At 42.3% G+C, this 278524-nt stretch overlaps 1 protein-coding gene across 3 annotated transcripts; it reads right to left on the bottom strand.

Annotated features, from left to right (window-relative positions):
* Nucleotides 1–111141: 111141 nt before the first annotated feature.
* SUCLG2 (succinate-CoA ligase GDP-forming subunit beta) lies at nt 111142–275749 on the bottom strand. 3 transcript variants are annotated; one of them, XM_090022437.1, is made up of 11 exons: nt 275629–275749; nt 244013–244154; nt 200030–200129; nt 199835–199925; nt 194509–194661; nt 193867–193956; nt 190494–190590; nt 181032–181193; nt 179224–179366; nt 123612–123732; nt 111142–112614 (listed from the first exon to the last, which is right to left on the bottom strand). In XM_090022437.1, the coding sequence occupies exons 1-11, from the start codon at nt 275680–275682 to the stop codon at nt 112499–112501; spliced, it is 1269 nt and encodes a 422-aa protein (XP_089878563.1). In that variant the 5' UTR covers nt 275683–275749; the 3' UTR covers nt 111142–112498. The 3 variants fall into 3 exon arrangements, with proteins under 3 accessions (XP_089878563.1, XP_089878564.1, XP_089878565.1); XM_090022438.1 differs by having other exon boundaries at nt 275616–275698; XM_090022439.1 differs by lacking the exon at nt 275629–275749 and adding an exon at nt 275354–275519.
* Nucleotides 275750–278524: the final 2775 nt, after the last annotated feature.

Raw genomic sequence — 278524 nt, 5'->3', positions numbered from 1 at the left:
GAGCCATAAGACAAGATCCCTATGAGTTAGGCATGGAGGCTGAGAATCAGAGCCAGGACAAGAAAAAGAAATGTGAGAGGACAAGAAATCAGGCAAAGAGTTTCACTAGACTGATGGTTCAATTTGGATGTCATCTCCAGTACATGGACGCTCATTATCTTCGTGTAGGTCTTGAGCACAAATAACATGTGGGATAAGCCCATAGGCCCACCATTATAATAGCTGCTGCATTTGCACATATACAGATGCATAAAGCCACACTGCTTAAAGTCTAACTGAGAGCCTCATTGCTTGAAGAGACAAAATAACCAAAAAAATAATAGACTGGGCCCTGAAAGAGATGCTGTAGCTTTTAATTTGCATTTATGGGGAACCAAGAAGCACTGATTAGGTGCAGAATAAAGTATAACAACCTACTGAGATTATCTTAGTTTGCATTCTATCTGATTAGCCAGGAAGAATGAGTCTCACGTGCTATGGACCAGCAAAGAAAATGAACTAAGGTTAGAGGCTTTGGACCATGGAGATACATTTAATTTATTACATAAAACAAAGAGGGAGAACAAAAGGCTCAGTAATTCAGACACCAGGGCCCAGTTCTTCCATGTTCCCCTGACCAGGAGCTGTAACTACAGCACTACCTTGGCATGCCAGTGGAAACAGCGGCAGCAGCAGGTCTACCTGGCTCTGACGGGGTCACAAAGGTGTGCAGAATGGGTTTTGATCCAAAAGGCCATTGTTAAATGGCCAAAAGTCAGCATTGGAGGATTTAAGTCTGTTGACCAACTCTGGGGACACTCTACAAGTCTGAGGCCAACTTCAGACCTCTGTACAGGGAACTGGAAACTGTCTAGCCAGAACTGGTCATAGTGGAGTCTTACCTGAAAAAGAGCACGGCCTTTCCAGGAGCCTAAACCTGCCACTCTGTGGGGCCGGTGCATGTATTGTTTCATTCACACCATAACCCACCGGAAGCTGGAGCATGTCCAATGAGGATGGAGCAGCTAAAAATGAAGACGTTTCTACGGTGCATACACAAGCTTATAATGTGGATTTTCCCTGCGTGCATTGCTGACACCAAGGTCACCCCCTGACAGCCTTACCCGCTCCAAAGCATGGGAGAGGGAGGCTGCTCAAAGGAAAAGTCACCAGAAGGTTTTTATATGAGCACAACAGCACAGTCTTATTCACGGCAATGGAGGAACAGACACCCATCATGCAAAAGATTGCGATGTGGTAGAGCTTGAAGCAGTGGAAAACAGAGTTATTGCAGGAAAGGTAAGGAACATTAATATATGAATATAGGTGCCACTACTAGACCCACCTAAAAGAATAGAATAGACTTGACCTGAGAGTGAAAAACTCAAAGTAATTTCTCACTGAATTGGTGAAGAAAGAAAAACAATATCATTGCAACTTCACATAAAGCTACTCATGCATGGAAATAACCGGGGGAAAAAAACATTAGATTTTATTTTCTAAACTACATTTTGCTTTATCAGCATGAGACATAAGTAGAAACGATCCAGCAAGGTTCTTATTTCCTTACTCGCCCCTTTTTTTGGATATTTCTTAATAATGCTTTAGATGTGATCATGATGTGAGATTTCCCATAAAATACAGCCTGCTATAGTAGTAGTAGTACTTAATAAACATTTAAATAGATGCACAGAGAGAGACAGCAGCAGACTGCTCTTTATCTTGATTAGAGCCAATGGTATGATTCTCCACCTGAAAAAAAATCCTTTTAAGCACAAAGAAAGGTCATCGACATAATTCTCTGTTCTTCCTTAGAAAGAAAGGGGGAAAAAAGGAAGATCCATTAAAAGACAAATCCATGCTTTTTTAAAAACATATTCTGGCAAATTTCTAAATGAGGAATGGCAATAATTTTACAGAGAACTGCATGAAAAAGGTCAGTCCTAAAAATGATAGCCAATAACATAAAAAAAACCCCCAAAAGAATAAAAGCAGCAGTGACTTTATGCAATAAAGGGATATATCACAGAAGAAACGTTCTCCTGGGATCCTAGGAGCAATTTTGCTTTTGAATTTTAGTCTCTGAATTTGATGCATCTGAGAAAGTTTTGCCAAACAAAATCCAATGTTTCATTGTGCTGCTGATAATCAGTTTTGAGGCCAGAAGGCCCATGGGCATCTGGACTGAGATGTTGCCTCACCGCATCCGGTTGTCCTTGGGGGCTAGGCGCACAGGTGGAGACCTCTAAGAGAAAGGGCACGTCCCCTCTGTGGTCCATCTCATGGGATGGCCCAGGCGGGGAGAAGCTCCAGGTGCTCGGGGACCCTGGTGCAGATGGCACTGCCTGCTTTTGTGCTCCCCAACGAAGGCTGCAACTGGGGCTGCTGCCCTGGTTGCCCCCCTCAGTTCTGCTACGAGAAGAAGGAGCAAAGACCAGCACCTCTCTCTTTCTAAGTCACCCTTTCCAGGTGTGGAGGTCCCTTTCTGAGCTGCTTCACTCAGAGTCGATGGCTCTACCAGGTGTCAGGGCCTGGCGGAGTCAGGTATCGCAAGCCTGCAAGCCACCCAAGACACCATGGAGCCATCTTGGAGGTCCTGCTTCTCCGCCTTGATGAAAATCAGGTCCCGTCTGCCAAGAACACCTCCTGACAAGAGTTGTAAGGGTAAATGTAAGGTGCTGAGATACAGGGCTCTACTACTGTAGACAGACCGAAAAGCCTAAGAAATTCCAACCGCATACCAGCAAAGCCTCTATCTCCACTACAGCCATGGGCTGTATCATCAGGAGAGAAAGGAAATGTGACATGCTCCTGTAACATCATCACCTTGATGTGATTTCAACTCTTCCTGTTCTCTTAACTGGTCCCATGCCAGCCTTAAATAATGTCCATGCGTTCTTCAGGTACGTAGCAAGGTGTCTGCCGACTGAGAAGCAAAAGGCCATCTGGAAGCTATTAAGGCATCACAACCTTCCCATGCTCTGTAGGTCTGGGGACTGTTCTTTTCATGCATGGGAGAAGGCTGAGTGAATCAAGAAGCAGCATTTACAAGCCTGATATGAGAAAACGCCTGTTGATTGGGGCATTTATCATGTCATCTCTTCCCTTTTTCAGCTGGTCAGTGAGGTTTGACATTGGCCAAACAGTACAGACTTCTCTTCAATAAGCTTTTGCATCACAGTCCTGTACTCTCTTCCTGGATTACTTACTCTGCGTGAGGACTGATCTCTCTCCGCTCTGGACAGCAACCGCTCTGCCACATAAAAGTACCAAAAAGATCAGAATAGTCAGCTCACGTTAGAAATCAGCACCGCTTATCCATGCTGACAGTGCCAGATGCCAGTTCCAAAATGAACTGCATCTGTTCGGCAGTAGGAGAGGACAATTCATGCAGCGAACAAGACTAGACTTTTAAATGCATCCTAAGAGATTTAATATCATGGACTTGCATTGCAATCATGCTCTCCCTGCAAAGGGGGGGAGGGGGGGCTCAGGTCCCCCTGTTGCTTTATATTAGTGGAACCGAAAAACCGAGGGGCAGGGTTTAGGGCATGCAGTTGAAACAGCTGATCTAGCAGGTTGGCCGTGGAGCAGCCTGCTGAACATCTTTTGTGTCCTCACTATTCATCTGTCTAGCCACCCACCTCGTAGCCAGGCCTTCCTCTGGCTGAACTGGCATTTATTGTGGTCCTTAAATGACTTTTCATATCTACTTTGGAGGCCAGGAGGAACACCGCCACTAAGTTTTCTGTCCTTATGCTTTGGGTGCTCTTGGCCATATGGGTGGATATCCAGTGTGTCTGGGACTTCACATTCAGCTTAGTTCAGGTGTTTTGGGGAATCCCTGTACTCCCTTCTCGGCCAAACTGGGAGTCAGCCCTTGCCAATACTGGATGACTCAGGGCACCAGCTGGATCCACGTTCTGAGTGGAGGCATGCTGGAGACACGGGCTTTAAACCAACTTGCCAGTGATTGCATCAGAGGTACGGTCAGGATAGAGAGGTAACATGTCATAGCACATTTGGAGTAAATCCATGAAACAAACCCCTTTGTTGCCTTAGACCCCTGGACATTGATAACACCATGCCACTGGGTTGATTTTTACAGGGCAGGGAACTTGGTTTAAGTCCCATTTAATTGGTCATTCTGCAAGGATCTAGTCCTTCTGCTAAAGTCAATGGGAGAAAGATCAGGCTAATAATGCTGTAGTCACTCTGACCTCTGCAGTTCTCTCCCTTGGCAAACAGCTCCTGCCTCCAATTAAAAGTTTTACAGTAAACTTACAAGACAAATAATTAGCACCCTGGAGATAACTTTGGCTGTCTATATACTTTCAGCCATGGCATATACAGTAAACTGATCTAAAGCATGCAATCACCAGCCATTACTGGCATTTTAAATTACTTTTCGTAGAGTGCAACAAGAAAGAAGTACATTCGCTGCTTTAACATTGCATCTTAGCTTACATGAGGGCACTTGAATTTTTCTCCACTAGCAAGGACACTTGGGCAAAATGTTTACTGCCAAACTTCAAATGAGATGCTTGCCTTACCAAAGAAGGCTTTGATACGGTCACATGGGTGCAGGAGGTGGAAACACTGGAGCCCAAACCTGTCAGGCAGCATTTCATTTATAATGGGTTTATATTAGTCTACTCAAAAGGAATTGGCACTTATGCCATCTTGCTACGGCTCTAGTTTGACCCCTGTTCGGGGTTGCTGCTCTAATCACCCACTTGGTACCTGGTCATTTGGATTTAGGAGTCAGCAGTGCTTGCACATGATGGTTGACCATGCTGTTCCCTTGGGTGTTGTCGGCTACAGAAATTGGAGTGCCTTAATCACACTACCTTAACGAACCCCAAGCATGGGGAATACTTCTCCCTTTCCTTTCCTTTCCTTTCCTTTCCTTTCCTTGATATATGAGGAATTATAGCATAAATACACACAAGAATGGTCAATAAACCAAAAAGAAAAATATCAAAAGCAACCATAAAATCATCTCCCACTTCATGGCTAGCACGAGTGGAGTTCGGGGAGACAGTATCAGTTCTCCTGAACTGACCCCCAGCTATTTATTTGGACAAAATGGGTTCCTTGGAAATGCAAGCGCCCTTAGTTTTACATCAATCCAAAAAAAAATCACAACACCCAATTCTTTCCTGATGGTGGCTTGTTACAGGCTCCAAAGAGAAAACACCAAAACATGCAGATTTGGTAGGGAGGTTCCTACAAATGGCTTGAACTTCCTTTGACCACCGCCCAGCTTGTGAAGTCTGATGAAACGACCCTACATGAGGAGGCTACTTTAGTGCACTTGGATTTTTAATGCAGGGGCAAAGAAGAATTTTTCACACAAAGCCTGCACATTGCAACCAGGAGGATAATCTTAGGATTGTAACAAGAACCAGTTAACATGGGGCTACATTTCTTTCCTCATAATAATCTTTGTCATGAAAATGGATTGATTTTTATGCCACTTTCTGTTCTCTTTAAAATTTTATGGGTAGAATGGGGTAGCAAAATATTACATCTTATGAATTCTACAGAGATTCTGCTTTAGCCTATGCAACCTCCTACATTTATTTTGGCCAGCTATTTCACGGCTCCTCTGTTTACAGCCTGGGAAAGAGGCAAACTAGCCAATCAGTCAAAATGTGGAATACTGAAAAGGTCAGAGTAGTCCAGCATGCAATTACAATCCCCTTAAGAAATTTTCATTCTGTCACATTTCTTCCAGATGGGCCTAGATACGGATTCTCCTTTGTGTCCCCAGTCTTACGATGTCTAGGGAAAGAAAGCATCTCCCATAATGGAAACACTGATGAAAAGGGTCGGGATCCTAACTTTGCAAACAGCCCCTCCAGCCACCTTCACCATTCCCCGACTGGCACAATAGCAGACTATTGCAATGAGTCACAGATCTCCCCTAAAAAAAGTGCTAATGTTGACCATTGTTGCATGCTCTTTACACTATCTTTCTGTATTGTTCAGAAGAGTGAGATCACTACTCGGATCCAAATCATTCTCCTTCAACTGCCATGTGATTGCATCGATTACGCTCTGAACACCTTGGATGCTACTATTTATTACTCCTCTTTCCCGCGAATTCAACATCCTCTGGGATGAGCGTGAACCAAATTTTCTCCCGTGTACACATAAGGTAATGAAAAAGCCCAACTCTGGAGGCCTCCATGGTCAGTGCTCAACTAGGTGCATGGATAGTAATGAATTGTCCTATCCTGTTGCACACACGAATAACTACGCAGCAACACAAAAGACTCGTTCAGAGCTGAAGTGGTGTTAACTATGGAGACACTGGGGTAAAATGGACTCACGACAGTTCATGCTGGTTGAAGACAGGGCACCTGGATGTCAATTTTCTGTCGCTTGTACCCCAAACTGGATGGCGTATAATTCAAGGGTGAATTGAGTCTCAGAAAAATCTTAGTCCGCTGTCAACAAAGCAGCATATTTTTGTAATAAAAGCAAAAGCTGCTTCTTAATAGTCTTTCATATGAATACGTTTTCTAATGGGAAGTTGGTACATGAGAAAACCAGAGGGGGAGGAATTATAACTTGCCATTTTGTGCTATAAAAACAACGATCTGCTTGATGGGAACACACCGGGGCTATTGTACAAATTTCATTGCTGTAGCAAAACTCCCAGCAAATCTGCAGTTTTGCCCCCATTAAAGCTTAACATCTGGATATAAAGTTTGAAAGCCGATATTGCCGACACAAGGATGCAAAAATGCAACTTTGGTAATCGTCTTGGCTGCACGTTCATGCCTCACCAATTTTATACCCCTTGTTTCTCACTGAATTATTTATCCTGAGCATCTGTGTTACATTTTCCTTACATCACGTCACAACTGAAATGGAAGAAAGGATGCTGTCTGGAAAAACAACTCTCCCTGTAGTGTCCAGGTGTGGGGAATTTTAACGGCCTCTTTTCATCCAATCCGGCTATCGCCATCTGGCTTGCAGGCCATCTCCCTTGCCAACCAGAAGTGAACTGGCAGCCATCATACCAATACAGGGATTAAGTGGCCTCTGCTTTATATGCAGAACACAAGAAAATGAAACCAGCATGAATCACACTCATCACAGGAAATCAAACAAACTATTACTTTAGCTCCTCTCTACCTTGCGTTGCTCTTCAGACAAGAATTACATTCCACTTCAACAGAAAATAACATCCTACTTGAGCTAAGTAAGACATTCCTTCAATCGTATGTAAGGTACCCATTGACCTTTCCCATCTCAGATGAGAGGGGTTTGTTGCTCCTATCATTTGTACACCCACACATGCACGCACTTGGAGCGTGCAGTTAAGTACTCAGCTTGCCTACCGATACAGGACATGCTCCATGGCACCGACACGGCTTACCTAGCTGGGCTCTTACACAGCCCTCCTTACTGTAGCATCTGCACCTATAATGTACGGCTGAATTATCCCCATTTCACAGAGAACCGAAGCCCATGCGGGAAGTCTGCGGCAGGGGCCAGAACAGGAGCCCCCTGAGATATCCCAGGCCCTACGTGCCTTTCTCAACCATCGAATTTGGGCTGTCAAATGGGTAGGCAGTTCAGTTAGAAGAGGTGAGATGCTGCAAGAGTTATTATAATGTAAAGCAGTGATTTTCAACCTATGGTCCGCAGACCCCATGAGGGTCTGCAGACTATGTCTAAGGGGTCCGTGAAAGAAGACTATGATCAACCAAAAGGATGGCAATATTCACAATTACAATCCAAAGAGGTCCACACCTCCATTCAAAAATTTTTAGCGCTCCACAAATGAAAAAAGGTTGAAAAGCACTGAGCTAAAGCAAAGAAAATCTCACACCTGACATACTCTTGCTCTTCAAGGTCAAGAAGTCTTTCTCTGCCTCCCAAAGGGCACATGTCAGTAAGCTACTTGGCCACTGTTAACAAGGAACCTTTTTTCATCTTTCTTTTTTATAGTAAATAAAAGTATTGTTGTAGACAGGTATTATCCAGCCCGTTTATTTGCTGTGTCCTATCCTGCTAGCTACTGCCCATCCATTTGTCCATCGTTAGACCGTGAATACACAGAGGAAGCGTTATTCTTTTATCCTTCTGGAAAGCAGTACTGCCAATTCTCACAATTTTATCATCCATCTCAAGATACTTGATAGATGTCTTAAAGCTCCTCATTACTGGAGTCAAGTGATTTTGTGAGTGCTTCAGCTTTTGTTTAAAAAAAAAAAGAGGAACTTTCTGGTCCTTGAAGCCTATGAAAGATGCTTGGTGACATAACCTGGTTGCACCTGGAGGGCTCAAAACAGAGAGGGCAAAACCAAAATACATGAATATATATGTATTTTTTAAATCACTTAATCTGATAGCATGATTTTTTGGTGCCTGACTTGAAGTGAGAGCGTTCAGTATTGGTTGAAAAAAAATCAGAAAACATCTGGCAAAAATCAGCTTCAGGTCTGAATACATCTAATTAAAAATAAAAACAAAAGAGGGGGTTGTTTGTGAAATCATACCCAGCCCTTCCTTGAAAATGTATTGAGAAGGTCAACAGCTTCCCCTTGATACCGAATGACACAACTTCAGAATTTAAGGCCCTCCCGATTGCTGAATTTACCGGGGAAACCACCAGCACAAAGCAGAGTGGACAGTGTTGGCTTTTTTGCAGATCAGCAACTTCTGCTTCCACAAATGAGGGGAAAAAATGAGAGAGAAAAATGCAGCTAAAAGATTTGCATTTTAAAAACTCCACCTCATAATGTGATAATTTGTTTGCTTGTTTTGTATGGTGATGAGTACCTCAATCAGCTAATTGAACACTAATTGACTCATTAAGATTCTCTTGCCATGAGAGCTGGAGAAGAGAGGAGCTGCAGTGTTATTTTTCCTGGTATGCAAAAGTGTGACAAAAATCATATTTTCTTGGCGTCTAACAAGAGAATTGTCCACAGGACAGTTCAGCACGGAGCCACGGCTTACACAGAGGTCCTAAAGTGTGAGTGGAGCTGGGAAAGCTCAAAATGGTTTATGGACGTCTTGCATTTTATATCTCTACTACTGGGGGACAGGGACACTCACTGGTGTTTGCTCCATTGCTGCTGGTCCTATTAACAGATCCCGAACTCTCCAGACACAAGAAAAGTTTGCCCAGCAAAAACTTCTGTAAAAGACTGTCAGAGAGACCCATTATAGGCACGTAGGGGGACCTTCCCCCCCGCTCCCCTCCCCGTCTAATGCTTGCTACCCTTGGATCTCATTAAGCAGGTTATTGCCTCATGGAAAACAGCTCATGTCTTCCCTGAGATTAGGAGAAAATATTTTAAAACAGTCTATTACTGAATGTCACAAACTTTTCACTGCCTGAGACCAAATCCTAGATGGAGCATTGGCAAGTCCAGAGTACCATTTGGTCAAGCAGTTTCATAATGCATTTGAAGCAAGGATTGTGGCATATATGATCAGGCAGCGGGCTTGCTACCACTTGTACCTATTAAACTAACCTTTGTTTTTTTCATTGGTTATATTGTCTTTCCATTCACTACTTTCCTGTTGTGGTTTCATCTGTATAGACTATCAACTCTTGCAGATGGGGACCGTTTGTAGTATGTGTGCATACTGGGCTGATCCCAAGAAACAGCATATAAGAAAATATGCAGAGCAGAATATTATAGAATAATCCCTGTTTCCAGCTGGGGATACTATTAAGCTGCCATAAAAGAAATAAATACTAATATAAAGCATATCATTTTATATCTCCTTTTTTTGGAGTGGGACAAATTCCTCTTCACCTCGTGCCATCAGTGCAAAGTGTTCAGATTCAACTAAAAATGCTTAACACATTTCCCACAATATGGGAAACATGTATGTGTTTGCTAATTCTACAAATGCAATTAAACCATGGCTGTTGTATGTCAAGGGCTGAATACACCACATCTATTAATGTCACATTGTGTAATTTTATATAGAACAATTAGCCACTAATTGGTTTAGCAGAAGAAAAAGTACAGAAAGGCTTTCATGACACTACACTAAGGTTTCCTATGTAATAAATGGTTTAAATGGCAATGCATATGGTTAGCGACTTCATTCCACGTTTAGTCTGCTTCCCACCTAAATCAATAGAAATGGGTTTGATATGCCACGGGACCCGTGTCAAATTAAATGCATTATTTAATGGTAGTGTGTCCCTTTGGTTACATCTACAGAACACAGTGGTGTGCAATTATCTTGGGTGGAGTGCCGCCCAATACAGCGGTATTGCTTCTGGTACCCGAGTTAGTTTGTTCATTGGCAGCCCAGGTACCTGTACACCAGTGTTTCATGATGCTGCCCTTAGGGGCAGATCTTCAGTAAATTGATGCAGCTTTTTTATATCAGTGAAGTGAGGCTGATTTCCATTAGGATCTTGGTAGCATGCAGTTACCATATTGCCGTGTAACAAGATGTTGAAGGCTGCAAGGTTTGTTCATATTTTTTTCCCCCCCGGTTTTTAGACTGGCTTTCTTTTCCCGGAGTAGCAGAGGCAATACATTGCTGGAAACCCTCTGTACTTGAAAGCATTGGCTCACCATATCTTAACAACTGCTGTTCCACAGGATGCCCGTCTCGCATCCTGTGCCCTCAGTAAGGATCCCTTTTATTGGCCCATCCATCAGCATTACCCCTCCAATACTCACGAGGTATTGGGTCTTGTTTGGTGCTCTCCTGTGTGTCTCATCTTGTCCAAGCCCAGCCAGATTCTGTAATGTCGCTGGGTAAAACCTCAAGATGCTCATCCGGTTTTCACCCGGTGCGCCTGCAGACAGACCTCCCGTTATACTGGGCGTCACATCAGCTGTGGGAGATTGAGAAAAAGCTGAGTGTGGAGCACAGGATTTAATATTTTCAATGAAGCTCTTAAGAGGGCAGTGGGGTCTTGACACCTATTCTCTGATTTGGCTCTAGCTGTTATTATAGGACATCCGTAACCGTTTGGCTCTCAATGGTGCATGGTGTAGCAGACGCCGATAACAAGTCAGCTAGATATTTTTCATCTCCGAGCACAGTTTAGTCATGTTCTGTAGGTACGCACATTTAACTCTATCTTCTGGTTTTATTTCTTCAATTTCTGTTTAAAAATGCAGCCCCAGCTCCTTAGAGTCAATGGGATGCACTGATTTCCATCAGTCCTGGAGACGTATCCCCTTCTTCCTGGTCTACAGCACGGCTAGAATATTTCTGCATGCTCCATCCCAGTGTCACGGTGCCTTGACTTGATGGCATGCGTGGGCTGTGGTTTAATAATGAGGCCTGACTGGAGCCATCAGAAGGGTTATCATCAGGGTTATTAAAAAACAATTATTCCTTACTTCATTTTAACCATGAGTTGCAGCGCTGAGCATCGTCGAAGTCAGAACCGGGACATTCATCAAAAAGGCTTCCTCGGGTCTAGCTAGGTATCCCGAATCTGGATAATGATTGATCTACTCTTCACTTAGACTAGCTCACTATCAACTGGGGGAACCGAGCTTCTGACCAGCAGAGCTAATTCATAATGCTTGGCAACCATTTTGCAATTTTCGCACATCTGTTCTTTCTGGCTGAGCCACTCGCTTTCTTTTCAGACCCTCGGAAATGGCAGAGAAAGCAATGTTTGTGGTGTAGTATTTACTGCTATCAAATGATAACAAACCCAGTAAAGCAGCTTTAAATACAGCACTTTCCTCAGAGAGATAAGCTGTATATTTAGTAATGAGCCAGATGTCGAAGTGATGGGAACTGCTAGTGGTTACTTAGGAATCATTTGAGGGTTAGCGTAGGTAATGATCTCTCTATGCAAATCAGAGCGCACCAGGTAAGACAATAACAAGCCCTTCAAGCCCCATTTAAGTTGTGCCACCATATTAAGCATCAGTTGCAGGAAATATATTTAATTTCTCTTCCCCGTAATGCTTTGTGAAAGGACAGTTAAATAGTGCGAATTCTGAGGGGCAGTGCCACTTTTGGCTGTTACTATAATTTTTTTGATTATTGTAGCCTAACTACAGGCCTTTTCTGCCAGCTCTGCACTATCGCAAGACATTTTAGATTTGGCAAAACTTTTGCAAGGCTTTCTAGTTCACCATCTCTGCCAGCACCAATGAGTTTCTCATTTCCTCTTATCATTTTCACCAGGTAGGTGCACACCTCTAGCAGTCTCGATATTGCCTCTTGCGAGCGAAGAGCCCAAGTTAGCCAAGGCACAGACAACTCAATTCCAGCTCATTTCCAAGCAGCCTAGTGACAGGATAAATGGAAATAAAATGACCACCGAGGCAGATGGATTTCTCTCCTGCACACTGCCCAGCTGTATTTATCAAAGCCATTTGAATTTCCCTGGAAGGTATCAAAGGGGAGCTGGACAGGTTGGAAATGCATGGTTGGGTTTAATAAGGAGGATGCAGATAAAAAACTTGCCCACTCAGTCAATGGGCTCACACTAGTGTCAGTAGCCTTTGGATCAGGACTTGTATCCTTTATGCAGTAGGACTGACTTTATCCTCTGCTAAGTGCATCCAAGAGCTACTTAGTTAGATCTGAGCATTACATCACCAATCTTGTTCTTGGTAAAGATGGGATATAAAAATAAATGACCAATGGCCCTTAAACTTTAAGGGAGTTTAATTTCTGCTCCAAATGCTGTGGTGATGGCCCGTTCCCATCTCTACCATCTCTGGACCTGCTGGGTATCAAACATAGCAATGACAATACTAGATGAAACGGAGCCGTGATGCTTCCCAATATGCTCCCCTCAAAAAATAAAACTACATTTGAAAGAGAAGTTGTGCAGGAAACACACTGAAATTCTACCTGGTCCCTACCTTGGAAAAGCATAAAGGTAAAGGAAAAATTAAAGCAGTCCTAGGGATCATCGTAACTCATAACTCTTGATTATTTAGATTTATTATGATTTCCCAGTTAAAACATGGATCCCAAACCCTACCTAGCCTTTGGGTATCTATGCTAACTCAATGCACCCATGTCATCCTCCAGCTTCCAGAGATGTGCATGAAAAAAAGGCCTACCCTATGCTAAAATGTCAAACCTTGATGAGGACAGTAATTTAACCTCTTATTTATGATGAAGACTGAGTAAACATTTCCCTGCTCTCTCCATTCACGTGTGGATATATTTCTATTGACAAAGAGTATGAAAGAGGACAGTTTGAGCTTCTCATGGTAACGGCGGTGAAGGTGCCGATCAAGGAAGGAGTTCTGCATTGTGATAGCCCTGCCTTGAAATCACTGGGGCTTTACAGGGTGAAATGCTGCTGGGCACATGCAAAAGTGGAAAGGCAGGTACCTGGGGAATTTTACTGTCAAAATCTGAGGCACCCATAGAACAAGGGATTGAACCTAGGTCTTCCACATCCTCTGCCCAGCCCCGGGACGTTTTGGGGTGCACAACAGGGCAACCCCCGCTGCTGCACCTTGAGCCGGGTCCTATGCAGAGCCCGTGATGAGCTGAGACGGGCTATTGAATGGAGTCCCCCAAACTTGGCGTGTGGCTCCTGCCAGGATTCAGACATGAGATAGGCATTGAGCCTACCTCATGGACTCCCACGGATTTGGGGTGCCTCCAGGGTTCGGTGACAGTGGAGCAGCCCTGGTGAGACGGGACTTCAGCGCCAAAGTCCTTCTGTGGGTTTGGCCTTCAGGCATTACCACTGCCCATCCTGAACGGGTCAGGTGGGCCTGGGGACCCTGCCAGCACACCCCTACTTACGTCTCATTCCTGTAGCTTCATAAAATAAAACTCTTTGCTCCATTTCTTATTGACAGCCATTAATCAAACTTCTTACATTTTTAGCGCAATTTTGCAGCTCACTGATGTACCCGCTAATAATTATGATTTACATTAACTAGGATATGCTCTGCTTATATCCACTTGCCTTAGCTGAGATTGAGTTAGCCCCCTGCAAGTGTTTCATGAAATAATTCAAATGACATCGGGTAAAAATCCCCAGCTCCAGGCTGCTAAAACAAGAAAAACAATGGACATTAAAAGTAAAATGTATTCCTGCTTAAGTCCCTGTTTCCGTATGGAGGAGCATGCAGTCAGAAGTCTGGAGCCAAAGAGCGCTGCGGTAAATTGTGCTATAATTTAAATCATGACGCATTTAAAAGCTGACAGGAGTGACAACCACATTAGCGCAAATCGCTGTCGAATGAGATTGTGGTCACCTAGCACAAACTTTCTTTCTTTGTGACTATTTACCTTCCCTCATAATAAAATCACTCCCCAAAGGCAGAAACCGTCAAGACCATCTAATTAATTAACTTCCAGATGGCAGAAAGAGAACGGGGACACAGAAACGTGTGACTTAGCCCTTTGCTAATCTGGGTCCTGACAGTGCTGGAGAGAGTGAGAACCAAGGAGATGCTTTTCTGATGGGATTTGTTGCCAAAGTGTATTAAAGAAACAGACCTAAAGCAAAAATGGAAATGAGCAGGTGGGTCTTTGAAACAGAAAACTGCATTTGAAAAAGAAGTTGTGCAGGAAACGCACTGAAATGCTACACGGTCCCTACCTTGGAAAAGCATCAAGGTAAAGCAAAATTTAAAGCAGTCCTAACGATCATCTTAATAAATCTAAATAATCAAGAGTTATGACTTATGATTTCCCAGTTAAAATATGGATCCCAAACCTTCAGGCCTCAATCATGTGACGAGTGATACACCAGTTACTATACGATGCATAGGGAAGAGTTAAGCAAAACTCTACAACTCTTGGTTCAGAGATGATAACTTTTATTAGACCAGTGAAGAAATGAGGGGAAAAAAGATCTTTCTTTGCAAGCTTTCTGGCACACATGCCCTTCTTCAGGCTGAGGGAAAAGTAAAGATGCCAAAAGTCTTTATAGGTAACTTCATTTTGCACAGAGGAAGCTGAGGGTGGACCTCTGCTCCTCTGGGTCCATGAGAGCTCCTCTGTGTGACAGATAAAGCTGGATTTCTTCCCCGGTGGTGTCAGATGGCAGAAAGGCAGGGAGGTGTAGCAATCTGTCTTTCTTGTTTAGCAATTCCATTTATATAATTCCAAATTGGCTAAAATTCGGCATCTTCCTTGGTTCGGAGTTAAACCCTCGAGAAAGGGGTTGTCAGGAGCCCGCAGGCTGAGCACGAAGCAGCCTAAGCTGGTCAGCGTGAACACAGGGGCTGGCCCAGACGTTTCATGAACCGGTTTGACCTCAATCAGTTAAGGCTGATACATTCAATTAGGTTTATCACGAACCGGTTTCAGCCGTCTTGAAACTGGTTTAAGCGCACATAACTGGTTGAAGCCAGTTTCCGACCACGTGAACTGGTTGACGTGTAACTTCTGTCCCCAGCCCAGGAAGTGATGCGCACCTCTCGGGGACGTCAGTCCCTGCCTGCACTCAGGTTTCACAGCCGCCGGCCTTGGTCCAGAGTGAGCAACCAGCCCCCACCCACCCTAGCTCTTCTTTCAAAAATAAAAGTGCAATGGATCCTTTCGAAGGGGATGTTCATGCCATTCCCCCCTTTTTTTTTAGCCCACGACGGGTTGGAGCGCTCCTATGGGATATGGGGGCTCCAGGTTCGAATCCCACCTTGGGCCAAGGGGACTCAACCCTCCCGCTGGCATCTGATGAGAAGGTCCTTGCCCTCTCTATTGAGGCCTTGCCCTCCTCTGGGGTCTTGCTCTCTCTTGAAAGGGTTTTACTTTGTATAAAGTATTGAATATTCAAAGGACCCGGGTTTCCCTCCTTTCTCGCATGAGTGCTCCAAGCACTGGGCTGGACAATCATTCTCCATTTCTTTCACTTGTGAGATATTAAGGGAAACAGAGAGCTCCTTCTCCAGTCACATCCTGTGTGGGGCTAAATTTGCTCCGAGCTCCTGCGTATACTCACACCCACTTTGATGCCTAGGGGATTTAGGCACAAAAAGAGTTTAGGCACCTGTAAGGTAAAGCAGGGCGCCTCACCTAGATGCCTAAACATAAGCAGTATAAGAAGCCACTGAGGTGCCTATATCCCCCTTGAGCATCCAGCCCCCCAAATGCCCTTCTGCTTTTCTTTTATATCGCCACATGGTCACTAGCAGTTGAGACGGGCAATAGCTTGTTTTTGCTGCCATGACATGACTAAAGTTCAGCACTCTACCATTAATTAGGATGACTGGAGACTCTGGGATTTAAACTAGTGATTAATGAGCCTTTAAACCACTAGCTCCATGTGAGCAACTATCTAGTTCATGTTATATTTAATTTATATTAAAAAAAAACCTCACCTAGACAGTAAATCTTGCTGGGAAGAGTTAGTGGAGGAAGAAATAACAGTCTCACCACATTTATAATATTGATTGCAAATTCATATTCACACTTCCTCAGACTAATTCAGCAGCTTGAATTAGAAGAACAATATAATTCATGTTTTAGAGGAATAATCTCTGAAAATCCATTCACTACTGGAAATAGCTTTAAAAAATCATGCAGAGGCTAGGATAAATAATTCCAATATAGTACAATCTAAGCAAAAAGCACGGGGCTTGATGTCCTTCTTAACCTTGGCATAAATCTCCCGTTTTCTTTTGTGGTGTGTAAGGCAATCTATTCTGCCAAGTCAATCTCCCTAGTATTAATTACCTTGCAGAGTAAGTTTGAACTGTTCTATTCACATCTTTATTCAGGTGCTTAACTCTACCATGAGCCATCCTAAGGGTTTTTTTTAAAGCAAAGGTTACAGAGATAGGGTGCTTGGCATGTGCATTGGAAATACATTTTCAAATTCAGCTGTTCAGAGCATTAATCCACTCTTAAGCTCCCTTCGTTCCCATATGATACATAACAATCGAAAGCTGTGAGCGTGACTTGTTGAGCAATGCATTTCCTTACATCTGCATTCAGACATTATGAACTCAGCAAAGGCCACCAGTCTTAACTAATTCCTTTAACTATGCGCTCAATGATCTCCCTTCCAGAAGTCAGGTTGGGGTCTATCCAGATTTCCATATGTTTGAAGTTCCCCTCCTTTATCCGCTCAAAACTCTGTCTGAATGCCAGCAAAATCCAGCTCCAGGCTCACAGGGTAACTAGTAAGAGATTGAGGACATCCGCATCTTGTCACTCCATTTGCAGTAAACTGGAGCCACAATAAAGACATTTAATACATAAACTCACGCTCCTACAAGGAAAAGAGCAGCGGCTATATTACTGGCAAAACGTGAGTTAACTCGTGCATTGCTGGACAGTGAAAGAAAGGTATTCAAAGCCACAACAATGCCTCTGAAAGCAGCTTTTGCACCACTCCCCCTCTCAGCAGGGTGCTGGTTTGGTCTGTGCAGACATATCCTAATATTTTTTTCACAGCACCTAGGATAGGCCCTGGCATCCAGGAATAGTCATTCTGTCGGGTAGACACAGAGGAAGCGTCATGCTCGGGTTGTCTCTGCTCACTTTGGCTTGAAGCAAGTGCCAGGCATGATCAGCACAGGCCAGGCTTGCCTCTTTTGAATCATGATGTTAACTAACCAAAATCTGTCCCCCATGCTAGACACCCCACTACTCCATCGGCCTACAGGAAAGCTGAAAGTTGCACCATAGGGTATGCTTTTGCTGCAGTCGCAGCGTGGTATGGATATAACTGAACTAGTTTGCTTACCCGTCGCAGTCTAACAGCATGAAGCTCAGCCCTGGTTCTCCAATGCACCCAAGAAGGGAGGTGCGAGCTAGCACAAAGCTAACTTGGGCATACCTCCACTTGGCTACAGTGCGGGGACATGCACGGTTTGTAATGGAGATTGTAGGTTCACACGCCCTTTCAGGATTTCAACAATAATGTTCCTGAAAATGCTGCTTTCCAAACTTCAACCAGAAATAGTTAACCGCCCAAATTGCCTCCATTATCGTGCAAATGGAGACACATACCAGTGAGCTAATTATAAGGTTTCTGACTGTACTCTTGAATAATTAAATGTTTTATTGTGATGTTACAATTTGTATTTATTATCCTTTGCTCAGGAATGAAATGAAACATAATGAGGCCGGCTAGCGCCTCTCTTCAGAGATGATCCCACATTACAGAAACCTGTATCATTTGCACCAATGGTGATTAATGGGTTTAATTTACTTGAATTTCAGATGTTGGAATCTTTGAGGGGCAGAGAGGATGGGACTCGAGACTCTTGCAATCCTATTAATTAGGCTAATAATGCCACGTTTGCACGTGTTAACCAGGGTGCACTATTAATTAGGTTTAGTTGGCTGTTTTTGTGAAAAGTGGCAGGGCCGCGTTTAAATATTCCTTGTCAACTCAGGAGAGCCGTTCGGATGACGAACAGGACACGACATCGCACCGAACTGGAAACAAACAGCTTTAACAGACACGTCTTTGTGAACTGAAAATTTTGGGGGGTAACTGATGGACAAAATCCTTCCTGTGTCCTATGTCGTAGTTCCTTCTGCCTCCAGGGTTAGATAGGGCATAAAAGTATCAGGGACGTATGGGGCATGTCAGCAATGTCATTATAGCCCCTGAGTGTGTGTCTGTCTGTATAGGTGTGACAAAAACCACCTGCGTCTGTGCAAGATGGCTCCGACCTTCTGATGCAGACGTCCGTACGCCATCTCTTAGGAGGTCGAGGACTGGCGGAGAAGTGGGCGCCCGGCGCGCTAGGAACGACTGCTTGGAGATACGGGAGGAGGGCCTCAGGTGGCATCGGTTGTCATTGCTCGGCTGAAGCAAAAGGAACGAGGACAATTGACAGCAGCCAAAGAGCCGCTCTTTCATGCCTGTCAGTGACTTCGTGCCTTCTGCTCATCCGGGGCGAAGCGTGCTGCACAGCCCTGCTTGCTTCGCAGCGCTCCAGGTCATGACACAACCTGACACCGCTCCGTGGAGGCATTCATTGCTGCCTGCAGCCCTAGTTAGCCTGTTGCACTTGTATAACAAAGCTCGGAGGCCTAGCGCTGTTCTTAGGTGCACGGGAGGAAAGCAATCTGAAACACCCCCCCCACCACCTCAATGCTCAAAGGCTTAATTTAGCTTCTAATGGGGAAAGCATACAGTGAAGGTCATCCTCCCTGCAGGCACCCTGTGTTCACCACCACCTACTTGAAACTAAACACATTACTGTCTATCTGTGCTAACAAACACTCTGGTTAAACTAGCAGGCTTTGCAGAAGAGCCTAGGCCTGTCTCTATGCCCCTAACCAGCTGTGCAGGAGCCCGAGCTCTCCAGCGTGTTCAGAGCTGCCCCAGCCCCACTCTGCTATGACGGTTTTCTAGGACAAAATACACCAACCCACACACGCACACGCACAAAGAAATCCCCGCCTTGTCTGCTTTATGAAACATTACAGCTGTGGCAGCAGTGGTACATAATATACAGCTGTCAGCACAGTTTCACCTGTAGACACCTTAAAGCATTGAAGATGGAAATCCTCACTCAGAATTTGCTACCCCTATTAAGGGGTCATCTAGTGGGGGGAATTTGCAGCGACATCCACAGAGCCCTTCTGCGTGCAGAACAAGTGGAGAAGGCTCAATTCAAATCCATACCACAGACAAAGGAGTGCAAATGAGAGGGGAGACTTTTGCACAATGTGGCTAAGTACAGACAGTCAAAAAGCCTGAGGCTGAATCGATTCAATCTTTGCAGGTTAGCCTAAGCTGTGTAGACCGAACCGATAAGCAAGTGAACAGACATCCACTTCTGATTCCAAAAATGCAGCCACGTGCCTGCAATGGCCCAGGCCAGAAGCTGGGGGGCGCCAGAGCACAGCTCCCTGCTGGGCTGGAGTAGACGGCTTGGGCCAAAGCTAGCCCACCCACCCTGTGAGGGATGGTGGTTTGCAGGGGAGGTGCAAAGCATCCTGGGATGCTGGAGGACTTGTGAGTTAACTTGAATCTTGGGATCTAGGACAGAAATGCAATAAAGCAATTTAACCTATATCACTTCTGTCTGATACTACATCCATCCATAATTTATCTTAAACCAGTTTCAGTGTTTCAAAAGCAGTTTATGTGCACTGAATTTCTGTTGTGTTACAGACCTGAACTGGTTTCCGATCGCTTATATCGGTTTAGGTGCCATTTCTGACCCTACCCTATATGGTCTGGGTTTTTTCCATGGGCTGTGCTGTGCTTTCCTCCAGAAATGTGGGTGACTCAGAGGTTAATGCACCTTCAGATCATCTCCTCTGAGGGAGAAATCAGCCCCTCTTAAAAACACAGGAAAATGTTGCAAATCAGACGTTGTAAATCCATTGCCGCCTTTTCAGGGTTTAAGAGTTATCGTCCCTCAGCTTAGCATGAAATCAGCAGCAAGGTAACCAAACGGAAACTGCACTGGATGCAGGAATAAGAGTCACTGGATGGAGCAGAGACGGGGGAATAGTTTCAAACCCTGGGCGCTTCTGTTTGCTTGACAGGGTTACTGTGAAGTGTTACTGCAATAAAATGCACAACGTCTGTGCATTTTGTGTCTTCCTTTAAGTAGGAAAATCAAGCAGGGTGCTTCATTTAACGCATGCATGGCAGTGTTTCCTTCAGCTGCATTTTTCTCAGACAAAGCAAAGACACTTGGCTGAGCTTTGTTGTGCCCGAGTGTTGCTGGATGTGCTTCTGGCAGAGTTATTGCTGCATAAGTTTCTTGCTTTGCTGTTCATTTATGGGAACTACTTGTGAAATTGTCTTGAGCTGGTGCCAAGGGCAACCCATGTACTGGGGCCATTGACAAGCTCTGGTCTTCTGGGACCTTGGGTAATGCCAAGGCAATGAGTTTTGCAACCGCTGGTTCTGTCAAGTCTTGCTGTTTGGTTAAAGTGTTTTCTGAACACGTGTTAACGTATGTAAGGCAGGCATTTGCACCCAAAGGCAGGTAACTGAGCCCATCTTCCTCATAATTAACTGGGCAATTTGAAGAGATTCACGGATCTCTCTGGGCTTGGGCGTTTGCCTTCAGTTCAGGAAAGCATTCAAAAGTCTGGGGCGTGAATTGCTGGCTCCACAGGAATCAATGACAAAATACTCACTGACCTCACTGGAGCCAGGATCTCACTTTGGCAACATCTCGAAGCTGATCTAAACCTCTTTGCCCTCTTGACTCTGCCGACTGGGACTGAATGGCTTACAAGAATGAGCTGCTTCTTGGAGGCTTTTCACTACTATTTCTTTCGTTAGCGGGTGCCACCGCAGCAATGGTCTGGGATAGGAAAAAAAACTTGGAAGTTGCAGAACCCGAAGCCCGCTGTGGCCAGAGTCGGGGATATGAAGCGGATGGAGTTTTGCAGAACTGCCCCGGTTTGCAATCTCTAATTTACATGCACTGTCGTGGTCTGTTTATGAATCTTTATTATGGGTATTTTATTTGTGGGAAGGGGCAGAGCCTTGCGCCACAGTCCCTAGTTCCCTCCCCTTCCCTTGCTACCTACTGTATTGCACACGATCTCTTTGGAGGACTAGTGCTGCGTCACGTACCCTCATGAGATGGGCAGCTTGTACACGAAGATCCACAGCAGAGGGTACATGTAGCTTCACACACTGCTGCTCTTTAAATGAGCATTGCAACATGTATTAGGGCAGCCTGACAAGAGCTACTGTCTGATGGATTGGCTGAAGCTATTTAGTGTCATCACCCGCATGGACCTACTTCCAGCAGTGTAGAGCTGTGAGCTCGTGTTAGCCCTAGGCGTGTAGGTCATATGAGGATCCTTCTGCACTGATGATGTGTGTAATGCGAAGGGCATGGATTTTTGCTGGACTGGTGTTCCCTACCAGCAGGGAGTTGTAAGAGTCAGCGCACGCACCCATGCACACTCCACATATGGCACCACTGCCCTAGTCATAGCCAGCAAAATCGAGCAGATCCCATTCACATGGCTCACCAACCCAAATGTGGTATATGTAACTATACATTCCTGCTCATTTGCAATGGAAAAAAAGAAAGCTGCTTGCACTATATCAGACAAACAAAAGATACCAGTAGCATTCATAGGTAAAGCCACGAACACTGGGATTTTTACTGTGTTACCTATGAAAAGAATGTATTAGGGGAAAGAATCAAAGTAATGTGTGTTGCTTAAGATTTGGAAGAAATATATCTAAATCCTTGAGCATGGGGAGATCGTGGGAAATGAATAGAAGTCCTCGAATGGTTAGTGATGCTCAAAAGGGAGAGACATCAAAATAGTCCCTTTTGATTTATTACTGAGATGTATTGACAAACTCAGTAACATTAGTGTCTGAGTGATAGGAAGGCTTCTTATTTATTCATGCCTTTCTTTTTACTGGGTGGCAAGAAGATGCAAAAGACGCTGCATTTTTCTCTATGAAGGCCCCTGAAAGAGTCAAGTGTCCAGAGGATACTTTGCAAAAGGATGGATAGCAATGCGTTTGCTTTTCCATAGGGACAGGGACGACTCTGCCTCAGGCAGGGGTTGGACTAGGTGACCTCTGGAGGTCCCCGACTTCTCTGTTCTCCAAGTCAAGGCTCTCTACCAGGATGTGTCACCCCTGCAAAGTAGGAAACCATTGTATTTCCAGGTTCCAAGTACTTTTAAAATTCCAAATAATAAGAACAACAATATCATCATCAACAGCAACGATGTTTTCAGTCCATCAGTGTTAACATACCTTGCAGGGAAGGTCAGCATCAACCTCCCAGGTCAGCTACAGGTGAGGAAACTGAGGCAGAGAGGGGAATTTCATGGAAGTGCATTTGCATTCTGGGTTCTTACTGTCAGCAGCTACCAGACCTTGGAGATTTTGGACACAGTAAATGCACCAAACTAGGAAGGCAAAGTTATAATGCTGTAGCAAGTGTGATGGGCAGTGCAGTGCAGAAACCTGGACAGGAATTGGAAATAGTAAGGGAAAGACCCTCTGGTGCTGGACATAGCAGCAGAGATGGGGTGAGAGACTTGCCAGCACATCCTTGATTCTCTGCATCTGTTTGGGATACAACGGCTAGGTGACTGCTCTGCTGGTGCCAGCTGTTATGGACCTCCCAACAGCTGGCGTGCAGCATGCCACGGCTCCTGCCCTTCTGTCCTGTACCTCTGAGAAAGCTGCATGGCATGAAATGGGATTCTCCACCTGAGCAAGGACTACTCTGCAGGAGTAGGTTGCAGACAGGCCCTAGATGTGGCCGGATCAGTGGAGGATTGATTGCTGCTATATTAAACCATCACTAGGAGGGACAGCTTATTTATTCAGCTCCTGCTCTGAATCCACGTCTAGTGACTGCCACCGTATTCTCCCAGGGGGAGCTCCTCTAAGCAATGTATCTGTTGAGTGCTGGATTCCTCCTGAGCTGTGGCATGGATGAATTAGAGCCAGGGATACCCACCTGTTTACCATTTACCAATTGCCAGGTTATTAATTCTTCCATTCAACACTCATAGACCCGCAGTGTAAAACATTGCTTTTGGATGTAGTAATCTGGGCTTTGAGACGAAACAAGCTGCAGTTTCTTGCAAAGAGAGATGATAGGAACATTTCTTTCTGGAACAAGCCTATCTGTATAAGATGCACTCAGGGGCTTGCTCAGCTCCTCATTTTAAAATCCACTTAGTAAATGGAAATTAATTGCCATGTTTATCCCATGCAAAAGAAGCAAACTGTGCTGATTCCAATTTGCTTCTGTAAGTACAATGTAATTACCCACAAGAGTAAAGTGCTCATTTACGACATGTTGCAGACTCAGAGCTATTACAGTTCTAGAACCCATTATGAAATAAAGAAAGAATATGAACACATTCACCTGTTTCCTTGGGAGGTTTTGAGATGCCAAAAAATCTTGGGGTCCCAAATCAGGGTGAGAAATCAAAATGTCAGTGTTTTGTAACCTAAAAATATAGAAAAGAAAATCAGCCTGAGGCCAGTGGTAACAGATAATTGCAACAAATTCAATACATTTTGCTTCAATGTTGATGTTCTCAAGAACTTTTAATAAATAGCTTAAATTTCAAACTCAACAATTATTCCAAGTAAGAAAAACACTCTTTTAAAAAAAAATTGTTGACAGTGTTAAAATGAAGTACTGTATTTTCTCATATACAACACGCCTTTTTGGCCCCAAATATCAGCCCCCAAAATTGGAGTGCATGTTTTAACAGGGGAAGGTATTTTCTTTGCTGGAGAAGGGGTATTCCTGGAGATGCATTGCCTTCGCAAGAGTTTGGGGGCCTAACCTTGTATGACATAGAGTAAGTCCTCCTGGGAGTATCGAGTGTCCAGGAACTGTACAGACAGCCTGGGTGGGGCACCTGGCACCAGGAAGCTCCTACCCCAGACCGTCCACACTTCATGGACACTCTATACTCCCAGGAGGACTTACTTTATGTCACAGAATTGGGCACAACTTCAGAAAAATCTCTTTTTTTCTACATTCTGCCTTCCAAAACCAAGTTTTATTTGGGAGCATGCTGTGTGCAAGAAAAGCTGGTATTTTGACAAATATCCCCCCACCCCGGAAAGTCCCCGTTTCTTCAAATTGGCATTTTCCTTTGGAAAAATGGGCTTTGTTGAAAATTTCTTGGCCAATTCTAGTCAAAACCAGTTTTAAAAATCCCTCAGATTCAACATTTTAGAAGAGATTAACCCTCCCACTCCCCCCAAAAAGAAAACAAACTCGTTTCTCCCTGAAACGCACTAATCTTCCAGTATTTTGATCTTTTCTGAAGAGGTTAGTGAGGCTCACAAGAGGGTCATGCCTGGAGGCATCAAGCTTCACAAATGAGTCAATTTTCAGAGAATTTTATAGTTTGGGAATGGAATGGTAATAAATAATACATATTTGGAGTAAAATATTGAAATGCTGATAAAGTAGACACCTTCAACTCGTTGATATGTTATACATACTAACTGCCAGAGCTGATTAAAATACAGAGCCAGGTCTTAATATTTACAATAGCAAAGGAACTTCATGGGCCAGACCCATCTGGTTCACAGCTCACATAGTAGAAGTAGAAATTTTAGGTCCGGTCCGGCCCGTCCCTCGATACCAAAACCTCTGATTAGCTTCCATGAGAGAAGGCTCATGTCTTTTGCTTTGGAGTTGTTTTTCTGCATGGCATAAAGGGATACAGCTATTGTATTTTTAATTCCTTCAGGCAGATAGAAAATGCCTACAGGCCACAGCTGGAGACACAAAGCTGCCTAAAGGAAAACACCAAAAGCGGGTGTGATAATAAGCTTATTTTCATTAAAAATAAGCTCGTCTCTTTTTTTTTCAGCCTTTGATTTGAATTTCCAAATTTCATAAAGCGCTTCTTCAAGCTCAGACGGGAAAAAAAAACAGAAAAGAAAAATTCCAAGAGAAAGTAAAGCTTTGCTCCAGCAGACGAATCCCACTCCTTGTTGCACGAGGAAGATGTTTTATTCTAAAGTTATTGAATTACGTTCAGAAAGGCATGTTTAATTTTGATTGTGACTGGAATCACTCATGTCCTCATTTAGGAAGTCCTTCTAGAGTCTCTGTGTGTCCTAAGTGTAGGCTTTTTGAAGCATTGCTAAATGGGGTAATTTTATTGTACGCTGAGTTTTCTTGTAAAAATTATTGTCTTTCTGTATGTCTAATTAAAATAAAGATGTAATAAAGAATTTACAGTTTTAATTAGAGCATAGATCTTAAAGCAATTATAGTGTGATTAATAATTCCTTAACAGGCATTCTTACGCAAGATGAAGAAAAAAGATTTCAGCCGCATGAAAATTCAATATGCATTACTCAATTACATTAACAGAGTTACACAAAGCAATCTAGGGCCCAATTAAATTGCTTCTCTTGTTAAACTGGTGGTGGAGGCAGCAGTTATTAATGAGGTTTGGTTTGTTTGTTTGTTTTGTTAAGGAATAGATTATTTTTGTTCTGTTTATTGAAAAGACATTAGGAAAATCAACAGTGACTCAGGGCCAAATGCTGATTGCCATAGTTTTCCCACTGAGTAACAGGGAGGGACAGAATTTGGTTTTATTCGGGGTTATTTGTGTCTACTGAGTGAGCAGCCCCACAAAGTGAAGGGATTTTTTTCCCTTTGTTTTCAGCCAGGGTCCAATCCAAAGCTAGCTGGTGTAAGTGGAAGCATTCCCGTTGTATCAAAGGGTTTTGGATCAGGCCTCTGCTGCAGTCCTTCCCTCCTAAATACACCATGAACTTGGGTCCATCACATGCCTTCATTCTTTCTTCAGGAGCAAGCATGTAGATCTTGCTTCACACCCACGATTCACTGCATACCACATCGCTATAATGACAGAGAACACATACATGTCCTAGTGTGACTGATGGTAAACTCCAGATCCATCTTCATAATCATCAACAACTCCCCTTGGTGACCAAAGATCACATCAGACTGCATCATTCCCTGGCATGAATGAAGACAGAGAAATCTATTTGCAAAATGGATATGGATCAAAAAGGGATTTGTTTATAGTAGTTGTGCCACAAAATATGGCCCAAATTTAATGGAAAGCTAAATGGTCTAGGAGCCTGATGCAGGACAGCACTTGATCAAAGCATCAGTTGCAGTAACTCTCAGTGGCAGACTTCAAATGCTTGTCCCCAAACCTGTATATTCTGGGGCTTCCTTTTGGTCCCTGGACTGTAGATGTTTAATTAACTCATAAATAATTGCATGGGAATGTTTTCAAACTAATTAGTTATGGGGTTAAGCATTTCAAAAGTGTTGACCGTTGGCCTAGGCCTGCTCATGTGAAGGTGTTTTGCCATTGCCTTTAAACAGAGCAGAGTTAAGTCAACCAGAGCACTGACAGAAGTGCACCCTCTGGTCTAACTCACGGCACTTCACAGAAAGCACCATGAGTTAGACCAACCCTCCCAATCCAACAGACAATGAAACTGCCCTTGAGTGAGAGGGTGCATGCATTGGAGCCCCCAGCTGGGGGGCAGGGGCTCCAATCCATCCACCTCACCCTCTAGCACAGACTGGGCAAACCCCAAGATAGACCTCCCTCTCCTGCCTTCTGCCTCTTCCATCTTGAGACTGCTTCAGCCCAGCTCTACTCCCAGCATGCACTAACAGAAGTTAATGAAGGTGATCCACTTTGGAGCCCATTCATCTGAACCCTCATGTAATTTGTTGTGCAGTCAGGCATTTTGTAAAGTGCTCTGCAGCCATGCACTTCTGTCAGGGCACACAGGGCTTTCAGTGGCTGACCGTGCAACAAAACATCACTTCTGTCAGGGGCCACAGTGCTTAGACCTCGTATGTTGTCTGTTGCAGCTCACAGAAGTAGGTTTGTACAGCAGCTTCTAAAATTCAGTGCTACAAGCTACAGTGACTGGTCTTTTTCTATTAACAGTGCTTTTATTGCTATCACCAGATTTTATGACAAGCCATTCATCACATCTCTCATTAATAAGCCAGTTGCCTTAATATGAGTTACAAACTAGATTAATTAAAAATAAAGCATAAAAGGCCATTTGACGTGAAATAAAAAATAATTCCAATGCAATGATACATTCATTTGAGTGCAGACAGCCCCTCAGATCAAGCTGCCCAGCAAATGGAGCTACACTAATTTAAATGTACCAGAGGGGGGGAAAATGATCTCACAAGAAACTTCTCTAATTTGTCATTCTGTAATATGGATTGCAGCCTGGTCACTCACTAATTGATCATTAAGAGTATATTGGGGGAAAAAGTGAATTTCACAGAGTGAGAGGAAGGGAGGAAAATCCTGGAGATGAGGAAGGATTGAGATCAATAAATTGAAGGATGTTGATATTTTATTGTATTTAGTTCCAGCTCTAGTGGACCAAGATTTGAGCCATGGCACAATAGGTAGAGCGTTACTTACAGAATGGAGACTGCATTGATATCTGAGAACTATGTCCTAGTAACTAAAGCAATGCATAAGGTAAAATGCATATGGACTGTAGACCGACCTACAGCTACTGGTATCATGGACAGTCAAGAATCATTAAGTCGCCTCAATTTGAGGTGAACTGTTGCAAAACTATTTAATAAATGCAGGCTGATTTTGGTGACTATTATTGCGTTCAACCCCCCGCCCCCCCTAGTAAACCCTAAAATAATTCTGAAGAAGTGAACATGCTTTGTTTCAACTTAAAAAAAAAATTAAATATGTTGGGACAAGAAGTGACTGGGGGAGGGGTTCAGTTTGAAGCAACATTTTTTGAAAGACTGGAGACACTGAGAGTCTCTAAAATTTCCGTGCCCTAGCTATAGCTCTGTTCAGAGCTGTTCAGGGCTTTTAATGGAGGGGTTCGGAGATATTTCGAGCTGTAGTGTCACTAGCTCTACATCTCCTTTCTGTCAGCTCAAGATCTAGCAATCAATAGATATAGCCATTTATTCAGTTTACGAGAGGTTCAGAAGTACATTTCTGAAACAAAAATAAAGGCCGTCATGTCCGAAGGAACTTTTTTTTTTATCATTATCATCATTGTCATTATTAGGCAGAGTCTTTATTTTGCATTAGCTATGAGAATGTCTTAGCAAGAAGGGCAAGAGCAATTTGGATGTTAAGTGAATTTGCTTTTTCTTACATTGGCCACAAAAAATTGGCCGAAGGCTAAAATGTAGAAAAAAAGAATGACGCAGCTCACATGGAAGGAAAGCAGAATGCACTAGAGAAATGGCTCAAGAATTGCCCACCCATGTGAACACATAATCTTTGTAATACAGCCAAGGTCAGGGAGACCTATGGTGATCTCCTAACACAAAAGCCAGTTGTTCAACTCAAAGTAGCCTGAGGCTGGTTTAAAGTACCTAATTTTTCCAAAATGTCAAAAAGCTGGCATGGGGAATATGTGTAACCTTCTCATTTGAGCAACTTCATATACTACTTCCCATTTTTTTTTACATTCTCTTTCAGCTAGACCCTAGCCTTTCCCTGCATGCTAACCTGACTGATTTCCTGAGATGCACATCAAATTTCAGCAGGGAGAAAACTCTCATTTAATTTGAATGTACCATAATACCATTATTTGTTTCAGTATGTAAGATAATGTAAAATCTGCCAGGCAGCAGAGGCAAAAGAACTGCAAAAATAATGAATAGGTGATCAGATTTTGTTTTCCAGATAATATACAGAGTTGTTTCTAAATGGCACACCTGAGGCTTGGATTTCAAACTGGTCACAGGACCCAGGAGTTTCACCCATCCCATAGGACAGTTGTTAAAGTCAGATTAGGATCCAGATTCTGATTCTGATGCCTCAGATATTTGGCATGTTTGGATCTGTGATTAAAATCCAGAATTGCTCCATTACCAATAAGATTTTGCCACTGTATGATCTCTAAATGCAGGAGCATCTGAGTGGAAGGAAAACGAGATTAGCACTTGACTGTCTTGCTAGCTGGGGCCCACTGGCAGTAACTGTCATTATGAACTGTGAAGTATGTGCGTTTGCTGTAAATGATTGTCAGTCATGCCAACATCCCTAGATGGGACTTGTAGTGACCACTGGGCTCAATAAATACAGATGGAGAATGAATAAGAACTAGCAATAAACTTTACTGTTGAGCAGTAGGCAACCTCTGCAGACCCTTTGTCTCTCTAACTTGGCTCACAGCTACTGTCTGATTAAGGGACCAGCTACCAATTCCCAACCCTTCAAAATTAGGGAGTGTCTGTAAGTGAGAACTTTTAGCACTACAGGACTCAATACCATCAAAGGCAGTTACGTCAAAGAGGGCTGTCCAGGGAGAGGTGTAGTACTGGAGTGAAGCACAGTCCTTCACCGTTTCAGTGAGTGAGTGAATGACTGACTGAATGAATCTAGTGCCTGGTGTGGTTTGCTATTGTCACTGATCATTGCTTGTTAGAGCATGTTTTTGTGCACTCCCAGCAAAATGATCTTTCATTTTAACCCAGGGCTTAAATGAGAGCGGTTGACCTGCTGGCTGAGGGATCCCAAGGCAAACTGATGAAAGAAACTGGATGGCTAATCAGAGCAGGAAAAAATGATTTCCGTCAATGAGAACAAACAGGACCCTCACTGCCAGTTCATTAGTAGTGTTAAGGAAAGATGGGATGATCAGGCCAATGCAATTGCCTTCTGCAGAGGCAAGCCCCCAGGAGCTGGAAGCACACTGAATGCAAGCAGATGCTGCATTGCTACACGCACTGGAAGTGCAGCCACCACCACTTTGTACCTGGGGATTTGGATGTCTTCTCTGCTGCATAAATGCGGCTCTAGTTGCTATTCCAGCAGCTAAGCAAAGGCCTACTGTACGCTGCGGCAGCCCGTTCGTGCCTGGACAGCGACGCCGCACATAATTGCATGGCCACTCACTAGGGGAGATATAAATGCAAAAGCCAGCAGAGAAAGGAGACGAGGCCCTATAACTACAGAACCTGACCCTTAAAGACCCTGTCTGGCCCCCATTTGTGTAAAAGTAAGGAGGAGCTGTGGGTGCCAAGTACCTAGTCAGGATTGTGCCCTGTGCCAGGGCCAGATTCTGCTTTTGTGACACATTTGAAACCAGTGGGCCTTGCACTCCTGTTACCAAAAGCAGAATGTGGTCCCTTGTCCTTAAACATTGCCCCTGACCTATGCACATGCTGCTCCAGTTGGAAACCGAGAGGCGAAAGGAAATATCAGGAAACCATTTGTCTGGGCGTACTTTTCACCTCCTCATTTCCATGTCTCCTGCAAGACTGAAACACCAGCATTGATTTCACCACAAGATAATGTTAATAGGATCGATAAACCACAAGGAGTATAGCAAAGCGTCTGCTTTTCACCCTCCAGAACAGCACAAGGTGCTTCGCCATTAGGAACATGGGTCTAATCCGCCGTTTCTCACTCGTCTCTGGCTGCTTCTAGACACGGGTGGGGGACTGACTGTCTGCCAGGTACAAAATAAATGATTAGCTCATTGAAATCATTTAAATTTTAATATCACTTCAGAACATATAAAATATTACTGATGCAATTAAGAAGAGACAATCAGTTCAGGGCCTCAGAGAGTGGGCGCTCTAATATGAATGAAGAAAATTCTTCTTGGAAGACTATTAAAAAACCCCAAATTTCTCTCCAGCTAAAACCTACAAGGCTGTATCTGGAGCTGGTAAAATCTGGTGCCCTGAGGCAGGGTTCTGTCAATAGTTATCAGTATTATTTCAATGTGTGCTGAGGGAGGATTTTTAATATGGAAAAGACGGGATTAAAGCAATCTAGATGGTCAAACAATTCCATCAAAGTCAATGGCACTACACTGCTTCAGAGCAGAAGGGAAGCAAGCAAAGGGCATGAAACTGTCCTGATATATAAAATCTTAGGTGTGTTTTTTTTTTTTTTTATCTCAACAGTTTAAGTTTGCTTCCCTTCACTATAAAGTGAAATGCAGCATTTTAACAACCTGTTTGAGAGATTCTTATAGGGTAAAATGCCACTTAGCCTCCTCATAATTTCTTTTCTATATCTGCATTTTGATGATACTCTCTAGGAGCTTACCAAACAATATGATGGCATTTCTATTCAAATATATAAGGGCCGGTACTAAAAAAGTGAAAGAATTGAATTCAGGGAAAGCAATTTACCCAGTAAAGAGGGTAGATCCTATTTTGCTCTTAGTTAAACTAGAGTCAGTCCAGAGTAACTTCCATTATTTACTCCACCTTTATACAAGTGTAAACTGAGAACAGCTCTGAAGAAGGGCATTTTGTCCCTAAAAGCTTCTGTAATATCTCTCCCAACCATACAGCTGGGAGAACGCAACTATAACCGAATTTCAGACTTGCATGTACAGGAGCTGTCAGGAAAGTTCATGCAAACTGCCAAGGAAGTATATTGCACTAAACTGGATAAAGTGTTCAGATTTTAGACTACAATTTCATCGAAAAAAAAATCCTGATTTAAAATCTTGGGAAACACCAGAAGAAAGTAACTTGACTGAGGACTTTTGGAGGACACATCTGCAAAATCTTCTTCCACTGCACACTGTAATCCCATGAGTAGTTCCTGGGTTTAGGTGAATGGGAGTCACAGCAGGGTCATGCCCACTGATATTAGGAAGGGTTAGTCAGGTAAGTAAGGACTGCCTTTAAGGGTTGAGTCTTAATTTCCTGGTAATCATTCCAGAATGCTTACAGTAATTATCACAATAATAGTTTTGAATAGTTTTTACAGCCTGATGGGGAAAAAACAGAACAAAAACATAAAGACAACACTGTTGGCAGCTGAATTGCCAAACAGTGCACAGTTTTTTTTCATTTATATAAATTGACTTTGGTATAACTGCTTAGGGTGTAAACTCCTTTATCACTTCAAGTATACCAAACTATGAAACTATGACCCAATGGAGCCATGCAGAATAGACACTGATGAACATTTTGAATTCGATTTTGTCTGAGAACTTTTTTGCTGAAGCCTTTACTTGTTTACAATTTTAAGTCACCCTCAATATTAAGTTCTCCTAAAATGCCTTCAAGTGCCCTAAAACTATCACCTCTAATTTTCTTATGATATTCCAATTTCTGCAATACAATTAATTCTGGTAGTACCTGTAGCCTCCTACTGGTGGTTGTTTGACTTTCAGTATAGAGTCATTGACTCTTACGCCTGTTGTCAAGTTGCAGGAAGGGGCACAGGGATGTAGCTGGAGAAAATGATTTTATATAAAGCGAATATTCATTGTTTTGCAGACAAGGGTGACTTCCAGTACAACATATAATAGAAAGAAGGGCTGCATAGGGGAGCACAGCTCCACTGACACCCATTTATACATGAGGATCTTGACCCCAGGTAATGGATAGTGTAAATGGGTGTATCTAACACAATGGTTCAATCATGAGAGAAGATAAAGCCTTTCTCAACTTATTAGCACTTTCCATGAACTTGGAATAGATTTTTCCTCTTCAAATTCCTAATACTTCTATTTCCCCCCCAAGCTGCCCATGGAAATGTAGAGTTAGAGGAAATTTAGGTTAAAGCAGATTCAACGAGCAAATTTAAAAGAGAAAAAAAAAAAAAAGGAAAGGAAAAAGAAAACTCTAGTGTTTAATTACAGGCACTTTAAGTAAGTAGTTTTGTTTGGAAAAGATTGTATAGATTTAACGTCCTTATCTGAGGACAAGAAAGTGGAGAAAGTTATAGGACTGGAAAGGGCAATAAGAAGGGTCAGAGAAGGGCAGAGCTGGTGTAGTAATAATTTAAAAGAACACACTATACAGTGCTCGGTGTCTGACAGATCACTGTATTCAATTCCACGAGGAGACGGGTTGCGTGCCAAGGAAGATGTTTCGGCATGCCGATGGAGCTCCTTGGGGAAAATTTTGATCAAAGAAGTGATTAAGAGGGATCTCACAGGGTCAAACTGAACTTCTTTGTTCTTCTGATTTTTTTTTTTTTCCCCAAAACCATTTGCACTCAATAAAGCTGGCTCTGCTCTTGAGTACACATTGGCAATTAAATGCTTGCTTGGATAGCTGAACCCCCTCTGTCTCGTCTCTGAAATTTGTTTTAGGAATGAGGTAGAGGAATACAGCGCTTCTGGATTCCAGGAACCTCCATTCCCCGAACGGCATCCGCTTCTGCTCATGTCACAAGCCTGAGCCACTCATCACTCTTTCCAAAACTACGTTTGCAAGAAGGCTGCTCAATGCGGTGAACAAAATGACAGGATGTATTTCCTCCGTCATTTATCAGGCTCACCTTAAATGGTTTCTTCAAAATGCAATATGGCCTTCAGTCAAAACCTTTGATAAAGAAAGCTAATGGACATGATAAATATGGCAAATTGCAGTCAGTAGAGTCCTCCCAGCAGAGAATTTGGCCTCCACAAACCTTTATCTGCAACTTGTATTATAAAGACACAAGACCGTAAAGACCAGTGTGCTAACTTCTGTATATGAAATAAATGAGTGGTGCTTTCATTTTAAATGTATTTTAAAATTGAACGGTGCGTCGATAACTATGTCTGCATCAGGGTGGGAACAGGAACAGAAGCAAAGCAAACAAACAGACACCGCTGACACGGTGTGGCAGAAGGCAAGGTAGGGTTGGACCTTATAGAATAACTGGACCAGAGATGCATACACAAGCTTTCATGAGCAAGAAGATGTTGAATACCTTCACCTATGTCGGAAGCCAACGGGCCACGTGACACATTGCTGGATAAGACCCTAATTGTGCTGGACCTGAACATGAGGTCTAGCCATCTTTCCGAACGAAATACAGTTTGTGATCAAACCTGTAAGAACTGAATCTACCTGAAAAGGTCACTGGCAAACTACTTCCCTCCAGTTGCTACACCCGTGGCACATAAATGAGAGCCTTGCAACTATGAAAGGCAACCCAGTTACCCAGTCCCTGAAACGCAGGGAGGTTTTGTCAGGCAACCTGAATCAAACATCATCCGCCGGCTCAATAAAATGAACAAAAACTGTTTTATCCCCAAAGTCCCGTAAAAATCATGGATTATCAGAGGAGTCACAAAACATTACATTCTAGTGCTAGTATGCAAGTATTGCACTAGTGCAGGTTAATGTTTGAAGCATGCTAAATACAAGTCCAACTATAGTATCTTTGACTTCTTGGCATCAAGAGGTGGTATGAATCTCTTTTCCACATAAAATATTCACTTACTACTTCCTATGGCTTTTCCCTTTAAACTTGAGGTTTAAAATCCAAGGATGACATTCATTTAAATCATTTATATTCCTTTAAAGCCACACTGACACATCTAAGCGGGGGTTTTTTTCCTGCCTATTATGGCAGGCTTTTTCTTCCTATGCATCTGCGACACAGTGTGAAAAATGCTGAAAGGCTCTATTTCCCCAACCCCCAAAGAACCATTAGAGAAAATATGCTTTATTTGCCCTTATTTCATATGAAGCGTTACCTAGATGAAAAAAAATCTTTTCTTTTCTCTTTTGTTCATCATCATCTTTTCTTTTTGCTTGCTAAAATGTGTTTTCAAAATTCTCCATACAAATTCTATTTGCACAATCCTTTCCAAGCAGGTAGAAATTATACCTCTGAAAATGGCTGCTAAAAGTTTGATTTATTAACAGCAGCTTGTTAAATGTATCTAAGGAAGAGAGGAATTCTTTTTAATAATGAAAGTATCCCCATCCCCCCACACACACACATACGTACACAGCCCTATTTCCATTTTCTAGAGAGTCTACAATCTTTACTCAGTTGTCACCTTTAAGGAGTTGTGCAAATGAGGAAAGATGGCACAATCCAGGACTGCATAACTGCCCCCTCATTAAAAAAAGTAGGTAGGTTGCAAGCTAGGTACGTTTGCGAGTATGATGATGCACCAGACTCCTGACCACCTCCTTGCATATGCAGCACACTCGCGCACCCAAGACAAGGACCTGGCAAGTGTCAGCGATGAAGCGGTTGTGCGGCTCTGCCACATTAATGATGTGTAGAGGGGGGAAGTGAAGCATAGGAGAGAAGAATTAAAAAGCTGATTTAGGAACAGGCACAGAAGCTACCACAAGCACTACTACGGTTGACTGCAATCTCGGATGTGAAGCTCTGAGGCCTGCCCTTTGCTCCAGGTGTAAGGAAGGAGGGATGGTGCCGCTCATGGCTGAGGGCCAGGCTTGAGGATGGGTCTACTGCATTTCCCTTCCACTGTCTCGCCCCGAACAAGGAGGCAGGGCACGGTTGTAGCCTTGTTCTCAAAGGTTCGATGCAAGACTGGTGAGCAACTCCTACTTCTGGTTCAGAATGAGAAGGCCTTCCATTTAATTGGGGTTGGTTTACTGAACGTGAAGGCCAAGGGAAGGGCCATTTGGTCTTACGCTCCTTAAAGTCAATGGCAAAGCTCCCGCTGGTTAAGCAGGCGTTCTCATTCACTATACACAGTAACGAGGAAATGCGATGGAAAGGAGTGAGTGGCAGCTGCCAGATCGATAGCCAGGTTAAGCTATCTTCACCCCCGCGGTGTCTTGTTCCACAGTATGGGCCGCGCTATCAAATGCAAGTCTGACAATCTGGTCTGGTCTGAAATGGAAACAGGGTGTTCGGAGAAAGTGGCCTAATTGCATCCCAGAGCCACAGAGGGCTTGTCTACACGTGGCCCTTTTTAGCGGGATTAGCCTAAAATCACTATTTTTAAGGTGCATTAAGGGCACATGTCCACCCATGCACCTTAAAAAAAATGGCAGTTTTAGGCTGATCCCACCTAAATTTGATACCTGAGTAAAGGAAGTACCAAACTTAAGCTGGCATAGCTAAGTCACATTAACCCACACGGAGACACTTAATGAGAGTTAAAGCACTGTGCGTCAATGAACACACACCGTGTTAATATGCATTAGTGCAGCTACCCATTAGCTATGCTGGCCTAAATTTAATGCACCGTAACGTGTCTATGTGTAGACATGTATCTAAATCACCTTAATGTGCCTTAAAGGCGCATTAAGTTTAGGCATGCATAACTACACATGTAGACGCGCCCAGGGAGCATTAAATTCTTCTTGAAGAATCATCTGGGAGCGGCAGTGAGCAGAAGTGAGCTATTTAACCCTCTACGCAGCTGATTAACAAGTGCTGATGACCAGAAAAGAACTGAACCCAAACAGTTCAGTCTCAGATGGAGAAAAGCTCTTAATTAGTGCCCGGTAATACTGTTGTTAGGAACATGCTGGTTAAATGACACACAACAACTAAAGCGCTACTTCAGCCACCCCATAAAGATAAAGCACGGTTCCCTTCCCTTGATGGCACTTATTATTTTTCTTCACAAAAGGCTAAAAAGTGACCTTTGCAGGATCTCGCTCTCTCTTTTTCTTGAAAAAACCCACACAAAAAAAGCCGTATCAGAGCGCAAAGCTCACACTGAAAGGAGCATAGCCTTTTTAACCATGGTGGAAGCTGTGAGATGGGTCTCTCCTGGAGGGATTTCAAAAGCACCACTGCAGTTGCAATAAGCAAACGAAGCGAAGTATGGGCCACCGAGTCAAAGAGAGAATGAGAGCAGGCATACTACAGCGAGCTATTTTAAACCATCATTGGAGATCTGTAGCTGAGCTCTCCAGCGGCCTGCTTCTAGCTAAAAGGCTTCCACTTGAGTGCTTCAGATCATGTAAGTTTGTTTAAGATGCATAATTCATGAAGGGTACATAACACCATCCTTGAATAACTTTTCACTCACCACCTGCTTGATAGGGAGAGAGCTGACAGAAGAGCGCGACTCCAAAAATCTGACATTATCACGCTATGAGTCCTGGGAAAGGCCACTAGGCACCGACCGCTCCATTGTCATAACCCCTCGATTATTGTTATTGCCGGAGGAGGCTAATTGCATTGATTAATTCCCAGGCTATGGCAGTTTTCATCCATTACCATAGCCATTAAAATAAGAGCGAGAAAAATGGAGATGAAGACAAAGGCCTATTTACATTTCAGTCCTGGAGAAATGCAAGTAAAGAAAATACCTCTTTTTCAAGGCTGAAAAAAAGCCTATTGCACACCAAAGGCCAGATCCTACCATCCTGACTCATGCTGTGCAGGACCTTGCTACTGCAATAGTCCCACAGAAATCAACTTGGGGACTGCTTAGTGTGAATAAGGAAGGCATGATCCAGTCCTTACGTAGTGAATAACAAAAATGCAGATCTGTAGGGGAGAGATCCTAAGTGAATATGAAAAGGGGAGCACCATTGTGGCCAGTATAGCTAAGCCCCTTTACTCCCGCTTTGAATCTGTCCCATTACAGGAGGTCAGTCTAAGCACTTGAGTTTTAATTAGCATTGGTACACAGCACCGTTCAAAACTTGAGAGCGCTTATATAGTTGCCCTACTTAAAAGCCCAACTGTTGAGTGATTGGGGATGATTTATGGACTTTGTCTGGCAATAGCGATCGTGTGGAAGTTGCTGGGAGACAGCAAGAAAGGATTTTTTTAATATAAATTTTATTTTGGGAATATCCTTGCCGGAGCCAAACTGTCACACGTCTCCCTGGCTGATCAAAATGCGATTGCACTCGTTGTGCGGCGTTATTAAGAAAAACCCCAAAAACAGGGCAAGCAAAGGTACAAAGGGAACAGGGATGGGAACAATAGATGGAGTGAAGGATATCGCATGTGGGCTGAGAGAAGAGCACTTCCTTAATTATTTATATCCTGGGTAAGCCAGCCCAGCAGTCAGTCTTTTCCCTCACCTACCTGACACCCAGGCTATTCTCCCTGGCACTCCATTTATTTTGACTCCTTTAACGTTGCAATAAGCTTCCTGCTGACAAGCTTGAAGTGACATTTGGATTAACTACTGACACATTTTATTTCCCGTTAAAGGGACGCAGCCGCCACAAGGACACAAAGATACCCAGACCACAAAACAGGGCGACTTCATTTTCGAAAATGGACTACACAGGAGCCATTTTATAGTGAAGGCATTTTTCTCCCCTGCTCCAAAAACGACCGTTTCACAGCAGCCCAATGCACGGCGATCTGCATACAACCACCCTGGACATCCCCGTACGGCCCCGGCTTTGCTCCCTGCTGCATCACCGAGCTCGCTCTGAAGAGCCGCACTCAATAACCAGAAAATTTCCCACCAGCAGATCCAGAGCCATTTCATTACTGGGAGATGATAAAGTACTCGACAATATAGTCTTGCGATTTCAGTCCCTGTCATCTATTGCCATCTGGGAAGTGATTTCTAAGTGAGATAGAAAAAGACCACTTAGTTAAACGCGGAAACTCTGATGGAGTGCGAAATGCAACCTTACCACCTTTCTATTACCATGGAAATGAATATGATTTCTTTCTTTTCTGGGTGATGATTGGAGCCCAGTTCTCCTCCCACGTACCCCAGGCGTAAGCAGAGATCTGACACTGAACAATGGTATCTGAGAGGGAGGTGGGGAGAGACAGGGAGAGCAAGAGAGAGTCTCTAAGAAACGCTCGTCCTTTCCTGTGCTTGGAGCAATCAGAAGAATTTAAAGGGGGGAAAAATATTGTTTTTTTTCCAATCAGGGGCATGAGGTGGGTCTTATCAATACTCTGATTTTACCATTCATGGTAACATTTGGAGGAAAGTACATCACACACATTCATTCACGTTATTATGTAGTGTCTTTTTTAGTAGAAAGCACGACAGAAACGGTAAGTTTAGGAGGATCCTTCACTCTGACATTTCTGTTCTCTAGGTCATTTTATCTGGCACCCTGCACGGTGAGCTCATTGCCTTCTTTGTTTCCCCGGGGCTGGACAATAGCACGCAGCCTCTGCCTTGGGTCACGGCTGAGGCGCGGCTGCTGCACCCCGAGGGCAGCTCCCAGAGGAATGAGGGCTCCTCCTTGCCCATCTTGTGCTGGAGCTGGCCGGTCAATCATTTCTTGCACAAAGAGAGGTAAGTAATGGGTTTCCACCCACTGCACACGCCGACCAGGTTTGCTGAGCGTTAATGCACCGCCTCTTTTCATTCAATTTGCACAACTTTGCTCTCAGGAGGCTGACTGCCCCGTAGGATCAGCCCAGCCAATACCATTACGGTTTATGTTACTAATAGTTCCCAGTCTTCTCCTGTCTGGTGAGGGCAATATGCAGGGGATGGGGATTTTATTCCTTCTTTGTACCATGGTGGCAATGTAACCGGTTCTTCGCTTTGCCCTGGGGAGAGGAGAGAGAGCAGAGCATCAGCCTTGTGATGCTCCGTAACCTTTCCCAAATGCCCGACCAGAGCCCACAGAGGACCGCTACTGGCTTGCGCCAACATCATCTGCTCTTTTGTACCTCATTCTTGCTCTGCCCATAATTGAAATGCCGGCTAATGGCATCGAATTTGAATAGAAAGGCCATCTCTGTGCAGGGGCTGAAGCCGCATCTCCAGGGTGGTGGTTCAAATGTACGTTGGAGCCGTCTTTTAGAAGGCTGCAAGGTTGTGCGAGATCAAGATGGATTTGACCATTACTTATTCATCGTTCAGCTGAAGGAGTTTCTGGACTTCAGAAGTCAGGGTGGGGACCTGAGGGGATAATGACTCTGATGAAATCACAGGGCCTGCATACTGATAGCTGGCAATACAGCGCTAAGGTTGGGCGGCGGAGCATCGAGATCTCCTGGGATCCCCAACGTGACACTCAGCGAGCTAGCGTGCATCAGCTCCTGCACTCCCCAGGGCTGAATCAGAGCAACCCCGTGGAGCGGTCCCATGATGCTGAAAGCAGATCTGCCTAGACGGGTGGACTGCAGTGGTTGCGGGGCCCCCAACAGGCAGTTTTTGGGTCTGTGCTGGAGACTCCCAAGTTATAATGATATAACATTGTCATATAATGATATGATACAATAGATATAATGAGGCCTCAGTGTTGCTCCAGAGTCATACTGAAAACTGGGAGGCTGCAACAAGGCTTGGCCTTTCCAGGAACCAAAAAGCCCAGGAGCGTGCTTGTCATGAACCGCACCTGCGACTTGCTCCATCTCCCCCGAAGTGCAGCACACGCAGGGCAAATGAAAGCACCACCCATTAGTGCCTGACGACTGCACGCTCGGAGAGAGAGACTGCTGTCAGGGGAATGTGCATACAGTAGAAACTGGCTTCAGGCATCAAAGCCTGTTTCGGCATCGAGGAAAGGGGCATTTGGGAATCGGACGTGCAAAGAATCCTCCGTGTATTTGAATATCTAGCCAAGAAGCATGGCTGAGGCCTGGGGAAAAAAAGAGGTCAAGAGAGTTGTACCTGCTGACACCAGGGACGGCTCAGAAAAAGAGAGAGAAAAAGCCAACACTGCAAAACCCCATACAAAACCCCCCAGATTAGTCCTAGCTGGGTGAAGGGATGAGAGATCCCTGCAAGCGCTGCAGTGGGAGGAGGTGCATGACAACTGCTGGTTTAATGGAGAAGATGCTAAACTTGAACTCAGGAGGTTCATGTTCAGCTCCTCCTTCCTGGGAGAACTCAGGCGAGGCGGTGAGCTTGTCCCGTGCCTCAGCTCCCCATCTAGAAATGAGCCGTGCTGGGTGTCTTGTGAAGATAAAACCCATCAGGCGAAAGCCAGGCATGTGCACTGCGGCCTACGTCGTGTCCCTCGAGGTATTCACAGGGCAAGATTCGAAGCCAGCGGTGCAGTCCCGCTGAAGCAGACTGGCACACGAATCACCCCAGGGTTTGTACCGCCGAAGGCAAGTGCCAAGCAAACAGGCAGCAAAGTTTTTGCAGGCAGCACCTGAAGGATCGGTTTCTTCGGCTCTGCTCCTCGTCATCTCAGACAAGCTCACAGCCTGCAACCCTGCGAGAGGGATGGTAACGAATAGCTGCTCCGCTCCGCAGCTGGGGCAAGGAGCGCAGCCTCCTGTCCGGCCGGGCTCGGCAAAATGAGACTCGGCGTCCACAACGGCATTACTTTTCCAAAAAGGGGCCAACAAAGTGGTAGGGCTCGCGTTCAGCACCGAGTGCCAGAGGGGCAGTAAGCCTTGACATGCAGCATATATCTACATAGCAGTAAAGAGGTTAAGACTCTCTTGGTAGGAACCGGTAAGGCAAAGAGCCTCAGGAACGACAATTTTTCTTTGCTGACGGCCCCCTGAAGAGAACACCGGGAACAATTTCTTATGCCTCAGTAATGGTCTTTCACCCAAGAGCTCCAATACGTGAATGAGAGCAATACTGTTTGTACAGGGACACGTGTGCAGAGCAGAGAGCACACGTTTTTATGGCCCCGGCCGCTGTGATACTCTAAGTGACAATTCAAGGACTGTCTGAATCCAGACCCCGTGCAACTTTCCAGGCTGGTCGTCGTATGGGGTATATGGGGGCTTGCTGGGTTTTCCTCTTCAGACCTTACTGAAGGCATCTGATCCATAAACCATGAAGCCGCACCCTGTTTTCTCAGGCCTCGTTAAGAAAATTTGCTAACAAAAATGTGGCGTTGTGAACAAATGGCGTTTCCGCTCATACAATGTTTAGGCCAGAATCACACTGCGAAGCAGCAGGTGTTTTTCCTGCACCAGCCTGACCAGGGCAAACGATGCAGACAGCGGTACACCATTGCACAAGGAGCAGGTACAGTGCGTGGCTGGAGTTAGCAGGGCGTGAAACGCTGCTCTGCGAAAGAGGAGACGAGCGTGGCCTGACTGACCGGACCCCTCCTGGATTCAAAAAACCTAGGGTGTTTGCCCTGTTGCATGACAGTAGCTCCCTGCACCTTTCTTTCTCCTCGTGTCCCTTCCTACTTAATCTACTGAAACCTTAAAATTTGAGTTTAGGTGGAGCCTGGGCTACAGAAGCCCTGATCTCCGTTCTGGTCTCGTGGTACAGCTGTAAAACAAATAGCCATTAAAAAACAAGATGGTAGCAACATCACTGCATGAATAATGGGGCGTTGTTTAAAGTGGCAGTTCCTGCAACATCATATTTTCATTTACTGCTAATAAGCTCCGTTTGCTCAGCCAATAGTCAATAAATAATACAGAGAAATCAGGGCTATTTTCCCCAAGCAGACTGGGCAATCCAGACACATCCTCCATTTAAATGAATGGAAAGTGTGTGTCTAAATCCCTTAGCCTACTTGGAAAATCTGATCTTGAATATTTAAGTACGCGTGAGGTCTCAGGAAACTCAGCAAGAGCAGATAGCTCCCTGCATCCAGCCGCCTGTGACAGGAAGCCAGAGGGACGTCACGACGGCTCTTACTCACTTGAATGGACCTCCTGAAGTTCAGGGTCTGATTCTGCATAGTCATGAACCCTGTGCAAATTTTCATGCCAGTGGAAAGCATTAGTTGTCTTGCATTTTGCATTCCCCTTCCCCGGGGAAGCGATGCAAGGGGTACATGTTCTCAGCAGCACGTAAGCAAGCCACAAACCTGACTGCCATTTCCAAAAGGGATGTTGGCCATTAGAAGTCCACTTCTAATCACCTTCCTATGCCTGGAGGGCATTTGAAAGGGTCACTACCCCTGACCCCCAAAGTTATATCAGCAGTATCCTGGTGTAGATGATTCCCTTCTGGTTTAAACTAGACCGACAAAAAAACCTCTTGACCTTTCGAAGGGTTGTTTTGGCCTAAGGGTAGGTCTCCTCTGCAGACGGCAGTATAACGTGGAGATACCCAGGCTGGCTCTAAGACCGCTATTCTCAGCACGGAGCTCTGTACTGCCATTGCTATTTTGCAGGACCCCAGGCAGTTCATTTAAAGCTATCTCAGGTTTTCCAGCACTATGCTGCAGACCGCAGCATGGACATATTGCTTTCTAAGTGGGAAATAGGTCATTTAGGGGCTTTGCAAATTTTCCCCCAATTGCAAGCCAGCGGAGGACTGGGTTTAGTGGGGTGCAACTGAATGTGACTCGGCGTGGCAGGTCCGGGTGAATTTTACTTCGTCCACTATTTGAGGGTGGACAACTGGGGATAAAACGGAGATTAAGAGGGGGGATCACTCTAATCTACAGTTAGGCTAGGGGCGGACATTACATGCAAACCGGTTTACGTGATCAGAACCTGGCTTCAACCTGTAACAGAACATACATTTAGTGTATATATACACCAGTTTCAAAATGGGTAAAACTGGTATAAGATAAACCTGGTTGAATGTAGCATCAGACTTATCCGATTTGGGTCAAACCCATTAATGCAATGTCTGTCCCGGACCTTAAAAGCGTAACATGCCGCCCTTCCTCTTCCACTGGTGAGCTGGAAGGACATCCAGGCTACATAAAGCTTTGAGTCCTCATGGATCTGAATCCTCTCGTGCCCATGGCTGTTTCCTGCGTTGTTCCCAGAGCCAACCTGTACCCGTGCAAGGCTTCCAGTACAGCTTTGCTCATGTTACGGTATTGCTGGGTGATATACGCTCAGGAACACGAGGGGGGCAGAGGCTGTTTAAAGCTGCTCGATCCCACTTTCCCAGCTTAGACCCCTTCTGCACCTGCCTCAAGGGAACTGAGGAACAAACTCAGGCCTATGGGAATACCACATCTATTTATACAGGGCAGAGCCAGCTCTATTAGGCGGCCATGCGTCCGTGAGCTTTACAGATCGCAGCCCCCCAAGAACAGGGAGGGCTGCAAGCATATTAAGAAAATACCTGCAGCTCAGCCCGTACAGCCTCAGGATGGAGCAGTAAAGGAGGCCTTACCTCTGGGAAAGCCGGCCTTTTAATGTATAAACAGTTGTGTCTGCTGCAGATCTATTTTTCACTCTCGTTCCTTCCTGACAATTTCGCCACCCTTGATGAAAAATCGGGCTGGAGGAAAAAATGAAATGAGTTCTTTCTGACGAGTGCATAAATTTTTAAGCATTTCTGTCACTATATATTAGAGTTGCAAAGCACTTTAACGATGTTGCTAAGTTCTTTGCTCCTTCTACGGCATTGGATGGCAATATTAGTCTATGAGGTTTTGGGAGCTGAACAAATCTTCCCTTTCTCCCCGTTTCATATTAGCCATTAAATTTATATTACCATTGGAATCACAAGCAAACAGACCCGTTTCTATAATTCTGTGAGGAAATGAGGCTGACAGAGTCGTAGGTGGTGCGCAATATTATTAACAAAGCCCAGCTCTTGCTGCTTCCAGATGCATTGCCTTGTGAATATTCATACAGCAGCATTGGCGGTGCCCTCAGGACATAAGTGGCACTCTATTGCAAATCGGAGACCCACCTGGATGGCATGGGGCAGTGGTTCAAGGGCCTACTGAGATGAGCGCGCTTAGGAGACCAAGATGAACAACTGGTGTTAGCCTGGGCTTCTGCCTGCAAGGAAGGATAAGATCTCTTTGGATAGCAACTTGCATATGCTGCGAAAGATACCCGTTGCAATAGAAAGGAAAATAAAAAGACTAAAAAGCTTGTAGACTAGAATCTAAATGACTCGGTACCTTACTTCTTCAAGATGCGGATTGTGAAGATTAGGTTGTCGGATTCGTCTTTAGAGGGCAGAACAGATGGTGAAGGCGCAGCGTTTATTCTCTTCTGGACGCATGGGGATTTCCACAATTGCACGTTAACTGCATCGGCAGCTTCTATACACATGTAAAAACTTCCACGCTGAGATAAAAATAGCCTTTAACGTTAAGTGTTATGTCCATTAAAAATACCGTGCACTAACTGTTTAGACCACAAATTGCTAATTGCCGATACAATAATGCGGAAATCAATTTACGTTCTAAATGTCAATGGATAACACACAGAGTCCCATAAATAATTAGCCCATGTAAGCAGCCCCTTTAAGGCTAAAGGAACAAAGAAAAAAGGTCTTCGCCAACTTATATAACGTATAAATCTACTTACACATATATCAACTGAGTGCTCAGACGCGTGGCTTCCATCATCGATAGTGGTATGGCTTCACTCTTTCTGGCTAAACTGTGTTAGTAGCAGTGCTTACATCTACTGTCAACAACATGGAGATGTTTTTAACAATTAAGGCAGATCAGCAATATCTGGGAAAGGTTATTGTGCCCCCAGTTCAAGAAGGCATTCAAGCCCTTGCCTTCAAGGGGACCTACTCGCACGGTAAGGGTTATCCTAAGTAAGCAGGATGGTTGCTAAGGTTAAGGCTGGGATGGGATTCAGCAGAGCTCCTTCAGCAACTAGTGATGACCAAGGCGTCATGTCAGGCAATGCTTTTAATGTACTTTGGCACCTAAACTGAGTCTGGTGGGATTTCCAGAAGTGCCTCAATAGGCTCTAAGCTCTCAGCAGTATATAAGGGTTGTCCATCTGCATCTTTAGGTACCTACACATCTTTAATAATCTGGCCCACGGTCTCACTGGGCACAAGGATACAGCAGCACACCATGCCGTACATCCATTCATTGAGTAGTTTCTGATAGCGCTAGCTGCAGGCCAGATGCAGGATTGCCCTGCTACTCGGGAGAGCTACCCAGTAAATTCTCCTGGGGAGAAAGCTGCACCCATGTGGTCTTACTGATGCGATCCCAAAGCGGATAAGTGCAGAGCTAGCTCACATAGCCCTGATGGCATCGCACGCATCTTCCCTGCCTCATTTTACCATTCATAAAAAGGGGTGATACCTCCTAGAGTCACTGGGAGGATAAATCAACAGATGTCTATGACTTGTTCAGACACTATAGCGATGCTAGCTGTGGAGCAGGCAGGCTGGACTGCAGTGCCTGCATACAACACCGCTATTTAGTGCATGTGACCATTAGGTTTGTGAATGGACTAGGTAGCTGACTGTACTTCCCATTGCTATTATCTACGGCTATAAAAACATTAGCCTGCAAAGAGCCGTGTGATCTATGTTACAATCCCAAAGTTTGCTCTGCTGAGGATAGAAGCAAACTGATGCCTTGCAAGGATAAACACTTGGTTAAAATAGTGTTCCAGCCTGAGTGCTTCTTTAATGGTTCAGATGTATTTCCTCCTCTTAAACCTTTCTGTTGCAAATGGTATTTACTTGCAATCCACCGTGCTACAGAAACGTTATGACCACAGGCTGAACAAAACTCGCCTGTGGCACCTTCTTAAAAATATGCCCGGTGTGGGTTTCACACTACGCAACTAAGATATTACTTAGATTGGCTTTAGCTGTGACTACTCTTGTAAGCTGAACTGGAGAATGCATCAGAAGTCCACGCTGCCAGGTTCAGTGGTGCTCCCAGCTGCCTGGGCTCAGCCTCCTCCTAGCAGCCTCCCCGAAGCAAGCTGCCTTGACCAAATATATCAAGTCTGCTAAATGGCGCTAATGCTTTTATTTGAAACCTATACCCACTGACTGTGGCATTCTGCGAATGCAAAAAGAGGCGAAAAATCAATGACCGAGTGATTCATTATCCGTGGCTTGCCGAGTCCTTGCCCTGGAAGAGCACTCAGAAGCCCCCGGGAGTCCCACGCACCTCTCTACAGACAAACTTCGGCCTTGGTGTGATTTGAAGCAACAGAATTACACAAAAAGAAAGCGATGGAAACCGACACGTTGGAAGTTCTTTTAATACCATGGGCTTTTGTGATCACGTTCTTTGAAAAGGCAAAGAAAAAGTTAAAGTTTCTTGTTACCGATGGGACAAAGAATCTATCTTCCTTTAATGAAAAAAAATGCATAAAACACTCATCTGCACCCTGAGAAGCTCTTGTGCACATGCTGAACTCGAAGCATGCCTGTCGCCCTGAGGGTCTCAACAGGGCTATCGGACCCAGAAAGAGCCCCACTGATATCAGAGAACTACTACTTGTTTGCTCCTTTTTAAACTAATGCTGAAGTGTTTTGCTGGATCTTGGTGCTCTCTCTCTCCTGTCCCCTCCCTATCCCTCTCTCTGGAGGACACATGATGGACGGACTGATGGACGTGTCTCCGAGGAGGACAGAACCAATCTTTAAGTCATATACAATGACAAAAGACAACTTCAGTGCTTTTGTTACAGTAAGATTGAGCTCAGAGCTGGCTTTATTTTTCCCCCCCTTCCATCCACAAATATTTACCATCTATATTGCTTGCTGTCCCTTTGCAAGATGAACTACAAACCTCTGCATCAGTTCAAAACAGGGAAGGACTGCAAACAGCGCGCCATTATTAAGCAGAGCAGAATAGCACGAAGGCAGCCAGCCGGCCCTCCCTGCCATGGCACTCTTCCCAGCATTAAGGCCTTTTGTGGAAAATAAAATATTCTATTACATTATTTTCCAATTTCAGCCGTCTCCCTTGCCGGGCTCAGGGGTGGTATATTTTCCAAAAGTTGAGAAATATTTTCCTGCTCGCCATCTGCCTCAGTGGCTGGGCATATTGGACATCAACGCTACAACCAAACATCTGTGGCCCAAGGACACCAAGCTGCTGCCTAGGCCATGCTGCGGGGAACTCTGACTCACAAATCTTTGCTGCCCAGCTGAGCAGGATATTAAAAGCACATAGACATGAGTTCACCTCCTCTCCTGAACCCTTTCAACTTTTTTAATCGACACTAATTTTACCTGAGAAGGTGAAGGCACTCAGTTTATCTCACCCCTTTCCCCCCTCCCTGGCTCCCTGATGGTAGACTCTGTTGATTTTGGTTGTAAAGCTATTGTGCAGAGTTTCAAGCCATGGGCATGCTGCCTATATTTTGGATATTAAGTATCAGGTGATGGTCAAGCCGTCCGGTGACCAGGTACTGCGGTATCTGCACTGGGCTTCCCTTTCTCACTGCTGAGCATGCACAGAAGCAGCTTTGGTAATTAGAAAGATTTGGAACGATTAGAAAAATTTCCATCACTTTTTGTTTAATTTTTGTTGTTTAAAAGCACACCAAGGCCAAATTTGGGGACAGTGCTCTGCCAAAGCCATCCTATGTGACCCTGGCCAAGTCACTAGCCTCTCTGTGCTTTGGTTCTCTACAGACGTGGGGTAACAGCATCTCTCTAATTGACAGGAGTGCTGCGGGAAAAAATAAGTTAACAGCTGTGATGAAAGAAGCTCAAACTGAATGAAATCCTGTCCTGTCAGACCTAATGAGTAGAAAAGCAGAGTGGGTGGAAGTGGAAGTGCAAGTAAAGATAGCCACACAGGGCATTTGTACACGTCACATTTGTTGCCCTTCCTTGCACTGTTTGCATAAGAGGGTTTTCTGGAAGCTTTAAAAGCCTTTCTGGTGCATTAAAGTAAAACTCCTTGGATGAAGTTTAGTTTGGCTCACTGTGAATTAAAGCGTCGCGTCCATGGATTCGTTATGTGCAAACACACATAAACCTACTTCATTTAAGGTGGATTAAATCCCGTGATGTGTACAGGCGCCCCAGCTACCAGAAACCAAAAGATACAGCGACAACATACCCTGGCATGAGCCTGTCTCCTGTGGATGACACGAAGCATGGCTGTATCACCCTGGAGACTTGGAGAAACATAGAAACTTAGGACTGAAGAGACTTCGTCATTGCTCAGGTGCGGGATGGGCTTTTCCTAAACCATCCTAGACAGATGCCTATCCAGCCTTTTCTTCAAAATCTCCAAGGAGGGAATTTCCACAGCTCGCCTAGGCAGCCTGTTCAACTGCTTCACAGTTAGGAAACTTTTTCTATCATTTGCTCTGAAGTTCGTAGGGCTCATCCGTAATTCTTTTCCAAAACACAATGAGACCAAACCATTGCCCTGCCCATACAAGAATCCAAAGCGACTTTGGTTTCCTTATGGTTATATTGAGACCAGCTGGACTGGAGATTCAGACCGTGCAAATCAACATTTCCTTCAATGGAATAGCTTGAAGATTTGACTCAACAGGCCTGTTTGCATAGCACATCCAGTACAATAAAGAATAGCAGAATCAGGCCCACAGGGTGTAGATAAGTTTAAAACTGGTGTTAATTGCAGGTATTGCTACCAGATAAAAACATGAGATTTGAGTAGCTGATGGGAGCTAATTTTCATCAGGGTAACCTGAATCTATTGTGCTTGGAAAAGCGAGAGAGAGAAAAGTGCATGTTGCTTTTATGAAATGTGTAATCCTCCATCTCCTTCGCTATCCCTTCAGAGCTTAACTGGACACAGCTTATGTTGACCCAAGCTCAGCTTTCATCTCCAGCTTACACTTCCAAAGGTCACAGATTTCATGCTGATCCTCTGCATTATGCTACCCTTTCCATGAGAACCTGAGGAGGGTAACATTAATTGTCTCTGACTGCAGTTGGCTTTATGAGGCTCGTCAGGCCAGTGCCTGGGAAAACACACCCCAGAACAGCTGTCAAACATGTAACCTGGCAGAGAGTCATCAAGTGTCAGGAGTGTTACTTGAACAGAATTGACATTCGATAAGCCCGCACAGGCAGGGCAATCAAACGAGATCTCAAACGTAATCATTCTCCAAAGGGTCTAGTTTGAAACCATTTCAGCTGATGATGCAAAGCATACAACACTCGGCCGTCTGGAGGTGGAAAGGTCCGTTTTAAGTAGTGAGAGCAAAACACATCAGTTAATAGACAAGTTTTCGAAAATGTAGACGATGAGGCTGCAGTTGCCTCCTTTGCATAGCACTGACCCTCCTAATTGGAGATTTGTTTTCTGAAATACAGAACTGCCAAGAATAACCTAGAGCTTACAAACGGTGCACACATCATTCAATGAGAGTTAGCTTCAGACCTTGTCTCTGTAAGGGCCTAATGAAATCAATGGAAACATTCCCACTGATTTCAATGGGCTTTGCATCAGGCGAGTCTTCTGCATTGCTACGTCCATCACGCTAGGTCTTGCTTTTCCAACCCCAGACAATAAGATTAACTTGTTTTCCTAAAGAACTAGAGAAACAAGGAAAGAACAGGACTTTTATGTTTAAGCACTCCTTCCTGGATCAACTTAACAGGAAAGTCAGCTCCTCAGCATCCCATCACTCTCCTGGTACTCACCAGTAGAGCTCCACTATAGATCTCTTCCTCAGAATGACTAGCAAAGCCATTCATTATCAACATTATCATTATGGTAATGGCCCCAGGTAAAACCAGGACTCTCTTGGACTTAGGCATAGTAGAAACTCAGAATAAGAGAGTGCCTGTCCCCAGAGAGACTGCCATCTAAATAGAGCAGGTTCGTGGTGGGGATTGGGAATGGAGAAAGTTTCCCAAGGTCAAACAGAAAGTCTGTGGCAGAGCTGAAACATGAACCTGGATCTCCTGTTTTCCAGTTCAGTGCCTTATCCCACTAAATCCTTCTTCCACCTGTGACAGGCACCTTCATGGGTATTAAACGTGGTTCGTTGGTCCAGGGAAGGATACCAATACACAGTACATTTAATACCTATGAAGGTGCTTTTCCTTACCCCGTGCTTAACAGTTAAGCTGCAGCAGGTAATTCTGTGCTCATTATTTGGTGTGATCTGGTGGTAAGAAGCAATCAAAACTCATGCTGAATTAAAGCAAAAGCATATGGTACATTTTGGAAGCTGCTGCGTAATTTTTTAGCTACATTAATCCTATTCATTCCAGTGGGGGAGAGACTGATAAAGCCGCTCTGTTTTGCCTGGTTTTTTCAGCGAGAAAAAACCCACAGTTCAGGTCAGAGATGTTCCAACTTACCATTACGGGCTTTTTTCTGCTGGTCTCTGTCCCCTGGTTTAGCATATGATTTTTCTCTAGTTTTTAAATAGCCATTTATCACACTAATGAAGGAGCTGCAATTGAGAATGGAGTGGTCAATGAAAAGGTTATTTCTTGAAACCTAATATACAGGAAGCTATTTTTAAAAAAAATCTATTAACAAAATGACTGGGTATATTGACAAAAAGGGCCTTTGACATATCGCATGGTGGGAACGGATTTTTTTCAGCTGCTCACTGCCTATTTCCCTTGCAAAAATCAAAATATAAAACCAAGCAGGGCTGCCCTCCAACACACGACTACAGATCTCCACAACCAAAATCCGGCGGGTACATGGACGCACACGCACACCCTGAAACACTCAACAAATGCATGGCTACACACCTCCTCCTCTTATAGACAGCTATAATATGCACATATATAAACAGACACCCTCATATATATAGTTACACCATTTGTTAAATGAAACCCAACCAGTGGACCTCATTATAGAGCTCTGTAAATAAAACCTTGCATAAAAACAAACACACACGCGCATGCTGCACACCCCCACAACTTAAATCAATTAATGCAGGCAATTACAAATGACAGTAAATCCAGCAGACATCCACCTGTGTATGGGGCCCAAGTAATGCAATTGAATTGCCGTGCACTTTCTTTCGAGGTTTTATCATTTCTGCAATGTTAAAAAAACCAACCCCGTTAATGCAAATATTCCCCATCTGCTTATTGACAATGGCATGGGGATTCATTTATAAGTGTGCACGGCAGAACGTGGAGGATGTCATGCTACTCAGTGCCACATTAATTTAGAAAAGAAAGGTAAAGGATTTAACTTGGCTGCCACCTTTGCAAATTAATCTTAATTATAGCAACTAAGTCACATCATTAATGTCAAACATAGTGTATGAACAAATGCAAATGGAAAGTCCAAGTCAATTTATACCTTCAGCCGCTTCTCTGCATGCATAAGGATCACACACACACTCTCACAAAGTACCAATAGGATGCTTGGAAACTTTCCTTCTTGCCCCCAAATTGTAATAAGATGGGAATATGTGTCCACCCCAGTCCACAGGAAGCAGGTATGCTCTTGGCTTTTCGTCAGAGGCTGGGGAAGGCCTCGTCCTGCTTTCACTGCAATCAGTAGAAAACCTTTTCACGATTTCAGTGGGCCGTAAATCAGACCCCATCTGTACTGCAATTCCTGTGTCAAACTGCTGACAACCGCCTCACCGGCCCGTGGGAAAAGTGCTGCGACTGACTTGAAGCCATGCCTGCGTGCACACTGGAAAGCAAAGAAAAATGAATGGCCAAACAGTAGTGAACATGCTGACCTTTCTATGAACTGAGATAGCATATTGCTTTTTTTCCCCCCCCTCCTTCCTAAACTTGTATTTCTATGCTCAGCTGGATTTCTGCATACCAGCACCAGCTAGAATGAAATTAAATATTTATACTTTTGTGATTAGATCCTTTTTTATCTCATAAAACTCATACATATGGTGCTATATTCATTTATGCTAATTCCTTATTTCTCTTAAAAAAAAAAAAGCCTCTTTTTTCCATTAGCTTTTGATCACCGAACGCAAGTTTACAGCGCGCAGTAAATTCAGCCTCATAATCTTTTGTAATTGAAGCTTTCCATGCGTTCACTGTGATTTTTAAAACAAAGGATAACTCCTACCTTCCCACCGCATTGTCTGCTCAAGCAGGCCCAGGGCTCTCTGATGAGCGGATACTGGCAATGCGAGCGGTGGCAAATAAGGCCCTTCGAAGCTGCGAACATAGGGCCTGATCTTTCTCGTGTTGAAGTCAAGAGGCATTTTTTCGATCAGCTTCAGTGGGACAAGGACCGGGTCCTTTGCCCTGCTGGCTCCTTGCCATTTATCTGACATTCATTTTTCTGTCCGATTGCACCGAGGGGTCAGGGAAGGAGGGAGGGGGCGGTGATTTCTACTTGCCTCGCGGACCTACAGCAAAGAAAAATCCTAATGCAAAAGGCCAGCATTTTTTCCCTTCAAGAAGGATCCTTTCTTCCACCCGTTTCCTCCTGCTTCCCATTAGTGCTTGTGCCAATTATCCCTCTCTTGCCCCAATCCAGACCCTCTTTTCTTAGCATCCAAGCCGTGAGGGCTGCGATCACTAACCAAGCATAACCCCACTGGGATGAGCATGACTCCTATGCTAGAAAACTCCCAACTTCATCACTCACCTGGGCTTGCTCTCCCACTGCTGCTGCAGCCTCCATTGAGCTGTCCCGTCTCTGCCAAGCGTAAGCCGGGCACGAGGGATTGCCCCACCTCAACCCCCCTTCCCCTCCCTATTTTTCTTTTGCCTTGTAAGAAGTCACCTGGGGCAGTGGATGGCAGGGATGCCCAGTCTTTAAAATAAATCATGATTTTTTACTTATTTTTTACCCTGCATTTTCAGGGTAATGCATTTTCACCCTGCGTTTTCAGCTCCCTCACTAAGCCATGCTTCAACATCGGGTGACCTGTCCAGCCCTTCGAAAGCCACCCAAGCAGGGGATGCGGCAAAGAAACGGCCGCTTCTCCAGAAGGCCGAGGGAAGGAAAGATCCAGCTTCCTGCCCCCCGGTACAGAAAAGAAGAGGCTGCTGATCCCTCCACGAGGAAACGTGCTGGGATGGCAGCAAAAGAGTCAGCACTGTCATCGCAGTACATGGCGGAGGATGCAGGCACCCAAGTGGTGCATTTCCAGCACTGCCAACCCCAACAATGAAAAGACTGGGACCCCGGCTCTGAAAATCACAAGGTGAGACCGGTCACAAAAATCATGACTTATTTTAAAGACTGGGATTTCCCCCCAGGAATGCCCTCTGGCTGCTGCCGGGTGTCTCAGCAGCATCAATGGCACCGTCTGCCCACTGATACAGACCTCCCGCCTTCTCCCAAACCCCCGTGTCCATCTTTACTCCAGCCCTGCGCCTGCCCTCCTGCAGCTCTGCAACTGCGACAACAACACGGCTCCGAGCCACGTCCTTCAGCCAAGAGGAGCCCGATTTGTTCCCAAAAGGGAGAGGGGCCGCGAATTGCTGGGTTCAAACTGAACGGACAAATCCACGAGGCTAACTTTGTGGGAGGAATTAACCCGCGGGCTCCTTCTTCGTACAAGCTTCATCCCCACCGTCCTCGGCCCACCTCTTCCAAACTCGCTCCGGCAGACGAGGTGGCAGCTGCGGTGCCTTAGCAAATGAATCTCACCGGGCTTGCTTGGTGCATCAGGAAGAGTCAAAGCTAACAGCTACCACTTCATTATTTTTCCACCTTCGCAGACAGCAAAATAGTTTCCAAATCCACAATTCACAGGATCATAGGAAAGCAGGGCTGGAAGGGACCTCAGGAGGCCATCTAGACCCGGCCTCTGCTCAAAGCAGGATCATCCCCAGTCAAACCATCCCAGGTAAAGCATCTGTGCAACCTGCTCTTGAATTTTGCCAAGGATCTACAACTTCTTTACTGGCAACTTTAAATTTTAAAAAAAGGAAAATATAGATGGCACTTTAACTAAATGTTTTTCCTTTGGGGAACAGCTATAAATCTCGCTGGAGGTTTTTGGGGTTTTTTTAATATATTGAAAATTGAGAAGTAAATAAAAGTTTTGTCAGGGAAAAAATGTCCCCCTTTTCTTTCTTGTTTATCATCTCTATTAAATAATATCGTTCATACTAGCGGCTCTCAACCTTTTTAGGCTCAAGGTACCCTTCGTTAGACGTGAAGCACCCCTCTTGACTTGTGGCACCCCTTGGAAAATGCCGTCTCTTAAGTTTTCACTCCTTTTTGGACTACAGAAAACTAATAATGGCAGCTTTTCTGCTGCATAAAGGCCACAACAGGTCAGACTATTTATTACTTAATATTAATACTTAATATTATTCAACGTCTCTCAGGTTATTGCGTGAATCATGTTTGCACACCTAACGGTACTAACATGGCGGAGCACTGGAAGGCACCCTTGAAAGGATCTCAAGGCACCTTGGTTGACTACCACTCTTTTAGACAAACCTGTTTTATAGCCTTACCATGCTGCTGAAATTGCTTGGTAAAATACATGTCAAACTTACCTTTAGCAGCACATGGAAACCCCATAGCTTCTTTTGAAATGGTCTGTGGCGATGCTAATGACAGCTAGTAGCAATGGTCATTCTTATTTTATGCTTGAGAAGCTGCTGTAAACTGATCTCAGCAGTAGAACGGATACAGCTAGACCTTCTAGGTACATGTATTTTATATGGTTATTTGGGATGCAAGCATTTGGTTTCTAAATAACGCTTTTTGTTGGGCAGCGAGCCGAACATGCTACACATACGTAATTACCAGCAGAGAGCGATTTATAATGACAGACGATCTTAAGTTTAAATAGGGTGTCTAAGGCACAGCTCTTCAAAACACTTTTGCATGGGGGGCTTTTCCTATTGCCAGTAGTCCCATTAGGATTTAAAAGGTCAGGGCCTAAAGCAGGCCTGAGTCAAAAATATTTTTCTGTGTTAAAATAAAACTGGGACATAGAGTGTTGCTTTTTTGGTATCTGCTGTCTGGTTTTGTGCAATTCTGATATTTGCAGCAGAGAGGGTTTACTGGAAGGCACTCAGCCTCATAGCTAGCAGTGCCATGCGACAGTTCAAAGCTAGGGCATGGCTGAAAGAGCGGCAGAAACCATCCAGCTGTGGATGATTAATGTAAGTAATGTACAGTGCTGTCCCTCTACCTCCTTTGTCCATAAGGGCTCTCTCAGCTTCATTCTAGGCGTTGCAGAGAGGGATCTATTAGGACTGAACATTTTCATCTGTTCACAGGACATAAATAAGGATAGAAAAGACAAGAGGTATAAATACATGACATCACAATTCAAGAGAGCATCCTCAGTCTGGGAAGCATATAAGTACAGATTTAAGTCACATTAAGTTTAGTGGCTTTTCTGAAGTGAGGCCTAAAAGACAAACTCCTTAATGACTGGACTTGTGTGTCAGGCAACATCAAAGAGATTAGCTAATCACCAGGAATTGCAATCAAGTCAAGTGTCTTCCATCAACAATTTACAAACGTCTAAATAGACTCTCCCATTTTTAAAAGTCAGTTTAAAAAGTACTTTCTATTTAATGTCCTCTGCTCACATTGATGCTTATTTAAATTGCAGAGAAAAAAAAATCAATTAAATGTTTCTTCTCCCCCCTTTGCAATACATTGTACCAAATCAGTACAATTGACTTAGACGTGGCCCTGCCTCTGAATTCTGCAGACACGTGGACCAAAGTGGCAGATAAAAAACAAAGTCAAATGCTACCTTTGTTGGTGGCGCCTCCATAAGGGAATGTGGGTCATCTGGGTGATAGTTTATCCCCATTGTTTCTGCAAAGTCTGAGTAGGTGCCATCCTGATCCTGCTCTGAATCATAATCCTCATATTACACTACGTCCACCTTCAGCAGCTTCTGGGGGTTTGGTTCTATTAAAACAGAAACGAACAGTCCAACACAAAGCTCAGCTCAAATATTCTTCAGGCTGCCATTCCTCCTCCACTTTTTTGTTTAGGCAGAGTAAAGAACTACCTGCCTCAACGTATCAGTGAGACGCGCTTAGTATTAGGAGTCAAGATCAACACCTGCTCAGGAGCTGGAGCATTCAGGCCAGTCCTGCCAGCCTGTTGCAGTTTGACACTGGCCATAAAATTACATGGGAAGTGCCTCTTAGGCATAGTTAGCACATGACTCTTGCCATTTTCCACTCCAGTTTTCTTTTTGTCATCAGGGGTGTTAGGAAAAGAAAGATACAGGTAGAGACCACGCTGTTTCCTTGGTTCGAGCAGGCTGGATTTCTCAGTGCTAATTCATTTTGCATTAGCGAGAAACATCAGAAAATCTCAGCTCCCCACACCAAGAGGTAAATAATTCCTCAAGTACTGCACTTGGTTGCTTCGAGTTTAATTAACTTGTAATCTGCAGGTCATGTTATTACTTTGTGGTTACACGATTCCCCCCCTTTCCCTCCCCAGCTGTATCTATTTATAGCCCATAAAAGAAAGCAACCCTGATACGGATGTTTCTAAATTGGTCCCTTGCAAATGATTCCGAAGAAAATGAGTTTCTCAATGAACGTCTGCAGTGTAAATCCACGTTTCCCTAAGGATTAAGGGAAAGAATTAGCCGCATACAGGCTTACTGAAGCACGACAATTTTATGCAAAGCAGAAAGGGATATTCTAGCACATCCCATTGTATTGATAATCCACTCACACTCCTGCTTTTTAAGCAGAAATTTGCATTAATGTCAATGGAAATCTCCATTTTTTCAGTACGGCCCGAATTCACCATGACGGAATCTGTGCTTTGCGGAGTTCAGATTTGTTCGCTGCTGTGCTTCGTGGCTCTTCTAGATAATTGGATGACATCTTCAAACAAGGAGAGACAAAAAGCATGACGTGAGGACACTATTGGCGCTACAACTCAGCTGTTGCGTTGGGAGCCAGGTTCTACAGGCTGCTTCTGTGCTGCAAGGATGTCTTCGCTCATCAGCCCTTCTGTAGAAATAGACGGCACCACTTTGGCTCTGGGTCAGACAGAGTGAATTTGCAGAGGAAAAGACCATCTTCAGCTACTGTAAATTTGCCCATCTTGGAGTGACACCAATTTAACAGTAGCTGAGAAGCTGGCTTAGTGTGCTGATTGGCATGCGGTGTCTGAAGTACAAAGAAAACTTTTCCTGAAAATAGATATTGAGTCATACCGTTACTGTAACTGGCCATAGATAGAAACTAGACTGCATAAATATTTTACACATTTCTTTTCACTTACAATCTGTAAAGAGATTAGCCTTTGGAACAAGGAATGCATTCAACCCTTCTTAGCTGCAGGACGCTTTATTAATATTCAGTCATCTGACTGATAGTTAGTCCCTAAGGGGATGTCTACACATGCACTTTAATGCACATTAGCCTATTTTGATGCGCATTAAAGCATCACAAATAAACTATGCATGTTTGTTAATGTATTAAAATAGACTGATGTGCCTTTTCCTAGTAACTTAGAATGGAGGTACTAAATTTAATGTACATTAGCCAAAGCGCATTAATGAACACACAGATGTACCCTAAGGCCTCAATGGGCGCACACAGAAATGCAGCTCCCCACTGTAATGGACAATACTGTGCAGGAAACATTCTGAGTTACAACGCTCCCTCGGAGCAGACAGAAGTTCACTGTTGGTTCCAGAAGGGAGGGGAATCTAGTTGCTGGCTTTGAGCCTGCAGCTGGTTTCCTCTAGCAATGGCCCCTGCCAGTTTATCCCTGTTTTCAGAATGGGGGGGGGGGAGGAAAGGGAGCAGAGGGAATTCGTTCTAGGGGCTCTCCAGCCTGTGCTAGAAAGGGGGGAGGTTGAATCGGAGCCCCCCCACTCCGCTCCCTTTCCCCCCTCCCTTTCTCAAAAGAGCTCAAGGCTGGCAGGCAGCGCAGACACAAGTTACAGAAGATGCTCTATTTTGAAACCTCTTCATCTGACCTCTCAGGCAACAAGGGTTCAGATTTTCACTCGATCGGCCATTTTTGAAGCAGTCTGCAGCCATATTCTTGTGTTTGGTCATAGCTACAGACCACTTTCTGTGGGTTGATTGCGCAAAATTGTTACTTCGGTCTGCACCCAATGGATAGTTAAAAAGTCTGCACTACTTCACTGCACTTGAGGCATGAAGCAATTATTCACATTTTCATTGCAGGTAGCACTTCTCACCCATATTGGTTTAGAGATACTTTACTGAGGTTTTCAGGTAAACTTTAAAAGATCTGCACTTGTATTTTTTAACCATTTTTCTAGCAGTGAGGAGAGGTCTTTTTTTCCCCCCGATGAGAAAAGTCTGACAACACTATAACAGTGGACTTTTTAACTGAAGAAATCATTACCAGTAAATCAACCCCATTTCTTTCTCCTTGTCTCTCTTCCAGCAGTGAAGCAAATCCCCAAGTTGCACAGAGCTTGGTTCATCATTAAAAGACCCAGATGCTGAGCTGTGGGAAATATTATTAGAGGCATCTGGGTCCTTGACTGGGGAGCAGGCAGTAGCACTGGCAGCTGCCTCGATGCCTCTGCCTGCCAGAGATTACAGTGCTGACTGCCTTTTCCCTCCTAATTGCCAGTTCCTCTTTAATTACAAGACCTACTTAGTCTAGAACCAGTGCAATAATCATTCAAACAAAAAATAATTCATTAGATTTCTTTAAAATGAGAAGAGCAAACTGAGAGGTAAGAAGCTGGGTTAGTTTTTTGTCCCCCCTCAACTTCCCTTTTCTTACTCCAGCTTTTTTTGTTCTTTGAGAATCAAGAATAAACCCCCAAAGCTTTCCATAGTGTGAAAAAGAGCTCTGCTTCCATAAACAGAATTGCTGAGGGAAGCGAGCAACGGGATTTCACAAGGTAAATCCGATGCTTTTTGAATGTTTAGTTGTCATTTCACTGCAGATGAAATTAAGGGCAGCACCTTCCGATGCATTATTCAGTTACTGAAACTAAACACACGATTCTCTCTGAAAAGAAAAGAAACACCTGTGTTTTTTCCTCATAAGCTGTGACAAAGATATGTGCGTAGGGGTAATAATTTACACACTGCAGCAGGGCACCCGAACCCTGTTACTTGGGAGGAAGGGGAGGGGAGGGGAGGGAACTGTGCCCTTTTAAGAGGATGCAGCAGGCTCAGCTGGCTGTGTGGAGGACCAGGCTGGCCCTTGATTAACAGGGAAAACCTTGTGCGGAGCCAGGGAAGGCATGTGACCAAAAGGGGGCGTGGCGCCCCTGCATATAAACCCGGGACCGTGGGCGGAGCAGGCAGTCTGACCCTGTGTGCTAAGGGGTGAGGAGCTCCCGAGAGAGATGCCTGCAGCAGGTCGAGTAGCAGGCACCTGAGCTGTTCCCCACAGCCGCCCAGGGGCAACGAAGGGAAGATGATGGCCTGAGTAAGGCAACAACCCATGAGCTGGGGAGGCTTTTAATTGGGAAGAGTGCCTGGTATTTATGTTGTAATTTAAGCCAGAGGACTGGGTTGTGGATGCAGGGGAAGTCTGAAGATCATGGAGGATCTGGTAGGGCGCTCAGCATTAGGCAGGGTCAAGGACTAGAGGGCTAGTCTACAGCATCTGATGCTCAGCTACACTAGAGCAGCCCAGTCCTGGGTAAGGGCCAGAGGGAAAAGGGCTGTCCCAGAGACCCGACAGGGGCCGGGCCCAAATCAGTGGGCCAGGGCTAGAGGTCTGCAGGCGGGGGAAAGAGAGGCTGAAGCCAAGAGGGCTGAGGGGTCTACGAAGGACAGAACGGTGTATGGAGAAACATCTGCGAGGCATGGCTGTGACTATAGGGGTGGAGGGAAGTCATGAATTTTAGCCCTCAAGGCAAGTAGGACCTAAGACAATGAGGGCTGAGAGACCAAGAAAGAGCACTGCAGCCTCACTAGCCTCTGAGAGCAGTCTCCCCTCATCAAATCATACAACAAGACATGCAAGGAACCAGCGTGGGGACCCTGGGAGGCAAGGGCAAGAGCCAGACGGGATTGAGGCAGCCACTAGACGGCATCACGACAACCTCGGGCACCTCGCCTGTTACAAGCACCTTCATGTTCAGTATGTAGGACCTACCGGAAAATGGGTACAAGCCAGACCTGCCAACGCAACTCCTACAAAACAAGCAAGGGAGGCTGAACAGGGCTCCCCGTTTGGTAAAATATTTTTGTATAGATCTGCCAAAACATCTTTCAGAAGGTATGCAAGTTGGTCTTAGCTTCTCTCTCGTCCATTATAAAGGAACTCAACCATATTAGATGCATTTTAAAGAACAAGAACCCAGCTTCTTTCAGGTGGTTGCTAATTGCCAAAGTAAGCTTCAAGAGCCCTCTAGAGGTTGTTTGGCTACATTCATTTTTATTATTACAAGATTGTGGGTTGTGCACGGCTTGGAAGAAGAAGGGAAAAAAAATCCCCCAGCTATGGCAAGTTTCATTAGCAGCATAGCAAATCAGAAGTACCCCCAGTTAAGCGCAGGGACTTGCACTGGGAGGGGAAGGAATTCAGGCCCCAGACTACAACAATCGAGCCTTATGAAAAGTTATTTGTGTGCTATGTGAAAATATTACAGGAAATCTCCTGCTAGGCAGATTGCACATTAGGTATGAGGAGAGCATGCATGCTGCAGCTGATCGTAAAGATTCAGTAAGGGGATAAGGAGATTTATCCAAAGCTGACACACAGCTGGGATTTATTTAATTATGAAGCTATTAAGGCCCTGATTCTACCATCTGACCTGCAATGGCTTCCCCATAAGCCTGTGCAGAGCCTCACAGAAATCAAGAAAGCCTTCCACATATGTATGGCTCTGTCTGCAAGGCCCAGTCACAGGATTAGGACCTGTGTGGACCAAGTCATGGGAGCGAGGCCTGCAGAAGTTATAATCCCCATTTCTGATTTTTTTATATAGTACAAAATAAAAATGAAAGTTGTACACAATATACTCGGCACCTTTTCACCCCAAATATTCCTCCAATACCTCGTGATGGTCCATGTGCAATAGGGGGGATACAGTCTGAACGGAAGTTGGTTACCATCAGAAAAGGGGCTATGAGTACACTGCGTGCAACTTTCGTTTTCATTTTGTACTGTATAAAAACGGAGATGGCGATTATAACTTTTGCAGGCCTCCCTCTCACGAGTGCCATGCCTGGGATTATTGAATGTACCTGCTTTGGTTTGAAATAGCAACAGCTTCGGGCTGTTTCAGGCATAACAAAGAGCCGGTTTCTCTGGACGGGCGGTTGTGGAAGTCTGAGGCTTTGGCATGCCTGTGTAGGAACATGGGCGTTCATCGGGGGAAACGGGGTTGGCGGCACAGTGAAGGGAGGCGTTTTCGGTTTTGTGACCGCTGCTGCTTCTGTTTGATGTTGACATGGGTTTCATGTCTTCCCCCCACAAAAGGGGCTGGAAGGAATGAGAGGGAGAGAGGAAATAATACCCTTCCCTTTTCCCTTCGCCGTGCAGTAATATCTACTGTCAGCAAAATTCAATTCTAGTAAAAATGGACCTGGCTCCATTGTTCTCCTCGTGTTTCGCCCGCTTTCACCAACAAAGAATTTGGCCCTGAATACATAAATATATTTTGACGAAATGTTGCGTTCCCTTGAAGGTAGCGGTACGTACTTTGAAGAGTACTCGTAGGCCCAGCCTGCGTGCTGGTGAGCAGAAAGCAATGCCACAGGCTGAAAAAAAATATACATGGGGTTTAAATGAAGCTGTTCAGTATTACCCGTTTATTTAACGTGGCGGGGTAACACAGCGTCATGACTCCAACTTACAACCTACTGCTGCAGCCCCAACGTATCTCAGACCACAGACCGCTCTGCAGAGCTACCTGAAAGTGGGGTTTGCTGGGAGGTATTTTTATTGTGACTTTGTTCCTACATGACCTGGTAGCTATAGTAAGCCGGTACAGAATTAATAGGCAGTACAGCTTTAATTTCAGCTTATTAAAACTTCCTAAAAGGCTCTCTAAAATGATAACCCACACATCTGCTCAGTCGATTCCCCAGTGGCTTCTCTCTTCAGTCCTTCATGTGCACCTGTGGATCTTTGATTGTACAAACACAGCCTTGAAATCCACATCCCAAATGCAACACCTACTCTTGCATTATGTATAAACCTTCTGATCATCCTCACCAGATGTGGGTGGAGAGGGTTACTAACACAGATGCTGCCGGAGCAATGGCAAGGGCTTTGCGAGTCCTGGGAGAAAAGGGGAGAGCGCGATCGTATCAATATGAACTATAAATGAGCAGAATTGAAATTTTTCCATAAGGGATTTTGGGGCTGCAAGATGCATAAACTGGCTTGATCTAAATGCCAAAGGTATAACGGTATAAGGAGACAACAGAAAGGAAGCCTGAAGGGGCACTGCCCGGATGTTTCCGCTCGTCTAGCCGTCTCCCCGTGGGAACACCAAGAGTCATGGGGAACACACAAATAATAAAAAGCTAGAGATTTAAAATCATGGCACCTAAACTCAAGAGCGGGTCTAACAAAGATGTCTCTCTTTTGTGTGTGAACTCTTAAAACTGACCTATAAAACGAAGAATTAAAGGCCCCGGACTTCAAACAAACAACTGAGCTGTAAACAAAAGTTCTTGAAAATGATGGTGTGCTGTATCCGGGAGGTACAAGGACCATCCATAACCCGCTGCAGCACGACGCCTGCCTAATTATTAATAAGTGGCACGCAAAATATGGTGGCTAAGGGAACAACAAAGCGGGCATCACAAACAAGGAATTTCTTAACTTATGTGGGCCTGTTTAACTGTCAGGGAAGCCAAGTTAGACATTGCAATGTGTGTTTGGTCCCACGTCTGGAACCGAAGCACTAGAAAGTAAGTACTGCACCTCCAAGGCTTGCTCTGAATGGGACTGTTGGGAAAGAATAGCATTGCATTGCATATAATGAGGCTGTAAATTTGGTTGGGGCCTCTTCGCACTATTGTAAGATAAAGAATAATAATGGGGTGAATGAACTGCACATCAGGATGTCATGTGCAGACTGGCTTTGTGATGCAGGGCCCCGTGTCCTGCTGCAGATAACACCATCCGGTCCATTAATGCACCCACAACAGGCGAGTTCATAAGCTCTTCCAAAATATTATCTGAAAACTCCACGTTATATCATCATAAACACCCATACTTCTACAACCAGGAAGTGGTGATAGCACACCACATCTCCCCAGGCAGCTCCAATCCAAGCAGCTGTTTTAACATCTATCAATTAAGTTTGCCATTCAAAAAGCTGCACCCGCAGTTTAATGCAACTTCAGAAGGCGAGTTTGGGGTACTGGTTTCGTCTACAATATTCAGTGTTTTAAAGATCTGTAATTTTCACCTCTGACTATTTTCAACACGCCTAACTGAAGGACCTACAACCTAGCAGAAGAAAAAAAAAGTCTGTGACAATCCCAGCCTGTGAAATTTTAGGCCTTAATGGATAAGCCATTAACATTTCTTTTCTCCCCACCCTTACACTAAACATGCCCTATGATAAAACTTGACTGCCTCCACTGAGAATAAGCAAGATTGAAAAAAGACATTAATGGATAATAAATTATTGAGAACAAACTAAAACAGCGTGTAAACAGCTTGTCCTTTAAAAGCGGGCTTTTGATGCCTTTTGCAGACTTGAAAAATGAGCTTATCTAGCCTCAGCTAAGTTGCCTACAATCTATTGCATGTCTGATTGCTTCTGACAGGGGGCAACATTTTAGCACAGATGTAAAGCGCTTAAAATACCAATACACATCAGCAAAATGAAAGAAAGGAATGCAGATAACGAGTTAAAAGGGCCCATTTTGGATCAGGATGGTTGTTTCTCCAGTTATTGTAGTCAGGGTCTAGCTACATGATGATCTGCTTGGGATAAGGTTCGGGTTTGCTTCCGTCAAGGAGAGCCAGATTCTGTCGGTCAGCAGTAGGCTGAGTAGCAGCAGTAGACTGCCGGCCCATTGTAATCAATGGGATTATTCCTGGAACAAGGTCCAGGTACCTTTATGTCAAATTTCAGAGGTCATATTGTGCTTTCTTCCCCTTGCATAAATTAGGTGGGTTTTTTTACATCATTTCTAGCATGTTAGCAAAATATATAGGGGCTTGCTCAGCATGGGCTGCAATCACCTGGAACAATCAAACACAATCCAAACTTGATTTGTAGCAGCATTCAGTATAAGGCCACAGCAAGTTGCCTAATTTATAGACTGACAACCAGAATGTCTGAAAGTAAGAACAGAAATGTATTGTTAAAGTCGTCACAAGGTTTCCGTAGGTGCTTTATTGTGTTTGTCGGTTCCTTGATTCCTGATTTTCAGTGGAAGACCCCTAGCTTATGCATTATGGGTTTCGATACGCTCCAAAGCCCAGAAAATACTTAATAGATATTTGCTCATTTGTTTTCTTTCTGTTACTCCTAGAACTTCACACATTACAGACAGGGCCACGTTAGCCCGTCGGTGGGCCCTAGCCCCGCTGGTCGAGACCCCCCTCCCCACCCTGGCACTGCCACATGTGGGGAGCAGGACTTGGAGCTGCTGCTGGAAAGGGAAGGGATGGGAGGTGGACGGAGCCACTTGTGCTGCCATTGTGGAGGGAAGGACCGGGCCCCCTTGCAGCTTAGGGCCTTAGGCGTGTGCCGAGTTTGCCAATGCATTAATCCGGCCCTGATTACAGATGAGGAGCTATAAAACCCCCCAGGTAAATTAGGATTCTGGACAGCAAGGAAGGAGTGGGAGAAGGACACCAGGATGAAAGTTTCAGCATGTGTCTACAGAGAAATGAAAGAGGGCATGACCCTATCTGTGGATCATATGCCGCGGCACCCTGCAGTTTTGCTATTGTGAACTCAGAATCAAGCGTTCCCTCTTTCCCAGCAGCGTGTGCGCCGAGCGTCCCCGTCAGCCCGCTGAAGGATTTTCATCCATTTCACATGTTTTCCTCTGCTGCTTTTCATCTGTGGCACCCGGCTGCACTGCATCAGACTGCCTTTGCTCAGTCTGCTCTTGTGCTTCTTGTTCAGTGAAATGTGACTCGGGTAGATCCATAAGGGAAACAATCTCATAGCAGATTTGTGCATATAAAAGCTCTGTAGTTATAATAAGACATACTGGGGCTTTGGTTGAGACTGGCAAAAGGGTCCAGTGCCTGTTTCAGATGCACTGAAAGGGTCAGAGGGCAGGCACCCCAAATCAGGAGTCACTTACAGGGGACAGGTTACAGGGGTGGGTGGATGAGAACAGGATGGGATTCAACACAGACAAGTGCAAGGTGCTGCACGTGGGGAGGAACAGCCGGCACCATACCTACAGGCTGGGGAACTGCCCTCTTGTCAGCACGGAGGCGGAAAGGGATCTGGGGGTCATCACTGACTCCAAGATGCACATGGGCCGGCAGCGTGGGGACGCGGTCAGGAAGGCCAACCGCACCTTGTCCTGCATCCACGATGCATCTCGAGCAGGTCCAGGGAGGTGATCCTCCCCCTCTATGCGGCACTGGTCAGGCCGCAGCGGGAGTACTGCGTCCAGGTCTGGGCGCCGCGCTTCAGGAGGGATGTGGACAGCATGGAGAGGGTCCAGAGGAGGCCACTCGCATGATCGGGGGCAGCAGGGCAGGCCCTACGAGGAGAGGCGACGGGACCTGAACCTGTTCAGCCTCCAGAAGAGAAGGCTGAGGGGGGATCTAGTGGCCTGTTACAAACTGGTCAGAGGGGACCAGCAGGCATTGGGGGAGTCCCTGTCCCCCCGAGCACCGCCAGGAGTGACCAGGAACAACGGTCACAAGCTGGCAGAGGGCAGGTTTAGGTTAGATATCAGGAGGCGCGACTTCACGGTCAGGGCGGCTAGGGGCTGGAACCAGCTTCCAAGAGAAGTGGTGCAGGCTCCTACCCCGGGGGCTTTAAGAGGAGGCTGGATGAACACCTTGCCGGCATCGTTTGACCCCAGTACTCTTTCCTGCCGTGGCAGGGGGTCGGACTAGATGATCTGCTCAGGTCCCTTCCGACCCTAGAAACTATGAAACTTCTATACATCTTTAAATTTTTTTCCAACTATTTAAGTTGGTCTAATTAAAGATATCAGATTCAACCAAAGAACCTTGTCTGCATCTTTCATACAAGTACATTTATAAATTTTGGTCTTCCGTACTCCTCACCACATCTGCACCATAGCTCAGTTCAAGAAACTACCACCTTACTGCCAAGCTCAGCCCAAAACTCCCTGCCTTCTTTCACTGGTACATAAACATACAATACAAACAGATTGCAAAATACAGCTCCATAAGATGAGACAGCATCATGGGATCTGACATTTTGATTGTAAAATCAAAATTGATTGAAAATCCATTGGCTGAGACAGGGTCACATGAGTCAATGAACTCAGCTTAATTAAGTAAGGCACCAAGCAGGCTAGCAAAACCTAACGTACCAAGAAGCAACTTGAACTCAGATGAATAGCTCTACTGAAGTAAATGCTCGCCTGACTAAAACGTATTATGATATATCGCTGTTTGCAGGGCTGGGCCTCTAGGTGCACAGACTTGGAAGAGGAAAGAGGACATAAGGACAAAAATCCTGCCTGCATTGCATGTAGGAACTAACGTACAAAGTAGACTGCAACAGGTGTAACTGCATGACCCCAGCCATTTTCTTTCTGTGCCTAGCAGAGAAGCCAGACATGAGGAAGAGCATCTGGACCTCTCAGCCATCGTCCTGATATTCTCCCTAAATGCATCCTTTGCTACTTTTAGCCATTGCTCCTATTAAGAGACGCTATTTATTGCCAACTGTTTGCTGCCCGGAGCAGCGTATGTGTGATCGGCACAACATAATATTAAATCACTTTGTATCTATGGGTTGGCAAGGACAGTGTCTCCAGCCCATTTGACACATCCTCACCTTTCACAGCAGCCGGGATGGATTGACTGACTAAAAATACAGTTACCAGAAGTGACAACTGTGCATGGGTCTAAGAACCTGCGAGTCTGTTAAAACTCAATTTTCCCTATTAGCCAATCAATAACCTAAAGACAGCTTAGAGGTCATTGGAGCAATAATGTTATTCTGTGTTGCAAGGCTGAGATCATAAGCAGCAGGGTAACTCAACGCTAGCACTCTTCCAGACATCACAAAAAGAGTATCCCTTTTGTCTACAAAGAGCCAACAAACAATGTGAAAATGCCTTGATCTTTCAAAGAGCCTGTCTTTGATTGAATAGCACAGTATAGGAAACGCAATGCTCAGCTGTGCCTTTTGCAGGTTTGCTTTCCATTTTGCAGGATCCTTGCCTGCCCTCTTCCCCCCATTACCTGTCCCATTCCCGTGGCACTCAAAGACACCAATGACTAACCAGCCACTGGAGCTGACACGCAGATTCATTTGCTCTAGAAAGTAGGAGAAAAGTGGTCAGACCTAAAGATACCCTATTTTCTCATATACAACTCATGTAAAACCAGCTGCTGGACACTGGAGTGCGCATTATATGCAAGGAATATGGTAAGAACAGGTACTGCTGCTTATGAGTGAAACGGAAAAATCTGCAGAAATTCACAGGGAGCAAAACGCTAAAAACAGACTTGGCTCCTTTGCTACTTATTCTCAGTTACTTACTACAGGAAAATATCTTTTTCCCTTCATTCTGCCTTTCAAAAACAAGGTGTGTATTATATCCTGGGGCATGCTGTTTGTGAAACAATATGGTACCCCAAGGACAACTCAAGACTGCATTCCCGTCATCACTGAAAGATAAGTTTGTAAAAGTGCAGGACTACCAGTAAGGAAGTTCAATTAAGGTTTGACCAAAAAAATACCCAACCTTTAACAATGTTGTAGTGCCACGGAAAAGAAACAGAAGGTTTTGCAGGGAAAAAAGCTATTGTCTAGAAAGCCTCATTTGTTGCAGAATTTGGAAGGGGCGTGTTGCATTATAGAGGGGTGTTTGGCAGGAAGAGAAAGGATGGACTCTTGGTGAAGAGAGTTGAACGCTGCCCTGGAGACCTGGCCTCTACCCCTGCTCCTGCCAGAGTCCCTATGTAACGTTGGGCACATCAGATAGTTTGGCGCTCAGAGATAGTTACAGTCTATTCCTCATTTTCTGGGTACTCACCAGAGACCTGAAGTCTGCTTAGCAAAAGAGCTGAGCACTGGCAGCTCCACTCACCTTTCATAGCCATAGACATTCAGGCTGGAAGGGACCTCGGAAGATCATCGAGTCCAGCCCCTTGCCTGAAGCCATCCAAAAAATCAGGCCCCAGGCTTGTCAAAGGGATCATGCAAAATTGCCTTGATCACTTCCACTTACGTGCCTCAGTATCCCAGTAATGTCAGCTGACCTCCCAACATCAATGCTCATAGAGAATGGTTCCCACAATGAGAGCAGCACAGAAAAACCTGTGAGCAAATTAACACAGATGTGAATACAGCGCAGCTTCTGAAAAGGACATGCTAAATAACACACTGGGAGCCTACAGTGAATGAAAAGTTTAGAATAAATATTGACTATTAAATTTGGTGGGACTAAATGAGGTGGAAATCCAGTGGAAAATACAGCACGTGATTTTATAATTAACGAGTATCGCATAAAGAAGACACTTGAGAGGGCCAAATTAAAATCGCGGTAGCAACCTTTCTTTCTTGCATTTCCGACCTCTTGAGAGCCTGACTTTCCAGCCGTAGCATTCTTTAGCTGGAAACTATGGGTGGAGGCACCTTCTTCAGGCACTGGCTGACCTCTCTGGGGGCACCTAGGAGGAAGTTCATCTCTGGAAGGAACCCAAAGGAAAAGAGGAGCTTTTAAACTGAAATCATTTCTTTTATAGAACTAATGGGCAGATTGTCCCAGTGTCCCTTGGCAAGTTTGTAGACAATGGTGAATGACTTCAGTAGCACTTCCTTATTCTGCAGAGTATTTTCCCAAAGGGTTTGCGTTGGTCCTACAGCGGCTGATCTGGGACACCTCTGAAAATGATACCGGGTGAGTAGGACAGAATAGAGCAGAATAAAGTGAATGTCTATACATGGCTGACTTTCTGTAGTGATTTTTTAGGGCTTCCTTTGGAGGGATTTGAACAGAGGCTTCGTTAAAATGTCTGATGCCAAGGTCAGCTCGCATCTCCTGCAGCAGCTCAAACCCTCTCGTCTTCTGTGTGCTGGGACCAGAGCAACCAGGCACGTCAGTTTTGCACACAGTCGTCCAAATTGCTGCTTTCCTGACGTACATCCTGTCCCAGCAACAATGACCCATTACATTTCAGTGTAATTAAATTCTATAGACATTTTATAGCAAAATGAAGCTTTTGCAAACCAAATCACACCGGGTATACCTGTAAAAATGTGCTATAAAATGCCTATGCAATGAAAAGTCTTTTGGCCATGATAAATAATGCTGTACTATACATCGGAGACGGTTCAAATTTACTTGACTTACGTTGGGTCCACATAACAAAGCAAATGGTCATTAAAACGCAGGTTTTCTGCAATGACACAAAGCAGATTGATGGGCAGCAGGGAAAGAACATCAACGTGCTGGTCTCTCCGTCGTGGCTGTGCATCCCGGCACCAAGAGGTTTCACTATGGAAGGTTTTTTTCCCACTATAATATTCTCATCAAGACTTCTTTTCCAGGAAGGGACTGCTTTCCTTGGGAAGTGTTGATGTGTGTGTCATAAAACAGAAAAAAAAAACATGTTTTGACTTCAGGTTTCTTGACAAAAAGTCAATTTTTGTGCAGGATCCAGTCTGCTTTGCCTGTAAGGTGCACTGACCGTTTGGCCCACATCTGAGGGACCAGTGCTACTGGTTGGTCTTGGAGGCAGGTCTCTAAGGCCTATTCACCCTGTAGCCACTCGAGTGCAGTTGCCAAGTGGCAGGGAATCATTTCTGACCCCTCTTCTGATGATACAGCCGATCCTTTAGCTATTCTTCAGTCTCTCTCTGCATCGAGCACTGGCTGCTCTAAATACAGCTCGCCTCCGGTCCCCTGGTTTGTCCCTTGAGGTCTTTCTCTCCCCTGGTAGCTGCTATCTTGTTTCTTCCCATGTCTGGTCACTGATCCTTTAGCTCATCCATTATTTCTTATCTCCTGCCTTCTTCTACTGTAGTATATTTACTAAACTCCCATATAAGGTTTCAAGCCTTGAATTAGAAAAGCACAGGGTAGTTGAGAAGAGCGTCTAGGCGGTGTCAGGAGAGCAGCTTTTCACAGCGAGCAGGTTGAGAAGGGTGTGGAAGGAGGTGATTAAATCCTTTGCCATCTTCATCCTTCACCCACGTGTCCAGTGCGTGGGTTATACCACAGGAAGCCGCGAACGCCGACACACACACTTCTGAATAACTGTAATGAACTGGGGTTTTGTTATTTAAAAAATATGTATGTAAGCAGCATCTCTTACTTGGAAAGCAAATTCATACTTAACAGAGACGTGAAGAGCACCTGTAACGTTTGCATGTTGGCTCGGAGGAGCAGCCCTGGGTAATATGTTGGAAGAGGGGAGAGGCAGACAGCCACATCCATGGCTGAAGGGAATAACTCTGCACAGGTTTAATTTATACCCAGCTCTCACCCCATGGACGTTACACTGACTAAAGGTGCGCCCACACTGCTACCCAGGGTTGACCTCAAGGGTTGCCCTCAACCTGCCCAAGTCACGTCTGATGGTGGCCATAAGGATGACCCGACCTAACGGGGTAGACGTACCCAGAGGCTCTTGCACACTCCTCTTCCACCACTTCCCCAGAGCTGTAACTTTGCTGAGCATGGCAGAGCAGGGCAGTATAACCTCACATTCCCTAAATAACATATAATTTATCTATCAACTCTGCCTTTGACTTCGAGTGACCAGCGTGGCACAACTCACACGCTGGAGGACTGACAGTGGGGCGTGCGAGCGAGAGCACATAACAGGAGAGTGTAAGATAAATCAGGTCTTTCCTTATATTTAAACCATCTCATACTCTCTTTTCAGTTACTCTTCCTGCCTCCTGACAACTTGGCATGAAAAATACACCAACTTGACTCCATCAATCTGTTTTGTCTGTATAGAACTATCTGTTGAGCTTCCAAAAAAAATCCTTACAGTCGCCGTGTGTTGCCACTTCTGAAAGCCTCTATATTATTGGGGAAAAAAACAGAGGCCTGATAGACTGGGATTCAGGAGATGTGCATTCAGTACCCAGCTCTGCCTTGGTTTCCCTGTGTGGCTATGGCACATCATTTAATCTCTTAATTGCCCATCTATAATGGAAGGATAACAATGCTTTTCTCTACCCATTGCTCTTTGAGGTGGGGATTGTCTGCCATGGTGTATTTGCAGCCCCTAGCACACAACGGGACTTGTCTCAGCTACAGTCTAAGGTACCACTGTGATATAATGAATGAAAATGCCCGGGGCTGGGGGTCGGACCTGGTAAACAAATGCCCGGGGGAGAGGGTTAGACCTGATGATCTGTGTAGGTCCCTTCTGACCCTAAGCACTATGAAACTATGAAAACTCCCTAAATTAGAAGTCTCAATTTAGCAGCATTGAGTCCAGGTGACTGTGCTGAGTTGCATCACAGCCTGTATTTCTGCTGCTTGCACAATGAGGGGCTGTGATTGACATCTATTGCAATGGTTACTACATACCCGTAGACTCGCATCTGAATTTGTCCCGGTATATTTAGGATATAGGAAAGAAAATGGATCTTTGAGACTCAACAGCACCCCCTGTGGCTTCTTAATTAAGGATCATGAAAGGACTACACCCTATAGTCCTGTCTCATTTTCCCAGTTAAAAGGACAATAGCCACAATACATGACTTCAGAGCAATTCCTTTCTTGCCAGGCCAAATCAGCATGCATATGATACTATCAGCCTGCATTCACATCATGAATATTTGTATGGGTCTGATGCAAGTGGTTGGGCTAGACAATAAAAGCAGATCTGTAAAAGCACAATGCCTAATATATTAGAGAAGGAGTAAAATCGTCAAGGGAATCTTCTCTGGGATCAATGGAATGATTCAGCTAAAAATGATATATGCCTCTGGCCCTTCTCTCCTGCCAAATAAACATTTTGTACCTCACCCTTGGAACCAGGCAGCAGACACAAAGATACACTGCAGAAAAAGAGCATAATTTGGCCATAAAAATGCTGTAATAAGTGTTGTTATATAACTGAAATGCCAGCTCTTTTAGTGCATCCACCCACTCATTTTACAACCAGTTAATATTTTTCTGAACTTTCATGTTGTATTCTATCCTACCGCCTCTGCAATCTTTTTGCCTATTTTTCTGCCAAATCCACAAGAATAAAGCTGTCAACATCGCTACTAAGCCATCTTTCTTGTCTGGCAAATTGTCTAGTGGAGACTATAACCTCCTGGCTGCTCCACTGTATAATATAAGTATCCTGTCTTAACAAAACAGAATTTAAATATTCTGTAGATGCAAGATATCTGCAGGCATCTGTGCAGAAACAAGTTAAATATATTTCCTTGACGTTTTTTACTTTTCTCCGGTGGGAACGGCACAGACATTCATATTAAGCTGAACACGTATTGACATGCTTAGAGAGATGTTATATGGCTTTTCAACTGAAATATCTCCAGGTATTTGAACTGCAATAATAAATATGGCTGCTCCTGGGGGAAGGACAAAGCAGCAAGAAAATTCCCCAGAAGACTATGATTAAGAACTGAAGTGAGCCAATAGCATACAGTAGTTATGCTTTGAATGTGATTGGGATTTATGATTTCAATTAATGCTGGAGAGCAATTTTAGAAAGTTATCAGCAAGTGACTGGCTATACGCAATATGGTTTGTGAGTGTATTCCTCTGAATTACCTATCTCCTCCCACTGTTTACAAACAAGGGATGGAAGTTGGAGCATCTCCTTTGAAGTTGAGGAGCTAAGTGGATTTATCCTGGTTAAGCATGTGGTCCACTAACCAACACCAATCCACACTCTACATGTGCACATTTACTGCGCAGTAACCAAAAATTACTTTGCAGTAAAGGCACGTCTACATGTGTATGCCATTACTGTGCAGTAAATATAGCAACTTGCGCCATCTTGGGCATAAATTTGATGCCTGCATCATGCAGGTTATTAAATTTATGCCCAGTTAGTTACTTCACAGTAACACACATGTAGACACCTTACTGCACAGCAGCACTGTGTGTGTGGACTGACTTGGGACAGTGTTACTGTGCTGTAACGGTTGCACATGTAGATGCCAGCCAAAAACCCGCTTACTGTGCAGAAAGTTACTGAGCAGTAAATGCTCATGTAGACACGCCCTGTGTGGACTGGCCTTTACTGGCTTTGTCTTTATTTTATGTGCTCTTTGAGGCAAAAGTGGTTCTCATCACACACTTTGGGTGTTTTAGAAATATATATAATATATTATATTAATATCAGATAACATCTGTACTGGCAGGCCTGGAAAATATTGCACTACTTATTTTAATGCAGCTAGTTTTCTCCAGGTACATCTATATGTGCTATTAGGATGCAACAATAAACCCTGAAACATATTGTGCTGGAGTTTATTGCTCCTGGGTGTGTTGTTTGAACGCGCACCCGGGAGCACAGTATGTTGAGCAAGATTGGAGCAGACCCAGCAGGGTGCTCAGGGGGTCAGCTTGGCAGTCTGTGGTTGGTCCGACGTTGCATCGTGTGCTGTGGAGGGGCTGGCTGGAGCATGAGGGTGCTCAAGTGTGGGGCTAGGAGGCAGACAGCCCCCCTCACTGAAGCACCCCTGTGCCCCAGCCAGCCCCATCAGCGTCTACATGTGCGTTGCTGCACATGAAGAAACTCTGCAGCAGGGTAGCACTTCTATTCACAAGTACTAACCTGCTGTGGAGTTTATTAGTTTCTTGAGGCCTAATTGGGCCGTATGTGTAGACACTGAGACGTTTGCGGTGGAGCTAATTAAGCAGTTCTGCAGTAACTGTCTCAGGTAGATGTGCCCTCTGAGAAGCATTTTGCTTCTCATTACACAGGGAGTTGTATCAGAGCAACGGGATGGAGTAAGAAACCCAATCCAGATCCTTTTGCATCCCGTAGGCGTCCTTAGCCATGGGAATGCTGGAACTGATCCCTTCCCTTTGGTCAAGAACCAAGAGAGATGACCTTTCAAAGGGCACCATCACACCTCCTCCTCCCTGTGCCCGCGTTTTAATATATTACACTGCATTGCTTTCCAGGCTGGTGTATAAGGCAGGGAAAAAAGCCAGTCCAGTTTTTTTTGGCTTGTTTGTTTTCCCATATGGCAACCAGGAAACTCCCTCCCCCCTTGTTCCAACGGAGCTAAAACTGACAAGGCCGTTTTTCTTGAACCCCTCGTACAACACCCTGTTCTGCCAAGACATCTTTGTTTGTGTACCAGCCCCATCAAACCTTGTTAGTGCAGGTCTGGGAATAGTGTTTATTAGTTAACTGCAGCTGCAGAACCGGGAGACAGAACAAAGCACAATTTGGTTTGAGGATCACAAAAGTAAGGATGCTTGTTCTTTTGGTTTTACATCTATCCATCATTTCTCCATGAGTTAGTGGTAGATTTAAAAAAAAAAAATAAACACCACATATATTTGTTCAGAAACCATGGCTTCTATTACCTTTAATCACTTCCCTTGTTGGTTGAAACAGAAGGGAGGCCTTCTGTTAAACTGAATTACTGTCCTCTGAAGCTTACATGATAAAGATGTATGATAAAAGCGTAACAACTATAGTGGTCTACTAAGCAAGCGTGATTCCTATTACAAGCCAGATGAGGTCCGTTATGAAAAAGGGGTGACTTCTAAATGGTATTTAGTACCTGGAAGACTTTCTTCATCAGATCATATCTGGTTTGGAATAACTATATCTCAGAAATGTAGGTGCACAAATCCCCCTAGGTACCTAGTTCCTAAAGCCTTTGCACTCTTCGAACAATCCTTCCCAAATCCCTTGGATCAAATTTCAGGTCCCAGCCTGTCAGCTTGGCTGTGCGCATAGCTGCATTTCCCTTTTCTAACTGAATCTGACTGAATTCAGTGGATCCAGTAAGGGAAGCAGATAGCCAAAGGCAACACAGCTGAAGCCTCAATTGTTTCATTGGACAGGAGCATCTTTGAGTAATAGCCAGGTAGGGACCTGATTCGCTGCCTTTATGCCAAAGGCCACACAACGAGGCAAATCACATATACAGTATATCTGAGGGCAATTACATAGTTGAATCTTGTACCAGTTTCCCTTCTTATAATCTTTCTGTTCCTTTTACAGTCTTTTCCTTGAACTGAGAGACCCACACACCTGGGAGTATCACTGACATAAATCTGACATCAGAACTCCACCTAGCCTCTTTAAGTAGCTTCATTGCACTAATCAAGCTCATCAGTCTAATTGTGTATTGCTTACATGCCTTCCTTTTTGGCCACCATGCATTGGTCCAGAGAGACACCATCAGGCACTCACACTGCAGAATTTTAAAAAGCCAACCTGTGGCTATGTTCCCCGGAGAACCCACAACACTAAACTCCTGATTCCCGGGAGGTTCATAATCTAGAAAAATAAATTAATCCAGCAGGGTCTCTTGATAAAAAAATGTGCTGAAAAAACATCCATAATAATTCCATTTTAAGAAGAAAGAGATACTAGCTCTGTCCAAGCTGGGCTAATCATTGAGGAAGCTGTTGGCGATAGACAGGTAATTCCAATAAAAGATAAAATGCAGCGGAGGGAAGTACGTGGAAATAACGCTGCACAACTTATGCCACAGGGCAATGAATACTAATTTAACTGCAATCACTTTTTCATTGTGGAGGACTGCGTCCAGCTCTGGGAGACGCACTTCACAAAAGACGTGAAGAATCTTGCAAGGGTCCAGACAAGGGCCAGATTAAGGACTTGGAGGACAAACTTTACGAGGAAAGACTAAGGGATCTGTGACTGTTCAGCCTGGGGGAAGAGAAGACTGAGGGGGAACGTGGTGGCTGTCTATAAGTATGTAAGGGGTGAATACCAGGAGCTGGGAGAAAAACTGTTCACTGGGGTGCCCCAGCGGAGGACAAGCAGCAGTGGCCATAAACTGTTAGAGGATGGATTCAGCTTGGATGCAAAGAAGAACGTCTTTGTGGCAAGGGTTACCAGGATCTGGACTAGACTTCCCAAGGAGGTGGTTCAGCCCCTGAGCTTGGAAGTCTTCAAGAGGAGACTGGACAGACTCCTTGCTGGGATCATTTGATCTTGGCAGTATTCCTGCCCAGGGCAGGGGGTTGGACTCAATGATCTTTTGAGGTCCCATCCAGCCCCTCATTTCTATGATTTCTACGAAAACATTCCTTCCCCTATTGATGAGAAGCAACTGGGCATCGCCTTTAAGGTGCAGTCCGTGGCAATGACAAACGGCAGCTCAATTGTGATTTGGCATCATCCACCTCTCCTCCATGATCTCTTTTTATAGAAAAACAGCCAGTTTTATAGAAACGCACTCAAGAAAAAGATAGGGAGAGAGAGAACAGAAGAATGTGAAGATCACCAAGGTAATTAAAACACAAAGATGCTTTCATGTTGCAATGTGACCCAAACACACTTCAAACACAAATACGCCACCACCCACTTGGGTAATACCCGAGTAGTAGATTTTTGAGATTTGCATTCGAGGGTAGAGACCCTCAGCTGACGTAAATCGGCACGGTCCCATTTAAATCAATGGCACTGCTGAGTGCAGTCAATAGAGCAGTTCCCATTGACAGTAGCAAAGGGTTTGGGCCCTGCTGTTACCTATGGATTGGGTGCTGTCTCAGGAATTTCCAAAGGGTTTTCTTTCGTTTGTGTGCGTAAAAGCAGGAAGAAGAGAGTGCAATAGCCAATCAAAGGGTAAAATAGCAAAATAAATCCCAGAATAGCAAAACACCTTGATGTACAGTTGATGCCTCATCGTCATAACAAGACTGTCCTTCCTAAAATGGTGCAATATTGTTCCAAACTGCTGATAAATGACATCACCAGGGCGAAGAGTGGTTGAAACTTTACCGGCTCTCAGATTGCATTTCATACTAGTAACAGAACCAAAAGGGCTACAGCAATTTTCTCAGGAATAAATTGTTCTCTCTGCAACAAACTTACGTGCGGCAGGGCTTGGCGAAGCGTTTGATGCAGAGGTCTGTAAACAAAAAGCAAAGTGGTCAGTTTGAATTTATTTGTATTTTACTTCCATATCTAACAGAATCTCGTACTCTCCAAGCGTTTGTGCCGGCCAAGTTTATCGGTCTGAGCCATCTTTAATTCAGGAAGTCTATAGCCAATCAAAAGCTAACACAATATCTAGGGCAGATAAATCTTAAAGGACATTTGCAGAACGCTCTGTTCTTGAAATAAAATCGACTAGTACATCCATATCCCAAAAGGTGGTACACTATATCTAAATTTAACGAGGTCTCACTAGAAAAGCAGGTGATGGAATATTTTCCATTTAAAAATTTTTTTAAAAAGCTATCAGTTTTATGAAATGAATCTCGAGATGATCGCCCTGAAGATATTTAGAACAGCACAATATTAATTATGCGTCTTGAACAGACACCACCTAGATATTTTTTTAGTCTCATCTCTAATTTTACAATAATTACTGGCACTACACTTCATATAATCTTAAATAATTGAGGACATCAGTTTGAACTTCAGTTCTCTCTTAAAAGTTATAGCCCCAGTAATTCCTAATTCATAAAAAAATAGTTGAAGGGTTTATTATGCTTCAACTTCAGATTCCCAAGTACATAGGAATCCTCCTGGCAAGACGACATATGAGGTCTGCGATTAATAAGAGATATGTCTAATTTATGGGCTTTAGAGGGGCATTTGTAAAAAGGAGTCCACATTTGGCACCTATTCCATGAATCTTAAGATATGACTGGACAGCCTGGGAGAAAAGGAGAACATGAGAAAAATACTGGCTTTTAAACCTAAATGTAGATTAAGCAAAAAAAAACCCTTCATCCCAGCCAGCATTGATCTTTTGCATTAAAAATACACCGCTCCTGCTGAATTTAGAAATGACTGTGCATTGCGTGTATGAGTGGATGTGGTACATATGAGGCCAGCTGGATGTCCAAAATGGCCTTTTCCACACACAAACTACAGAAATTGCAGATATAAATTATATACATAATTTAATGTGCAGTGACATACACATAACACTCAAACACCAGGGCCTGCAATTTAAGAAAGCGCCAAGCCTGCTTCTGAATTAATCTTTTTCCTCTTCCCTACACTTCGGAGTAGCCGGAGAAGCTTTCAGAAAGACAGAAACCATTAAAGGGAATACTGTGTACTGGAGTCGTCATCTGCCTACGTGAGTTTGAATCCTCCCCTGGATGAAGCAGGCTTCTGACGTTTGCTCCTCATCAAGGCAGCACAGCATAGGCTGAATACCAGAGCACTGCAAACAGAAGGTTTATGGGGATATTATCTAGTTCAATTTGGGACAACAATCATGAGTAGGCAATAGAGGTGGAGACATGATAGACACCGATTTTATTCCAGGCAGCAAGTTATGGAGCCTAAATCAGAGAAGAAAGGATTTGCCCTTTAAAGCCACCATTAAGACTTTCTCCAGGGTTGCTATTTTCAAGTGATTTCATCTCAGTTTTGGCTGCTTGCCTTCACCACTACTACTAAAGGGAACCCATTTGCTGATACTAATTGCTCCTATGATCTTAAGAGAAAATATTGTCATTTGAAAGAGAAAGAGTGTGTGTGTGGGTGAGAGAGAGAGCCAGATTTCATATCACCCATTCAGAGGACCAAGCACATCTAAGTGCTATTCAAAAAAGCCAAAATACAACGTAGTGAAGTGAAGATAGAAGCCTTTCGTCCAAAGCTACCGCTAGGGAAATTTGTAGCGTAGGAAGAAGCCAGACAGACTTCAAGGGGGTGAAGAGGTGAGGCTGGTGGATAAAGGAAGGCCCTGGAAAGAGTTTGTAGCCACAGTGCAATTGCTTTGGTTGCAGGCACATCTGCGATTCATCCTTCATTCTGGAAGTTGAGTGCTTTTGGATGCCCCAGTGACCAGCAACATCTGCAAGCGTTGCTCTCTGCCGTCTCTGAGAGAACACCCCCCCGGTGCATCTATACAGGTATACATCGATGCATCTATAGGTAATCTATACAGATACGGTCCATATGTCTGCACATATACATGTACATAAAAGTCCAAGCCCGCATGCACACATTGCTCAGTGCACATTTTGCACGTGGGGAAAGGATGAGAGCACAAAAAGAATGGGTGTTCACCATTTGGCTCCAGGGACTATACAAAGGTGCTCTGAGCCAGATGTTTAAAGATATTGAGGCTCAACTCAAAATGACACAATAATACTACCAGGACAAGTACAGTAGAACAGAACCAAGCAAAACAGGGTGAGCCACCATGACAAATGATAGGATTGGGTCCTAAATACGGGGTGGGGAAAAAAGAGGGTAAGAAGGAACATGCATGTCAAAGGAAAACGCCTTTCTTTCTTGGCCACATTACTCATCAATCTCACTTTGGTCTGGATCCAGATGAGCACTTAAGGCCATGAGTACCTCTGCCATTGGCCTGCAGGAGATGCTCACAAGTTTAAACACATACATAAGTGCTTGAGTGGATGTGGGCCCAACAGAGAGCCAGGCTCTTTCGGCTGCCACCAAACAAAAATCGTCTCCTCATACAAATTCACGTAAGTAGTGATGACGGCCCGTGGCAGTGAGGTGAACATCAACTCTCTTGAGAGCCCATGTGTCTGTGCACTCATCACTGATTTACATTATTCAAGTGAGGAAAGACTCTCACAAAAATAATCTGGTTTTCAGGGTGGGCCAGTGAAGAAGACGCTGCCTGGACTTTTCTGGTCCTAGATGGATTGCCTTGAGTTAAAGTTTGTGATAACACACTACCATCAATTAGGAGGTTGTATTTGTGATTGTGATATCACACTACCACCAACTAGGGGGTTGTGTTTGTGATTGTGACATCACACTACCATCAACTAGGGGGTCGTGTTTGTAATTGTGTAATTGTGATATCACACTACTGTCAACTAGTGGGTCGTGTTTGTGATTGTGATATCACACTACCATCAATTAGGGGGTCGTGTTTGTGATTGTGATATCACACTACCATCAATTAGGGGGTCGTGTTTGTGATTGTGATATCACACTACCATCAATTAGGGGGTCGTGTTTGTGATTGTGATATCACACTACTGTCAAATAGGGGGCCATGTTAAAAACAACCAGACAGGAGGAAAACAGTTGTCTTGCTTTTCTGTGGAGGAGGAGATGTAGGAAAATGTTCTTAAAGTTTGGTTCCTTTAAGGTGCCTCAGGCTGGATTCCCTAAAATTGAGGCTCCCCAATCACCAGTACCACTGAAAATATTGGTCAAGAAGAAGGCGGTCCAGCCTTCAGGATTCCCAGCTCAGAGAAGCAATTAAGGATATTACCTTGTTATGTTGACACAAATATTTACGGGGCTTATAACCAAATTATCCTGAGAGGGAAGAATGCCTTGCCTGCAATAAAAACCAAAACAGCTGTGAGGAGCAGTTCAAAATCAAATGCTAAGGGGCTATGCCCTTGATGGCAGAGCCCACACGGTAATAATAGTCTTTCACTTTTTTTAAAAGAAAGCGATATTTGCCCTTCACGGCTCCATTCTGTCAGTCTGAAAACAATGTCAGAAAGGGCCTTTCCTTTGAAATGGCCCCATCGTCCCATAGTTATGCCATCACAATGCATTTACTCAAGGGCTGCTGCTCTGCTAGGGAACAGAGATGATCCTGCTTGGATAACAGCCACTCCCAGGTGAGGGTAATGTGTGAACAGCCCATTTCTGGCTGCCGAGTGGAAGACAACGGCAGCTGGAACGTTTCCCCTAACAGCCAGATGTTTGCAGTGGAAAATGAAAGCTTTTCCCCCCCCAACTAAAACTTAGGTTGGGTCAGATCTTTACTAAACACGGCCCCGTTAAAGAAACCGATGGGATATTTTACCATTACTTTGTTCAGGCAGCAAACCGTGTAACGTTCCCCAAGCACAGACAGTCTATGGGTTGCAGTAGTGAAACTCCTTAACAACCCAAACTCTCGCTATTTGTGCTAGCCCCCCTCTGCCAATACTGCACAGAAAAGTCACCTTCCCCCTCTCTGTGCTTGCTTTTTCCATATGTAAATTAGAAACAATGATTCTTAAATCATTTGTGAAACTCTTGAGATCTATCAACCAAAAGAATGATGTACGGCTTAACTATTATTAGTATTACGAATTGTTCTCAGAGGCGTATTCAATACCTCGGTATCGACAGCGTCTGAGGCTGCAGCAATGACTAACCCCCTCTGCACAGTTCAGCTCAGGGTTTCACCCAGCTTCAGGAACAGTGTTTTGTTAAGTAAAATGAACGTTCGTGGATATAAAAAAAATAATCTTGAACGATACCCAAAAACCCTTCACTTGCGAGTTCCCATCACAGTAGAGTCTCAACATTAAACGCTCATTTAGCCACATTTTACTTTTACGTTCTTGCAGCAGCATATTTTTAAAGTTTCAGAAATGATCCAACTATGTGTTGGATTAGACAGCGGCAGCGGCAACAGCATATTCAGATGTACTCACGAGAGCAATAACTGCCCAGCCAAATCTGGAATCATTGTCCTCCAGGCTTCAGGAGGCTTCCCTGTATTCACTTACAACTATGCATATTCTCCAGACTGAGTCCCATCTGAACTGACGTCAAGATTTTACCCTCATCAAAGTTTCCTGTGAGTAGTGATTTGGGGCGCCCGTTCTGCAATATGTTGAGGAGAATGAGTTTGAGATCGTGTTGGTGGGAAAAATCACACCCTTTTAAAGTCTCTTGCATCAAACAGCCAGAAGTTGATGACCTGAATTACTAGGAATCACTTTTGGAAATTGAGGCCTGTTCTTCCTAAGGCAGATGGTTAAACCAAATATCTTCTGTAACAACAAATCAGGCACGTTTCAAACAGAAAACAAACAACGGGGAAAAGGCTAATATTTAGCAATGTCTATTAAAACTCAAAGCATCTTTCAAGGGGTTGTTGCTTACTTTTGATAAAAGACGACTTTGATTGCTCCAGAAGTCACTGACCACCTGGTCAATCAGTCTCCCTCTCCTTCCATAATGAGATAAAGCAAAAGGAATTGAAACTGCTAGCAACTATGCTTAAATAAATATATTACACAGCACCTAAGTAAGAGCGCAAATGCATATGCTGCAGCAAAGCTGTAAGTAAAACCCATTTTTAAAAAAAATAATAAAAATCACCTTATTTACTCTTTCATCAACCTAGGGTTTTTTTATTATTTTTTTCCATAACGACTGATAATTATCTAATATATTTTGTAAGCCGCAGTCCATTTTCAGTGCAGAAATGGCACTTAGACACGGATTGCCTCCAATTGGATTCGCCGCCTGCTCCATGGAGGAATGGCAGCCATATGACTTTTAATCTTGTATGAAACAAAAAGATTAAACTGTCAATATTAGGATGAGCCACCATGACGGGTGCCCTGATGGAAAGGAGCTTCAGAACTGCTCCTAATGATATGTATGCAAGGAATAGATTTTTCCTTATAATGCATGTAATTAGAGTACAGAACAAAATGTTCTGTTCAAATTCATGACATGCACAACTAATAGAGGAGGAAAAAATGAGCCCCCTGGCTATTTATTTGCATGAAAAAGCTTCAATATAGGATATACTTTAGAGAAATTAGTTTTTAATCTAGGTGACTAGATGAGATTTTGACCCTGAACTGTTTTCGAGTTGACCTGTGAGAATTTATGCAGGAATAAGACTGTGATGCCTCCGCGCCAGACAGGCATCGCTTTTTTTCATTAATTTCTTCATGTCTCGTGTAGTCAAGAAGAGCGGAAAATCGCTTCTTTTAAAAGCTCACCTTATGTGAATTTGCTTTGATGAGACGCAATCAAAAAAAGCTGATAGAAATCTTAGCAGGAATGTATTCTTTGCAAATGTGGACATTGAAGGAGTTAGATACATTGATTCAGCACTGATTGCCCCCGCTTGACCTGTATAAAAGAGAAATCTACAACTGGAGCTTTTTATGAATACATTAAGTGGGGCAACTTGCTTTCACAGCACAAGTCTATTACACAGAACTATTGTTCTTCATTTTTAATAACAACTGATCCAACAAGTCCTTGAAGCAGAGCTCCAGAGCACAGCTGCTTTTTAAATACCATTATTTGTGTAATGGCCTAGACAGGAAATGCATGACAACAGCATGTCTAGTTTTGACACCTTCCAGGTGAGGGCATACATTTCACGCAGCCGGAAAGAGCCCTGAATATAAATACACCCCCCAACAGGCCTGATTCTCCACTGTGTAGTCACGTGCAAGTTGAGGCTAACAAAACACCATCATCATAACAAATTATTATTTCATTAATGATGTCTGGGAGCAAGAGTCATAGATAATGACCTATTATTTTGGACCAAACAGAGAACAAAAAGATAGTTTTACCCAAAGGCCCTTCCCAGCCTGTGATGCACGGCTATAGCACCCACGAACTTGAACAAGTCCCCCAGTGCCAGCTTCATGTAAGCACTTTAGGGTCTTAATAAAAATCCTCTCTTCCCCCATCTCTGTGCTCTCCCCATATGCAGGGCAAAGGAGAGCAGGGTATGAACCAGCATTGAAAGTGGCAAATGTGGCAGGATATCAATTTGCTTGGAAAGCAACTATGAAAGCAAGTAAGGGCCAAGGCCAGCAAACAGATGCTTTGCAGCTGAGCTCTGATTCTGCGAGAGACTGAGAGCACCTCTGCAAAGGTCTCTGACGGTGTAGGTTGTTGCCGACGAAAGCTCATGTCTCTGAACCAGCCTGCTTGGCCTTCTGCCTGACTTCCGACTAACAGTTTAACACGTCTCTCTGCTAGGACTTTAAGAGCCATCTGATGGGATGACAAGACTGCATTCATCTATTAAGGCACGAGGATTTTTCTCTCGGTGCGTTCTATCAGTTGCTCCCCGCTGTCACCTCCCATCAGTTCTTGCAATCCATATTATAATCCTGTCATTTCAATTATATAATCCTAGGCAAATATCTTTTTGCCAGAGCCTTGTAACACATTCATTTAATTGCTAAGAAACTGTGTGCGACACAATCACACCTTGTAGGTCTTCACAGGCATAAATACCTGGAAGCCCCTCAAACCAGGTTTTTATCAGTCACAAAAATAATTATGTACATTTAAGTGCCTCATAATCCTATTCAACAAGGAAGTCATGGTGAGTCATCAATGACTGTAAATTCAGCACATCAAGTGGCTTATGACTGATGAAACCAAAAGACATTGGAAGCAAAGGGGGAAAAAAACCACAGAAAAACTTGTTGATACTGTAAAATATAAACCCCAAGATGGTGTGACATTCACAGGGAAGTTACCTTACCAAAATGACTAGAACGAATTCAAAGTTGTGTCCAAGACCAGTTATAGCTTACTGGTGATCGTTTAGCATGAGGCGGGGCACGGTGCAGTAGGGAAGTCGGGGAAGGGAGACCAGCAGGAACCGGGAGGGGGCAGGAATGGCGGGGGGGGGGGAGCAAGGAGATGGGGAGGGGAGAAGGAGAGAGGCTATTTAAAGCTTGAAATTTATCCACTAGTACCTACAAGCTAGGCCCTACGGACCCTGAGCAGGCCCCTGTGACCCCCACATAGCCTGGGCTGCTCACAGCAGGCACCGGGGGGGCGGCAAGCGGCTGCACTGGGGTCCACAGAGCATTAGGTACTAGTCGCCTCTCCCCTTCTCCTCGGTCCTTCCTCCCTACCTCCCGCCCTGTCGCCTTCTGGTTGCTGCTGGGGCACCCCGCCGCCCCTTGGGGGCTAGAAGCCCCCCGCTAGTGCTGGGTCGGGCAGGGGCACCCTGCAGACCATGGCAGAGCCCTGCGTGGACCAGGCCAGGGGTTGCCATACCGACTAATCATTTAACCATTGCAATTACAACCGGTTAAGCAGATATTTTTTTTTAATCGGTATTGAATCCCCAGCCCAAGCACGTCTAAAGCATCTTTGACGGTAGGGCCCCCGGACTCCAGGAGGGGAGGTAAACGCAGCCTCTCTCAACATTTCTGTGATTATTTCCCCAGAAGGAGAAGAGGGAAAAGTAAAGTCACATGGAAAATGACCATGGTAGAAAGCTGAGGCCTCAGCCTAACACTTTTTATTTAGGCCAGATATCAAGGGAAGGAAGAAAACCATAATGCAGAATATCTGAAATGTCTGAATGAAATACAGAAAGTCCCTATTAGATATGCTGTTCAGGTTTTTGTGGTACTGATGTCTGTCTGTGCTATAAAATTATTTGCCTTTTTCAGTTAACCCCCGGTGCTTCTTCGAGTGTGTGCCTGGGTATTCGGCATGTCTCTCTCGGAGAGTTGGGGTTTTATAATATAAGCTTACCTGAAAATCCTCTGTAAACACACAATACAGTGGAAAATGGGTTTTGTGGGGAACGGGGTTTATTTTGTAAAATGAGCTTTAAAAACAACCCTGTGTTTTTATACTTCCCACTTATCCATTTTCTCCCTGATGGCAGCTAAGGGTCCAAAGGCATGCAGCCGGGTCTGGTCCGAGGTAATGCAGGGCTTGCCTTCCTTGCCTTATTACTCATCTAGATGGGATAGAAACATCATTTGTCCCCTACGGCCAACACCACGTCCCACCAAAACCAATGGGAGTTTTCCTGTTGACCACCAGTGAACCTTTTGGGTCCACTGTTTTCATTACAAAGCCTCGTGGGACACTGGCTTCCCACTGTAAAATTTTCCAGTGGACTTGGGACAATTACTAAGCAGATCATGAGCTTCTCAGGGGTCTCCCCAGGTCTTTGCAAAGAACCGAGCATTGAGTGCTGAAGTCATAGGGGTAGTAACATGCCCACGGTACGGTGTTTAAAACAATCTTGGCCGGTGAAAGCAGGGTGTGTGGACAGAGATGCGTTTGCAGCATAGTAATGAGGGCACATAAAGGGTTTGCTAATAGGATGTGTACAAGCCTTGCATCCACGGCTCTGTTATAGATTCATTACTATGCAGGCTCATGTTTGGAGTCTGAGCAGTAGGGAAACTGGTTGGAAGGTGTAGGCTGGAGCTGCATTGTCTCATTATGCCACATGCTTCCTCACTTGGAAAAATCATCTGTGACAAGCCACTTTCCTGGGTGCAGAGCTCAAAAGACGCCAAGAGGCTTGGGGCTCGATGAAAGGTATTTGATGTCAATAGCATTTGACATATGCAGGTTTGATATGTTCCCAGCTTCTAAGTGATGCCAAAAATGCAGCTTATGAGAATAATATAAAGAAAGAGGACACAGATCTAAACTCCTTCAGAAAATTGCTCTTAGTTGTCACAAGGTGACCTTCATCCCCACAGAGGCAGCTTGCTGGTTCAAGTGCAAAATGCAGATCTCTCCCATCTCGTAGGGGTATGCAAAGTGTATGTGATGCTACAGAGAGAAAATAATGATGACCCTGTGTATGCTGCTCAGGTAGCTGGTATAGTAGCTTTTGTTTGTGCATCAACAGAATTGTACTCAGTTTTTTCAACTAATTACTGTCTGCAATGGTTAGCATAACCCTTCAGCAACCACAGACGAAGCAGTCAGAAGAAGGGGTGCTGAAAAAATGCATTGCCAAAGGAAAAAGCATCCACTTCCACGTTGTCCTACAGGGCATGCAGTAGGGGAAACATACGCAAATAATGTGCTGCTAAGTAACATGCCTGTTCATTTTCATTAGCAGGATGTAAAACAAGCAATACTCCAGATTTGCAAAAGGACATAGGCAGAATTTAGGAGCCTTTAGCTGTGATCCTGTTGTATCCCAGCTCAACTGCTGTCTAACCCCACAGCTGTCAAAACTGCAAAAGGAGTCTTGTTTTTTGGCTTTAAAGTATCCCGGGTGCCCTGAGTTGCATCTCCCTGCAATGTCCAGCACTGCCCGAGGCTGGACAACCCAGACTAGTTCTGCATCTCGTGCCTGGTGAAGCTTGCTAGGCATTAGGAAAGCATTTGCTCTGTTGTCCCTTGAGGGCCCTGCTGGGTGGTACACTCAGAATAATACATGCTAACCAGACTTTAGTCCTTCTGAGCTGCAGCTGCAGGTACCACGTTCTTTAAAACACACCCAGTGGGGCTGGGGTGGCGTCTTCCTATCACATCATAGCCCAGCCATGGGATCACTTGGGGATTCAAACCCAGATCTCAACCATGGAGGACTGCAAGCAGGGCACTCTCTCTGTCCGGTGCAGAAATGAGATTGCACAAGGGACCGTGGCTCCGTGGCGTAATGGTCTGGATACATACCTAAGTTCTGGGTAGTTATATATACCCTCTGTGTACGCTGTATAGGGAGACTAAGCACTTACCAGAGGGACAGTCCATGCCAGAGGCTGCTATCTGAACGTTAGACCATGCCTCACAGCCACTGTCTTTTCTGTCTCTCCATCCTTTATTAGACGCAGTCCTAGGAGACCACATTTGTGAATTCGTATTGACAACAGGGATGTCCAAGCAAACAATACATCTCTCCCATCTCAGCCCCGAGCTCCCCCTTCAAAGGTTTTCATTTACTATGATTAAACAAGCCCTGGATTGAGCCATTAATAGATTACAATTAAATTAGAGGCAAGGCAGGACATTAATAATACGAAAATCCTCTTTTCCTACGCCTAGATTTTCCTGGACTGCAAACCCTGCTCTTCCTTCAGGCAATTATGCAAAGACAAATAGTAAGATTTACACCAAGGACCTCACTCTCCATTACTCAGTGGTAACCCACAGGTCCCCGATTTTCAATCTAGAGGGTCTTTTACAAGGCTGGACAGAGGCCTGCACCGCAAATAGCATGAAGGTGGGATTTGGGGACGCAAGGAAACACTGGGGAATTATGGCCAAAGTAATTCCCTTTGGTTTCTACCCTAATTGCAGATATCTGCTCCATAGCCACCAGGGGCATCAGATGGGATCAAACTGTGATGGTCGGTGCCTACCTCAGCCCTGATCGGGGACCCCTTGGAGCCAAAGGAAAGGCTCCCATGCGAGCTGAGCGGAGGGTGAGATTTCCAAAAGCAGTGTTCGCAGTACAAGGTCCCGCGGAGCGGCTGGACGCATGGCAGATAGGCCATTGCTGCTCACCTCCTCCCTCCTGCCACGGGAGTATCTAACAATTGTTCCTAGTAGATCTCACTTGGATCCCATCACAAACGACCTCCACCCACCACTGCACGCTGGCTTTTTTCGAGGCACGCTCAGCTTAGGCACCGGCGACAGAACAAATGAAAACACCCTTACACCCCAGGAGCAAGAGCGGCTGATGTGAGGACTTGATTCAGAGACAATATGAGCTTCACCCCTTGACAGAGGTAAATGAATGGTTATAATATCCAAAGCAAACCTACACCAAAGCCTGTTGCCTGGCTATTTCCACGATATTTTGCTAGGAGCTGAAAAACTGCTTTTCACCCTGAATCCCCAAACGTAGAAATAAACAGGAAAAAAACAAGCTTCTTTTTTACTGCTTCATTTTACTCGGTGTCAAAGCGGCACAGTGCCACAGGTCTGGAATATTAATAATGCTCCATCCAGGCTGATGAATGTTTCAGAGCCCCTTAGCCCCTCATCAACATGTGTGTCAAATACAATGAGGTGAGAGGAAACAGGCTGGCAGGTTTGCTGTGGAGTGCAGGGAATATTTTTGTACGTGGGGCCCTGCTGTCAGATGTCCAAGAGTGACTTACCCAACATGCCAGGTGAGGTTGGTTGCCGGCACTTATCCGCAGTCCTGTGGGTCGAACACCACGAGATCAAATCCTGCAGCCACGGCACAGATTTCATGGGGGCAATTCTGACATCCTGGGCAAAGTCAACTGCTTCTTTCCCTGTGAGATGGCTTTCACCCTCCTGCCTCCAACCAAATGGGGTCAGCCCCATATGAGTGCATGAGATGGAAGATTGAAGGGTTAATTAGCATTTCCTGCTTTAATTGCTTTCCCACAAAGTAAACATTGCAAGATGCGGAGGAGTCTAAAGGACAGACCAAGCCAAATGATTGCTTTTTATAACCCACATCCTTCAGGAGGAGTCAGGCAGGGTAGCCGCAGCATTTAGTATGAGCCGTGACAGTGTTTCTTCTCATTGCAAACTCATAATGCCAGCAGCTGCATCAGGGACGGGGAGATTGGGATGGGTTTTCCAAGTCATTCTTAGGGACTGCAAGTCCCCACCACCTCAGCAAAGGGGGTCCCAGTAGCTTGTACTGGTTCAGCAAACGGTGCTTTTGGTATGTAGGCTGACTTCCAATGCTGGTTCAAACAAGACCAGGGGAATGAAGACCTACAGGTCCGATTGCCTTGCAGCCATGGCATACTCTCTCCTCCAAGAAGCAGAGTCAGCAAAGGGTGCCCATGCCTGGGACTTCATAGGAAGGAAGAAAGGACCTTTCGTGTTGGTCATCTCTGTGCAAACTGGGAAGATGAGTGAGTTACTGCAGGAAGAGTTAAGATAAAGACCGTCAGAGTGACCAGAGAAGGAAAGCAGGCTGCGTCTTATCGCTGGTTTGTTCCCTGATTCCACAAAAAAGAACAACAAAGGGAAAAACACCCTCTATGAACCAAAAAACCCCTAAACCTTAAGCACAAACTGGACACAGTTCCTCAGTGGCATTCACAGACACGCATACCTGAAGATTACGGCCTGCTCGAAGTGCTACGCAGCTAGTATTATGGGTGCACCTAGCACACAGTCTACTGGAGCATTTGGCACAGGAGACAATGCCGATGTGGTGCACAGCAGCAGCTCTGGTAAGGTCTCTGTGCACACCGGAGACATAAGGCTGGCCAACCTGAGTCTTGAGAGATCCTTCTGGTGTATGTGAGCTTTAGCAGTAAACTGTAGTTGAGAGAGAGAGTGTCTCCCCCTTCCTGCAGCACAGTTGAGGGGAAACAGGAGACGATTCTGTGGCTCTGCCATCCCTGGCTACCAGAAGAGCCTAGGAGAGGTATCAGTACCTCATCTTCAGGACAGCCTGCTGGTTTCCTGGGCCCAGCAGAGAGGCAGGAAACACATTTTCCACCATGTCGTTTTGCAGCAAGTCAAGTTCAACCAGAGCTGAGGCTCTGCATAAGCCACTACAGCAAGCTCAGCAGGGGAGACACAGAGGGCTTGTGCCTAGCTTACACTCCTATGAAATAGAAGAGTCATCCCCAGTTAATAGAAAGAGATTAAGGGCAGATGCTTGTCTACCAAACTGCATCACATGACAAATAATTTGCCATTTGTATTTTGTAACAGGACAGGACAGAACACAATCTGGCTTTATGTACCTCCATAATTACCGCGTTGCATTTCAGATGACGAGCTAGTCTAGGAGTGTACACAGCGCATGTTGTGTGCTCCACACCATATGCTGGAGACCCCCAATGCACTCTCTCACAAGAAAGCACTCCGATGTTATACAGTAATGGTCCAAAATTCAACAACTTGACTTCTCACCTCTCTCAGATGGGTGCAATTCCTATTGACGAACTCTCTCCTTTAGTTTTTCCTGCATTTTTTTAAAATGAAGTAGTATCCAACCATGACCTGGGCCCCTTCGTGCCACACATTATGGACGCACAGAGAAAGACAGAATCCCTTTCTCAGAGAGCCTATGGTTTAACAGAAGACAGACACGTAGTGGGGGAAAAAAACAGATTATTTTCTTCATAAGAGCAAGCAACCAAGGAACGGTTTCATAGGCTTCTCAGCTCACCACAGGCAAGCTGCTTCTTCACCTTGGCCTGCATTTTCAATAGTGCTTAATTGTATGGGTCCTTCATGGATTTGGTGTCTCATCTCAGACAAGTGTCAGCACGTGCCTTTTGAACATCAGGTTACTTTAAGATGTCTCAAGTTGGGCACCCAAGTGGCAAGGCACCTAAAGTCATCACTAATGAAAATGTAGGGCATGACCCACGTCAGGAAGGCGTCTGCTGGCAGAACTACGAACACAGCCCCAACAACAACAAAACCATCCTGCCTATCTGCTACAATGCTCTACTTCATGTGTCCTGTTGTTACAAGCATCAGGTTTTCTCTACTTCTTGCGTAACCACTCTTCAAATGAATATTTAGCACACTGCACACCAGTAAAGACAGTAGGCTTGTGCTTCTGTTTCCAACTCAGAAACTTTCTTAGAAGTTCATGCAAAACAGCAACCAAATGTATTTTCCAGAGAACGATAACTTCTTTCAGCGAGCCTTTGTTATTATTCAGTTTAAGCACAAATAAAATATATAGCTGTTTCGAAGTTGGTTTCCTATTTGAAGCATGCCTTGTAGAACAATGTTTCTTCCCCCTTGTAATTCTAGGTCCACACCACCGGTTTTATTTACCAGTCCTTGTGAACAATGAGCTATCCATCCATGTCATGAATATTATGTCAAATTTATTACAGCAGCTTTTCAGCATATTTCCAGTCAAGGCTTCATTCTTCTTACAGATTCTGCAAATGAACAACAGTTTTAGTTACAAATGTTTCCCAGTGAGCCAGCACTCCCGACAACAGAATTGAACTTCCTGTATTTCTTGCAAAATTCTGACACCAATATAACCAATCATTATGACACATTGCTGAGAAATGCCATTTTGCTCTGTCGTTGATATATTCTCAGTCTGAAGTGAGCAGAAATGATATCGAGAGTCATTCAACCCTTGATTAGTACCCAAGTAGATCAAGTACGTATCTTCATATCCCATTAGGGACAGGAGAACCCAAAGAATTACCAGTAAGCTTCCCATAACTAAAACCAGGACCTCAGGAGAATTTTACCCACAGAATTAATGACAGATATATGGAATAATTCAGTTTACGGAAATAGGTCATTATAGAACACTGTAAAACATTATCCACAAATGCTTGCTTGCAATATTTAAATGGATATGCTTTGATTGTGTGCACCCCTGGTTTAGCTGGGAATAATTGTGAATTCTGCTGGTGTCCAATCCAGCAAAGCAATGAACACGTGTTCACTTTAAATATACAATGAGCTTCGCTGACCTCAGTGGGATGACTCGTGCTTAAACAGGTTATAGTCAGCTGATGGAAAAGTTGTAGTATTCTGTCCTGCACCCTAAACAGTCAGCATGGTCTAGTTGAGTACCTGCCAAATGCAAGTGAGCTTGGGCTCACAAATGCCCCAGTGAAGGTTTATTTTCCTGATGGGAACTTTAGGGACACAGACAGAAAATCTCCTACTCCTGCAAACTCCAAGCTCAAAGCAAGTGAGTAATACCCTTCATTTGGGTGTAGAAATGATCAGTGAATGGAATCTCTCTCTCACGGGATATTCCTATATTTTAAAAGTTTTTTTCATTCCACATCAGAAGGCAAAACTGAAATTTCAAACCTTCAAAAAATGTTTTGATTTGGGACTATCAAAGCATTTCGTTCTCAGAGTAATGAATACTTTCGATTTGATGAAGTGAAGATATCCAGAACATTAAATATTAACTACAGAATCACTGAAAACGAGGGTTTGGAAGGGACTCAGGAGGTCACATCTAGTCCAACCCCCTGTTCAAAGCAGGACCAGCCCCAACCACATCATCCCAGCCAAGGCTTCATCTGGTTGGGTCTTCAAAACCTGCAAGGATAGAGATTACATAAAAAACATTAAACAACATATAAACAACAAAACATTAAATACCACATGTATTCTGTATTATATATAGAATATATCATTTAATGTTAAAATAAATATTTGAAAGTTGTATAGAACTTGAAACCAAATGGACACAATAAAGTAGAAGTCAAACATACTGCCTTCTCACAACGAAACAAAGCCAAAACACTTGGTTCCAACAGTTAATGGGCAAAAATTTCATTAAAAACCATGTTCTGATGAACTGATCATCCTGAATCAACTAACAGAGCCTTTGAGTATTAAAAAAAGGTTGGAGTGGTTCTAGTTGACCTACAACACAATGGCCTTCGGTGTAAGGAACGCATCATGCTACCAGACAGAAGTCTGGTTAACTTCATCATGGAGGTGATCTCCAATAGGTCCTTTACTCTGAGTACATCATGCAGAAAGACAAGTCATCACAAGAGACTCAGGAATGGAGTACCCCAAGGCACCGTCCTAGCTCCCATCCTGTTTAACATCTACGCAGCAGACTACGTAAGCACCGCATCTATGTACGGAGACGACCTGGCACTTGCCGCTGCCAGTAATAACATGTCACCAATAGAGGCCAAACTGAACTGTGACATGCAACTCATAGCTTCCTACCTTAAACAGTGGTGATTGAAGCTGAATATACAGAAGACCACCTTAGCACTTTTGCATCTGAACAACCATGCCGTGAATGCCAAGATATAAGTTGTTATGGAGGGAAAAGAGTTACCCTTCAAGAAGACACCGGCCTACCTGGGTGTCGCTCTAGACAGATGCTTAACCTTCTGCCACCACCGGGAGAAGTTGAGAAGCAAAGTAACCTCAACAGCAGCAGCCATTAAGAAACTAGCCGGTACAACACGGGGAGCCAACTTCTCTACCTTGAGAACAACTACACTAGCCGTGGTTTACACACCAGCAGAAGACTGCCTCCCCATGTGGGCAAATAGTGCCCACACCCGCAAACTGGACGACGCTCTGTATTCTGCACTATGAACAATAAAGGTTGCTTTCTGGAATACATGGAACGGGAAAACTTGTTCATTTTGGCAGGAATTCCCCTTCATAACATCAAGAGGTCTTGAATACTGCTTGACATGGCAACCAAAAGCCCAACAGGAAGACCATCTACTACATGACATGATTGAAAAATACCCAACGCAGAAATGCTTAAGAAGCAGAAAAACCCTAGCAGTATCCACCAGAAACATCACAGAAGAAGGAGAAGACACAATCCTGTCATCATGGCCCCAGGGAAGGTGGGGAGAGCAATGGAGTAACAACCACACCCCACTACATGACTACATATAACTACCATCCTCACACCCTTGTGGTCACACTCCCACATAAGGCATGGGTAAACCCAAATCAACTGCGATCAGGCTATGGAGCCTTCAATAAAATCAAACATAAAATGGGCCTTACAAACACACCATCGTGGTCCTGTGGCAAAGGAGATCAGACAGCTCAGCATATACTGACTGTCCTCTATATGGTCCATCAGAGGGAGCAAACAGTCTGAAAGACTGCAGTTATATTGATGGATCTACTCTTAAATGGTTGGAGGAGTTGACTTTCTGAAGTCATAGGCAAGAAAAGAAAGAACTAACAGTGGCATCTGTTAGCAAAATAATAAATGCTATTATTAAGAACAAGACCCAGCTGTCATAGAAGGTTTCCCACAAAGCACTTGAGAAAAGGAGCATCAGCTAAATAAAATGAACCTATTCTCCGGCCTCATAGTAACATGGGTGACAAAATCTTAGATTAGGATTTACATTTCGGCTAAGGATCTCAAGGCCCTTTAAAATGAATAAATATAAGTTTAGACAATGGCTGTAACTTTCCTAACAGGGCCGTTGCAGCACATGAACAGGCACATTCAGATAGCAAGCACTTCATGCTCACAAATGCCCTCTTCCATTTTGTTTAAGGCTAAATTACAGTTTAAGGCTTTCTTTACCTTTACAAACCATATAGTCTGTACAAAGAATACCGATGGCAGAATTTCTATTGGCAAAGGTGCACTGCGGATCGAAATGCTTCATAACATTAGTATATATTACATGCTCTGCTACTACAATAATCTGCTCCAAAAGAGTGCTTTCTCCTGAAAAGCCCGGGTGCATTGCACATCACTATCATACACAGAGTGATTTAATCTGATTAGTCAGAAATGGACCAAGGAAAATACATTTTGGAGTTTTGAGGCGAACCATTGGTTGCTCTGGGAAAACTTGCAAGTGTGAAAATACTGGGCAGTACATAACTATTTCACTTAACCTGCCTGCCCTTCTTGGCAGTTGACAAGGAACATCAAACCAAAAGTATTTCAGGCATCCAAAATCTTCAAAGAAATAGGTACAGCCAGGGAAAACATTTTAAACTCATGGGCAAACCCAATTGAACAACAGCATTTATTCACAAATTAATAAATGCTACTGCTATGACCAGCTCCTATATATTGCTTCTTGCACAAAGGGATTCAGTGTCATTAACCCAACTATGGTCAAAGGCAAGAAGAGAACCCAAGTTTTTCTACATCCCATCAACTCTCTCTCGGCCCCACGTACCATTCTCAACACCTTCAATTGAACATCTGCTACTTTTCATCAATATATGAGGTTTCATTTTTCCAAGGTGCTAAGAAAAAGAGAAAAATTTCCATCAAATCCAACCATATCCCAAAAGAAAACAATGGCTTGACCAAAGGGAAGTATTTTTTTTAAATCTGAATCAACGGTTTGAAATGAAGTAAAAATGTGTGTCAGGTTCAAGCGTCGTTTCATTATTTTTCTTAAAGAAGGCAGAAACAACAATTTAATCCAAAACAATCAATTTGGAATGAAACTGTTTCTTTTGTCTAAGTTCAAAACTTCCCAGGTGAAAACCAGGTATTTTGGTCCACAATATTTCCAAAATAGATTTTCTTTGACATTTCTTAATTAATTTTCCAATCAGCTCTAGGGAAGGATACATATCTTTCCCTTTTTAGTTTCTCTAGGTGCATTGGTCTGTTCTTTATGGGATGTTTGAAAGCTTCATCATTCTGAGAGCTTTATTATCTTCTTCATTTTTTAGTTCAAATTTATAAATGAAGCAAAGACCTCTCGGCTTTGATGTTCTATAAATTAATGACTAAATAAATAGCTATCAACCTCTCATTTTTTCACCCAGCATTAGAGTTAGAAACAATTTCAGTGTCAGCAACATTTCATTTATAAATTTGAACTAAAAAAATTGACTGTCTCTGAGCAGTGTACAAGAAGGCTCTTAACGGTCTGCAACCAGCAGCTGTCTCGCAGATTTATTTTTTATGTGTTTAAGCAAATGTGTATATTTTTAATCTAGCTTCCAAGTCTGAGCAGCATTACCCAGAGGTATGAGAGATGGCAGGAAGCCTGCCCAAGAAAAATGGATGAAAAATGTAACCTAATTTGTAATTTGGACTATCAATATTCATCAGAGTTATTTAACATATGGTTACGGGACAGGGTTCGCCTCTCGGCAGCTACAGTAGACATTACGGTTGGATTGAGTGCCCCTGGGCCACGCAGACGAGGTGGACTGATATAACATAGCTTTACCGACAATCCAAATCAAACAGCAAAGGACAGGAAAGCACTACAAAGCCCCTACCATTCAAGTTACTCGCTCAATCCTGTACCCCATTTATTTCTACTTTTCATAAGTTAATTATGTTACTTCACCCTCATTAACATTTGCAGCAATTACTTGTGGGTTATTTTTGCAACACTTCATTCCTTGACGCCCCGAAGGCTACCGAAAATACGCAGAACTTGCCTCTGTGGTCTCTAGCTTGACACAAGTCAACTGACTTAGTGAGCTTCGAAATTGCCTATTTCTTACTCTGGTGGTCTAGGAACTTAAGGGCGCTTGCCTCTTTTCTACCTCTGTCAAGGGTCTGTTTAGGCTTACGGCTTTAACTTGTGCCAGGCCTACAGACTACAGGTCCTCAAGTCCTGTTATTTTCCCTGCATGCATTACAGCAAAGCACAAGTTATTAACACTTCACATTTTTACCCAAAGGCTACAAAAGGAATCTTCGCTTTTCAATTTCACTCAGGACCAAAGGAAAAAAAAAAGCAGTCACTCATTTCCATTTATCATTAGCAGCTACTGAATATTTAAGAGACTGTCGTGCTTTTAACAAGTCATCGTTATATTTAGAAATATTGACAAGCTGCTTTTGCTAGGAGTTTGGAAGGTGATGCCAATGGGGCACCGTTTCTTCAAAATGTTTATGTTCATCGAAAGGTTACGCCTCCTGAAACAGCCTTTAAAATGTACTCGGGTCAGAGGTAGTCTAAGGATCTTTTCTATACGTTAGCTGCTATGAGCATGTTTCAGAGACCCTCCACTAGCATAATAAACAATATATTTGCTGTTTGTGCTATATTCATCTGTTTTTAAATAAATAAAAAATACCCAGAGATCAGGTTCATTTTGCACACATTTGGTGAAGTATACCCACCTTTTTATTTTAGACACTTGGTTACGTTGTGCTCCTTCCTATAATTTGATGCCAGGTTTTCACTTTTTTGTCTCAAGATAAACAATAATACTGCGAAATAAAAATGGGTTTGATTCTCAAGTTTCTGAATATACAGCCTGCCCTCTCCGTGCTATTTTTGCTTGCAAATAAGAAGTTTCTCCATATGCTTTCTTTGATTGTTTGTACTATTAATTATACCTATATACATTCTACACAGTCAATAATTGATGAAGCTATCGATATTTTCCTAACGGAGAAGTATTTACACTGCCTCTTTATGACAGACTGTTTGAACTGGTAACAAATTATCCAATTTGTGCATCATAAACGAGGTTCAAAAGCCCTGCTCTATCAGGTGGAGAGAGAAATACTGTTATCTTGGTTGAGAAAATGCTTGTACTAAAAATTCCCATTGCTTTTGGCAGGAATTCATCTTAGCAGATGTATTCTTTCTATTGGGCACCATTTGGCTCAATTATTCTTAATGTTTAATGGCAGAATAATTGGACCAAATGGTAATATATGCTCCAATAAAAGTACTTGCATCAACTGTTTTAATTGCTGGGTCCTATAACTACAGCATTAAGCCTTTTACTCTGGACTACTGACATTTGACAGACAGAGGTCTTTAGATGTTGTTTTCCTAAATCTCTTGCTCAGTTTTCACAGGGGCAAACTAAACAAATGGCCAGTCTTCGCTTTCCTACCAAACGGGGCAAGTGGGACAAGTAAAAAAACAAATTATGGAAATCACAAGATCATGAAAATAACCCGATCTGCAGAACCCTGGCGGGCAGGCTTTGGTTAGCAGGAATTGAGGCACCCTGAACAATTAGACTGATAGACAATGAAGGCTGGGAGGGACCTCAGGAGGTCACATCCAGTCCAACCCCTGCTCCAAGCAGGACCAGCCCCAACTGCATCATCCCAGCCAAATATTGAAGATATTAGAAGAAATTGATCTGATGCATCCTATGGTGTTAGCAGGTAGCTCAGTTTTAGGGACGAGGGGAAATAATGATTTCTATTTAGTAAGGGGCCATCCTGAAGTCCCTACCTGGACAAAGCTCCCAAAGCACCCATGACTCCAACATGAAAACATTGCCCAGCTGTGAATGTTTAGGGCTAAGGCAGAGCACAGGATTGGGTAATTTAGTGGTCTACTCACCTGTCTTTGCAACACTTCCCATAGGTTGCAGGATACAAAAGGAAACGTGACATGTAAATGATCAGGTTATAACACATAATCCAGGGAGAAACTGTCCATTGCAGGGTGGCAACTTGGCACAGCCCAATGACCAAGGGCTCTTTTCTGGTGCATGGGAAACACAAGCTTTATTCCCAGTTCTGCTACTGACCTGCTGGCATGACTTTGGGCAAGTCATTGCATCTCTAGGACTCTTTCCTCTCTATTGCTTTGTCTGTCTGGTTTGCTTAGATCGGTGTTCCTCAGGCAGACATCCCTCTTGAGACCACCTGATAGAACAAGGCCTTTCTTGCCTCCATTGGGATCTGTAATTGCTCCTGGAAAATAAAACAAATAAATAAATGAAGAGGAAGAGGGCGAATGGGCAAGGAAGAAGTAGAAGTGTGAGTCAGGAGACAGACAATTACAAAAGCTAGGCCTTGAGGTTGGACTTGGAAGAGACGAGTTAACTGTGCCCATCCTTCAGTACATAAGGAAGTTGGCAGTAGGTGCAAAGAAACTGTGGGCCTCGAGTGCCCTCTTACACCCTGGTATTAAACCAATGTATTTCCATTGGCTCAAGAGCAGTCATTCTTGACTGACAGTGGTGTCAGAGGCTTGGAAACCAGGCAGAAGAGAAAGCGAGAAGTAGGAGGATAGAATAAGATGAGGGAAGAGAAGTAGGATTGAGTGAGGGTGGGTTGCGAGTGCCCAGACGATTTATCTGCTCAGAGGGGAATCACCTGGACTGTAAACTCTCCAGGAACTGGCATGTGTTTCTGCTACTTGTCTGGACAATGCTGGGCACAAACCGGGCTCTGATCATTGACTTGACTTTCCTAATTGCTACCGTAATCTGAATAATAATACCTTTGTAGTGGAGCCAGAAATGGCCAGGTGCCGGCCAAGAGACGAGGAGCCTGTTTTCTTCCTGTTTTCTGAGAAATTCTTAAGAAATCAATAGTGCTGGATTTTTTGTAAAGGGAACAGGAGATATGAGAACACCACAGATGGACAGACTGGCACAACCTATATCCAATTCCTCAGGCTTACTGCCCTGTTCAACCACAAACACTGCTGGCTGCGAGCCAACATCCACAGTCACTCATCATAACCTCCTTCTTGGGTATAATCCTTGTTGAGGGGGGTAAATGCTCAAACCACTGGGAAAGCTGGCAATGCCCACCTTGTAAGGATAGCAGCATAGGTAACAATGCATATGGCCCATTTGAGGGGTCACTAAATACTGCCAGGTGTGGCAGATTTTGATAAGACACTTGGTTTCACTATCATCATCTAATACAGAGTAGGTAGTACGAAAACCAGACTGAAGAAAAAAATGCTAAAGGGAATTAATTAGGGGGCAGGAAAGATTAAACAGAGAAGAAGTAATATTAAAGTGATGCATTTTTTAAAGCTTTTCAATTAGTTTATAATCGCAGGCATCCAGCCAAGTTTCAACAGCACTGACTTTTCATCAAGGGACGACTGAGAAGACTGCCAGCCACTATGGCTGAAAACAGCCTCTCTCGTGGGTGGAGAGGAACCAAAACCTGGAGATCCTCCTACCGTGGTTGAGTTGTTTGTCACTTCTCTTCCCAGGACTTAGAGTAACAGCTCAGTCCAGCTTTTAGCCTTCACTAGCACATAAGTAGGAGTCTGGTTCTGCATTGTTACAGTAAAAATAGCAAGAGTGCTCAGTAAAGCATACTTACCATTATTTTATGTATGCAAGTGTATTTATATGTCAACACATACACATTTAGGACAGGGAGAATAATGCATATCTAACGCACACAGTTTTAATTGAACAGGTAGGTATTAGGGCTGTGTGAAGCTTTGGTCCCTGGTTCGATTCAGCTGCGGTTCGGCTCAATTCGGTGGTCGAATCTCCAAATCCAAATCGAATCAGAGGACCCTTTAATATCTCTGAATTAAATCGGAACCATCCAAATCAATTCAGAGAGATTCAGGTTCGGCGATTCAGACATAGACAGAGATTTAAATGTTTTTTCTACATACCTCTATGTAGTAGACAGCTCATGAACACTGCAATGGTGGGGCACATTCAGTGTCCCACAGAAGCATGGTGCGTTTGGCAGCAGGCCATAAGTGGACCGGAAGCACTTCCAGTCCACTTCTGGGTCCACCAGGGAGAGCGCAGGGGGGCCCCCCCATACCCCCCAGGTCTGCAGCTGTTGACTCCTGGGTCTGGGGGGGCACCTGGGGACTCCCCATGGCCGATCACTGAGCCCAGGGGGCATGGGGGGGGGGGCCCAGTGCACTCCCAGGCAGACCTGGAAGTGGATTGGAAGTACTTACAGTCCACTTCTGGGTTCACCGCCGAGCATGTTCCCCCCCCCCCCGTGTGCCTCTGGGATGCTCCATGCACCCCAGCATCACAGCATTCATGAGCTACGCCTGGTACCCTCGACGTATGTAGAAAAAACATTTAAAACTGAGTCTATGACCAAATTGCTGATTCTCTGAATCAGCATCGAATCTTCAGATTTGGATTAGCCCAAATTGAATCAGGGATTGTGATCCGAATCAAATCACTGTCCCCAATTTGGGCCGGATCTGAATCGAATAGGGCCCACTTCACATAGCCCTAGTAGGTGTTTGGTTGTGTGTGTCTGGTTTACAGATAAACAGCAGAACCAGTGAGCGTTGGCAGGAAGAAAATTCCAAAACTTTTTCAGTGAAATATTCATTAGCAAATGTTGATTGCTTATTTAATAAACAGCCTCAGAAAACTTTGTGGTTGACAAAAATGCCTTGATTTTCTCAATTTGAACATCAGCATACTTAACATTTTTTACCAAAAAAAAAAATGAGGTTTGAGTTTTTCAATTTCAATTTTTTTTTTGAAAAACACGTATTTTCTGGGAAAGTTTTCATTTAACCCAAAACCTAGATTCTTATCAGAAACAATGTAAAATTTTCAGCCAGCCCTCAATAGCAAAAGATAGGAAAGGATGGGAAATAATTCATTTCACAAAGTAAATTTCACAGGTGCGGTCAGACTAGCAATGAATCTGTATAAAGGCTTCTTCTTGGAAATGTAGCCCTTAGGGCATTACGAACAGAAATGTTGCTGGTCAGACTTAATAACTGTTTGATTTAGATTTGGGTAATTCAGTACCAGACAAGGGGATGTCTAGGCAAACCACTGATACGGTGCATTATACAGGAACGGACTTTTCTCAAAATTAAAGAGATACGCCTTGCACCAGGCTAGAATTTCCCCTGGTTTTAGATATTTCTTCAGTTCTAGAAATAGTAAGATCAGCAGATTCCCAGAGCACTGTGCAGGAAAGAAGACAGTATGTTCAACACCGCCTAATCAGCTGAGATTTTGAAGACCAGCTTTTTCAACACCGGTCTTAGTTTTCATGCCAACAACTCTTTCTGAAGCAAAAATAAAGACCTGTTGAGGCTAAGTTAAATATCTACTCTGAGAATATGCATAGTTAAGCCTAGCCTGGAAGCTCTTTCATGTGCCGGTTTGAAAATTCTCCAGATTAACCTGTGTTAGTGGTTTTGTCAGGGCTAGTGAATGGTGGCTGAAGTTGCTGTTAAATGTACCTGTCTTTAGAAAACGGTCTTGATGTCATTAACAGTACCTTCAACAGTATAGTGCACCGAGTCATCAGCAGGTGTAGAAAGGAGCAAGTCTGATCCACTTCAATAGAGTTATGAAGTTGACGTGAACTATGATCATAAATGCGACGCATTAAAAAGACAGCTTTCAAGAAGTGTTCGTTGTCCATCCAGTGAAAAATGCATTATATTAGGCATTGGAAGTCAGCTTGGAAAGGTTAGGCCTATTGCTGGCCAGCAGAATATTAATAATTCTAGTTAATTTGCAGCATGAAATAATGGGTTGGAAGGAGTAGCTGAGAGTGAAACCCATTAAGTTTAAAAAAGAAACAACAAGCTTATTGCCAATTTTATTGAAAGACAGAAGCCATGTAAAGTCTAAGAAACCTTGTGATGAAGCAGCACAAAGAGACTGGGATTTCTTCCCGTCAGTGCAACAATCCTAAGCCTCTGCCATGATCAGGAATGGGAGTTTTCATGGAGTCAGAGGGCTGGAAGAGACCTTATGGTTTCACTGCAAACTACTGGAAGTAGCTACTGCTGATGAGTTGCTGAGATTCAGTTTAATTGAGAGCCACCTGCTCTTTGTATCAAGCTCAAGACTAGGGGGGAAAAAGCTTCAGTGGTGCCGCACAGCTGGTACCGAAGGCTGCGAAGGCGACACTCGTACTCGTTCTGAACTACCCGCTCTGCAGGCCCGTTTTACAAGAGGCTCACGCACAGCATGAGGGCGGTTCTGTTGCACAAGCAACAGATAGCTGAACAAAGGGGACTGCACATGAAAGTACCACCATGCAGCTGCAAACAAGGATTTCCCTTCTCCTGCTGTCTTGCTTTCAGATCTACACGGGATCTGGGAAAGACTGGGCTAGCGGCTCGCACGACGTTCTAACGAACCACTTGAAGAGCTCGCATTTACCCATGACAAATTAAAACGGATTGTGTGTGGGAGTCGTAGTCCTGGCAAAGAAAGCAAACCATTTTCAAAGGGCAACCTTGGAAGAGTAGATCTGGGAACTGCATGGGTAAAAAAACTGTCCCCATTGTCACGCCAGAACAGACTGACTTCAGTAGACACAGCACCTGAACTAGCGCTAGTTTTGCAAACAGTGATTTCCATGAAGGGTATAATCCAGAGGAGAGAAGAACAATCAATTGATGGATAATGTTAAGGACATGAATAAGACTGAAGTCCTCAGGATAAACCATCCACATGCAGAATTGAACGGCCTGGATTTCAGCATGCTGCTGTTCTCCGTGTTTTCTGTTTGCTGAAGGAGCATTATGAATTCTGGACAGAGGCCTGAAAGTGCCAGTCTTGTACGCATTGAGGTAATAAAGAAAAGCTTCAGTCTGCTGCAGGTGGCATTTGTTATGTCTGGGATGATTCCCTTCCTGCCGTAAATACTCTCTGAAGCAGATTTAAGAACTGATTGCCAGATGTTCGGTGGACAAGCTTTGGAGGTGTGCAATGTCAAACATCCCGACTGGGCTATACACGATAGTGATGGAAAATTAAACGTAAACCAATTTATTGCATCATTTGCATTGTGCTTTGCAGATGTGTATTCAGATTACAAATTAAGAGGGCACCAGGAAGAGTGTTCGTAAGTAATGGGAAAGCATTTGGGGTCCTGGTAGGGGAAGCTGCTGGTACTAATGGGTTTACAGTTTAGCAGAGAGTTCACACACACGGACTCTGGCTGGATGTAGAGAGGAGAGAAATCAGTGGGCAGCCAGGTTAGGAGAGAACCTTTTTCTAAGGAGTAGGAGAATTATCTTAGCTTTGCAACAAGCTTGGCTTCTTTGGAGAGACACCGGCAGTTTTCATTGATGGGAGGCGGAGTGGCTCCTTGGGTATCTTGGAGACCTCGGCAGGGTTGGATTACTACAACTCCACAAGGGAGCGTGGCGGAGGACTGAAAAGCATGCCCTCCTCTCAGCTGTAGAGAAGAGGGACCTCTCACTCCCTTCGAAGGAATTAACATACCAGCCTGCTAGATCAAACTTTCCAAAGGGCCCGGTACCTCCCAGCTTCCCTTTGTTCCTGGTGGCTTCTCTGGTCCACAAGAGCCGAGTGCTTCACAGGTGCCTAGAGAACAGCGGAGCTCTTCAGCCTTATTTCTGAAGCTAACAGAGGGATCAGTATTTTGTCTCTTCTTTCTCCTCTCCCAAAATTTGAAGCCATCTGTATTCAAGGCAAAGTGGCTTTCCAGGATGGAGCCCAGCTCCGCTTGCTGTTGCTGCACATCCTACCTTTCGCTCGGCACTGGTCGGTGGAAGGGAGAGAGAAAACAGGCCTTTGGAAGTCAATAATATCGCTGCTATTTTTGTGTTGAGATACAGCGTGGATCCCTCCTGCTCCCTCCTCCTGTTGCCTGTTTTTACTAGACAGGGTCCCCCACAGCCAAGGATATTGCAACGGCAGGCAATTTAACACCATGCGGCTCTTAATATGCTTCAAACGATGCTCCCGATCCTGTCAAGACGGTGTCGCTCTGGGTAAGCATGCAGAAAGTCTAAGGCGGGACACCGAGTGCCAGTTAGTTTGTGAACTGTGTCACCGACAACCCACAGAACAGAGCTGGGGAAGGAAAAGGGCTATTACTAGAAGCAAGTGGCCATGGGAAGTGGAAACACACAGCAAGGCAGGGAACATGCAAGACAAGAGAGGTCTCATTTCTTTGGGCAGAGGCAGATCTAACCTCTCGAAGCCATGAAGATGGCTGGAAAGCAGGGAGATATTTTAAGGCACAGCATGGGAAACAAGCCCTTATTGTCATATAGCTTTTAAGGATATATTGTACAGAACGTGGAATATGGTTTAGCACGTGTCGCCATTTCCAGGTCTCAGAAAGTTATACAGACGTGTTTAATCTTTGCCTCAGATCCAGTCTGCGCTAGGCGGAAGACCCTGCAGTAAGAGCAAACCTTGACTCTGATGGGTTTGACTTTTCTGCTTGTTTAGAAAGGAGAAAACCTTCTCATTACTAGAAAATCAACAGACCTACCTTTTCTCCCCAGCTGCCTCTGTAGCTCTAGAAAGACCAACCCCTTTTCTGAAACTTGGAAGGCTTTATTTTTCAATGGATCAGACACTTGTGTGGCTAATAAGAACATCCACTGTATCACTAGTTTGGATAAAATACGGTAAGACTTAAGCCTTTGCACTTCAAGACATAAAGCAGGCACTAACTACCTTGGGTCTGGAAGACTTTTCTCCATAATTGTCCTGTATTTAAATGTTAATTTCTTTGTGGCTTAGACTTTTTAACCATATAGCTGCGTGGCATCCAGCTCCAGTTGTGATCAGGGCACTTTCTGTCCCATTGTGCAAATACAAAACTACTGTAATACAAAGCTCCATAAATGCTCTATGTCACGATGGGATCTTCGGACCTTCTCCTGAATCGACTCGGACTGGTTACCAACAGGACTTGATGGAGAGCACTGGTCCCAAGCCCAAGGGCAGTTTTTGTGCCGCTCCAAGGGTCTGGAACGGAGCAGCTTTACAAGGAAATATTTGCTGAAGTGCCCTCTCGCATCCCCTGGGCTTTGGGGTGAGACGAGTGGGCTCAGCATCCAATACTAAAGAGGCTGCCACATGCAATTACAGAGGAAGAGTCTTGAAGGACACAGTGACAAAGCCATGAGACATCTGAAATAAACTTAAAGGGAACAGCTTTGTTTGGCTGAGTGGCCTTTTGCCGCCCTGTAATTCCTTATGTAGATTATAATAGAAAGCTCAAATTTCTCATTTTCCCATCTCTACCTCTAGTGTGATGCAAAACCTCTTACACTTGATCCCTCTGAGCCTTGCTTTCCCAGATTCACTCACAGATACTTTGTCACTGTCACCTTTCAGAGGCTGGCCTGCTGTGTGTTTGTGCACGCGTTCGCGCGCATGCACACGGACTCATCCGGGAGATTCGTTCTGGTCAAGAATCTAGGCTCCAAGTCTCATCGTTCTGCATTTCCCAACAGCATTTAATTCACAGAATAGCCTACTTCTGTCATTTGCTCCCTGATGTCCTGCCTCACTGGGTTTCAAAATCGTATCATTTCATATCATTCAGAGCCTGGTGCCAAAATGTGCCACCACAACCCTCTGCTCCGACAAGGGGGAGAGGGGGCCCGGATCAATTGTGCCCCATCGTGGGGGACATAGGAGAGGGAGGTTGACTTCACTGTACTATTTCTTTTTCCTCTTGACAGTGGAGATGATCCTCCCTCCTGCCAGGGCCTAGCTCCCAAGGGTTGGCAGAGATGGGGAATGGGGATGGTGAATAACTTTCTAGCTTCATGGGAACTCCCTGAGAAACACCTCGTGGACTTGCATGGGTTTGGGTGAAGCCCCCTTAGGCAATCACAAAACTCCACCTTCAACAGATCCTGGCAGGGAAATCTGGGAACCATGTTGTGCTGAGAAGGAAGCATTTGCTTAGCATGTGCTAGCATGAAGGCACAGGGGTATCTGCAGGTGGCCGGGAGGCTCTGTCCTGTTCAGGGGAGAGGCCTACCTCTGCAAGAGATGATCCAGCTTTCATGTTACCAGCCAAGTTGCACCTCTCCATGGAAATACCCAGAGGAAGGGGAAAACCAAGCAGGACATTCCAGTACATCTCCACTTGCAACTCCATTGCATACGGGGGTGGGCTCTCCTTGCCCTGCTGCCAATCCCAGGAAGATAGGAAGAAGTGACCTTCCTCCCTTGTTCCTCACAATCCACTCATTCCTTCCAAACTGCTTCATCCGCTTCTTTGAGTGGCTTGGCTCCTGACAAAAGCATACTGGCACCCTTGCGAACCCTCTGCCCTAGCTGGGTTGTAGGAAAAGCCCTCAAACGTTCCTTCAAAGCAGCCTACACCAATGCTTGATGGCTACTGACTTTGGACCGTAGACTTGACCAATGTTGTGTTGAGAAGCCTCCTGCTCTCTTTTTCCCCACAGGCCATGTACAATGGTTGAGAGCAGGACAACATGCATTTTCAAATGCTCAGAAGCCACAGGAATGGGCAGGACGTAGAAATGTCAATAGGTAAATCACGACTTGGTCCAGGTCTGGAGTGGAGGTGAATATAAGGTCTTGAGAGAATCAGTTTCTCTCGTGTCTAAGCAGCTGTCTCTGTTTGATGAATAACGTAACAGGAGAAAACCCAGGTGAAGGTCTAGCATTTTTCCCCCCCTTTTTTTAAACTTAATATTGAGCTTCATGAGGCTGTGAAAGTTTCAGGATTCTGCCAATGGTGCATCTGCTTCCTGATGAAAGGAACCTGACATCAAACTGACTACAGCTGGGCTGGAAAAAGTTTTAAATAAATGTGATCAACGCAAGTTTTGCACCGAAGTATGAATATACATACACTGATTTCCTCTGGGTGACAGGCAAATCCTGTTATTTTACTTATGAATGGGCCTCATTAAGCAGGGAAAAGATTGTTGGTGCAACCTGTTCCCTTTTAAATTAAACATGTTAAAGTTGATAGATACTCCTAATTCTCCGCTCTGCCTTTTATGCAGTGCAATAACATTGTTCATGTTGTTGGGATGTCTTGAGTTTGCATAATCTGATTTTCATTTCCTGACAGCTGCAGATCATTCTTTAGTAACTAAATTAAAAGCTGCTTCTCTCAAGAATAGTTCGTCTCTCCAGCAACACCACCCTTCGAAAAAAAGATGTATAGATACATAATGACTATCTCCAGTAAGAGCCAAGCATTTCCACTCTATGTACCCTGCTCTGCCCACTTTCTAGCTGGACTGGACTCACAGGGAGCTCTTCCTGTTTTATACCATGCCATCAACTGTGCACCAGGGTGCCCTGGGGGAAAACCAGAAACAATGGCCACAAACTCCTGGAAGATAGTTTTAGGCTGAACATTAGGAAAAACTTCTAAAACTTTATAACTAGGATGTCCAGACTATGGAACAAGCTCCCCTCAGAGGTGGTGCAGTCATCTGCCCTAGAGGTCTTCAAGAGAAGACTGGACGGTCACCTGGCTGGGGTCATTTGACCCCAGATGTCTTTCCTGCTCATGCAGGGGGCTGGACCCGATGATCCTTCAGGGTCCCTTCCAGCCCTATGATTCTATGATCAACCTCTTGGCTACCTTCACGGTGGACTTTGTCTTCCTAAGGATTTGTTGGTACCAAAGGTACCTTTGGGACTCAAAATTCCCATCTGGTGCTTAATCTTTTGAACTCTGCTGCAGAAGGGACCATCGTGTATGTGTGGCAGAGATAGGAGAGGGTGCAACATACCTTAAGAAATGCAGCTTCAGCAAACTTCTTCCATTCTGCCTCAGTTCTTGTCTCTTTGTTCTTCAGATAGTCCATTTCCTAGGCTAAGTACAGACAGTCAAAAAGCCCGAGGCTGAATCAATTCAGTCTTCGCAGGTTAGTCTAAGTTGCTAGATTGAACCGATAAGCAAGTGAACATACATTCACTGTTGATTCCAGCAATGCAGCTATATGCCAGCAGTGGCCCAGGCCAGAAGCTGGGGGGCGCTAAAGCACACAACCCTGCTGGGCTGGAGCAGACAGCTTGGGCCAAAGTTAGCCCGCCTACCCTGCAAGGGAGAGGGTTCTGGGGGAGATGCAAAGCATCCTGGGATGCTGGGGGGCTGAATTGACTTGAATCTGGAGGGGATCTGAGACAAAAGTTCAATAAACTGATTTAACCTAAATCAGTTCAGTCTGATACTACATCCATCCAAGTTTATCTTAAACTGCTTTCAAAATGGCTGAAACCAGTTTATGTGCACTGAACTTCTGTTGTGTTATAGATTTGAGCTGGTTTCTGATAACTTTTACTGATTTACATGTCATTTCTGTCTCTAGCTCCAGAAACTGGAGTCACAATATGCTCTGCTCATGAAGTTTTGGGCACTGAAAGCCAACACATTCATTCCAACCTATTTCTAGGCTTTGGTAGAAATTTCATGAGACTGAAATTTCAACCCAATACTACCATGAGGCTGTAGAATCGGTGATTGAGAAGAGGGGAAATTTACTGAGATACAGCAACCACAGCTAACATTCTAGCTCTGGGCAAATGGACTAATTTCTGGCACCTCACACCCCAACTCTTCCCTCCTGGTTCTGTGCAAGTTGCTACATCTATGGTGGACAAATGATGGCATGCATTTTAAAAAGGAACGCAAGCCAGAGAATCCTCTAAATGCGACAGCCTAATTGCTGCAACAGGAGATGAACAAAATCAGTAGTGGTGCTCATTGGAAGGACAGATACTGTACCACCTCTGAGATGAGGATGACTTGGCTGGGATCACTGCCTGACTCTCGACTTGCAGCAACATGTTGTTGTAAGGTTAAGAATTTTGCATAATAGAAGGTATTCTCATGCTTAAAAAGGCACGCAAATGTGAGTTAAGAACATCAGCTGCCACCTCACAGCTCTTTTGCTGGAAGAACTCCAAAGACATCTAGTCAAAAGACTGACCACAAGGTCAGTTGCAATCAGGATGAGACCTACAGGCCTTCAGTTTGAAATGTCAACCTCTGGATTAATAAACCCTTCAAAGAAAAGATTGAGCGTGACTTACCATGGCTTGCTTTACATACACATTGGCTTGTACATGCTCTTAGCTGGCTTTTTCCAGACTGGCTGAGCACTGCACAATGCTTGAGACCTGATTTGGGGAACATTTGCAATAAGAAGCTGTTGAAGTGGCACTTGTAGCGACTTTTATGGAACAAAACAACTGCTCAGCTTCCAATGGAGTGCACAGATCACACTTAACTAGGCCTCTAAATATACACTAGTGGCAGCCTGGCCACTCAGTGATCCTCGGGTGTTTTGGGGCAGTAAAAATTCCTCTTGATCTGGGAACTATAAACTGGAGCCTAAAGCATACACGAAATTTTGTTAGGCCATGACCCCTTGGCAATTAAACTGAGATATATTTTTTTTTGGTAAATTTGTCAAAAACATGTTTTGCTCATCTTGAATCTATGTATTTCAGTGGGAGTTTTTTCCCCCTAGGGTCAAATCCCAAAGGCCCAGATTAAAAAAGGGCTTTAAAGCTTCTAATTCCCACTGAACTCTCTGAGGATGTAGGTCCTCAGAATGGTACCTTAATACCTTTTTTTTGGATCTCGCTTAAAACTGCACAAGGGGGAGGTCTGAATTATGCCATGAACTGGACTGTTTTTGGCAAGTTTTCAATCATGTAGTTGGGGGTGGGCAGACATAGTTAATCAGCTGATTAACCTGTATATACACATATAATTACTGACTTTGATACCGTGTATTAGATACAGAGTGATCTTAAAAAAATCTTTACCATATCATGTTATTGGTTCCTTCACAGAAATGTTTCTATTCTCCCATACCTAGACTACAGTGGCATGGTGAGGTGTTTTTATTGTCTAAAGTTAGCATTTGCTTTTCTGATGAATCTCACTGTACAGCAGTCCATCACACCCCCTCATTAAAATGGACTGTTTTTCATTCTCTTTCAATCAGCGAGTAATTTTCTTACATGGACAATATTTCATATTGGTATCCCTCTAATGGCCATGTGCTTTTCTCATGGATAACAGGTTGAGAAAAAGGAGAGGTTGCAGCAACTTCTGATGCCAATCTAACCACAAAGTGTGTATGTCTCTACATATGCACGTGTCTGCATATACACATGCATGTGAGCGTATGAGAGATTAGTACAAATATTTCACTTGTAACTGTTTTAATGGAAATGTCAACAAGAAATTAAATTACATTTTCCCCCAAATAAAATACAGTATTGACTAGATTTGAGCACATAATTCACAATGAATAATTTATTAGGCAAATTTGACCCAGACAAATTATTTGGGAACAGATCACGACATGTTCTCATTTGTTCATTATTCAAAATCATTCATGAATTTCAGCAAATAATTCCTGGTCTAAGATTTGTATTGTGTTGGTTAGTTATGCAAGTCATTGGTATTATTTTCTGTTCCCTGAATGAATGACTTGCATAAAAAAACAACAGCTTGAACATGAATGTTACAAATGAATATACAATCAAAACAGATTCTGGTGGATAGTCAAGCACTGAGAACTACCATTTGCTCCTTTTAAATATCTGAGTTACTAAAAAGTGAGCATTCAAATGTTTGTAAAAAACAAACTTGAAACGTTCTTTATATCCATTCAGAGCAAATCAAAATTCTTGCGTTGACATTAGATGACTATTTTGAGAATGCCTTCCGTGTGCTGCAGCTGGTTTTACACCCTTAGCTGAAGACTCAGAACGGCACTGCCTTTTACAATGCGTTTATTTTGAAAACGTTAGCAGCCATTGTTTCTTGGCAGATAGATTTTATATGGCACACCTACACTTTGAAGTACTCCATTTCCTTCTTCATGGCTAAAAACTCATTTGTTAACAAGTATAGTGTAAGAATGGAAAGTCCTTTCTCTACCACAGGTGAATATAACTCGACTTTTCTTTCTAACGTGAGGTATATTTTTTGCATCTGAAAACAGATATCGTCTTAAGGCATGGTGTGCGATACAAGCACCATTTTTCTAAAGAATAAAACAAATCATCTTCAATATTTCAATAAAAAATATAGATTGTGAACTCGCATAGGATCTTTGATATTCATTAAAATACATTATTCAGCTTTTAGGGTTTAGTTTCCTGACCTTTCAAGACATTAAAAATAAACTAAAATGTTGTCCTGAAAAAAAAAATCTGCAACCTTTATTTTTTGTATTTGGGAACAGTCATGTCGACCATGATAGTAATGGACTGTTACACCAGTCTGTCAGCTACACTATTTTGAAAGACTCTGTGAAATTAAATGTTAATTATTTATTATCATTCTCAATTTGAATGCTCATCAAGGACTTACTTGTTTGAATAAAATATTTCAAAATATGGAAAACCTCATTCTGGACTGCGGATGTCATGTATGTCAAATTAAATCCAGCAATACAAAACAAAGACACCGCCTAAGAATTTTCTCTGAAACAATAATGGGAATGTCACCACTGTAAACCACAGGCTCTTGGCTGGCAAATGTGTTTAAGGAGTTATTTTTTTGTTACACAAGCTACGGCCTTCTTTGCTGCATCCTCCAGGTCGCTCGCAGAAGTGATGGGTAGCCCACTCTCTTTCAAAATGCGCTGGGCTTCATGAACATTCGTGCCTAAGACAGAAAACGGAGGGGTTAGCTACAGAATAAATGTTACAAACACATTCCGTTAAGCCTCTGTCAGTGTGCTGAATGATTTGTACCAGACAGACAGCATTTCACTTTTAATAGGAAGTTTTTAATTAGCAGACCGTGCTGGGGGGGGCAGAAGGCAAGAACTCCAAAAAAATCCAATCCTGGCTCTGATGCTTCCCTCAAATAATACCTAATTACATTGCAGAAATATTGTGAGGACTGGGGCACCACAGTGGAAAGAGGACCACTGACATCAAAAAGCAAGGTGACTATTAATGTCAACTGAAACTTGACATCTCCAGCTTTGTCAGCACCTGGTGCCTTGGGTCCTTTACGTTCATCAAATGCCTTGAATAGTAAAAGAAATGTACACAAGATGGCGATATTACAATTAATCACAACAGGTAATGATCACTAACATTCACCTATGTTGACTCAAAAAGAGCTGGCTCGGATGAGAAGCACAAATACTGCCTGTCCCTCGGCCGTTAACGTGTTTCCGTACCTGCGCTCAAAGGACAGTACTCCATCTGGAGCCCCCGTTCAAGGTTGGCTGAAAGAGCACACACTCTCAGTCATGAAAAAAGGCTATAAATTAAAAGAGACATTTCAGGGAAGGGTGTGTTTCACACTGTCTAATTCCTATAAAAAGCAAGTGCATAGCTAAATGAGAGCAGATTAATTAGAAGAGATGACTGATTGTCATTCATATCCCACAGCTCTTTGTTTATTAATACTACAGAGGGACGAGCCCTTTGAAATGTTCTGGCACAGCGAGTGCATGAATTTAGTCTGTTCCCTGAAGTCTCTTACCTGGTCTGAGGCAAGATATTTGGCATCTCCCAGAAACACCAAACTGAAAACACTGTCCGTTTTCACTTGGTAAGAAGCGCGATTCGTTTTATGATACACAAGAAAAAGTTGGTCGAGTTCCTCCCCATAACCCATTCGGAGGATGCTAGCAAACATGTACTGAACATGCTGTGCAAAGGAGGCAAATAAAACCTAAAAGATGCTTTGAAGTAGCCGAAGCCCCACGACTATATTAAGAAATGTGTGAACTAGAGCAGTTAGCCCATTCTTTTGTTCAGGTTCCCATTTTTACCATGCTGTTCAAGATACAGAGAGCAACATTGGGTCAGAACGGTCCGCTGTAGAAATGTGTGAAGCAAAAAGCTGAAAGCCTGGTTTGACAATGGGTCAAACTCTGATCTGGCTTATATATCAGAGGTGCTCACATGCTACAGCTACAGAGACCCCAGGCATAATCTAGGCCTACAGGTTAAATCGATTCATCAGAATTTAAACATAGCCCTTGATTCCTTGAGTTCTTGGTGTCCTCTAGTGCTGCACCCTGTCCCACTGGCTACCTCTTCACTCTCGAAGTCTTCGAGTTGTAGTAACCTTAGGAGCACGTCCAGGGCTTTAGTCGCTAGGGAGCTATGCGACGGGTTCACTCTCCTTCAGGGACTGAGGAGCTATCCCTTAAAAGCGTCTCCTGCACCCTTTGCGAGCCGAGGCAAACCTGAATTCCATTTCCAACACCTGTCAAACAGCTGCATGAATTAAATCAACTAAGCAGAAAAGCAAAGAACCACGTTAATTTTGCCAGGTACAAAATCCTAAAGTAATCCTTTCCCCAAACTGTGCTTAAGAGTGACAACATTGCTTTTAACTTGAAAACCTTCATTTGCTCCTTTTAAATATCTGAGTGACTAAAAAGTGAGTATTCAAATGTTTGTAAAAAACAAACTTGAAACGTTCTTTAGATCAATTCAGAGCAAATCAAAATTCTTGCGTTGAAATTAGATGACTATTTTGAGAATGCCTTCTGTGTGCTGCAGCTGGTTTTACACCCTTAGCTGAAGACTCAGAACGGCACTGCCTTTTACAATGCGTTTATTTTGAAAACGTTAGCAGCCATTGTTTCTTGGCAGATAGATTTTATATGGCACACCTACACTTTGAAGTACTCCATTTCCTTCTTCATAGCTAAAAACTCATTTGTTTTTATAAAACAAATAAAAACCTTCATTTTCCCAGGTCCAGCAGCCAGTAAAATCTCTCACTATGAACTGTGGAACAGCTGGTTCAACAGCACTTACTGGCCTCTTCCAACAGTCATCAAAGCAACTTTCAGGCCACAGAAATTAATAACTTATCACTCTTTGCCAGCTCTATCGTTTGCTTGGCTAAAAAGTTGAGGAATACTGAAAGTTTTCCAATAATTCACTTCTGAGGTAAGTATATATGAGCTATATATAACGATCTACATATTTATGCATTCTATGTATTAGTTGATATACTCATCTCGACTCCCTTCCCCATTTCCCTTGCCTCCTCTCTTCCTTTCACTCAGCGACTGACTCTCAGGTCCCTCCCTCTCCAACTCCTTCTCATATTCCTTCCAATTAAGACAAGTCTCTTTGACGCTACTTTTTCTACACTCTCCTGTCCACCCTCCATTCTTTCCTACAGCCTGCAAGCACTTTATCGTTTTCTCAGGTTGCAAGAGGCTCCCCTCCGAGTCACCGGCCTGAGCTACGGTGAAAAGCACAGCGAGAAACTGAATGAAACCAATGCAGGTCCAGACCCATTTTTCATTTAGTAACATCCCTGCAGAACAAATTCTTTCTTTCAAGAGCCACTTCGGCTCTTTGACCCTCTTCCGTTTTGCACATTTAAATGAACTATTCTTATGAACACAGCATGAAAGCCACCTGATAAAGGCAAATGGTATTTTGACTTTACTTTCATAGTTTCATAGTTTCTAGGGTCGGAAGGGACCTGAGCAGATCATCCAGTCCGACCCCCTGCCATGGCAGGAAAGCGTACTGGGGTCAAACGAGGTGTACATCCAGCCTCCTCTTAAAGACCCCCAGGGTAGGAGCCAGCACCGCTTCTCTGGGAAGTAGGTTCCAGACCCTAGCCGCCCTTTGCCATTAGAACGTAACGAACGTCATCTCAGTATTTAATCTATGCGGCTTCAGCCCTTTCATCAGCACTAAACCTAAATGAGCGTGCAAGGATGCTAGTCATTTTGAAGGCTATTTCATACCACCCAGGAATATGCCAGGACACTGCTGCAGAATACGAAGATAAATTGTAATTTGTGTGGTAGGTGGAGTTCACACTTCAGGATTGTTATTATTATTACTAGCAAACTGCCCGTCAAGAATGACCGGGGAGGGTGGGGGGCATCTCCAGCCACCCCCTCCACCACTTCATGGCCGGGACCACACCCTCCCCCCGCCCCTTCAGGGCCAGGCCCGCTCCCACAACCCCCTTTGGGTCCTTTCCAGAATGCTCTTGGAGCACTCTGATTGGTTGTTTCAGACCACCAATCAGAGTGCGAATGAAGTATTATGGACAGCCAGACAGACAAAGGCTTTTATAATAGTAGATTATTCAGCAGTGAAAGACCTGCTGAACTGCTTCTTTTAAAAAGTAGACACTACCCCCGTCCCCCACATCAAATTCTTCGTTCATCTGCCATGTCAAAATGTTTAATTACTTCATAATTCCTAGGCCTACCAAACTGAAATTTAATTATATTTGCAGTTATACTCTAATTATACTCTTAATTATTAATCACGCAGTAAGCAGACTCAGGATTCATACAACTTTCCAAAATGCCCAGGATTTTAAAGGCGATCTGGTATTTTTAATGAAACCGTCTAAAACTATACAGTACATGGCAATGGATGACAGCTCTATCCTGCTGGACGGGACTACCCATTGTCACCCAGGGTTCACTCCCGTTGCATTAAGAGAGACCAAAGGTATCTCAGTAGCAGCAGGTCTCGTTACTTCTGTGACTGAAGAGGGAGCTGGCTGTAAGAGGAGTAAGGTACCTGGTTTTAAAGGCCTTGGCAGAAGAGTCCATGCTTTTCATCCACATGCATGGAAGCAGCACATTGAAAGTATGCTGGTAGCTTGTATGGAAAGTTAACACAGCAGTGCCTCAAATCCCTGACAGAAAGGGGCCTTGCTTGCAGTAACCAAGTATTTAAAACTGACTTTTGCTCTTCAGTGGGTGCATCTATACGAAACACATTAATGTGCATTACCTTAATATAATGCACATTACAGGTGTGCGTCTACATGTTCATACCCTTAATGCATCTTAAAAATGGTGAAATGAGACTAATCACGCCTGAATTTCATACGGTATCACATTTAAGCACGATTAGTTAAAGCGCATCAATGCACGTGTAGATGCGACGCGGCACTAACTTTGTGCCAGCGCTGCCCAGTCACTAGAGGCACAAGGCAGGGCTGCATGGACTTGGCACTAACTTTAGTCTCAAGTCCCTGTGCATGTAGACACCTGTCAAAAATTGCTTAATGCTAAATTTAGTTGTGCTTAAATGCATGTGTAGATGTGCCCAATAAGTGGCTGATATTAATTTACTGGTAGGTCAGAAAAGGAGCAATACGCTAGATCAAAGCCTCACCACACTGATTGCTCCATATGCAACTTGACTGAGGTATATTAACATAATCAATATAAAGCATAAGCTACCAAAAAAAGGAAAGGGGAAGGGTTTGTGCAAAACGATGGAAATAGAAAAATGAAAAAGCCTTGCAATTGGAAAAGCAGAGTGACACATTTTGGTATGAAGTACAAAACAACCATGTGTTCAGGACATGGAATTAGAGAGATATAGAAAATCAGTCTGCGTTGTTATCTAAGCAACGGTAATGTGTTTTAGGCAGATGGATAAAATACAGAACTGGAATCAAATCCCTCAGTCCAGAAACATAGGAAGAAGATTTTGAAACCTGAAGCATCAGAAAGTGTTGGAAACAGGACGAAAAACTGTAAGACAGCTTTTATGCTAGGAGTTACAGCAAAAAGAAAAAAAACCCCAACCCTCCGTTGAAGCAGTTTAACATTAACCTCCTGCCACTGGATGGTGTCAGAGAACTGTAAACAGACTTCCACACACAGGCTAGCAAAATAACCTGCCCTTCACTTCCACTGTAATCAGGACAGCTGCTGTGAAAATGCATGGTCTTGTGGGCTGCTGTAAAACAGTGCCTTCCTGGAGGGAGAGAAATGAATCTTCCTCTTTATCCTTCTCAAACTGCCCACCCCCCCACCAAATACTCTACACATCAACCAGCTAGGTGCATTTTGACCAGCACATCTTTTCAGGTTAATTCCACTTAATTGCATATATCTCCTCCCTTTAAATCCTACACCTGGAAGGACTGTTGCACGTGCCGTGTCACTTCTCACATTCTCTCTTCTATTGTCTTGCCATCTTCATTACCATCAATGAGTCAAGTTATTTAAGTAATGATAGCTCAAAAAACCTGATTAAAATTATTTTATTTAAACATGTTTTACTGCTGCATTTTTAGTAATATGTAAAAAAAAGAAATCAGTATACACTGTCCAAACTGTATCAGTAACAATTGTGGAATATGGGAGCGTTATATGGTTGAATGAAAAAAAACCGCAGCAATTTTATTAACAACTATAAGGCCAAAAAACACTCAAAGAACAGAATGTACTGCCATTTTGAGAGGTTAGGGTCAGGAAGGATTCAAAACTTTAGCAGACCTTTTGAGCACTTTGATGGAAGTAAGGCTTGAAAAGGAAAAAATATTTGCACAATTGTGTGCATGAAAGCAAGAGAAATCGTATGAAAAATACTACATCCTTCTGTAGTGGACATTTGGTTGTAGCACCATGATGAAATACTTCACCAATCAGATTTTGTCTTTGAAAGACTCATGAATCATGGCCCACCCACTCCGACCATGTATTATATCAGCAGTATTTCATCCTCAATGAACTATGTGCAATTAAAATAATAAAGGGCCAGAGCCTCTGCTAGCTGACACGAATCCAGGGCATTTCCTTTCCGTTAGTTCACAAACAATTAATGAGCCAGTAATCAATGATCCTGAAGATCTGAAAGACTCTGGTCTTTGGGAATAGAAGACAAAACCTTTCACTAAATTACCAGTCAACACTAAATTAAGATGAAAGTTATTGCCAGCTGAACACTGTTTGGTAGCTTATGTCTTTGGTAGACTTTGCCAATATGGCCAACAAGAGATCCTACTCCATGACTTTTAACTTCTATTGCATGTACTCTTCTCTCTACTTTCTACTCTCATTTTCCCCATAGCTTTTTCTGTTTCTTCCTTGTCATCCCATAATTGGGATGAAAATCAGTGGTTGGAGGTACACCAAATTTTCAAAACCAGGACATTTGAATGGAGTTTGTATTAGGGCTCTCCTAAATTTATGTATGTAATACGGTGTATCCTTGTTAGCCATATCATTTTGGGTGTTCTGTGACTGGGGTGGTTTTTTGGGGGTGTATAATTCTATAATGAGAACATAGTTTGTGCTCAAAAATGGAACCAAAGGTGGCATTCAGATATGTGAACTGGCCAAATTGTGTGTTAAAAGTTTTTTTGACCGTGAAAATCTGAAACTCTGAACATGCAAAAATGCTAAAGCCACTAAATGCACAGTTAGGAATTTGGACGGGTGACTTTAGATACGGACGTTTAAGAGGCAGTTTTGAAAATGTGGTCCTAACTACATTTGAGCATGGGCCTCCTACAAGGGCAGAGTTTTCCTCTTCTGCTCTTGTCTTATAGATGCGTTTGCAAGAGGTTAATTGGTTGAGGGAAAGAGGTGGTATGCTACAGATTTTGAACCAGAAAGTCACAGAAGAAAAGTCCATTTTATTTGAGAGAGTTAAATCCTTTAAAGACAACCTGCCTTTCCCCCACAAAAAAAACAAAACAACCCCCCCCCAATCCCCTACGCTCAATTTTTCTGGCCACATAAATGAGACAAATGTTGGCTTTACTCCAACATTTCAAGTTAGCTCATGCAGAACACTGCTGAAACAGACTGTAATATTAAAAGGGGAAAAAACAAGAGGCGAAAAAACCCAGTACAACTACTGCAAGTTCCCAACAGAAGCAAGGCCTCTATGCCTGCAAAAGATAAAACCCCAGAATATGTAGTTTTCTCCAGTCACCCATGAGCCTTTTAAACAAAAAATAATCCCGCGTCTCAGCTGGTGAATTCTTTTCTGATAAGGCAAGTAAATACATGTAATTATAAAGTTACCATTTTCAAAGAGGAGAGTAATCCTTTCTTTATCCACTGGTAAAACAGCTTGTAATTATTATACAGCTGAGAACAAAGATTTGTCCACAAAATCCTGCTAAATCAAGACAGATTTGACTGATTAAAACTTTATTCATCAAGACATTTGTAATACATTGCATGTGGGTCCTTAAAGCACAGGCCACAAATCTGTTAGATTTATGGGAATAATCATGAAGCTTCTGTTGGGAAAACGTATGAAACAGAGTACAAAAAACCACCAGTGCTGATCTCTCTTCTTAGGAAATGTGAAAGAGGACCGGTAATGGTTTAAAATGCTTGGGGTGGCCTTTACTGCGTTTATAATGTTCGTTATTAATTTAAAATCATTTTGGGCTCATATAAACCAGTGGAAGTTCAAAGAAGAGCTACACAGCTGATTAAAGGGCTGGAGGAATTGACTGCTGGAGGAGGATTTAAAAAAACGAAGTCAGTCTAGCTCAGCTGAAGGATTAAGGAAGTAGAGGAAGGGGAGAGTCGTGCAATCACTGTCTAAGCACAATGTCTGAAGGTTGCAATCATCATAGGGGCTTTGTTTGGTGGGTTTCAAGTAGTCAACCTAGGAAGCAGAAGGGATTAAAGACTGTGGTTGAGCGAAATATCATGCCAAGTAGAACTATGGTATTATATTGGGCACCCTCCCCTAAGGAAATAGCAGCAGTTCCACCTTCCTGACACACTGGTCAACACACGAACATTACATACATCTTAAAAACCAAGAATGCACAGGAAGGGGAGGGCAGGGAACTGCTGTCCATCTGTTTTTAGCTCAAGAAAGGCCTGTGGACTGAGCAATGCATAGGACTCCTCGAGACGCAGGTCCTAGACGCAACTGGGGTGAGTCTGACCTGCTCTTAAAGGGTTCGCTCTGGTAGCAAACAGGCGCTTAGGAGAGTCCCTTCAATGCAGGAGCAACACAGCGCTCTGCATGGCGATGAGAGGGAGAAAGTCGGACTACTCAGTGCTGTGCTGGTTCTGGAGTATAGTACCCACGGCTGCTTTACGCTTTCCCGAAGGGCTGATTTTGCCTTTGCAGTTTCCTCCAGTGCGGGCAGGGAAAAGGCAGTGAAGAGCATCTCAAGACACAGGATCACGGAATAGGTGTATTACAAATTCCCTGAATCCCCAGCAAACGGGACAGGTTTTCTTTGTTTTGGTTTCTTTGATTTTAAGGCAACGACCATCTGTGAAATACCTGCTTTCAAATGCTACAAAAATTCTTCCAAGGCAGCAACAGATCCTAAGTGAAGAAAAGGGATGGTGCTCTCATACCAGGGAGCCAAACTGATACCAAGACTTGAATGAAGAATGACAATCAGGCACTGAGGTTTCCTAGAACGGATCTCCTCCCAACTTACTCTCTGATTCACCAGTCCTAAATTACTTTGTTAGTTTGCTCTTCCTTAGGTGGCCGGACAAAGTTTTAGCATGCAGTGAAAGCCCAAGTGGCTTGATTTGACACTCTGCAATCCTGCCCCCAACTACTTGCTAGAATAGATGGTTTCTACAGAAGTTCCTGTTGCGTATGCACTGCTGGAAGATATTGATACTCTGGTGGAAAGCACAGCATAAGAAACTATACAATGGTATGCCGCAGTCTGCAGCCTCCCTTATGTTACATGCACTTAGTTTGCAAGTCATAGTGGTGCAGAGAATGTGGAAATGCAGCTACATTGCTGAGACAAAGAGCTCCATGAGGCTGACATGCCTCATTAAGAGGGAAGCCCTAGAAACCCTGTATTGTAGCACTTACATTTTGGGTGAGAGGAAGCTACTTCTTTTAATGAAAACAGATGGTGCTTTTTCACCATTGAACCTTTTCACACTGTTGCTTGGTGCAGGGTGAAATTTCGGCTGGTTAGAAATGCACTGTCTGGCTTTTGGTGCACATATTGGGGGACACCTCCATACCCAGCCTGAATAGCCAGGGGAGGCTGAATGGAGGACTCTTTCCCCACAAAGATCCTGAGAGATGGTGCACCTGCTCTGCCGTGCTGAGGCTGCAGCACCCCCTGCTACAGCTGGCTGACATTCCCAAGTTTATTTTTTGGGCTGGAAAATTTTTGAAGAAATATTTGTGAAATGCTTCCCTTCCCCATCTCCCTCCTTGCCGTTTTCTGGACCAGGAGTAACTTCAGCCACTCAGTGGTGGACAATGCCACTGGCCAGGGAAGGAATATATTTGTCACAATCATGCAAAGTGGCACCTTAGAGAACTAACGGGCAGAATCATAGCACAGCAGGGCTGGAAGGGACCTCCAGATGTGACTTCTAGTCCAACCTCCTGTTCAAGGACTAACTATGATCCCTGCTGACTTCGTGCCCCTGGGGCAGGGGCTGGACTCAATGATCTTCTGAGGTCCCTTCCAGCCCCAATGTCTATGAATCTATAAAGCATCCCAGTCAAGCGTCTGTCTAACTGGCTCTTAAAAGCGTTCATGGATGGATATTCCAAAGCCTCTCTGGGTTGCCTGCTCCGTGCTTAAGCGCCCTCATGGGAAGAAAGTGCTTCCTAATACTGAACCCCAAATTGCCCTTGCTGCAATTTAAGGCCATCACTCCTTGTCCTGTCCCCTGCCCCCACGCAGAAGTCTGCTTGACCAGCCTCAGGCTGTTCTGTTTACAGGGGAATGAACCTCAAGTACAACTGTACCAGGGGCTACTGGCACCTGCTGACTTAATTGAAGACACCCTCCATCATCATCTGTCTCCACGCAAAATCCAGAAGGAGGACATTTCTCATATCCAAAGGCCCATAACGTGGCAGACCAATTCCAGAGCTGGCCATCCCCTGTCCTAAAAACTGCTTTGTCTCCCAAGCACTCAAACCCTGGCAGTCAGCACCAGCAGCTGCCACAGTGGCAAATAAAAAGAAGTAGCTTTAGAGTCTATACTAGGCATTAAAATAGAAAAAACAATTTCATCAGAGAGAATAAACTACAGATCATTGCAAAACACCCTAAAACTTGCTATAACATGGTAATAACGTTCATTTGTAGCACAGTTAAATGATCGAGGATGCCTACACCCTTGTAACACCATACGGTTGGTAGACAATATGAACCAGCCTGCACCGTAAATTTGTGAATTACCAAGCTTGGTAATAGTCTTACAGGAAAGCTATTTGCATTCTTTGATCTATCAAAGAGACACAGGCAGAGAAGAATTTAGTAGGATGCTTAAAAGAGTAATCTTGCCTCTCATGTTTTTAGATGTTGCTGTAACTGTGTTAAGGCAAATTAATGTTTTTGCTGACAAAAAAATATCACTATAGCATGGATATTGATGTTACTTAGGGAAATGTCTCTAAAAACACTTGCTGCTAACTCTTTCCAAATGTGCTTCTCCACTGAGAAAGGTGATGTATATATGAATATTATGTTGATTTGAAAAAACCCTTCCTTTTTTGACCCTGCCCCTCTTTTTTTTTTTTTTTAGAAAGGAAAGCAACCCTTCCTTTCCTACCACAAGCACCTAGGAATAGAGAAAAGCTTAGTGGCATTTTCCAAAGATCAGCTGATATGCATTTTTATGGAACCAAGTGCAGGAGCAACCAAAGCCACCTCTCTCTGAAACCAAAGGTGCTCTGGCTTGGGTGAGGCTTTAGGAAGGCTGCAGCCTTCATTCAAGAGTTTTGCCTGAATAAGGACTGGAGGATGAGACCATCAGTTTAACTTCAGGTCATGCTGTGGGTGAGGACTGGGGTCTATTCCCACTTCATTTACAATAGTTTGTCCATCCTTCCTATGAAAATGAGAGAGCAAAGCAGACAAAAGCAGGGCACCATTTAACTGAGAGTATACCATGGCCCCAAACCTTTACTACTCACCTTCCAGTCTAACCACCAATGGTACCTTCAGTTCCAGCTCTCTGCATGCTTTGGTAATACCGTTGGCAATAATAGCGCAGTTCACTATCCCACCAAAAATGTTGACGAGTATTGCTTCAACCTACAAAAAGAAAACCAGAAATAGTCACCTTTTGGGGTGCTACTTCCCAAACCAGTAGTACAAAGGCCAACACGGGGTACGAAATTTAATTTTATAATAGTTTACAAACCATGTACCAAAGTCAATATCATTCAGATATTTAAGTATCATCATGGGATAGGAAATATTTTAAGAGACTACTTTCTGTGTGTGTGAATGAGTGAGTGACCATGCATGCACATGCATACATGTCTGTAAAACTCTCAGGCAGTGCCTGTATCCTGCAGCAAACAATTCATCTGAATTTCCTGAGCAATGAAATTTAACATGTGGATTCTTAATGAAACAGTGTGCACACATGCTCTATTAAAAGTACCACAGACAGAAAAGTAATATACTTGTCCTGACTTGATAAATAGAGGTAAGAAAATCCTTTATAATTAACAAGGGAAGGTAGGTGATGAAGAGAATTCATTACAACAGATTAATTGATAACACCCACTAGAAACGGCTATTCATCAGCTTCAGGAACTGAAATTCCTGCACCCAGTTCACAATTAAATTATCCTGCACAGCATAACCACAACACATTTGGGGATAGTCCCTAGGCCCCTTCCCCCTTTTTTAAAATCTTAACATCCAAAGCCATCAGCACATACAAGTTTGCACTGTACACTGTAAAATTCAACTATGTGCTGTGGGGGGAGGGGGAGAACCTATTAAAGTACATAACAATATAGTAATAGCCATCTAAAATTATGCTTGTAACAAATAAATGTTAATTTGACAAGATTATCATTCCACATAATGTAATTTTGTGAAAACACATGCCCTTCTTAATAGGCAATGGGTTTTTATACCTCATCACCCATTCGTCCATTAGATGTGCCCTTCTCACCAGTATACTCCAAGTTCTACCAGTCACCCAGGGAGGAAGGTTTTCACCTTCCCAGCCTCACTGCTATTCATGGTTCCCATGGCCTGTCCTTGTGGTGTTGGAAGGAAGAGGTAGTCGAAAGCAAAGAGGTCTCATAATTGCAATCTGGTACTAAGGAGGGGAGACTGCATCCAGAAAGGCTAGGAGGAAAAGAGAAGAGGCCATGGACAGATCCAGCATCCTGCTGTCTGCTGTTTCTCTTGGCAGTGTGGCTCAAACACAGGCACAACTCCACCCACAGCCACTTCGACTGCAAGCGGTGTTGAGTCAAGACAGGAGTTGGTGTGACAGAAGTCAGCATCCCTGAATTCTGCTCCAGGTCCACGCAACCCTTGCTTATGCCATCGTCAAGGAAATTTCCTGCATTTGTGCATGTTTCTACCCCTACAGAACTGGGTTAAATGTTTCATTCTGGCAAAACGTTATAATTAACTCCTGTGCCTTGCAATCTCATAGGAGTATCATAGTAGGTAGGGTTGGAAATGACCTAAACAGATCATCAGGTCTGAACCCCTGCCCCAGGAAGGAACAGGTGCTGGGGTCATATCACCCAGCCACATATTTGTCCAGCCTCCTCTTGAAGACCCCCTCATATAGCGTGATCAAAGGTTTGACATTATTAACTTTTTTTGCCATCGGTCACATCCTTGAAACAGCAGCAGCAGCAACAACAATACTTCCCTTACTACCAGGATTTTTTTCAGCAGTATCCTTCGTAGTATCACAAAAATATTGTTTATTATGCACATATGCTCTATTTATAGTGCACAAGGGAATGCTAACCTTAGCATAATTTTAATGAGATTAAGATGGCAAATGGAACCAGCTCATTAATACCTCTTGTCACCTTCTGCTAATCTCAGCTCCACAGCCTTTCATCACACTGCCCTATACATCCGGACCAGCCTTCGTCTCCCTATGCTTTAAACAGACCCCTTTGCTCCCCTCAAATTTCCCATTAAAAAGCCACTTCTTTCACCTACCCTTCTATTATTGACCCACTAGGATACTATCTCCCCGTACCTCTTTCTTTATCTTATTATTGGCATAGGAGTCATCCAGTTTAGCTTTCCAAGAGCCTCTGGGCAGTCCCCCCCTGTCTCCATGATGTGTTTTCTAAAGCACTAAGCCCATCTCTGATGTTATGAACCTAATAATTAATTCTGATAGCCTTCCTGAAAAATCCCAACATCAGAACACCTTCCTGAGAAGGCAGGTGCTATAATTCAATACACAAGGTGAGAATCACTGCATTTTTAAGTACGGTGTGCACACGAGCAACTATGAGTTAGCCATGCAGTATTATATGCAGCTCCACATCGCATGCAGAACACGCTAGATGTCATAAGGAAAAAACTGAACTCATGATGTCAGTATACATCCTTCACTCATCTCTTTTCCACATAGCTTAGATACAGGTGTGTCAACACTACTATTTAAATGGCACCTTTCCACTTGCTTATATTGTTCTTTCACAATCTTTTCTTTTAGAGCTCTTTCCAGGTGTTTGGATGAAGTTTACCATGCTTTACTTACTTCTGCTGGGTTTCTATTGTCCAAATCCTTCCCCTTGTAGAAACCCATAAAGCCAAAAAGCCTAGAAGTTCCTTCTCTCTCATGCACCTACTTATAGAGGCGTGCTTGTGTGTACACACAACCTTTGTGATGAGAGGTGAAAAACAGACCCTGTCAAGCTATAAGCATGTTAATCTTCCTGATAGAAAAATACTTATGCAAATATCTAGAAAGGGCTGTGACATTAGAGGGTATTGTAACTTTGCATTGTAACAGCAGGGCATGTGACAGATGCTTCTCTGTCTTCTCTAATGTATGTTCCTAATTTAGGAACGCTGCGCCAGGCATATGACAGATCAACTTAAGCAAGTGTGTTTACATTATTAAAGATAAGGAAGAGGATTTTCTGCCCAATACAGATATTTTAATTCCCAATGCAGGCATTCTCATTTAAAGATCTGCTTTTCAGTTTTCAAGCTGAATTCTAATCAGGTCTTCTAATCCATTGGCAGCTAAAGGAGAAAAAAAGTATGTTGAAGGAAATTAGATGCAGCTTGGATAATTGATGTTTGTATGCCTGGCTTTAATAAAAATACTCTGTTAAATTAGAGAGGAGTCTAAAAGGATTCAATCAATAAGAAACTGAATCAGGCGGAGAATTCCATCTTGGATTTTATTGTAATCTTATAAATAAGCCAATAGATCAGTCCAAATGATGCAGGGATTCGCTTTAGCTCTACTGGAATTTGTGAACGTTATTTATACTCACTTCCCCAGCCTGACTAGATCTTGTATTTCTACACGATGATCTTTTGAAGAAACTTGAGTATTCGGATACTGTACTAGGATGAAGGGATTTTAAAGATTTGATGTGCATGGAAACTGTGCAGTGGGGAAAAGAAACTACCCTTGCATAAGGGAAGAAGAGCATATTAACACACTTGGAACATGAAATGCATACTAAGAGCCATGCAAACTGCCTGCAACGAAGAACAGTCACCTGGAAGAGCCTCTTAATAACTAACGGTTAATGTTTCCATACAAAATGACACCTTGTAAGATGATTCTGTATCTCAGTAACTTTGAATAGGGAAATCTAGATGAAAACATCTCCTCAAGTTAACTCTGTTTTCACACTGACAGTAGAGTTGCTGTTTCCACCAAGGATAGCTTTAACTTCTTTTCTGCCCTTCCAATGAAGTACAAACAACTAACAGTAACGTGAAAACATCATTATCAGTGGTACAGACAATATACAGTCCATCTTTCCTAATCACTCATGTTGGAAAGCATCAGTGAAGGAAGATGAAAAGACTGTCAGCACTCAGGTGTTACAGGAAACATCTTAGCCTTTTGTCACTGCTGGGATGTGCAATAATGCCGCAAAACGTCAGTATCACATGTTCATATGTTTTCATACATACACAGACTTCTGGATATATACATACACACACACATATTTGTGTGTATATATCTATCTATATCTATCTATCTATCTATAGCTATATATACAGATATATAGCTATCTATCTATCTATATATATATATATAAAAACATTATACAGGCTGTATGCAATGTAAAATGTGTATTTAAAGAATGTAACTTATATGCAGTTAATGCCTTCTTAGTTAAACTTTAAGAAGGACAAAACATTCAAGAAGTCTACATATTTAAGACTTGAAAAAGAAAAAAAAAAGGGTTCTACTATTTTAAATGTAATAATTGTACTATAGTTGCCGAGATAACTTAAAAAACCCAGTAGGCTATTACGTTTAAAATGACCAAGAGCATCCAGGGCAGAAAAAAGTGACCGCTCCTGTACATCTGTTGCGTTACGCAAAGTCTGTGCAGCTATACAATATCAATTAGCCTGTTAGGGAACTTCCCACATGTTTCTTCCTCTCTATAAAGGACCGAGGCCTTCCCAAAACGTATCACAATATTCTGTCCTCATACACTTAAGAATTAACAGAAGAGGCATCCATAAAGCATTCTGCTTGCCTAAAACCCATTTATAAAATCTATAACCAAGCCGTCTAGCTGTCTGCAGCTGCAGGACTCTAGTCTGCTGAGCACCTTCCAAACTCTTCACTAACAATATGAATATTGCATATGATGGCAAAGATGGAAGAGGGCAGAAAACTTGAACCTTGCAAGTTTCTATTTCTCTTCCCTTTTCATCTTTACTGGAGTACTGTTAGAGTTGACTCAGACAATCATGCACGTTAGCGCCAGACATTTAATACAGGATAAAGCTCTGCTCCTGACAAACAGAAAACGAAGTATCAGGTGCAGATTTCGAGAGAAGAATGAACTACCTGACCAATACATGAAACGCGCAGACAAAACAATGCAACCAGAGAAGTAGCGAGGGAATACTTCTGATAGCTTGACAAAAAATATTAAGTTAAAATAAAGAGCGCTCTTGAATACAATGAATCTTACTAATGTAAGCAGTGAATAATTTTAAGCATCTCTTTATGAAGTGTGTGTGCGCGCATGTGTTTGTGAGAAAAGTAATTCAAGAAGATAATTACTGCAATACTCAGATCCCTAAAATCAAAGCAGCTGCTAATATTCTTTGTGTGAAATACTTTTACTGAAGACAAATTAATGTTATCTAGGCATGTGACAGAAGGAACAACTAATCTCCTGTAATAGTTCCCCAGCTATTATGAATGTCAGATATCTGTCTGTCTGTCACACATACACACACAAACACCCGGACCCACAGTTGGCTATAAACAATATTCTAAAATTACTGATATTGCTCTCTGACCTTGCTGTAACCTGTTGCTCCAAAGCTTGATCCACTTATTGTAGCTGAAGAGCAAATGTCAGGAAAACTATGTCAGCAGTCATTTGAAAGCTACATCGCCAAAGCCCTTGCTTACAGCTCACTGTGCTTGAGATCTGACAGAATATCTTTACACTTCCAGGTACCTAAACGTATCGATCGACTCTTCCTCGTTCCATTGCTAAAGGGATGCAATGGTAGATGGAGTAAAACCTTGGAGGATTAGTGGAAGGGACTATCTTGCAGATGGGTCACTGTCAATAACTCAGCAGGGTCTTTCTGGTGTCTTCATCTTGGATTCTGTAACACTTTGCAATGGTGGCAACAGCATGACTTTACTGTCAACATATTTTTGTTTCTTAGTATTCTGCCCTCTTCTAATGCCATTTTATCTTTGTGCTGAATTCTGTCAGATCTTTATGATTAGGGACTGAAAGAAAGCACTTTTCGTCGCTTGGTTGCAGCCCGAAGAGGTGATTTTGTGGTTGTTTCGTGGTAGCCCTGCCTCTTGGTGCTGATTGGTGGAAAAGTCCCGCCCCCCAGGAACTGACTGGCGGAGAGGAGAGGTCCCAATCCTTGGTGCTGATCTAGTTGGGGCTGGTCCTGCTTGGAGCAGGGGTTTGGACTAGATATGACCTCCTGAGGTCCCTTCCCACCCTCATTTTCTATGACTCTATGATCAGTGGAGAGGCCCTAGAGGGAAGAAGGACAAGGGGGTGGCTGCCATCTTGACTGCTGGCTGTCCTATGCAGCCCTGCCTCTCAACACCGATTAGTGGAGCGGCACAACAGGGCACCTGCCATCTTGGCGGCTACCCTCCATGCCACCCTGCCAGCCAGCGCCTTCCCCTCCTGGGCAGGCTGTGAGACTGGGCTGCAGTGCCAGTGAGGACCATTGGCTCCCACTGGGGAGCCAGTGCCTTATTTTTATTAAGTTGGTTTTTTTGGTTGATTTCCTGGGAAGTCGCAGCCAGTGCCATTTTTTCACAATGATTGCAGAGATTGCTGTTTTTCATGGTTTCTGCAAAAATAGCAAAACCGCGATTTAAGTAGGCCCCTATTTATGATGTCAGAGATGCAGATACTGTAGAAGAGTGGAATTATGCATCTGAAAGGACAGTGCCAGCAGCATCCAGCCAGGTGCTTGTGTCATGCTAGGATCTCAAAGACTTTTACTAGTTTGAGAGCATCAAGCCCCTGCAGTAGCATGTTAGGAGGAGAAATCAGAGGCCTACAAAAAGGCTTAATCCCTGGTCCAAACTAATCCAGGAAGGCTGTGTGTCAGGATCAGAGCCTAGATCGCTCATGCTTTTTTTTTAATCTTGTTCTACACGTGTCTGGATTGTCTGTGGTTGAGAGGCACAAAACTTGGGGAAGCTGAACTCAAAGGGAGCTGCTGAAACAATGGGAATGAGCAGGTGAGCATCAGGAACGTATTCTCTGCCTACTGTATTCTAGATCTTTGCTGCAGTAACCGACACATGGGACCTCTGAGATGCATGTTCAATAGTGTGTATGCAAGTTTACAGCAAGAATTTTTCAGAGAGAAAGAGAGAAGCAAAGTCAAAGTCAAGCTAAGCTCTCAAGGATGCCACTTGGATTTGTGACAGTTTTTGGAGAATTTGGGATCAATAAACTAAAGAGTAGATGATGCACATCCGCCTACTTTTAGTTTTTGTTTTTAATCTGACAGGTATAATATCGATAATCTTCCTTGAAGGAGTAACCCCAGGATATATAAAGCTATATTTAGCGAACCTGATCTGGTCTGGACAGCCAGACTATTGCATTTGGATAAAGTAGTGACATGTACATGGAGACAGAAGGCAGGGCTCCCAGGAACATCACAAAGATAGGAGCCTCACCCACAGACTGGTCTGCCCAAGTACAAAGACCACTATATCAGCAAAGATCTGTGCTGCCCTTAGAATTGGCATAAAGGCCCATATGTTCATGTTATCGACTCTTTCCTTTTAGCCTTAAAAAAATGGAAACCTGACAAAATCCCATGCAAATGGGACAGAGCTTCAAGTGAAACACTTCAGTGAGCTAAACAGGCTTTGAAATTTGCATTCCTAAAACCATGTGCTGAACACTTGATTTTGGGTGTGTAAATAACCTTTGTGTTCAAGTCAGGCTGGGAGACACAGGAGTAGCAAAATCTGCATATCAATTTAATTTGAATGACATAATGTACACTTGTGTTTGATTCCACAAACTCTTAGGGCCTGAACCCCTTGAATCCCACAAACACTAGCTGAAACTGTGGGTTGCTCAGTACTTGCGATTTGGGATGTACATTGAAAGGTAGAGGCCACTTTCCAGAATTTTGGCCCTGTATATGTATTTGCTCATTTTAGCTACAGCAAAACTTTGCCATAATTTGGGACCTACCCAAATCAAGATGACAGATGGGCGATTTTGCAGGCCAATCACAGTGCTGTCCACCATTTTTGTGGGCTTATTACGGCAGCCTCACCCCTCATTGCTGGTCGGTCTAGAGGGCTGTCTTTTGTGCAACCCCACCCGTTGCTGCTGGTTGGTGAAGAGAGTTGCTCTTCACATGGTCCCACCCCTCACCACTGATTGGCAGAGAGAGGCAGGGCTGCACATAAGGCAGCCTTCTCAGCCAGTCAGTGATGGAAGGAGTGGTGACCACCTTGGCTGCTCTCATTTGTGCCAGTAGGCTAGGATGCCAGGCACAGAAGATGCTAGCTCTCACAAGGACCCAACATTTTATTAAACTTAGTACATTTAGCAATTTTTTTTTCCTGGTGATTCCATGCAAAATCATGAAACTGCCATTTTCACAGTGTTCATGGAAATTGCCATTTTTGCCGTTTCTGTGAAAATTGTGACATCGTGATTTGAGTAGGTCCCTAGCCATAATGGATCGTGAGACTACAGTTGACAAAACACCTATAGAGAACTGCTATAGTTTAGAGATGTGTGAAGTAAAATGTTCTTTGGAAGTGCCCAGTTCTGTACGGGGTTGGACAGCCTTTCTGCTGCCCCTTCCATCAGTGTTGGTGGAACAAGTATTAAACTTTTTGAAGGTAATATTACTAGCATTGCTACAACAGCTAATGCCTGTCGAGTACTTCTAACAAGGGAAACAGTGAATCTTCACCAAACCTATCTGAGAAAGTTTAGTGTCATTATTACCTCCAGGGTGCAAACAGGAAACCTGGCAGAGAGGAGACATAATATTTTAAGATGGTGCAAGGAATGAAGAGATGGAGCTTGGGGTACAAGCTCCTAGTATAAAAACACACCCATGCTGTTAAACTGCCTTGCCTTTCGATGGTACGGTTACATATGGAAATTTTAGAAGATCTCAAGCTGGCTTTCATTTGAATGGTTTTATCTATTGACATCTTAGAGGAAAACCAGTAATCATGAAAAATCAAAGGATATGGACACACGTATATTTGGAGCTGTTTCAAATGGCGAGTTGCCGACTGGTAGAATTCAGCAGCTGTTATGTTCTAAAAGTTACGTGCAGACAGGATAGGAAAATTCAAATGTAGCTAAGTTGTTTCAGCTTGAACATGAGAGACTACACAGAGAAGACAAAGGTGAGAGAAAGGAAGCATTGGAAAAATGAGAAACAAAAGGCATAGGGACTTTCCCAAATAACTTGTAGCAGGCCTGGAATTGAAACCTAATCTCCTGAAGCCTACATCTAATGCCTCAATCACAAAACTATCTTTAAAAAAGCCCTGTTTAAATGGAAATTTACTTCTTTGCCAGCATTGGATAGGGCTTACAGATCACAACCTATGACTCAAGAGTTGTGTAAGCCCTATGTGAATGGTGAAGCCAACTGAACCTTTGTATAACAATCAATGGTAAAACATAGATCTGTGTTTTACTTTGGTTCTGCACATGGTATATTAACAACATATTGATGCAGATCTACAAATGTACTAATTGCACTAGATTTTTTGCAAAAACAAGTTGAAGAAAAGCACAAGCCAACAGTATAATGATTAAAATGCAAAGTAAAACAAACCCTTTTTTTTCCTGGTTAAGACCTGCAATTTGCACATTATAAGCAGGGAGGAGGGAGGAAGGCATTTAAAAAAAAACATTTTCTTTTCAAAATTAGACATATCTCCTATTCTGGATTTTGGGTGATCCCTACCAAAAGGCATCTCTTTTTGTAGAACTTTTGGCAGAACTCTGAAAAAGTTAGCATTCTGTAGGGTAAAACGATGGATTGGACAACATTTTAAAATATTACAGCAGCATTAAAATGAAGTGTCAATGAAGTTTTAGTGGTCTCTTGTACTATATTCAAAACTACTCCACTGGAACATAAACTATCTACAAATTAGAAAAATATAGGATGGATGGATGCATATGACAGTTAACTCATAGCTGCAGCAGGATTGCACACCAGTTTATTCATGATTTATAGAATTTACCCCAGAAGTGAGATAAGCATGTTATCTGCAATACTCAACTCTGTATAATAAAAGGCTGAATCATACATTTATATCTTCGCTCTATATCTATCTGCTTCCACTGATAGCTGGGATATGAACATTTATGAATGCCTTGAAAATTTGCTATTTTGACGGCAGCTTAAATGTAACTCGTCTTATCCAACACTGAAATCTTACTCAAACCCACTATATTTTTTTTATTAGATCACATCTGTAGTCCATTTACAAACAAAGATTAAACATACCATATCAGACTGGCATGACACATTTAAACAAATAACAATTGCTCAAGATATCCACTAGAGGACAGTGCAATTCAATGTGGAAAGGAGATATAAAAATCCCCTTGGAGAAAAGAACAGGGTTATTTCTTCTACTTAAAGCCAAGCCATATCATTTTACTTTATACAAATGATGTAGAGTGTTATTTTGCTTCTTTGGAAAGGAACTTTCAAAGTCTGAAAGTGATAAATTTAAATAGGGTGAATCATCTAAGAAGGGAAACAGGAAAGCTGGCAGCCAGGTGAAGAAATATGAATTAAGGCACTTTTTAATGATTTCTACTATTGTAAAATGGATCAGGATTTTACATTCATTAAGCCTGCATAATTCTGCCTCATCAGGGGAAGAATTTTGGTGGAAACATAGGACCTCACTCAGATTCCCCAGCCAGTCACGACTGACTGAATGGTACAGGAAGGAGAATGTGTTTTCTTGAAGGCTGGAGTTGGATGATGGGTTCACTGAGATCAGGAATAAATAAGCCACTCAGCATCTCAATGATCTTGCCACCTTTAGAACTCTTTTTGAATGAATCACGATATGAGGATATCTGGACAAAATGTCTATGCCAGCGATTCCCAAACTTTTCCATAGCAAGACCACATTTATGGCCCCATTTCTGCAGCATGGCTCCTCACTCCCAACCCACAGCCTTCCACCCCCGCAACCCCAACTGCTGATGTTGCAAACCCATTTGGGGTCTTGACCCACAGTTTGGGAGCTGCTGGACTATTTCTTTGCTGGGAATCCTACTGGCTAAAGAGAAGACTGACAAGCCACCATATGATTTAAGTAATGTAAGGCTGCATTAGATATTTTGGACTGCTTAGTAATTTCTAGAAATGTAGGATTTCACAATTCCACAAGTCACATGCTTGCAAAGTCACTTTGCCAAGACTTTATTATCTGAGATGCAAGGATTTCTTAAGGTGATACCTTTTATGGACAAACTGCATAGTTAGGATAGAGTTAGACAATCATCAATGTCCTGGATTTGAAAGCTTGTCCTAACTTTATCTCAGCTATGCAGCGCTGGTCTAGTAAGAGATATCGCCCTAAGAAATCCTTGGCTCTTTCAAGTTCTGGATGACCATGGCTACAATATCACTCTTAAATGATCAAGACTTCATGGCTCATTTGAATTTCATGCACTAAGCCAGTCCTCAAAACCATGCTCTCTATTCCTTCCTCCCTACCACAGCTGGAGAACTAGAATAGTGTGCTTGCAGACTAGATGGTACATTGGGCTTCTACAGTCCTGGCATTTAATGCTGCCATTGCTCCTCTGCTACTAAATGTCCAGACCAGTGGGGAGGCTGTATGAAATGGCCCTATGTACTAGATTGAACTGGTGTGCAGGGTTGGGATGATACACGGGATCAGACTGCCAAGTTAAAATTGATGTTTGTTTTCATATAACCACTCATAATCATTCAATTGTCATATCATTTAGCTTTTTAACTAACTTGCATTTATTCTATTTTTATATTACTTAAACGTTTGTAGAACTTCTCTTAAGCTAAACTCCATTTTATTTTGTTCTGCTTAGCCTGTGTATAACACCACTCTTATTTTTCTCTTTCAGTTTGAATGTGGTATGCATGTGATAAGATAGTTCACAGTTCAACAGCCAAAGGCTGCAGTAACCTCCTGTTTTGACAAGGCTGAAGATTGCAGTAACCTCCTGTTTCAATGGCTGAAGACTGCGAAACCCAGAGAAAGAAAAATCCACCCAAAAAACCAACAAAGCTGTTTAATCATCTCAACACAGCATAAAAAGAGAAAAACAACTTCATAGCTCATAAAGACCCTGACACAGCAAGGTCCATAGACACGCATGAGAGAGCTACTATAAATGGTGGGCGAGAATAAAGAAGGTTTGGGTCTGTTCTGCACAACAACAAAGAGCATCAGAACGCGTCTGACAGAAGCCCGGCTCCCCTCTAGTGCTCAGTTTAGCTGGCCACTAAGCTGACTTGAGCAATTAAGGACTGGTAGCGTTTTAATATCTGCAGAACTGTGTGTGTGTGCGCGTGTGAATGTGTATCTGGTGTTTGAGTGTTTTTATGTGCTCGATAAACATGGCGTATTGCCTTGTCCCCTGATAAAAATACTGCTTGTTTTTAATACACTGTATGCCTACTGCATACAACAAGTCCACATACAAACCCCACATGCTGACGTTGTGTGCTGCACAACAGCATTGGTTTGGAGTATCTTCTTGATGGAATTTTCCTTTATTTCCACTGTGGCCATGACCAAGTACGAGATTCAGGAATTAGCTGGCTGTGTGTCTATGTCCCACAGTGTCTCTAGACCAGGGTCAGCCAATTATTTTGGGCAGAGGGCCGCTTACTGAGTTTTGGGAAACCATCGAGGGCCCCATGACAGGCAGCCAGGGGCAGATAAATATTAATTCTCTAAATTCTTTAGGGACTCCACAGACCGGATGGAATGGCCTGGCAGGCCACATCTGGCCTGCAGGCTGCATTTTGCCTACCGCTGCTGCAGACAAACCAACCCAGGACTGCTGGACTCTTGGTCACAGGCTCCATATTGATAACAGCTCAAGGAAACTTTTCTTCTACACAGCCAACTGCCTATGCTTCTGGAACAGGAACTGAGATTTATGCTTACTGGACTATAAAGTTCTTAAACGCCGCTGGATGGGCAGCAGAGTGACAATGGCAAAGCTCTAATACAACATCTGCTTCTCAGCGAGCAACCTCTCACAAAGATAGAACTTCAGACGCTTTTACTTATTTACAAGATGCCCCTTGTTAAGTCCTGGCAGATTGGTTACAACACTGACGTTATCATTAGTCCTTGATGCCACTTTTACTGACAGAAAACTCTCTAGCAGAAAACCTAAATTACACAAAAGGCCGATTAGAACACGAGATGGGAGGAAAAAAGTGCAGAGACTACAGATTGCTTCTTGGAAAAGTATCTGATCTGGGATGCTGCTTCTTTATAATGCTCTGAGGATGAACTGCACCGAACGTTTCATGTAATGACTGCACACTTGAAATCAACATGTGGCAGAAGCTTCCTAATGAGAGCCTCTGCAGCATGACTGGGGGAAAGAAAATACTCCATAATCTAATTTGTCTCGTCCATACCATTTACAAAGGACCTACGGTTTTGGTATGGAAGCACAAACTTTCAGTGTGGAAACCAAGAGCCAATCAGCCAATATAACAGTTAGGGGTTAGATCTTGCCCACACTTAAGGTATGAAAACCTTAAAATGGGAAGGGCAAAGGCTGCTCAGAAGCACACATCAGCTATTATGATCTAACTATGTCTGTATGATCCTGTCATGGTCACAGTTTAGCTGAAGAAAATAGGGTTAAAATTGCAATGGTTTTGCTACAGCCACGTGCAGATGTAAGAGTTAGATATAAAGTGCTTAAATCAGGAGCATGTGGTAGATATAATTGTTTCATCTGTCAGTATCCTAGGAATAATCCATGGGTTTAGGCAGTAAGAAATGCAAGCGTGTGCGCACGTACACACACACACCCACATACACCCCCCCCCTCCCATCAAGCAATTGCAGGCCAGGCATCCAAGGTCTGAAGTAATATGTATTCTTTGGTTGTTTAAAACTACTATTCAAAAAAAGTGCATACACCAAAATCTCCCCTCCTGAGAAAATTTACACAGTATTGTATTTTGATTGCAAGCAGGTCTTTCACAGCTGTCAAAAGTTTCACGTTAGAATTAATTCACTATCACACTGCACTTTGCCACTGCACCTTGAGCTTCATTCCTTTATGCAATTGTACTATGCGGTGTATTGGGCATTTTTAATATATCTGAAGCTCAAATAAATTGTTTGTTTTGTTAAACAATAGTCAGTTATGTAAAAAAAAAAAAAGAGAGAAAATAAGGAAAGTATTCGTTATTTAAGCATCATGGAACAAAAGGCAGAGAACCGCCTCACTCTTTCTGCAATATGCTGTGATCAGGAGTTCATTTCTGTACAATTTCATCATGCTTTATGTCGTGTTATAAGGTTAAGGGCTGAGTGACTTTAACCACTTGAAAAGTGTAATAATCTTCTAAAGAGACAGTGCCTGGAGTATCTTAATGCTGTGATAAAATAGAACTAGTGGAGGGTACACTCCGTACAGTATAAGGATAATCAATCAGATTAATTTTACAAGTTAATGAGCTTTACTAAATGCATGTATTCTTGTACATTAATAAAATTTAGCAAATTTACCAAAAATACACAGCCATCTGCTTGGGTCATATACCCAAGTTTATGGTTTTACTGAAAAACTAGAAGTACCATCCATGAATCGGGAAAACCAAGTAAAATCCGGAGATGTATTCCAAATACCCAAGTAAAAATAGGGATTGGTAATTCTTCCTCTCTCCCTGCACTTTGCTCAGCACAGGGAGAGAATGGGAGCTCCTGGTCTGTGCTACTCACAGGAAAACGGCATCCTGTGCACCTGACTCTATCCTTTGGGGATTATTCCCCCGACCTCCATCCAGCGCAGGGTAAGGGAATCCTATATATGGAAAAATTATACATTTGTTATAATTTTCCAGGTACAGAATCTAATTATTGAAGGTTTGCCTTGAATTGTCCCCCTCCCACTGCTACAGCAGAGAAAATAAATAAGGGCTCAGGTAGCCCCCTCGTCTCCATCCCCACAACTTCTTCCCCCGAAGCCTCTTCTCTTCCCTTACTTACTTTCAGACCCTGCTCTCCCACAGCACATGGAAATGAGAGGCAAATTTGAAAACGATGCTTTGGAATAAACATACCTATAGTAGTTTAGTTAATCCAAAATTTCTGAATTTCACCTCTTTTTCAAACGGCTGAAAGCTTTAGTACAGGTTCTCCATAAACACACTTTTAAGCAACAACTTTGTACCTACTTACATATATTACAAACTATGCATGATATTAGTCCAAAGCCAGCAGGCTCATGATTTACCATGTAGTTCATTGGGCTGGGCCCCAGCACAGTCAACAGTGTTTCAAGCCATGGTGACCCCACAGCTCAGCACTGCTCAGTATGTGTGTGTACTCCAGGTACCCCTCCCAAAGGATTAATGTGCTAATTAGCCCCCCACTCTGAATGTTCTTGTCACAGATCCTAGGATTCTCCAAAAAATTATGTGCAGGTGAGGTTCAGGTCAAACTGGTCCAGCTCCATCTCATGGAAGGTGGGGTTACACTGACCGTATGCAATGGGCTGAGAGAAGGGGGAACAAAGGGATTCTGGGTGAACTGTTTGGGGCCCTGTTTGGTGTGTGGTTTGGTGATGTTTGCCAGACATTTAAGGCTGGTGAAGAAACAAGAATCATTGGAAATAGGAAAGAAAGACACAGCTCAGCTGTGGGAGTGAAGAGAAAGTAAAAATGAATTCAATATAGTGGCTCAGCATGACTTGAAAAAGAGTCAGTGCTGAGGCGGACTGACCACAATGGGCACTACCAAATATCTTATTCAGACAGGCTGCACATCCTTGTGGTAGGTTCCCATTAGCTTCCCTGTATGCATATGAAAGACCAGGAGCTTTTCCCCCTATGCTGATTGCAGAAAAAATCCTTGTCTTATATTCAAGTGACTAGGGTACTTTGCATGTATAGCCTGTCTAAATTTATAAGCCTGTGAAAATGACTCCCACCTCAAACACTGCAGTCATTTTTCATGGGCTGATGCAGGGGTCTAGACCTGTGGCCAAATCCCAGGACTCTAAATTCACTGGCAACTATTAAGCATTAAAAAAATTACAAGTTCAGCCACAGAAATATTAGAGATTGCCTAAACGATCATCTGATTAAGAAAAATATCAACATTTGGGTTAGTTTCATTTTCCTCCCAGCTTTTTAAATCTTCGGGACAGATTCAGTCCAGGCATCAAGGTTTTCTTGGCTCCACAAAGGCTAGAAACTCAATGTATTTTAAATGAAACCTGAAATTCCCCTACAGTCACAGGTTTTCAGGAGCTGGAGCCTTAAGACAGACTCCATGTATTGTCAGTTACGTGATAAAAATCACAAAACTTGGTAACACTGAGGACATTTACTTTCTACTTTCTTATTTGTTGGACTCCACATTTTCCTTTGGGTGAAGGACTGGTCCAAGTACTGTGCTTTCAAATTCTATGGCAAGGGAATAACTATAAAGGCCAACTCTTACCACAAATGATCTTCATTCTATATTTGATTACATACCTTGGATAAGTAAATACTGAGTTTATCTACAGCATGTAGATACTGTATGCTGCTATCTCCCACAAGAATGAACAGATGAGGAATGGTTATTCATCAGCTACAAAGAGACTTGGGAGATTAATACTGCGTCACCTGAGAAACAACTTTGACAAGTATTCCCTGTGCACTGGAGAAGGTAAAGGTACAGAAGCTCATATCTAGGTCACGCTATTTTTTATTTATAGGGGGAAACTTTTGAAAAAGAATTCTAAATTGGAGGAGCTTTAATTAAAGTCTTAAAATGCATTGTCATGGGTACTGAATCACATATGCTTTGTTAAACATCTAAAACCTGAAAATAATTAAAATTTCTTTTTTTATAGTAACATTGTAGTCATCAAAAACCCAAATTACTGTGCTCATTAGGTTCTGAATTACTGCTATCAGCTAACTCTTACACATTAGCAATATGTATGCTTAGTGATATTTTACCAAAAAGTTCATAAAATACGGCCCCAAAATACATAAGTGACACTGTAGTCCTATGTCCCTGTTATTCACTATCATGATGCATTACCATCCTAGCAATACTGTCCAAACAGAAGGCTGTCCCTGCCTAGTGATCTGGGCCACAGACTTGTAACCCCAGGCTCTGTGTTTACATGTGACATATTCCTTGCTTTCCCTGGAACTGGGCATTAACAGCTAAATGCACCTATAATTCATGCTGGACCTATCCCTATGATTTCTGTGCAACTGCAAAGGAATTTCAGGGTTAACCAGTGCTCTGGCTTGTGTGGCAACACTTTGAACTACAAGTGCTCCTCACCCCTCCCCAAATCCACAGAGCAGCCATCTGTACCATCGGTTGCAGCAGAGATGAGAGCAGGTCCCACAAGGACGTAGGAGTGGGTAGAGCTTTCAGGCTGCCCTTCCAATGTGCCAGCTCTTCTAGCCAGGTATGGACAGATGCTAGGCATAGGCCACTTTGACATTGGGGACTTCAGAAGCAGAATGTGGTATGAACATGTTTCTCAGTGTCCTACAGGGACTGGTACCAGGGCACAAGCTGGCTCCGAGTGAAAATTTTTTGTCCCAACATCCATCTTTTGGGGTGGCCAGTCTTTCTAGCCACGAACATTTAATACGCTCCACTGTGGACAGAGTATCTGAAAGGTGAATGATCATTTTTGTTTCTGGGAAGGTTAGAGGAAAGTAAGTTTAATTTTTTTTAAATTGAATAACTAACAGATTAAAAATTAATGACTGGTAATAATATTCACATGAGAGTGCTAAGCTTAAGGATCATGCTATTGTGTGACTGATGATTCACAGGCTTAACAAAGGGGCTCTCGGAGGCTTTCTGAATTTCTTGCCATTTGCAAATCATCATCAAATTTGGTTTAGCAGCCTTTTAAAGACAGACACTAAGATAAAGATACTTCCCCAGTTTTTCAGCTGCCAAAAGTCAGAATGAAGCAGGTTTAGACCAGCAGAAGATCTTGCCCACTGCTTTTTATTTGTTTGGAATCCCTTCCTCTACAATGTCTGCATTTTTGTTTCTGGGAAAGATTCATTTTTCTTAAGAAGATAAATACACAATGTGATTTATCAACTACTCCTCATGAACTTGTCAAAGCAACTTGGAATAAAAACCAGAAGTTCAATGCTTTAGCTGCAGTCCAAAAGTGATATGATCAGCAAATTTGAACTGGGAAAGAAGTTATGATGCTAGATTAAGAAACAGATGGAGTGAACGAGCATAAAACAATCATAGATAAGTCAGCATAAAGGAACATTACAGTAATCAAGGCTGAGGTTTTCAAGGCAACCTAGGAGAGTCATACACTTTTAAATTAACAGGGCATGTGTCTAAATAATTGATTGCTTTTTAAATCCTGGACCAAGTTCATAAGCAATAAAACTCTGGATAAGCGCGTCCTTCTGAATTATATTATGCTACTTGATGGGCATGTCTACATGTGCGCATTAGCACAATTTAAGGCACATTAAGGGCATGTGTCTACACACGTGTCCTTAACGAGCCTTAAAAATGGTGATTTATGGCTATGCAAGCCTAAATTTGATACTGGCTTTATGCAGGTATCGAATTTAGGGGTGAATAGCTAAATAGCATTAGCAACCATGTGGACTCACTCTCACTAATGCGCATTAACGCAGTGTGTGTCCACTGACTTGGGACTAGCTTTAGCCCCAAGTCAGTCCACACACCCATGTTAATGCGCATTAGTGTGTGCACATGTAGACATGCACCTAAATCACCTTAATGTGCATTAAGTTTAGGTGCGTGTAAAAGCTTGTGTCAAGATGCCCAATAAGGGACCTTGGTTACTCGGTGAAAGAAATGGTTACAGAAATACAACCAGGGAACTTCTATTTCCTGGACACTTGTATTAAACAGCAGCAACTTAGGTTTTATCATTGGTTTCTGATAAGTGATCTATATTTGTAAGAAACTATTCAGAAATCACTTATAAGATTCTTCTTTCCACATATAAAAAACTGTAGTAGTGTCAACAATGGTGGCGAACACAAGCATTCTCAGGATTCTTGGGACCTCGTTTCTTTTCCACAGTTGGATGCGATCAGAAAAGACGGCTCAAGCTCCCCACTTTTTAGAAGATTTTCTCATAACTGTACTATCATACTATTTCCTAAACATACATATCAATTTTTGCATTGATTTAATACAGAGAGGGTGCATCAAGATATAGGAACTGAAATGTTATGCTCTGTATCTGTACATGGAAAATCATAGGCACTATAATCCAAAGACTGTAACATAGAAAACAAATGAGGTACAGAGAGCAAGAACTATATAGTCATATCTTAAATAAATTTGTGCAATAAATATTATTGCAATATATGTATTTGCATATAGTATATAGGTTATATTTTGCAAATATTATAAATTGCATATATTGCGTATAGGGGTGTAGGTTGTAGCCACGTTGGTGTAAAGACATAGGCAGACAGAGTTCTTCGGGTGAATCTGATATCTTTTATTAGACCAACTTAAATAGCTGGAAAATTTTTTTACCAAACTATATTTAGCAAGCTATAATGCATATAATATATAAAGGCGTGCAAAAAATGCAGGGCCCAATCCCATTCCCACTGAAACAGACGGGTGATTAACATATACTGATCATATCCCCGCACAATGATTTCCCGCAAAGAATGGCCCCTGCATTCTTACTTACTTTCTCTGGGAGGAATCAACTCGCAGCCCCATAATTTTTGAGTGCCCAAACCAAAGTACCCCTGATGATCAGATTATCTACTCTCTTATTTTGAAGCATTCACTGATATCGCTGTCCTGTTTCAGTTCAATCACACATGCAAGTTTGGGGGTTAGCGAAAGCAGTGCTCTTGAAAATGGGTCATAAAACAAGGGCAAGTGTGCCCATCGGCATTTTAAATAGCTCTTACCTTTGTGACATGTTAAGAGTGTTAACAAAGAGGAGCGCAAAGCCTCTGGATTTACTTCTGCCTAATTAAAATGTTTAAAAAGCATTTAATTACAATATGCCAAACTATACAAATATAAAGATCTTTCCTACAGAGAATTTGTGATGAATCAAACGTATTTTTTAATCAAACCGTTGGCAAGCAATGTGGGTTTCTTGTTTGTAAACAACTATACTAATGCTAAACATATTTATTCACCACTTGACAAGAAATATAGCTCTGTAATTAATCATTTCCCTATCTAATTCAGGCAAAATAAAAACACAAAATCAGAACTTGTACCCCTTTCCCATTATGAAATAGTCAGTAACACACAAATGAATAATTATCTGAATTATCAACTATCTACACATGTGCAGCTCTTTTCAGTCCAAACAATGCCATACCCTCGATGCTTGGTGGTAATCTCAAACACACTCACTTATTCTTTGTTTTAAATAAGAAAATCTCCTTACATAGTAAATATGCTCAATCATGGGCTATTAAAACTATTGTTTCAGGTTATCTATTAATTGCAGACTTTCCTATTTGTATTCATTGCTAAAATGCCAAACCTTTATTAATTGAAAAGTGCCTGCTTGAGAGGGGAAAAATGATAAAGGTCATGGGTTAAAATGATTTTTCTAAAAATAAGGTAACTCTTTAAGGCTATGGAACATTGTCACTGAAATTAGCAATGTATCTTGTCCTGAAAAGTATTATTATATACAACAGCAAGAACAATAATTTGCAGAAGTACTTTCATTATTTTACATAAAGATTGGTAAAGCTTAGACAATACATATTGCAACTTTTTGTGCTGTATTACTTTCATCTTGGCTTTCAAATACCCTGTTAGGCATCAACATCCAAACACAACAAACTACCATTGCCATGAACAGGGGAGGTGAGGACGGGATGGACAAGTCCTCGTAGAAATACAGCACGAATTTAAAGAAAAGAATAAAACAGTTCATGCCCTCCTTGAGTATGTTTTTGAGCATACAGGCAGCATTCAAATGTATTCCTGAACTTAAACGTAAAAAAAACAACTACTACTACATGTACAAGGTTATTGCACTCAAAAGGAGTAATTTTATCCATTGGAATATGCAGACATATTGCACATCAGTGACATCTTTGACCGATGCGATATTCTGCCACAAGAAAAAAAAAACACCTTATAAAACAATGGCACAAAAACATTCGCCGCATGCCAGAGGGCTGCACTAGAATAGCATTAATGCCACTTCTTTCTGGACACACATTTTGATTCAGGTTGACGGTGGTGCAAAAAACAACATATTCTATGGAGCCGCTGCACGAGTTCTGTCCAACGGCCTAATACAAAAGCTTAAAAATCAAACATCTTATTTATAGTATAATATTATAAATGAACTACAGAAGGGAAACTTTTGGCAGACTGATGAAAAACAGGGAGGGGAAACAATTCAATTTTTAGAATTCTTCCAAACTCTGAGAAGTAGACTGAATTATTCTTGAATAACAGCAGATGATAATACATTAATTACCAAAGCCTTACATTGTCATTTGTCTTCAGTGTCTGCTGCTGACAGATAGACTCATTTATAATCCTTTGCCAGCCACAAACTAGCAAACTCTTTTGAATCAGCCCCTAAACTTGAGCTGACCAATTCAATTCTTTCCACAAATGGCTGGGCAATGTTTCAACGTTTGGCTTAAAGAAATTAAAAGGGAAAAAACCCACAAACCCACTGTACATCTTTGTTAACAGCAAAAATGATGGGCTTTCCCCCAGTATTTGTTGGGATGTTGATTCTTTGGAGGTTTGCAGAAAACGTGGCGGCAAGATAATTTTTTTTTTTTTTTTTTAATATTCCAAATCCCAAATGTTAATACCCCTCTTCACCCACTCTGACTCCATGGATGTTGAGCTCCTTATACAAACATGAGGAAATGTAACAACTGGATCCAAACCTCCCATGCTGTACTGCCGTCCCATGCTGCTGCCCGTGGAAGGTCTATATTTCAACCACCAGCAAACAGTCCGTTTCCGAATTATACTGACAAAAAGCACCACGAATGCAAAGCCCAAGTAATCAAGGCCTGGAAACAGGGAGACTGTCTTAATGCATGTGTCAACACTGAAGCGACTGAACAATGTACATTTTTATACTTTAAAAGGAAAACCGATTAAGAAAATTCCCAAGATAAAGAGCAGGCGCTGTATGATGAATTAGAGAAAGAAACAGGTGAGATACTTTGCAGAAAAATCAACACGGCTAACTTTGTCCTCTATTAAATCTGTGTATCTAAGGTATTTACTTGCTCAGACACCCAGACTGTTCTTTTCCAGCTACCTTCCTCAAAAGTAACTATATGTAAATTCAAATGCAGTCATTCTTACTGAGATAATTCTCCCGTGGTGTTGATGTTTCACTATATACTTACTCATGCCAAGTACACAAACAATTTATGTTTTGAAAAGCCAATTAAAAATGTTAATGGACTAAACACATTAATTTTAAGTTGCTGTTGTTCCGGAACTGCAGTGCTTACCGTAGGCTTTCTTGCACCGTCTCCTAAAGCATCTATTAACAGCCACTGTTGGAAACATAATGGACTAAACTGATTACAGGACTGATCCAACAGCACAACTCCTTTGCTCCTATGTTCCTATATGGAATAGCATGTAGAATACAAAAAACGAGAGGCTATTACGTCCACAGTGAATCCATTGCGGTGATGCTGTTTGCAAACATAGTTTAATCAACAATTTACTATTTAGCACATTCTCAAGCCAGCCTTCCAAGGAAGTGGTGGACTATAAATGCCATCCAAAGAGTCTGGCTCACAGGGATGAAGCCACACATCTCAATGATGTCCATTGCTTTAGTGCTTCTTGAAACAAGCACTCATTATTTTCTTCCTGATTTCATTTCCTAGTTTTCTCCTTTTCTGCAGTTCAAGCTCTCATGTAATTTCCCTGACTGCAAAACAACTGTGCCCCAGTTAATCATCATTATATTCTGTCTACAGCCTTACATTTTTGGTTTTGATTAATCAGGACATCAGCAAATTCAACATCACTGATTTCCTCAGAGTTGCAGCTGTGAGGATGACTCCTAGAAATGCTGGATCTAGAAGAAAAGGTTGAAGAAGTGCTGTACACTTTGGGAAATGTTCCTCCTTTCCCTACAATTCACAGCTAGCGCAGAAGTTACAAAACCACTTTCAAAAGCACTTCAGCTTTTCAGCTCTTCTGAAGTTAAAGAGAAAGTGACTTTTACAAAGGTTTTCCTTGCTTTGTTTTAAAGCCAAGTTCCTCCACCACGCTCAACACTGTGTAATTGCAAACCTTGCGTGTCCTATGTTATCCTATGAATGAATGAGTGAACGGAGCTGTTATATCCTCTGACATCCCTAATGATGGCTGATGCCAGGAAGGGTATGATACGGGATGGAGCATTTTAGAGGTGTACCCTGTTCATACCCTCTCCCTCTAAAGCAATGCACCTGTTAGGCTCAAGGTGCCCCTCAGAAAATGCCAGCTCTTATTTTTACACCGTCAAAAATAAGTGAAAACAAATACAGCCAGTTTTCTGCTGAAAAGAACTCAGAAAAGCAAAGCAGGCCATTTTTTTAATACTATAGATCGGGGTGGCCAAAATATGGCCCCTGGATGGACGCTGTATGGCCTGTGCTGGGTCCCTTGGTATCCCAATGCCCAGGTGTGGAGGATGCCCGACAGCGATAGACATACCCGCCAAGAGAAGCAGCTACTGGCTTCGAGCCCGAGCCCCAGCGCCAAGGCAGCCGCTACCACTACCAGGGCAGGAGCCCAGCAGCAACTGGCTGCATTAGCAGAGCTGCTGCTCCTGATGACTCCTACTGAGGTGTCTTGAGCCTGGCCCCCTTGCGTGGCTCCTGCCAGGCCCGTGTTCTCCCTCCCCATGGCTCAAGCCCTCCACTGCTCCTCACCTTGGTGGCAGCCCCGCCAGCTCTTGAGCCTCAACCTGCTGCCAAGCTCCTGCTTCCATTCAGCCCCGTGTCCTTCCAGCCACACCCAGGGCTGCAAATGGAGCCTGCTTAGGTCTCTCTCCCAGTGCTGTTCAGACTGGACTAATGCTTGGCTCCACGCAGTGCTGGAAACTGGGGCGTTCACAGAAAGAGCCAAGCCCCCGCCGGGATTGCAGATCTGCTGGGAGCCACTTGTGTTCTGCTGGCTCTGGGGTCCTTCAGCTCACAACACCCGATCCTGTCGGCCTTGCGGCGCCCTGGCTGCATATATCCCAGCTGCCACTTAATGTCTGGGTTTTGCTGAGGATCCTATGCACTTGCTCCTTGCCTGTCCACAGCCCCATTCGGGCCGAGTGTGGAGCAGAGCCACGATCGCCTGCCTGCACACCCCTGCAACAGGCACCAGTTTTGCAGGCATGGACATGCAGTAAGCAGTGATCATTGCAGGGGCATGCAGGCAGTTGATCGTGGCTCTCCTCCACACTTAACCAGGATGGGGCCACGGATGGGTGGGGAGCAGCATCTGGGAGCAGGACGGGCTGGTGGGGCTGGGATTCCCAGCTAAGCTGCAACAGCCAGTGAAACCCAAACAGTAAGTGGTAGCTGGGACCCACACAGGCAAGGTGCATGGCCAGGACAGGAATCATGAGCTGAAGAGCTCCAGAGCCAGCAGAATGCAAGGGCCCCTGTTGCAGGGCAGGGGGAAGGAGTCCTGACTCGGCCAAAACTTCCCAAAACTCTCTACATGGCCTGCAGGATGAAATAAATTGCCCGCCCCTACTACAGATTCTCACTTGAAATTGTTGGGTTTATCTTGTGAACTATGCATGCACACCTAACAGTGCTAACACTGCATAGTAACCCAAGGCACCCCTGAAAGGATCTTAAGACACCCCAGGCTGCTGTGCCACCCTGGTTAAGACTTATTGCTCTGAAACAGCTACAATTTGCCATGGTCAATGGCAGGATGCTCAGCTACAAGGACCAACCTTTTGACCTAATGGTCTTAAACAGATCCACTGAGAGCTCTTAGCACGTGAAGAGAGAGTTCAGGTTTCCTCAACATTTTACAGAGGGACAGGCTAAGATCCCCACTACATATCTAACCACAAGTGCGCAGTTATTGTCGGGCACAGTTAACAACATTGCCGCTCTTGCTCTGTTTTTTGGTTCTAGCACGGGCAGGTGAATGGAAGCGTGGGTCACAGCATGTACTACCCACTACTTGACAACAATGTTGGCACTTACACACTTTGAACAAAAATCCATTTTAGAACATGAAAGCCCTTAAACATACCAGACAACTGGGAACTGGTTATGAGCTGCTGATCGCAGACAGGCCTCAGAGAAACCAAGGGGCATCTGACTGTTGGAAAGCACTGTTCTCCCCAACAACTGAAAGCACCAGGTAGCAGTTGCCTTCGGTGTGACAAGATGCTAAAAATCGATGCTTGCATCTTCTTAATTCTTTTCATTTCCACCAGCAAAAAAATCTTTTCTAGAAGGGCGCGATGCCAGTAAAGACAGGTCTCATCAGTTTTCAACCCTGGACACGCACTTATTCTTAAGTTTTCAATTTGATTGCGTAGCTTGCTATGCAACTTGCACACATCAACCACAGCAGCAGACAGCTTCTCACCGAAAAACTTGTAACTTGACACATACCTTGTCTTGCCTTAGGCTTAAATTGATTAATTCATCTTTCACTCGTGGTAAAGTCTTCCATTTTAAAATGCTTTAGAAAGACAGCAGTCTTTACGAGCTGGACCAGAAAAAGGAAGACTTTTAGGCCTTTTTTACACTTGAAATGAAAGAACAGAATAGTGTCTAGACCTATGCAATCAGAAAATTTCTCTGACTTAAATCTGACTATGCAGCAATCTTCCTTGATTCTAATTTTGTGCACACAAGTGTCATTTTCTCCTGTATTCTTTTCTGGGTTCGACACAGAGGATTTTAATGTTACGATGCAATGCTTGTTTCAGTCCTTTCACCTCTCTACTGTTTGCAGGATTTGCCACCTATCTCTGAACATGTCATGGGTGAAAGAACGACTGCCCTGCTGTGCTTAGTTCGGGTGTTCTTACTTTACAATTTTGTGGTGGAAAAGAAAGGGGAGAGTTCAGAAAAGAGCTACAAGAATTATCCAAGGTCTGGGAAACACGCTTTACAGAGAGACATAAGGAGCTCAACCAATTAACTTACCGAAGAGAAGGTTAAAAGGCAACTTCTGGCTGCACAGAGAAAGATAGCTGGTAGCTCATGGAATAACAGGCTGCAAATGGAAACCGAAGCTAGAAAAAATTCCAACTGGATATAATCTGCTATCCTCTGAAAAGGAATGTCCTCTGAAACTTTTGGAATACTTTACAAAAGGAAGCGATCCACTCGCCAGCAAGTAAAGGCTTTAAGTCAGGGTCAGGCAAAATATATGACCCATGGGGGCAGGTGGCAGCTCTGGCTCTTGCCTCTGCTGGGGCTGCAGGGGCCACTGGGTGAAGCAGCCCCATCCGCCTGCCCACCCGCCTCTGGGTGAGCTGCACTCGGCCCCTGGTGTCCTGCCTACCTGCAGCTCAGGAGCCTGTGGTAGTGCCCCAAACTCCCAGAGCCCAAGTTGAAAATGAGTTCAAAGAAGAGGAAGATTGACACCGAATGCTGAATACTCAACAAAAAATGGACTTCTGAGTATATTTTTTTACCGACGTGGGTGGAAAAGTGGTGTGCTTCATTTGCAAAGATAGTGTGGCAGCGTTCAAAGAATACGATTGAAATTGGCATTGGGAAAGCCAGCATGAATCCAAATACACGAACTTGTCTGCTGAAGAAAAAGCAAAGAAAGCTGAGGAGACGGTTGCTCGAATGCAGGAAGAGCAAAGTGTTTTTTCACAAACCAATCAGTGGCACAGGATGGAATGACAAGAACGAGCTACTTGATTGCATGCAAATCACCAAAACCTGCAAACCATTCTCTGAAGGAAAATTTATAAAAGAATATGGTTGACTCTTCCACAATTTTGTGCTTAGACAAGAAAAAGCAGTTTGAGAACAACTGCTTGTTAAGGCAAACTATTGAGAACGTGTTGAGGATACCTCTGAGAATCTGGATCTGCAGTTGAAGGTAAGGTAAATAATTTCTTACGTTTTAAATTGAGGGTTGTGATGTCAAAGACACAGCCTAGTTGTTGATTTTCACTTGAGGTATCACCTCAAATTTGGAGCTCCCAGAAGAATTGGCATCAATGCAGTCAATGAAAGATGCGGCGGCTGGAAAAGATTTATTGGAGGCAGTAAATCAATGCATGTCAAAATTAGGAGTGGAATGGAAAAAATTGGCGAGTGTGACCGCTGATGGAAGCTCAAATCTGACAGGCAAACACACACTGGATTGCTGAAAAGAAAGTCAAAGAAACAAATCCAGAGCAAAAATTATTTTTCTACATTGCGTTATTCATCACGAGGTCCTCTGTAAAAGTGTCCTAAAATGAAGCACTGCCATGGACATAGTTACAAAAATGGTCGACTACATTCGAGCGTGTGCAAATTGTAATGGTGCTTGAAAAATCTGAATCTGAGCTCACACATGTTCTGTATCATACCAACATAAGGTGCTTTAGCATGGGTAATGGTCTGAAAAGAGCATGGGAACTGAGGGCCAAAACTGGTTTGTTTTTGAACGTGGAAAAAAAAAAAAGATTCAGATTCTCCACACATGAACAATGTGGACTGGCTCTCTGATTCTGCTTTCGCTGTTGAGATCATGGGCCACACAAACAAACTGAATTCAAGACTGCAAGGGAAAAGCTTCTTGCTTGGGATCAAGTCATAGGAAACGAGGAGGTCACCCATTTTCCTACATTGCAGCAGATTATTGTTTCTGATGAAAACCTGAAAAAATACACGTCATCACTACTTGACTTGCATGCTGAATTTCCTTGCCAGTTCAAGGATTTTCCAATGATAGACAATGACCTGCATTTGGTCTCCTCACCTTACACATTTGATGCGACCTCCAAATCGAGTTTATTGACCTGCAATGTGAGGGGCTGCTTGTGGAGCAATTCAAATCAGTGCCGCTTCCTAGGTTTTACTCCTCTTTCAATGAACAGAACTTTCCAAAACTCAAGGTTTGTGCCCAGAAGTTGCTTGTGCTGTTTGGATCAATATACAGCTATAAGTGGACATTTTCTGGGATGAAATTCAATAAATCAAAACACAGATCATCAATGACTGATGACCACTTTGCGGCACTGCCCTCTCTGCATTGCAACAATGGAGATGATGCCTAACTTCGGTTCTCTGGTTAACACACATTAGAGGCTTCATTCTTCCCAATGAACGAGCTGCTTTGTTTTTCTTTACCCTAATTTTCAGTATACATGAGTAAGACTTTATTCTGAGCTATTATGCAGTTGCCTCTATATACGCTACTCAAAAAACCCCATAAATCAGGACAAAAATATTTTTTTAAATAAAATATTTTATAGCAGATGTTTGATTTTTAGCACATGAAATTTTTTAAAATCTATAATTTGTTAAAATATCTTCACTAGTAATTTTATATGTGCGGCTCTCAAATGGCTCGCCAAAACTTAAGTGGCCCCACAGCCAAAATAACTGCCCACCCCTACTCTAAGGCAAAAGAGCCCACGGTTTTCTAAAAGACACAGGCCAACTCAACCACAGCACGTTGGGGTCAATGCAAATATTATCAGGTGATACTTTTAAGATATGGGTTTCATAGGTTAGACTATGATTATAATGGATGCTTTCAACCTTCAAATCTAAATCCCAGAAAGATTTGTCTTTATCGGATCTATGCATCCTAGAAATCACATACTGAATGTGTTAGAGCACCATTTGTGTTTCACGCAGGACTAAAACTACATTTGGTTTTCCCGCAAATAATGGGATACGGCCAGATCATCGTCAAATTTAAATCAGTATAGTGCCACTGATTTCAAGGGAGCTATACCAGCTAACACCACTACTTGCACCTGCATAAGTGCCCTTTTGTCCATGAAATGCAAAACCTCTTCTCCAAATTCCACACATGCTACAAATGAAACTAAAGTAGTAGAATGGAGGATATTTAATACAGGATAAGAACAGGCACCCTAACAATAACGCAAGGATTTTTTTTTGCAAGCAAGTACAGCAAAATGATACATGCACTCAAATTGGGTATGTATTCCAGATACTGGATGCCAACATATGGAGAAATAGGAAAGTTACTGTGATATTAATGATGATGGTATCTTGAGAAGAAACTAAAAGGCTATGGCAATTTCAAGGTCCATTAGAAACACAAAGGGAGGGAAGGAAATCAATGTTTGCCAAACAGAAAGGGACAGTAAAGAGAAAAATTCTCATTGCAAGCTTCTAAGAAGGTATTATGAATAATCCCCTGAATATCTGTGTTTTTAACCTTTGGAAATGAGTTATATATTACTTAAAGGGACAATTCTGGTGTCCGCTCCTGAAAAGTGCTGATAAGGACTGTGCCATGCTCATGGCCCACTGACATTTCTTTCTATATGTGCCATGACGACAGTCTCTGAGGCATCTTCCAGGTGCATGAAGGTCTCAGGGAGCCAACTGGCTGCATCACACCTTGTATAATGGAGCCAAGGTGCCTCTTTGTTGAGCTAAGGAGAGAAGCAAACCAACCCGGCTTCTCACTGACCTCTGTCTTCCGAGATTTGATCTGATACTCACCAAAATCCAAGCACAAACTTTCCGAGACTTAAATGGGTGGGTGTTCAGGAGCAGGTGTCAGGTCCACAAACACCTTTCCTTTCAGCCCAGTAATAGTTAATCATGCCTTGCATGTAACGTTTGCCGCACGCTTAGGGTAGGGAACCCTTCAGCCCACTAGCTGAACAAACCTACACAGATAGGGCAGTGTTCAAAGGAAGAAAGGAAATGAGAGAAAAATACGATCTGCCTCTAAAATTCACTCAATTGCTTACCTCCAGGAGGTATTTATTACACAGGTAAGAAAAAGCAAAATCAAACAAGACCAGGAATGTTTTCAACTGAGATGGACCCTTTAATAAGCACTAAGTGCTGCTAAGCTTGGTGTTAAGCATTATTGTACACGTGGCGTGCAAAAGCAGCACCTTTCCAAAGTTGTTAGAAACATCTGCTTTTAATTACCACCACGTATCTACTATGCCAGCTGGTTTTAATGTCTTTCATTTGAAGACCAGAAACTGCAAACAAACAGTAGCAAGAGCACTGGTCTGATCTGCAATGTGATGTAAGACCCAACAGTCAATAATAAAACATTTTAATGCCTTCCAGTGTACAAGGAAGGTCTAACTAACTGGAAGCCAGATGGTTTTACAGACACAATAATGCCACCTTGCAGGTCAGTAAAGTATAGGCAACTCCATGATGGGGTATTTGAAGGCAACGGTCATGTATTTTGAAAGCGATGACCAGGGGCACAAAGCAAGGAAGTGAGGAACCTTGCAGAACTGTTCACTGCGCTTCGAAGTTGAGAACCAAATTTCAAAACACAAGGCATTAACCAGCAACCAGATCTGCTTTTGGCTAAGCGATAAAACATCCATGCAGGCGACAGTGCTGTCTCCCCGCCTGGTCTGGCTTTAAGTGCAATGGTTCACATACTGAGCATTCTCCTTTCTAAAAATTGTTAATGACCTTCATATCTTGAGCACGTTGACAAAATTAATGCAGTCTGAGAAAGGACTGGCAAAACGGGGCATATGAAATTATTAACCCTGATTAACCCAGTATGAATGCAACCTCCATGACATAAAAACCATCAGAACGAGGCATGCTCCAGGATCAAAAACCATCTTAAATCAGAACCTGAAGTGTATTTTAGATACCACCCCCCACCCCAATATAAATGCCCCAAATATTTATCTTACAACATCAGTAATGACCTCAGCACTAGTGTGGAGATTAATGACCAGTTAAGGTTAATGGACCTCAACCCATCAACTCCTCCTGGCCAGTCATTAATCCCCAGGAAATGCCTTAACGCCTCAATTGTTAGCGCTTAAGCATCAAGCTTGTAAATTTTCTGGCCATTAAAATCTCAAAAAGTAACCCTTTTCTCTTCATATGTCACTATTTCACTAGAGCGGACAGATGGGATGAGATGGAAATGACTTTCTGTTACAGGTATTTGCTGCTGCCTTACAAAATACACATATTTATTTGTGCTTATTTGCCTGGGAGGCACTAATGAATAAAATCTCCTTTCCCGTCAATTCTGTACATTTCTTACCTGACAAAACAGTGACCCAAAACACTATTAAACAGAGGCTTTATTGAGCCCTTCAAGTAGGGAGAAGTGCACCCTTCTGAATGGGGCTCAGCAGGAGTGCTAGAAACCAACCTCTGGCTTCTGATACATCCCACAGAAAAAGACCACTTTGGAAGATCAAAGCCCAGGAAATGTCACATCTAGTAGCAGGATTTAGCATGGCCGGGAGGTTATGGCAGCAGGTGAGCTTCATATGATCTGGAGTTCAAACCTGGCTCTACTGCATGAGCATGGCCAAATCCCTTCCCCTTGGCTCCCGTTCTCTTCTTGTCCTTGCTCACTCTGGTCTGTTTAGATTCTGAACTTCTTCTTAGAGAAGGGACAGACTCTCACTAAGTGCTTGTACAGTCCCTGAGGCAATGGCGGCTTGGTATCAACTGAGAGTCTCAACGCAGTACCATAATATTGGTAATAATAATAATAATAATAATAATAATGAATCCAGCTTGGTTGACTAGTGAACCCACTGGACCCCCAAAGAATCAGTGCTGCTCTACCTGCAGGACCCAAAGGAAGGATCCAGCCCAAACTATTACAATGCCACTCTCTGACTCAGCTGGTTATAGCCTTTCATTATTTTAACAGCTATACACACGCTAGAAGCAAGTTTTCCTGAAACCAAAACTGTACAGCATGTAAAATTACCTTCTGTTCCTCAAATCCTGTTATTAGTCTTTAAGAGAGTCATAATGCCCAGGAAAGCTTGCTTAAACCTGTCAGAGATGCAATGCAACACAAGAGCCAAAAAACCCCCCAACTCTGTGTTCTTCTTTCTTTAAATTGTTATATGGTCAATCAAATTTAATCTATTCTAATATATTCACTCAGAAGGTCAATTATCCAAATGTTTTTAATTCAGACTGCACCTGATCTTGGCAGCCAATGAACCATTTAAAGGGCATCTGTTCTCCCCTCCCACAATTTTTATGTATTTTTTAGCAATGGGTATCAAATTTTTACCTTTTTTTTCCTTCTCCCAGCATTCAGCTTAATAGGGCTTGCTTTACAAAGCACATACGGGTCATGGGGGTAAAAAACCCAACATTCTCTGAAGTTCAGAAGAAAAGAAAATCCTCTGTGAGGTTCAGAGTGTCCATGAATATGAAAAACAAAGCAGGGTTTCATTATTTCATAACCATTTACTTTGAGGAAAATACCACAACAGATTCAGGAAAATGTTGACATTACATTTATCAAAAGACTATACACAATAGCAAGTTATTATCATATGCATTTATATTGGCACACAACTAGCATGAGCTGGGAGAAAACAGGGCTACCCTGTCAGACAACATGTGCAAAGTGACAAGCTATCAGAATGCCAACTGGATGTATTCAATTAGAAAATTTACTACCAAAAAAGACTTGTTCTTAAGATAAGGCAGAATTTGTGTTTATGTTCGTTGGAGGGGAAAAAAAAACATATTGGAAAATTAATATGCATACAAAATAATGTCTCCCTTCCTTTCAGTAACAGTGTCTGCAAACAGAGAGATTAACAGCTACAAAACATTAACTCTGAGAAAAGTCAGCATCCAAAGAGAACAAAGAGAAGCTGTATGATCAAATGCTCATAGTAGAAGACCATGAGACAGCAGATCTCTCTCTTCCATGGATGACCTAGGTGGCCTCGGTCATGTCAGTACCTTCCACTGAATAGCACGCTCGGCACTTCTCCGGGGGTGGGAAATTCAAACCCTCCAAAATCTCAGTTTGGTCACATAAAAAAACTCATGGTTTCTTGCGAAAGCTGGGCCTTAATGATTGTGCACCTCAGTTTTTCCACCTGTACATTAGGTCAAAACTGAGTGGATGCCTGCCTGGAATGGAGGCAGGGAAAGGCTGGGGTGGCTGGGCTGAGAAGAGGAGGGTTATGGAGCCTAGTGTGGTGGGACTGCTTATTTGTACGGCCATATGCTAAAAAGCCTGGCATTGCAGTATGACAGCTCGGCTCTGCACTTTCTGAACTTTCCCCTTGGCTGATTAACTTTAGCAGTGCTGGGTCGAGGCGTTTGGACAGTTTATAACAGATCATTAAAATAATAGCACTGAATTCAGCCATCCTGATGGCCGTAGGTGTTGTGGTTTTACTGGTGTCCTTTGGTATCAGCATCGTTTATTGCAATTTCCCAAGCCATCAGTCCTCCTTCTCTGCTCTCATGCCTTTCAAATATACATCTGGTATGAAATCTGGTCTTTGGTATAAGATACAAGTCTAAACCTATTACACCTTTCCAGTTACCTTTGTCTTCTACCTGCTGCTACAGATGTGCTGATAACTGGATTAAGAAAATATTAGGTGTCAGAATAACTTATTGAATCCTAAAAGTTGCCTATTTCTGCAAGCAGGAAGACTGGGTTTTTCCTATATTCCTCTTCTTCTAAGCTGCTGATGTATTAAATTAATTAACACTCAGATACACCCAAGGTTACAGGCCCCGACCCAACAGTGCATGCAAGGAACTCTGCTGATTTCACAGGTGATTTTTAGTAAAAATAAAGTTATTTCGGTAAGCTACATTTTTAGTAAGAATAAAGTTGGTACCTGCGGGAAGGAGATTTTTTTTTTTTTGTGAAGGGCCATCATGTTTGTGAGAAAGAGGAACCCAAAAATATATTAATACTTCTTGGTATTTGATAAGCCAGAATAAAAATGTGGGTGGGGAAGGTGTGGAAAAATAAAAATGTGCACCGAGTGACCAGAAGAGCATCCTCCTGTGAAATATGAAATATCATAACCAGAAGGCAATACGATTCAACATCCTGACACCAGACAACATCGAGGTAAACAGACTGTTCTTTTATCTGAGCCTAATCTGCACAACAGGAACTATTCCAACCAGGAGATCTTACAAGACCTTCAGCTCTCCTGCGAAATACAAATTTTCATTTCCACCTAGGAGAAATTTTACAATCTTTCCTTTCTCCTACGCCTGTGGAAGGGTGTGTGCACCTGAAAGCCTGCAAATAAAGAATTTTTTTGCAACTATCTAGGCGGTCTAAATAAAAGATATCACCTCTGCCACGAGTTCGGATTCCTTTTGTACTGAGTAACAGCACTTGTCTAAAGCCAGACTGCAAAATCAGCTGCAAATCTAGAGTTACTCTGCTCACTCCACGAGGGTCACTCTTGTTTGGTAATGGTGTAGCTGACATCAGAATTTGGCCCCTGGTGCTCCAGTCCTTCAACATGCTTTTCCCACATCAGTGTTTTCTATGCTTTGCACGTCCACTGTCAAAATTCAGAGATGGGGCTGATACCATTGCATGTAAGAGATTATTACATCTTATTCTGAAAAAAGAATGTATGAGCTTACCTAACTTTAAGGCAGTGATTCTCAAATAGAGTGCCACAGCACCCTGGGGTGCCTCAAGATCCTTGCAAGGGTGTTGCAGGGTGTCACACCATTGCTTTTGCTGCTCATCATCACACTCCTTCGATTTACAACGGCACAGGCATTTATGTCTGGGGAGAACCAAGCGTCTATGCCTTTGGTCCCATTTATTGAATCCTAAGTAGAAACGCTTTCAAAAGATAAACCGTCCCCATCCACATGTTTACTGACATCAAAATTCGCCATGGTGCTTTAAAAATATTTACAAGAGGGGAAAGCTTGAACATTTTTACAATACCTCAGGGTAGGAAAGCTATGATACAACTAGGAGAATAACAGCAAGATAAGGAGAGGTTTACTTGAACTTGTTATGATAAAAATGTGTCAGGAACATGTGTGGAAAATAGGCGTATGTGAGAGAGGAAAGAAATGAGAACATAAATCCATATGGGACAGGGTAGAATTCTGCAAGGACTTTATTGCCAGGAGCTGGGAGTGATAGCTCTCATGGGAGACAGATACAGATGCGTTCTGCGGGGTCCCCCAAAGAAGTGGCGATGATAAAGTTATAGCATTGCACATCATTATATATCTTCTGCCATTTATTTAGCTTTCTAGTTGCTATTCTTTTGGAGGAACGTGGTTTCCATAGAAACAATTCTGTCACTGACACAGCATCTCCCAGTCTGTATAAAAGCGGTTTATGCCGTGTTTCAAAATTTATATGGTGGCTTGTGAAATCACAGGGAATTCTGAAGGGTTATTATCACATCTGCTGTAGCCAGGAAAATGCCCAAATAAAGTCACTGGTCTAGGCTCCCCAAACTCCCAAATAAAGTCACTAGTATTGGACCCACCCTGTGTCTAGGTAGCTGGGGCTGAGCAAAGGCCAAATGCTATTGCTAAGTCAGCCTGCTCAGGCATGCTCCCAGCTCTCCCCAAAGGCGGTACCCAAAGCTGCTCCTCCAGTTGCCCAATGCAGTCTTCCTCTTCCACCCCCTCCATGCACACACTCCCGTTACACTACCTTAACTTTAATCCTTTGGGGAGCATGCAACACCTAAATCAAGGAACACAGCAAAACACAGGTACAGGCATAGGCAAAACAATAAACTTCTGGCTGCAACTCCCTTCTTCTGGCACACCCCTGCCAGGAACGTTTAGACTTCTGCACCAGCCATGAAAGGAGTCCAGGTCCATCTTTACCTCCTGCCTTTCTGCTGAAGGCTTTAGTTATGCTGATGAAATGTCTCTCCTGTTGCTTAGAGTGCACTTCACTTTTATAGGCATAGGTTGTAGCCGTGTTGGTCTAAGGACATAGGCAAACAAGGTTTCTTGGATAAATCTGATATCTTTTATTAGACCAACTTAAATAGCTGGAAAAAAAAATCTTCTCTGCAAGCTTTTGGATGGTCAGTGCCCCCTTCCCTGTCCTTCTGCTGGGATTTTCCCAAGGGCAACCCCATTCAATTCAGGGGTGCTGACAGAATACTGTAGGAAGCCCACGGCTCTGTTTGCAACAACCCTCTTCCAAGGCAGAGCTATCCTATGCTGATGACTCCTTGACGGCCCTGTTTCACTCCCCCAGACAATCTGTTTTCCAGTACATAATGGACGTTCGGATCCACGCTGAAGGGTACAAGAATAAATTCTATTCATAAAAAAGAGGGGAGCTCATGAGTTTACAGAGGCCCCAAACTGTCAAAACGAACACGTGCGCTCCGTGTAATCTGTGGAGGTAGGTATAATAAATGCCAAACCCTGAAGAGTGATGATAAACTATAAACTGAAGAAACATTTCCATGCCAACAGGACTATAAAAAACATTTCAGATCAAGCTGCATGGAAAAAGAACTAATTATATTTATTAAGGACCTCCTCCGATTTGAGCTAGGCTGGTGCAAGTCAGCACTAAGTGCTGTGATATCAATGGTGCTATCAGAAGTCGAGGAACTGATGCCATGGAGAGGCAAGTCGGGCTTCAATTGTGTGCTGAAACAGATCTCTTTGCTTCCTCTGACAGTTCTGAAATTTCATAGCTAGCTCTCACAGAAGACAACTTCAAGATTATTGTTAGTTCCAGCCACCAAATTTATATAGGCACTGAGCTTCGAGGAATAATCATATTTGTAGTTCTCAAAATGAAAGACATTTCCGCTGCTGATTGACAGATCCATTGCAAATACAGCTGCTTCAAAAAAACAAAAAAAAGAATAGAGAACTGAAGTCTCTGCTTACATTGCTAATGATTCTCCACCGCTTCCACACGAGTAACTCTTACCCGTTCAGGCTCTCTCATGACCAGAGCTGCAGGTGCATGAATCAGCATTACGGGATCCAGCCTCGTGGCTTACAGATAAGAAGGAAGTTCACTGTAAATTATTGACTGATCTTAAGTATGTGGGTCAAAAACTGAGCAAAGTATCTTTGTAATATTGTTAATCACTTGGAAGGGCGACATATTTTACTTGTATCATAAATCACTCTTATGGCCGCCTTAACCTCACACTGCATTAGCAGAGGATTCATGAACAGACTGGGCAAATACTCCAACAGCATCAATGCTATCGAATTATAAACCCTAGGTCGCACTGCAGAGGGTAAATATTAGCAGTGTGACTACACAAGCCAAGCTTATTATACTTCTTTCCAGGCATCTGCCCTGCCTAGACAAGGGGCTAGATACCTTATGAAAGGGCTATCATAGAGGAGCATGGACACGGCATAAACAATAACTTGATTTAAATTGCTTGGCAAAGACTTCCTTTCTTTACCTGCCCAAGGAAATAAGCTAAAGGTTTGCTGTCCACAGCTTGTAGGTAGCACATATAACCACAGGAAGGAAACTGGGTAGCATGTCCTTCCAAGCTCACTTGGGTATATAATGCTACTAAAGCACACACAGGAGGAACCCCACCACCACCTTGGACGATTTTCTACCACTGCCTCCTTGGACGAGTTGCTTTTCAATCTGTTAATTATGCACAATTAGATTCAGCCACTTGCAGACACTGGGCAAAGATAAACCAGTGCTGGTTCAACAGTTGTTATGGTCCTTAAGCTCCTCCGTCCAGGGCACAGAGGTTTTTGGGGAGCCAGTTTGAGATTACAGGGGCAATTTCCACAGGAGCTAAGAGCCACAGCAAACTTTGCCATTTTCTGCTACAACCCCACAATGCACTTCTCGGACCTGCCGTCACCAGCTAAGACACAGTATAAAAATAAAGAAGTAAAAAGAAGACCCACAGAGACACTAGCCTGCATGACGGGTATAAGTCACATCCCAAAGTCTGGACTGGCTTAGCCGGACACAATCCCGCCTTGAGCAAGGGGGCCTGGACTCCAAGCCTCTTCCCTAACTTTTCTACGATTCTAACCCTAGCGAAAGGCACTCGGATATGGCGGTGACGGCAGCTGTGTTAAGAGCCTACAGAGAAGCGAAAAGCAGTATTATAAATGTTTTCACTTGAAACAGCAACAACAACAAAATAAATCCCAAAGCCCCTATTTTGCTTAAAATGTCAATGCCTCACTAAACTATTAAGATCACACTAACAGCACAAGGCTCAAAAGCTCTTGAACACCGGGGCGAGATGAAAGCAGGTGGGTTCAATAAACGGTGTAGTCGTAGTGTAGAGGTTGGTGGAGCATCATTTCCGCAACGTGTTTAAAGTAATTTTCTCTAGTGACACGCTATGTTTTGTCTTACTGAACATTTAACCTCTAGATTTGGACAGCGCACATTTGGCATAGGCGCATTTCTTTAGGGAACACTAGAGCGGTTACTTCAAGTGACAGTTTTCTAATTATTCTGTCAAGCATCAATCTGCGAAGTTCCAAGTTCCTCCGAGCTCTGACTGACAGGGCAATCAGGGCTTTACTCCAAGCCTCCATAGCAGCTCTGTCCTGCCAAATGCTTTTTTCTTTTTTTTAAATAAAGCAGCTTTAAAAGGGAAGGTAAAATCTGACTCCTTTCACAACCCCCCTCCAGGTTTATTATGCACGCAAGGTACCACAGACTTAAATTACTGTGGAGCATGCAGAAAAAGTGCAGCCGATTGCCCCGATATTTTAATGGTTTGCTGCAGGGCTGTGAGAATGCCGCTTGTGAAAAACCTACCTTAGAAATACACGGGGAAATGAAGGAGGAGGAAGAGGATTATCTGTACTAAATCAGAGCATTTCTCTTCACTTGTATTTGTTGAAAGATATGAAGGAACTTATCATTGTGGGTCTGGTTCAACGCCTCTCCTTTTGGATAAGCAGTCCCTTCTGCCACAAGCAGCCCCAGTAAAAGCAGCAGCATGAAGACTATTTGTGGGGTGAGGAACTACTCAGTAGGAGAAGGGGCAGTGCAAATCAGGCACATTACAAATGAATAAATAATCAGGACCTCTATCAGTTTAAGGGATAAGGAATCAGAGCTCATGGTAGAAGTGGTATCTTTTATTATGCCAACTAGATTTTTGCAAAAAAATGCCTTTAATGGCAAGCTGTCGGGCAATTAATTTAATTGTAATTCAGGGGATAAGGCATTCAATTGATCCTGTTACGACTACTATCCCAAAAGCTACTAAACGGGTAAGGATACATACAAATGCAAGTTCTCTGTCCTTTATCACATGAGCTACATCTGTGAGTTTGATTGCTGTTTTTGACAATTGCAGGATACAGCAAATGTGGGACTGATTCCTGCACACTGAAATTTGATATTAAAACCCCTCTCCAGAGCTCACTCAACAAAATTCTGGGTGCTCATGTCCTGTATTATCCTCAGGATTAGCTCAGGACCTCCTGAGCCAAGTAGTTGCTGGCTCAAGAGATCTAGCTGAACACACTGGGGATCACATTAGGGGCAGGATGAGTCTAAACAGTGAGAGAGATCACGAATTAACCACTGTCTCTTCTCTCTCCTCTTAAGCATTAAATTAATGAGCATCTTTTTATGACATAAAACATTCAGATTCTCTGAACATACAATCCAGATTACTCTTCTAATGAAGACAAATAGCTTTCAGATGTTTAAGCCCCAACACACTGAGAAATTGCAAACATTATCCATTTCTGCACTCTACAGATCTGGTTGTGTTTGTGGCCAGGCATTTTATCTTAGCAGAAAGGCTTCGCTTGTCAATTTATTCTTAACTCTCCAAAAAGTACAAAAGCCAGATATATTACCATTAGTTGGTTATGATCACAGAAGTGTCATGAGGGCATCTGGCAATATCAAACAGCAGCGTAATTGCTGACAACGATTTGTACGGTGGCAAAACTTGAGTCTTGTTCCAAGGTTCATTCCTGAGCTATAAAGTCAAGATGCAGAATAACACAGATTTGCTGAAGAGCCACTGGTCAGCAACACTACAATGTGTATTGTCTGGAAAACAGGTTGACTGAAATCAGCCAGGCGCAGCTCATAAAGACATGAAATATCATCAAGCAAGGAGCCAAAGAGAAAAGGTACAGCATGCTTTATCACCATGGATACTGGTTTTCTCTGTTTAAAAATCCCAAATTCTCTTGTTGAAAATGTCCCAAATCCATGTTTTTCTATTATGGAAATGAAACGCATACATATATATATAGGTATCAGTTGAACACAGTGTTTTATTGATATATTTAGTTTTAAAGCAATTTGGAAGCCTATTCATTATAATAAAATACATGCTAAATACCTATATATTTTGGCATTTGATTTTTGCTTTTCACTGGAAAGCCGATACATCAGACCAGACTCGATTAATCAAATCAGTTGTAGCACAGAAACTGATGCGCTCCGGCAGCCTTCCACGTTGTGTGTATCAGCATCGCTTTGAAAGAAAACATGTTCAATGAGCTTTAGTTGAAAGCACCCTTCCATCATTTTTTTTTAGCACAGGGATGCGCGGTGACACTGATACACACCACGCGCTGCACTTTTGATTAGTGTGGGTTGCTAATTCATGTGCTGTGCTGCGTCTCATAGCACATGGAAAAATGCCCTTTGATGGTGAAGGTAACGGGACGTGGTTGGCTTTCACTACGCACCTTCCTGCTGAGACAATTTGGTGGCATGGAGTTCAAGTATTTCACCACTCCTATATAAGGAGGAAGAGGGGCCAAAAATAGTAATAAGTCAATGGAGAAAACCTGCTCTGTGGGCTGGATGAAGGGGCTGAACATGCATGTCTACTTGATACCGACTGGCAACAGTACTGCTGTGTTCTTGGATGGAAATGAAACAAAATTAAGTAAAGGATTTTTAGCATTGTTATGGGAAATGGGCTGAAATTGCTGAAATGTAGATTTGGGTTTTGTGTAAACTGCTTTTATTTTATCCTTTCAGTTCAATTACATCTGTTCTATGTAAGACAAAGTAAAAACAAAAGTATATTTGAGTTTCTTTGCAAAGCAACACACAAAATTCCAGCAACAAATGTGTAAGGGCCCCATGAAAGTTTTGATGAAAGGCAAATCCTTCACAATTCAGAGAGCACATACTCAATCAGTGGTTGAAGAGGAAAACCTCCAGGGACCAGCAGGAACTAAACAATTCTGATAAGGTTTCTGTGACTTTCCAGCGAACAGTAATTTGCTCTTTTATATTTCTTCAATGAAAAGTCATGCATTGCAGTCCCAAACCTTTAAATCAAATGATTTGCTGGGCATCAGGCATTCAAGTTTCATCACCTGCTATAAAATATTGACTCTGCACATTCATTCATTTCCCCCAATAATTGATTTTTTCTTTCTTTGTGTTTTCTGAAAGATTGGGCAGACTTATCATGGTATTCTAGGTGGGTAACTTAATCAGGATTTAGTTAAAAAATAAATAAACTGTTGGCAACTTTTTTTTTTTCAAAGCTTTATTTTAGTCTACACCCCACAAGCATTTAATTGTCTCTCTTTCCTCAATAAGAATTGTTTACTTTTTCTCCATCTCTCTATTAATTCAAAATCTATGATCAATGGGGGACATGTACTTTAAAGCTTCTGCTTTAATCACATACAGTCGGCACTGCCTTGTCAAAAAGAATAAAGCTTTGTATTAACTCTCATGCTTAATAACATTCTCAGTTGGAGTTCATTTGTGAATACAACTCAATCTGCCATGTGTTTGTAAACTAAATTAAAGATTTTTTTTTTCTCCTTTTGGTAAATGGAACACCAGTTATAGCCACAATCTCAGCCGGTAGGAAATGAAATTCGGTGTCTCTAGCATGTGGTTTGTTGTTAGCACTCTGGTATAGCTGCTAAACTTCTCTCTGCATGAAAAGAGAGCTCTGTCATGACCTCTAAAGGCCCGGTGACTACACTTGGCTCAAAAGTTCCTAAATGCTATTAATGCACACCAGACAAGAGTGTTTCCTCTTCCCCTTCAGTCTTTCACAGCTTAAATGTGGGAAACTTCAGATCAGCTCATTGGTTTGCTCATGTTCACATTAAACAAGTAGGGCTAGGTTTTTTAACAAAGTGCATGCAACTTTTGCATGTGTAATTATCATATAACCCCATACACATATTCAGCAAGCTAGTGCATGCAAGTGAACAGTTGTGCCTAACTGCAGCTGACTTCACAGGTCTAATTCACATGTTAAAGGTCTATGGATGGCTTGTAACAAATAATGGCTCTAAGTCCATTTTGCGTATACTCCATTGGAAAGTGCTTAGCTTTGATTGTGGAAGAAGCTGTACTAAGTAGTGAAACAGGCTGTGTGACCACCATGGGAATATAGCTTGCTGTTACAGTATACACCACCATATAAAATCATGTGTGGATTTATCCTTATCCTTGTGTGCATATGATGGTCACTGAGAATATAAATTAAATTGACTAAATTCATTTAGTTTGCTGTGTGGGTACGTCTGGGATTACCAAAAGTCCCTGAGAGACGGGCATATAGATGTTGGCTTGAATTCTGAAGTCTCCTTTAAAAATCTGCACCTGTATGTTGTTGTGCATGTACCAGTCTGCACAATGTTAAGTGAAATCAGAAAAGTCTATTCTTAAAAAATTAAGGAGCACAGTTGCACTGTAATTCAAAGTTATGAGGAAAAGGAAATTAAAGCCTGCTCAAAAATATTTCTTCCTGCTTCGCTCACAACTCTATAATACAAATATTTCAATATAGACATCAGTCATCTTTGAACCATTAATATAAATTGCAGCTGCAGTCAAAAAAGTGAAAAAGTGAAAAATATGACATTATTTGTTAGGCCTAATTTTTCTTCCCAAACCACCAGACACACAGTCAAAATATGCCACTTTAACATTTGACTGTTGCTGCAATGAGAAGTAAATTTCTTCACTCGCTGGAAATCAGTCTCAACTAGCACAAAGCCTGGCATACTCCAGACGCCAGGGGAATGAGAAGGGTTTCTACAAGAGGAGGATCAGGGAAAATGTGGGTCCCTTGCTGGATGGGGGAGGCAGCCTAGTGACAGAAGATGCACAAAAGGCTAAAGTGCTTAATGCCTTTTTTGCCTCCATCTTCACAGGTAAGGTCAGCTCCCAGACTACTGCACCAGGCAGCACTGTTTGGCAAGGAGGTGAGCAGCCAGCAGTGGCAAAGAACAGGTTCGGGACTATTTAAAAAAGCTGGACATATATAAGTCCATGGGGCCAAATGGGATGCACCCGAGGGTGCTAAGGCAGTTGTGACTGCAGAGCCATTGGCCATCATCTTTGAAAACTCATGGCAATTGGGAGAGGTCCTGGATGATTTGAAAAGGGCAAATATGCCTATATTTAAGAAAGGGAAGAAGGAGGATCCAGGGAACTACAGACCAGTCAGCCTCACCCAAGTCCCTGGAAAAATCATACAGCAGATCCTTAAGGAATCCATTTCTAAGCACTTTGAGGAGGAGAAGGTGATTAGGAACAGCATGGATTCACCAGGGGCAAGTCATGCCTTATCAACCTGATTACCTTCTATGACGAGGTAACTGGCTCTGTGGTGCAGGGAGACTGGTGGATGTGGTGTACCTTGATTTTAACAAGGCTTTTGATATAGTCTCCCACAATATTCTCGCAGGCAACCTAAGGAAGTAACGGTTGGATGAATGGACTGTAAGGCAGATAGAAAACTCACTGAAGCGTTGGGCTCAGAAGGTAGAAATCAATGGCTTGATGTCTAGCTGGCAGCCAGTATCAAGTCAAGTGCCCCAGGGGTTGGTTCTGGGACTGGTTTTGTTCAATATCTTCATCAACGACATGGAAGATGGCATAGAGTGCACCCTCAGCAAGTCTGCAGATGATACCAAGCTGGGGGGAGTAGCAGATACACTGGAGGGCAGGGCTAGGATTCAGAGTGACCTCGACAAACTGGAGGGTTGAGCCAAAAGGAACCTCATGAGGGTCAACAAGGACAAGTGCCAAGTCCTGCACTTAGGATGAAAGAATCCCATATACCAGTACAGGCTGGGGGCTGATTGGTTGGGCTCTGCAGAAACCAGCTCTGCAGAAAAGGACTTGGGGTTGACAGTGGACAATAAAGTGAATATGAGCCAGCAGTATGCCCTTGCTGCCAAGAAGCCAACCGGCATCCTGGGCTGGGCTGGTAGGACTGTTGCCAATAAGTTAAGGGAGGTGATTCTTCCCTTCTATTCAGCACTGCCGAGGCCACATTTGGAGTACTGTGTCCAGTTTTGGGTCCCCCACTACAGAAAGGATGTGGACAAATTGAGAGAGTCCAGAGGAGGGAAACAAAAATGGTTCGGGGCTGGGGGACAGGACTGGTGAGAGGCTGCAGGAACTGGGCTTATTCAGTCTGGAGCAGAGAAGGCTGAGAGTGGATTTTATAGCAGCCTTCACGTATCTGAAGTGGGGTTTGAAAGAGGATGGAGCTGGACTGGTCTCAGTGGTGACAGATGACACAAGCGACGCTCTCAAGTTGCAGCAAGGGAAGCTTAGGTTAGATATCAGGAAGAATTTTCTCAAGAGAAGAGTAGTAAAACACTGGAACAGGCTACTCAGAGAAGTGGTGGACTCTCCATCCTTGGAGGTTTTAAGGCCTGGCTAGATGAAGCCTTGGCTGGGATGATGTGGCTGGGGCTGGGGCTGGGGCTGGGGCTGGGGCTGGGGCTGGGGCTGGGGCTGGGGCTGGGGCTGGTCCTGCTTGGAGCAGGGGGTTGGACTAGATGCGACTTCCTAGGGTCCCTTCCAGCCCTCATTGTCTATGATTCTGTGACTTGTACACAAAATTAGAGGATGTGAGGGTGGGAAGGTCTTTTCATTCTTATTCACCTCTCTCAATTCAGGTTTTTCTTTCCTTTCTGAAATAAAAACCTTTTGCAAAGGTATCTTGTTCTTTCCAGCAGCCACAGATATGAACACTTTGTGAAAAGGTTCTATAAAATCTTTCTGCTTGTAGACTATATAGCTACCATTTAACTTGACATATATTTATTATAAACTCATATATGTAATTCTTTAGTGGGTTATGCAAAAGCACTGTGCTAGAAATGTTTGACAATTTCCATTAAAACTATTTGGAAATCAAGTTTTCAACTCAACATTTTTTTACTGGAATAAGTCTTCTTTCCTTCAGAAACGGTTATTTCTGCTGTTATAAAATAAAATTTCTTTTGCCTAAAAATTCTAAGGTTATAATTTTTAACTTAAAAAAGCCAAAGTTTCTGGGAAAAGCACCCCACTTTTCCAATCAGTTCTATCACTTCAATAGGATTAGAATTAAATGGGTGCTTTTAAAAATCTGTGGGGTTTTTCTGTATTAAATCTAAACTCTTAACTGCTAAATAGGAAGGACTTTTAAAGATCTTTTAAATGATTTCAATGAAGGCATATTAGTTTAATATTTATACTTGGCATTTTGCCATAATGCTACATGTTATGAGTTGAGGACTGGCATCCCAGGGTACTGTGCATATAACCAGAATAAAGACACCATCTGCCCCCAAAAGCTTATAATCTATATGAAGACAAGCTGAGCATCAAATACAACTTCTTTTAAAGTCAATGGGAGTTCCCAGAAATAGGATCAGACACTTAGTTTACTGAGGAAATATATTTCATCTGACACAAAAGAAAAGGAATTCGGGTGAATATCAATTTTTAAAATTCTAGACCTTGTATGAACTCATCTGTCGTAGTTAGCAAAGATCCATGCCTTATCTTTCTAAATGTGCTAGTTTTCAAACATAAATCAACATCATCAGTTGAGACACAATATTACATTCCATTTATCAAATAAAGACATTAAAATCACTTTTCTCCCTAATACATTGCACAGTGTGTCCACAGCAAATTAAAGTAGCATCCTGTAATATGGAAGGAGAATGTACTAAATCATAGCTCAGTGCGGGCTCACAGAAAAGGAGGGGTGGAAAAAAAACCCACTTAAATCCACTGAGAGTCCTGGCAGAAAAGAAACAATCTGCAAAAATACAGAATTCTTCCTAGGAGTTTACCTGGCACAAAAAGGAATTTGACCAATGACTGTATGACTATATCATTAGCAAATGATAAAACGCAATCCAAAATGTTAAGGGTTAATGCTTTGAGTGGATTTTTTTGGGTATAATGTTTGCTAACTTAAGTCTCCAAGTGCTAGAACAAGACATCCAGAATGTTTGCACAAAAAGTATCCTATTGGAGTTTTAGCTGAGAAAAAATGGGATGTTTGCAAAATGCTAGAGTGCTAACAGATAACGATTAATGAAGAAACCATAGATAAACTGAATGAAAAATAATTAGCGAGGCTATGCGATGGCCGCCTCATGGGAATGCTAACAGATATGCATGTGCAAAGTACTTTGCTTACAGAAAACTCCTCCAGTTGTGAAAGGCAATTCCCAGTGGATGATCCTGGAAGTGCATATAAATGCATACTCTCAGAAAATGAAGCTCTGACTCTGAGAAAGTTGCCATCCAAATTAGAGTGAAGTTACCCTGAAAATGTGATCAAACTGATTGAACTTAGGAGTTCAATAAAAGAATAAAAGGACTTCCTTTCTGTCTGAAATGGAGTAAATCATAATCTAACAGGGAAACTCTAGAGAGTAAAGGAGCGAAATTAGAGAGAGAGAGACAAGAGAAGAGACAGGCACTGCCTCTCAGAAGTGGAGAGGAATAGGAACCCCCCTCAGCAATATCCTGTTCTTTCAGAGAGCATAACCAGATCTTTCAAGAATTCGAGATCTGAATTTAACACGGTAGCTGGAATGGATTAATAATAGGTCTTTTCCTTCAGCCTTGGCAGTTACTAGAGCCACGTATTACTTAGACTTTCTTAAAAAGTTATCCTTAATAATGTTTTCACATTATCACACTGCCCCACTCCCCCCATCTCACTGTTAGATGACACACAGAATTCATCTATGATTTAAAATGTCACTACCTACTCTCCACCATTCCTAATACACCACATATAAAAAGAGTGTAAAGTTGTCTGGAGATCATTCTCATTGCAGGGTCAAGTACAGCAGCAAGATTTCTACAGAAATGCCTCCCATCTCACTCTCGTGATGACCAGATTTGTGCAGCTGCTGCAGGAAGGTGATATACCTGGTTTCAGTTCAATCATAAAAACCTCTTCCCTTACTTAAGACTGCAGACCCCTCTCTAGGCACAGTCATTTCACTTAGTAACCTTTGCCGAACTGGATTCTTAGCTTTATTAAAAAAAAAAATTGCAACGAGTTTAACATATCACCATAGCAAATTAAAGTAGAGTTTAACATATCACCAACATTTTTAAAAGAAGGGTGTCTGGACACAGAAATGCCAAGATCTAGGGGTATTCTTCAGCAATGATTTTGTATAATATACTGAGAGGGCTTCTAAAATGACAGAAATCAAACTGCTCATTTTAATACTGAAGTCAGAAGAACATCATGTCCTACCCAGCTTGATATATATAAGTTCCCACTTAAGATTTATCTCCATTAGGACAGCCGAGGGTGAGATGACCAAAACCTTTCATATTGATGGAAGGAACAAATGCTTTCTCTGACAGCTTTAACAAGCCAAGCACTTCATATTAATGGCTATTAAAATGCTCTTTCCTCTATAGAATAACTTTGCTAACCAGGGTAATCTAAGACTTCTAATTATGCTTTATTTCCTACCTATATGACCTTATAATTTGATTAGAGTCTCGTCTGCCCTCTAAACGTGCAAGATGGATTATCTGTAATAAGATTCATAATCAATTACTCATCCCAGTGGGATGAACTACCAACTTGACTATGGTACCCAAAAACCTCTTCACGTCTCACATTTAATGCATTGTAATATGAGTCAAAATGAGCCTTTAAAAAAATCTAAGCAAATTGTAAAGTATAATAAAGAATCAAATACTTTTCCGATCTATTAGGCTGGCATGTCATTGCCTTTAACTAGGCACTGAAGACTCACGTGCTATAATATATAGTGACTCCTACCAGGTATTCGGCAAAAGACCCAACACGCTCGGTGCATAGCTTACAAGACTCGCTGCAACTTTTATTATTTGAGCTAGAAAGAAATCTCAGTATGTGGAACCCAGCAATACGCCTAGCTCAGGGAGGGTCAAACTTACTACAAGCCCTGGGCTAGATCCACACCTCCCAGACCAGACCTGTGGGGTTAGGAGCAGCTGCAGTGGTTCTGGTGGGGGCAGTGTGGGTCTGCATCTGGGTGGCAGCAACAGCAGAGTCCCAGGACCGATAGTTGGGGTTGGGCAGTAGAGAGGTGAGCAAGGGCTGTATTTGCACAGCCTTTGCTCATCCCCTGTCGCCACCAGCTACGTCCATCAGGACTCAGAGACCCTGAATCCTGTGGCAGGCCACACCTCGCTAGCCCCGCTCTGACTGTGCCCCGGTTTTGAGGACCACAGTGGGAGTGCGTCATAGGCAAGGACCAACAATCTGACCCTGCAATCCCCTTCTCCAGAAAGAACTGGGCATGAACAAGTGGTGCTTTGCAGCAACCACTGAAGTGCATAGATACTGCAATTATCTTTAAAAAAATTTTTTTTTGAAGCAGAAGAGTCAGATCACAGATTTCCATAAATAATCCTGGCAATAAGGTATCAAGTTCTTTTAAGAATAAAAACCCTAGATGAGATGAAAGTCTGTATTTCTAATGCTAGGACTCTGAAAGAAGACTTATAAATTCTTATAAATTCATTTTGGACAGGATTTTATTAACCTCAGTTGCAAAACTTCTCACAGATACAGCTCAGATGAAACTAAATTAAAGCACTAAGGCAGTGGCAGGCCAGATGGGTGGTACAGGGCCAATTTGTGGGCAACATCCATCCATAGGCCGCATGCCAGCCTGGGGTCAGCACATGGGGTTGGTCTGAAGGTACAATCTTTACAATCTTGCTCTCCAACCCAACCTCACGCACTGGATCCAGCAGTAGGGCAACCCTCAGCTCCGGCACAATCTGGCACATGGGGCTGTGTTATCTGACCTGCAGGGCTCCCCATGGGTCCTGTAACTTGGCAGCAGGGGAGCAGTGGCAGCAATAAATGCTGTGGCTTTGGAAGCCATGACAATTAAGGTTGCCACTGCTCACCCAATTGACATATCCAGCCCTGTGGTTATCCCCAGGCTGGAGAATGGGCCAGAGGTTGAGCGCCACTGCATTAAGACACCAAGCAAAAGGGAACAATACCGTCACCCATAAGCAGCCCTACTGCTGTGAATTAAAGCTACGGCATTTGCATATTCCTGATACAGAGAACGGGACACACTCCTTGCACTCTTTTTCAAGCCTTGCAAGGTGCTTCAGGGATCAGAAAGGTCTTTTCTGTCCCTAATCACTAGGATGTTATGATAGGAACGTGATGCTTTCAAAATCCCCATGAGCCAACACATCCAGAATTTCAAAACGGTTAACAGCCATTTAAGAATCTCCTCCACGCTTCTATTGTGGTTCCAAACAAAATGATCTATTTCTGTTCACTTCATCACAGGCAGAAAATCCTAGCACCCCTTTCCAATAAACCTCTCTCAAGCTAATGTGTTATACCTTCATCTGCACTACGGAGTAAGGAGACGCAATGCCTTCCTCCCAGCTCAATCACTGATCTGGAACCTCTGGGGGAAGCAAGGCTGGGTCTTTGCAGAGATCTTTGCAAAACGGGCTCTGAGCTCAACTGCACCCCCAGGGACACAGAATTATTATTAATAAAACAGCAAATCCAGCAGCTGAAGCAAATGAAATGCGCTGCATCAATTCATTAGCAGGAAGCCGACTGACTTTGGTGTCAACGCCACGATTAGGGTGCTTCTCAGTGTACAAAGCCCGGGGGGGGTGGGAATGCGCTTTGTAAACAGGAAATGAAGCAGCAGCTGTAGCCTGGCACCTGGATACCACTTTACGTCTTTCACGTAAAATGTAATCTTCAATTAATCTTCACAGCATCCCCCCGAGGCAGACGAGTGTTACAGACAGCAGAACGACAAAATTCGAAGGTTGAAGTCTTACGTTTTCAAGACAGCCTGCTAATCGAATCACCTCTGTCATTAGACACCCACCTGGTGTTATCAAGAAGTGCTTAATACCCGACGTTTAGGTCGAGTCACTGCAAGCACGGGGTGCTCAGTGCTTCTGTAACACGAAAGGCATCTTATGACGGTCACTCAGAGCTGCACAGCAACAGTCCACCCCACTCCCCATTTTTTTTGTTTAATATATCACCCTGAGGGACTGGCCATAGGGCAAGGTTTTTGCCAGAGTCCAAATTAAACAACTTGGCTCCGAACCCAGAATTAAATAATTAGGGATTGCTTTTACCCTCAAGGAAATCCACCACTTTTAGCATGCAGCCTCTATGGACATTTTTCACTACAGCAATTCTCCAGCTGTGGCTTTTCAAGGACTTAAAGCTGTGTCCCATGCTTCACCCTATTCTGTGAGACAGAAAACATGCAAAGCATAAAGTCTTTTCATGCTGTACAGAGAACAGATGGGTAATGAGGTGTGGACGGGGTGCCTGATATTTGAATGAGAAAGCAAAAGGGTTCCTAATGACTGCATAAGAATACAGTGCTCTGTACGTTATCTGAAATGACAAGCAATCTGACAATTCAAACACATCCAATGCTAACGCACTGCAATGCACCTAGAACTGAACACTATTTACCTTTCATTTTATTTGCCATAGCTGCATACATATTGATACTGGACGCTGGGGGAGATGGTCATCAGATACTAATGTTCTGAGGTCTGGCATCCTTACAACTTTGGGAAACCCTATTGTCTGCCACATGCAGAGAATGACCAACAGGTTATCCTCCTACATCCTACTCCACTATAATGGGCCCTGTTACTGTGGTTGTTTAACTATCAGTTCTTTAAACCTTGACATGATATTTCTCACCCGGGGATGCTAAGGCTTGTTCCCTAAAGATGAACAAAGCTCCTTTGCCCACTCTGAATCCAGCAGTTTGCAGATCCCTCTTTGTCTGTAAAACCTGCAGGACTGGGGGAGAATCCGGGCTTGGCTGTGACCTCCCTGGTCCCAGCAACTGGAGAGAATAGTGACACCAAAGTGAGCACCTATGTTTCAGAGCTGGGAGCTGAACCAGTGTTTAAAGAAGAATTTTCTTTTTATAAAGCCCTTTCCCTACCCAGGCAAAAGTACTTGGGATGGTGACAAAACAACGACACTTTTCATTCATTAAAACCAGCCCAACCTCAACTGACTGAGAAAGATGTGGGAAAACACAAGAAGCCAAGCAATAAAAATAAGCTACGGTTCATGTGTTCTCTCTTTAGTTAACAATCCTGCTCTTGATCTTCACTAAATTGCAAATCTCACTCACAAGCAAGCTTGGTTCTTCTCTTCTCTCACCTTGCCACCAGCATTAAAAGATTCTGCAGGACACATTATATACCCATGCAAACACGCTGCTTTCAAATCATGCCCCTGGATATTATTCTGATTTATTATCTGTATGGATGCAGTGCAGCTATGGGCCCAGAGCCAAGTGCACTGGGTGCTGTACATCCCTGCCACAAAGAGCTTATGTGAACACTGGGCATCAATGAATCGGCTGCAAAGACACAGCTGAGTGGAAGTCAATAGAAAGTTCCATGGGGATGTATAGGAAGGAACATAATCTACTTTGCTGTCCTTGAACTCCTTTGTTTCTGCAGAATTCAAAAGGTTAATGTAGCATTATACCCTAAAGTTTAATTCTGAACATACGCTGGGGCACACACCTGCTGAGAATGGGACATGTCCACACAGATAGGCTTCGGGACTGCAAAAACCTCAGCTTTATCATAAATTAGTTTGGAATGAGGGCATGAAGTTTGAATTCTTAGTTCACATCCCTGGCAGGAGAGAAGGGTTCAGTCAGGCTCTTGTAGTCCTCACAGATACTGATGCAACGCCAGCCTGGTCTTCCTTACCTGTTACTGAGCATGGCAGGCATAAACTGAGCCACCGCACTCACCCACAAAAAAGAACAGGTGCATCGAACGATTTAGTGGTTTAAGTGTGAAATGTAATTTTACTATTTTTATGTTTTGGAAAGCTCTTACTGATCCAACTCAACCCTCTGCTACATTAGCAAAAGACAAAATGCATTAGCAAAATACAGCAAAAGACAAAATACATTAGCAAAAGACAGCCCCCTTCAGCTGCTATGCGATGGCCCACAACCTTCATGGAAACAAACACTTCAGCTCTCTTCAGACAAAAGGCTATGCGGATGATAAAAATATCTGATATAATAAGCCTGGATAAACCATATTACTTTCATGGTAACCACAGCTGGAAAATAAGTGAATTGCAAAATACCTAATGATCTCTTTCCGAATTCTGTTCACTGCCTCAGAAGTCTAGAAAATGAAATGCCCCAAGACCTCTGCTTCACATACAACTTAATGACAAGACACATCAGTGTCATTATTTTTCCTTCACGAAGGTGGACGGAGGGATGCAGTCAACATAAGCAAACAGGCTAAGGGAAGTGACAGGAATAAAAATGCTTCTTCCATATTCGTACAACAATGAACTGCGTTTGGACTACGAGATGGCTGAAGGAAAAACAAATTAAGTTTTACTTGTGTTTGGCATTTGTCGTCTCCTTTATGCAAGTTAACGGATGTCACTATACAATGTTTTCCTGGAGAAATGTTCGTATCAGGCAGTCACTATCATTGTTCTGTATGTATGGCAAGCAAACACTTGTTAGCATCTGCTGAATTGGTTAATCTCTTGCTATTATCAATGGCAGCATTAAAAAAAGCAGGACATTTCATTAAAAAATAATTTCCGTCCTTTTCTTTTCTTTTTACAGCGTTACCTTTAAATTTAATCTCTGCGCCTGACCTTCTGTGTTAGTTTAGTTAATAGCAAAACAGAAATGCTTACAGCTTCTGAGCGGACTTTAACTGCCCATGTGACCCTCATTACTCTACCAGCTGAGTATCTTTCCATCACCAGTGTGTTTTATGTTGCCTGTAAGGCAGAGGACTATTATCATCTCCATTTAACAGACAGAAAACTGATGGACAAAGTGGATCGACCGGCTTGCCCAAACTGAGGGATAAAGTCAGTGGCTGATCTGGGATCCAAACCCAAGCGTCTTAAATCCGGTAGTCCACTAGCCCATCCTTCCATACGTGGAAGTAACAAGCCCATCCTTTCTGCTCAGTCTAGACCTCTTAAAACTTTTGGGGAGAACGGGGTCAGGGTCTAGGTTCCTAGGTATAGAGGTGATGTGCATAACAATAGGTCCATGGTTGTGAACAAGAGTTGAACACAGGCAGCACTTGGAGAGGCTGTAACAGCCTCTGCTGGCCCATCTCTCTGCTGGGGACTGTCCAGTACATCCCTGAGATACCAAAGAATGCAAACTCCTTTTCCATGTTACAGGAGGACTGAAGGAGCAATGACGTTTCAGCAGGTGGAAAAGTGAGGAAAGAGGCTAGGCACCTTCTGTCCCTCTCTGGGGGTGAAGGAGAGGAGGGGGAGTTCAACTCCTTCCAAAGCACATGCACCACAGGAACGCATGCAAAAGGGAAGGACTGAGGAAGGGGGGAAAAAAAATAGACAGCTGTTCAGTCCAAAGAAGGAGTTAAAACCATTGCAACAGCTTCTCTGACATATGCAGCCCTACAAAGCAGGAACCAGGACTGGTAAGGGATGAAAAGCACAGGCACGTGACTATTTGTAAAGCGCTGTTTCCATTTTAAAGCCTCCATCTAGTTTGGTTTCTAGGGGCGGGGGTGGAGGAATTCGCCAAGAAATGAGACCGGTACCTTTTTAAAAAGTGCTGCCTTGACAACAGTCATTTCACATTATCAAGCTACAAGAACGCCCTTCAATTCCCCTCCTCTTCACTAGGCTTACTTACACAGAGACTTATTTTAAAGCACACTTGATCTTTTGCTTTCCCCCAGGAAGATTTAAATCTCTGGTAGAGTCCCCAGTGCTCCCAGTGCCATATTTCAGCACAGTTAAGAGTTCAGTGCTATGCTGCAGTCAGAAGCCCTCAGGGTATTCTCTGGTTTATGTTTTCCTCAGAGGCTCAATGCTGTTTGGAGACATTAACAATCATTAATTGGCCTGGAAGCTCCCAAGAACAATTCTTTCTTTTCTCCGATAAGGTGGGAATTATGTTAAACGTTGGAGGGTAATTAATGACCACCTATGAACTGCAAGTACTGCATTAACCAAAATAACCCTTGCTGCCTGAAGCTCAATATTAGTTAAGAACTGGAGAAAGCTCATTAGATTATCTTGTCCATGGCTTTTCCAGTGGAGAGCACACGATTCAGGCAGACGAAGTACTAGACATGAAACTGCCATATGCTTGCTATAGACCAAAGATGTGAAACGTGTTTTTAAATGGTTAAACAAACTTATAGATGATTTTTAGTAGCACAGAAAGAAGGACGATTACATATGTACCAAGGTTGAGGCCTCTTAGCACCCAAACCCTGGTGCAGGCAGTGTGTCGGGATGTAATACGGAGATGGATCCACGGTAATTGTAATTTAATCCTACATGCATTCTTCATAAATTACTGCCAAAAATGAGCGGCGAGTTCCAGCTTATCTCATCCTGAACTGAGACCGCATCTCTGATGGCCGTAGTGCCAGGAGATAAAAGTGAAATCAGTCAAATCACAGAGCTGATGAGAGGCAGTTCAGAAGTGCCTGATTTAAACCAGACAAAGCCTTTTAGGTGACTTAAACATAAAAGCCAGGGAACAATAACTAGTGTGCGGGGGCTGAGTCAAGGGAAAGGAGGTTAATAACTTAAAAATGGATGAGGGCAATAATTTCGAAAACTGTGCTGGACCAAGCCCCTTCTTGTACTTACAACAGACTCTGACATTCCTATTTACTGTGTGCCTTAGGGCAGAGTTTTCCGCAAGTCCCTTTTCTTAGAAAAAATATCTGTCCATCGGGACACACTAAGCAGTCACTCCAGAAAAGAGTGGGAAGCTAGAGGAGGAAAGGCAGCCTGCAAAGAGAAGTGAAGAGAAATAAGCTGGGAGAAGGCATCGCTCTAGTTTCAAAAGATGGCAATTCCTCAGCTGAAAAAAGAGGAGACGAGCAGAGAGATGACGTCAAAAAGAAAACAGAGAAGACAAAGTAAATGAAAGGGAGGAAAGGAAAAAACATGAATTAGAGAAGTAGAGACATGAGCTATATATGTGGTTTGGGCTCAATGTTTCACTGGTGTCCTTCAGCACAGCTTCACCGACTTCCACAGAGATAGCGGCCATCAATCAGCATGAGGATTTGGAACAGGATGAGGAGAAGCTTTATGCCAACAGATACCCTGATATCATGTTGACAAGAGCTACAGGTGTCTGTAGAGGCTTAAGGTTTTCCCCAGCAAAGGTCTTAAGGGCACTTGAGGTTCTGTTTCTCCAGATATCCTGACCTCCCTCCATGCTGGCAGGGTGGACCAACTCTGCATCTAAATCCCTTGTGGCCAGACCCCAGGAGAGAGGCCTGACTGAAGAGGAGTCCCAAAGCAGTAAATCACACCTCAAGAGGAACACACCCTATTAACTGAGCTTACACATCTCTACAGCCAGCCCAAAAGCTGGCAATGCCTATATCCCTTTCTGGATATAGCCACAGGCAATAAGCAACTTGTCCACAGAAAGTGTGAGACTGAACTGGAAACTGAACCAGTCCTGTGTCTTAACCAGCAGCCCATCATCCAGGTACGTTACCCTCAGTGTTCACCAGGCTATCAGTGATATTTTCAGGTATATTTTGGCAGGGGCTGGAAAGGTACGATAAAGCATCCTTTTCAAAGACAACCATGTTACCTTAGGATCAGCACTGAGCAGTTTGAAGGCTTGATATACTTGGGCTTCTTTCACACCTCCACCGAGGTCCAGGAAGTTGGCTGGTTTTCCACCATTAAGAGAAATGATATCACAGGTGGCCATGGCAAGCCCAGCTCCATTCACTGCAATTGTAAAGGTACAAAGTTTGTTTTTTCACAAAATGTAATTCAGACTCTGGAAAATACGACTTAACTGGCCTACCAGAACAAGAAAAGACCTATTTATAAAACGTCATGCATTTCCTGTTCACTCTAAGATTTGTTTCAAATGTAGCGTGCCAGACTAACAGAGAAAAAAACACCTCCCAATACTTACTATGAAATCTCTCACTATTTAAAAAAGGACTGCACCAAAATGTGCAAACTAGGATGCACCTACACCCACAATTAGGAGTCAAATGCCTGTCTGGATTTCAGAGGTACTTAGTACGTTCAGCTTTCATCAAATTTGGGCAGAATGAGTGTGCTTAGTCTGAATGAGACCCCTTAGTCTGGAAAGATTTCAGTGATGCCCATCAGGGTGAATAAGTGGGAAGCTAGAGGAGGAAAGTCAAGGTGGTGTTATTTTTTAAATTATATTTTGTCAGCTGATTACCACATTTTGACCCACCTCATTTTTGTACATTTTTTAATATCCTTCCTCAGAGCAATGGGGGAAAATATTTCTTAAACCACAGTAAAATAACATCCACTTATCTCAATTCCCCTGCCAGGGTGAGAAACCATGTTTCATTTCATGAACCTCGGTGAGATAAAATTGCATAAAGAATATTTTAAACTGGATATTCATTTTTTCAACAAGTTGTTTCAAATTGCGGGATTTCTTCTATGAAGTTAACTTCCATGAAGTTTTATTAACATTTGCTTCAACACAGATGACATCCTATATTCCCTATGCATTTTTAAATGCAGCAAGGACTGTAACAATAGTAGATAAATTATCACTATCAACTGAGAATGTGATTTGCAAGTTGCTGATGTCCCTTTAAACGATTCATAATAAAAAATGTAGGGCCTCTAATCTGATGCATTTAGATATCTCTACTGTTAACAGATTTCCAACGATGCTGTCTGTTCCTTTGATTAATCTAACGCGGGGTGGGCAATGTTTTGAGCCCGAGGGCCACACAGGCTGTTTCGGTGAGCTGTCACAGGCTGGGTCAGCACCCTCCAGCCCCCGCGCACAACAGCTCACTAAAACGCCCTATGTGGGATGGGACCCTAGGCAGCAGTGTCCAGGAGCAGGATGGGGGAGCAAGGCCGGGATCACAGGGCAGGGTCGTGGGGTGATGACAGCGCAGGACCAGGGCTGGGTCAGAGCCACGATCTGCTGCCCACATGCCCCTGCAATGGGCGCAAGCTCCACGGGCAGCCCTCTCCTGGCCCGGGGTGCACTCCACACCCCACCACGCACTTGCAGCATCCAGGACTGGGCTGGGGCTGGGGCTGGGGGAGGGAGGCAGCACTGGGGCACCCCATCCCGTGCCAGCCCACAGCTCACTAGGGGATGCCTGCAGTAGTGGCAGCCTCAAGCCCTGCCAGCTCAACATGGGGCATAGGAAAGGGGTGTCCCAGCACTGTTCAGGGAGGTTGAGGTACCAGTCATGAGGTGGGCAAAATCACTCTGTGGGAGGGATCCAAGCCATGGAACGTATTTTGCCCGCCCCTGATCTAATGGATTAGCTGGTCAGCATTTGGGAATATTTTTTGAAGCAGAGAGCTCTGACTTGCTGTGAGCCATTTATGAACCACTGCACTGAGCTCCACACAGATATATTTTTTCCTTACCAAAGCAAGCAATGTTTCCATCCAGTCCTATGTACTTTAAGTCATACTTGGCAGCCTCATTTTCTATGGGCTCATTCTCAGACTTGTCATCCATGGCAAATATCTCCTTTTGCCTAAACTCTGCATTGTCATCGAAGTTTATCTTGGCATCAAAGCAAACAACTAACAAAAGGGAAAAAATTCAAATTAAATTTCAATTTAGGACTCTAAAATGATATATAAGTATCAAAGGACACTGAACTTACATGTGCAAAGAGCATGATTCGTGTTCCGTTGTAATCAATAGAGGTTTGTATTGGCCACAGTACATGCAAAACTGGGGCCCTAAAATACATTTTTCCTATATGCTCGCATAGGAAATGGTGGCATAATCTTCTCTATGCCACACTATCAAGCTAACTTTGCCATGAGCTGTGAAAAGCAACTGTTGTAGTAAAAGGATAGTTATGCTTATTCTCATTAGACTGTCCTCAATGTCATCAGTTATGAGAACAGTTTTTATGACCTGGACTCTTCTATTGATACCAACAATACATATCACATGAGTTACCAAAATAACCCACCATAAATTTTGTGCGTCATCCAACCATAATATATTATGTGGCTTTTTAAATAAATATTGTAAGTCAAAAGGCAGGCAAGGTTCTTTGGGTAGATGTGTTATCTTTTATTAGACCAACCAAGTAGCTGGAAAAAAGCTAAGAACTTTTTTTCTAACTACTTAGTTGGTCTAATAAAAGACATCACATCGACCCAAAGAACCTGGTCTGCCTAAGTCCTTAGACTAACATGGCTACAACCAACAACTCAGTAAGTCAAAAGCACGTTCTCTCTCATTTGTGTAGTATTTCTATCTTCTTTGTATAGTATTCTACATTTAGTTCAAATGTATGAGATAGATACATAATAAGCAAAGATTTTTCTTCTGGTTATATTTTGCAGACCGTTTGGTTCTACCAAAATTGTTCTTTTAAACCCTTTTACAGTAGCTTTAAGTCAGCATGCAGGAAACAGAAGTACAAGTACAGGCAGTCCCTGACTTACAACATTTTGAGTTACAATGTTTATAAATTGACACCCTGTTTCGACTTTCTGACATCAGTTTCGACTTTACACTGCTTGATCTGATGTGATGCCACGCCAGCAAACAAGTTCGCTGTTGCACCCATCTCCCTGGAGAACATCTGTCCAAACTTCCCTGGACACTTCCTTTAAGAAGGCAGACGAGACTCCAGAAAAGCCTGCAGCCAAGACTCCTGAGAAGACTCCAGCCAAGAGCCCTTCTAAAAGTCCAACCGAGACCCCTTCAAAAAAGTCCAGCCAAGTCACCTCAAAGAAGTCCTTTCAAATCAATGTGATTAATGTATTTATATTGTAAATAGCAACGTAGCTATATTACTCACCTATAATTGATCAAGTATAAAATTTTGGGGTATTTTTGGTGAAAATAGAGTGTTGGGCCTTGGTTCAGGAACCAACCCCCCATTTATAACATTGTTTCTTATAAGAAAATTGGTTCCGAGTTACGTTTTGACTTACGATGTGGTTTTCAGGAACCAATTGTGTCGTAAGTTGAAAGACCGCCTGTATGTACAAAACTTTACATTAGGAATAAAGAAAATTGAAAAGTAAAGAACACTTAACTTTGCTGTTAATGTCTGGTGCTTGCAAGAACACATTAAAAATAACTAACCACCTAGTTATCAAGGCATAAGCTGATTGGCCTACATAAGGTTTAAAATTAGTTTGCCAAGAACAGATGCAACCTGAACCCATACGGAGTGACTGTCTCTATAGATTGCACACTGAAAACACCTTAACAGAGTAATAAAAAAAAAATCACAAGTGCAAAAAACAAAACCTGACTACTGTATTATTTAAGTAATAATGGGCTGAGCAATGTCTAGAAATTAATGACTGGCTGAAGTAAATGAAGTCTCAAGACAGACCAGCTGGGTTTAACTGCCTGGAAATGCCTGATCCAGAAATCAGTAATGCTATTAATATATACCTAATAGAACTGTTCGTATCTATTATGTTTCGATCTCTGTGCCTTTCCAACTGATGTGTTCGTACCAATTCCATCTACTTCCAACTGATGTGCCTATTTAGAGCCTACGGTCTGGAAGTTTCTGAGAATTATGACAGAGCAGAAAATGAGACAAGCATGACAAATGCTAGTTTTTACCATTTATTTTAATTAATTTTGTAACTATGCTACTCTCGTTTCTTGAGATGAAAACAGGCATTAAGAAATTCCTTGGCTCGCATTTAAAAAAAAAGAAAGAAAATCCAGACAAAAAAGAACAAAACAGGAAAGTCTCAGTCCTACTTCCTGAATGCAGTTTTTTAGGTTTTTAAATCAAAGAATATTTCTGCCTTTGACTTATAATCAATACCAGAATAAATTATGATAGATCAAGACTATTTTCAGTGACTGCCGTTCTGGAGAGCTGTTTCCAAGTGTAATAAATCTCTGTTGGAAGATGCTAGATCTCACTCTACACGCAAGCGTGCCATGTGGGAACCTCCCAGAATGGGAAATACATCAAGTCAATAACGTGTCCTCCAAAGTATTAGTAGAACATTAATTTTTGTTAACCACTAATTAAGGCCTATACTGACAACAGACCCACAAAACCAATTTCCCTTTTCAAGCTTTAACTTGCTTATGTGATCCAACACTTGAGTAAAATGCTGTTTTTTGAGGCTCTCAGCTTTCCGTTCCAAATCTACCTTAGACATGAACATTTTCAATGTCACATTAATAGGATCTCATTTCTATGGAACATTCATCTTTAACAAAGGCCATGTTATGTACAAAGTAGTGGGAAAAACACCTATTAATATTTATCAAACAATTTTCACCATCAAAAGCACATTGTTACATGCATGATAGACTATACAAATGAATTTTCCTTCTGAACAACTATCAAAGAAAGCTCCAATACTCATATTCACGGAGCATTATTGTTGGGGTTTTTTTGTCAGTAGTGTAAGATTTTGTGAGCTGCTAATTCAACAGTTTACACTGAGAACAAAAAATACGGGGGGTGGAGGTAGGAAAAATTGACAGATATGGGTCTGTGACCCAAGCGTGTTAACAAAAGAACACGCCACAAAATGAAACAAAGAAGAATACACGGCGCAATGTCTTTCATAATGGAAATTCACAAATACGGGGAAAATAAAATCCCAGCATGAAATAAGTCCATCTTAACTGTTGTTCTGACAAGAATAAATTGTCTTCATATGCTACGCTGTATTTTTTCATGATAAAGTAATGGCAATGCATTCCTCAAATGTGTAAAGACGCACAGTATTTTTTTAGCATTTAAAATGAAGTGCTGCTGCTTTCTTTACTGTGCACAGAGCAGAAAAAAATAGGCGGAGGGAGAATGCCATTATTCCCTGTCAGTCAGGACCTTTCTGCAGCTTGTAATTTCATAGTTGGTAGGGTCAGAAGGAACCTAAGTAGATCATCAAGTCTGAACCCCCCTGCCATAGGCAGGAAAGCGTACTGGGGTCAAATGACCCCGGCTAGGTGATTATCCAGCCTTCTTTTGAAGACCCCCCAGGGTAGGAGCAAGCACCACTTCCCTTGGAAGTGGGTTCCAGATCCTCGCCGCCCTGACCGTGAAGTAGTTCCTCCTAATATCTAGCCTGAATCTACTCCCAGTAAGCTTATGGCTGTTATTCCTTGTTACTCCTGGTAGGACTTGGAGGAACAAGGACTCTCCCATAGCCTGCTGGTTCCCCTTGCCCAGTTTGTAGATGGCCACCAGTTCCCCCTCAGCCTTCTCTTTCGGAGGCTGAACAGGTTCAGGTCCCGTAACCTCTGCTCATAGGGCCTGCCCTGCTGCCCCCTGATCATGCAAGTGGCCTCCTCTGGACCCTCTCCGCATTGTCCACATCCCTCCTGAAGTGCGGCGCCCAGAACTGGATGCAGTACTTCAGCTGCGGCCCGATCAGTGCCGCAAAGAGGGGGAGGATCACCTCCCTGGACCTGCTCGAGATGCATCTGTGGATGCGTGACAAGGTGCGGTTGGCCTTCCTGACCATGTCCTTACACTGCCGGCCCATGTTCATCTTGGCATCAATGATGACTCCAAGATTCTTTTCTGCTTCTGTGCTGACAAGAAGGGAGGCCCCCAGCCTGTAGGTATGGTGCTGGTTGTTCCTCCCCAGGTGCAGCACCTTGCACTTGTCCGTATTGAAACCCATCCTGTCCTCATCCACCCACCCCGAAACCTTTCCAGATCTAGTTGTAGCCTGCCCCTCTCCTCCAGCGTGCCCACTTCTCCCCACATCTTAGTGTCATCTATGAATTTGAACAGGGTGCTTTTCACCCCCTTGTCCAAGTTGCTGATGAAGATGTTGAATGGTGCAGGCCCGAGGACTGAGCCCTGGGGGACCCCAATGTCCACATCCCTCCAGGTTGAAAAAGACCCATCCACCACCACTCTGGATGCGGCCCTCCAGCCAATTTGCAATCCTTCTGACTGTGTGGGCATCAACACCACAGTTGTCTAATTTCTTCATGAGAATGGGGTGAGAGACAGTGTCAAAGGCCTTCCTAAAGTCTAGAAAGACTAAGTCCACCGCGACACCTGAATCCAAGGATTTTGTGACCTGGTCGTAGGTCACCAGGTTGGTCTGACAGGACCTGCCTCTAATGAGCCCATGTTGGATGCCCCTAAGCATGATCCCCCTGCTGGTCCCTTGCAGATGTGCTCCTGGATAATTTTCTCAAAGAGCTTCCCTAGGACCGAGGTAAGACTAACAGGCCTGTAGTTCCCTGGGTCCTCCTTCCTCCCTTTTTTGAAAATGGGTACCACAGTGGCTCTTTTCCAGTCCTCTGGCACCTCACCAGAGCACCATGAGTGCTCGTACAGTCATGCCAGGGGTCCCGCAATGACCACAGCTAATTCCCCCAGCACTCTGGGGTGGAGATCGTCAGGACCTGCTGATTTGAACACATTTAGTCCCACCAGAAGTTCCCTGACTAGGTCATCACTGACCCTGGGCCTGGCAGCACCTCCCCCTGTCCGTCGGGGATCCCAGTGGGGGGGATGCCCCGGTCCCTGCTCAAAAAAATGGAGGCAAAGAAATTCTTAAAGAGGTTAGCTTTGTCATCTGGTGTAACCATCAGATTTCCTATGGTGTCCTGCAGACGCCCTACGTTACCCAGTACCTTCTTTTTACCCCCTATGTATTTAAAAAAAGGACTTCTTGTTATCTTTGATCTGGGTCACTAGTCCCAGTTCCATGTCTGCCTTAGCCTTCCTAACAGCCCCCCTACAGTCTTGAGCAATGGAGTTACAATCCTCCTTGGTGACAGCCCCTCCCTTCCATTGGGTGTACACCTCCTTTTTAGCTTTGAGATGTTCCTGGATGCTTTTGGTGAGCCATGAGGGCTTTTGAGCACTCTTGCCCCCTTTGATCCACGTTGGGACTGTCACCCTTTGGACTTGGAGGCTCGTCTCCTTAAGGAATGATCACTCTTCTTGGATTCCCAACTCCCCTCCTTTCCGGGACCTCAGTGCCTCCCCAACTAGTCTCCTTACCTCACTGAAATCCACCCTCCTTACACACCATTCGGCTTCTCCTCCTCTGATCTCTGAGGGTAGAGCAGCTGAGAAGTGGCTCTGGAGAAGGTTGTATGGCAGTTCAGCTGATATCCTCCTTGCTGACCTTCTGCACCTCCAGCTCTGCAGAAAGGCTAAGCTGCTGACCCAGGGATAATTCACTTTGTCCTGGCTTGCATGAGATGGCCTGGCAATGGCATAACTCACAAGTTGGAACTGGAACGAGAAGGCATGCTAGCCCAGCCTCTGGTCTCCAGTAGCACACCTCCTACTACTTCAAAACCCTGTTTCCTCCTGCCCTCTACTACAGCTGAGCTCCCAGCTTGAAAAACAAGGGCTTAGTCCAGCCTTCTGCCACGCATCGGCAGCAACAGCAATTAGTGATGTGCTATGGACAACATCACTCCTAAACTTGAGGGTTCACAGAGAGCAGAAAGTTTTCACTCATTATGTCCCGTTTCTAATATTGTTCTTCTCAAGTGCCTCTGACTTGCCCCCCTAAGCAAAAGAGACCCTGATTCTCTCTCCCTCTCTCATGTTGACCCCTCACTTTGAAATAATTTGGTTCATTTTCCAAACAGGCTTCCAAAGTTTTTGCAAAAAGGCGCCTACACATACATGCGTACACCACTGCCTCCCCATAAAACGCTTCGAAATAAAAATCAACAGGACCAGAAAAATCAACAGAAAAATTCACTCACATCAAAGAGCATTTAGAAACTTTAGTCGTTAATCATTTTTTCCTAATTCAGCTTAATTTGTTTATTGCTCATTATGGTCATAAAGCAAACTCGTACTTGTTCATTATTATAATTTAATCTCTGTATTGTCACTTGGTACAGTAAGCAAATTATTTCTACTGACTTTTTTAAATATTACTTTACAGTAATAGCTGTTAACATTCAAAAACTGGTGCTTAAGCAAGAAAATACAGTCCCTAATAAGGAAGAACAAATATCTAGATTTCTTATTCTAATGCTTCCAGTAGTCATTAAGAGTGAAATTCTGTTGGCATTATAATCTGAAGGTCAAGGACAATTTAGTTGCAATCACACTGCCAATTCTTCTGCATTTGATTTACTGGATAAAATGTTGTTGGACAGCTGGATAAAAGATTATTACACTCTCTACCCACAATTCAACTCTTATATTTCTGAGCAGTGCAAGCCAAAATATATAAAAATGACCTTATGTGTTTTTAATGAAAAGCAGTTTATGTTACAAATTAACCACAGATAATTAAAACGCTTTTATTTAGTGCTGTAACTTTTATCTAATACAGGTTTCCAAGAGAGCTGGTGGAGCTGTTCTTCCTCAAGACTTAGAGCAGTCACAGATTTCATCAGCCACGTTGACTGTGCTTCTGCTGTAATGACCCCAACCCAGGTCCTCCACCTTCACAGGTGTCTCTCTCATCTTGTGTCTAAAGCAGAATATGAAACCCTACAGACCAAAATGCTAGCAATAACCCAACCACAAGTAGGTCAGCATTACTTGCATAAATAAAGCAAATTCCTCAGCCAACCAGACACTTGGCTTATATCACCAAATAGATGATGGGACAAAGGGAAAGCTTCCTTTTCCCTATACCCTTTCCCTCCACATAAGACATTTACAGCCTAACCATTAGCTCTATTTGCTTCCTCTGCAATTACCTGAATGCTTTACTCATTCTAAACATATAATCACACACAACCAGAAAAAAATGCCATTTTTGCTAGGCCAGAGATTATGCTCCCTCCTCACCTGCAGGCTCCATTATTGTACTTCTCTATGCCTAAACATGAAGCCACTTATGAAACTGCACACTGTTCACAGTGCTGGTCTACTGGCTGGATCCCCACCGGATAGGTGGTTAAATTCAAGTTTTTGATCCTCCTCTTCAAAGCCCTCCATGCGACTGGACTGAGGGACTGCCTCGCCTCGTGTGTTCACGACTTCCTACGACAGCTAAGATCCACTGAAATGATGGAGCTGACATCAGAAAGAGTGAAACCCATGTGTTCACAAGACACAGCTCTCTCAGCAGGAGGCCTGCGAACCTGGAATTTACCTGCAGAAAAGACTAGGGTGAACCTGAATCTCAAGACCTACAGAGACTACACACATGGCCACCTCTCTTTGATCTATCCTTCCCCAAACAACACAATAAATACATATAAAGTACATATCTAATCCCTGCTAACTGGAGGGAACAGACAGAGTAAGAAACAGACGCTGAGTTTTCACCAGTAACTTCCTGCAGCCCCTCTATCTAGCTTCTCCTGGTTTTCCTTTGCAGGGCCTAACATTTCTGGCAGTCTCTTTGATATAATGCCTGGCAAACAGCCCCACCAAGGCTGTTACCATCCCAGGAAGGAGGCAGTGGCCTACTGGAGGCCACAGGAGAAGCCAAAGTGAGGACCGGTTCTTTGGAGGAGCGAGTGGTAGGGGAAGCGTGTTCAGAAGTTTGAACATTGGAGTTACTTTTAAAGGGCAGATACAGAGCTCGCAGTACAAGTCAAGGGAGACCTCTGCTAAGCCATTTACACGGCATTCAAAAGAATCTGAGATACCGCTGTGAAAGTAGGGGGCTGACAACTTCCATCAGTTATTTGGTAAGGTGGTAGTGGTTACTCACCAGTGACCCGGGAACTAGCAGGGTAACTAGAAGGTAACCCACAAGTGGTGGTGAATGCTTGTGTACATGCATTTACTGCTGTTTCAAATAACTGCAGCTACCATCCTATGTTAAATCTAAGTGAGTACATGAGAGAGGGAAAACGTACCACCCACAGTGCAGCAGAATCCTATCAAGACATTGGCTATTCTTACCTCCGTTAAAGCAGTCTCAGGCTCGAGTCCTATCCCTTCATGCCATGTCCTTACCCCAGTTCCAAATGTGCTCTACCTACCTCACCACACCCAGACTACATCTTCTTTCCCTGCACCATCCCTTGCTTCACCTCCTCAGTCCTTAATGAAAAAGCCCTGCTTCTGCCTTGGCACGCACCTGCCTCCCTAGCATCAAGGCCTCTCTTCACCACTCTTCCTACCAGTGCAGATGCTGTTGATTCATTTGATTTTGTCCTAATGGGCCCTTGAATCAAAGGCTTTTGTCCTGCATTATGAACTGTTGTAAAGGAACAATCAATCTTTCTCTCTTTTCCCTTTCTTTTGAATTCAACGACTAACCCATATACCACACCTGCTTTTTATTTTTCCAAGTACACCTTTTTTAGGACATGTGCGGCACAGTGGGGAAATAGGGCAAATGCAGAGGAGGACCTATATATATAGGTGTATGGATACATGTCCCTAAATTGCTGTGACAGTCAGTTGGTGGAACTAACATGCCAAGACAGTGGAAGGGCAGGGTGACAAAAGGAAAGGCAAGCAGCAAGACTGTGCAAGATTTCCTGTATATGTTTTTATTCCTTCTTCCACAGTGGAAGCTTATTGATTATCACTGGATACAGGCAGGTGTGAACTCTGCTAGTCCAGCTGGGCTTTCTCGTTCTTCTGTTCTAGCGATCTTACTCAAGATTGTAAGTTGCCTGCATATTCAAGATGATTTCCTAAAATAACTAGTCCTTTCCATGACCTGACTAATTCTAATGGAGTGAACAAAAGTACTTTGTATGAAAAGCAAGAAAAAGTTGTTATTTCTTGCCAAGCATAGCATGTAGCTGCTGATACTTCCAGTTCTTAGACGGTATAACAAAAGGCATTGAAATGTAAACTCTGTCATGGGAACATTTATGAAAGCTGCTTAAATTAAATTACAAAATGAAATTAATGCAAAGCTGCTGCTATGGCCTTCCTTGCAATTCAATTTATAGTTTGCATAAATAAAGAATTATAATGTATTCATTTGTTTTCTTTAATTTCTTACCTTGTCCTTCTGGAGTTTCACCAAAGGGATTCACTTCAACCTGAGTGGCATCAATTTTCAGGAAAAGATTATACAGCTTCTTAATTTGATCTGCTGCCTAAATTTGATCAAATGTTTTGTAATTACCATACACAAAAAGAAACTGTCAACCTTTTCAAGGAAAAGGCAAAACCCTTTTTGTCTCCTTTTAATGTTATATTACATTACAATTCAAGCCAAATTTTAAAAAAATTACTATGTATTACTTTTAGTTTCCATTTGTACATTCATATTTAAACACTACCTAAAAATGTTAATAATGTAGCAGAAGACATTTACAGCATTTAGCAAAGGCTCACTTCAGAGCATACAAATGGGGGATTTTCTGCAAAATGAAAAGCATCATTAATATAAACAAGCTTAATATAAGCTAAAACAAGTTTCTTACAGTTCATAAAGAAAGCGTTATCTCCAGCATGCTGATACTGAAGTTAAGTGTTTAAGCTAATCAGTGTAAATTCAGAAACTATGAAGCCATGTGGAGCTAAGGAGTGCAGATCTGTTTGCTTTATTTGCTTGGGAAAAATCTAAGTGTCCCGCCTACGTAAAAATGCAATCTTTTCCTAATGCCCCGCAGCAATTTACCTTAACAAAAGTTCCTCTCTTGCCCCCCCCATTGCTCTTCTATGCCCATTCATCTCTCTGTGACTGCTCCCCATGGGTGGGATTACTGGTAAACCCCCCTAGCAACAGGTAAGCACAGCTTTAAGGTCTGCCAATATGAAAAATCAGGGAAACTGATCTTCCCTCCTCAGTTCATTTGCCTAAGACCCATCTGACGGCTTAAAGGGTGGTTGAGTGAATGGGACACCAAAACCACTTCCCCACCCCTATTTTCCTACTGAATTCATGCTTCAGTTAACCAAACCCTAAGAACCAAACATTTAGGATCTTTTGGGAAGCAAGGAAGTTAAACACAGTCAAAAGCAACTTTGGTTATATACGTGGGGTTTATTTACCTGTTTAGGTCTGAGGGTGTTTAACCACTGACAAGGGGTAAACTAGAGAGGCTGTGGTATCTCCTTCCTTAGAGGTTTTTAAGAGCAGATTAGACACACACTTGATTGGAACATTTTAAACAGGGATGATCCTTTTGAGACGAGGGCTAGACTAGGAGATTTCCTGGGGGTTCTTCCACCATTATTTTTTTAATGATTTAAAAACATATATTCACTTGTGTGGGGAAATTATGTTAGAATATCGCAAGATTAATTCCCTTATGGCTTTGATTTCTATTGTACCAGTCCAGAACTACAAGTCTTTAAATGTATATGCTATTAAAAATGACAATTTTAAAGGAATTTGCCTATTAGTGTGTAAAAGTGATCCTTGTTCTTTAGGTTCCTCCCAAGCAGCATATTATTAGTTTGCTACTAGTTTCTGGTTAATTTTGATCAGCCCTTCTAGGTGAGATGCTATATTTCTGTTCTCTGACCCCCCGCTCCCTGGCAACATTCTCCAAGCCTGAATAGTCGCAGTTTCCATAAACATTCCTGATACTAAGCTGGCTCAGTGGAATATCTGCAGAAAGTGAATTAAATGCAAGTTCACTGTGTGACATTTTCCAGGCTTTAATCCTACGCAGTACTGAATGGGTCAAATCCTGCTTTCGGCTTACATGGGGTCCATTTGCTAAGAAATGGCACAGTTGTGAGACATGAATTGTAACCTAAGAAATAAGCATAAAATAATACTTTGGAAAGAAATTAACACGTTCTCGTTCTCAATCAAAATAACAGGAGTTTCTGAAATGTTAGCTAGGATAAATTCATAATTACATGTGAATTGTCTATACCCTTGTTTGCACATAGCAGGAAGCTAACCTAATAAAAACGAGAATGCTATACAAGTCCTTGCATTCTGGATCCCCTGCATTAAGTAAAAGGACAAAAAGGGTAATACAGATCCTGCCAAGGCAGAAATCTCAGCATTGGCTGTTTGTTAGAGAGCCATAAAGCTTACAGTTCCTAGTGTAGGGTTCAGGAGGACCGTGTTGGCATTGGAGCCATCGCACACAGCACTCTAGGCTAAAAACAGACATTAGATTTCTCTTGAGATGAAGCCTTTTATCCTGGGATCCTACAAACATAGTTGCCCATTGTCCCACTTTAGGTACTTGCAAAATACCTGAGCTTACATTTTTTCTCAGGACAAATGGAGCTCATCCAAGTTGACGGTCATTCAACCTGTGTGTGTAGATGACTGTCCTGAGCCTTTGCCAATGCAAGTCAAAGCCCGGGACAGTTTGGCTTGGGGCAAACCCATAGAGATTCAAAGCAGCATGACAAAAGACAGCTAGATAGGCTTAAGTTAGCTACGTCTCTGTCCAGGATCGGGGTGGGGCACAAAGGTTGACCTAACATTATCACTTCTCCCTGGCCTACTTCTGTGCTGAAGCTTATAAAGGCGCCCCCCAAATCCCATCCAACAAGTAGTTTTGATTCAGTTGGACATTTCATTCTGATATCTATTCATTATGCTTATATACACCAGCACACTCAACCTGAAGAGGTGAGAGCGCATGGGAGGAAACACATGTGGTGTAGCTCAGCTTAATCATCCATGAATTGTTTTTAATAATTAAGTACCAGAACTCTGCAAGGGCTGAAAGGTTCTATATAATCATTCATCCTCATTAAAGATACTGCTAACTCTTCAAATGTGTGTTAATCAACTTAATGATTATGCATTTGTTAATTGCACAGTTGGGATAGAAAATAATTAGAAGTCTGTATTAAAGATGCACAGATTCTACAAAAATGGCATTTGGTTATTATGGGGGGGAAGGGTGTTTAAGTAAAAATAGCTTTTAACAACATGTCTGTCATTACGGCTATTAACGTTAACCTAAATATGCTGTTTCCCCATCTATAAAATGATTCACACAGGCGTGATAGCACGTGCTGTCCTGCGCCACATAGCATTCTTAGCATAGATCAGAGGCAGAGGCCTGACAACCCCAACGATGTCCCTTCAGAATATTTTTAGGAAATCTATTTTCAAAGTAAAACATTATTTTGTTGTCCAAAAGAACCATGCTGTTGATTTGTCCTTCTGCTATTGCATTTGATGCATTCAGGGGCTGATGGCGACAAGTGTAAGCTCCCACTGAAATCAGTGGACCCTCATGGATTCCTTCCACTGCATTTCTGGAGGAATAAGGATCCTTATTTACATAGAGCTGGTGATGCTCTGTTTAAATACAGGAATAATTGCTTCAAAGCATAACCTTGGGTCTGACCCCAAAACCACCGCATTTCTAAGATCTGTTCTGGAGGTATTTTCTCACTTAGCTGAATTGACCTCCACTTAATCTAAGAACAATTCAAGTTACCTGCTGCTGCAAAGGTCCTTTGAATCCTAAATTTTCTGCCATGCACAGTGCTTGGCTCTCCTTCACACCTTCAAAAATATCGATTTCCTCCTGGTACAATAAAGTGCATAAACGGAATTAAGATATTCGATTTGAGTGGAGATTAATAACTTCAAAAAGAAAATGCTTATTATATATTTGCAAATTAGTAATTAAAGTATGGCTGTTTGCCAAAGTTCTCCAAGGCTGAGGCTATAGCAGCTGCCTATAGGGTATGTTATAATTACACCATCTATGAAACAGTCCTTCGAAAAACTATATAATTCTTCAGGGTGGCATGCTGACAAGACAATCTGACACCAGTTTTCACTTTTAATTACTGTACAGATGGCGTTGACGAATATTTAGTCTGTTAATTTTTATGACATCTTCTGGAAACTTTCCAAAGCAGTGGTGTCACTGCCCAGTAATGTCACAAAGTTTATATAATTTCAAAATGTGCATTAAATATTTTCGCAATTTTTACATAATTATACTTGTTTGCATCAATTATTTCCCCATTCGAATAGCTTATCTATTCTCTATTAAGCCACAATGACATTATAAATACTTAAATGCAAAAGTCAGGATTAAGAAGTTAGTACTTCTCAGCAGTCATAATACCTTAAAAATAAGGTCTGGAGTGGTAGCTGCCACTTCTTCTATGTCCACACCGCCCTGTGGGCTGCCAACCATAACAGGTCCACTACAGGCTCGGTCCATCAAAATCGCAAAGTAGGTTTCCCTTGAAATATCCAGGGCTTCTGCAACCATCACCTAAAAATTGATATGGAGGGCAGGGGGTAAAAGTCAGTCTTTTTAACAGGTGGCCATTGGCTAGCGAGTCAATCATAATCCTTCTTCTGTTGATGCATCTGGGAGTGCTGAATATCATACAAGGCAAATATTAAAAGGCAAAATGCTCTAATGAATTAGAACAAGTCAAAAACAACATGTTACTCTGCAGTGACCTGCTAGTAGATATTATTCCAAATGCTGCCCTGAAGTCATTACTTTGATACTTGCTACCCTGTTATCCTGAAAGGTACCACCAACTTGGTTCGCCTGACAGTGTTTCATGATTCTTAGCATTTTTCTTACATCGCACTGTCTCAAAATCAGAGATTCCCTTGGCCATTTTCATTAGAAGAAAGATTAGATTTGCACCTTATAGACTAACTAAATCAGAGACGCATTGTTATTTTTAATGAGAACATTTAGTAAACTAGGGAAACAATTTTTCCTTTCCTAGAAAGAAACTCAAAGCAGAAGGAAGAAAATAGCTGGTGACATCATGCAGAAAATCCTGGCGCTCTCTTCTCATTCTTTCGTGGATGAAATACATGTGACAGGTTATAGGGCACCAGTGGCAAGATGCAGCGTAACCCTATAGAGCCTTGGGATACAGCAAGACATAAGACGACTGACCCCAGAAGAGCTGGTGGCCTCATTGGCAGTATTGCTTCCTCAGGAGATGCTCTCCTATGGACGACCTTATACCAGACCTTACCTTGCCGTTATGCTGTTAGGTCAAAGGCTCCTGTACAGATTTCCTACTAGCAATATGCATGCTACTACATCTTTCCACTAAAGCCCTACAGCTTTTCACATTCCTTCCACAGAGACACTGGGATACCTCTCTGGGGCCTCACTGCACTGCGTGCCACTAATAAGCTAGAAGCAGATGAAGAGCAAGTTGCAGAGCTGTTGCTTCCCTGCTTGCCCCAAATCAGCATCCTTTTGCTCCCCAGCACCACTGTGAGCTAAGGAACCCCTTCATGTCCCTAGCTGATGGAGTACCAACAGGGGCTTTATGCTACACCTGTGCGCTTGAAATTCATGTGTGCTCTCACTTGCAGTGTGACTGAAAATGAAGTACTGCTCCTGTATTTTAATTATAACCCCCATCTGTGTGAAACAATGAAAGCACCACAGACAGCACCCTTTCTGTAAGGGTACAGGAATAACTGGGCTCAGCCCATCCAGATTGTTGCGCATCATATTTGTTAATGAAGAGGAGTAGCAGGAACTGATGAGATTAGATGCCCTTTTGTACTTGCGGAGACCCACTAACATAGCTCTCTTGGCATGAGGATACCAAATTACTGTAAATACGCCATTTAAATTATCTCCTGCAGTACTGCATTCTCATCACATGCAGTGCTAGCAGTAGGTATACAGCTCTACTTCCAGGGCTGCAGTTTTCTGTTTAAAATCAGGCCATGTGCAGCAAAGAGGATATCAAAGTGTGCTTCCCTACAGTGCATTTGCCAGGGGCTCTAAGCCCCTGAAGCCAAAGAATCACATTTGGGGAAATAGTGTGGTTCACTCTCCTCTGCTTCACATGCAAGCTTATTCACCGAGACAGCCAATAAGGTGAAGATCAGCCATGTCAGCTGGTGATGGTGACTAACGAACCCCTTCACTGGAAACCGCAGAAAACTTGAACTGAGTTTTCGTTGGGTAATAAATAAGTATCAAAGAAGAACAACTGGATGCTCTGATTGGTTATAAACCAATGGCCTTAAAGAGTGGTCTTCCGTGAAAGCTTTGTATATTATTGTTACGCAGGGCATAGCCATAACTTCATGCAAAAATCACATTCAGCCAAATTCAGGGCTGACAGAATTCTGTTTTAGTCAAGCCAATGGCCCAGATTTTTAAAATATAAAATTAATTGTAATACTCCTAGTGTACTGACATTCTGCATGCCTGAGAGGATGTATTCCACTGAATAACTGTTTCTGGGTTTTCATAACAGTAGGAATATAAATAAGGAAGATGCCTTATAGTTTTACCCAGTTCAACTCTGTGCCGTCCTGCTAATGAGCATGAGAGAAAGAATGCACTTACCTTAAGCCAGGCTGTACATCTTTACAGAACAAAAAACAAAGAGAGATAAGAAATTAGAGTTTGCCACTGTTGATTAGGCAGAAGGGAGGGAAGATGCTAATGGAGATATGACTGGGAAGGAGTTTCAACCCTTAGAATAATCTCGCTTCCTTTTCCTCTCTCTTGCTTTCTTCCTAGAATATAGGGAGATCTAAAGGAGCAGTTCAAACAAGCCACTGTTCAAAAGCAGACTAAAGAAAACTAGGGATGAAGGAAGCTGCTAACAAACGATACAGAACTACTGTATTTTTTAAAGGATGCCTATTCCTGGATGTTTTAAAGGAAGTCTACAAGCTGGCACTATAAGCTGCTTGCTATTCTTGCTACTTTAACAGGCACAGATTAGTTTTACCTGTACATCATGTTTAGGTTTTATCTGTATATAGGGTTTGGCTTTCTTGGACACCCTGCACCAGTATATCATCAGTCTACGCAAGTACTGGAGCCAGTTGCTGGAGTTCTGAGTTGAGCAAAAGCACCGGTCAGATGATACCAGAACCACAGGGCCTCATCCTACCTCGTTCGAGTTCTCCAAGCAAAGCCACCTGAACGCTCATGAGCCAAGAACACCAGACAGAGCGGCTTTCCATTTGGTATTAATGAGGGACATATGCAAATGGTTAGTGAATTAGAGGAGACAAGTTGTGAATATGTGTTATCCTGTTTTTCACAGCTGCTTTGTGTAGAAATATCCAGGAAGGGCAGAGGCAGAGTATTTTTGAGGCACTCTAGTAACGCCACATTTTCCTAATTTAACATGTAGCTGTCTAAACTGCCTCTAAATCAACTAATTTCACAAGAAAATCTCAAAGGACCTTTGACATTGAATCATGTTTGAAATTTTAATTTTCTTACTGCTTAAAAGGAAGTCAGAGGTATTGGATTCTAACTAGTTGTCATGGTAAGCAAAAGACCGGTGCCCTTCAATAACAAGACTCTCCAAATTTCAGGGTGCCATAAGAAGACTTAATGTAACCTCACAAACTAGCTGCCAAGCAGGAAAGGAGCTATGGGGTCTGTTTGTTTAAGAAATACAATCCTAAGCAGTACAGACATGTTTTAACTGCTTTTGCAGGCACAGAAGTGGAGAGAGCCATCTTTTTTCCATTTAACAACTCTATTTTTTTTTTCCTTAGGACAAGCGTGATTTTCTACTTCATAATTATTCTGACTGCAGATATTTCTTTAAGGAGAGATGTTAAAGATAGAAACAGCACAATACTGTCATTTCCTCAAACAGGTCTGATTTATAGAACTTAACTTTTAAAGGGTCGTCAAGCTTCCCTCCTTCCTGTGGCCATAGCTGTAGACATTGAAACATTTGCCTGCTAACCTTTCAACTCATACAGCTGCTCGTGCAGATGATGGCAGAAACACTCATTTTTTCACATGGGTTTTGCATGTATACTTCTATCACCTGTACGTAGGTGTTTGAAATTATCTCTGGGCTGTGCTTTCAACAGATCCTGAGAAATATGCTTGCAGGTGTCTCTGTTTACAATTTTTTTCCTAATCCATGTTGCAAATTTTCTCTCTAGTGGCTTTTATTTCGTTGCTATATTCTGAGATATACTTTCCAGCAACATAAGCCAAGATGCTGGTGCATTCAAGGACTTTTAGACCAACGAACAGTGAAATGCTTGTAAATGTGACCCAACCAAAAAATAGGAGGACAAGAGCTTGCCCGTATAGGAGAATTTTACCAGGTATATTTAAAAACCAAACTAGCTCTCCACGTGGATTACTCTTAACTTGGAATAAAATTGCTGATATAACTACTGTTATCCTAAAAAAACCCAGCCTTTTTTGGTTTAGTTTATGACAGTGCTGCTCAGCTCTGGCCCATGGGCTGAATGAACCCAGCCCGCAGAGCTGTGCCATGCTGCCACGCTGTCCAGCTTCCTCCACAAAAGTCATTTAACGCACATTCTTTTAAACAATCCACTCTGAAAAAACACACTTTTCATTTTCTATCAATTCCCGATAAAAAATTAGACGTCTGCTTTCTAGGACTGAACATTTAGATGAATATGCAAATCTTGTAATCAGACAGGCAAAAAGGCAAAGCTTCTGCTGCTGGCATATTTCAAACAGTGCAGCTAACACAAAGCACAAATAAGACTGAAGCACTGGCAGAGATTTTACTATATACAACTCTACAAGCAGTTTTAAGGTGGGCAATGTCTTGTGTGCGTGTATTAGTAGGGTCTCCGATAGCCCTGCGTTCATGGTAATTTTGTTTCTTCTTTTTGTTATCACAAAACAACTGCCTATCGGGATCCACTTGCTAGTCTAACAACAGAAATGATACCAAAGAGCCACTACGGTATCTCCTGCAAGGTCTCTGAAGCACCTGTCCAGCAAGGCATCCTCATTCTGTGCTTACGCTAAGGTTCAAAGAAAATGTTAGCAACTAGCTCCCACCCCCACAGACATACCCGTTCAGCTCATACCAAAGAAGTCTGCATAATAACCTATCCCTTGGCATCAAATATACAGCATGGCTCTTCATTATATACCCTGTCTGGGGATCTCTGTTCAACAAAGCAAAATAAGAGATGAAAGTCAGACTGTTCCAACTGCAGCCCACATATTACATTTAATTTCTTACAGGGTTTAAGCTGAACGGAGAGAGCCTAAGAAAACCCTGTCTGAAAGGCTGCCCTTTGTTGCTCATCCCTAAGCTAATAATTAAGGACACGACCACCCTACATGTAAAGGCAGTTACCCACAAGAAGAAAGTGTAATACTTCTCTTTTCAAAGTAGCCTATCAAAAGGTACATTTCCGCTAATGAGACCACATTAGAATTTAGCGAACATTTGCTTCATCACATATAGCAAAAGGAGTTTATGCTGTCTTGCTCTTCAGCAGGCTTAGACATGAACAAACACTTAAGGGAAACAAAAATAGCACTATGGCCCTTTATCAATGGAAGGGAATGTAATCAATCAGGGATCAGGACTCAAAGACCTGGCAAAGTATGTGGCCCACATCACAATGCATTAATTTACAGTTGTTCGTGTTTTTCTAATTTTAAGGGGAGAAAATAATCTAACCTTCTTAACTTTAACGCCATCCTTTGGAGTTTGCTTTGTTGCAAGGTTGTACCCAATCATCTGCTTAGCCAGCTGACCAACCTCCGCAGGGCTACAAAAGAAAGAAGTCCAGTTATGAACTCATTCATTAGGTAAACAGTCACTGTAAACAGCCTCAACATTATCGGATTCAGGTCCTTTGATTTTTAGACTTACTCTTTAGTTAGATGCACTCCTCCTTTTAATCCACTATTGAAAACACCTTTCCCTCTTCCTCCTGCCAGGATCTGAGCTTTTAGAACAATTTCTCTTGCCTCTGTAACAGAAAAACAAATATATGGTGTGGTGCTATTTAATGCCATTTATTGACTTACAATAACTACTCATCTACTTAAAAAAATAACTAGAATGCCATTAGAGCACATTGGAAAACCAAATGACCAAGAGTTCAACCAAAAAAGGTTGTTTCCTATTTTTTCATGTCTAAAATAGGAAAAAGAATAACCACAAGCTACCCACAAGCTAACTAAATATGTGGGTATTTTGACCAAGTAATTTGGTTACTAATAAATGCCTTATTAAACAGTTTATACACAATTTGCATAGTTTCTTTAGCCAGCATTATTCTCCATCAGAAGGGTATGTTCTTTCAGTGGTTCTGTACACATATGATGGCATGCAAATATCGAACCAGGCTAGTAACCTTTGCGCCTATGGAGGAGTCCATATCTGTGTACTGGGTATAGTGCACTGGTCCATCACTTCCCAGGCTGAAGTGGCCACTGCAATCTCTGCTGTTCCCTTACGTGAGTGTTTGGATCAGTCTGATCCATGGAAGTACAAACCCAGTGACTATGTAAATGCCACTTCCCTCCCTGCCATCCTGCTACCTACTTGGCTCCTATCCTCCTTCGGTTAGAGGACCAAAAATCAAATCTTGTCAGCACAAATACCACGGAATAAAATGATTGCATTTTTATATTAAGATCGAAGCCTGCTTTTTTCCACACAGCCCATAAAAGAGCATGCTAAAGAATATCTGATTTTCAGGCTTCTCAGGATAAAATACATCCACATGCTTATCCATCTGCTAATGTTTGATATACATCATTCTGAGCCTTCAAAACACTCTCCTTTACAATACTTCATGCATTCGAACACATTCATATTCCCAGCTCCCTATTATTCATGCCACTCCACAGCAGATAACAAGGAAATTTAAATGCAACAAAAAAGTTTTGTATCAGTGTTTTCTAAGCATACAAATTATTAAGATGAATTCAACTATAAATCACTTGCCAACTGACAGTAGCAAAACTTAAAATCACATTGACGGCTGTGATAAAACATCTAATTTGCCATTGTTAATGGACACTACAAGCACTTAATTAGATTAGTTTTACTCACTAACCATCCCAACAATGAAAGCTTTGTATTCTGAGTGATAAGTGCTGTCAATTATGCATGTGATCATTATGCTTTGTACCAAAGGTCTTTAGGTTACCAACTCAATTTTATTCATAGCTTCCACATTGCACACTACCCTGATTCTTTTCACTTGACTGTAACAAATCAGGCAAGAAAGCTGAATTAAATGACTATCTTTTTTATAATCTGGCAAAAGAACGTGAGGACAATACAATACCTTCAGAAAGACAAGGATCAGAGACATAAATACACAGGCTAAAAAAGTAAGCATAACTATGTAAAGGTTAGACCTGAAGTACTAATCAATATACCAGCTCAGCAGAACACAGCACAGCAGGTTCTTCTTACCCTGGGGGAAGCTGACATGAAGTTATTTAATTCAATAGTTATTTGCCCAAGCTCTGGAAAATGAAGTAAACCAGCCAAATCTTATTTTACAATAACTAGGCTTGATCATTCAGTATTTACCAAGTTGAATCACTACTAATGTCACCATTTCTATTTTATTTAAAGATCTGATTTCTGGAAACGCTCACACAAATTTCTGTTTGTTTTTATGTTATCTCCTGCTTGAATTCCCAGATTACATTAGGAAAGACTATCCCATACAAGAAATGTAATTTTAGTCAAAATATATAAAATGATTTAACTGTACTTTCAGGATAACTTGGAAAAAAGCACAGATTCTAATCACATTTGTATGGAAATCTATTAAATGTATATTCACACAATAAAATTATCATGGATTTATTCCTTTAGCATCTATCAAAACTGGTTTAACAAAGCTACAAGCAATTGTAAAAGACAACTTTTGTGCAGTTATAAGTTTATACATACAATCTGTGCTTGGCACTATTCAGAGTATGGCACGTTGGTAGAAACAGGAATGTTCTGTGGCATAAGAGAGTAAAACGAAACCCTTCCATCAGCACTTCACTTGCTAATTAACATTTCTCAATCAATTTCTATTCCATTGTTTGATCTTTGTCCTAATTGTTTTTCAGTTCAAAAAACATTTCAGATTGTTTGTTAAAAGTGTATAGGTTTTAGCTGTAAATATCAGCTTTGCAGCATAAAGAGAGGATCCCAGCAGTAGAATTACTTTTATTAATTATAAGAAGAATACTTGAACCACTCTTTGCTAGATCTTATGTTTCTTTCATTTCTCTGCTTATACTGCTGGAAAACACAACTTCTGGTCTATTTTGTTTGACTTTTCTGTTAGGATACATGAATTCCAGATACTTTCACTGAAGTGTTTCAACAAAACCATGCCAGGTCTCTTTAACTGTATTTCTCTTAGACATAAAGTTGAAGGCCAAGGCCTGCAGTCCTCCTTAGGCAAAATTGTCAAGCGTTGTGTCCTACAATTTCAACTGGGAAGAAAAAGTGCATTTCTATCATATTACTACTACATACTCATGCAGATTTAAACCTATATGGACAACATTTAAGCTACAAAATGCAATGAAAGACTCAGGAACTAACATTCTTTACACTGTATTCTACAATCCATCTTTCTTTTCTGTTAGCATCGTGAATACAAATTGCTGTGACACCCTGAGATTGCAATAGGCTCAGTGTTATAATGAAAGCCTATTTTGAATCAATAAAATTGGACCTGCTTTGGGGAACTATGATTACTCTGGTCCACTGGTACTGCCTGCAGCAAAAGTGAACAGCTTGTTCGCAACCCACTGCTGTATATATTTAACTACTGGATTCTTGATCACAAAACAATACACTGAGAACTGTGGTTTCTCTTCTTACCCAACTTGATAATTTATTACCTGTGAATATCTTTCCATTAAATGTTGATAGAATGATATGCTGGCCCATTTAAGTACATTAACATTTGCAGTTGATCAAAAAATAAAAATAAAGCTACCATATGCAGAAAGGACCACATATTACAGGCGACTGCTGCTGTCTCACAACAACAGTCCCATGTACCAAGTCTGACGTAAGAACAAAGAATGGTTTTGGACCAAAGAAATTCACTCGGCCTTTAATAAATAAGTCATCATTTGATAGAGTATGGCAATGGGGTCTCCCTCTCAAATCCTCATCCTACCTCTCATTCACCGAGTGACATTCCACCTGCTACCTGTAGATCTCAGCTCATCTGCGAGCCAGGAACAAATCTACTAACTTAGCTTGAGAATTAATATTTGCTCCTGATGTAGGGCCTGACACCTGAATCTCTTTAACCTTAGTGTAATGCAAATGATTTTAAAGAGGAGGAGGTGGGTGGGGAAGGAGCAAAACTCAGGCAGTGTCACGTACATAGGAGGGAGCAGTCAAACACTGCTGGAGAGTCTCAACCTGGGTCTCAAAAGGGTCTTGCAGCCCAGGGTCAAGCTCTGCCAGCTGGACGTTCACTAGGATGTTGTGTTTGTCTATGCACTTTTGGGTCCACGTTGCTTTTAAGCTTACCTATCTCAAAGCAGGCTTTATGAACAGCCTCCTTTCTTTGCTGTCTCTGACATGCTTCTGTGCCTAGGTTGCTTGGTACCTTCTCTGGAAGAAGGACTCTATGGGTGCATCCAGATGAGTGCACACGTGCAGTACGTGGTGCCATCGTCCCGTCTGAAATCCTGATGTCAAGTATAACCCCATGCTAAAAAAAGGTGATGTGGCTGCAGCGTGTGCTGCCTGAAACTGGAGCATGGCCAGCTGGAGCACACTCCACCGGTCGGCCAGGCTCCCTGCAGCTGGAGCCCTGGGAGGCCCTCAGGACCCCAGGTAAAGCTGCTGGCCCCAGCCTCCACTACCCCACCTGGGGCAACTTGCCATGCACCAGAGCATGCACGCATGGGTGTTCTCCAGGGACACGTAGCAGTGGCACAACTGTGTCACTGCTGTTTGGCCCCCAGGAAACGCAAATACATGCTTGTCTGGATGTGTCCTATAAATCCAGGTGCCTTACACTGTGCTGACCAACAAAGATGTTAGTCTGTTAAACACTCCCTTTGTCAGAGCTCCTGTGCTTCAGGGACTCAGGACAGCCAGAGCAAACAGACACAGGATTTTGCAGAGGGATTTCTAAAAAGCAACTACTCCTTACTTTCAAGAGCCCAAGAAAGGTAAATGGTAGGTGAAACAACAAACATCTGCATCTCTCCCTGCTTCAGCCTCCTCACTCCTGCTGAGGACTTCTGACACCTAGGTCAGGACAGGTCATGGGGGGTTAGAAACCCACAGGCAGCTGGTCCTGAAATCTCAGAACAGAATTCATAAGCAATACAGTTCGTGTCACCTTTGCACACAAACATGGACCTTTCTGTATGCATGCTAAAGGTTATATGTTTCCTAAGAGGTTACACTGCCTACAACCTTCTTAACTCCCCTTGTTCTTAGCATTAAAAGGGATGCAACTGGTTCAAGCAACACCCCCACATATTACCAGGTAAACAAACTGATGTGAAATAGGAGCTGTTAAATATATATATTTTTTAATTGAAACTCTCCCTCTTCCACTCCTCCCACCCTTCCCCTCTTACCACTCTCCCACATTCCCAAAGGAAGCCATCTTTTCACATGCTTCATTCCCCCAGTCTTTGAATTTAAGTCAGATCAATCATCCTTTTTATAACTCCATACCCTGGAATATATTGTATATTTATTACTAGATTAGAAGCCTCATTAAAATCTATAATGATAGATTAGCCAGATTCCTGAACCTGTCACTGATGTTATTAATTACTTTCATAACCATTACGACACACTTCACCAGTAATAAATTTTTTTTAAAGCCAGATAAAAATCAACAAAGTTAAGGCTCACCCTTAACACTGTACTCTTAAATCTTCTCAAAATAAGCAATCAAGTAGCCAGGCTTGCATTTTAACTACCCCAGTTTTTTATAATAAACGTGTCGTCACTTGATCCATGAGCATCGACGCTGAATTATTATATACACACAGCCACCCATTCTTCTATGCACCTCCTTTTTACCTGGAGGCCAGGGCACTGAGGGAAAAAAAACAAGTGATCATGTAATTAAAGAATGCACATGATCAACAGTGTTGAATTAAGGCTGCACAGGCCATATTAATTCTGGCATTCTCTAATTTTTGACTGCTTGACTTTGCCACCTTCATTTTCTTTAAAGGTAGCTTTTAATGTATAATGAGTAGATGGATTGCACAAATGAAGTGGCACTACCTGTCACCCTTGTGACAGAAGGGACATGGATTGGAAGATATGAAAAAGGAGCTTTTTTCATGCCTGAAAGAGGTCCCTGAGGAACTGTGCTGAAGCACATCGATGGTGCAGTGCGGGAAAGCTTGCTCTGCCAGTTCTCCTTTTGCATCTGCTCTAGGATAAATAGACAAGCTCAGTGTCTAGTGCTGTCAACCTGGCAGGCCCTGCAGGACTGTAAATTTAAATGGAATTAAATTGAAAGGTTATGCTAACCCTGACTGCACTGGCCACTTCTCATTGTATGGTATTATTGCTCATCTTAATATATCTTAAGGCTATCTTCGAGACAATTCCTCTTGCTCCACAGTATGCTATTCTGACCTAAAATATGGGAGATATTACTGACCATCATTACTAGGCCAAATGTCCTCATTTTGAGTTTTTACTAAAGGGTCTTTGTATGCACAACAAGATGCATTCAAGTTATTTGTGTCTCTTACCAAATATGCTAATAAAAATGATGCACTAATGAGAAAGGGAGACATTTTTCCCAGTAATGTTATTTCTGCTGTTCAGCTGATTCATGCACTCTGGTTTTCTTCCTTTATTACATCCTCTGTTTCAGCCACATGAGGACACCCTTAAGACTGAAAAAGATCTGATTATAAACACAGAACTGGCATCGAAATTTCCCCCTTTGGCAACCTTGATGATGAAAAAAGATAGTCACCCTAGAACCTCTGTTTTTGACTATCAGTGAACACCTTTAATTGCTCATATTAATTGTGCATCTCCATCATAAACTAACACTAAACAACAAGTATCCATCTCAGACCTAGGCCATGCGTATGCACCGAGAGCCACAATGTCTCAGGACACTCAAACTGCAGATGTTAAACCAGCATCTCCCATGGTTATAAAATTCATTCTGCCTCTGTTCATCTACTTTGCAAATGTACATTTGGAGCATGCCTGTTTCCCTTATACAGGTAGAATATATTAGCTCGTCAGTTAAATAGTCAGGAGACAGTTTTTTTTATATCTGCTCTGAGTCAAACATAATAAAAACCAGCCACGGACCGTTTGTTAAGGTGCTCTTAGCAGATTTTCGGCAGGCAATGGTGCTAATCATGCCTTTTTTCAACTTCTGAGAAGGAGCTGGAAACTGGAACATATCTTAAGGTGTGTAGATTGCCAGCTCTCTCTGTACTGCATTTTGCAGTTCTCAAAACATCGTTGTCATCACCAAAATACGAGACTTTTTTTGTTGTTGTTATATAGAGTTTTGTTCTAATGAGAAAACAGTTGTGGAGTAGGGCAGCTCAAGTGTGTCCTAAAAATCCTACCTAAATATCATAGCAGCATTCATTATAATACAGTTCAGAGAATAGGATTTATGCAATCTGTACTGCTGAAGTCAAACAGTCATTAAGAACAAACATCACTCTTGCCCCTAGCTGCAACAATATGCACACCTGTTTTCCTGGCTGGTTTTCAAAATTTCATTCTTTGTGATGATATGCAGAATGCTGGAGCTAGAAAAAGTCTCTTTTTGGACTGATTCTGCCTCTTTTATACATTACTGAACTGTAGTGCTGCTGCTGGGGAATTTGTACCTCATGTAAAAACTCAACAACTAGGGACTTTAATATGGGTTTGTGCATAATTCATTCTTAGGCATAAACAGGCTTCAGAAAAGACAAATGATAATATGCAAAACACAGAAAGTATGAGAAACTACTCAGAAAAATCACATACCAAAAAAGAAAAGGAGGCTACCAACCCACTCCAGTAATTAGGAAATTTTTGCCTATAACATGCAGCATGCCACTCCTGATTTAACCCTAATTTCCTAACCACTTTTCCTGGCAACCCTCTCTCTACCCTCACCTTGCATGGAAGAGAAAGATACTTAGCTTTCACTGCATGAAGACTATTATTCAACACTTGTGGTACTGAGCTTAAACTGCTGATTTCCTCCTCACAATTAAAAAGAATTGTTAAAATTTAAGTCAGTTTAACTATGCTGCCTTAAAAAAAAGAAAGAAACGCCTGTTTCCTTCCGCCAAAAATGAGCAGAATTCAGTACATACAACTCAAGAAGGCACTTAACTGTAAGCATGCACTAAAACCCCACTGGGCTTTAAACGTATATTTAAATACTTTGCTAAATTGGAGCTTTGAATGCTTCATAAAGAGTTTTTCTTTAAGCTTAGAGGCCAATCCACAGTGTGGGTTTATGAACCCACAAGTCACAGGTACTAGACACTGGCAAAAACTGCAGGAAGAAACCACTGCTAAGAAAATAAGAATGGAACAAAAAGTCTGGTTTGGATGAGTGAGCAAAAGATTTTTTTTTTTTAAACAAAAGCTGCTGTTGGTAGGAAACAGTCATGTGAACAAGTGCTCTCTCATCCAGGCTGATATTCCCTAACAGAGCTGTATAAAAGACAAGTGCATATAGGAACCCTATATCTCTCTGTCTCAGTGTGGGGTATCCCAGGACAAACAGCAGAAATATCGAACAAAAGCCATCCTAGTAATATTTCTGACCTGGTTCAAACAAGTGGTACTGGAAATGTTTTATGAGAGCCTGATTTCATGCAATACAAAGGTGAGGATTAATGTACAGTTGTAGCTATATCTCTGAACTCATCTTCCAGTCCTTTGAAGAGTGCTCTTCGCTAGGTGTCCTCTGGGATTCGGTCAGGATTGTTCCACTGGGCTGGGTCATTTTCCTGGAAACACAAAGTCTTTAAAATGGTCTCTATGTGCAAACTTGACTTGGCTCCAATAGAGCCGAAGGTGGAGACTAAGTTTGAAACTATGCAGATGAAGCTGGATTCACTCTGAAGTCAGTCATCATCTGAACAGATGAACGTCTGAGGGGCAAAGTTTGATGTTTGTGCCCTCACTACAGACATAAAAGAAGGAATGCCCTTGGTTGACTTAAGAATCATATACTGCAAAAGTAGTTCAGGGCCTTGCTCTTTAGATCTCCCCAAAATCAATTCTTGCATATGGAAAAAATTATAACCAAAGAAAAAACAAACAAAAGCTTGCCACCTGTAATGGAAGAGAGGCAACCAAGCAGCCACAGCATGTAAAGTGTTTACGAGTCTCAAGCAGGAAAAAATAACAACAAAATAAAAATACACACTAAAGGAAGTAAAATGGGCTTTATTAAGATGTGGCTATTTACCACCCACTGTACTTAAGTTTATTGCAATATTTCCTATTTAGAGAACCAGGAATACTAGAAATACCCTGATAACGATAAACGCTAGGTTCAATAAAACTTGCGTTGCTTAGGAGTGCTTGCTTTACCTATTAGACAACCGATGCTCAGCATGAATCGGTGGAAAACTAGACTGTAATCTCCAATTGTGCAGAAGGCCTGAATGAAGCCTATGAAGTATTTAAATCCTATCTTGAGGATGGGAAAGTCAGATATCAGGGATGCTCAGGCAATCTGCTGACCAGTTATACGAGGGCCAAAGAGTAGAAATAAAATGGGGAATAAAAGTGAAGATGAAAAATCTGATGAGGCTTGTTTATGATGTCTCTTTTTAGTCTAGTAGAGACTAATCTGAGATTTCTGGTCAATGCCCGGTATTCACTTCCAGCGCCACCAAAAACCTAGATAGACTGCGTCCACTCAGAAAATGGACCTAGAAACCCTACTACATAAAGAGCTTGCTACATGTAAAGGACAGTGAGAGAGATAAAAATTAATGTAGATAAAAAATAATGTATTAATTAAATACAGAAATGCTGCAACCACAGTTGTGAGCATATTTGTTTCTGAATATATCTTATTGCACCGTTTGCTGAAAACCTTTCTGGGATTACTGATGTTGGTTTTCATGGTATCTAGCTTTTCATTTAATACAAAACTACTGTATTAAGCAGTACAAAAAAGAAATATTTTGCCCCTAAGGCAACTGGTAAATATTAACTACTGTAAGGAGATGAAGTTTCATCTGCAGCATGCACTGCTGTTTTATAATTTAATATAAGCTAGTACCAATAATAAACTAAGAGCTAGTAATAAAGCAGCGGATGCTCGATCATCCTGCGCTTGCTTTTGTTTACTTTTGTAACACAGAAAATAGAAGTCATGGCTAAAATAATAGCAGCAAACAGCTCAGAAAAGACATTTGGTGCAGGGATCTGCTGGTCTTTATTATTCAGTATTTAATTCAATGGATATAGTATGCCATTTAAGACTTTGCTGTTCCATAAAAAGGGACAGCTCATTAATCATGATAATGTTGATGACAATACGTTCAGAGCTAAGAACAAAGCTTTTAGACAATCCTATGCATCAAATGCACGTGGCCAGAGCAGCATTGACCTGCTTCACCAGCCCCTATCACCTCTCATGTAGCATATGCCAGACATTCAAAGAAGTCACACATAGAAGAAGAAAGACATTAGTCTTTCAAGTACAGGTTAGAAAGCTAACAGAACTATTTATGAGCCCTCTATGCATTTGCTTCTCTTCCGTTTTTCTTTTCTATTACACTTCTTCCTCTGCACTATCTTTGTTCATTTTCAGCAATCTGTAACAACGGGCATCTTCAAAAGAGAAGATCCATTTTCCCCATCCTAACTACACTTGAGGTCACGTGCATGTCGAAGATGTACACGATAGCTGCTGCCTCTTCACACCAGTATAGTCTTTACATAAGGCTACAGTTCAAAAAAGCCACCATATTAAAAACAACTCTTAAGCACATTCTTAAATTCCCAAAAAGGTAAGAGCCTGAAGTGCTGTCCTTAATCAGAATATGTAAAATTTGCCAAAAAGGACTGTCAAATTCAAATTTTAACCTATGCACTTGCATTTAAAATGCCATGCTTTATTAAAAAACCCAGGTATACTTTCTAATGGCACTCAAACCTTTAATAAATGTGATGGATATTTTTCTCTGGTTCTCCCAATACCCGCTGGCCACAGAGCACAGAGTATTATTTGTGCTCCTTCAGCTGCAGTCATACAGTGTGCCCTGTAATTAGGCGTCTCCTTTGTGATCTACGAGAACTTGACATGACAACATGCAAGAACCCAAACACTGCTTTCAGCGCTGGAGATAATAGTGGGGAAACAATGGTAGGAAGTAAATATTAGATACGAGGCATGCTGCAATTCAACCTTCCTCCTTCCTCGCTTCGGACAACATTCAGGTGTGGGAATGCGGCTGGGCTTGATCTCCAGTTGCCAGTGTTGTGCCTGTTCAGTGGATTAATCCAAATTTTCATTTTTACAGGGAACTGACTCTGATCCTTCTCATATACTGTGTGAAAAATGTCAGAATGAGAAAGTTAGCACTCTTTCTTAGAAGGTACGAGAGGTATTAAAAGCACACAGGTTTCCATACTGAGCTGTGTATTTAAGAGAGAACCATTTCTTGAAATCATCAGCTGTGCTAGCAATTTTCAGACTCACCAAAGGTAGGCTGGGTAGAGGCTGAAGTACCAGCCTCCCTACACTCTTCACAGCACAATGATTTTGAAGTCCTCTGTCTTTGATCATCACTCTTTAAATACCACATTAGTTCCCCATTACACTTTACAGTCAAAACTTTTATGTTCTCTCTTTACAAAGCAGGCATCATTTAAAATCTTAAATCCCTTCTTGTTATGGGATGCAAAATAAAGAAGAAAAAAAAAATCCACATTTTATGGACTCATACAGGGATTGTTTAAATGTTTGGAAGAGATTCAGATGAAAAACAAAGAGGTCAGATTTGGCTATTAAACTTCATACAATCCTAGGTCCCAACGTGGCTATCAGCCCCCAACACTTGCATATTATAATACGTTGGTGAAGCTGGTTTCTCTTGGCCTAGAATGAGGAAATCAAGGACTTATAAAGACTTCAATTTCTGAAACTAACAGGAAATCTTGTTTAGTGAATCAAACACTGACCACAATTGTTTTCGCAATAATACATGCTGCGTGTTTAACTCCAAGCACTCTCAAACACCATCATGCCCCGCTTCAACCCTGTCTCTGTTATCTCCTGACCTCTCTTTGCTCTCTCAATTTTCTCATGTAGTTATAAATAGTTGCTTGTTATTATATACAATTGCATCATGCTGTGTATGAGGACACCCCACAAGCTGTTAGCTTTATTAACTTAATAATAGATTTCAGGGTGTGATATCCAATTAATTTTATTTTCCATACGCACATGAAGCTCCATGGGAAGGCCAAATTATAGCATAGCCATATGGTGCCTGATAAGTAAGAATTAAAAGTAATTTTCTAATCTTTGTGAACTAAAAAAAAAGTGCATATGGTTTCAATGACATGGAGGAAATTAAACTTCAGCCGTGTCCCTACACATCTAGCTAAGTTGCCGTCACTTTCTTAATGTTTCTCCATTCATACACTTCCTACGCCTGCTGGCCTCAGGGTGAAATGGTTAATCACAGCCCTAGTCAAAAAAATTTAACTGCTTAATTATTTAAGGGCCTTGTCCTGCAGGGAGACTTCACACTGCTCTGAGGATTCTCCTATACAGAACTTTGTGGGAGTCAGTCCATATGGTTATGCTCTTGAGCAAACTGTGCTATAGGGGATTCACTGTCTTGACTTGGTAACGTGTATACGTAGAATTGAATTGTCAATCAAACAGAGAAATGCTAGTATAGTACCTTGAGGGATAGGGTGGACCTCTTCCCATCTCTGTTACACACTTCCTTGTGTAGCCTTGGGCACTCTATAACTAAGTTCCCATCTGAAAAAAATGGGATAAATAAACTTCTCTGATTCACGGGGATGTCCAAAAGATAAATATATCAATGACCAAGGGAATCCTAGGCTGCAGTCATGGGGACCCCATGAAGGGCATTTTCTGCTATTGGAAACAAAGCAGAGGTGCTACGTGGTCCTTATCCTCTCCTTTGGAAATTAGGAACCAAGAATGCAGATCATTAGCCTGGTAACACCACTTAGAAATGCCAAAATTAAACAGATTATCCACTCGTGCATATACCCACTCATTTATAAGAATATAAACAGTGTTTATCACCTGACCATATCTTGGGGACAAGACTGACATCAGATTTTGCTAAACAAAACTTTAAAAAACTCCATAAACATATTATAGCCCAGCAAATAGGACATTATTTTTTTGGCACAGGGAACTGAACTCCTCTCTCAAGTATGTTTATTTGTAAATTTGTCGCATAGGATTTCTTGTATTCAAAAATACCATAAACTACAATTTTGTCAACTCCCAAGGATGCAATTTTGTCAATTTTATCTTTAGTGAGAAGACATTTCAAGTCTATATCCAGGGTAAGCCAGGGAACAGAAAATCTTTAACAACCTTTCAAAATTCACATTCACGTGGCTGATTTCTTCTCCTTAACCACCAGCAACATTTGCGCCCACCCAGCTTAAACTCCCGACTTAGAGAAATATCAGAGTAAAGAAGCTACTCACTTATAAAATAAGCAGATTTAAAGTTTCAAGTATAACAGTTTTTTACTGACTATAAATACTACAAGTACAGTGATCTTATTTTAATTCCCCCCTCCATTTTTTTTGTGCTGATTTTGTTAAAAGTTCCGTCACATTTTTGGTTTTCCTATTTGATTAAAAAAAGTAATGTTCAATTAAGTTAATGCTTTTAGGGGTCCTATACACGTGCGTGGAGGCTGCTCCAACGTGCTGTAATTACAGCGCGTTGCAACAGACTTGATTAACAGAGTCTGGAGAAGCACGGCAATTACCGTGCCCCAGCAGACTCCAGTGTCACAACGGGGCAGCAGGGGTGCTTTAACTATGGCGGTGCAGGAGTTCACTGAGCTTTAGTTAAAGCACCCCCGTTGCCATTTCAGTGTGAGCATGCTGATACAGGTGACACACTGGACGCTTTAATTAGTATGGCTCTTGGAGTGGAGTGATGCTAATTAAAGCGTACCCTCTCCCCCCTGAGCACATCTATAAATGCCTTTAATGTCTGTTAATGCTAATACAACCTAAGTGTACAAAGCAAGAGGAGAGTCTATTCAAAACTGCAGGGCTCTGAATGTTAACATGCATGTTAAAAATAATCCATGAGCCCTTTTTCTTGCTTGAACATTTATCATTTAAATGACAGACGAGACCATTCCTTCGACTGATGCGATCTAACATGCAAAAACATCTCTTGCAGAATATGTTACAAATAAATAATTCTAATATTTGCAGTGGGTTGGTGAGATGCATGACATTCAGTCCTACAGCTTTCAAATAGTGCTTCAAAAGCAGGAATATACCCAAATGACACCCTGTGTGCCTTCCCTCCAAAGCAGGGGTGACTTTGAAAACACCTCGAGCTATGTTTTTCCCTATGCAACGCAAAAGTGCATCAGCCTTTTATAGCCACAAAAAGGCACAGTCCAAAGGAGAGATTCAACAGACAACATTTGGTGGGGAAAAGACAGCTCCCGTAGAATAAACCAACTCAACTGTAGTAAAATATTGACACAGTTGTACACTTCTGTCAATCCGGCACTTTCTGTTCCCAGCATGACAGATGTTGAAAATAATTGCAAGTGTTTGGGAGGCAAACAGAAAAAAGCTCTTCCATAAACCCCACACATACTGTATATAAAGTGGATATGAAACACTCAGGCTAGTATGTAAGCTACAGATTCTACATGCCTTTAGCATGTTTCCTCTGTGAATGAAGTAAAACAATTTATACCAGACCAGTGGGCATTCAAGAGGTTGAAGGGTGTAAGGAAGGCAAATGGCGCTGTACCGAGGGAATGTTAGCGAGCACAGAAGCATTCACTTCCCCCAAAGCATCATCCTGCAGAGGTGATACACACACACATCTATATGCGCATATACACACACACACACACACACACACATATCTTATCTCTATATCTCAAATAAAATATCGATTACATTCACTTTAAACTCAAATACCGGTTCCTCAGAGGGCTGGGTAAGAGTGCCTCATTCTCTCTTCTCAAAGAACCAGCCAATTCCTTTCTTGTTGCCTCTACCTCTGCTCTTGCCGAGTGTGGAAGCTGAGAGGTACGGTAGGTCAATTAGTTTGACGACAGAGAAGATGTATCCCTTGTGGGACAAATATGCAGACCCTTCCCAATTCAGTCTCTTTCTATCTCCAGTGTAGGATGGGCCCTACAGTTGTTTACTCTTTGGTCCTGCTAAAAGGATCAAATAAATATCAGTGATGTTTAAACCTGGGTTTAATAATTGATACAAACATTTGAATATCTCAACAAAAGAACGGAGTCTTTTATTACTGCCCATGTTTCATTTCACCCGGTACGAACTCGCCTTTCAGCACTATTTATGAACACAAAGACCAACATTTTCTTAGAAATCTATTTGAAGTGGAACTTATTTTTATTATCTGAACTACATTAAGCCCCTAGGAGTACTAAATATGGATTTTCCTGTGGGGTGAACATCAGTTGGAAGCTATTTTATAAATCACCAATATACTGGGCAGAGCTGAAGCTACTACAAAACTCTCCTCCAGCGGTTCCAAAACACAAGTCTCCACCTGCTACAGAAGGGTGCTAGTGACTACCGATCCCAGTAGGTCTTTTTACCTACCAATACAAAAGAAGAAGCATCGGCTCTTTGAAAATTGCTCAGAGGATACCAGGATCCATCTCTATTCCATGGTTATTACAAATCTCTGAAGAAGCATTCTGCATTTTTGTACAGTTCAGTTTAATCACTGTGACATATTTTGGATGTTGCATTGGGTAGACTACACTGCTGGACCTGTATGAAAATGAGCCCTGAATCTGGAAAAATTTTCCTTGGAGAAGTATTTGATACTCGAGGTGCATACGATAAGCAGAGAAGAGATTTCCGTGGTCAGCTGTGTTCCTTTCCTCTTCTCGATATTCCTGCTGTATATTTATTTCACACCAACATTTATTTCAATTTTCAACAACCTGCAGTGAGGCCAACATGACACAGTGTGTGGAAAGTGTTGACATGTTACATTAGTGAAGTTTGACAGGAATCAAGATGCAGAATGACATTGCACAGAAACACCGTAAGGCGAAGACAAAACATCAAGCAGCACCAGTTAGCAGAATACCACTTCAGAAAAGTACACCTCATGACTTCAAGTTTGTCCCTTTTGCTTTTAAAGATGAATTTGTAAAGTCACCCAGGAATGACAGCTATTTGAACTAAAAGAAATCATACAATTTCTACTTGAAAATTGGAGGTCTCAACGAAGGCAGTGGTTTCTAAATAATCACACATAAAGTGGTTCTGATTTTGCTAATTAGTAGGGGACATCTTCAAATCCTTCCTGACGGCCACTTCTGGGATGTCTGAAAGGAATTAGGTGTCTTATTAACTAATACGCTACCAGGTGGATATTGAAGTATGTTTATTTTAAAAACTTATTTACATTTCCATGCATTTGAATTCTATCTACCCTGCTGCATATAGCATCATCTTGCATCTCAACTATAGATGAAATCCTTATGCAATGTCCACAGGCATGTCTGTCCTGTAAGACAATAGATTCGTGACAAGTGATACATCAGCTCATTGAACTTCTGCAAGTGTGGCTATAGAGCCCAATTCTTGAATGATGGTCCCTTCGGCACCTACCACACGTGTGGTCCGTATTGGAGAGTCTTGAATGTGGTGTGGGGTTCTTCCTGAGATGATATAAGCAGCAAGGAAATCTTCCCCTAATCTCTCTCTCTCTCATCTAAAACATCATAGATATGTTGGATCTATAAAACAGAATAGACCTGCAATATCATGTTGCTGCAGGTCTACTTCAGTCAACCGGACATGAGAGAGAGAGAGAGTTAAGACCATATTTGCCAACAGATATGGGTCACCAGAGTTATCTCCTGTTGTACGAAGAAAGGATGCAGGGGCACCTCAAATGTCATCTAAGTAGTAACTGCTCAAAATTCTGCAAGTACAAAATAATGCATTTCTCAACTGTAGTCCGATTAGCACACAGGGTGTTTTACGACTTGGATTAAAACAACTGCCCCCAAAATGACATTTAAAAAAAACCAAGATGTCAATTTTCACTTGAATGCAAAGAAATTTAAAACATTTTACCTATTTTTTTATCTGAAATTCCTATAGTTACGAAAATATAATGAGAGGCAATATTATAGTTGGTGAGGACACAGAGTTGTCTTGGTTAAGTAGTGACAGAGAGATTTTTCTTCAAAGTAAATCGGGTACGCAGCCTCTAGGACTCGAGTTTTAAAGCCAATTTTATTGGATAAATGAGAAATGAAATGGGATAATGTGCACGATAATTTTCTTCTACTTCATTACCACTCATCTGAAACTGAACATCCACAATCAAGTTGTTTTCTTGAGACAACGATACAAACACTAAACGGTTTTTCTAATATTAACGCAGATGACACTTGCAAGCTTCAGCCTGCATCTGCCTAAGGAACTTTTAAGCAGCAGGAATTAAATTGAGGTTAGCTCCTTAGTTGCAGCCTGAAGCAACACTGAAGAATCAACAGATTCCTGGTTTTCAATACAGGGAATTGTATTTGAAGAGAAATGGATTACTACACAGTTAAAAACAAAACCCTAGAGTTTTGAGGATTAATAGCCTGCGTGGCAAATGAAAAGCTCCACCCTCCCAGGCTAAAAAGGCTAAACCGGAGCAAGAGCAGAACAAAGAATAAGGACCACTGTCCTTAGGGACATAACATTTTCTATGTATCTGTAACCCAGAAAAACAGCAAGGGGGGCACAGGAGAGGTGGCAGCTCAGAGAGAAAAAAAGTCAGAGTGTGATGAACCTGAACCATCTTGTGAAATAAAGTAATTTCCCTGAGGAACGAGAGATGTTTCATAGCCCTGTACGTCAGCGCTCTAGAGAAAAGCGCTAGCCAGAAGTAAAGAAGAGGTGTTGATGGAGAGAACAAGACATCTTAAGCACTGACCTTGGCCATCCAAATTAGTGATGTGTGCTCCATGCAATAAGCATTTCACAAAGCCTTCAACTGCCCAGGCCTAATGAAAGGAAAGATAAGGAGAGACACAAAAAGGAAACTGAAGGGTCCAGCAAAGACCCAGAGCAAACTTCTGCTCTCTGGCCCCAGAGACGACGGTAAAGTATTGCAATGTCACTTCCTTCTCATTGTAGGCCAGGAAAGCACAGTTGGCAATTGTTGGTTGACATCTCCAAGGAACTATCTTGTTATGCAAGCAATTACATGAACAGATAGAGAACTAAAGGTTCCTGAAAACCCGATTGTGATTGGAACTATTGACACACACGAGTAAGAGCGACAAGATCAGGTCCATGTCATGGCTATTAACATTTTTCTAAGTAATTTGATCATTTCTATCACTCCGAATATTCTGTTGCAACAGAAATTAAGATTTACCATATCTAGCAAATCAGTGTAATTTCCATTAGCAGAAACAAAGTACCAAATCTGATTACTGAGCATTACATATTAAAAACAAGTGAAAATGTAACCAAACTGCCTTTGTTCGATTTTGAAGCATAATGTATATTCTATGGAGATCAGAAGAGACACAAAGTCAAATTTATTCCTGATCTAACATTAGCTTCAATCCAGATGAGCAACTACGCTGGTGCCAAGAGTTAGCTATGAACTGAACTTATCCATTAACTTAAAAAAAAGAAAATCTGTTCAAATACATTTGATTCAGCAAAGCAGGAAGCAAAAAAAAATAAACTGCAATATGTGGCAAATTCTTGCATGTTTTTTTGTTTATTTGTTTTGCTTTCATTTTTTCTTTTGCTCTGTTTTCATATCTTCAGTTAGTCCTCAGTAAGGGGCACCCAGAATCACAATGTTTGAAGATGTTTGGTTTAGAAATCATGTAAGGCCTACATTTTCAAAATGGGCTAGTGTTTTTAGTGTCCATCTGGAAAAACCTTAAAGAGGCCTACTTTTCAAAGGTGGCGAGGATTTGCTTTCTGAGAAAACGCAAACTTTTATGCCCTCGTAGCTGCCACCGAAACTTACTAATCACTTTAAAAGAAGTGGAGGTTGTCTGTGTTTGAAAATAATATTCTGCTTATGCATTTAGGCCTCTTCCTTTTTTTCCCCGTTTTGCCTTCTTTCTTCTTTTCCCCTTTTCAAGGCATACTAAAGTACAAAGTCCAAGATATAGGCAAACAGAAGTATTTAATGTACGGTTCTAAACTTACAGAAATGAACACTGCCTGCACAGCTGTAACCGAGGCCAGAAGCTGGGCCGTGTATTCTTGTGTACCATCCATTTCTATCTCAAACTAAATTGAAAATTAGCAAAGAGCACAGATATCATAATTATCACTAAGTATACCTTCAGACTCATTTTAGTTGCTTTAAATATGTAATGTTTAGTAATCAGATTTGGTACTTTGTTTCTGCTAATGGAAATTACCTATCTAAGGGAGACTTTTGTCCACAATTATTTTGTGACACAAAAATCTGCCTTGAGAACACTTATCTTAGAAGAAGTGTGTCAGGGTTCATTTTATACATGTTAATGCAGGTGTAAGATAAAGAGCACCCTTGACAAAGTCTTCAATGCTCTTTAGGAAGTCCCTGTCTCACTTTTACTATTGATACCTAAGTGTGCTCCTCTTACAAATACGCAGTGATAAAACTAAAATCACATTTTATTTTTTTTAAAGGAAAAATATAATTCACTGAATAAACAGAAAACCCAGCCTCCATAGCATCTGAGAAGGAACTATACCTTAACAAGATATAATACTGAATCAAATGTGAATGACACAAAAATTAACCTAAAGCACTCTTGCAAGTTTTGCACTCAGGATACTTTTGGCTCTCAACAAAGTTGATTGGGGGGCGGGGTGCAAAAACCCCCTTATTCTGCTGTAAATGTATTCTGCTTGGAAAAGTGCTGGTAGCGAACACATTAGGGAATAGGAGCAGAAGCTGAGCATCACACCTAGCCTTTTGTTTAGATTGTCAGTTTTTCCTTTTGATCTTTCTTTGCACTTGAAGAACCAAAAATTGATTTTCCCAGTTGAGCTAAAGTCGAAAAGGGACAATATTTTATTAAAGATTCTTCATTCCCTCATCCATGTCTAAGTTGTTTATTTATAAACAAAGCTGCTCTCTTGTTCTCGTGAAACAATATTTTCAAGAAAAGACACCATGCAATGTACAGAATGTAGTTTAAAAACCAAAAAGGAAAAAAAAATTATTCTGAATACTGGCCCGCCAGAGAAAGAGATACTGTGCACTAATCTACTCAAAATCCACTATACAAACAGAAACACCACAATATATGCAAAGAGGAGGACCTCAGACACACCTGCAGTGATTTTCTTCATGGCCAAACAATTGTTAAAAATGCCAGAAAACCAAAAGCTCCAGGTGTAGTTTAGTATATCACAACTCCTCACCTGAGCTATTTTGAGGGAGTATTTGAATCCCTAGTACAAAATGGTGGCACTGGCATCTCTAAGCTATGAAAGCAAGTGTAAAATCCTGCCTTGCTTGTAGTTCATGGCAAAATTCTTATTCACATAAGCAGGGCCAGGATTTGAACATCCCATGACTTTAAAATATATTATACTTCCAAGACAACAGGGATTTACACTACTAGTGAAACAAAATTCAGAGATTAACCAGTTATGAAAATCCTATGTAAAGAATTTCTATAGTTTGTAAAAGCTGAAATGCCGCAAGATTTGCTCATGCTTTATACACAATATAGATATCGAGTGCTCAGCATATTTTCAGAGTAATTAATAACTTTTCGGAGACTAAAGAGGAGGTAAAATTTCCACCAGGATCCACAGATTGCTCTCCATCTTTTCTAAATAAAAAGACACTAAAGGATGAAGTTGCAACCCTAACCAAAGTTTGTGAAGTCCTTCCACTGATGTCAACAGACCTGGAATCAACCCATTAGATGCCATCTAATATGCCATAAAGTCTATGGATGAGAAACGTGGATGACCTACAGTCATCATCTCAAGAGTCTGGAGAGGCATCACCAATGATGCTTCCAGAAAATCCTCTGCATCAAATGGGAGGATCACCAGACAAGTGCCAGCGACATCCTTCCTGAAGCCAGTCATTGAGTCAGTGATCTTCAAGAACCAACTTCATTGAACGGATGGATATGGATGCCCAACTCTCGACTCCCAAAGAAGTGCTCTATTCTCAGCTTAGTTGCAGCCTGAGATCTTGTGGTGATCAGAGGAAATGCTACAAGGATACATTAAGAGCATAGCTCAAGAAAACTGGTGCTGACATCAAGAGCTGGGAGGACCTGGCAGCTAACAGAGTCTAATGGTGCCGCAACCTCAACCAAACGGCAGCCCACTTTGAGGTAAAGCATCTTGCCCTCAAAGCAGAAAAGAGAGTGGAGGAAGGAAAAGGATAAGAAACCTCACCTACTCTCTCCTGCAAAAAGATATGCAACTTCTGTGAATGGATCTGTGGCTCAAGGATTGGACTCTTAAGTTACCTCAAGACCCATCAATGAGTCGTGGTAGAGATCCTCCATGCATTGAGGGATTTCCACCGCCAACAACAAATTGGACCTAAAAATAGGAGGTCAGCTTCATTCAGGTGTTGCTCAAGACATACAACGCCTAACAGAGCTCAACTGCTCCTTCTGTTTGCAACAGTTGGCAATACGCTTGGAATCAATTTCCGAGAGGTCCTTTTTTATTTTTTTTTTAATTACACATACCAAAATGGCAGTGAGAAAGTCTGGTTTACGAGATTCCATACACCATGCAAACTTGGAATGCGTGGCCTTCTACATGAGTGATACACTGCTTCACTGCTCAATAGGAATTTAAAAAAAAAAAGAAAACAGGAATAAAACAGCAACTGTGTGGGCAGAGAACAAAATGGGCAGCAATATATAAATGTTTTTGAATCAATAAAGTACAAAAATGTTTGAGCACGTTAAAGGTTGAGCAGAACAGATGAGCCTACATCTCAGGTGTCCATTTTCTTTATGCACAGCATGCTTTGGATACCTATCAGTTTAAATGAAGGAAGATTGAATCAAATGAGCATCAAACTTGTCAGCTGCACACGGGCATTTCTACACGCTGGTTTTATGACTGTGATCCAGTTAAGTGTTTCTAGGTTCAGACACACTGCTGTTTGAATGAGAAATACACAACCTGAACATAACCCTAACGGCAGCTGCTATTAATCCTCAAAACCTTGTGCCCTCCCTGACACTCCAACAAATATTAAAAAACAGGTTAATATTTTATTAACTGTAGGTCAGCAAATTGCTTTTAGCATGCTGGAAAACACACACTTCTCAACTCTTGTGCTGAGTTGCTTAATTGTGTCTGCCTGGTTTATAAATTTGAGGAGGTAACTGCTGCAAAGAATGCCACAGTATATTATTGCTTTTCTCTAGAGGGCAGAAAATAGTTTCAGCTTTTATTGAAGTGTCAGGTATGGAATAGGCCCATTTTTCTCTACCAGGAAAATATTTTGCATGATGTTTTGTTCACATTTCTGCCTCCTCATCTACTCTAACCTCCTCCTTTCTGTGGTCAAGTTCAGGAGTTACCCATGAAGTAGTACAAATTATATCCTGGCAAATGGCTGCAAGCGACTCCACGGGGGTCTCTGGGAGCATAATTTATCTGATGAGGAGCCAGAGGAGAGGGATCCAATTAGGTAAGACAATGCACAGGTAATCCAAGACACTCCAGAATAACACTGCATCACACACTTTTGAGTGTGACCCTAATTGCACCCTTTTATGGCCTATCACCTTGTGTTCCGCACCAACTTAGACTATCTCACACATAACTTCCGACTCTAGCCCTTAAAGTTTCTCTCTTGTTGCACAAAGTTGACCGTTTTAGCTTTTCTTTTCTTTCTTCATTGGACTAAAGTGTTCTAAAGTAATGTTTAATATTCCAGGTGATGCTGTGTACTGATGGAATATACGCAGGAAAATAAACTTTAAGAAGTAGACTTTAAAAAAAAAATGCGTAGCGATAAATCTTGATTCATTTTAGTCTGGTATGGTCTAAGCTTTGAAACAGATGATAAAGCTGTACAAAAGCTAAAATCAGGAGTCTCTCATATTGAAGATTTTGAGAAGAAAATAAAGGTTTCAAGGTAAGAAATTAAGACACTGCTATTCCAGTAAAAAAAAAAAAAAAAAAAGATAAAGTAGTGAACAGTTTTACGGCATGCAAACACAACAATCTACTTACATGACTTAATCCCTTTAAAATCAATGGGATACCTTAAAAAGTGAGGTATTGCTCATGAAAGCGTATACATCTCTGATTCAGTTAGTCTGCAAGGTGCATCTGTACCCTGCCTTCAAATACTTAAAGGCAAGTATAACTATCTATCTGAATTTGAACCTCAAATGCAAAATGTCACAGGGAAAAAAGATATAACTAAGCAGGAGAATTTATCTACATATCTATGATTATTAAAACTATTTGACATAATGCCTCAAACGGAAAATAGAAGTTAAACTAAAACCTACCTTTTACAGCACAAAAGTGCAAGTACATGCTGATGTGAATGAGAAGTATTTTCCAAGATGTTTAATTCTGTACAAGACGCCTTGTGCGCCACTGGCTCTGCCCTTTTATCCAAATGAAAAACAAAATAAATGCAACATTTTATTGGAGATAAATTGTGGAAATGCCACTGAAAAAATCAGACTCTATTCCATCTTAAGGTGACCCCAAATAAAAATGTAAGGACACACTGATCTACGGTAACGAGAACAAATCATGTTACATCATGGAACAGACACTTAGAGGAAGGTGCTTTGCCTACAGACAAGAATGGGACCATGAAACACCCAAAGTACATCTCTCAAGAGCACCATGGCAACATTTCTGAATCACAACTTTCCAGGTATTTTAATGTTTTTCTTTTTGCCAAAAATGTTACATTTTCCAGGGGGAGGAGTCCATGCAGGGGAATTCTTAACCTGTCCTAGGAGCCACATCATTATATTGCTGTAATTCTTGCCTTCTCCCAGCCCACTTCCTTCTTACTGTTTATTGACCCCACTTTTTTACATCAAATATTTACACTGTAAACTTTTCAGGGCAGAGATTGGGCCATTCTTTCCATTCAGTCAAAATCTTGGAGCTATGCCAGGCATAATGCAGTACTAAACAATAGGGCTGTGTGAAGCTTCTGTCGCTGATTCAATTCAAAGAAGATTCGGTCCAATTCAGTGGCCAAATCTCCAAATCCGAATCAAATCAGGAGACCCATTAACCTCTCCGAATCGAATCAGAATCCTCTGAATCAAGCAGGAGAGATCCAATGATTCGGACATAGACACAGCTTTTTATGTTTTTTCTACATACCTCTAGGTAGCAGGCAGCTTGTGAACACTGTGATGGTGGGGCAGATGGAGCCTCCCACAGGAGCACAGGGGGTCCACAGTGCGCTAGGTGGACCCACAAGTGAACCAGAAGCGCTTCTGGGTCCACCACAGAAAGAGCGGGGGACTCCCCCCCATCCCCCAGCCCAGTGACTGGTGCCTCCTGGGTCGGGGGGGTACCCCAGCTCCCTCCATGGCCGATCACCGAGCTGGGGGGGGCAGGGTCCACTTCTGGGTTTGCTGCCAAGCATGTGGGGCACCCCACCCTATGCTCCTGTGGAAGGCTCCATCTGCCCCAACATCTCAATGTTCACAAGCCATGCTCTGGTACCTTGAGGTAAGTAGAGAAAACATATAAAGCTGTGTCTCTCGCCAAAATGCTGATTCTCTGAATCAGAATCGTATCTTTCAATTCAGCCAAATCCAAATCTGACAGGACAGTGATCCAAATCGCCAAATCGAATCACTGTCTGCCGAAATGGGCTGAATCCGAATTGAATACAGCCCACTTTGCACGCCCCTACTAAATAAGCACCAGAAAGGTATATTATTTCGAAACTATAACACAAAGTTTAAACTCAAATCCGAGTCATCTTATTCAGATGAATGGTCAAGAAAAGTAATGCAAGAAAAATCTTGCTTATTACAATAAGGGCAACAATGTTTGGCTGAAGCATGTAAATGTGGCTGCAGGCAGAGCAAGTCTGTGCAATATTTTCACCACCATTTTTGTTGCAACAGTAAAAAAAAAAAAGCTTTTTTAAAATTAAAAAAAAAAATCCATCAACCTTCTGACATCTAGACATCTTTTCCCCCTAAAACTAACCTAGACATCTTTTTCCCTAAATACTTCACATGAAGAGATTCTTGAGGGTTAGAGTCTCATTTAAAGTATACCATCATGCAGACAGCTAGATAATATCTCCCGTTTGAATCCAGCAGGGTTATAAAGAGACATTTCATATTCATAAGTGTGTTGAAATGTTTTACTTTTTTTAAACTGCAAATATTTGAAGTAATGTAGATAAACATATTTTAAATTCACAGCGCCTTCTCCAATATGAAGTAGCAGATTAAGGAAATGTCAGAACATCCTGAGTTCTAAAAACTGCTCTACCATTTTAGGAAGAGATTATCTGGGGGAGAAAAAAAATCATAGCTTCTTATGATCACATTTCTCAACTGCTGATGTTTTCAGAATATCAACGTGTAAATTGCTCCTATCCTCTGAGATAAAACAAGCTTTTGCAACTTACACTAACCTTTGAAAAATACCAGTTAAGATTACACCACCGACTGCAGGGATCTGGGGGAAGAGGTGGATACTGATACAAACATTAAGTGGGAATTTTCTGAGCTGATGAAAAGCCAAAAGTCAGAGAACCATATTTTCCTGATTCAAAAGCATAGGTTTTAACAGCGGGTTAATGACAGACAAGGATCTTACACATCAATCAGGACCCTAAGAAAAAATTACCTCGATTTTCCTAACTTCCCCAGTTATACGATTCCAGGTGCCTCCTTCTGTAGTGCTTCCAACAAGTCTATGTCATTTAGGAGTACTGCACAGTATTCTAGGCGCGAGCTGACCAGCCCTCACTACAACCCTAGCATTTGCTTTTATTTACATTTTATTTTTCAATCCATAGTGCCCAGGTTTCAAATAAACTGAAACAAGAGAGGTACAAGGATTGCGAAAATATTCTTTCTGCATCTAGTTTCACAGAATATAGCAAACACAGCTCTTTACAGCATCGAATGCCATGCCTAGTCCATACTATCCAATGTCCCAGTCATGTAAAGCAGAGCCCCTGAGCTCATACACATCAGATGTACAAGGGCTGAGCACGAATCTGAAAGCCCAGGACCACAGACTACTGTAACTTTGATTGAGGGGAAAGGAAACTATTTCGTTTTTCCCTGCAGGATATAGATCTTGTTAGCTTCCAAAATGAACACAAAAAAGATAATACAATGAAAAGCATCTTGGCAGGTGTTTTGGGACTTGGCCAACATCACTCCCAAACTCCAAAGCTCTGGGACAAAGGATGGCTAATTATGCAGAGAGAGGAAGAGAAGAATGAAGGGGGGGCAGGAGTCATATTCCAGCTAACCTACTTTTATCACCATTTTTATACAGTATGTACTAAGCCTCTGACAACTTGCTTCATCCAGGCACTGGGAAAGCAGACATGCCTCACATATCTTAGTTCAGATGGAAAGTGAAATAGACTTGCATGCCATTCACATAGAAAATGCATCTCCTCCATCTCCTGCAGCAGAATCACCTAGGTTTTAAGGAGGCCGTACCAATGCCATTGCACAAAATCCCACCCATCTTGTGACTTCCAGCAGCTGGATAACATCATCCTCTGAAGGCTCTTAGAGAAGAAAAACTGTAAAGAGCTGTGTTCTTATGCCACATTCAAAAGCTAGACATAAACAGAAATGAAGGAAATGAGAGGACTCCAGATGGTACTATCAACATCCACCAAGAGAAAAGAAGGACAGGATAGCAACTGATTGAGAAAGTTTCTGCAGCATGGGTTCATCTCCTTGCTTGAAGGAAGCTGGGACCCAAACTTTGCTGCTCATAGATATTAATGTTGTCCAATAAACTCTGACCTAGCTTTTCCACACACCCTGCAACAGATTTTGCTTGACTCCAACTCAAAGGCCCCCTAGACTCGCATTGAGAATGAAGCTATCAAAAGCAGGGAGGGTGCTGCATTGGTCCCCTCCACAGATGGATCTGATGCCAGCGTGATCCGCAAAAATCTCCACAATCTGGAAGGGGCAGGGGAGGAAACGGAAATCAACTGTCTCCAAGAGAGGCAGCCTGGATTCACCAAGCTGTTCACCATCTGGAAGAGTTCGGCTGGTAGAGACTTCACAGCTGCTACAGCAAAGGGCTACAACAAAAATGCCTCCACCTCCACTGAGCCACAACACAGCACTTAAACCCTTTGCGTTTCTACCAATCCAAATGAACAGATTCTTACTACTGGCATTATAATACAAAACATATTTTATAGCCATCTGAACAGTACGTTAAGTATGTGGCTAACATACAGAAAGAGGACATATGGGAGATGCCGTATTAAATTATCATTGCAGTCCTAGCTACTGTAATAATTGTGTTTATTCATCTTGTTTTCAGTTTGTAGTCAATAAAGTCTATTATAAATTTAATAGCTGATACAGACTGTCCACCAAGGGACAATACCATGACCCTTGTAAGATGATGGATTGTGACTTCTGGAATCCAAGTCAGCTCAGAGCTTGCACTGATAAAGATATAATGATGACAGTCAGAGAACTATAAAAAGAAGAAATTTCTATTTCCTGGAGAGTCAGGTTTTTCCCCTACCAGCTCAAGACCTACTAGCTCAGTGTTTGTTCACAACTGCATACATGGTTTAATTATGAACTAGACTTACCTTGAAGTACACTTGGCACATCGAGCAAAAGCAAATTTTCACGTTACATCAGGGCAGGCACCAACCTCATTCATTGACTCTTTAGTTACCTGAGTTCAGATGAAACTCGGGTATTTCAAGGCACATTTTACACTTGACATTTTTACTAGTGCCAAAACAGAACAGCAAGGTTTCCAGATCCAACAGTCCTCACAGGCCTGGTTCACACTATTAAGTTGTGTCGGTATAGCTACCCTGGAAAGGACCACAGCCGCTAGCTGACATCCCTGTGCCGGAAAAATTCCCAGCTTGGACACAGCTATCCCAGTAAAAGGCTTTTACTGTCATGGTTGATATCATTCTGGGATGCAGGGCAACTATTACTATGCCAGCACATGCCAGTTCTTTACTAGGGGGCTTTGCCTACATGACTACACTGGTGTAGCAGTAGCAGTTCAGTACTGACAAGCACACAAAAGCTTGGCGTAGCGAGCATTTACTGCTCCACGTCAAAGCAGAAGCATCAGGCACTTTTCTTCCCTAAACAGAAGTTCCAAAAAATACAATGCAAATGCAAAGCAGTCGTGACAGCAGGACAAAATGCTTTTAACCAAGTGAATCCAAAGTCCACTGAAGTCAACGGAAAGCCTCTGATTGATCCCAACAGGTGCTGAAAGTGGTCCTTAAATTGGGAGAAGGTTCTGCACCTATCAATCACAAAACGCAAGCTGTCTCCAGTGCTATTTTTGCCCCACTACAGTACTCCAGAAAGAGGCCAAATGAATAGAAATTGTGAGGGTAAAACCACAGAAGGCTCGACTTCAAGGGCAGTGAATGGATAGATCCTGTCTGCCTCGAAACGAGCACTGTAAAGCCACCCGATACGGCTCATCCTGACCTACATTCTGTATTGTGTGCAACATTTGCTTGTCAGAAAGAATAGGATATCTGTCACTGACAAATGACTCTCCCCCAATTTCCAACCTCCCAACCATTGTCTGAGCAGAGCTGGAGTAGTCTGTATTCTTCTTCTAAAGACAGGTCCGTGGCAGCCTGAGGACTTGGGCCTGTTGCTAAAATATCTTCCTGTGTCTTTGATTAACGATTCAGAAAATTATTAACATATAGAGTCAGAGGTGGATGCTTTAAAAGATATTAACCCTAAATTTCTTTGGATGTTTAAATACAGCCGTTTTCACATCTTCATCCTAATATAGGAGGGGGTTCACTGCTAATGAAAGGAGAGTTTAGAAGACAACATTTTGCACAGCACAGCACTTCCTCACTTCTTTGCAGATGCTAAGCACTTTTTGGTTGAATTTGAGTGGCATGTCCAGACCTACACTATACATACCTATCTCCCAATGCCACAGCAGCAGTGGTCTCCCCACCATGATTCCCCCCAGACAAGCACTCAGGAGCTGTGCAGGCTGGAAGGCATTTATGCCCAGAAAAGACCAAGTAAGGTAGAAGGATGAAGAGAAATAAACTGTCCTTTAAGACCTCATAGCAGAAAGGTAATACAGCCTCAGAAATACCCTTTCTTACCCATCTCTTCAACTGGGTATCTACTACTGTCTACCCGAAATCAGGAAATCTTCTCTATTTGTGTCATCCCTTGGGCATATACTTTAATGAAAGAACATGCTTATGGCCCATTTAAGGCACATACTTAAGTGATATCCTGAACAGGGATAGATTTATGCATGGGCTTGTGTACATGCCTGAAACTAGTCCTGTAAATACAGATTTCCCCAGGAAGGTAAAATTAGATACACAGTGTGTTTAGGATGCTCTTACAAAGTTTTGAAAAGCTCCAGGTACAACATTCCCAAACCTGAACAGTGCAGAAACTAAAACAATTGAAAACCATTATAAAGCATGGGGTTTATAAATAGGTACTGGAACAGCATGAACCCATCCACACCACAAGACTGTTTTTGAGCGTGAAGCATTAAACATTTAAAGATCTGCTCAGGTGGGGGTTTTATGCAACTTCACTTTTGTAGATAAGGAAACTGGTGCACAGAACTTGACGGGCCAAATATTTTGGAGTGCCTGCTAATCCAGTTGCCATCACTAGTAGCAGTAGGGGGCTGAAATGCCAAGGGATGTCATGTTGGGGATCCAAAGAGTGCAGCACCATTCCCAGACGCTTCTGAAAATCTGGCCCTTTGCCTCCACGTATCTCAGTTTCCATATCTGGAAGACAATGACCCCAGCAGAAGTAATGTTTTGCTCTGATTTGCTCAGGTCACGGAGAAAGAAAGCAAGTGGGGAGAACTTTGGTGAGAACTTGTAAGTTTTTTATGCCTACCTAGGGCCAAGCTAAGTCTTCACAACCCCTGTCCAGACTCACGATCCCCAGTCTACTGTCCATGTGACAGAGACAGCAAAAAGGGGCAAGTTGGTTGTAAACTACTCACCTTGCATTTGTACACAAAATACCTGGCGGCAGGGCACTGTCCATGGAGTTACTCCACTGGTTCAAACCTTGAGGACTCGAGGTGAGATCCTGGCTCCAGGGAAGTCAGCAAGTTTCATCACAGACTTCAATGATGCCAACATTTTGCCCAAGAGTTTCATCAAAAATTACTCAAGATTTGCCCCATGTTAATTTAGAAAAGGACTCACCTCTGAGATGAACGGTTCCTTCATTGTGCCCTGAAGCTCACCAAACGGATGGTCATAATCTGATCTAAGCAGTCCTTACGCAATATAGTTCTCCTACAGGACTCTTCTCAATCTGACTCCACCGCTAGCACAGAGGTCACACAGCAATACAATCATACCCATGAGCAAGGCTTTCAAGTGTCTGGTCTTCGGAATTGGACGGATTTGGGGGGGCAGGCGGGAGAGACACTAGCAGTTTATTTATTTTGCTGACATTGATCAATATGATGTCAACTGTTTTAAAAAAGATACACGCTGCCAAAAATATTATATTGGGGAAAGTAAATTATGAATAAAAAAACACAACGAAGCTTAACATGAAATAAATAGAGCTGTCAAGGAAGAGCGAGCACTCAAAAGTTAAAAGTCTGACTCCTGGACAATAACCGTTATTTTACTTTTTGTCTAAATAATTCAGTAAACTAAAAGTGACAATGAAATGAATGTCAAAACCATCTGGCGTCTCTTTCAATATTACTGTAGCTCAAGCCATTAGGAAGCTTTGATCCACATTGTCGCCGAGCACTACGGTGCTTTGCTCCTATAAAGAGGGGTGGTGTGTAGCAGGGCCCTGGGGTGCCTGCTACTTGTGGGGCAGCAAGTAAGGAGCCCAGCTGCTGGTTACCAGGGCAGCCACAGTAGTAATAAAGAAGCACAGCTGCGGGTTGCCAGGGAAACCGGTGAGTCAGCTAACCGGAAGGGGCGGGGCCTGGCTCCCATTTAAACCCAGGCTGAGGCCAGGCAGGCAGTTCCCTGCCAACAGCCATAGAGGAAGGGGCTCTGCTGGACTGGACAAAGAGGAGAGGCTAGACAGCCAGTACAGCTTCAAGACTGAGGGAAGGACAGAGCACCCTTGATGTGTCGGGACTAAGTTTATAGCCAAGCGCCTTGAATTTATGTTGCAGCCAAGGGGCTTGAGTTTGTGTTGATGGTTTACTGTTTACAACTGGTGGTTTGGGTGAGGCTATTAGGGGTTGGAGGAGGCCTCATAGGGCTCCATGGTAGCGTGGGGACCTGGCGCCAGAGAGGGCGCAGTATTCAGGGGTGCACTGACCCCAGCCCTGAGAAGGGGAGCGGAGAATTGGAGGCCAGGTAAGGCTGAGGCCGCCGGAGCCCTACAAGGGGGTTCGAGACCCTGAGGAGGAAATTTGGGACCAGGCATGGCTACGGCCACCTGTGACCCAAGGCTGCAGTAACCCCAGAGCAAAGGGGGCAGCAGGAGGAGGCCCCAGAGCAAAGGGCGCAGGGCGAGAGACAGCCAGAGCGCCTGTGGGGCGCAGAGAGCCAGACAGACCGAACAACATCTGGGATATCAGCGAGGCGTGGGGCGTGGTAAAAGGGCAGCTGGAGCCATGCATAGCCCATAAGGCTGGGGTGCACCAAGTCACACAGTACAGAACAGGGGCCAGGACACAACAGAGCACCGTGTCCAAGGGGACGAAAGGCAGCCTCCCTTATATATATAAAAAAGATCAAGACGCGGTGGACGAGAATGCGGGTGCTTTGAGACGAACTTGGCACGGTAGGGGGCGCTAGGGGAGATCACGGCTGCCCCAAGACCCCACGCCGTGACACACATACCTGGAAAGTGTGCACGTGCTGCTAGGAAACAGAGTTTTAAAAACTGGCAAAGCCACGTTTGTCGCAGCCCCACCGAGGACGTTAGCGTGGAAACCCAAAGCCCGGCAGGAAGCCATTCTGTTAAAAGGTAGTCTCTGCAAAGCCAGATGGTTTGAAAATTACTACCCAATGTCGCAGATGGGTCTTACAACAGGGCTGTAGAAGTTAAAAACAAAACTGATTTTTGCATATTTTCCAGATGAAGCTAGAAAATAACAAAAACCTAGGTGTTTTCTTATTTTAATAATCAACCCCAAAATCAATTTCAAACAGATGGGTACCGAGAGATTGTAGAAGGTGCAATTTCTCTCCTCTACACAGCTGCTAAGACTGCACAAAATACAACGTTGTTTAGTTTTCCATATCTTACACATAAAGCTCATCTAATGCTTCCAATTTTATGCATAAAAAAATGAAAATTTCATGCAGCTGCTTCGCAATTACGCATCTGGTTATTGTTGCAGCTGCAGAACTATCTTGAACAACAGTAAAATATGGGATGACAAGTTAGAAATAAATAAAAACAGTCATTTTGTAGCTTTTTTGTCTATGTGCTGAATTTCTTACAAGTCTCTGAAAACTGTAGCATTGTGAGCTATTTCTTCAGCAACTTTTTCTTTTCACAAATAAAATTCCTTTAACATACTTAAACATATCTAAAATTTGTAAATGCCCCTTTTCTATGACATACAGTAAAATAGAAGATTCAGGATGCCATTTCTAACTGATTTTTTTTTCTTTTTTTTGCCCTTTGTGAGTTACTTGCAAGCAGCTATTGGGGTAATTTGATCAGAAATCCAACACAAAGAACAATAAGTCAGCACAACATTAGTGTCAAACATCTGAAATGAGATTTTGATTTGTTAGCCATTACTCATATTACTATAAATTTATTGAATATGAAGACATTTGGTGACTAAGAATGGTTATAAAATATCCAAATACCAAAAGCATATTTGAGCTTACACTTACTGACTGGTGCCTCGCATGTAATTTCCTAACAAAAAGAACAGATGGTTGGGGTTTTTTTCCTACCAAGCATTTAAAATTAACTCTATTTCTATCAGTCTTCAACTGACAGAACTTGATATTAAGAATCTTTTACATTTCAAATCCTAACAAGGAAATATGCTTAACCTTAAAGTGGAAAGGTTTGGATTTGTAAATGCCAGAAGCCAGACAGCAAAACTTAAGAGACTATCTTTTGTTAACGCAATAGTAAGAGGGTAAAAATCAGAATTATGGTTGAGTAGATTAAAGGTCAGATTTTCAAAACATAAATGTCCAAAATGTTTTTATGTACACATCAGCTTTTAACCAGTCATCTGCCCTTGAAGGTCTACCAACTGCCTGTGGATGCATGCATTCTGCATACAGATATGCAAGTATTTAGGTATGCTAAGATTTTGGAAAAATCTTGCCACCTTGAAGAGGAGTAGAGGCAATGTATAGGGAAGCCCGAAGCTTGCAAAAAACTATTTTTCCAGCTATTTAGTTGGTCTAATAAAAGATCTCACATCTAAACTCAGGGCTAGACACAGGCATGAGTGAACTGAGTGGCTGTCCGGAGCCTGGACAGAAAGGAGGCCCCAAAATGGTAATTTTTTGGATTATTAATATCATTATCTCTGGCAAAGGGGGGCTCTGATACTAAAAGTTCGCCTGCGGCCCCCAGGAGTCTAGGTACAGCGCTGCCTAAACTCCACGGGAAACTCCCAGGCAGGCTTTGCTAAGGACATCACATTGCCTTAATTCAGGTTTTGACCAAAGTCCCACCTACTGCTGTGCAATTGCTGCCCAAGTGAGATAATACTCAACCGAACACCACGGAGAAATGAAGGAAGCATAAGCAGGGGAAGGAAACTAAATTAGGAAATGCAGAATTCCAAGAGGAACAGAAGCGACACAGTTTGCAAATCCAGTTCCACAAATGGAAGTGGAGTGACCCTAGCCTTTTAGGGCTTGGCTACACAGGGACACAGCCTGCAACGGCAAGCCTGTTCTGCACCAACTCCCCGTGTGCGGCCACGCCAGACATGACTGGGCAATTTCTGTGCGAAGTGTGGCACACAGAGGCACCACTCTCCCTGCCGAATAAGCACGTACACATGGACAGTCAGCTACTGCCCCACACGCTCAAATGCAAGCTATTTCACAGCACCTTCCCCATGGCTTTTCTCCTAGAAACCCTCACTAAAGCAGACTGCAATGAAAACAACCTTTTAGCACCTTTCCTAATGTCTCTGATTCTCAATGATCGATTTTTTTTCCCCAGTAGATGAGGTAAATAAATTGGATCACAGACATATTGATTATTAAGCTGACCTCAAAAAATTACATTACTGTAAATAACACTACTATACAGGCTGTTACATTCATTACTCTTATTGTAGGCTATTGTTTTCATCATTTAGGGCAGTCTTTAAGAGAGAGGGAAACTAATGTTTTCTCTGCTGAAGGTAGCATTGGCAACATAATACAGTACTTTTTGTAGGGAGAGAGCTGCCCAGAAGAAAACTATTTTAAGGCGAGGCACAGAGAGAGAGAGAGAGAGAAGAGAGTTAGCATTAGTAATATTTATGCATTTTTCAGGTGCTAACAGCAGGTAAGGTACTGCACATCTCAGCCTTGAACAGCTTGTGATCTAGCTCAAACCTAGACAAAGCAGTGCAGTCACAAAACAGGCTGCTTTGTGGCAGCCTGCACAGGAAGTGGTACTCAATTCTTGCAGTGATCTGTTGGAAAGATAAAATGTGGTAGGTTGCTTAACACAAAAAAGAAAGGTGGCTTTCCCAGGCATAGGGAATGCCAGGGAAGAAAGCAGAAAGAAGAGATGAAAATAAAAAATAAGGGGTGTAGTGCACAAAAGCTAGGGCTAAACAAAGGGAATAAGAAAGGGAGCAAAAGGAAATGAAGAGAGCTATAGGCAGAGGCAAATCGTATGGGCCCTTGAAACACAGGCTGAATCACTTGAAGATGCTGCAGGGGTATCCAGTGAACATACTGAAAAGAAAGGGCTTTGGGTGACACAATGAGAAGGGAACATTATTAGGTTGCTGACTCCCCCTCATCCCCTTCTGGTTTCACCCCTAAAAGCACACAAAATCCAGACCTGGGCTAAAAAACCTGGGCTAAAAAACAGTATTAGATGTCACCTGATGTTATGCAGGATTCAGGGCACCTGGCCCCAGAACAGTTGCGCAATGTGTGCCTTTTTAAGTGGAAAAATCAAGTACTCTGATCATAACTGCAACAATACCAGGATCCAGAATGCAAAACAAAGCTGATCACGTTTCAAAAAAACAGTCTTAACTTCTCTTGGGCATATCTATTTCACACTGAACCTCAAGAATGTAAAACATTAAAGCAAAACAATTAAAACTGTCCCACCGTCTATGAATTTGAGTCCCTTTTTACATGAGTTAAATGGCAACAAAACAATACTTCTATATCATTAGTTACAAAAAGGTGCTATTAACCAAGTGGAAAATTCTAGCTAGCCAGCTTCCTTGGGATAGTCACAGTATTTTGAGTGTAAAGGGGAAATTTATCCCCTTCTTAAATGTTCTGGGTAAACTGAAAAAGATTGCACCTGTAGATTTAGGGGACAGAAGAGTCACCAGTCTCTCTTCCAATAAAATTTCAGAAATCTATATTTTTTATCAAGTATTAAGGACTCCATTGAGGCTTGTTTTTCCTTCCACAGCTACTAGAGCTTTTTGGGAGACAGCCATAAAATATTTATATATTGAGGAATTTTTAATGTATATATATTTTTAGTATCTTCAGAGCAACACAATCCTAGAAGCAATTAAAAGAATAATTAGTTATTTTTTCTGTACAGTACACCATTTACTTTTCTTTCAAGACCATTCAATATACTGGGGGGGAAAGGTTGTGCTTAACATGTGTCTAAAGTCTATTGAGTCATGGAGTGGAAGGTAATTTATTTCTCTCAAGAACAAAAATACGAGAGAGAGAAAAGAACAGCCTCCTCCTACCATATTTCAGTTCTTGTTCTCTCCTTCCTTAGCAAGGTATTGGCACACCTGACAGAGTACTTCAGATCAAAAGAGAAAGGAATAAAGTTGTGCAAGGAAGTCAGACAGCATGCAGAATAAACCAAGGTACACAGCCAACTGAATAGTGGATAAAAGAGTGGACAGCAAGCTGTTGAGAAAGGAAACTTTCACGACATAAGGGTGGTCTCGACGTTAGGATTATCTGCAAGGAAATCTCCAGCATGGACTTCACCTCAAATTATTCTGAAACCAAGTGATCTTATTATTGTAGAGAGGTGAAAAGAAACACCACCTCAGAAATGCCCAACTAAAAGAGTGTCTATGCCCTTATACTAATTAAACAGGATCTAGATAAAAGGATACAATACTTTAGCACCAACTTTTCTAGAGAATCCACACAAGATTACCCAATACCAAACATACAGCCAATGTCTAACCTCTTTTGTACAGGCAGCTCCCACTGACTTCCAGTGATGTTGCCAACTTGATCTAAAATAGCACTTACAAAACATTTTGGCCGTTAGGCATAAAAAGAAAATAATGCTAGAGCCTGTGAGTTCAGGGGCAATCTAGCGACCACACGATTAAAAAGTTATTTCACATAGGATGTGGTTCCAATGTCTCCTCCAAAAAAAGAGAACTGAATACTTTGAATGGGAAGTTAAACTTAGATCTTCTGATCTGCTCCCTGAGATGGATGGGATGGATATAAAAGGATGCAATGGGTACAAAAAGTTCGGCTTTGCTTTAGAACTGAGAGATTTGCAAACTTCAAACTCACATCAGGCAAAAGAGATGGGATAAGCAGAGATAGTATTTTCCTGTCAATTTTGTGCTGAGTAATACGGTGCCTTGCACTTCACTCAATCGCATTTCTCGTTGAGGGCTTTTGAACACCGCATTCGATCAATTCCAAGATTTCATCGAATACACGAAACATCAATGAGTAGCCTTGGGGAACATGGGGTGAGGGGAAAGGGACATACAGACATTTTGGATCTGGGAAGCAGGTTTAGCTGCTTCAACCGAGCCTACAGTGGTCTACTGATCAAAGAACCAGGTTACAGAAACGTTTAACTGTTTCCAGGATACCATCCTCTCTTGGAAATCTGCTTATCCTTTCAATACAGTTTGAACTGTTGATGCTTTGAGTGACTTCTCTTCCAAGCAGAAAAGCAATGGTAGCAAGAAAGGGTGATGCAAAGACAGGACACAGCACAACAGGGAGGAGAAGGAGAATGAAAGACTCAGGCCTGAGGGAATCACGGGAGCACCCTGGGCATATGGTGGAGAGGTGAAGAATGAGGCACATCCTGGCACAAAGGAAAGGGGCAAAAGAGTGGGATGGGAGACTACAAGGAACGGATGGCACGTGCGATGAATGCATTTGGCTGATAGAAACTACCAGTGCCCGAGACCCTGTAGAAGCACGCACGTGTGAGGGAGTATTTTCTGCTGCACTGAAGCATAAACATACCGACAAAAAACTAGTGTAACAAAATGATAGGTAAACATTTTCTCGTAATTTTTTAAGCAGGAGGTGCTTTCACAAAATAAAGTGAGATCCAGACAAAGAGACTTGTGTGTGCACAAAGAAACGGCTCGTGCCAGACATGATCTATGCATCTAAGTCCTGTCTGAAGGATTTAGGTGGTGCCCTTTGTGCAAGGGTGAATTTCATGCCATAGGAGAAGTTAATGTTGCCATCATCATTCTGATAGGAAAGTCCACGGTTGAGCAATGAACAGAACCCAGTTTGCAAGCTTCACAGATCCATGCCTTAGCAATCCACCCTTCTTAAATGCCAATAAAAGTAACAGCTTCAGGTCGGCCAGCTCTCACATGGCATCCTGAATCCCGTCAGCATATATATTTTTCAGATTGGCAACTCCTGTGGATTTCATCCCATATGCATCACAAATAAAGAGATGAATTGATTTTCTCATGCACCCTATCATAAACCTCCTTCTGCATGAACATTTCAGAGAAACTCAGTTCAACTGTTCCTATTTGTGATGCATATGAAACTCTGAAATGTTCACACAAAGTCAACAGAAAGGGTTTTTTTTATTTTATTTGAATGTGATGTTTTATACATGAAAGTTACAGAGGCACAGTCTAATCTTTACATCGCTTAACACAATAACCTTTATTCCACTAAGCCAGGGCTGTCCAACTGGCAGTCTGCAAAGCTTAACACACTGTCCATGGGCTTGTGCCAGGCTGCCACTCCCCACTGACCATGCTGCTGTAGCAGCTGGTGTCTCTGAACTCCCCTTTGCACCTCCAGCCTCCGCTTCCTGCCCCCCACGAGGGAGAAATTAGCAAGCAGGGAGAGAAATGGGCACGCCCATGGCTCACACACACAGTATGTGGCCCTGAACAGCCCTGCAGAAGGCAAACTCCTCCAACCAGCTTTAAACATTAAACACGTTAAATTCAATACTGGTTTAAAAAAAAAGTTTCCTGCTGGATAACATGTATGCAATGAACAGACAGAACACAGCTCTGAATCCGCAATTGTATTAACTTCATCATGACCATAGGCACTACATGACTTTGATAAGTTCCCATTACTCAGAAAGAGAAAATAAAAGATGACCCACCCTTGGGACACTTCCTGAGTACACTGAACAAGTAGAAAGGACATATTACTTGTGGAAGTGGAGAACTGGTGTTTGTGAAGCAATGACAGCTAGCACCTAATTAACAATACAATCTGCCATTAGGTACCGTTCCTCACAATGGATTTCATCTGTGTTCACTGTAAATCCAATACCCAAAGATTGCTTTAGGGCTTTGATTTTTGCCTATTGATGTTCTTAAGGTTGCTATTTCTAGTCTGTGATCATATTTCATCCGTGTCCTACTCCCTTTTCTGAGCTGAGACTTGCCTCCAACAGACACAGAAGCACAAACAGACAAAACCTGTATTCTAATCCTTGAATCATATTTAATTGCAGACACACAACAGAGTCCCAAATCTTTCAGCACGTGCTCTGTTGAACAAACTACAGTAATTGAGGTAGCTTATTTACCCACTGACTTTCTTTAGAAGGCAGATCAAGCAATTCTGCAGTAGTCTTAACGCACACCACGATGCTCTCTTTATTTCTCAGAAACTTAGAAATCTTGACCTGAAGCATAAAACGAATGCTAAACTGTCTGCTGTTCTGCAAATAGTGCATTTCAGCACTTCCACCTGAGAATTGCTTAGTATGTAAAAAGCAACAAAATCCTCTGGGCCCAATTCTGAATTCCTTACCATGCGCAGCTCCCTTTGAAGTCAATACTAGTGACGTCATTCTCATTTTCTTGACATCTGCCATGCTTATCTTGGTAGAAAAACTATCAGGCTTTAAAGTCACTTAAAAAAAAAAACCCACTTTCCAAGTGACCTCTTGTACTATTAACAGGTTTTAAAACCTGAAGAAATTCTATTTAATGTGAATCTTAGATAGTAAAGAGTTCCACTTCAAAGGAAAGTAAGCAATTAACAAAGAAATCGATGAAAGCTGATTGTTGGATAAAAGATATCTTTTCACCAAGGCCTGCATAATACCGGACAACTGAGATCGCAACAAATAATGCCCTTTTGGCAGCTCCCCCTATCGAGTGTAGGTAAATCCAATACTTGCATCTTTGTTGACCATACCCAAAGCAGTATGATCTAAGAGCAAAATCAGTCTTCTCAAGAAATAGCGTTTAGATGACTCCTATAATTTACCTGTGAATAAAGCACAACTCTCTGCAAATTCTGTCAGTCTTTGCCTCTTATTTACCACACTGAAGGTATTATCCTCTGAAACTGTACTAAAAAAACCCATTTTTCCTGTCTTTATGCAGATGAATTGAATTAAGACATCTCCATATAGTAAGGAAAAAAAATGTGAAAGGGTATTTTATGATACGATAACTATCTTATCTTTTTAACCTGGAATTATGTAGATAGATGTCTAACGCGCATTTTCTTTGAAAGACTGAAAATAATAAGCGTTATTAAAATACCTGACACATTCAATTGAAGGTTGTTACCAGGTGGCATATTAGGGTGTAACACTCCTGGTTCAGACTCTTTTGCACAAATCGAACAACTTCCCTTAACAGTAAAAATGCCTTTAGTCTCTTCCCATAAGTCTGAACTGAACCAGGCTGTGGTTGGAGGCTTATCTGTTCAGAAACTCTCCATGAAATACCAGCCGGTATATCTCCAAGGATCTTGCAAAGTGGCCTCCAAACACAATCTGGAGGCATTTTTGTTTTTTTTTTAAACTTGCAGGCCCGTCTCTTTTTATTTTGCAGATAAATGTTTTCTCTCTAGCTCATCTAGCCCAGTCATATTTGGGGAATGTTGTAAGTATTCTAAGTTGCTCCTTGCATGTGAAAAAGTGATGTCCAAATGACAGCAGCGTCAGTGAGCTGACTGGATACAGGACAGACAAAGATGGTCTGCAACTCTAATGTAATGATCCAGACAGCAGCAGCACTACGGCTCTTGCTTCTGGGTTAGCAAACCAAGGATTATGACACGATGACAGCAAAACATGTAAAATGATTATGAGGATGTTGTTAATTATTTAACAAATCAATGGAGTATGTCATTCATTTCAACGTGAAACAATTTTCATACTGCAAAGCACAATTCCTTATTGGCACAGCAATTCACCATTGCTCTTGATGCAATTATATAAAATGAAAAGAGTAAGTTATCACTGTGACTGATCGAAACATTTTTGTAGCTGAAAGTGTTGACAAGCCAGCCAAGTCCAATAAGAACACTGCATGTAGTTCATATGCAGCAGTTTGATTATGAGAGATAATTAGTTTCCACTTTTATATTTCATTTTTCTTTCCAAGTTAAAAATATTTTCAATATAGTTTTCTCAGCAGATCAATATTCCTGTGATTTACATGCCACAATCAATAGCAACATCATTAATAAACTGCAACTATGCAAGCCATAAGACCATTATTCAACTTAAGTTTCATCTTTTTTTTAGGACACGCAAGTGATTAGGAGACAAGCTATTATTTTTGCCTCTGTTATACAGACTAGCTCTATTTGCCCTTTCCTGATGTTCACCCATGTAGTACCACATTTCAAGTTTGAAGCAAGGAGGTAGCAATATGATAGTAGTTCCACTATACTACCAACCCTACATAAAACCAAACTGCCTTCAAGAGAGTGAGGTTAAGAACTGGCACACTGAGAATGCCTAATTTTTGCCTTATCTGATAAAATGTCATATGGTTCCAGCACACCACTGATTTTTACCTCTATAACTTGAGGACCACATCAAAATAGCAGCTCTTAGTAGAACAGGGACATAAAGTAAAGATGGCTTAAGGATTACAAATCCAGCAGCCTAGATTTGCCGTTTAGAAAAGAAACAAGTACTACACCAGAGCAAACAGAATTCAAAATTTCCTTTGGGGATTAAATATCTCTACCTAGCTGCCCAGAAGAAGAGTAGAAGGAGTTTCAAATGGAATGTATGTATGTACTTGCACTGCTCTTTATTTAAAGAGTATGGGTAACCTCAGTAAAAATGACTGTACTAAGATATCAAAAAACTTACTGGCCCTGTCTACTAATCTATGAAATATCAATCATGTTTCCTGAAATAACCTGGGAAGGTAACCCAGCCTTCAGGCAGAAGAAACAGAGAGAGAAAGGTCTAAAAACATGTCTGAAAGAGCCCTCTTTCCCCCGCCAAACTACCACCTAACTAATTCTTAGAGAGATAAATCAAATGGTGATAGCAAGAGGCTCTGAACTGGAGTCTAGGATCAGTGCTGGAATTACAGTAAAAGATCATTCCAAGAGAAGAAACAAAGGAAAGGAAACTTCAGTTTGCATTACAAGCTTGAACCTAATTCAGATGACCAGAGCCCAGTAGGGTTGTGTGGAAATACTGTAAGTTGAAGGCAGAACCTGACCTCTGAATCTAGCTGACATTATATTTTCTAAAAAAAAAAATGTAATTTATTTTTTTTACTGTCCAGAGGTCCACTCTAACAGGATGCTTGGTAAATGTCAATGAACAAATCCTAATAAAAGTTACTACAGTAGTCCAGTGTTCAGACTGACCATTTCAGTTACTGCCGTGAAAAAGAACGGAGGTGACCAACCTGTGGCATGTGTGCCAGAAGTGACACGGTGTGTGGCATGCTGAGGACCGAGGACAGGACAGGCAACATAGTGGCAAACAGGGCAGAAAGCGGAAAAGCACAGGCATAGAGCACAAGGCAGGAAGCAGAAAGCAGAGCAGCAGCTCAGACAGGGGGAGGGGATTAGAGTGGTAGTGCCTTTGGGGAAGGCACAGGGCTCTTTAGTGGCATACCAGCCAAAAAAGGTTGTCCACCACTGAAATAAGACATGGCTACATTTTCTTTTCTTTAATTATTCCAGACGGCATTTTCTTTTTGTAGAAAAACTGAAACGCTAAAAATAGGGACAACCGTATCGAAATGCAGAGAAAACTCCCTTACATACAGCTGTACTCTGTTCCTTTGATGTGCCCTACAATTTGCATTCACATGTTCCATGCTTTTCTAATGTTATTAAAGTGCACTTTTCAGGCAGATTGCAAACAGCGTAAAAGAATCCGAAGCATGTAATCAGAAAGCTAAACACTGCAAAAAAAAAAAAAAAAAAAATCACTTGATAAGAAAATTGCTGTATTTTAAGACAAGCCAGATCAAAAGCACCTACCTTCTCAGCTTCTTGCAACAGTCATGCACAGGGACACTCAGGAAAATTAAGCAGATTTAACCACAGGTGCCACACCCATGACTTGATTTATAATTATATTAAACCCCCTTGAAGATGGTCCTCATTCAGTGGCTCCAAATCACTGTAGTTGAACCTCCTGGAGGAAAAAGCTGCAGGGATCTAAGGCCACTTTTCTCCTGAATGAGAGCACCCAGACACAGCTTAAGGGCTTTAAGTTTGGGGCATTAACAGGAACTTTTCCAGCTCCCTTGTATAGAAAGGCCATTCAGAAAATGGCTTATTCAGACTATTTTGTTTTTTAAGAATCATTGGGTGCATCTACGTATCAACCTATGGCAACATTGTTACTGCGCTCTGCTTTAGTACTTCCTTTTGGAAGTAGTAAGTGCCCATATGGCACCATACGCAGTTAAATTAAACCGTCGCTTTGCCATAGCAGTGCGCTGTAATGAGGCAGCGCGCAGATAGGGCGAAGCAGCTGCCGGTAATGTGTTGATGCACATGACTGCTACGGTGCTGTAGGGCAGTGTATAGATGCACCCATTGTGTATTGTGTTACATCCCAGCATTTTTCAATGCAAGATTTATTCTTTTTGCATTGAAAAATGCAAAAGAGAGAAACATGCCCAGAAGACAAACATGTAAATATGCACGTCTGAAATAGATTTTCAAAATCTATCACTTGGCATTCTAGTTACTATAAACAGGTTTATTGACAAGCATACAATCCTCATGATGGGAAAAGGGCTTAATCAGCTAGTACAGCAATAGCCTTCCTGTTTAGATCTCTGTATAAAACACACGCATAAAATCTAAGAACACGCAACTAGGGGATGTATTTATACATCTTGCCATTATGTGAAAAAATGTGAGACGCACAAAGAGCTCTTATGGATAAAGAGGCAGTTGCCAGATGACTGGCACCACCCCGCGTGCATTACTGATGGACAGTCTATCAATTCTCATTAGGAACCGCACGACAGAAAAACAAAGTGAGATGCTATTGAATACAAAACCAGAATCCAGCAAGATGATTTGGGGATGCTGGGAAGTGAAGCAATTTTTAACTTAGCTCTTTTGGACAGAACGGCTTCTGTGTAGGTTTGATCTCAAGTCCATCTGACAGAGGGATGCTTTTCACTTGGATACTCTAGGCCAAATTCTACCCGCCAGTGCATCACAATTTTAATAGGGAACACAGTGAAATCACAGCACTGGGATTCAAGGCATCAGGATTTCTTTACTGGCCTTGGTCACAGGCTCCTGCTGTGGTGCTGACAATTCATTTTACCTCTGTCTCTCCTTTTCCCTTGATGGAGAAACCCACTTTGTAAATGAGTAATTTCTATTTAAAAGCAATTGTATTTGTTTCCATGTTAGTTGTTTTTCTTCCCCTGTCCTTTATTACAACACTTTTGCTTGCAAAGTCTCTTTTTTAGCAAGTTCAGCTGTTTCTCTCCTTTATTCCCACAAGTCTTTATCCTGTGTATGGCATCACAATGATTTCCGGAACAGCCAGTTATGATGTTACATGCTTGATTCTTCATTCTTAAAGCCGATACAAACCATGTTAATTAAAGACGTCATGTTATTTAATAAAAACAAAGCTCTGGAAAATATTACTGTTATAAAGCTTTCTTCACACATGGCATGAAATATACTTTCAGAGGCCTTGATCATATTTCACATCACTACAATGAACATCAACTTTAAGACTGTGTACAAACTAAAGAGGAGGAAATTTCTTTTCCAGACTGGTATCTGGTGAAGTAGATTTCTCCTATTATTGGTCAACTTACTTAGTCTCTTCGCAGCTTCCAGGGCATCATTTGCAGTATCAGCCACAAAGAATCTCTGAACCGTAACCCCGTGGTCTGCCATCAGTTTTTTACTCTGGTATTCCTGTAGGTTTAGCCATCGTCGAGGGGTTAATTGAACAGCCTACAGAAATGAAAGGGGAAAATAACATAATGCTCATTAGGAACAGTTCATGAAACAGTCAAGTGAGCCATTAAGCCTCACAGTCACCTTGGCTAGCAATAAACAAAACTGTTTAGATGAAAAGGCAAAATATGCGTCATTTTATAAAAATGCCCTTTCTGAACATTTGAGAGACAAACGCCTTCTAAAACCTAGAGAAGAGACTGAAGCTCACAGGGTGAAGCTGGCTTGAAATTACGTATTTCATTTCAATCAACCCAGATGTGCAAATTCACTGGAGTGACTTCTAAAACATATTTATGTTTTTAGGTATTGCTGTGCTAGGTAAAATACCACTGACAGACTGTTACATTAAATAAAAATGCATCATTTAAATTCAAAACCCCTGATGTACACTGAATTTTGTATAATTCTCCTGCAGAGATACTAAACTACATGTAGTTTTCTATGCGGCTGTATAGCCAATAACTGAAATAAAACTAGGGTTAAGCTTTCCAAAGGCATCCAAAATACCAATTTATGCTCAGAGGCTTGGCTATATTGGTTACATTTTTATTTATGTTTTGTTAAAGGATCTATCAAATCCCCACATAATAGCCATGCTCATGTAACAGCCACGCTCATGAATGTTTCCTTGAAAAATTGGAAAAGAACTTACTCCTTTAATACCCAAATTGTAAAGAAACCAAATCAAAAGAGATGTGTCTAAAAAGATGGGGTGCATTAGTTCCACTCTCCTTTTAGTCTTGTCTGTAAGAAGATGCCAGGTGGGGATGCTCAAACATTTCTGTCTAGTCCTGATACTGCCTTAGCCTTAGGGCAGTGGGGGCCAGGTTTTTTGGCAGGCACGTCGCAAATTAGCTCTGCGCCCTCCCTGAACATCACTGATCCCCCTCCTCTATACAGTCTGCTTTGAGCTGCTGTGCCGCTTGTCCTCCCCCTGGTCTGCTGTGTGCCCCAGGCAGAGGCCGCCCCTGCTCTCGGGTGTGACTTATCGCTGCACTCCAGTTTTTGGTAGCAAAATTTTAGCGGGGGAAAATGTGGCTTTTATACAACTAAATGCGGTCAATATGCACGTGTAGTATATATGCTGAGGGGTTGTATACACACACAAGCTCTAACACCTTCAAAACAAACCATAAAAGAAGAGAAGAAGCAGCCTTAAGTTTTGCTCGTCAGAAGACCGCAAGCAGAACAGTGCATATCGCAAAGGCCACTTTAGGAATAAGAGGAGGCCTAGAGCCTACTTTCTATACTGCTTTTGTACAAGTCCCACTCCCTCACCCCCTTTTTTAATTGCCCCCGTGCTATCTTTTGGAGTTTCAGTGACTAAAATGAAAGACCTTGACCGGCTCCTGCTGAACACCCCTTTCTAACTCTCTCACCTACTGCAAGCAGCTGATGAACAAAATTAGAAAAGTTGGTGCAATATTCTCCTGTCAAATCAGGTGACTGCCTGTCTGGCTCCACTTGATACCATCCAAATATAGCTAAATTTGGGTTTTTTCTTCTTTTTTTTTCCAACATTAAGTGAATTTTGTGGTGGTAAAAAGTGCCAGGATGGCTCTTGAGATCAAGGTCCTATTAAACCACACAATGTATACAGCATGTACAGCCACAATGCAAATATGTGCTTTTTTCTTAATGCATCTCAACCCTGGCTTTCAGGCAGTATTACCAGGAAAGTTCAGCCTCTGCTTTCATAACCGAGAAAGTCCACATGTGTGCAAACTAGTGCCAACTATAAAAATCTCCTCCTCTCTCTGCTCCTCCCCATGATCTTGGGACTTCTTCACTAAGCGTTTGACCTTTCATTTTTTGCTTTTGTTTAAACTATATATAACCATGGGATTTCTGGCATCTCCAAGGAAGAGACTGGAGATTTCTGTCTGTATGAATGTGTGGTCCCTAGTGTGCCGTAACTTCTAGCAGGGGGGAAAAAAAATGACAGCAATTTAGCCTTGCAGTCTGCATCAGTAAAACATCAGTAGACAGCATGACCATCGAAGCTGCGTGATGCTCGGGATGCTATTTCCCAATCCTGTAAACAATACCAATGTCTCATCTAGGAACCATGGGATAAATGCTTGTAGTGCCAAATTTTCTTGCTTTTGTCTCTGTAAATTGAAAGTGTAACCACTTTGAAAACTTCCCAAGATATACTATGCATGTCACACACTGACAGCATTATCGTTTTCCAACTTAAGGAGAAAGCTGGTTTTGTAAGCAACAAAAAGTAGTCTTTTGGCTAAAAGCCAGGAACAACAGTGATTGAGGCCAATCACCACTGCGTTAGCATTCAGGACAGGCTTATGCTCAAGGCAGCCTAACACTGGTTTAGCAAACTCCTCCGATTGCTTTCACTCCTGAAAGTCACTTACTCAACGTAAACCTTCCCAAATATGACTCAATTTCTCCTTCTCCTTCTGATTAACAAAATTTAATTGTACTGTCTGCTATCTCCGCACAAACTCTTCTGGACTAGGAGCCAAAAACACTGCAGGGGGAGAAAATCAGAAATGCCTCGACCAAGTACAGGTGATAGTCTCAGGGCCTCTCCGAGAGAGAGAGAGAGAGCCTGTACAGCTGAAAAAGGTACAAAATACCCCCAAAAGAAATGCAAAAATCTAAAATTCTTGGTTCCAAACCTTTTGGAAGCTATAGACATGGAAGCTATAGACCAAATGAGAAACTGCAAAAAAATATAAATATAAAAAATATATATATAAATGCCCCAAAGCTTTTGTGCAAGCATTTCAGCCTTTGGCTGAAGGCTCCCAGATCCCTGTAGCACAATCACTAGAGAGGGAAATATTTATTTTGAAAACCCCTGAAAGGGAATTGGATGACTGTTCCCATGTCGCCAATATACACAATAGCTTTATGTGCACTGAAGTCACGCGTCTGCTAAATTTTAGGTGTACAGACCAGGCTATTTGGGCAAATGTGATCTCTTTTATTAGACCAGCTGGATAGTTGGAAAAAGTGTTCTTTGCAAGCTTTCGGGCACAGGCGTAGGGAGAGTCTGCTGGGCTTCTCTCTCTAGGGTCCGCCTTAACCCAGTATGCAAAATGCAGGTCTATGCAAATGCAAGAGTATGGTATGTGTATGTCTTTTCTTCATGTCTCCAATTAAATTCCAGCCTTCTTTGTCAGATGCCCATCAGTCCTTGAAAATCCTGGCTATTATGTTATTTTATTACACCAAAAAAGAATAACAACACATGGCTTCAAACGGATTTAGCAGATTACAGATGATAAACATTATTTCAGCAGTAAGAAAAAAATCAGAACAGTAAGAACTGCTCTGATTATACAATAACTACCTCAGAATGGTGGGGGGGAAGCAACTTGATCAGACTAGTTGGCTGTCAGCCATCCCACTGCAGTTACAAGTTGTACCTAAGAAATACACCTTTCTGTCAAGGCCTGGAGCTAGAATACAACATCTGTAAAGACATTGCTCATTCTCTCTCTTTCGCTCAATAGGGAATTTACAAATTAGACTTCCAGGGTACAGAAAAATGTGCTTGCCTCTTTCAGCCAGGGCAGATTGATTGAGATCAAAGTGTTTTAAATAGCCAATTTTAATTGTGATTTAAATCACCAGGAAAGGAAACCTGATTTAAACAACTGATTTTAATCTTGCTTTGCATTTGTACTTCTTAGTTGCCTAAGGAAAGTTGGACTTGGAGTGGTGACCATGAAGACAGGCTAATTTGCGACTAATTATAGTCTTTAAAATAAATTGTATAAATTTTTATGTTTTTGTTGTTGCTACCCAGGAGGATGCACTATGTATGTATGGAAGCAATTACAGAAGGATCCATGTAATTATGATATAGTCAGTGTAAGCATATATTCACTTTCTTACCTTTGTTTTAAAACATAAGTGTTTAGTTCAACGTTTCTTCATTGCTTATTTACCAGATATTTTTAAAGCTTCTGTCACACAGGTTTGGTTGATAAAAGAAATCAATCAAAATACTGAAATAAAGCATTTTGATTCCCGCCCCCACACTTGTTATTTATTTAAATAAAAGTACATTAAGTATACTGAAAACACCAGGGGGGAACAAGTTTATAGAAACATGCTCTGTATTACAACCAATTTATTAAAAAGAGGTATTATTTGTTCTAAGTACATTTTTTTCTCATCCTCATATCCATCAAGATGTTAGAACTAACAAATCTTGTGACCATAACTTCTATTCATAGTTTTGGAGAGGAAAACAAGCTCTCTCTAATTCTAATCAATTCCTCAAATTTTAATGTGCTAGTTAGTGAACAGAACTAAATTTAAAAACAAATTAAAAAAAAAAAACTGAAAAGAAATATTTTCTTTGTACTACGGACAGGGCTACTGCTAAAGATAGTTTCCACTTCAGTAAAGCCTGGTTTTCGGTGCCTAGCAAATCCTCCCTTTTCAATGTTTTTCATTCCTTTAAAATTCTAGCTTCCACACAGGTTAATTATTACTTCTATTATCTATTACTATTATTATATGCAACTTAGTAGGTTTTTCAATTAAATATGAAACTAAAAAAATAGTTTTTTAAAAAGAAAATTGTACTTAGTTTAAATTGTTTAATTATCTGTTTTATTCTACTGAAAGAAAACCTCTGCCTTCTGTGCTGAGCACCTTGACAAACACTACTATCATGAAAGACTATTTACCATGAGTTTTCTGCTCTAGTATCAACAACAGCCTCAAAAAAAGATCTTTAAAGAAAAGAAGGACGTTCCATCCTGGTTATGAACAAGAATGGGCTGAGGAACAGAGACAAAAAGACGGGAATGGTTTAGTGTCAAAGAAGAACTGACAAAATGGTCATAACAGTAACACAACTAAGCCCTGGGCAGTTAGTGAAAGACTAGGATGCTTATAGAAGAGAGAGGCAAAAACGCATTTATCAACTTTCCACGTGCAGACCATAAAGTTCAAGTACTGAACAACCATCCTCCTGTAACCAGGACAGGCTTTCAATCAGGATTTTTCACAATAGACAAACTCCTTGTGATGAATGAACTCCTGGGAAGATGAATGAATACAGCCAACTGCTATATACAACATTCATCAATTAACCGTACACTTTAGAAATCAGTGGGAATTGACTCTGTATTAATAGCTGTGCAGAAGAAACGACCGCCAAAAAGCTACCTGGAAGCTCTTGAGAAAAAAAACCACAGACTATTTCCTTGAGAAAGTTAGGCAAAAAGATAGTAATTGCAAAAAAGGCAGGACGAAAAAGAAAAATGTCTTTCTAAAGATATTCTCTCTTTCAAAACTACTTTGAAATTGAAGCAGCAGAACCAATTCTCTTGTGTTACAGACCAAAGAGAAAAAAAATACCAAGATGATCATATGCTACCAAAGGTAGTAAGTAGAAGATTTTCAGAATTAACTCCTATCTGTGGGAGGTTTGTTATAATAAATACATGATTGGAAGATAAAGTAGGAAAAAAACCATGATTAAAATGAAAAGACTCAGACCTCTAGATAGGTGGGATGACAATTAATATATTAAATTAAAGCGTTTGCTACAAACTTCTACTCATTGCTCAAAAGAAACTGATGGAGAGGTCCTTTCAGTGCACATACAAGTTTTCTGAAAACTGCAGCAGGAAAGACATCAGGAGACCTAAAACTCTATTACAATAGGCAGTCACCCACTGGCAAGAACATCTAACAAATGTTTACATCAAGACATGGCAGACAAGTAAAGGCGGGATATGAGATGACCAAGAAAAATGAAACATTAAGGGAATTCAGAGGTGCCCCTCATAGGCAAAAAAAAAAAAAAAAATCCCGCTGGGGAGGGCAACCTGTTACAGGCCCTTTTTGTGAGGTGCATTTATGTGCTGGTGTTGGCTATAAAGGACCAACTATTGGGATCATAATAAATTCTAGTTTATTGGATGGGATGCAAAGTTACCAATAAAATTATAAATGCAAACTTTGAGTTATGAGTGCATGCGTGTGCGTTGCCACACCCATGCAATGAGTGTGCCAGGTCTCTGCCAATACCTAGCAGAGGTTTATCTTGCTGGGATCCTATGATCCCTACTGATTTCCTGCCTCTGGGGCGGGGGGCTGGACTCGATGATCCTTTGGGGTCCCTTCTATGAAATCTATGATCACAATAATCCCAGAAATCAGTGATTCCCAATCTCTTTGCTACAATGGAGATAAGGCCTAAGCATGTTTTGTGGAGCAAGTGCCACAGCCTTGCAAGCCACAGTTAAATAATCACTACAATTAAAAAAAAAGACATCATTGACACTGCCAGTGACATTGCACGAATGTCAAGATTATCAACGTGGAAGTCTGCAAGATACAAAACGTTAAAAGAAACCTTGCTTTTCCCAAATCCATTCTTTTTCTCCAGTAGGACAGCCACGAACCCTCTCCCTCCCCTTGAGGCTTATTAGCAGAAGTCTTTAATGAGGCAATTTTAATACTACATGCCTGCAGGGGTCTTGGTTATCCTCCCATCGCCCTTGATGCCACAGCTCTGCCGCTGTCGATCTAGTTGCCCTCAGCAGCAGTAAGTTGCAAAGAGTAACATGTATATTTGCCCATTCATGAAACAGACTACAGGCAACCCCTGCTTAGCACTCTTAATTGGCTCCCAAAAAACCAAGCGTTAAGCAGAAATAGGAATAAGTGAAACCGAAAGTTTCTTGAGCCAAGACGGCAACCATAAGCATTATAACAAAACTCGTTGAGTGCTAAGTGGAATCAGGTAAGAACATAAAATGGACTTTATAGTGAAATAGCACTAAGCAAAATAGCATTAAGCGGGGGTTGCCCCTATAAGGAAACCAGGCTGTGAGCACTGATCAATGGAAATAATTTGAAAGGCTCTTAAAAAGGTGGGGGAAGATTAAAACAAAAGGAAGGATTTCTTTCCCTTCCTTCATCTGTAACTTCCCTTCTCCCCCATAACTTTACCTCCTCTCCCAGCACTTCGGCCAGGAAATCACAAGGAGACCTCCTTGGAGTAAGCCATACATCTCTGAGACTCTCGCAGTTTCACCGTTGGATGGACTACAGTATGTCTTAAAGCAAAAGAGACATTGGAGTTGTATGCAATTTACTTCTCAGCAATCTGTTTCTTCATTGTGGGTTTAAACAGCAATATGGAAGAATGTACTTATGTCACAGGTACTTCATTTCAAACCAGGAAGGAAGCACTAAAAATTCTCAGTTGGTGGCTATTTCAGAATAAAACCCTGAGATTTCCATGTGACACCCTACATTTTGTGTTACTAATAAAACATGCAAGACCTAGAAAACTTGAGCCTCAGCGCTTCTGTTGGTGCAAAGTATTCATGTGGGGTGGCATTGCTTGAGAAGATGCTGTTGGAGACTCATTGAGATTTTTGGAAAAAAATCCAGTTTCTTAAAGCACACCCCCTCCCGACATTCAAAATCCTCCTCCTCAAAGAATTACCTTTTCCTTCAAAAGGTCCAAAGAAGCTTTTAATGGTTTAAGAAAAACCAAACCTGCTAATCTTCTTTACTTCTTAAACATCTAACCACTTTCTTTGTATATTTTAATTCAAGTTTTGTTAGCCAAGGAAAACAAATCACTTAAGTCAGCTTTTTTCTGTGACTAAATCCAGGCAATAGTTTTCTTACAGTGGAATAAAAGCAAACTCAAACTACAAAAACTAATCCCTGCATAGGAAATTTTTATTGAGTGTAGGATAACTGCCATTCACATCCCCACTGGAGGCTTCCAAGTAAAGAAATGCTACTACTAGAAGAAGATGATATAACAGCTCTTATTTGGAACTGAGGCACTTCAGGCATCTTAGAAAGAAAGTAGTATATTGAAGTTGTTTTCATTTTTAATCATACTATATAAATCTATAAGAAAAAAGGCCTTGACAGAACTGCAAGAATGGTCATGAATGGCATTAATACACTCCCCTTTTAAGTAATATCTAAAATTTATCTGCATTGTAAAATATTTTCCAGGATCAAAGTTGGAATAGGACACCACAGGGAAAGGTTTACATGCATTAATACTTTTTCCATGATGTATTTTTTATTTGTTTTGCTGATCTGAGATGCAAATGTACAGCAGAAAAAAGAAACTAAAATAAACAGGAGTAAAAGCTTCGAAGAGAAATGTTGGAAAAGTATCAAAGACTAAGATACATTTTTTCCAAAAGGCTTGGTGCACACAGCATGTTCACTCCGGGATTAGTATTCCTTAACATGAATCTAGACACACAGAAAAGATTTTTTTGTTTGCCCGTGAGACCACAATAAAGGAGCATACATACTATGCTATCAAAAACACTATTACAGGTAAGTGAAGTCTCCTGTCCTACCAAACTTTAGACACCAAGTTCTTCTAAGCATATACAAAAACTGTATTTTTGCTCATATACAAGCAAACTGTACAACTAAACTTTTAGATGAAAGTTACATAGGCAAACTGAAAGATAAGTCAGACACCACTTACTGATCCTTCCCTAAAATCTAATTGTCAGGGATTTGCTAGCTACTTCTAGACAGTAAAATAAATTGTTCGTGCTGTCACTATAATCCCTTATTTCCCACTGTTTTGCCTATAAAAAAGCCCAGGGCTCCGTAAGTGTAGCATGTGCCCTGAGAGAAGTCATAGTCATATTTTCCCTATCCGATTTCCTATTTCTTGAGCTGTCACGTGGCAATAAATTAAAGCACAATCTGTAGCACCTAAATAATATGAGCTACTTTTAAATCAGAATTCTAAGGAGATACTTAAAGAGAAATAGAGCTAGGAGCACATTTTACAGAAGAAAACAGTTTTCATATACAAAAAAACCCCAAGATATTTGGAATTAACACTTGAACAAAACCCTTCTTAGCTGTTATCTATATGCGATATTAATTATCACTGTCAGATGCAGAGTCCTGCCAATGATCCAAGAGAGTTCATCCAAGTGTCTGCTTAAGATGCACACAATCAGAAAAAGAGAAACTGTCTTAAAACACTGAACAAAAAGTTTCCAAATTGTAAGTTAAGTAACTAACAGCTAGAGGAAAGTACTACTCAAAATGCAATATTTCATTCAGCCACAAAATAGGTAATGCTAGCCATTATACTTATCCAGCTCTACTTTTAACAAACTGGATCAGCCTTAAGTTTTTCAACCATCAGAAACTATCATGTGTACCCTTTCTTCTCTTGCCTGGGCTGGATTTGAAATAATGATTTAAATCCAAGTACCTCATTATCCAATCCACTAAAATATCCAGTCATTTTGAAGTATTATTTACCTAACTACAGTATTTCTAGGCAACTTTCTTATGCCAATGAACAAACCGTGGTAGAAAATGATCAGTCTCATTTTATGAGCACATTTGTTCAGAAATGGCAGCTTTAGGCCTGTGTGCATCAAACAAGTTTTGGTTGGTAAGCAACTGATTATCTGCGGCTGATAAACCAGTTCCCAGGTCCCCATTTGCCCCAAACCAGTAAAATTTAGTTCCAGCTCAATGGGCAAGCTGCAGATGACATAGGATATCTTGCTAAAAAGTAGAATTAATTTAGGAAAGCGGTAGCAAGATCTGCAAAGAGGCATGTAAAGACTTCCAGCATACCTTCATCCCACCTCATAGCATTTTAATCTTTAAACAGCATTTCTTTGAATATTATCAGGTTTGGTTCCCCACCCCCTTCTTGGGCAAATATTAAAACTATCATAGAAACTATGTTGGGGAAATCTTAATAGGACAGGCTTAGACAAACATCTCACAATTCAAATGTGGAACTCAACTCTGAGACCTTATAGCCTTAGGGGCATAAGTTTTAAAAACACTTATATAAATGTCATGCCTAACTGTACATACAATTACAGCAGTTGAATATACACACAGAGTGTGGGCAGATACAAACGGCAAGGTATTATATGGGCAGCTGTCCATCTACATGCATACATTTCCTGTCTGACTTTGCCTTTTGCAAAGTAGGCCCTTGAAATACACGCTGTGGTTAGCTTAGTAAAGCAATACTGCAACCATTTTCTAACTTACTATTTTTACTTTATGTATGACATTACTAAAAGTCTATATAAAATAATCAGACAGTAGATGCTTTGAGAAAGGGCTTGCCTCTAAGCACATACTTCTTACAATGCAGACGCAACAGGTCCAAAATGACTGCCCTCTAGAGCAAGACAAAAATGAAATGAAATAAAGTTCTGAAGATAAATTTGTATCATAAATTAATGAGGATATAGGCTATGCAACTGTGGTGCAACTAACAGTAATGCATCAATGTCTATACATTTAGCATAGAGTTAATCTAAATTTTGCATACTCAACTATGCAACCTGGACAGTTTTTGCCTGGGATGCATGCCTACCTACCTCAGCATACTTAATGGACGAGCATAATTCTACTGGTCGACTCCCAGAGCCAATTTAAAAGCAGTTAAACATCCACCCATTAATATTCCTCTTCTTAAATAATGCCAACATGGAATTCTTTACCAAGGCAGCTGTATTTTAGGCTCTCGCATGCCACATCTTTCCTTAATTGCTGACTATTTTAGTGATAATAAGTATTTCAGAATAAAAGCTTTTAACAAAAGTTGTCAAATTAACCAAGCTGATCTGTTTTGTTCCTGATAGACTTTGCATGTATTTAACACTGAGAAGACAAGACGGGTAATTAAAATTTACAGTTCTCTAAATTCCTAACTAGTCTCTTTTAAAGCTCTTGTACATTTAGACTGCATTTGCTTATCCTGTCACTAGCGTACCATCATCAGCCAACTAAAGCCTTCCACACTCAGGTTACAACAATAATAGGCTTGAAAGTGGCTAAAGAGGGACAAACGTGTGAGGAAAGGTGGATTTGAGAAGAAAGACAACTGAAACTGCCCTTTTACTGATTCACACCCAATTTCTCCAACCCAGATAGGTAGTCACCATTCACACTTCCAGGTCAGCCTTCACATGCCGGTGAAGTACTCCTCCCTACCTACTCAATATAACAGGTGTATGAGGGCTTCTATTTTAGTTCAGAGTATTTCAGGTATGAGGTCTCAACCATGAATTGTTGGGGGTTTTGACATCAGAAATGCCAACTGGATCATGCTGGAGTGCCAGAAGCTGCAGCCTCACTCATTTCAAATGGGCAAGGAAGAAATACCTGCTCTTCATGCTTATTGACAAGGATATTTTCAGCTAAGATTTATATAGCAAAATTTAATCAACTAATCCATTAATATCAGTACGGTTCTTTGAAAACCAAGTGGTAGATAACTGTAAGCATCATGCAAGACTTGCCTCGTCTGGTTTAGTGAGGAGTTTATGACAACTTCAGCAGAAAAAGCAAGCTAATCTAAAAGACTTATTTTTCCTTGCAAGAGATTTCAGGTTAAATCCATAGTCTGTACCCTCACAATCAATAAAAGAAGAAAATGCATCTATGGGGATTATTTTATGAGTCCCTGTCTTTGACTCGTATGATTTTGATTGTCGTAATATGTTTAAATAAAGCCAGCTTCATGCACTTTATTGGATAAATGTAAAAAGAAACAAAAAAGACCATTTCCATTGGATTCCTACATCCCTTCTTCATTCCAGGTAGAAAACCAATATTCATACCATGAAGTAAAGACGAGCATGGTAAAAGCATCTGACTTTAAGGTCGGTCAAATAAAATTCAAATTAATCTCTCTCGCCTTCCCTCTCTTTCCCCCTGTGTACTGCTTCACTGAGCCAATATAGCTATAACGTGTGCTCATAGATCCTGTGCGCCATGGTATGCAAGAGCTCTAACCATGCAAATGATATGATGTCAAATATTTATGGTGCCAAGGTTTATAAATATGGAACATCTTGTAATGGGTTACATTGAAACAAGTCATCTAGGGAGGGGGGAAATAAGGGGGAGAAAATATCTTTAGGAAGGGTCCCTCAACAGAAAAGAGGCAATTGTGTTTAGCGTACCTTATCCAAACTAAAGGTTTCTAACCAAAAAAAATCTATGTGCTTATCCATCATATTCTGTACTGTTTCACAACTTAGTTGATTTGTTTGTGTGCTATGACCTGTAATACAAAGCAATCTTTACAATTCCAAGTATATATGAAAGGAAACAAATACACAAAGACAACTGTAATGAAAAAGTGTACTATCTGTCAATAAAAGTAGTAAAGCTTTCTATTACACCATGAGCTGTTCAATAAATGTCATTGACAATACTGCAGGAGATCTTCGTATCAGAAGGAGCATCAAAAAAGATAACTAAGGGAGGCAGCTTTCAGAGGAACCAACTTTGAAATCAGTAGGTTTTATTAAGCCATGTAAATATGCTGAAGAAGCTATTTAAAACAATCTGATTCCCCCCAGGTTTTCATTTAATGTCATCCCAACTCTTCCGTTAGTTTTGGTGTCAAGGAATGATACTACACCTGACCAAGCTCATTTCCGAAACAGTCTTTGTAAGCACTTATCTCTACTATCATTCATTCATTTTGCACATAAACTGTGTATGTATAAACCTCTCTTACCTTGTGCTTCTATTTAAATATACTTACTTGTTTGCTTTCTGGCTTGATATTAGCTAGCATATAAATATTTCAAATAGGAAATGATGCATTTCCCCGCCCCTCCTCCCCCCACAATAAGGGTAATTACTCACTGAGCTGCCCACCAGGGAATGTGGGGGTGGGGGTACCTGTCATTTTAAATCTTAAAAATCAAAACTGGATGCGTTTCTGAAAGGCAACCCTTTGTTCATGGGAAGGAATCAAGGCAGAAATCACTGGGTGAATCGTGTAGAAATTTCCTTCCTGAGGAAAAGGAATAGCATAGGGCTACAGCCAGCTGCACAAAGTCCTGTAATTCATAAAGTAACGGGGGTTTAAGTAAATCGCATTGAACACAATAATTTTGGAGGCTGTCCAAATGCAGCATTTGTAACCTGAGTGCTTACTGCTGTGAGCCCCGTTGCCTTCCTAATGGTTACCAAGATTGGGAGGCTGCATGGAGCAGTAAGAGGGCAAAGGGATTCCTGTGATTTGGATATGAACAAGACCCCTCCAAGGGGAAAGCACTGGAAGGCCGCTAATCCTTTTTGTAAAGATGATGGTGGAAAGGAGGCTGAGAAGGGCAGGGAGCAGAGCAGTCATGCATACCAACCAGCATAAATGTCTGGGTATGAGACAGAGTAGGCTGCATCTGACAAAGGACCAACGCTACAAACTGTGCTCCTTCTAATGACACAGGATGTCTGGGGGAATTATGAATGTGTTGTCCTTCTCATTCACAGTACATTTTTGGAAAGGAATCATGCATTTTACTGCGCAAGAACCCATGACACACTTTGCAGTGTAAAATGGAACCTAAAGGCTTAAGATATTCATTGGAGTGTGGTATATGTCTAAGGTATCTTTTGTCCTTTCCAAAAGACCATTTCAGAAATGCACCCATACTCAGCGCCACCTTTCAATCTAGCCCTCTGCTTTCATAAGCAATGAAGTGTCACCTGAACCTGTAGGAAAATCCCCTGAATCTCCTTCTAACAGGAACGGGCATTGCCATCCTATGGACCAAGCCAGTATGAGTGGCTGATTACTGAGTTCTTATTGAAGCTGATAGCACATCCATAACTTTGTAAACAATCCCTATTTAACATCAGCTTTCCATTCAATTTCCCATTAAGTTCAGCAGGAGAAAACTTTCAAATTAAAGTACCTACATTATAAGACTGTGGGCATGTTTACAATGCATAGTTACATGCACCTAAACTTAATGCACCTTTATTTAAGGCACATTAAGGGGATTTAGGTGTGCATCTACATGTAGACATGCTAAAGTGCATTAAATTTAGGCTTGCATAGCTAAATTCATTAGCCCACATGTAGCCATGCTAATGTGCACTGACACACACTGCATTAATGTGCATTGTCTACACGTAGGCTAATGTGATTTAGCTAACTACACCTAAATTTGGTACTTGATTTAAGCAGGTATCAAATTTTGGCAGGATCAGGCTAAAATTGCCATTTTTAAGGTGCATTAAGGGTGCACATGTGTGAACACGTGCCCTTAATGCGCCTTAAAAATGGTGATTTTAGGTTAATCCCACATAAAAGGGCCATGTGTAGGCAAGCTCTGTTTTTCTGAATAGGCTTCTGAATAGGACTAATTTTAAATGGATTAAAAGACAGCAGATACAAACAGCATATTCCAATTAGTAATTATAAATCTTTTAATTTCCTTTACCTTTTTAACTATACTGTGCAATTTCTTGCACGGTAAAATGAACTCTCTCAAAAGAAAAAAAATTAGAGGACAAAAATCAACTCCAACACACTTGCAAGGGTACAGTAGGACATTTTGATCAATAAACAGTACGGGCAATTTACCGTTTTATACTCCTAAACTGTACAGTCACTCTTCAGGATAAGTGAGACCTGTCACTACAATTGTTACAGTTGATATAAGCATCTCAACTTCAAAATACACAAAGAAGTAGGATACTGAAATATGTCATTAAACAGACTCCTGTTTTTCAGAAGCTAGGCAGGCTGTTCATTTGGATAATTAGTAGTATTAGTAGCAGATCCACACCTCTTAGAAACAAGATGTTAATGTCAAATAACTAAACTAATCGCACCACACAGAAAAAAATAGAAAAGATGTGGGTTTAGTTATCATTGTGTTTGTGGTTCTTCTCAAACTATTTTATAACTAGGGTTTCCAATTTTAAATAAACTGGTTTACAAAAAAACTATATTCAAGTACACATCTGGGAGTAGGGCCCAAGATAGCAAGCAGGGACAAGAAGGGACATCAAGATTTAGTTCTTGAAGTCAGGAGTGTAGGTTGTAGCCATGTCGGTCTAAGGACATAGGCAGACAAGGTTCTTTGGGTGAATCTGGTATCTTTTATTAGGCCAACTTAAGTAGCTGGGGAAAAAATTCTTAGCAAGCTTTCAGGTTTAAAAACCCTTTGCCAGGCTGAAGAAGCATCTGCAGTTGGTGCATTTCCTGGTTCTGGATGGAATGAATAGTAAAGAAGCCAGGGGCTGTCAGTTCTTTAAGTCCACATTTAAACACATACATCCCGATTTTGGTACGTGCTGAGCACCCAACAGCTTCCACCAAAGCCAACAGCTTTAGGGGGCTCAGTGTGTTTGAAAAGCCACCCATTTGTTTGGACATATGAGTCCTGAACTAGGAGACTAACTCTAGGTTTCTGGTTTTGAAAATCTTTTCCTGGTCTTGTAAGTGCATGATAGAAACTTGCAAAGTCACTCAAAGCTCAGCAAACAGATGTTGGAGGACCAGCAAAACACTAAACACTAAAGAAATAGAGACGTTACATGGTTCCCACTACTGAAGTATTTGGAAACACCCATTCCTTAATGCTAGTCCCATGTTACAGGGAAGCTAAGTTACTTAGCTCAGGATACTGGAAGTCTGTGATGGACAAGGGACTTGACCCAGATTGCCTAACCACTGAAACATCCTTCCTTTCTGGAAGAACAGCCCAAACTCACTGTGGAGTCCACCTTTATGGACAGCAACATTGTAGATTAATAGCATTACTCCAAAGAAAGTTTTCACATTAATAGGTGTGTGTTGCTTTTTCAGTCATATCATGAACTCAAACTAGTGCTTAGTCTGATCTTTCCACAAGTCATTCACAGCATTTGAGACTCAATGGAAAACCCAATTTCTTCTTGTCATGTACAAAGCAAGCTGTTTTCAGGTTGTTTAATAGAACCGTGGCAGAGTGGAGACAGAGAGGCAAAAAATCACGCTGCATCCTGGCAGGAGACATCAAGATGATTACAAACATAGCAGAAATAAGAGAAAGCGCTTACCTGAAATAGTGGCATTTTGGTTCCAGAAAATGGAATTAGTTTAGCCATAAGCAGACATGGAAGAAGGGAAAGAGGAAAGCTATTTGGCTACATATTTCTTTCTTAAAAGAAGCCACTGCCCTTCTAGGATGCTTAGGAAAAAAAGACTGAGTGGCAATCGCTCAAGCGTAATCTAACGGGGTGAACCCTCAAGTCACTCTTAAAATTTAAATATCCAATAATTGCCAGTAGACTTTAGTTGCTTTATGAGAAGTAATCGGACACCAATTTCCAGCAGACTTTAAAAAAAACAACCACCCCAAACCCAGCTTTTATAGGAAGTTACTGCATCATTATCTCATCTGCTAGACCTCCTACGGACAGGGATGGGAACATATCAACTCTATAGATCAGAAACATTATAAAGCATTATAATGTGCATAAACAGTTAAAGTTACAAGCTAAAAGCAGTTTTAAAGGGCACTAAGGACCCAAGGACCTGGAGCTTCAAGTCAGTCATCCCTGAGGTATTGCACGATTTTGCAAAAAGCATGCATCTACATGAAAACCCAAACATATAGTGGAAAGAATTTAATGATGCCATGTGGGAAATGGTGTCTGTGAGCAAAACGTCAAGTGCTTGGGAACGCAGACATTGGAACTTAGCACTTGAGCACAGACCATTTAGTGCTCAAGTGTCCATAGAGGCATAAGCACCTACGTGTGCACGCAAAAAAACAATAAGCCCACAAATGGAGACCAGATTTTGGACAGTTCTGATCCTGCATCACAGATGTCAACAGGACAGGCCCTGAAAGAACAGGATTCCACTCTACTCCCTTCTCCATCTATTTTGTGTACAAAACCAATTTTAATAGAAGTTACTATTAAAGTCTAGCTTTTCTAGACAAATGATAATAAAAATTAAGTGGTCTAGTAAAACACTGCCTATCTATAGGTTTGCTGTGATGTCACATGATCCCAAAAACATAAGCAGGTATTTAATTTTCAATTCTTAATTCCTCTTTGACTACTCATGGTGTCTGTTTTAACGTCTTCAGACCCTGATTAACTAAAAGCAGTTCCACGGGTGAGAAGGATATGGTAATTGAAAGGCTGTTTCGACGTTTCACTGGGGATGGGAAGTCAGCCCAGCTGGGCTCCAACTTCCCGCATGATCTAGCACAGGGGATGAGGACCTAGCACGGGGGATGGAGAGTCAACCCAGCTGGGCTGACTTCCCATGCCCTGCCGGATCTTGCGCTGGGATGGCAAGTCAGCCCAGCTGGGACCGACTTCCCATCCCCAGCCTATGGTCGAAACATTTCGACTTTTGAAACATTTCAACTAGCCTTGTTTTGTTTCAAGGATTTCAATGGCCTCAGTTTCATTCTGATTTTGCTGTTTTGACCTCAAAATTGGTCGAAACGGTGTCGAAACGAAATGGCTGGTGAAATTTCACACAGCCCTGCTCATTTATTCTATCTTTCCTCATGAAGCAGAGCTCAAGCAAGGAGAAATAAAGAACTAATAACCAAGTTCTTTTTTTTTTAACTTGGTGCTCACAAATAACCATATCACAGTGCAGTACGAAAGCAAACAATAAACCTTGCTAAGCAAAGTCTAACACAATAAGAAAGTTTTCTGAAGCAAGTCCAATATAATAATAGAGCTGTCTAATCTGGATGCCTAGCAAGGGAAAACTGGGAAAAGCTGTTGGAGGGACTTTCTAGGGGGACCCAATGCCTTTTACTGTAGGTCTCTTGTGAAAAGCTGGCCAAAGACCAAAGCAGCCAGAGATACTGCAGTGTGCCTCTAGCAGCTGTTTTGTGAATGACCAGAAATCAGATACTTATTCCTGTGAGTACTGGACATGTTTTCCTTTCAAATTACCCTGTCACAATTAAACCTGGGAATCAGAGTCAAAAAGACACAGAGGACTGAATACACAGGGAGGCTTGTCTGTCTCGGTTGCATGGAAGGTCCCTGGAAGAAAGAATCAGAAACAACTTGGGCAGCAGGACGAGGCAGCTTTCCTGCAACTCCTTATGCTCCACCTGTTCTGTGGATAATCAAGGCTGTCAGTCCAGAACATTTCACAGATACGAAGCCATCTTTGATCAAAATGCAAACAGGATGTCAACACCTACCCTGCTCAGATGCCTGGGAGCCCACCTACCAGCAAAAGACTGAATATTAAAAAGAACTGATAGAACAACACATTCTCAACTAATTTATGGAAATCACTGAATTACTGTATCTACTTACTCAAGCATGCATGGCTTTAACTTCCTTTTCATTCTTGGTCATACTTTCCACATTGTGTTCAGAAGTGCACAAACCTAATATAAGAAACCAACATAATGTGTCCTTCAGCATCAAGCTGAGTCACTGCTTTTTCTGCAGCTGGATGTTAAAGCATTCCCAAGCATTTGTTTGTCTGCTTCAATCTACTCTATCTTTATTTGTTCAGTCTTCAGTATTAACTCACCCAAGCATTTTGACTTAAAGAAATCTATCCGCTTATTAGCACATACAGATTTAAAACATGGCTCAAATTAAGCTTAATTGTAGAAGTCATAGGACCTTAAAAATGTTCTGCATCAAATTCATTGCATTCTCGTTGCTGTCTTTTTTTTTTTTTTTTACTCTCCAAAAGTTTTCCTTCCACTCTTGTAGTTGAATTTATTACTTCCCTGTCCAAAAAGTATTTTTTATTTTGTCCCTGATGGCTGGAAGGGATCATCCAGACATTTCAAGCCAAACAATTGTTTTCGACAGTCAAAAATGTATAACAAAGATAGAGGTGCTAAAACAATCGCTATCTGTACTAGCATGATACAAAAATCTGGAATTAAGCCTGGTTTGCAACCATTCTAGGGCTTCTGCTCTATGGTCATTTTTCAAAATATTGACTTCTAAAAGCTCTTAGACCCTCGTCACTCTAGCAGGGTTGACACATTTTCATTTTGCACCTATCAGCTCGAAGACTAGGCCTATTAGCTTATGTGCAAGCAACCTGTGAAGTCTCATCTCTCTGCCCATCTTCCTGATTGTGGATGTATACCAAAATATACATCCCAGCACCCGTTCACTAACCCTCACAGGAGTCACTCAAGTCACACCCCTTATTAATCTTCTTGAGCAAATGCCTTATAAGTACCAAGAGGCTAAGTAGCCAGACCACTAAGCCTACCACCCAAAGGCAGAGATGGGCCCAACTGCCCTGGAGTAAGCTCAGAGCCACCAGTAGGACAGAGATACTGGGACCACAGAAGGCTCCATATTTTATGAACCGCTAGGCATCTGAAGAATGCAAAAGTCCCTCTCAACTCTCCTATGCTATCACCATACATCCTACATGGTTGACTGACAAAAGAGAAGCAGCACTGGTCCCGTTCTCAGTTAGCAGCTGTTCGTGTCCTGCAGGATGGGCAGCTGCACTGGCTAGCTTCAGTGGGGTTATCTCCTTCAGTACTGCTCACATTGTAATATTGCTCAAGCAGCAGCAGAATCATGGCCAAGGCATAGAGGTTCTAGAAAACCACTCGACTGTTTGCACTCCATTCACATTTTTAAGCCTGCCTTCACAAAGAGAGGCGGTGAGCCAAGTTTATCTGAATACAATCAGAAGACAGGGTGGATATGCTACTTTATAGACTAAGACAGAGAAACTGCACAAGCTTATACAGCTTATTTAGTCAGTCTTTAAAGTGACATATGTACGATGCCTCATGGCTTCACAAAGCCATACAGGAAAACATTTTTAAGGGTCACTGAAAGAGGACAGCCCTCATTCAGGAAAGTTTCCTATTAGCTGCTGAGAGCATTGCTTAAACCTTGCACCACAGCACCACACCCACTGGTACCCTAAGTTTTCCAGAATGTTTCAGTAACAATTACATCAATTATAATCTGAATAATTCATGCTGCTGCAGACTAAAGAGATGGGGAGAGGGGAGATACGAGGATGCCTTACTTAAATTTTGCTGGAATTTAAAGAAAGGTAGGTCCTTGATTCTACAAAAATAAAAAGCCTCAGCTCCTCTTCTAAGTGATTTTCCTACAATAGGCTTTTTAACTTCACTTTCCAGACCATTCTTCATTGTCCCTTTCTGTCCTACTATATTCCCTTGAACTGATTTTGCTTCGTGTTCTCACTTGTTCTTTTATAATCGGTCTGATTGCAAGCTGATTGATCCCAAGACTCACCTTTGCCCTCTTGGAAATAACACAATGTGGTGTTATGCTCCCAGATTATAGAACTCATTTGAGGTATATCTCTTGGGAAAAGCACACACAATTCTCTTTTGTGATGCCCCTAAATCATGTTTTAAAACGCAAGACTTGATTTTTTTTTCTTTTTTTTTTTTTTGTCATGGTGAGGAAGGATGGGCAAGAATGGGCTACTGAGGTGTCATTCACTCACCGCAGACTTTAAATGTCATGTGATACCCATACAGTAAATCTGCTTACACACACATACACACACTTTTGCATAGTTATTCTTCTGGAAAAAAAAGTCTTTCACCCTTAAAGTCAATAATAAAACTGCCAGTAGTATCCATGGGTCAGGCATGGAGTAGTTACCACACTGTCCATCTGGTTACCAAGTCAGTGTCCCAGGTGTCATCCAGCCTTTCCACAGCAAATTCTGGCTATTCCCAGAGATTTCCACCAGTAGGGTGTCTGGGGATGATGAGTCTTCAGACAGGACACAGCTAGCAAAAGACATCTTTATCTTCAGATACTGCACTAGACAGCCCAGAAATCAGGTTCTAGTCCTATCACATTAAGTGGGCAAGTAGAATTTTGAAGGTAATCTTGATAAATGCTATGCAGTCAGATTAAAATCAGAAAACTTCTCCAAAACAATTATTTGTATTGAACTCCTTAAGCAAATCCTTATGTTTACATAATAAATTGGTATAATGGAAATGTATTGAGCATCCACACATTTCTAAGTCCAAGGGACATGCAGTACCTTTATATGTCAGGAACCAATTTTCAGAGTTTTTTAATCAAGCTGTGCTTGGATGAAGGGTAAACTGTAACACAACTGCAGATTCAATTCTGCTGTTGTCAGTGGGCTGGCTTTCAATAGGCGCCTGCCGTTTTGCATTCGTAATTAATTTTCATCAAATTGAGTCCATTTTGCTTATTTCTAACTTCAAAGCTTTAGGAAAGGCATGCTTTCCTGACCTAAAAATAAGGCCTTTGAAGTATCTGATGAAAATAGAGCCACATAGCAATATACAACTGGATAATCAATTGCAGAAAATACTTTGCAAAAGTAGTAAAATTTTTGGTGCTATGTATTACTAACCCAAAAAGGGAAATGAAATATCTTCTCTACATGAATTAAAAATGTCCCTGTTATTTCAAATTTCTTGAGGGGCAATTTAATATTTTTGCTTAATTTCCATATTTTTGCTACAACCCTTAAAATTATATTTTCCAAACAATATAATGCTGTAGAAATGCTTTTCATATTTAAATATTGCCAGGACAAAATGAAAAACTATCATCACGAACAAGATAAAAATGTTATGCTACTCATAGCGTATCTTCCTATGGATTTGCTGTGTACTTCACCCAAATTATAACTTTCTGAAATATTAAGACAAACTATGACCAGTAGGTTGATCAAACTTGCCTCTGAAGTCTTAACTATATACATCACAGAAGTTTGTCATTTTTGCTATACACTGGTATTTTTTTTTTTTAAGTGTTGAGAGTTTCTTATACTTTATAGAGAGCATTCAATTTGGAAAAAGTTCAGCATATATGTTCCTGGGTTCTCTATATTTTTTTAAATAGGAAATTAACATGAAGTAGAACTGCTGTTCAGAATTGTTTGCTCCTGCTCTTTATTACTTGAAGTCCCATCATAATAAACGCTTTAGTACCTAATTATATCATCATAGGGGATTATGACTTGAGCAGTAAGAGCAGTACAACATTCCTCAGCAATAAAGATATAAATGTCCATAGTACTAAAGACATAAGAGATACAGAAGGAAAGGACATATAAACAGAACTTGGATACATACTAGATATGCTAAGCTAAGGTGGGCCTTAGTAAGTATTTCTCATAGTGCATTACATGTCATCATTTGTGCATACCATTTTTAGTTTTAATAACATGTTCTCCCACTATTTTTAAATACACCTTGATTTTAATGAGATGGTTTGACTCTTGAATTAAGACAAGGTACACTCTCAGCAATATGCCCATAAACAGAAGACAACCAGGTTATGAGTCAAAACTGGGAGAAATTAGTTATCATCCTGGAGGATTCTATTAAGGCATGCTCCAGAATATGAACTGAAATAATATTCTGTGGGGCAAGAATAAAAGACCAAAGTTTATGAGTTTCTTCCTTTCTTTTGCACGTCACTTTTTTACTACTGTTTCCTGTTATTCACGCTGGACATTCACACTGCTGCCTGCCGTCATTAGATCCCAGAGTAAGAGTCTAGAACACCATAGGCAGTATTATCAGTTCACCATCAAAAACTTTGGCTTTGAAGTGGATTTCTACCTTTCCAACATCACTGATCAAACATTTCAAGCAAATGAAAGTGTATTTTAAGGCATGTTTAAAACAAAGCAATCTTTGATTTTTTGCTTCCTTGAAATGCAGGCACATTCGCTGCCTCTGCTCAGGCATTTGGAATGATTGAGACTTTCAGACATGTGGAAGTTCACTGTACAATAAAAGCTAATCAGCGAGCTGAGGGAGTAGGGGGGAGCAATCCTTCATCAGACGCGTGTTCTTCTAGTAGCTTTTTAAAACACTGCCTACCTACCAGCTGATAACATTAATCAGGTGCTAAGTGGCAGAGGTCACCATCAAAGCCAATGCCAACTCAAACTGCCTACTCGTAAGAGAGAGTACAGTAATGAACACAGCAACGATGACATTCAACTGTTGGCAGGCAAGACAATCTGTAGGAGATCAAAAGTCTTCAAAGTCCTTTCATACTACAGAATGGGAAAAAAGGGGCAGGAAACATGTCTTGGTTATGCAGTTTGAGCTTGAGGCTGAGTGGGCATCAAAACCTTCTCAATTCTCATCCTGGCTCTAGCCCATTTCCTTTGTGGCACTGGGAACATCACTTAATCTCAGTCTCAAACCAACCACTGTTGTTGAAGCGCTCTCTACAAGACATGCCTGTGGTTATAAACAAAGAGCGGTGCTCACGCAACATCACTGCTGTTAGGTTTTGTGGGACCAGGTGGATTTGCTGCATTTCATAGCTTGAAAAGCTTTGGTCTCCAATAACCTGCAGCTTTAGGACCAAGCCATAAATCTTCCATTCAAATTTTGTTTCCATTTTAACATATGGAGAAATGTGAAAGGTGAAAATCCAAATGCCAAGGGAGGCGGGATGTATTTTAATGTCTTTACAAGCAAAGGTCTTGGCAGCAGGAAAAACAGACATTAAACAGAATTAATTTATAACAAAAGGTGAAGTTCCTCAGAAAGTTCTCTCTAATGCTATCCCAAGAAGATGGAAATATTTGGGATGTGTTAAGGAGGCCACAACCTATGTGCCACACCACCTGAGTCTTTGGACAGCTGGAGGTACAGGCAAATTGGTCCGAACAAAAAATCTATCAGATGCTGCTGAGAGGGGAAAACCTTCTGGCACTTGACAGCATAGAGAAGATGCAACAAGCAGCCTAAAACAGATAGGGATGGTGGACCCTTGTTTGCATCCTAAGTGACATCTGCCTGGGAGAGTAGTTTTCATGATTCAGCTAGCAAATACCTCGTGATACAGAGCACTGCGTGCAGCTCTGTAATAGGAGCATGAACAGTCTTGGGGTAAGTTGGAAGTCACATCAAGATGCTGCCCTGCCCCAATGCAGAACACGAGCAGTTCTAAGTAGCACCCACCAGGATTAATGGAGATTGTGCTCCCAAGCTCCTGGGGGCATTAGGTAGTGGGGAGGTGGAAAGGGGAATTCACAATCCTTTTCATTTTAACAGATGAAACCAACTGTTTCCCCACTCAGTGTGCTGTTCTTACTTTGAAAATGGGGACATGGTCACACCTCTTTCCCAGGCCTTTACTGGAGCTTTCTGGATAGGGTGAGCAAAAAGCAAGCAGCTCTGGGAGAGACAGGGAGGAGTGGGTCATGACCATAGCCTGTACATAGCTAGGGAAGGGTGGAGAGCCTTACCTTTAGTGTTTAAAATAAGAGTCCAATGACATAATTTCCCCTTTCCCCTCGTTTCATTCTAGATTATTTAATAAAGCTATTTGTAATTATCTTGGAAAATAAATTGTGGCAAAAAAATCACATAAATGATTTCAACTAAAGAAACTCTACAACATAACTACCCGAGAGGATTTCTTCAACAAAAAAAGTGTTATTTACACATTTCTGAAGCTACCTTCAGACTGAGTGAAGAGAGTATATCAGTAGTTAACAAGTGGGATACAATCACCCCTACCTCTACAGCACTGCTAATATTCATCCAAACCCCTCACTTTTAACAAAGAATTTAAGAGAAGGAGGTAGGTACCATAGGGTAAGTAACTACAGTAAAAATGCTTCTCTCTCTTGCTCTGACACAAACTGAGACTATTGCTCATTTCCTGTAATCCCCTGAGTCTATCTACTCTGGTAATATCTTCTCATTTTTCATTTTTCCCTGTTATTGTTCCCATGAGTTTGCTTATTGTTCCTATAGCTTTCTAAATGCACAACATATGAATGGGTGTTTTTAAGTTGCTGTTACTGATGCTCTCAAAGTATCCATCTATTTTCAGACAAATAAAACTCTTTCATTTACAGTTTAATCATAAAAACCTAGTTCAGTTTGGAACAAGGGTCCACTGGATCCTGAAGGTTATAGTCTTCTGCCTGCTACATAACCTTTAAGATAAATCCTCAGATTTATTAACATAAATTGCTTGGGCACTTTATAAAAAGTCACATATTCATTCTGAAGAGCAAGGAAGCACATCAGAAAGTTGCAATGTTACCAGTGCACCTTGTACAGCATCGTTTAGCTGATAAGCACTTGCGTATAACCTTTGGTCCCTCACTTGTAAACAGCAAGAATCACCTTTTTGCTATGAAAAGCAGAAAAATAAAGCCTGAACTATTAATTTTACAAGACAATTTTACAATACAAATGATAGAGGTAACACTTAAAACTACTATGTCTTCCAGAGCTGTTCAATCTTTCAATACTAAAAATATGTAATAAAACAAAGGCAAAGTTTAATACAATATATATGCACAAATACATGTCTGTCAGAGCAACATTACAACCTAGATACCAGAGCAACATTACTGCATTTTTACAGAACGGACCTAATTTTGAATTCTAACTTGTGATCAAGGGCTTTATATTCTGCAGTAGTAGAATTTGCCACAAAATTGTAAGACAGAATCGAAAAATGATCTATGGACCCCAAGATATTAAAAAAGGAGCTTTGCATAAATGAAAAAAGTTCCCCATGCATCCAGCCAGTGTTGAGGGGGACAGTCTCAGAATGAGTGTTGGAGATGCTCACTTATATATGCTGTCTGTTTACCATTGGAAACTAGCAGAGTAAATGAAAGCTAGTCCAATATGCTGCGGATGGAGCACTGTTGTAGTCTGGGAAGTCTGTGAGCCAGCAGAGACAGAAAGCACCAACTAAAAAAGCAAACCGGTAAATTCACCCAGGAAACTCACACTTTTGGGGAAAGGAAATATTCTGAAGCCCTACTAAACATCCTTTTTACTCTGAATCTCCAAAGAAACAGGAACCACCACAAATAAATCTGTCCTCACAAACAAATGTTTACGTGAATAGGATTCCTCCTTTTATAGATCAACAGGATTTGCCCATTACCTAAGGACATCATCAACAGCAGCAGTAGTAGCAGAAATCAAATAGAAAAAAGCCTTTGAGCATCATATATGTTGCCATCCTGCAGTATTGCTCTTCAGTGTTTTGACCGATCTGTTTTTAACTGATTCTAGTAACTGGGTTTCCAACACTTCCCTTTCATCTCCCCCACTAAGAAATGCTTCCAATTTCGCTCTAAGGTTTCCATTCCTTAATTTCATCAAGTTATTGATCTGATTTTTATCTGGACAACAATTCATTACAGATCAGTCCTTAATGACCAGTTTCTGTATTACCATCATAGGCAGAAATCACCGCATAAGTATGACTGGTAAAGTCCCATATTTTATTAAAATACTAAGAAGAAAAAGCTAACTGATTCAGCAGATGGCTAGAAGCTTGCTTCTTCAGCAGAGCCATTAAAGAAGGGAATTTGCTGGAGCAGGTCCTTAGGGTATACACTTGAAGCTGCAAAGAAAGATTGAGGCAGTAATGCACTCAGCCTACAAAAGTTGTGTTCAGAGACTCAACAGGGGGTTGTTTAAATAATCCCAAAATAGTGTGTCAATGAGTTGGCCAGGAGTCAGCAAAATAATATCCCTGAAAACCAAAGTAATGGACAACTCACTTGCAGAGGAGGGCAAGTCCTCCTTATCCTCTCCCTTCTGGTGACATACTGAACATTTTGAAGCTCTGGGGTTTCAAAAAACGAAGGAACCATTACCCCTACCCTGACTTAGGGTGTGTAAGAAATGGGCATAGAAGAGACCATGATGCCCGACAGAAGCTCAAAACTCCCAAGTATTCCTCTCCACAACCTTTTTGTAGCTCAGCTGGTAGGCAACAAGATCAAATGGAAGTTAAACAAGACTGTTGAGCGAGTATATTTGTTAGCATGTAGCATACCAATTTACCTGAATCCAAGAGGAAGGTTTTTCCCCTTTCAACCTTAGGGGGAGGGGAGTAAAAGCCCCTTGTCTTGGAATCAAGTACAAGGCAGGGAGGTGCAGGGGTATACCCCACCACCACCACCTGCACCCCTACTGCTGCTTCCCCGGCTATAACACTGGGCAGGGGACAAATTTAAGAGAACCCTCCAATTTGTAAAATTTTCCATGTTTGGAATCTAAATATTGGAGGATCATCTTAAATATGAAGTCATCTTGGATTCAGGTAAATACAGTAATATTGACAAACACATTACAGCACAGAGAAAAGTAAACACACGGTGATCAGAGCAAAGTAGCCAACAAGCATGCAATACAGGAAGCTTGTTGCCAAGAGTACCATGTTTTTCCTTTTGCTTGAAAGAAGTTCACTTGAGTCTTCCTACCACCATTCATAGCCTACACTTTAAAAAAGTAGACAAATAAATAACTGCATTAACCATTGTTTTTATCCTACAAACACCTAATCCAATGGCTCGCAAACTTCTTAGACTCAAGGCACCCCTCAGAAAATGCTAGCTCTTAATTTTCACTTGTTTTTTTGACTACAGAAAACTAATAGAGTAATTCTTCTCTGGCCAAGAACTCAATGTTTTTAACACTATGGATTCCTATTTGAATTCCCCAGGTTTATCTTGTGAATCATATGTCCATACCATTGTGTGGCACCCTACTGCCCTGGCACCCTGGCTGAAAATGACTATCCTAGCTCAGCACTTTTCAAACTAGAAGCAACAGCAATTATAAGTGGGATTGTGAGCCCCTAATTCTCCATAGACTGCAATAAACAGGGGCTGACAACCTACAAGCTGCTCTGCAATACTGCCCCTGCCCATGTTCAGCTCTCACAGTGGGGCAAGGGCAGGCATGCAAGCAGTTGCTGAAGAGCAGCAAACATGCAGTGAAAGTCCCATTTCCTGTCGATTTTAAGTACCCAAAGAATTAGTACTGTAGGGAATTCCTCCAGAAAAGCAGGTCTGTATGGGGGTTGCAGACTGGAGGAGTTTGGGGACTGCTGACTAATCCACTGGAAGATGAGACAAGACAAAAATCACACATTAAAAGCAGAAAAAAACATAGCTGCTTTGCAAGGAAATGAGAGGTTCAAGCCTAGATAATGACACAAACACTCGAGCCCTCTTTCTCCTATTGTCTTTGTGGCACAAGGGTCTGCTGGTATGGTCCTAATCAGATCAGAGCATATGATTCAATTTCCCAAGGACAGATTATCTCACTAGGGCAAAAAGTGTGGTGTTTGCTAAACATTTTGAAAACATGCCCCCATATCCGCTCCAAACAGGTTTATCAACATGTTTGGTGGAACCATTAACTATTTGTAAATTAAACACAGAAGAGATGGAGCAAATGTCTGTTTGTGTTACACAAGGAATTGCTATCTAGTTTTGATGCTAGCATGCTTTTTTGGAAGCTGAGTTTATTCTTAGAGCTGACAGAAGACTTTACATGAGTGAAAGATGTCTGGTGGTCAGCCTGAAACTTTCCTAGCTTTGCATTAAAAACATCTGGAAAATGTTTAAAGGGAACTGCTGTCACCTTACCGCTGCTTTTCAATGCACTCAAGGTGCCATAACATTTGGAGGCCTTCTTGAAGACCTGTTAAACCTACATTGTGGAAGGGGATTCTCCACATTGGTCGGAGCTAAAATTAAAGATTCAGAGTGGTCTTCACATATTTGCCCCTTGCAAGAAGACCCTGAAACCTGCCTGGAGCCTCCTGTAATAATTCAGTTTCAATTATTCCTTCTTTAAATTCAGATCACTATTTCTAAGGCTATTTTGAAAACAGTCCATAGTCCCAAAGGGCTCAACCCAACTCCCATTCAAGTAAACAGGGGACTTCAAAGGGACCCATTGTACTGTTAAGCTACAAGATTGAATTTTGCTACACAGTAGCCTCTGGAGTGTTTTTCAGAGCACTTTACAAATATTGCACCAATAAGAACAGGCCTGAACACCCTTGTTCAGGGCACAGTGGACAATCAAGATCCATCTTTTATTCTCCTGAAGTGCCTGATACAATATGAACCCGGAAAGGAAGAAACACTGAATAATTTATCAAGACTATAAAATAAAGGAATCAGGCTAAAAAAAAAGTCCACTTAAATATCTGAAAAGGTAACTCACAGCAGAAAGTAAAAATATATATTTAAGAAATGACTTGTTCCTTTTTTTATTGGGAAATGATGCAATGTTTCCCTGTGATGGGGTCAAGTACTATATATTGCTCCTTTAAAACAAAGTTATATAGAAGAATGTGTTTGTTCCTGAGGATTTCAGAGGCAGTACCATCTGCTTACACTCATAAAACTTGTTTCAATACAGTAACAAACAGTGCAATCAGTTTTGGCAACAATGGAAAACATTCTAGGAGGGTTGTATAGTATACAACACCCAATCTATACAATGTTGCCACCAATAAATCCCTAAGATTAAGAGTGATTGGTTTCAAGTCCCAGAACAAACTACTCATACATGTGAGGGTCTTTTCATTAGAAATGGCAAACCAAATATTTAATAAATTGAAATATTTTTGGAACTTCATGGTGCCTGAAGGCTTCAATCAGAAATAAAAAATAATAATAAAAAAAAATGCACAGGTATAATATCTTTGGTTAATGAGCAACCTACAACAATAGGTATTAGACATGTCAATATCTTGACTGTTTGAGTCTATGCCCATTAATTTCAATGGAATAAATGCAGGAGCTGCTTGTACAGTTTTTATTGAAAAATAATAGTCCTATATTGCTAGCACCCCGTGGCAGGATGACATCTTCAGCTGTGTTTTGTACAGCTCTGAGCACTCTCTTGAAATTAATATCGACAGCACTTTCATAACCTCTGTTATGAAAAGCATGTCCTTGAAAACCAATTTATACCTAATAGTCAAATAAGATACTCACCATCGCATCCCAATTAACTAGAAAAGAAAGTAGACATAGTTTGGAACCAATATTTCTAGGTTTACAACACAGTCAACAGTGAACAATGCGAAAGCTCCCCTCTAATTAAAGGATGTTCCTAAAAGACAAAGACCTACTACTTCTTTTCCAGGGACAAGTTCAGTGCCAGTAATATGCTTTAGCTGAAATAAAACTCACAGTACTGTTCTAACAAGCATGAGCATACCCCTGCAGTAACACTTGCAGTGCAGAACTGACTACCAACATGCTTTTTTCACTCAAGAAGACTGCTCCAGTTGGGAAAATGCTCACACTCAGAAGTGTGAGCCAATAAAAATTGCTGTGCAGTTGCCGACCAGATAAAAAGGTGAAATAAAGTGGCTGGCTGCAAATCAGTCCAAAATACATCTGGCCAATTTATTATTTTTAGATCTTGAGCTTCACCTTGGTGCCCTGGTGAATACAAAATTCCCATGAACTTTGATGGAAGTTTTGTGTCTATTAAAGGCTGAAAAGGAAGGCCCATTAATTCTGTTTCATAATATCACTAAGACTTGTGCAAAATGGCAATTACTGACCTTCTCCGGCAATCCTTGCCCCACAGGCCTGATCACAACCTTAATTTTAAATAAATACAGCACTCACTGAAACCTGTAGGAGTTGTATTCCCATAACCAAACGGCCTCAGGCATATTAACGTAGCCAGAAACATATCACCTTTCTTATCACATTGCTTAAATAATGTCTTGATAACTAGGGAGTTAGTTATTTTTTATGCATTCTTGCAAACACCAAGATGTTAACAGCAAGGTTAAGTGGTCTTTACTTTTCAATTTTCTTTATTCCTAACGTAAAGTTTTGTGCATACAGGCAGTTCTCGGACTTACAACACAATTGGTTCCCGAAAACCCTGTCTCAAGTCGCGATGTTGTAGCGCGGAACTGATTTTCTCATAAGAAACAATGTTATTAATGGGGGTTGGTTCCCAAACCAAAACCCGATACCCTATTTTCACCAAAAATCACCAGGGATTTTGTACTCGATCAATTATAGATGAGTAATATAGCTACATTAATGCATTTATATTGTAAATAGCAATCGTACTGATTTGGAAGGACTTCTTTGAGGTGACTCTGCCGGACTTTTTGCAGGGCTCCTGGCTGGGGTCTCCTCGGGAGTCCCGGCTGCAGGTTTTTCCGGCGCCTCGTCCGCTTTCTTAAAGAAAGCATCCAAGGAAATTCAGACAGACATTCTCCAGGGACACGGGCGATGTCACGTTGCATCGGATCGAGCGTCGTCAAGTCGCAACTGACGTCAGGAAGTCGAAACCGGGTGTCGATTTATAAAAATCATCAGTGCAAAACGTCGTACCGCGAAACGCTGTCAGTCGAGGACTGCCTGTATTACATACTACGCCAAGTTCTTCTGCTATTTTGAGCCGTTAATAGCCGTTTTAATTAAAGTATAACTTTTTTTGCCCCCACCCTACTGCCAAACACCTACTGCTCACAAGATGAGGCTAAGCAGCATGAACGCATTTTTAAATTCGCATTAGGAAAGCGATGAGTGAAGACTGGGTGAGAGAAGGGAAATAAATTGCCCAAGACTAAACCATGGGAAGATCACTTTTAACCCGAGTTACCCCGTAATATCGCTGTGGCGGTGTAAGTTACACGCCCGTTAACCCTGGCGCCGTTGGTGAGGGGTCACGGGCGCGGAAGTCCCTCAGGAACGGGCGGCGCGGGCCTCCCCGGCCCGGGGCCACGCCGCCTGGGGCAGGAGCCGCAGCGTGACACCGCCCCCGGCCCGCGGCCCGCTTGACGCAGCGCGGAGCGACCCGGTACGTGCCCGCCGGGCTTGTGGGGCGAACCGCCGACGAGCCCGGCCCGGGGCAGGCCCCTTACCCCGGCCACTCACCGCCCCGCGCAGCAGAGCGCAGCCCCGCGCCGCGCCCGCCCTGGGCGCCGCCATCTTCGCTCGGCTCGGCTCCGCCTCAGACCCCGAGACAGGCCGCGCCCACGTAGATGCCGGGTATGCCCCTATAGATGCCAGACTCCCCTATAGAGGCCAGGTTCCACACACCATATTGCTGCCAAGTGCCCCCGGAGAGATGCCGGGCGCTCCCCTAGATAGATAATAGGTCTCCCGCTGTAGATGCCAGGATCCCCTATAGGGGACAGGTGCCAAACACCCTGAGAGAGATGCCGGGCTCCCCTGTAGATTGCCAGGCACTCATCAACAGATGCCAGGTATGCCCTTATAGATGCCAGGCTGCCCTATAGTGGACAGGTTCCCCCTAAATAGCTGCAAGCACCCCCAGAGAGGTGTCAGGCTCCCCTATAGAGGCCAGGCACCCCCCCCACACACACACACACACCATATTGCTGCCAAGTGCCCCCAGAGAGATGCTGGCCCCCGTTATAGATGCCAGGCACCCCCCCAGATAGATAATAGGTCTCCCCCTATAGATGCCAGGATCCCCTATAGAGGACAGGTGCCCCGAGAGAGATGGCTTGCTCTCCTATAGATGCCAGGTACTCATCAGTAGATGCCGGGTATGCCCCTATAGATGCCAGGCTCCCCCATAGAGGGCAGGTGCCCCCCAGATAGCTGCAAGCACCCCCAGAGGGATGTCAGGCTCCCCTACAGATGCCAGGTGCTCCCTAAGATAGATGCCAGGTATCCCCCTATAGGTGCCAGGCTCCCTGATAGATGCCAGGTATTCCCCTATAGATGCTAGGCATCCCCCTGTGGGTACCAGGGTGCTCTACAGATGCCATACCTCCACCCGGATATAGGCCAGGCACCCCCGCCTCGAATCAATGCCATGCACCCTGCTAGTAGGTGCTGGGCACCCCCCAGATGGAGGCACTTTGCTTCCACTCGGTTGGGTTTTGCTGACTTCAGAAAAATACTATCACAGGTTTTCTGTGGCTGAGAACTGAGACCATCACAAGGCAAAATGCTTTTAGTGCTGCAGGTTCCTGTTTGAAATCTCAGGACTTTATATCATGCATCACGTTTACACACCTCATTAGGCTCACATCGTGTGGCACCTCGCAGCAAACTTGACCAGCTCTCAAAGCACCCCAGGGTGCCCTGATTGAGAATGGCTGCTCTAATCCTGTTTTTGCAGTCCCAAAGTGAAGCATAAGCACTGAAAGCGATTCCAGGGTACAGGTATGGAGTGCCTCCATTGCTGAGATGCCTGTTTGAGAGCCCTGATTTTCAGTCCCTCTTCGTGACCAGCCCTCTGAAAATCAAACTCTTTACAATAAGCATTACAGTGAGGCAGATGCAACCTCTAGACCTCACTAAACATATCGGCCCTAACTACAGAGAGAGGCAGGCCACTGGAGCTGAGATAAATATCCCCACTACGGATTTTAAGAAGAGAATTGACCTAGTTCTCTAATGGGATGGAAGATGCAAATCCTACACCTCACACCCGGGTAGACAGAGGCTTGGCTGGTATGGTGTAGTTGGGGATGGTCCTGTTTTGAGCAGAGGGCTGGACTAGATGTCACCTGAGAGATCCCTTCCAACCCTAATTTTTGATGATACTAAATCATGCCACTGTGTTACAACCAGGATATTCCTTGTGCAGAGAAATGTGCTGAGCCTAAAACTCTTCCTCCGTACCGCAAAACCCCCATATCTATTATCTCAGCAGCTCCTTTCACAGCAGTAGTATTTTCTTTCTGATACACATCACCAAAGCTCATCCTTTCATTTTAGGACTTCAAAAAGATATACAACTATTAGGTACCCTCTGAGATAATAAATAAATATTATCATCCCTGTTTTTATGACTCAATCTCTGTAAATAGTGGGATGAAGGAAGGATTTCAAATCCTATTCTCCTTATGCTAGAATTTGATGATAGGAAAAGAAGACCTCTACTGTGAATGCCAAAGGCCTATCGACAAAGACAGCATGTTCCTACAAAAAAAAAAAGCTTGGTAAAACAAAATTTAAAAAAATCAGGGTTTCAGTGGAGTCCCGTTAACACCAAAAAAAAAAAAAAAAAAAAGTACACATCCCTTACAAAAATTCTACAACTTCATAAAAATACAAGTACTGGCAAATACTAAATTGAACAGTTTTGTTCCTGCCACCCATATTTAAGTTAAATAATGTGTTTCAATAAAGATTCTAAAGACGCTGCTTTACCTGTATTATATTGTAATGCACAGTACTCAGAGTTAACATAAAAATGAATGGAGGCCTGTTCTTATACCAGATTGTGCACAGCCTTCAGTACTATGCTTGAAATATAATTTCAGATTTAGTTTCCTGATTGTGGATTAGTAAGCATACCATTATCCAGCCACCCAAATGATATTGGCTGGTCATCATATATGTCTATATAATAGGTATATAAGCTTTCAGACAACATATGTGGGTTGCATGCTCCAATAACATTTGATATTTGATGAGAAGCATTTTCACTGGCTTGTAAAAATAATGGAGGTATCTCTTCATTGTATGCTTTCAATTGTTTAGGTCAGGGGTGTCAAGTATCTGACCTGCAGGTCAGTTCTGGCCCGCAGAGCTCTAGGAGTTGGCCCATAAGTCTCAGACCAATCCTGTATTCCACATGCTGCACGTGGAGCAGGTCTGTCTGGTGCATGGACTGGACCTGGTGCTATACATAGCACAGGGGATTGGTCTAAGGTGCATGCTACATGCAGCACCTGTGCCGGCCCAGCCCTGAACACGGACTCTAGGGCCAGTCCAGTTCAGGCTGTGCAGAGCCAGCATGCAAGCTGGTCTGGTCGGTCAGGCTCCAAATACAGCACACACCCCATGC

The sequence above is a fragment of the Crocodylus siamensis genome, chromosome 11, assembly GCF_052110815.1.
Source record: "Crocodylus siamensis isolate JL-2025a chromosome 11, ASM5211081v1, whole genome shotgun sequence".
Lineage (NCBI taxonomy): Eukaryota > Metazoa > Chordata > Crocodylia > Crocodylidae > Crocodylus > Crocodylus siamensis.
The sequence above is the reverse complement of the archived record's forward strand: the minus strand, read 5'-3'. Positions and strand labels throughout refer to the sequence as shown.

Bases quoted from the DNA above. Each gene is read 5' to 3' on its own strand.
- SUCLG2 (XM_090022437.1), bottom strand. From the start codon at position 275,682: ATGGCGGCGCCCAGGGCGGGCGCGGCGCGGGGCTGCGCTCTGCTGCGC. The intron at 194,662-199,834 runs GTTAGATTATTT...ATCAATTTTTAG, and splicing joins ATGGCGTTAAAGTTAAGAAG to GTGATGGTTGCAGAAGCCCT. The intron at 181,194-190,493 runs GTAAGAAATTAA...CCCTTTTGTTAG, and splicing joins TGAAACTCCAGAAGGACAAG to TTGTTTGCTTTGATGCCAAG.